The sequence below is a fragment of the Diceros bicornis genome, unplaced genomic scaffold (assembly GCF_020826845.1).
Source record: "Diceros bicornis minor isolate mBicDic1 unplaced genomic scaffold, mDicBic1.mat.cur scaffold_147_ctg1, whole genome shotgun sequence".
In the NCBI taxonomy this organism is placed as follows: Eukaryota; Metazoa; Chordata; class Mammalia; order Perissodactyla; family Rhinocerotidae; genus Diceros; species Diceros bicornis.
Window position 1 is genome coordinate 531,826 of NW_026691058.1, and position 288,358 is coordinate 820,183.

Below are 288,358 nucleotides of genomic sequence, written 5' to 3' on the forward strand. Positions count from 1 at the left end.
CTATATCGTGAATTAAGTAACTCTTATCTGTTACCTGGCAAACTTGTGTAGCTTTGATTTTGGAATCCCAAGAATGAGCATACCCCCAGGGACATTATTTTCCACTTAGAGAACCTTGGCAGCAGGCTCATTGTCTCCCTTCCCACACTAGATCCAGAGTCGTGGAAATGTGTTTGCCTTGCACACAGCACAGAGCACATAGGAATTACTCAACAAACATGTGATAAGTGAATATTTGGTGTCATCATCAGGTCATTCACAGACGCCAGACTGAGAGAGAGCTTCCTTAGGTCAGGAAGGAGAAGCATTCCTTTATATTTGTGATGTTTTAATTTGTAACATTGTAATGTGAACACCAAGTATACTGTTTTTATCAAAATTGTGTTCTGAAGGTTTTCAAAAATCTCTAAAACTCAGATTAGAGAAAAATCAATCTCTGTGTACCTATTACTTGCTTCAAAGATTGTCAACTCATATACAATCTGGCTTTCATTATCCTCACACCAAGACCCCAAGAATTAATCAGAGGAGATGGCTGAGAGCACATCATTTCAACTGTAAATATTTCAGTTTCTCTATCAGATGAGGGATTTTTGGAACACAAACACAATAACGTTATCACACACAAAATTAAAAATGTCATTCGTATAATCAACTCTCTAGTCAGTATCCAAAGTCTCCCAGTTTTGTCAAGGTTATTTCCTGGTTTTACATTTTATTTGAGTCAGGATCTTAATGAAACTTTTCTTTTGTAATTGGTTGATCTGTTTCTGAAGTCACTTTTAATCTCTTAGTAGTTCATGCATCTTGGGATTTGGGTGGGATATGAGTGTGTGTGTTTGTGTTGTCTACACCGATGTGTGAATTCTTTCTTTCCTGGATGGCAGTGACCTGAAAAGAAGGACCTGGGCTGTGGGAACCAGGATTTCTACTCTGCTTCTGGCTGAAAAGGCCTCCCTGGGTGACACTTGCAGCCTTCAGAAAGGAGGGGGAAGAAGTACCAAGGAATTCAAGACAATGGCCCTTGTCTTACAGGGTGTTTCCAGGGCGTGATGTTCAAAATGCCGGATGCTAACCCTTTAGCTCCAGGTCGTTGAGTGGGTTCTCGGCATGAGCTCTGAGCAGTGTCTGTTAACCACCCACCTGGGGAGCATCTCAGCATTTTAATTTCTAAGGTTGTGTCTGTTGTGTCAAAGATTGGTGGCATTCCCCTGCTGGACCAACTTCTATACCTGCCCCTCTCCTGCCTCATCTTTCAAAACTCCCAACAAGAAAGTTTCACATCCCTGTAACACAAATACATATAACCACAGCACAGACTGGGGAAAAGAACACAGCCATCCCAGGGGTTACGTGCTCTACGACCTCAAGCCCAGCTGCCCCTTTGGGAGAAGTCAGTAACAACACGATTGTGTAAACTAGTGATTGTCTGAGACCAGGGACCTCAGAACCACATGCGCCCAGATGTCACCCAGGGCAGCAAGGGATGGTGTGGGTCATTCAGTGGACAGGATTAAGGTCTCTTGTCCTGGTAAACCAGAGCTTACCCCTGATCCATCAGGCCCAGCCGGGGAGGAATGGCCATGATGTACCTGACAGAGAGGCTGGGGGCCATCTAGGGAATTTCTACCCAAAAAGAATCATACAAGGAAGTGCAGGGATGTTGGAAATGCTAGTTCACTGGGAGCAGTTAGGTTTATGGAACAAAGTCCTGTTGTAGTTTTAAAAGATGCATCATGAATCTTTCGCTCTGGATATGAAACAAGCGGGAAAAGGACTTCCAAGGGCATGGGCCATGATCCCAGGAGGATTCCAATCTAGGCGAAGAGTGAACAGGGAGCCCTAGAGGCGGCCTGATGGGGATGTCCTGTGGGCCCTTAGTCCGTCTGCACATGGTCTTCCTCTGTCCTTGTCCTTTACACATGCAAACTTTTATCTTTTTACATTTTTTTTCTCATTTAGTGTTGATGCAATTCCAGAGACTGGTTAGAAAATGGCAAGTTCCAGTATCTGATCAAAGAAACCTCAACAAGAGAAGCAAAAAACATTCCTTCTCCCTGGAAAGCTGTAGAAAGACAGCCACTGACCTGGGGAAGGACATGGTCCTGGTAGGTGCTATTTGAAAGACACCCACATTTGAGTGGTTATTGCTCTGCCTGGGAAAGTCCCTCCAACCTCTACATCCAGGGAGATCTGAGGGGTTGTCTCTGCTCCTGGCCCAGGTGAACCACACAGAAATGCACCTGTCCTCTGTGGAAGGGGGGCTTGAGGGTTTCATTCAGTAGCCAGGGAGGAGGCTGGCCCTCCTCCCTTCTGCCACATGCAATAAGCTGTGACCATACACAAGTTCTTAATTCAAGGAGGAAAGTGAGATTCTGTGTCTCATTTACATGAGCATAAGAAGTGAAAGAACCACACCACAACACCCAGGCTGTGACAGAAACAGGATATAACGTAAATGTCAAATCTACCATTTACTAGTAAAGAAATAATATCACTCCTCCCCAATCGGTTAACAGTCGCTGTGGTGCAGATGTCAGGGAGTTGGGGGGGGTGGCGCCTCACTCTCGCGCTTTAGGGGAAACAAGGGAAAATCTTAGGATGTCCTCATTCACTCAGGGTGGGAAGAGATGCCCCGGTACACCCCGAGGGCGCCAGTGTCCCTGCTGGTCAGGAGGAGCTCCACTTGTGGTCTCCAGAGTGTGACGGCTCATCGCCAAATGCGTGGCGGCTGAAGAGAAGAAACAGACTATTTTGGGGTACCTCCCTGAGATTCATGGCACACCTCCCTGCCCCGCTGCACTCTGATCCAAACCCTGTGCTGTGTGCTGAGTCCATCAACAGCACCCTGTTTGTACCTGATGCAGGAGGCATCATTGAGCATCAGCCATTTCAGAGGATGCAACTGAATCCCAGAGAGGAGAGGGGAGCGGCCAGTCCCAGGCCTGGTCAGCAGTGGAGCTGGGATCCAGGCCCATGCTTAGCCTGAAGCTGTACTGAGCCCCTGGATTGAGTTGCTGCTGGTCCCAACACTCACTCGGCCCTAAACTGGAGGATGTCCGGTTCCTCTTTCTCTTGAAGAGCCGCATTTTGCTCGCCATCTGGTGTGCGGGCTCCAGCTGCCAGGAGACCCAGTAGCTACAGGACAGAGTGGACCTGTGAGCTACCGGGAGACCCAGTAGCTACAGGACAGAGTGGACCTGTGAGCTACTAGGAGCCACACCTCTGGTGCCCCTCCCAGAGCCTGCCAGCAGCTGAGTCCCAGTGACCCATGGGTCACCACGCTACGAGTTCTGAGGCTGATTAGCGAACCAGGCCACAGGCTGTGGAGCTGGCCATCACAGAGAGTCTGCCCTGCCCTCACCCAACTCCTGTCCCCCTCACCTCTCATGGACACTGATGGGCTCCAGGGCCTGGAACCAGGCCCCAAATCGCTCTTCGGGCTCCAGGTCATACGCATTTGCAGCCTGCTGGAGCAGCTGGATCCTCCTGATGACTTTGAATTTCTGAGAGGAAGGACAGGATGCAGACAGGGCTTGGGTGGGGAACCCTGCTAGGGATTTGTGCGGAGTGAGGATCTGGTCTGGGGTCTGTGCTCACTCGGGAACCTTCCTTCCTTCCCACTCCATTCAGGACTTGCCTGTCCTCACAGTTAGCTTGAATTAGTTCCTCATCCAGGAAGGTGTCCTTGATGCCAGGCCCCCCCGCACCCACCAACGTGATGGGATTCCCAGCTTTGTGGATCTGACCCAAGGGATGAGGCCAGAGAATGTCTTGCTAGGGGAGGTCTGTGATTTCCACTTCCCCACCCTCCCACAGCTGCTCACCTCACACCATTTCTGGAAGTTGGACTGTTTTCCCTGGAAGGGAGACAGCCAATGTCCATCAGAAACAGCGCCCTAAGCCCATAACTAACCCCCATCCCACCCCTTCTCAGGCTGCAGGAATGTCAGGGCCCAACAGAGGGCAGACCTTCCACAAAGAGAACTTGACACTGGGCCAGGCTCTGGGCTCCAGAGCAGGAGGGACAGGGGAGCTGAGGCCAGAGACCTTATGTAGCGCACCCTCTCTGATGACAGATGGGAAGACTGAGGCTTCAGGGAGGAAGGGACAGCTGGACCATAGAAGTGCTTCCTCACTTGCAGGGGCTGATGACACTCCCCCAGGGGCAGGGTCTGAGGGGGAGGCTGAGTGCAGCTCAGACACAGCCTCCTGCAGCTCTGCAGGCAGGCAGCTCTGAGCTTCACCAGCCCAAGGAGCCTAGTGGGGGGCTTACGCAGAGCGTCTATTCATGCATTGCTAAGATGGGCCTGACTCCCCAGCTCCCAGGGGTGGCCATGGGGCTCTCATGAGAGAAGGTTTGCCAGGTACTGAGAGCTCAGGGCCCAGTGCAGGGCTCTCGCCTCCCAAACCTCAGGATCCTGTTCCCTGGCCCCACCTCCAGGCTCACTCACTTCCAGATCATCCTCCATCCCAATGTCCAGCAGCTTCAGGTGATAGAGGAACGTGCCCAGGAAGGGGATGACACCCTGTGAAATCAGGGTGGGAGTGGTGAGATGAGTCCCACCTCTCAGGTGCCCCCATGGACCCTCCCCCAAATCCCTTCACCCCAGCCTCCTGCCCAACACAGTCTCCCACAGAGAGCAGCCTAGGATCCTCAGCAGCCTCCCCTCAGTTGCCCCTCCAGGAGCACACAACTTCCCCAGTCACCTCCTACGGGCTGCTCTTGGCAAATCCTAGGGTATGTGCTCCCTGCCCCTCTCCACTCTAATTCATCTTGGGCCCAGCCCTCTCAGGCCTCATCCTGGTCACTTCCAGGGCAGGCATTTGAGGCTCTGGGGCTCCAGGATCTTGGCTGGAGGAGGAGGGAGCCCTCTCTTAGGGAGGCCTCAAGCCATGAGGAGAGAGACCCCCTCCTCTGACACCCTCCCCCTCAGGCCCCCTCACCTGCTGTTGCGGCCTCTCCTGGGCTCCCTGGGGATCCATCTCTAGGGTGGCCCACACAGAGGTCACCTCCTGCAGGGTCAAGGACAGGCTCAGGGAGACCATGCTCCCTTCCCCGTGTCTCCCAGGCGCCTGATCCTAGACCCAGGACATCTGGTGTCTATGGCTGTTCCCATTCCAGAGTGCTCTGATTCTAGATCACTCCCATCTCCAACACTCCCTCCTCTGTGCCCTCAGGCCTGCCCAGGCCCCTAAGCCTCTCTCCTCATCAGGAAAATGTGAGGAGGATTCCCATGCCTCCCAGGGTCGCCTGAGGACTCAGTGTCATCTGAGTGTCACCAGTACTCTCCACTCCCCCCTCGAGGACGAGGAGCACAAAGCTCCTGCAAATTGCTCTCTCCCTTGTACCTCATCACCACTGTGAGGCCTGCACCACAGATCATCTCCCTCCATATCCCAGATGAGGAGACCGAGGCCCACAGAGGTGCAGTGACTTGCTCAGGGGCGCACAGAGGAGACCACCCCCCCTCTCAGCCAAAGGGCCTGGCCCTCGGTCTTCACTCCTCCTCCAGACACACCTCTGACCAAGGTCCTGTGCTCTGGACTCTCGGGGTGTGTTGAGGCCCTCAGTCAGCCTGAGCCATGGATTGGGAGGCACAAGGTGTCTCGGGGTCCTATCCAAGTGGATTCTGTGTTTTCCAGCCCCCTGGGATTCTCTGACACCAGGCTGCACTTGAGGCCATGCCAAAGCCTCAGCTCCCTAGGATCCCCTCAGGATAAACCCTGCACAGAACTCCTCCTTTATTCACTCAGGAAGGGGACCCCCTTGTGCCACATCTGAGTGACAGTGTAGGGGGTGACCATGGCGCTGTGTAATGGTGACATTTGAATCCTTTTTTACTTGGAGACGTCTAATGTCCTGTCAGGAAGGTCCATTAAGTATCTGTAGGTTCCCCGATAATTCTCATTGCCATCTGGGGTGTATCTTTGTCAACAAGGCACCGGGCGAGACTCACTGATTTGTCAGCAGTGACCACTATAGGGTTAGATCGCACACTCCCAGAGAGCACACAGTTCTGTCCCAGATCCACCATTTGGCCCAAGGCTTGGCAGCCCCTGTGTTCACAAGGCCTGTGTGACCTCACAGTGCCCATCCCTGGAGCAGGCAGAGTGCCCTCCCCTGCAAGGTGCAGTGAAGACAGAAGGAGCAGCAGGGGCCTGGCTTCCTGAGGACAGGCTGGGCTGCTTTAGGAAGAAAGGAACCCCCACCCACTCCATCCACCCACCAGCCTGGAGGAAGAGGGCCAGCTGATAGGTCCACATGGAAGCCAGAGACCTGTTCATTCTGCCAGCTCTTCACCTCCTGGAAAAGTCCAGGCGACACCACTGTATCCCGTTCCCAACACCTCCTGCCCCAAACAGTCCCCACCAGCCCCTGCAGCTCACAACCCCCGCTTCCTGTCAAGCTGGACAAGACAGACCGTTATTTCTCATTGAACTTTAAGTGAAAAACTTCCCAAAGCACATCCTGGCTAGTCCCTCCCCACCTCACCTCCCCTCCTTCCAGATCTCCAGCCTCCACTCACCTCCTTGAGCCACTTCCTGCTCTCCCGCTGGCTTGTTTTCATCAACCGTTTAAGTTTTGTCCAGTTCTTCCTGAGGAGGGAAAAAAGGAAAGAAACACTATGGAGTTGTTTGAGGGAAAATCCCTTTTGTTTGAAAACCCAGAAGATCCAGACAGCCTGGATGAGCGTTTTGACTGTGTCCTCTGAGCCCTGAGGTGTCTGGCACTGGGGAAGGGGCTCTCCTATTGTCACCTGGGGCCTCCATTCTCTTATCTTCTCAGCAGATGTGTTTTAAACAGTCTTAATTTCATGTGGACAGAGAATTTTGTTGCTGAAAACACTTGAAAATCTTCAATTTGGCTCAAGCCAGGATCTGTCACTTAGGGAAACTGATTCCTGAAGCAGAACCACTGGCCTAAGTTTTCAGAAAGACTCCAAGCCTTCCAACCAGGTTAGACCCTATCGCCAGGGTTTGCTGTCTTCCAGGAGGTCCCAACTGACTGAAGAGCAATGCCAGCCCTGTGTGGCGTCTGGTCCACCCAGGTGGTCCTAGCATGGAGAGAGGCCTACCCACCTGGACACCCATCTCCATGTCTCTTTTAAAGGCTGAATGGAGGGGCCCTGCAGAGCCCAGAGGATCACATGGAGTGAGGAAAGTTTCCTCAAGCCTTGGCATTCCTGGGGAAGGGAAGAGAATGAGCTGTGAGGGGGAGCTGGAGCACTGCTTCCTCTGGTTTCTGTCGCCTCATTGACATCTCCTGTCCTGGATGAGACAGCGGCTCAGGGAACCCGGGAAAGGCACAGCTGGAACCTGATGAGGAATACTTCCAAGAGGAGGATTTTGGCTCAAGCCAAGGAAGGAGCCCAGGAAGGGGTGAGATTCCCACCACTGGGACCAGGAGTCAGGTCATCGAAGCACTGGCAGGAGGGGCCTAAGTATTGTGCAAAGGCTCAGACCACAGACTTCAAACATGAGAGCTGAGAAAGGAGAAGGGGCAGTTCCCCTGACTCCAGAGAGGGGCTCTCAGGGCCTCCCACATCTTACCCTGGCCATCTGGGTTCAGAGCTCCACCACCCTGGCCCTGTCCTGGACCGTCATGCTCGGGTCCCCAATGCAGGTGGTGATGACACATTCGACCATTCTGTTAAAGTGGGTCATGTTGGCAAGGATGGTGGGTGCCAGGTGCTCATTACCCCTGTTGTCACACTGGCACCAGATGGAGCCCAGGAAGTCGTGGGACATCACTTTCTTGAAGAGATCCTGGGCAGGACAGGGAGTGTCACCCAGCCCTGCCACAACCCAGCTCAGTGTCCAGCTCCCACAGTCCCAGGCCGGGTCAGAGGTCAGAGCTGGAGCTCAGGAAGCTGATAATGCGGCCTGAGGCTTGTGGGAGTCCCTGCGTGTTACCTGTGTCCCCTGAGGGCACCCAGCACAGGATGACCCAGGACACGATAATGTGGTGCAGGGAAGTGGCATTTGCTCGCTGCCCAGTCTCACTTCCAACAAGCATCAGAACTCGGCTCCTGCTTGACCGTCTCTAGGGGCATCTCCCACCCATACTGACCATCCTAGGGTCTTTCTTCTCTTTCAGGTACACATTTCTCCAAGGCAGCAACAACCACAGGCTTTGTTTTTCTGCCTTGTAGTCATGTACACATGAGGTGCCTAATTAGTGCTGAGGCTGTTGAGGCCTCCTGGGCAAATGAGTGAACTACCCAGGACGATACAGCACTTCAGTGTGCTCCCCTCCCCCACCAAAGCGCAGACTCTGCCCAACGTCCTCTCTGTTTCACCTCGTCCAGCTGCACAGCCACTCTGCATGGCAGCTGCTCTCAGTGTCCATCTCTACTGTCCACATGAGGACAGCAAAAGCTTGGGAGTTAAGAAGTCTGCTCAGGTCACATGAGGGTAAGCAGGGAAACTGGACCGAGATCATGGGATTCTGGATCAGGAAATGTCAAGTGTGGGGCAGCTCATGGCACAGCGAAGGCCGAACCCACCTGCCCTGAGAGCCCCGCTGCTCACCACATCCATCAGTGTCAACTGCTCTGCCACCAGCCGGGGAGGTAACTCCAAGAAGTCAGGCCTCTCCTCCCTCAACAGGTTCTATCTGGTCACATCCCAGGGGCAGGTGGGCTCTGGGGCTGGATCTGGCTCTGCTGTTATCTCTCCAGGTGGAGTGATGATTCTCCCTGGAGCCAATGGTCCAGCTGGCTCCAGCTCAGGAGCTGGCACTGGGGCTGGAGCTGATGTTGGTGGTGGCTCTGTCCCTGGAGGGACTGATGGAGGTGACACTGGCTCCCGCTGTAGCACAGGTGGTGGAACTAGAACTGGAGCTGGATCTAGCCATGGAGCTAGACCTTGCTCTGGCTCTGGAGCCGGAGGGAGCTCTGGAGATGGTACTGCAGCAGGAGACAGAAACAGTGTAACTCAAGTAGCTGACTTCCCCGGTCCCTGTCACAGCCAGGAAAGACCCCACTGCCTTTAAGGGAAACTAGACTTTGAAGATCCTGCAGATCATCTTCCCAGACTGCAGTCTTCTCACCTTCCAGATCTGCCTCAATGGGCATTGGATGCTCCAGCTGGACCTGGAGAAAAGTAGGCGTGGCCCCCCAGCTCCGAGCCAGGCAAGCTGAGATGCAGAGATGTCAGCTTCATCCTGAAGCAGGGAAAGTGCAGGGGTTCCCAGAAATCCTGCCCTGGGTCCAGGCAGGTTCCCACCAGAGAAGAGATGACACTGGGGGAGGCAATTGGGCAACAGATTCAGAGGCCTAGCCTTTCCCTCCACACTTCTCATGCAAGGCACAGATGCCTGCCCCTTCTCATCCCGGCGATGAGCCCCTGCTCATCCAGCACGTTGAACACAGAGCCTGTCGTGACTCTCTTCCTGCTGACACTCTTCTCCTGAAGGGCCGGGACACAGCCCAGCCTAACCCTCCATGTACTTGTGCAACTGGATTGAGCAGAGGCCGGTTTTTGAGCGGGTTGCTCCTGTCTTGGGCCTGGAGGTGGTGGTCACAAGAGGTAGATATGGGAAAAAGGAGACAGATTAAGATGGGTCTGTGATGGGAATGGGTCTCTTGGAGACAACTCAGCCTAGCCACCCCTCTGTTTCCCAGGGGTCCTGGCACCCATCCATAATTCTTTGACTCCTGTCTTCCTGGAGTGGAAGCCACCAGACCTCAGCCTTCCCTTGGGAATCAAAAGATGTGTGAGATGCAAGGTTCTGACAGGCGCGCCCCAGCCACAGCCCCCATCTCTCCCTCCACAGCTTGTTCAGTAGAGACAGGAAGCCCTTCTTCTGGACCCAAAGACCACTCACTTTTTTAGATGGTCCTGTGCTCTGCCCTACTGGCTGGAATAAGGGAAGATGCCTCAAGCTATAAAGGAGGCTATCAGGGCATCACTTGGGATGTACCATGGAAGACAGGACCTGCAAAAGATGTCTAATGTCACTGTCTGACTCTCAGACGACAACTGAGGCACAGCGATTGTGTCTACTTCATTCACTGACTTTACTAAGTGTCCTCAAAAGTCCTGCATGTAGTAGGTATTTAATCTACACACTTGAATGAATGAAGTCCAGCCAGACCATCCCAGACATTTGAGTGGGCCTAGGGCCTCTCTGCTGCCCCAGAAATCCTTAATTGGCTACCCCAAGGAAAAGGATCAGGACCAGCTGGATGGAAGCTCAACTCCATGACAGGGTGATTTCTATGTGTTTTTCCACACTCAGAAAGGCCACATCCTAGAGATCAGTGAGGCAGACTACTTTTCACAGTGAAGAGAAAAATAAACACCATGGACAACCACAGCACGTCCACAGCGCTCTCTGCAGATCCAGGCACCAGGTAAGCACCTGCCATTTCTGATCCCATTAGTCCCTACAAGATCACCATGAAATTTATCCTCCCCCCCGACTTTTCAGAAGAGTAAACTGAGGTTCAGAGAGATGTGGGGATTTGCCGAATGTACACAGCTGGCAGTGGGCAGAGTCACCACTGTGCTGAGGAGGGAATGGCTACTCACCTAGTAAACAGCTGGTCCAGAACCCGGTAGAATGTGTCTAAGGCCGAGTAGTTGACCATGAAGGTGGTGAAGCTGGACGTGTTCCTACTCAGGAAAGCTGGTGCCATGGACTCTGTCAGCTTCTCCATCATGCCTGCCTGGAGGGCACGCATCCTGAAGGCCTCATTTAAATTCACAGTGAACTCATCCTCACACTGGGTGTGAGGAGGGGGCACATACAGTAAGTGATATCACAGTGAACCACCAGGAGGACTGAGGTGACTTTCTACCCTCCCGTGTAGCTGGTGGGGAGGAGTGGAGGTCCAGATTCCTTTGCGAGTGGGACTGTGGGGTACTCTAGTGAGAAAATTCTGGATGTGGGGACTCCAGGGGGTTCTCAGATTTGAGCCTGCATTCTAGTACTGCCTTTGTCATCTAAGAGTCCTGCGTGTGAAGACCCCTCTGCACCCACACTCACCTCAGAGCAGCCCTGGTCATGGATGGACTGGTGCACTTGTGTTCTCTCCAGGGAGAGGGTGAACTGGAAACCATCCACCAGCTCCTCGACCATCTCTTGGGTGCAGCTCTGCAGTGACAGTGCCCAGCAGTCAGGCCAGGAGGGATCAGGGGCCTGCCTGGACTTTGCCACAGGGGGAAACACCCCCACAGATCAGGCACAGAGGGGAATCTGCATAGACTTCATCAGGGAAGGAATGCGAGGACACTTTGAGGGCCCGGGATTCACATGCAGATAGAGGATCTTGGTCCCCAGCACTCACCTTCCTCTCCTGCAACCAAGATCTTGAGCATGAACATAACACACTGCTCGACTCCCACCATCTAGCTTCCTGCTCCTGCCCAGGCTGGGTCCTCCTCATCCCCAGCTTCCCTAACTCCACCTCACACACACACACACACACACACACACACACGAGTGTCAAGGGGTGTGGGGCTGTCCTTTTGGGATCACAGTTCTGGCCTGACCTAGAGTGGCCTGCCCTGGCCCACACTGATACCTGATGGTTCCTCCTGCCAAAAGGCCATAGACATTCGAGGTGAGGGCTGAGCCAATGTCGAAAGCGACTTAACATGCTCTCATTCTGGGCTTTCCGGGGGCCAGAGCCTCGGAAAGTCACGGGACAACATGAGAACATCCTGCTCTGTCGAGTGTCTCCACTCAAATGACTGGACAGGAGGCTGTGATTACAATGTGGGTGCCTGGTAACCAGAGTTCTAAGTTCTGTTGGGGGCTGTCACCAAGGAAGTGAGGTCACTTCTTCAATGTTCCAATACTTGACCCCTTCATTCAATCAGACCCACCCAAAGCCCCCGCTAGGCTGTTGGCTGCTCTCCCTCCTTGCTCGTGTCATCTCCATCACCGTACACAAATACCCATCACCACCCTGCCCACAGCTCCTTGGGAGTGGATTCAGGGGCACAGCTTTGAGGAGACAGAGCTGAAGTCAGACCTCTTTTCTCCTACCAGTTCTGTGTCCTGGAAAAGATGCTGTGCCTCTCAAGATCTCCCCAGTCTCCCAAACTGCACAATGAGGATTGGGCTAAAAACAGCTTCCTAGGGACCTTGTCAGGGTACATGTGATAATACGTACAACACCTTTGGGCTGGTGTCACAAGTGTCTAATGTACACACTTAGAGATGGAGGAAGTACAAGAAGGAGTAGGACATCACATAGACTACCAGTCAGAACTTCTCTGGGTTCCAGATGTGTGATCTTGAGAAAGTGACTGCCCCTCTGGGCCTCATTTTCAGGTCTGCATCCTGTAGGAGTTGAAATTAGAGGAAATTCAGACATTGTGATCCACTGTCATTAACCCTTCCACGGTCACCTGTTTTACTCAGAATCAGTCCCAAGTGCCTCACGTTGGCATATGTGATGGGCAGCCTCCACAATGGCCCCAATGCTCCCTGCCTCTTGAAGTGCACATCCTTTTGTCATCACTAAGTGGTCAGTATCTGGCTTCTGAACAACAGAACACAGCCAAGGTGATGGGGTGTCACTTCCAAGTTTAAATTACAAAACGTCTGTCACTTCCTGCTTACTGGCTTACTTGGGTTCCCTACTTACCTCCCTCCTTCTGTTTCCCTCTCTCTCTCTCTCTCTCGCTCACTCTCTCTCTCTCACTCTCGCTCTGTATCAAATCACCAGAACTGGGAATGCAAGTGCTGATGTTTTCAGTTGCACTATGTATAGGCTCCATAAGAGAGAAATGAGGGAGTGTCCAGCCAACAGACAGACAGGAACTCAGACTTTCAGTCCAAATGGATCCTGACAAAACCCATGTGAGTGATCTTGGGTGGGAATCCTCCCCCATTTGAGCCCTGTTGAGACCACAACCCTGCTTCAGAGAGACTTTGAGGCACAGGGACCCAGCTAACTCATGCCAGATGCTTGGCTCACAGAAATTATGAGATGTTATATATTTGTACTGTATAGGTGGTAGGTTTTGGAGTAATGTTGTCACAGAGGAACAGAAAGTAACAGTCTACCATGTCCCAGCATCCAGCCTGATCACCCTCCTCTCTCCTCTCACTCTCTCTTCTCAGGCTCACTCCAGCCACACTGGCCACATTTCTGACCTTCCCTAGTCAATCTCGCTTCTTCCTGTGAGTCTCTGCATCAGGGAGCCTTCTCCTTGACACACTAACTGTTCCCAGACATACACAGGGGTGCTTACACTTGTCATTCTGGTCACAGCAAAGGTCTGAAATGCCTCAGAGAGGCCTTTCAGAACCTCCTAGCACAGTCGCTACTATCACAGATCTTACATCCAGAAGAGCATTATATGATTACCTCCTCCTTCCTCCCATTGAGATAAAATGAGTGCACGGGGAAGGGCTGTCTGCTTTGGTTGATGCAGAGGCAATTCCTTCTGGTTATAGCAGGCATAGGACTGTCTCTTCCAGGCCGAATTTTTCCCACCACGAGTCCATTGTTTAAGGGAACCGTCATTCCCTCTCTTTCATGGGTCTGGTTTCCCCAAGAACACAGTGAACACTCTCCCTGTGCTGCATCACCATAAACCCACAGCCAGAAGATAAGCACCAAGTTAAAACACCACCAGATCCTGAATTCAGTCACTGCTGAGACACTCCCATCAATGTTGTCATTCAATGGTGACTCCTGAGGACACCTTTCCCCTGAGATCCAGTCCCATCCTGTCCTCAGCTTCTTACAGTAACACTGAGATTTCGTCAGAGTCCTCCCAACCTGAGCAAGAAACATTCTGAAATGTTCTCTGTATTAATTTTCAGGGACTGGGGACATTGGTAGATGTAATTTGAGTGTGTATGTGCAGTAGTTTCTATGCAGGTATTCTATTTTTCATACAAATAAAATAGTGTGGCTAATCAATGCACCAAGAAAATGAATAACTGTTCAAATTTGTTCATGATGTGAAGTCTTTAGAGAATAAATGTCGTGGTTAAGAGCACAGAGTATGGAGCTAACTCCTCATGTCCAAATTCAAGCTCAATCCCTTACTAGATATTTGTATTGACTGAGTTATTTACCTGATTGGTGCCTCAGTTTCTTCATCACTCAGTTGACAATAATGATCAGCATACCTACTTTGTAGGTTTATGGAGAGTATTAAAGGAGGTAATGTTTGAAAAATGCTTGGAACACCTAGCGTATTGCCAGTGTTGTGCCTATATATTAGAAATTATTCTGACACTGCCTGTGAGCCCCAGTGGGTGAGACTGTTGCCTGGATGTATGTAGAAAGCACTCCATGACATACGATGAATAAATGAGTGAACAACATTGGCGAATGCATTACCAATGTCACCTATGTGACCTTACAAGCATTCCCAAGCCGAACCACACGCAGACATTCCTGCTTTGTCCTGCATCACATTCCCTGGAGGAATCACTGGGGCTTCTTGGACCCTGGTAACCGTGCCCACTAAAGGTTCTTTTCTGTCAGCAAACCCCAGTCTTTGTCCAATTGCTGCAGCTCACAGCGTCTGCGCTCTGATCCTTGTCTTCACTGGAGGGAGAAGTGCCATCCTCAGAGCTGGGCACACACAGAGCCTGAACCTTGGATAAAATGATTCCCTGGCCCTTGGTCAGGTAGAAGAGCGCAGGGACAGAGTGGGATTTGGGGAAAATCCTCCAGGTGTTGTCAGAAGGGATGGAGGCATGGGATGTGTCAGCAAGGACTTGTCTGCTTGGTGGGCCTTAGTAGTTAAATAGTAGGGAGGCTGGGAAGTTTTGTAGGTTCTAGCATAATACAATCAATATGACGGTCATGAAATCAGAATCAGCCTAATGAAGGCCAAATTAACCCAATGTCAGCTGTTCCCTGAATCTCTAATCCAGTAGTGTTCTATCATCTCCTTTTCATTGATTGGCTAGAGTAATTATAATTTACATAGCCTGTCTATTTTTACATAGAAAAGAAAAAGTGAGTTTTAAAACAACCCTCCTTGGAAAAGTCTCCCTAACATATTGAATTAATAACAGAAGCCACGACAGGAAATTCACCACATATCTTGAGCTTTAGTCTCTGGTTTTAGATCTTCCTAACTGGTAAATTACCTTGACTTCTGCCTTCTTTCTTGAGATTAGTCCACTTAAGACTAAATAGGAGTGCAACCTCATGCCATGGGAGAAGTGGTGACTCTAGGAAGAGGTTTGTTCCATTATGTCAGTGTGTGTGTGTGTGTGTGTGTGTGTGTGTGTGTGTATGACAGTTTTTGTTTCATCTTGCAGTGTGGGCCAGTGTAGATGCCTTTTCTAGGGAAAAAAATTTCCCTAACCACTTTCTCTGGTATTTATTTTCACTGATGGCTTCATCGGCACTGTCCAATAGTAACATTAAGCACTCTATATTATAGAATTTAATTTTTTTCTTAGTAGCCACATTTTAAAAAATGAAAGCAAACAAGTGAAACTAATTTTAACAGTATATTTTAACCAACTATAACCAAGATATCATCAATGTGGGTGAAGTCTATACAAAAGTTAATAATGAGAGAGTTTACATTTTTTTCCTGGATTTCATAAATCCAGTGTGTACTTCCCACTTACAGCACATTCTCCATTTTTAAGTTGAATTTTTTCAGACATAGTTTCGCTGTACTGAGATTTAATATTCACAGTTGTCAAATAAGAGTCACTAGGAGAGGGGTGGATGATAATTTCACTACTGATTTAAGCTCTAATGGAGCTATGAACACCAACTTGTCAATGGGTTAATCAAATGAATAGTCATATAGCACAGAAGAATACTATGATTTGGGATTTAGAGAATGACTGGGGAAAGTGGGTCCTGACAGGGAGCACCAGGGATTTTGTTGTTGAGAGTGACAAGGACAAAAAGACAATAAAGTCATACTCATAAGTGTCTAACAACATGGGGGAGAAGAAATGACCTGCCGTAGTCCTGAGTTTTGACCTCGAGCTTTCTGTTCTTGACCCAAATCTCTTTGACGATGTCCCAGGACACAGGTCAGATTAATCCCCACAGGGAGAGAGGGAAGGTAGAAGTACAAGGCATCTGACATAATTGTCCTGGGAAGGCAGGCTTCATTTATCACTCTGATCCACATTCCCAATTTTGATTTGGTATTTAGAAAAAGACTGGGGATCGTGTGTCTTGACAGGGAGCACCAAGGATTTTGTTGTTGAGAGAGAAAAGGACAAAAAGAGAATAAAGTCATACACATAAGTGTCTAACAACACGGGGGAGAAGAAATGACCTGCCGTAGTCCTGAGTTTTGACCTCGTGGTTTCTTTTCTTGACCCAAATCTCTTTGATGATGTCCCAGGACACAGGTCAGATTAATCCCCACAGGGAGAGAGGGAGGGTAGAAGTACAGGGAATCTGAAATAATTGTCCTGGGAAGGCAGGCTTCATTTATAACTCTGATCCACTTTCAAAATTTATTTTTATAGGGTAAGAGGAGAAGAAGTATGATGGTCAAATCATCACAGAGGAAGTGATATGATTGTGGAAAGCAATCTAAACCAAAGCCTGGTTTGAGCATCTCCAACCCTTTGAGGATGTCCAGTTACATATTCAAGAGACCAGTTACTAGAATCACATCCTATCCTGGCAATGAGGTCAGATACCATCAAAGGTAAGAAAACTTGGAGCAGCCCCAACAACTCTGCTGGCAGAAGAGACTCCAAGGTCTCCAGGCCTGCAGAGTGCAGGAGAAGTGTTAAGTGCTTTGGACCTTGCCAAAGCCCTGCTGAATCTTGCACCTAGTTGCACAGGTGTATCCCTGCCAGGTGAGCTCGCAGGTGTTCTGAACTCCATTCCCCTTGCCCACCCCTTCCTGGTCTTCAGATTCAGCAGAGATGATCCCAGGAGCTTGTCTGTACATCCCACAGCTCCTTTGCAAACGTCTTCTGGTGACTGAGGAAGATATCAGGAAACAGGAAGGGAAAGTGAAGACGACAAGAGACAGACTGTCGGTAGCACTGATGCAGACAGACTTGCTAGCTAGGCAGGGAGAGTGAGGGGCCAAGAAGGACATCCCGACAAACACGTTGAAGAAAACAGAAGACGGCGCAGATAACATGGAGCTCACACTACATTAATGCCTCTGCAGGGGTCCCGATGATTTCTTTCTTTGAGCTCTTGAAACTTTAATATATACCAATAATTTTCTTTTCTTGGACTCCTTTGTATGACAGAGAAGATACAGACAGTGATCCTTCTGAGGTTAGAGATTGGGTTTCCGGTGAGAAGAGAAAGGAGATATTTCTTTCTCATTTTGTTCTCTCATTTTCCTTTACTGAGTTTTATCTATTTGTATTTTAAGACCAGGAGTTTTCACAGTCAGGGGATTCTTTAGAGTTTTGCCCTCACATTCACAGAAAAAACACACGTAGTCCAAATGGATTGTCCTTTTTGTGTAATATTGCAATAGATTCCAACGTAATATAGCACTAAAGAGCTGTTATATCTGTCTTCTCAAAAAAGACACCTACTTCTGGGTCTCTATTTTTCTGGTATTTGTTGCATGTTGAATCACAGTTGCATATCATGAACTTCTGGGTTGTCCCTTTTTTTAGATTTATATGTGTTGAAAATTTGATTCATGAAAATCGATATGCCATTGTGGTATCATGTTGTCAGGAGAACGACTGTTTTCAGCATCACAAGTCTCACAATAAGCCAGTGTGTTGGGATTTGTCTATTTGCCTGATCGAGTATGTTGCACTCTTCAAATCCTCTTTATCATTACTTACTTTTGTTCCACAGATTTATCAGTTTCTGAGAGCAATGCGTTAAACAATAATAGAGTATCTTAGTATTTATATCTTCCCTAAAAAATGAGTTATTTTTTAGCTAAATCTTCTCTCCTCTATTCTTCCATGTGGTAATCATCTGGAATTTTGGTTCGAATGTGTTTTTAATGTCTTGCTTTAAAACTAATACTAAATTAGACAGATGTTTTTTCCTTTCCTTGTGACTCCTGTTATGTTTTCCTGGGTTCACATTTCTTCTTCCTGATGTACATTCTTTACCGCTTCTTTCACTGTGGGCCTGTGTGAGGTCAAATTTGAGTCTGTTTGTAGGTCAGATAACGTCTTTTTTTCTTTCACACATAGTTTGAATAGGTGTTTAATTTAGCTTTGTAGTAATTTTTTTCCTTCTTTGTCAAGTTATTTAATATTTCTGAGCCTCCACATCTTTAGCTTAAAATGGGAATAAATCCCTAAAATTGTGACTGTAACTGAGATCATACACGCAGAGCTTTCCAGTCATGTTGTTTAGAAGAAATTTGTCAATAATGATAACTATTATCATTACTGATAATGATATTATAATAATTAATATATAATAATATATTAATGTATAATGATTATACATTAATTTATAATTATAATGTACACTATATAATGTATAATGTATGCAGTGTGCAATAATAATATATTAATATTATTAATCATTAGAATCTTCATAGTGTGCATTCTTGGAGAATCACTGCTTCAGATTGAGAATGTGAAGCTCAAACACAAAAAGTCTGCGAGAGTGCCATGACTGTGACTTTAATTATCAGCCGTTGGGTATCTTCAGCTGTGGTCGTCTGCACAGAGTGTACAGATAATGTAATCTGTTCTCACAGACCCACGGCAGAACAGCGCAGCCTGCCTCATGCCTGGGATGCTCTGGGCTGCTTGTTGGGGAGCCTCTGCTGTGAGGCTAATTGGACTCTGTACAGAGAAAGATGAAAAAAGACTCTTTCTTTTCCCTCAGATTTCTCCCGCCGAGTATTATTCACTTTTACATCCAGAGCAGACACACTCTTCCCAGAGCCTGGGTGTTTCTCTGGGATTCAGGCTTCCCAGACACCTAGTCATTTCAGGTCCCAAGGCCCAAGGGGACTGCAGAATCATGTCTCACCCACTCCTCCTCCCATCTTGGCCTGTTTCCCGTCACGGAGGACGCATGAGTGGGGAGAGGAGCCATCAAGGGAGATTGACCTGGAAGTCCTGGTGAATCTGAGCTTCAGAGAATGAAGCAGAAAAGGGGAACCTGAGACTGCCAGGGCTTCAGTTGGGGAGGAATATGGAGGAACCAAGAGGGGTGTGATGGCTGCACAGAGTGAAGGGGAGGGAGGTTCCAAATTTTCCTTAGAAGGGAAACCTTGCGCTGAAGTGGGGATTCGATATTACATGATGGCAACATCTGTGCTGGTTTCACCAATTCTGGTATCCCCGAGGGATGAACTGGTGTGACACCACAGGACAGAAGTTGCAGTCACTTTCAGGACTTAAGGAAGGTGAAACCTTTCAGCTTAGTCCCCTGTGAGCCAATCAGGGGCCAATTCTAGACAGGCTCAGAACCTGCATCCGTCCAATGTGGTTTCATTCTGTTCCAGTCAAGCTCCTGTGGACTCCAGCTGGGCAAAAGGGACCTCAGATCTAGTCATATCTAGTCATCACAGCTTCCGTAGGTCACCATGAGGCAGGTAATAGCCCAGGCGTCGTCACTGGACCTCATAGTTGCTCTCCTTCCTCCGTCAGCAGACAGTGACTTGTGAGATGAGGAGAGCTCATCAGAATGGTCCAGTCAGCTGCCCAGTATGGGAGACTCCAGGGGAAGGAGATGCCAAAGCCACAGAGACCCGATGCCTCCTGTGTCTCCCTCTTCCTTTTTTCCACTTAATTTTCACCCTCAGTCCTTCTTTTCCTTTCCTTTTCCCTCGTTCGGCTCTCTCTCTCTCTCTTTCCCCTACATGTTCTAGCTTAATTGAGGTATTCACGATATACAGAAAACTGCATATATTTAAAGTGAACAATTTGATACATTTTGATTATAACTTATTGAACCATCACCACAATGAAGAAAAGGAACACTATCTTCCCCAAATTTCCTCATGCACATTTTAATTCCTCATTCCCTGCCGTTTGCAAACACATTCTCATTCCCAGAGACGAGTGATCTGGTATATGTCCCTATAGATTTTCCTGCATTTTACAAAAATGTTTATAAATGGGATCATATACTATGTACTCATTTTTTACTGGCTTCTTTCACTCAGCATAATTATTTTGATATTTATGCTTGTCATTGCATGTACTATGAATTCATTCCTATCCCCAACCATTCCCTGGCAGCACTGTGCACACGCCCGAACACTTCCCATGTTGGTGTGAGAGCCAATAGTAAAGCTGCATCCCCAAAAGTAGGAATGCGCCTTGGTGCAACTCTGGGAGGGGTTGGTGGCAGCCTTGGAGCTGCACATGAACACTTTCCTGGATGGATGGAAAGCCCACCATGCCACTGCAGTCCCAAGGATTGGACAATGCTCAGAACCCATGAAGAAGCCCCACCCACCAAGTACAGAGGCTGGCATGAGCATAAGAAAAAGCAGCAGCAGATATACGTGCACATATCTGCTTTCGCAGGTGGCACAAATACCCATAGTAGTGTTGTGGTCTCACAACTGTGTACGTGCCTCCATGTGGTGGCAGCTCTGAGCCCAGTGGGAATGCTTTCCCAGCGAGTGGAACACCCACTGTACCCACGCAACTTCCAGCATTTGGGGTGGGATCAGAAACACAGCTCATGCTTTCCCCATAGCGGTAGCAGGTGGAATCTGCGACCTGATACTACCACAAATACACAGACAAGAGTTTAGTTCATCAAACAGCATAAGAAACTACAGTAACAATTCAGAGCAGAAAGAAATGACAAATCTCCAGAAACGAAACTTGAAGTCACAGAAATTTACAATCTAAATGACAGAGTTCAAAATAACTATCATAAAGAAACTCACCAAATTACAAGAGTGTTCAGACAGTTTGATGAACTCAAGAATAAAATTAATGAGGAAAAGGAATACTTCATCAAAGATACTGAAACTATTAAAAAAAAAAACAAGCAGAAATTCTGGATATGAATAACATAATTAAAAAGATAAAAAAGAATCTAGAATCCTTAAAAAATAGAGCTGATATTATGGATGAAAGAATTAGTGATTTAGAGGATCGAAAAATAGAAATTCTTCCAGTGGACGAGGAAAGAGAACTCTGATTTTTAAAAAAGGAATGAATTCTTGTAGAAATATACAACTCAATTATAAAAGCAACATAAGAATTATATGTATTTCAGAGGGAGAAAAGAGGGAGAGAGGAGCAGAGAGATTGTTAAAAGAAATAATAGTTGAGAACTTCCCAAACCTGGGGAAGAACCGGACCTACAAGTACATGAAGCCAAGAGAAAGCCTAATAACATCAATGCTAAAAGAGCTTCTCCAAGGCATATAATAGTAAAATTGGTAAAAGCCAATGACAAAAAAAAATATTAAGGGAAGCAAGACAGAAGAAAATAACCTACAAAGGAAGCCCTATCAGGCTTTCAGCATATTTCTTGGCAGAAACTTTAAAAGCAAGGAAAGAATGGAATGATATATTACAAATACAGAAAGGCAAAAACTTTCAGCCAAGAATACGCTATCCAGTGAAATGATGCTTATGATACAATGGAGAAATAAAAGTTTTCCCAGATAAACAAAGTCTGAGGGAGTTCATCGCCACTAGATCTCCCATACAAGCAATGATCACGAACGTCCTCATACCAGAAATAAAAAGATGGCAAATGTCTACAAAGTTTTGAGCAAAAAGATAAATAGAGAGACAAAATCAGAAAGCTACAGCTTTGTTTCACAACAGGGTAACAAATACTTAATTATAACTTAAAATAAGAAGGGAAGGAAAGCTTCAAAAGTAACTATAAACACTTCAACTTAGTCACAAACGTACAACACAAAAATGAATAACTTGTGACAACAATAACTCAGAAGGAGAAGAGGAAAGAGATGGAACCTGCTTAGACTAATGGAGATAAGAGGCTATCAGAAGATGTACTATCTCATCTATGAGATCTTCATACAAACCTTACAGTAACCAGCAAAGAAAAAGTCAGAACACAGGCATAGATCATAAAAAAAGAGAAACCCTCCACAGAAAACCCCCAAAATGAAATGGTAGTTAGAAACACAAAGGAAGAGAAACAATGGAAATATAGATTAGGTGGGATTAAGCCCTCATGTATCAATAATCACTTTAAATGTAAATCGATTGAATTCTCCAATCAACAGACACAGAGAGGTGAGGTGGATTAGAAAACAAGACCCAACAATACGCTGCCTCCAGGAAACACATCTCAGCTCTAAAAACAAACAGGCTCAGAATGAAGGGATGGGAGACAATACTCCAAGCAAATGGCAAATAAAAGAAAGTAGGTGTTGCCATACTTATATCAGAAAAAGCAGACTTCAAGAAAAAAAAAGACTACGAGAGACAAAGAGGGGCGGTATATAATGATAAAGGGGACTTTCCACCAAGAGGACATAACATTTATAAAGATGTATGCACCTAACACAGCAGCACAAAAGAATATAAAGCAACTATTAATAGACCCACAGGGAGAAATTAACAGCAACACAATAATAGCAGGGGAACTGAACATCCCACATACATCCATGGATAGATCATGCAGAGAAAGGCAAAAAGTCAATAGTGGAATTAAATGAAACATATGATCAGATGAACTTAATCGATATACATAGAGCATACCCTCCCAAAACAGCAAAATACACATTCTTCTTAAGTGTACATGGAACATTCTCAACGATAGACCATATGTTGTGAAACAAGGCAAGCCTGAATAAATTTAAGATTAAAATCATAACAAGCTTCTTTTCTGACCACAATGCTATGACACTTGAAATCAACTACAAGAAAAAAGACGGGGAAGTCACAAATATGTGGAAACTAAAGAACACATGACTGAAGAACCATTGGATCAATGAACAAATCAAAGGAGAAATAAAAAAATACCTGAAGAAAAACGAAAATGAAAAGACAACAAAACAACTCTTATGGGATGCGCCAAAAGCAGTTCTAAAAAGGAAATTCATAGCAATACAAGCACAGCTCAACAAAAAAGAAAAATACCAAATAAGTAACCTTAAACTACACCTAATAGAACCAGAAAATGAAGAATAAATGAAGCCCCAAGTCAGCAGAATGAGGGAAATAATAAAAATTAGAGCAGAATTAAATGAAATAGAGACTGAAAAATACTGTAGAAAGGATCAATGAAACAAAGAGCTGGTTCTTTGAGAAGACTGAAACAAAACTGACAGACCCTTAGCCAGACTCACTAAGGAAAAAAGAGAGAAGGCTCAAAGACATAAAATTAGAAATGAAAGATGAGAAATTACAACAGATACCACAGAAAACGAAAGGACAATAATAAAATACACTGAACAACTTACATACCACCAAATTGAATAACCTAAAAGAAATAGATAAATTCTTAGATTCACACAAACTCCCAAACCGAATCAAGAAGAAATACTGAAAATGAACAGATCAATCACAAGTAAAGGGAACGAAATTCTCATCAAAAACCTCCCAAATAACAAAAGTCCAGGACCAGATGTCTTCTCTGGAGAATTCTACCATATATTCAAACAAGATTTAATACCTATGTTTCTCAAACTATTCCAAACAGTTGAAGAAGATGGAACACTTCCTAATTCATTCTATGAGGCCAACATCACCATGACAGCAAAAGCAGGCAAGGATAGCACAAAGAAGAAATATTACAGGCCGATATCGCTGATGAACACAGAAGCAAAAATACTCAGCTAAATATCAACAAATCGAACACAGCAATATATTAAAAGGATCATATACCATGATCAAGTGGAATTTATACCAGGGATACAGGGATGGTTCAACATCGGCAAATCAATCAATGTGATACACCACATTAACAAAATGAGGAATAAAAATCATATGAACCTCTCCACAGATGCAGAGAAAGGATTTGACAAGATCCAACATCCATTTATGATAAAAACTCTCAATAAAATGGGTATAGAAGGAACGTACCTCAACAGTATAAAGGCCATATATCTCAAACCCACAGCCAACATCATACTTAATGGTGAAAAACTTAAAGCCATTCCTCTGAGAACAGGAAGAAGACAAAGGTGCCCACTCTCGCCACTCCCATTTAACATAGTACTGGAGGTTTTGGCCAGAGCAATGAGGCTGGAAAAAGAAATAAAAGGAATCCAAATTGGAAAGGAAGAAATGAAACTCTTGCTGTTTGCAGATGACATGATTGTAAATATAGAAAACCCTAAAGAATCCATCAGAAAACTATTAGAAATAATCAACAACTACAGCAAAGTTGCAGTGTACAAAATCAACTTACAAATATCAGTTGCATTTCTATACTCTAATAATGACCTAACAGAAAGAGAACTCAAGAATACAATCCCACTTACAATTGCAACAAAAAGAAAAAAAGTGTCTAGGGATAAATTTAACCAAAGAGTTTAAAGACCTATACAATGAAAACTATAAGACATTATTGCAAGAAATCAGTGATGACCTGAAGTAATGGGAAGATATTCCATGCACATGGATTGGAAGAATAAAGACAGTTAAAATGTCCATATTACCTAAAGTAATCTACAGATTCAATGCAATCCCAATCAGAATCCCAATGACATTCTTCATAGAAATAGAAAACAGAATCCTAAAATGTATACGGAATAACAAAAGACCTTGAACAGGCAAAGCAATCCTGAGAAGAAAGAAAAAAGCTGGAGGCATCACAATCCTAACTTGAAAATATATTACATAGCCATAGTAATCAAAATGGTATGGTGTTGGCACAAAAGCAGACTCATAAATCAATGGAACAGAACTGAAAGCCCAGACAGAAAACCACACATCTGTGCTCAGTTAATCTCTGACAAAGGAGTCAAGATCATACAATGGAGAAAGGAATGTCTCTTCAATAAATGCTGTTGGGAAAACTGGACAGCCACATGCAAAAGAATGAAAGTAGATCATTATCTTCCGCCATACACAAAAATTAACTTGAAATGGATAAAAGACTTGACTGTAACACTTGAAACCATAAAACTCCTAGAAGAATATATACACAGTACAGTTTTTGACATCGGTCTTAGTAGCATATTTTACAATACCATGTCTACTCAGGCAAGAGAAAGAAAAGAAAAAATATACAAATGGGACTAAAAGCCTTCTGCAAGGTAAAGGAAACAATGAACAAAACAAAAAGCCAGTGCCGGTCCCGTGGCTTAGTAGTTAAGTGCACGCGAACTGCTACTGGCTGCCCAGGTTCGGATCCGAGACGCGCACAGACGCACCACTTGTTCGGCCATGCTGAGGTCGCATCCCACATACAGCAACTAGAAGGATGTGCAACTATGACATACAACTATCAACTGGGACTTTGGGGGGGAAAATAAAAGAGAAGGATTGGCAATAGATGTTAGCTCAGAGCCAGTCTTCCTCAGAAAATAAGAGGAGGATTAGCACAGATGTTAGCTCATGGCTGATCTTCCTCACAAAAAAAAAAAAAAAACGAAAAAACAACCCACTAACTGGGAGAAAATATTTGCAAATCATATATCTGACAAGGGGTTAATCTCAAAAATATATAAAAAACTCATACAACCCAACAACAAAAAAACAGATAATCCAATCTAAAAATGGGCAGAGAATATGAACAGACATTTTTCCAAAGAAGATATACATAAGGCCAACAGACACATGAAAAGATGTATATCATCACTAATTATTAGGGATATTCAAATCAAAACTACAATTAGAGATCACCTTACACCTGTCAGAATGGCTATAAATCCCAAGACAAAAAATAACAAATGTTGGATAGGATAATGAGAAAAGGTCACCCTCACACACTGCTGGTGGGAATGCAAACTGCTGCAGCCACCAGGGAAAACAGTATGGAGATTTCTCAAAAAATTAAAAATAGAAATACCATACATTCCAGCTATGCCACTACTGGGTATTTATCCAAAGAAACTGAAATCAACAATTCAAAGAGATTTATGCACCCCTGTGTTCACTGCGGCATTATTCACAATAGGCAAGCAGTGGAAGCAATCCAAGTGCCCTGCTACAGACGAACAGATAAAGAAAATGTGGTATGTATTATATACAATGGAATACTACTCAGCCCTACCATGGGCTGAGGTTTCCTGCAGGTTTACCTGGCTTCTCAGTCAAGGCATCATCTCTGTTGGGAGAATATTCTGGAATTGAATGAAATGGAGAATGCATGTGAGTGTGTTTCACTCTTTTTAACAAAACTTTTTAGACACAGAAAAATAAAGGGAGCAGTCTCATAAACACCCATCATCTAAATTTAACAATGTATATTCCATCTAATTAAAACAATATTGCATCAATGTATAAATTATTAACACTTTCCAACCTTGATGCATCCCATGTTTTCAATGAAATATTAAAGTCAAGTAGACATCATGATGTTTCACCCCATTTTAGCTTCCATCTCTAAAAAGTGAGCACACTTTGCTACAAAATACAAGACCATTATCACAGAACAAAAGTGTAATAAATTAAACCAAATTCATACCTCTGGGCACAGAGGACTGAATTTGGGCTGAACTTTCTTATGACAGCTGGCGGCAGAATGGATCATCACAGGTGGCAAGCCTACGGGATCTCTCTAAATTTGTAAAATCCAACTCAAAAGTGTTCTTCCGTGCCTAGAAACACATCATCCCCTTCTCCATTTCTATTTGCTTAATATTCATTTTCTAGGATTAACCTACAATGTAATTTCCTGCAGGAAGTCTTCTCTGATTTCCGCCTGCAAGCATGAGTGTGTTCACATCAAATAATTGATAAGATTCAATTCTCTATTCTTGTTATTGCCCGCTACAACATAAACTCTAAGAGGAGGACACAAAACACCCAGTGGGCATGGGGGGAGAGGTGCAGGTCCCCCAACTTATACCTCTACCCAGACAACCTCTTAGAGGTTTGCTGTCTGATATGGAGCAGCAACAAGTCTCTTTTTGAATTAAAATTAATTTTAGTTAAATAAAATAAAAATTCTAGTACCTCAGTAACATTAAAAATCAGTAACAATAAAAACCAGTCCCAACACCATTCTTCGAGTACTCAACAGCCACATGCGGCTGTGCACTGGACAGCACAGATATAGAACATTGCACCACTGCAGAAAGTTCTAGCCCATTGGTGCTCATCTACAGCAGGACTTGGCAAACTATAGCCTGTGGATCAGAAACTACATCCACCCACAAACCTGTAAGTCTGCTTCACACACAGCTGGAGGCCATCACTGACGATCTGGCCAAGTTGCTGTCAGTGCAGAGATAAGGAAACAAAAGTCCAGAGAGGGGAGGTGACTATCTTTAAGTCACAGAGCTGTCTAGGAGAAGGTTGAGGGCCTCCTATATTACACTGGTTTCCTTTTCTCTCTCTCAATGGTGGGTAAAGACTAGGGGACTAAGCCACCTCCTGCCAGCTTGAGAAAGTTCAATGCTCTCTAAGCCCCAGGCATCAAGAGTCCCCGGAAAGGCCTCACTTTCTTTCTCAATGACCAGGGAGCCTTATCATCCCCAAGGACACTCTTCCTATCCAGGGTCAAGTTCTGCAGCTGTGTCATATTCTAGATCACCCGCAGGATTTCCTCATAGATGGCAACTCTGTCCAGTCTCTGGACCGAGGTGGCAAGGCACACAGGGAGTCTGCTCCAATGTGGTTACTGTGGGGGACAGACCTGGAGGGGCACAAGTGATCAACAAGGGTGTCTGGAATTCTACCCTGATTCTAGATTCCCTGCTTCAGGGTTCTGTCCAAGAGAACTTTCTGCAATAATGTAAACATTTGTCTGCACTACCAAATACACTCATTATTAGCCCCATGTTGTTATCAAGCACTTAAAATGTGGCTACTGTGTGTGAGTGAGGAACTGAATTTCTCATATAATTTCATTTAAAGTAATTAATTTATAAATAAATAACCACAGGGAGAACATTTTTGAAACTTTGGAGTAAGGACTTCTGCAAATGCATGACAACAATGAGAACACTGGTAAAAATGGTCAAAATCAACTTTTCAGAAATCTAGAAATTAATCAACGGCTTGTAAGAATCTGAGGAGGGTTTAGTGAAGAAACATGGTGGACTCTTGATAAAGGGAGCCAACTTTGTGGCACTATAACTTGCACTATTCCCATCCTGCTCTCACAATATCCTCCATAACTTTGAAAACGATCATTCTCAGAACTATAGTGGCTGAGACATCCAGCAGCCCAGCAGCCATAATGGGTTTGGAGCTCTCAAAAGACCCATCCCCACCGAACTCTCACTAGCTGACCTGCCTGGCAGCTCCCCGATAAAGCCCCATGTTCAGGGCTTGTCGTTACTTGACTCAGAGCTTGCCCATGGAGGAAAGGCCAACCCCAGGGCACTTGCTAAAAACAATCAGAGATAATTGATTTCTACTGTAGTTGCCTGAGGGCGTGATACCAGCTGAGGCAGGCAAGAGGTGAGCCAAAAACTTAGAAGAAAAATTGGGGGAATGTGATGTCCACAGGGGCCTTTGAAAAGCTGCAGTGTATTTGAGGGCATCTAGAAGGCCACAAGGGCTCAGGGCTATGGCACGCCCAGGAAAGACTTGAGAACATCTTAATCTCTCACCTCTAGTTGAAGGGTTGGCTTAATATCTGAAAACTTGATTATGTAATACACCATATTAATAGAATAAGGGCCAATACCACGCAATCTCAACCACATATACAGAAAACAATTTGACAAAATACAACGCCCTTCATGTCTAAAAAAGAAAACACTCAACAAATTAGGAATATAAAATAACTTTCTCAACCTATAAACAGCATCGATGAAAAACCCACGGCTAACACCATATTCGATGGTGAAAGACTGAAAATTTCCCCCTAAGACCAGGGACAAGACAATGATGTCTTCCCTTATCTCGTATGTTAATCACAGGTACAAAAGGTTCTAATGAGGGCAATTAGGCAAGAAAAAGGAATAAAAGTATCCCAGATTGGAAGGGAAGAGGTAAAACTATTTATTTTGCAGATGAGAAGATACTGTATATAGAAAAACCTTAAAAATACACTCCTCCCCACACACAATATGTGAACCATATCTCAATAGGTGTATAAATATTTTAAATTGCCCCATGTGCTTAATGGCTCCACTACTGGAGAGCACAGTTAGACTGCTGATATTTGTTGAAAGTCTCCAGAAGAGGAGAAGGAGGAGGATGCTGGAGGTTGGTGGCCTCAAATGTTAATGCTTTTCTCATCTCCTGAAAACCTATGGAAGGAGATGGTAGGATTAGCTGACAAGGATGTGGGGCAGAATGGGCACCATGTCAGTAACTTCCAGATCAAGGATGTGTCACTTGAGCTCAGAGTCATCAGCCACTAGCTCAGCCAATGCTTCCAATCTCCTCAAACTACATGAAGTCGGTGACCAGGCAGGAGTGGAATATGTCTCACAGCTGGCTGCCTCTGTAGAGCTTGGTGACCTAGAACAAACGCGAGGCAGAGTGGGTGAGATGGAGTTCTCCTGGGGATGCAGGGCGCCACTGGAGCCAGTGAAAGATCACAGAACTTGGGGCAAGGGAGACCTGACTTCAAATCCTGGCTCTGCCCCTAACTCACTGTGTGACCTTAGGCACAATACTCCCATTTCTGAGCTTCAGTTTACCCACGTGAGAAATGGGCAAGGCAGCTAGGACATCACCTCTGGACACTGAGAGAACCCAGACACGCAGGGAAAATGAAGGTTTGAAACAATCACGTAACAGATGTAAGTCAGGCGGAGGAATGACACTGCCCTCAGGGCAAGGAGAGACGGGAGAGGGGCGACCCCACCTGGTCCTGGGTGTCTCTCAGCAGGACGGTGTACTCCGAGGATGTGGGCTCCAGGTTGCTGAGGTTCCCGATGATGATGCAGAAATGTAGCTGGTGCTCTCTCTGGATGGATAAACTCTGGGCTGCAGAGCCTGGAGCCACCGAGAGGAAGAGCAGACAGGTGGAGGCTCTCCGCTCCCAGCACAAAGGCATGGTGGCCCACGGGATCAGTGTGGTGGGTGCAGACAGCGTCACAATGGTGGGTGCCCCATCCTTCTCAGGCCTGGTGAGAGAGGGATGTGGGGACTCTAGGGAGAGGTCCTGAAACCTCTGGGGGTGTGGGCCAGAACTGGAAGGAGGAAATGGGAGGACAGTGGGGAGACAAGGAGGGGTGGTCACACAATTGGTCATAAGGGGCAAATGCTGAGGGGAGGGTCTCACCTGAGGGAGACCAGTCTGCAACTCGAGTAGAATGGGCCCAGGTTGCTCTTCTTGAACAAAGATCCAGCTGGGGAGGATGGAGGAGGAGGATGAGCAGGAGGGACAGGGGTTGGGGGAGGGGCTGGGTGGGATTTAACCCACCAGGAGCTGCTGGGACCAGGGCCTCACCAGGCTCTGCAGGACCCTCTCAGTGGAGTTGAACGTGGCTGAGCTGTTGCTCCTGTCTGATGAATACCAGAGGGTGGAGATGGTGACGTTGACTGTGAGGGTCTTCAGGTTGTGCCGCAAAGCTGCAATATGAGAGGGAAAGTCATGGCCATCACTGAGAGCTAGCCTGATACCAGACCAGAGTCCTGCACTCATTAAGATCTGTCGTCTTCTGTCCCAGTGGCACCAGCACCCACCCATGTGGTCACCCAAGTCAGAACCAGCATATCTGCTCAGCTCCTCCTTCCTCCCAGTAACACCATTTCCAGTTGCACACTGGCCCTCACATACACTCCATCCCTGTCCGAGCTCAGGCCTTAACTACCTTCACCCTGACCAAAACCTCAGCAGGCTCACTGGATGCTCTATCTAAAGCATGTTCTACATGGACCACTAGAAGAATCTTTCTGAAATGAATACCTCACTAAGGCCACCACTGCTCTAGTACCACCCATGGCTCCCTATGGCCTTCAGTGTTTAGTTCAACCTTCCTGACCTGGGACTCAAGACTCTACTCAATCTGGCTCCTGCTGACCTTTCAGTCTCATTTTATCCATCTACTGCGGGTTAAAGTTCATGCTTCACGCAACCCAAATTCGTTTCAATTCTCCCCTTACGCCACGTTGTTTCTGTCTGGAGCATTTGCTCATGGAATCCACTCTGCCAGGAAAACCCTCCATCCTCTATTTGCCAGGGTCCCTCCTACACATTCTTAAAGAGTCAATTCTGGTGAAACTTTATCTAGCAAGCTCTTCCCCTCCAAATTATGCCAGGTGCCTCTCCCCAAAACATCCCACATTGTATTATAATGGTGTGTTAATTTCACAAGACTAGGGTCTCTCTGAGGGCTGGCCTTAGACTAAATCATTGCTATAATCTTTGTGATCAGAATGATTGCCCTAAAACCAGAATTTCACACCCTGGTTTCCCAGCTACTGGATCACAACTGGCTGGTGGAGGAGTGGGGCCAGAGAGCTTCTCTTGGGAAGGAAAAGGGGCCCCCAGACACCTGTGGTGGCTTCTGGTGGCACAGGTGATGATCAAGTATGCATGGACGTGGTGGCTGACTCGGGATCTTTGGCGATGGCTGTCTTCAGGGAGTGATAGAGTGGGAGGAGCCCCCAGGCTCACCCTGGCTCCAGCAGTGGCTATCCCAGGACCAACATTCACAGATGAAGCATAAATGAGAGTGAGGGGACGGGTGACTGTGTGAGTGGAGAGATGAGCAAGCCTGTGGATGAGTGGAGCCCAAGAGAGAGAGATAGGTGAACAAGAGAGACTGAACTCGGAAGAGAGACAGATGGATGGGCAGAAAACTGGACAGATGGATGGGATACGTGGAGAAGGAGGACCAAGGGTGACGCTTAAGCAGAATTAAAGTGAAAATCACATGGGGTCAGAATGTGGTGGAAAACATGTCTCTGTCTAAGGCTTTCTCACCCTGGGCTGGGACTCTCCACCAGAACCTGGGAGGGAGAGAAGGGATGAATTACGGCCCTTCCAGGTCCTTCCCTCACCACGGACATCAGGTGTAGGAGAACATGTGCTCCTCAATCCCAAATGTGGACGGGACCCAGGAAATCAGGGCCAGGAATACTCACTGTTTGTAGTCGGGGCCACGGCTCCATAGGTGTAACCTGTGGAGAGAAGGCGAGAGGAGCTGAGCAAGTGTTGGGGTGATCATAAAGGATTAAGGAGAGGGAAGATGTAGGGACCTTTGTGGGAAAAGCAGAGGGGAAATTAGAGGGGAGGGGTGTTCAGGGGGGAGGCAACGAGATGGAAGGTGGCTGGACCCAGTGATCACACAGTGATGACAAGACTGAACCCAGACCGGGAGGATAGAAAGATGGATCACAGCTCACTTTAGAGCAAAGGAGGCAACACAGAACTCCGACTGGGAGAGACAGCATGGCTGTAGCACAGCCCCTCACCACTGACGTAGAGGCTGTCCCCGTCCAGGGTGAAGGAACTCAGGTGGTAGAAGCCCTGGGTCTCATGGCTCAACTCCCAGTAGAGTCACTCTGTCCAGCCCCGGACCTGCGTGGGTCAGAGTGGAAGGTGCAGATGATGTCCACCCCAGTGGATGCCCCACCCTTCTCAAGCGTGGGGGAGTAAGAACATGGGGATGTGGAATACTGAGCAGGGGTCCTTCTGGGTGTGGAAGGCGAGAGAGGGGAAGGGAGGAGGCTGAGGGAGATTCTGAAGGGGCTGCTCTGATGTCTGGAGGGGCTCTCCTAGTTGTCTCCCGTGTGAGACAACCCCCTCACAAGAAAGGCCTGACATCCTTTAGGATGTGGAGGGGGGCATGTGAGTGGCAAAAAAGGGTGAACACACAGACCTGGGCGAGGGGACACCTGCAGATCTGCACGGACAGCAGCGAGGAGCACAGTCAGTGCCCTGTGCCATCTGACACATACAGGCAAGAAAGTACCATTATGTTCTCTCGGTTCTACACTCCAAGGTCTTTTCTTTCGACTCCTTTCCTACTCCACAGCCATCACCCAGGCCGAGGGAAGAATCATCTTATTCCTAATCTTATTCCCAGCACCTCCCATCATGCCTCTTAAGTCTTCATTCTTAACCATGAAGTCCATTTTAACCCCGGTGCTTATACCAAAACGCTAATTACATCATCCTTCTACTTGCATCTCTCCAGAGTCTTCCCACTGGTCTTAGAACAGAGTCCCAAGTCACCCCTGATCTGGTCCAGCCTGTTTCCCCCTTGCCGGTGTGGCTCACCCCCCTGCCCCTGTGTTGACTCGGTTCAGCCATCCCTCTTCTCAGTTCATGGACACACCAGGCTCTCTGCTTCAGGGGTGTCCTCATGCGGGTCCCTCTGCCTGAAATGCTCTCTTGAACACACTCACACACCCTCATCCAGTCAAACCCTCCAACTAGCTAAGTCCAGTACCAACTCTAGCTCTCAAGCTAAATATCAGTCCTTCTCAACAGGGCTTCCTGGGCCCCTCAGGTTGATTCCACTTGTGCCAAACTTCCACATCACTCTCATCATTAACTGTCTAAAATCCAAATTCCCAAATACAATATAAATTCCATGGAGGTGGGACAAGGTCTCTCTGGTTCTCCAGGTCCCCATGCATGTGCCCCAGGACATGGCTCATGAGATGAGGAACCATCCCAGTTTGTCTAGGACTGCCATGGTTTGAACACTAAACGTCCTGTGTCCTGGGAAACCCCTCTGTCCTGAATAAACGAGGATGGTTGGTCACCATAAATTATACACTCAGAGACTATCTATTGCATGACAAGCACACATTCCCCTCAAGAATGTCACAAGAAAGTTAGAATGAAAAAGGCACACACACACACACACACAATTAGTAGAAGCCAACAACTAAATACAAAATTACTTAACAAGATTCTCTGTAACGTGAATCACCAGACCGTTACTTTAGAAAAGCTTCAAGAAACAAAGTTAATTCCCTTTAGAAGGCAAGGTGGTGAGGACAGTCTTTTTGGAGACTATTGCCCTTCCTTTCAATCTACAGTGTTGCTTAGTATTCCTTTAAATGATTTGAAATGTCATAAAGAAAAGAATGCTCAAAATAAATCTGGCTACTGGCAAATTCACTTTTAAATTTTTTATTAAGACAAAGAAGTTCAAATCATCTCTTTTCCTGAATTCTCCTCTATTTCACATTTTTGTGGAGGATTTATAGGACTTTAGAAGTCAAATTGAATGGGTCAAAGGAATGTTGCTGAGTATCCCTGGTAATATTTAATGGGATGTCTTCTAATACTACATACACATGCAAAACATTTCTGTATTTATAATATATATAAATCCTGACTTTTGACTATTATACAATGCAAGTAAATCTATATTTTCTACTATAATCCACATTTGCAGTTATTTACGTTTGTTTCATATGTTCTTATTCACATATAACTGTACTTACTGAAATATTTACCACACAGAACCACACACAGTTTACCATCTTTCCCTTGAATATAATCCATCAAACATCAATAATTTTTCTCAAGATACCCTCACTCTCAGTGACTCCATGTGGTGACAACCCGAGCCCAGGATACCCCACTGGCAGGTCTTCTGCACAGCAGAGGCTGCTGGAACCTCTTGGTACCAAGTCCACAGGGTACTCACCTGGTCACACAGAAAGCCATGGATCAGCAAGGACAGGTGGACCCTGAGACTGGTTTCACCTCAAAATTGAGCTCCATGGATGCTTTTCGTGTCTGGGGGGAAAAAAGTGCAAACAAGCTTTTGAGGCCTTTTATAGGGTGTTGGATGGAAAGACCACCCCATTCACTCTTCTTTTCTTGTATTTACTGATTTAACTGTAACTGTAGGCTGTGACTGGATTTTCCCGATTCCTATCCAGCCACCTGCTCCCCGAGATCGGAGAAAGCAGCTTCGTGCTGTATGCACTTGTGTTGCTCAACTCACTTGGCTGGACAGAGACTTTTTGGTGACTCTGGACCCTTTAAACAAGCTTGTCATTTAGGGACCCTGTTAGTGACTCGCTCACTTGTCAACAATTTCCACACTTCATTCAGGACTCAGGAGATTTTCAGGCCCTGGAGCAGGTCTCTCAACCTTGGCACCACTGACATTTGGGGATAATTCTCTGTTGGGCCATCCTGGGCCCTGGAGGATGCTGAGCAGCATTACTGCATCCCCCCTAGACGCCAGGAGCGCCCCCATTTGTAACAAACCAAACACCGCCTGAAGACTCGGATAAGCCCCCTGGGGACAACATCACAAGGAGGACGGTGACGGGGACTCTGAGGAGGGGACGGCGCCGCCCGGAGCCTGGAGGAACAGCAGCCTCAGGGGCCCTGAGCCAACAGCCCGGGGGAAACGGGGCTGTGGGGGGACGGAGGGACAGCGGGCCCTGACGGGGCTGCCTGCAGCCTGGGGCCCTCCCTGGACCCCTACCCGAGCCGGGACCGCCCGCCGCTCACGGCGCCCCACCCCTGAGACCGAACGTCCACGAGAATCCGATCTGCGCCTAGAAGACGGAACACACTGCAAAGCCCCCCCCCCCCCGCTTCATCCATCCATTCCGGTCTCGGGCGGGCATTTGGGGAGGACGGAAGTTCGAGGAGGAGGGACGTTTGGGGGCTCCGGGTTGAGGCGGCGTGCGGGGTGGGGCGGGGCCACGCACCCCAGCCTCGGGGGAGGTGTCTAGTTTCTAGAGTGAGTTAGAGGCCGGGTCGCGGGTTGGGTCCGCACCAGGGACAGGGACCAGGTCTAGGGGCGGGGCTGTGGGTGGAAACCAGCTCTAGTGGCGGGGCTGTGGGTGGGGACAAGGGTGTGGGCGGAGACCAGGCTGTGGGCGGAGCAAGACGCAAACGTTGTGGGCGGAGACCAGTTCCAGAGGCGGGAAGAGGCGGGGGTGGGGCTGGAATAAGTCAGGCTGACTTCACAGGGGGAGGAAATGAGCTCCAGGAGCAGGGTTGGATGTGCGGCTTTCCCTGGACCCCTAGACTGTACAGGTAGCTGGATGTTGAACAGCTTTTCTTCATTCCTTTCCCCACCTTTACACGGACTCATAGAATGATGTGCCCATATTTAAAATTATAAATTTTTTGTGCAGGTTTGCTTTTATTAATTTCGTTAAAAAAATTGGATCATATATTCACATTTCTCTACAACTTGCTGTCTCAAACCAGTAGATAAGGATATAACGCTATTTTAATTTTAAAAATCTGGGGGGAGGGAGGCCACTACGTCGTAGATACACGTATAAGAAAACTTCAAAGAGTGGTGCAAAGTCAGTAAAATATTCTCACTCTACCACTGTCTCCCAGTCCTTTTGCACAGAGATAAGCATCTTTTTCTCCTCTATCCTTCCAGACATACTGTGTATATGTGGGCCTGTGTATATGTTGAAGCCCAAGAGGGATGTCCCCAAGCAAAACCTGAAGCTCACGAATTGTCTCATGCATCAGAAGTTACTGGAAAGAGATTTAAATTTCCGGTGGAAGGAGATGAACCAGTGATGAATCCAGAGGAAGACAACGAAGAAACAAGAGAATTTTCCCATTTAAAAGGTAAAAGGAAAAAGTGAGAAAGAAAATGTATTCATAATATCTGATGTAGCACATCTCTGGATAAGATTCATATGCTATAAAATGGTAAACACTTATAAAACAGTAGACATTGAATTTTAATTTATCCTAATTCATTAAATAGTTATATTGGGCAAGGGGAATTATGTTTTTAACATATGTAAAAACTCTTCATGCTGATTGTTTCAGAGAAGAAAGAAAGTATAAATAGTCAAAAGCTGAAAAATGAAAATACTGTATGAGTAGCTAATTTAGAAATATAGATTTTCAACCAGAAAATTAAAGAAGATGTTTTTGGAACCAGAGTCAAGAGTGAGGAAGGTAGCTTTTCATTATAAGGCTTGAAGTATTATTTGAGAGATGTGCGTATAGACACACACACACGGGAGCCTGAATTTGTATTCCAAAGGGATCATCTAACTCTACAAAGAGTTTGTAAAAAGGATTCACTTTACAACACTAGAACATATTTTGAAAACTACAGACTTCAAGCGTAAAAAAAGCTGTCATCATCCCTGTGGAAAAATGAATGGGGCATCACTTTCCCACCGACATGTTGATAAGCATTTTACGTACATTACTCTTGAGTATTTTCACAGCAACCCATAAGAAGATGATATTATCTATCTCCATTTTGCAGATGAGGAAATTGGTGACAGCATATTGCTAAAATTTTCATATAAGTTCTCAATAGATCTTGTTTTATGTTAAAATTTATTGAATTTTCTTTTCATTAATAAAATGATATGTGTCATTCTTACAAATAAGCAAAGGGTGTGTACAAACAATTTAGCAAAGCGACAGTTTTATATCCTTTTGATATAATTAAATATAACTATCATTTTTATTATTTTTCTGCTCTCTGCCTCACATCTAGGAAGATATTTCCTATCCTAAAGTCTTACTAGAAAGCTCTACTAAAAATCAAGTATCAAGGAATACCCATATTATGCCAGGTTCCTGAATACATGAAAAACAAAAGACATTATAACAAATTTTTGTACAAAAATCATAGATCATTCATGAACTGATAACAACACAAATCATGATTGGGCAAGGTATTTCTGTAGAATGACAAATATTTAAACTTTAGACATTTAGAAATGTAGTTCATTACAGTAAATAATGTGTATAAGAAGAATTTTTTTTAAACTGCCTAACTGCCAGGAAATTGTTTGACAAAATGCACGGCAATATTATTCATAATAGCCAAGAGATGGAAACTACCTAATTGTGAATCCGTGGGTGAAAGGATGAAGAAAAGCTGGGGCATCTATACAATGGAATATTATTCAGCTTTTAAAAGGAAGGAAATCCTGTATTCAGAATTGCTTGACAGGATCATTTCAGTAGCCATGTGCTTTCTTGCTTCGTCACCTCTGGTCTATTGACCAAAGAGATACCAGGGTGATCCTTTTACGATGTAGGCGCCATGACATCTAGTGGATCTCTAAATGAGATTTTGGAGGTGGACTGCCTGGGTACCAACTGTGTGACCTTGGACAATTATATAACCTCTAACATTCCTCGTCCATACAATAGGGGTTAATAATATTGTCACCATAGCTTTGATGTGAGGATTAAACGAGTGAATACATGTCAGATGCCTAGAATGTGCCTGGCACTTGGTAAGGCAACATGAAATATTTAACTGTAATTATAACCAAATTAAATATTGTGATGGCCTATTAATTAAGTTGAAACATATGAAATTTCTAATAGTCAGCCATTTTGACCTATTATTATTGTTGAATAAATGATAAAACTCAGTCTAGGCAGGTTGTGTAGAGTCAAAAAGTATTGGATAAATGAAAATATTGGTAGAAAAAATAAGCTTAAATAGATTGCTTTGCAATTTACAAAGCAGTTTCTCATAATTTGTTTCATTTAATGTCTATAGAATGCTTTTCAGGATATTATTACCACTATCTCTGAAGGAGTTACTGACTTGCCCCCAATCACACCACATTATATAAAACAATTAGAGTGAACACATCATTTAGAGTATAAATTCAATATGATACTTTGTTTTCCCTTCATAATATCATCCGTCATCTCAAGAAAGTGATGAAATAATGCTGATTCATAGGAACTTAGTCTTAAAGAGACATACTCTCAGATGATAAACACAACAGCTTTGAAACAGGAGTATTGCGAGAAGAAACTTGGGACCAATGCTTTCTGGGTTTTCAAGTCCATGCTTAGAGTTATGGGAAACAGTCAAAGAAGGGAAAGGGTGAAAAATAGTCCAGAATGAAAGAAGTTTGACGTATATGTAACTTTATTGATCACCTCAAGGTTCTCTTTTTATTTATGATCTGTGTCAACCTACTAGAATATAAATGCTATTAGGGTATATCACTGCTATCTTGCAGCAAGGGGTAGGCGCTGAGTAAATATTTATTATTAAAGGAATAAAATTGGCCTTGAATACATCTGCTCTTTACTTACCAGAGAACAGTCCCATAGCAGGCAAATGGCATCATTAACAAAATTTTAAAAATCATATCCTTATTAGCTCGTGAACATGGATTCAAGGGAATGTTTCCACAGCCTCACTGTAAAATAAAGCAAGCTTTTTTGTCCCATTGATTGCTGGTTCCAGCAAGGCCCATCTCTATACTTACCTCTAAACAATTAACTATAGATTTGTTATCTCAATGAACAGCGATTTGGTATGGAACCTCTTTTATCAGTGTCATGCAAAAGTAGACATTTGATATGTCTTTAAGTAGTGATGTGGATAATAATGTTGATGCTGAAGAAAACTGAAAACTCTCTCTGGTCTTTGTCAAGTGCATGTGGGTGAAGGGTATCTTGTTGTCACTGGATTTCAGAACTCAAAAAGACTCGTCCAACTCTTCATGTTACAGGTGAAGAAGATGAGGTCTAAAGAGGTTGAGAGATTTGACCAAGACTAATTACTGAGACTAGAGAGAGATCCTCTGATTCTCAGCTGCCCACATTATCATAAGATCTCGAGCTCCAAACAGCCAAGAGAATCAAGTCTGTTGATTTCCAGCTAGAAATGATTCCCCGTCACTTTTATACTTTCTCTCTGTTAGATGCCTGGTCTGCCCTGACAAGGGAATGATCTGAGGTTTACACTACACTTAAGAAGAGAAAATGCTCCTGGCAAACATTACTGTGATTCAGTGTGGCACTGGAAAGCACAGTCATGAAAGAATAAGAGGTAAATAATATTAGAGAAGAATAGAAAATCTATCTATTATTTAGTGGGACATAACTTATAAAGTTTAGAACTGGTAAATAAGTGGAGTAATGTGAAAGGAAGCTAGATTCCTATATGAAACATCAAAAATCCTGTTATATGAGCAAGCTGGGATTGGATGTTCTTGGTCGGACTTAATCACATACCTGATTGTTGACTTGAAGCCACCTGGAGTGATGCAGATGTGCAGTCTATCTAGACTTATTCACATATTGATGGCCTCAGGCTTGCCAAGGGCAGCCAGAGAAGGACAAGTACCATTAATGAGCAAGTGTTTGTCAAGCCTTTGCTCATGTCATTGGCTAATGCCCCATTGGCCAAGCAAGTTACAAGGCCAAGTCTACCCAGAGTCAACGTGGGATGCTATGAACAAACAGACAGAGGGAGAGGACTAATGTGTGGCCATTTTCGTAATCTCTCACAGCTAATTTTAGAGGAGAATTACTATGAATGTTGGTGTATTTGTTCATTTGAATGCCCGAGGAAAATTGTACAAAGCCAAAAGAAACGTAAAGCAAAAAATTAAGTGGAGATGTAAGGTAAGTTAATTGGTACTTAAATTGGGTCTGGAAAAATGTGATAGTTTATTTTTCAAGTGTATGCAAGTTCTTGTGACCTATGAAAATAACTTACATTTCGATTATTTTCTCCCTGAATGTGTTTTATTCCTTAACACTTTGATGCGTTTCTTTCTGGCTTTAGGAAAATAACGTAGCACTTGGGAGCAAAGATGCAGCCTAATAGACCCAATTTGGAGGCCAAAATGGAGCAGACCTCCACGGCCACCATGACCTTGCCCTTGGTACTGTGGTAGATGGGCAGGAAGGTGACCCAGAAACTGCAGAACACCAGCATGCTGAACGTCAGGAACTTGGCTTCATTAATGGTGTCAGGCAGGTTCCGGGCCAGGAAAGCCACAGTGAAACTGCCTAGGGCCAAGGAACCCAGGTGTCCCAGGACACAGTAGAAGGTAGTGTCCTAGCCCTTGTTGCACACGATGATGATGTGGCCGTGTTCAGAGTGTGCATCTGTGTCAACGAAGGGAGGAGAGTTTCCCAGCCAGATCCAACAGAGACTCAGCTGGATAAAGGAGCAGATGTGAATGATGAAGTTAGGTGCCCCTGACACCAACCACTGGAACATCCTTCTCCCTGGTCTTCTGACCTGGAAGGCCACAACCACAGTAATAGTTTTGGCCAAGACTGTGGAAACAGCCACAGTAAAAACAACTCCAAACGTGATCTGTTGAAGAATGCAGGTGGCTGTGTTGGCATGACCAATGAAGAGAAGGAGCATAGGGTGAGGGAGATGAGCAGGGTGTAGCTGCGAGTCCGATTATTGACCTTGACTATGGGAGTGTCTTTGTGCTTCACAAAGACACCCAGGACCACAGCTGTTATGACAGAAAAGCACAGAGCTGTGCAGGCCAGGGCCATCCCCAAGGGGTCCTCATAAGCCAGAAAGGTCACAGCTTTTTGGAGGCAGCGATCTCGATCTCTGTTGGCCTTCTGATGATCTGGACACTTCACACACTGATCCATGCCTAGGGAGAGATGCAAAGTGTCCTCAGCCCAGGTTCAGTCACTCTCTCTTATTCTCATGCCCCCAAAGAAGGCATTGGGTAAGTTTAGCCAATTGTCTTCCATTGTTGCTCCAGGCACCAAATAACAGAATGCTCTGCAGAGAACCGTTACCAGTTAATACTGCCCATCTTCTTTATAGTTAAGTAAACAAAGCTATTATCCTTCTCAGTATTTATCTTGCATATTCATGAAAGCACTTTTTTCTCAGAAAAAAAACAAAACTCATCCCTGTCTCTCTGAGCTATAGCCCTGTAAGCTATGGCCTAGATTTATTCATTCAATGATCAAGTAGTAATTGGAAAACTTCCATGAGGCAGATAATATGCTACATTCTAGGGAAACAGAGATGACCAAGTCATAGACACCACTCCCAGGCAGGTGCAAAATGAGACCCTTTCTACCATCTAAAATGATCTCCAAAACATTTCATCTTGATTTCACTTCCACCACTTCTGTTAAGATTTTAGTCACTTCTTTCCTATGTTATCACAAAACATTCTACTCTGTTTCCCTGCCCTTGTCCTGCATCACAAGTGATAGTTCTACATGTAAGTGGGATCATGTTTATCCTCCATTAAAAAATCCCACAAACTCTTGGGAAGACCAAAAAGACGGTATAACCTTGGTCTTGCCTACCTCTACTACCTCTGCTCTGATTTTTAAGATTCCCAAATCTTCATGTGGTTCTGAAACTGTTCCGTGCCCACTCATCCCTGCAGGTATCAATACATGATTTTTCCTTCTACAGGGGCATTGCTCCTTCCTCTTAAAGTCCCTTTAAAATCTCTAACTTTTCACGTTTAGAACTACAATCTGCTTGATAATGATTTCTGTGGATGGTGTCAGTTAGGGGTGGCGAGTCATTGTCTTCTCCATGAAGACAGCCAATTTACCCAACATGGTTTATTGAAAAGGCTTTCATTTTCCCACTCCACCTCAGTGTTTCCTTGTAAATCAGTCGTCTATACATGAGTCCCTATATAAGCAGTCTGTATCTGAACTTACCATTTGGTTCCGTTGATTTTCTTGTTTATCCTCTTGACGAACCTCCTCTGTTGTGATGGTACCATACTTGATGTCAGGTAGAGTAAGTCCTCCCACTCTATTTTTTGTCTTCAAGATTTTCTTAGCTAAGTTTTTCGTTTATCATTTCCATAAGAATTTTATCAATTGTAATTTCCACAGAACAGGTCAACATTTTAACTGCAATTTTTTGGAAGCTGTAGATTAATTTGGATAGTTTTCATATCTGTAGAATTTTAAGTCTGTTCAGTCATGAACTTGGTTTATCCTTCCACTTCTTTCAGTCTTCCTCTATTTTTGTAAATGCCATTCTATAACTTTATGGACAGAAATCTTTTGAAACTCTCATTAAAGTTATTTCTAGGTCCTTCATACTTTTAAGATGTTGTAAATGTCATTTTTTAAAATTTAACATTTGAATGCCTTATGAGTGGTAGATGGAAGCAAAACTTTGTATATTAACCTTGTATTCAGCCACCACTAAACTCAGTTAATACATTAATTTATATGGACTTTACCTTTATGCCATAATATCATCTGAAGTTAACATCAACTTTTTACTTCTTCCTTTGAAGTGTGCTGAATTACATTGCTAGAATCTAATTTGGTCATGATATGTCCTTCTTATAAAATATAGCTAGATTTTGAAGGTTGATTTGATTTGATTTTTTTTTAGGATAAATGAATTTAATCAAAGATAGAGAGTGGCCTGTAATTTCCTGTCCTGCAATGAATTTGTTAGATTTGGGTACCAATGTTCTGCTAGTCTCTCAAAGTGAGTTAAAAAGTTTTCTGTTTTTCCTATTCTCTGGAAGAGTTTGAGTAGATGTATATTATTTCTTTCTTGAATATTTGGTAGGATTCATCAGTTTTGTACCAAATAAATAGCCTACAATAATATTTTGTAGGAATGTTTTAAAGTATGGTCTCAATTTCTCTAATAGATATGACATTATTCAGATTTTTCAATTTTTCTTGAGACAGTTTGGTAACTTTTATTTGCCTGGAAATTTGTGAATTTCCTCTAAATTTTCATTGTAGCAACATGATGTTATTTATGTTTTCTTCATGTTAAAAATTTTCCATATGATCTGCACAGATTACTCCCTTTTAAACCTTCATATTTTTTTTGTTGCAATTTTTCTCTTTTTTTGAACACTAGTACTAGGATTTTATTGAGTATATTTGTCATTTATTAGACTCTAATTTAGTTTTATTTATGCTTCCGATGTTTGTCTTTTATTTTGTGAAATCTTCCTCTAATATTTATCATTTTGTGTGTTCTATTTTCTTTGTGTTTAATTTTCTGCTTTTTTCTAGCTTGTGATGAATGCTTAGAACTGAGAACTTCAACCTTTCTATATGATACACAATAATATATAAATATATATAATCTAGGATTATACATTTCTCTCTTAGAATAGTTTTAATTCCACCCCATAAGATTTGATGAATAGTATTTTTAATTGGAAATACACTGTAATTTCCATTGTAGTTTACTCATTAATCATGGGTTGTTTACAAATGTATTTGTTAACCTCCAAGCATGTAGAAATTGAAGTTAGTGGAATTAGTGTTCTTTAGATGGGCATATGGAACATATTCCCAAAATTACCATGTGCCAAATGTGCACATGGAAGTTTTATCCAAATTGACTATATGCCAGACCATATCATCAATCTCAGTACATTTCAAAAAAAAAGTGAAATGATACAAATGATGTTGTGAAATTAAGCTTCATATCAATCACAAAAATAAAATGAGAAAATGCCACCATTGAGGGGATACCAGCATTGCACCATTTAATATCATAAAATATGAGTAATACCAAAATGTTAATTATGATATGAAAAATCTTCAGTGTTGGTATTCTGTCCCTCTTCTACTTCATGACCCAACTCCCAAACCCACATTATCTGGGTTCTAGTCATGTTGAACCTTTTCTCAGCTCCCTAGAATATTAAATGCAGGACTAATTTGCCATTTTTTGCCATGTCTAAGAATTCTACCAAGAATTTATTCCGCCTTCATTAGTCTGATATAATACTAATGCTACTGACTCTATGAAGAAGTCCATGACACTTCCCTACCCACAAACATATATACTATCACATATTTCATCCCATGGGGCTCTGCGTACCTATATTGCAGCCCTATGTCACCACCTTGAATTCTCCTCACTGCGTGTTTTCTCCCCTACTCACCTGTGAACTCTAGGAGATCAGAGACCAAGAGGTATGTACTCATTGAAGGAAGCTGTACCGTAAGCACATTGCATACCATGAAAATACTTACTTCTTAAATCAAACACAAACTTTCTGAGCTCCTACTTTGTGCCAAGAACAGCACCAGACACTGGAAAAATAAGGATTTGTTCAATGTGATCTAAACGTAGCTTTAAAGAAGCTGAAAAGTAAGAACTTACAATACCTTGTGTTAGAATCCATGAGAGAGATTTAAGTTAGGTTACTGTAGAGTGGTCAGAAAGGGTTTAATTGAGATGATAATGCCTGCAATGATGCTAAAATGAATCAAGCAAGCTAGTTCAAGGTAGAGAGAGAGTGTATCATTTTGGTGGAAATGATAAAAAAAGTTGGCTTTTTTGGCTATAAAAGTTAAATTACTAAATGGAGGAAGGATATATTTGGACCCTGCAGTCCTCATCCAGAGTTTTTCCGTTTCTTTGGGAGAATGGTGCATACAAAACAGAGGTGGAGAGCCAGCCCTGATTGCCTAGTGGTGAATGTTCAGTGCTCACTGTTTCGGTGGCCCAGGTTGGTTTCCTGGTCATGGAACCACACCATCTCTTTGTGAATTGCCATGCTGTGGTGGTAGCTCACATAGAAGAACTAGAATAATTTACAACTAAGATATACAACTATGTACTAGAGTTTTGGGGACAATAATAAAAGAGGAAGATTGGCAACAGATGTTAGTTAGCTCAGGACAAATGATTCACTTCAAAAAAAAAATAGAAGTGGAGAAAATCGCTGCAAGGCACATACTCCCTTATCTCATTGGAAATCTCATTCTGTTGACAGGGAATGCAGTCAAAACAACAGGCAGCCTTGCTCTCCTGAGGGCTCTACCTGAATCCCAGACTGCAAATATCACTGCATACAGAGTGTGGAGTCTGGAGAAAATCAGATACCACTTGGTAACAGCTATGACTTTTACCTAATTTTCCAGTAACTAGAGTGTTTTAGAGTATTGGGCCTTAACAAACTGAAGATTGAAATATCTAAATCCAATTCATTGGTTGGATGCCACGCTTACTGTATGATATAATACACTGGTAAACCTCAGACGTATTGTGGGTTTGATTCTAAAGCATAGCAAAAAATCAAATATTGCAATAAAGCGAGTCACAACTGTTTTTTGATTTCCTAGTGCGTAAAGAAGTTATGTTTACACTATACTGTAGTGTACTAAATGTGCAAAATATTATCTTTAAAAAATATATACATAACTTAATTTAAAAAAAAATTATTCCTAAAAATTACTAACCACCTTCTGAACCTTCAGCAACTTGCAATCTTTTTGCTTGTGAAGGTCTTGCTTCGATCTTGGATTATATGTAAAAGAAAAAATTACTTCAGTTGGAAGTGAATTGTTAAATTCCCATATGTTGCCCTTTATGAATTCTGAGGGGGCACAAAACCCCAACAAGATTTTGGTTATTCATGTGTGGTGTGAGTAATTGTGATTGAGTTCCACACATCTCAGTAATTCCTGTGGCACACTCAATCACCTCCTCAGATAAAGACAATTCCTGACCACGTGGAGCACGTGGGGAATATTCTCCTCCTTTCACCTTCAGTCCAAGACCTTCTGGAAAATTCCAAAAGTTGAGAAAGGTGTACTCTGAATCTGATTTTCCTTCTTTGGCCAAATTCACTGAGTCACCAGCAAGGTTGTTAAATTCTATGTTCCTCAGAAAGGGGTGCAGCTAAAAGAGACATATCATCCTGTGGAGAAGTGGGCCCGGGTATTAAAGAGAAAAACCCTGCATTAGGGAAAGCCTTTCATTGTCTGTAATCCTTGTTTCATAATGTAACTTTATTACAAGTATCCAATGAAGGAAAGCATATGGAGAACTACAATATCATAATGTTTCTAATATATCAGTTAGTTTCAAGAGAAAATGCCCAAAGACAAGAATATCAAGATGATGAGTGGTGATAGGATTCAGATAAAGCTCAAGTAAAAAGTCCAATCTAACCAAGCTCATGCACTCTCTGAATTTTCCCAGACCATCAATCTGCAAAATGATGTTAGCAATACCTAAAGTGGTTGCAAAATTAAATGAGATCATTTACATAAAGTATTCACCATGATGTTCAGCACCTGATAGGCACGGAAAGGACACGTTGTCTTCTTGTCATTAAGGAGCTGCATGGGAGAAGGCTGGATAATCCCTATTGAAACATTAGACATACAGGATGTTGGGATCCTTTGTAACACAAAGCATTGATATTGACTCATAGCCCACATCCTCCTTGCCACTAGAACCTTCTTGTTGATGACTTACAACACAACGCTAGATTTACCTCCTAGGGAGTGAAACAAGTACAGAAACTCTTGTGCTTTTCTTGGAGAAAGAATCCTAACTGCTTGGTTTGAACACCTGTGGAACCCAATAAGAACGTCACTTTAAGAGTGTACATGCTGTTATGCAGATGAGACTTTACCTGGCAGGGAGAAATCACCAGATCTTATCCGTTTCCCATTGGCTGAATTTCTGCACGTTGAAGAAGCATCTCATGAAGGCTCCAGGCCACAGCATACACAGCATTGTACACATTGTAACTCCATTCAGTCATGATCGTGTCAAAAATCTGCCAAGGAAACCATCCCAAGGAGGCATTGGGTGGACAATTCTCCAGTGTTTTATAGTCAGGTTCAGAAATGGTGCAAGGAATAAAAGGGTACCACAACCTAGTGAGGTAAATGTCTTTTGGATATTTGGAAGGATTAAATGTCTGGATAAAATTTTGAAAGCCAGGAACCTCACTAGGGTGGTGTCAGAAAATGAGAGTCCCATGGAATGAATCAAGGATGAAATCTCTCTCACTGTGGATAAAATCCCACTGTGATGTCGTGACCCAGACTTCCCATATCACTAAATACTCCCAAGTAGAAAAGCTCAAGCTTACGAGAGAGTCGGCATCACTATAAATGATAATCACATTCCCTTCTGTTTCCTCTACTTGTAAATCATATGACCAGGTCCTTGAGGAATATGACCTTTCAGTGACAGGGATCATTTCCACAAAGGCTGGACAGATTCTATTCCGGTCCATCTCTCCTCTCATGTCTGAGAGAAACTCAACACCTTTCTTGTCTTCCGAGATGACCAGCCCCACCCAGGTCCAACTGAAATGAAGCAGCAAAGAGACCATGCCAATGGCTAGAGATGTGTCCCTGGGGGCCAACTGATAGAGAGATGGAAACTGCTCATCATCATTCAGGATAAGATCAAAAGTACCATATGTAAGCTAAAATGAAAGACAATTGGAAACAATATGAGGACGAGGATTGGCAAAAACCACACTCTCAGTCCTGAAGGCTGTTCAGCAACACCTGGAAGTGGTAGAAGGGGATAATTGCTCATTTCATTTTCTAATCATTTTCCACTCCCTGAAAGCTTTCTAGAAAATAAGATCAGTAGGTTTCCAGGAAACTGCTTTGTCTCCATCCCCCTCAACCTTCTCTCTACTCCAAAGAAAGGAAATGTCATACACCACCAAGTTCCTGTACACGTACCCTTTGAGATTATATCCTTTGAGAGATGCACAAACCCAGTCTCCTCCTCTCCTCCTATTTAGACACCTGAGAATGGTACCAAAGGAGACATGGTTTCATCTCTCCCCATCCCACCCAGCCTTACCTGTGGAAATTTGTAAAGTTCCAACAGTGTTCCAATCTGGGCAGAAATTGCCAATGTGGTTTCTGTAAGGACCTCTAGAGACTTGCTCTCTCTCCTGCAGTCTTAATTAGGGATGTCCTTGCCCAACCCTGAGAGCCAAATCAGGGAACTCTCCACTGTCCTCCTTTCAGTGGGCAGGGCACTATAGAGATCAAATCCCAGAGACATGTTGGGCAAAATATGAGGGTTTCTGTTGATTTCCTCAATGGCAAAAACCAAGGCCAGAACATACTGGTAGTTCTTGTACTGAAACCTGCATAGAGGGGTAGGGATCCTTAGGGAAAATACTCAAAATGATTTCCTTCAAATGCAATACAATGACTTAATTAAAATGAATTTGCTATTGACTCGAACGTCTGTGGCAATTGATGGCTTTCCTGCAGCCTTATAATTTATAACTAAAGAAAATAACCTGACTCTAGCTGTGGAAGGTCCTTAGTGAATTCCACACTCGTGAAGGAAACTGGTTAAGTACACAAAAGAAAGTACAATGAATGGAAAAACAGATCACATTCAGAGTAGATTTGTAAATGGCTCTTTGCTTCAGGAGGCAAAATGCTTGTTTTTATGAGCATACCATTAACTCCTTCTAAGAAGAGCAACAATATTAGCGTGAGATTGGAGATAACCCTGGGGAGGAAGAATAATTGCAACTGAAATACATGTGACAAGCATAGACACATGATATGTGCAGGTTGAGAGTGGTGCAACAGAAGGCTGTCAATCAAATTGCCTAAGCCTCTGTCCCCTCAAACCTGTGTGTCTGCCACCATCAAAAACCAGGAAACTATGGTGAACTTCAGAGATCCAATGAAGGAGGAATCGTCAACAGGCAGGAACAATTGAAAGATTCTAGATGGAATCAAAGGACTAGAAACACTTAGGAATCTAAGAGACACAGCATTGTAAAGTTTAGAAAGCTTCTCATTCATTTCTTATTTAAAAAATATTAAATTAAAATTAATCATTAACATCTTTAACGGTACCTATTCCTGATAGCCCATATTGTCTTCATTTTTCTACAGACTTTCTACACACAAATAACTCCTAAGAGTAAGAAAATTCTTTGCATTTCTATTGCCTGGGATCTGTAAGACTATCAAGAATTAATAGAGCAGTCACTTGTACTTATTTCTAGTGTTCTATTATTTGAGGATTGATCAGTACCCTAGTTCATGCTCACTGCTTGTTAATGCTCCACGTGTGCTTGTGAAGAATAGGTGTTCTTCACTTGTTGGGTATAGGGTTCGATGTGTAGCCACTAAATCAAACTTGCTAATTTGTTTTTCAAATACTCTATTTATAGATATATGTTATTCTTTGTCTCAGAGGAAAGTTGAAATTCTTCACTATGAAGATATATTATTTCTACTTCTCCCCTTCCTCTGCCTCCTTCTCCTATACTTACCCCTCCTCCTTCTTCTTTTTGTTCTTGTCTTCTCCTCCTACTCCTTCTCCTCCTCTTCCTTCTCCTCCTTCCTTTCCTAGTTGAGGCTATATTATCTTCTCATGATATCGTGTGTAGTATAACAACGACTATACCTTCATGATCAGTTGAAATTATATACCAGTGAGAATTAAACACTTAATTCCCAATGATGCTTTTTTCCTCATCTGTTTTATCTCATATTATTATAGCAACCCTGCGTTGATTTTTCATTGGTATTTTTCTAGCATATCTTTATATCTTCTATTCTATTTTGAATTTCTAGTTTTCCATGTTTTTTAGTTTTCACAAGTCCTGTAAACATGACACAGCTACATTAGTCATTGTCCCATCAAATTTAACAATCTGTATATAACTAAAGAATTTATTCCATTTACGTTTGTTGTGATTATTTATATCCTTGTTTTGCCCCCACTATCTATATGTTTTCCTTCTATTTTTTCCACAAGTTTTATTATGTTATTTCCCTTTAAAATTTATTGATTTATACTTCTTTTCCATATTCTATTGTATCTCCTCTATTTGGGTGAGAGTTATATTCTCTACTTCTATTTTACCACCAGCCCAGATTGCCTGAAGTGGATATATTTTCTCATATCCTGAGAAATTTATAGACCCTTTAACTTTCAGTTTTACCCTCATGACTCGTTTTTGTTGTACAGTATTTTATTTCTCCTTTTTCTTTACTCTCTCTCATCATCTCCATATCTACCTTATCTGTCTTGTTTTCTACTTCCTTGTCTTTCTGTGCTGCATTCTGTTTCCTTCAGAATTCAAATTTAGTTTTGTATTCTCTCTTCTGTTGTAGAAGTATCTATGGAGTTTTAAAACTCAACAGTTACGTCTTTTTCATCTCTAAAATTTCTATAAAGCCCTTTGCCAAATGTATCAGATGATTACTAGAGTCCCCTGTTTGATTTTGTCATGCCAATTTTTCTGGTTCCATTTACTATAAACAGTTTATACACAGTTATTTTATATCTTGAAGTTGGTAAATCTAATATTTGAGGTTTCACTGTTTAAATCTATTGTTTTGTTTTTAATTATCTTATGTGTTGATTACACTTATCGACAATGGCATGTATTCCATATTTGTTTGGTGAACATTGATTATGAGCTCATTTTTGTATGATTTTAATGTGTACAGAATGTAAGGCTTTAATTTACATCTTTTCCTCCAGAGAAGAATGTCACTGGTTTTGGCTCACAGTCGTGTGAGCTGACACGAAGCTATGTGACATTTTTGTGTGACTCACAACTAATCTGTGAGTCCCAGCTTCATTCCCTCAAGTCACTTGTTACACAAAGACAAATCGTTTCATTAGAGGAGCGTACTGACCTTTGACCACTGGGTGAATCCAAATTTGTCTAGTGCTTACAGTTTCCTTCTTCTGTCCTTTGAGATTTGGCTTACTTCATGTGAACTCAAGAATGCAATAAAATTATATTTTATGGAAGATATTGTTATGTGGAGGGAAACCTCTTCAAGGTATCTAGTCCTCCATACTCATAGTATTTCATTCTTTTGGATACTCCTTTGGATTCATTTCTTTTAATAGAAATTCGTTCTTTCATTTGAAAAGAAAATAAATGTTAAAATCAAATGTGTGAGCTTGGGGGCATAGAAATAATTTACATGCTATTCAACAAAATATGCTTATGATATAGAAAATTTTACAGACCAGTAATGTATGTATGGATTAGGTACATTAAACTTAAACTGAGAACCTCTATTTAGAACATATTTAATCAAACTTTAGGAGAAGAATCATTGAGAGGCACACTCGAGGACCATTCTGTTTCTGTGTGGTGCACACATACTATACATATACCTGATGGTCATGAGACAAGCCATGATATGGCCAAATGTAGTTCAACTTAGTTCAGATGTGATATGATCAATTAAACTTGAAGAAGGTAGAGTGTCCAGAATGTCCAAAAGCCCCATGTGTTTCCAATATTAGAGCGTTAAATGCTGAGAAGAAGGAAGAATGGTGCAGGTGTTGTAAAAATACATTGCAATCTCTATAGAGCAGAGAGCAGCCTCCATGTTAAACTTATTTCTGATTGTGTGAGTTTTCTGAAAATAAAGCACCCCTTTCTGAGGAAAAATGAAGAACTTTTGCGTGTCAGTTGGGGCCTCCAATTGCTGAGGTGGAGTTAGGAGTACAAGAAGTTTATTGTGGCATAACCCCTGTGAAGAATCAAAGGATTGGGGAGGGACAGCCCTCACACTGAGACACGGATTTTACTGCCTGTGAAATGAAAAAAAATAAGGAATATTAGGCAGGGGAGCTTCCAATCACAATATGCAGATGCCAGTCCTTCAGCCCCACCCAAAACGTACTGAATCAGAATATCTGGGGTGGGGTCCAGCACTCCTTCTGTGTTTTAACAAGCCCTGCAGATCATTCAGATCCTTAATCAAGTTTGAGGGTGACTGGTTTCAAAATAAAGCACCACACCAAAGAATTGAACGTTGAGAAAGTAAAACAATTGTCTAAGTACTTTGTGTTAATGTGATTTATAAAAAATGCAAAATACAAACAACTTTAAAGAATGTGCATAAAATTTAAAACCATCTTGACCCAAGTGCTTAATCTATACCTAGAGACACTGGATTTGGAGAAAAAGAAAAGAAGTAAAATACTAATCAATTTTTCATCTAACATTGAAGAGTCAGTGAGGCAAGACTTCAGATTCTGGGTTCTTCTTATTTCTCAAATTAAAAATATTGTAAAATAGGGTCCAGCCTTGTGGCATAGTGGTTAAGTTTGCATGCTCTGCTTTGGTGGCCAAGGGTTCATGGGTTCGGATCCCTGGTGTGGACTTATGCTTCGCTCATCAAACCTTGCTGTGGCAGTATCCCATATAATGTAGAGGAAGATGGGCATGGATGTTAGCCCAGGGCCAATTTTCCTCAGCAAAAAAAAAAAAAAATCTAAAATAGAATGTGAAAAAGATCTATACATCCAACACAGTGAAAAAAAATTTAAAAAGAAAAATTACTTTAAATGGAACAAAACTAGGAAAAAAGACAAAAAACGAAGTACAAAAAAATAGAACCACAGAGATAATGCTACGTATATCAGTTATAGTATACTGAAATTACTTAAATCACTTTTTCAATATTGAATGTTACTCTACATTCCACGAAGATGTAGGAAACTAACACTGAACATAGATGCTGAAAGAAAGGGGATTGTCAGTAATAGTCCATACATGTGCTCGCAAAAGTAAAGCCACAACTAATATGAAACTTTTATATATGAATGTGTATAATGGTACACATATCTGAAGGCAAAATATTTAGGGTCTAAAAGGTGGTTAGCAGTCAAAAAGTATATGTTCACTCATATATTAAAAAAAGGATTTTAAAAATATGAAGTAAAGTAAACCTAACTACAACCATAGTAAGAGTATTCAACTAAATTCTCAGTCTTTGTCCAAAAAAAGTCAATATAGGAATCGTATATATTGTTAATCTTGATTTATCATTAATTATTTTTGGAGCACACACACACATATGTCTGCATATAAATCTCAAACGTCCTACTCCGAAGCAAAAAAATAATATTATTATAAAATTAGGTCCTATCCTCGTCCAGCAAGCAATTTCTACATAGTAATCATTTCCTGAAGCCACCAGAAGAGAGATACATGGCCAACCACAGAAATTCTGACTCAATAGCTCATCAGAGGAACAGGCAGATTTGAAATCCAGTTCCTTAACCAACATGCACGCAAAAATGCTCATTAACTGCCAACGTATCTTAAACAAATCAGACAATTTATAAGCCTATAATCACTCTCATGAATAACTCTTTGGTGAAACAGGAAATCAAACCAATGATTAGAAAGGAGTAGCAAGAAGCCCTGGAGAGAGAGGAGAGAGAAAGGAAGAAGAGAATAAAACTGTCTGTTCTGAAAGAAAATATCTGAGCATTAAATATCTTGAATAGCAAATAAAAATGAAAGTGAGTGAATTAAACTCTCAACTCAAAACAAGGAGAACAGAGAAAGAAAACATAAAAAAATAATTTGGAAAAAGAGACTGAAGCAGAATTAATAGTATAAAATAAATATAAAATAAGTCCAGAGGAAAAGTAATCAGTTACTCTGATTCTTTGGGAAGCTCAATAAAATAGGCATCATTCAGACAAGTCTTATAAAGAAAAACTATTTGAGGAAGACAAACATCAACAACATTAGGTGAGAAAATGGGACCAGGAGCGAAGTCAGAGAAAATGTTGTGCATCTGCACATGGAGATGTCTTTTGGGATCTCAGTGATAAAGCTGTTTTTTAAATGAAACTGGAATTACTCAAACTGGCTCAAATAGAAAATACAAAATTATACAAATGTTCTTTATGGGTTCCAGATAGTTTTTAAGAAAGAAAACTACAAATATATGGTGGGTTGGATGCATTTACAGATGAATTGTTTCTAAAACTTAAGAATAGATATTTACTCTACCAGGAAACTCTTCCAGAATATAGAAAAAGAAGGTATATCTCTATTAATTATGAAGTTAACATGAGCCTATTACCAGCATCAAAAAGAAGATGTGAGCAAGGAATCATCTTAAACAAACTTTAGAAATTAGATAAACTTGTAATATCCTCACATTTAATGTCCTCACATTTCTGCCAGGAAAAAAACACAATATGCTCATGAAGTATGTAAAGCATTTGATAAAATTCAGGATCCACTTCTCTAAAACACATTATTTTTGGAGGACACCTCCTTAACATGCTTTTGTAAAAATAACTAACACCAAAACAGAAGCCCTCTCGAGTCCTTGCTTAAAACAAAGACACTAAATCACAACTACAGATGGGTGAGGGGCAGGCACACAGGATTACCCCCACCCAGGGACTCCTCTGTACAGGCTGGGATTCTTCCCCCACAGATCTGAAGGTAGAGCACTATACAGCGGCAGATGAGGCAGAAGGAAGGACAGAGTCGGTGGAGTATGTTGGTGGAGAGTGCTGTCTCATAAGCATCCAACCCTAAAAATTGGACACTAAAAGGAAGAAAACTGGAAAATATAAAAGCACTGTTCTTCTCTTTGAAGTAAGGAACAAAGTCAGTGGGACAAGACAGAGATAACAATGGACAGTTTTGAGAAGGTGGGGATGACGGGGAAAGACAGGACGGGTGATGCAGAGCGCCTTGGTGTATCCTTCCACAGATCCCATAGGCATCATTCGTCATAATAATCAAGCAGAATATAAATAAAGAGGCACTTACCACTGCAAAGTGACACCCTTGCTAGGCTTCTTGATCCCTCTGTGTAAGAAATAAGTATAAAGGGGGAAAAACCCACCAATAACCACATCTCCATCCTTGTATGCCCTGGGTTACATTCTCAAAATCTGTCAGGATAAGCAAAATGATACACAAAGAGAGGAAACTGCAGCAACAGGAAGAAGAAAATCAAAAGGAACATCTTAGAAGCCTCTGCAAATCCCTGTGTCTGTGTGAGGTGTGAGGCAGCAGAAGCAGACGTGGAACATGCAACCTAAGGAGATATCTACACATGTCACGTATAGTAACACACACACACATTCACACACATATGTGTATAGGTAGTTTTTGTGGACTGAAAAAGCAATTCTAATGCCCTCTGACTCCTTTCAGCAGTCTCTTCCTCTGTCCTGGTGAGATCCAGACCCCACTCTGCCGCGGGGCTCTGCATCTGAGGTCCTGTGTCCAGTTGAAAAACACCAGTTGGAAAACATGTTTGAGGAACATCCTCTCCAGCCTTAGGCACTATGATTTCATCCACGTCCGTGGATAGTAAGGCTCCAGGGACCACCTCCTCTTGGGCAGATGGGGTCCCAAACCTTTGTCAACAAGCTATCCACATGAATGTCATTTGTGATGTTGCAAAATAACTGCATCAGAGGATGTGATATCATGTGTAAGGTGAAAGGTTCAGAAAGTATCCATGTCAGTCAGGGCTCAGCCAAGGACGTTCCAGCATCTCTCCTTCCAAAGTCAAAGATAGGCATGGGCAGCTTCATACTCCCAGGGCCCAGGAGAGCCACAAGACATTCCATGTGGGACCCATGCAGGGCTGCACACCAATCATGAGTGCAGAAACACCACAATCACATGAGTCCCTGCCTGGGGAAGCAATAGTCAGTCTCAATTCAGAAAATTCCAAATCCATAGCTCAAGATCAATGCAAAAATAAAGCTACATTTTTGATTCTTAAAAATCTTCCTCCTTTCCTCTTCCTCCCTTCTTTTAACCTTGTTAATCCCAGGGATCAATATGGTGTGATCATCCACTTCTACAACTTCGGCATTAGTTTCCTCCACTATTTATGCTGTTATGAGAATATGGGACTATGTGGGAAATTCCTTTATTTTTTCATCCTCAATTGGAGGATACAAGCTGGAACACACCTATGTTCCCATCATCCCAAACATCCATGACAAGGGCCACATCTATACATCTATCTGGCCCTGGATCACAGGGCACTTTTATGGCAGGAAAATGATTATTCTGTATGATACTGTAATGGTGGGCACAGGATACATTTCCCAAAACCCACAGAATGTACAAGACAAAGAGTGAACCCTGACGTAAACTATAGTTCTTAGTTAACAATAATGTATTGATGGTGCTCAGGGCAAGCTACCACAGGAGGCACCACTCTGGTATGCAGATTGTTTTGAGTTGAAGACAATAGGGACTCAGAGAACTCAGGAAGAATATTTGAGTTTCCCCTTCCAAACTGCCTAAAGTATTTAAAACGAAAGAGCTGTTTCAGAAGGAGTTATTATCATGATGGCTGTAAAGATAATGTAGGATAGAGGTTACAATAGGAAAGGCACCAAGCCTGTTTTATCAAAAACTCCGTCTCTCCCTGACCACATTATCTATAGATGACCCTGAAAAGAATTGTCTTCCTGGCCTCTGAAGTCCCAGACGACTACCCACCCCCAACACGTTCCTCGCCTTTAGCTGCAATACTTAAGCGGGCAGCTTAGACAGAGGGACGAGTTGCTCATTTCTGAGTTTCTCCCATGTATACATGTTATTAAACTTGGTATTATTTTCTCCTGCTAACCTGTCTTGTTAATTATTTGGCCAGCCATAAGAACCTTAAGGAAAATGGCAGAGGGTGATTCTTCCTCTTCCCCCGACAGTATCAATCTTGGTTCCTGAATTATAGCTGATATACCAAGCTAATGCAAGATGTTAATAATAATGGAAACCGTGCGTGTGAGCAGGGAGGAGGAGTATATGGGGACTCTGTACTTTCATTTCAATTTTTCCGTAAATCTAAAACAGATCCAAAAACATAAGATCTATTAATTATTTAGTTTACCAATCTGGTAGCCACTGGCCATATGTCATTAGTGAACATTTAAAATATGATTAGTCCAAATTGAGATATGTTATGAGTGTAAAATATGCATGGATTTAAAAAAAAATTTGTATGAAAAAGTGAATATAGAACATCTCAAAGAAAATGTTTATACTGATTATATATTGAGATTATAATACTTCTTGACATACTGGGTAAAGTAAAATATATTATTAAGATAAAAATATTAAAATTACATGACTACTGAGTTGGGAATTGCAAAATGCATCCAATACACACAGACATGAGACTCTGGCTGAGACAAGGGCTTCTAGATTTTGCAACCACCACATAAAATTATGACTTATCACACTGAAACCCACTTCCTCTGACTTGAGACAACGCTACTGTTATGGGTTGAGTTGGTCCCCCCAAAATGTGGAAGCATGTACAGAAACATGTATAGTGAACAGAAATGCTACTGATTTTTATGTTGATTTTGTATCCTTTACTGATTTCATTAATTAGATCTTAGTTTTTTGGAAAAAAACGTCATAACGTCATCTGCAAATTGAGACAATTATAATTGTACTTTTCATATTCTGATGTCTTTTATTTTCTTTTTCTTCCCTGATTGCTCTGGCTAGCACTTTCAGTACTTTGTTGAATAGGAGTGGTGAGTGTGGACCCCTGACAATCTGTAAGAACCTGTTTTAGCTCCAAGTCCACCTACCAGTCCATCTCAGGACAGAGTTTGTCTTAATCAACCAAACACAAATTCACAAAGGCTAATCTCACCTCTCACCTTACCATACCAGGATTGGGCACTCAGACCCATTCAAACTACAGCTTAGTGGTCCCCAGGCCTCAAAGATCCCCTCCGCTCAGTCCTTACATCAAACACACAACTCCAGGTTCCTGCCAACTGCTGACACACACACATTCTACATTAAGATAGTACCACTTGCCACACAATTCATCCTGGTGGGAGCCATGTTCCACATCCCACTTGCAAGCCTGTGTTCACCTTCTGGTGCTGTCTTGGTTCACTTCTGGTGCAGTCACAGGTGCTCCATTGACTGCCTGACTCTGAACCAGCAGGAAGTCCAGCATCTAGTCTGTTGAAAAGATGCCAGGACAGTGGCTAACATTTTGAGATCCGTGGTCTCCCTACCTATCCCCCTCGTCTGAAGTCTAGCACACTTTTACCCTTAACCTCATGATGACAAGTCAAGGGACTTTGTGGAAACCCTTCAGGTTGGGCAACAGCGGGACCTGGGACTTTTGGGTCGCTGGAATAACCCAAAGCTGATCCCTTGTTGGGTGGAGGAAGTGAGAATTTGGGCTCAGGGTTTCAATGTCTTTGAACAAGTCTAGCCTAATGCTATGTATGCCGATCGAATGTATAGTGGGTTTTTTTTCTTCTTTGTATGTGTAGATGTATTAGTTCTAGATGTATTATGTTGTCATGTCCTTCCTTGGCACAGCCACGTTAAGTTTCCATCTACATATTTACAAACAAAGACATATTGCAACTATGTAACATCTCTTTGCATTCTTGCAGACAAAATTCCCCTATGAAATATCTATTTACATACCATAGTTAAGTGTTTCCATACATCCATTTCCTCAGACAAAAATAATATTGGGACCTGCCCACGTGGCGTAGTGGTCAAGTCCCCGTGTTCTGATTTCGTGGCCTGGGGTTCACTGGTTCTGATCCCGGGCACAGGCCTATGCACCACCAGACATTTAATGCACCACTCCTCAAGCCATTCTTGAGGAGTGGTGCATCCCACAGAGAAAAATTAGAGGAGACTTGGCTCAGATGTTAGCTCAGGGGCATTCTTCTTCCCTAAGTGATAATGTGGATAACAATGTTGATGGAGATGTAGATAACTGAAAATTCACTCTTGTCTGTGTCAAATGCATCTGGGTAAAGGGTACCTTGGAATCATAGGACATTAAAACTCAAAAAGACTTTTCAAGCTCTTCATAATAAAGATGAAGAAAATCTGAAGAGGTTAAACTATTTGACCAAGATTAATTCCTGGAACTAGAGTGAGATCCTCTAATTCTCAGTAGGTATATTGTCATAACATCTCTAGCACTAAATAACCAAGTTGACTTCCAGGTAGAAGAGTTTCCCCTTCACGTTTTGTTTTCTCTCTCTTAGATGATTGCTTTGACCTGACAAAGAATTTATTTGGTGTTTATGCTACACTTCAGAAGAGGAAAATGCTCCTGGCAAACATTATTGTGATTCAGTGTGACTCCAGAGAGCCCAGTCATTTAAAAATGAGAATAGAAAGAATAGAGTAAGTAATATTAGAGAAGAAGAGAAAAATCTATTATTTTAGTGGGAAATAACTTATAAAATTTAGAATTTTAAATAAGTTGACTAATGTGAAAACATATTAGATAACCATATAAAAATATCTTAATATTAGCAAGAACTATTTTAAACTTATAAGTAATTATTCTAATCTTAGGAGAAATAAAATATTTAAAGTAATTAGATTTATGCAACATGATGCCATATGTAGTTATATGATTTATAAGTTATGTAAGATAAATGAAGAAGGTTATAAAGATATACCAAAGGACATAAAAGCTCTGAAGAAATGGAGAGATATACTACAATTATGAATGAAAATATTATCCATTTTTCAAGCATCATTCAGATTCACTGTATTTAAAATCAACTTTTAAAATGATACAGTAATTGTTTTATAGACAAGAAGATATCCCTTTGCAAAATAAAACACTGGACCATCGACTAACATTATTCACAAGTAAATCACTCCAAATGGATTATAAGGGCTAAAATTAAAAGTAGAAATGCTCAGTGCATAACAGTGGTGGATGACAATACAGGAGAATATCCATGATCATAAAATTAGTAAAGTTGTTATTTATATATATTCTTAAAGATGTATTGTTGTCATTTACTAATGTTCAATTGACCAAAGCAATTTACAAGGCCAAGTCCACACGGAGTCAAAGTGGGAGGGGTCTACCAAAACACACAGATGGAGGGAGAGAACTGATGTGTGGGCATTTATGTAAGATACCGCAGATAATTTTAGAGAAAAATTAATCTGAGATAATATTCATATTTGTGTATTTGTGCATTTGAATGCCCTAGGATCATTGTACAAAGCCAAAAGATATGTAAAGCAATAAATTAATTTGAGATGTAAGGTAAATTTACTTGGTATTTTTTATTTTGTGTGTGTGTGTGTGTGAGGAAGATCAACCTTGAGCTAACATCCATGCTAATCCTCCTCTTTTTGCTGAGGAATACCGGCTCTGAGCTAGCATCTATTGCCAATCCTCCTCCTTTTTTTCCCCAAAGCTCCAGTAGATAGTTGCATGTCATAGTTGCACACGCTTCTGGTTGCTGTATGTGGGACGCGGCCTTAGCATGGCCAAGCAAGTGGTGCGTCGGTGCACACCCGGCATCCGAACCCGGGCCTCCAGTAGCGGAGCGCACGCACTTAACTGCTAAGCCAAGGGGCTGGCCCTTTACTTGGTACTTAAAGTCTGCTTGCAAAAATTTGGTAGTTTATTTTTCAGGTGTATGCAAATTCTGGTGAAAAAATATATATATTGATTATTTTCACCTGAACCAGTTGTATTCCTTAACCCTCTTGGTGGGTTTCTCTCTGGACTCAGGAAGTTAATGTAGCACTTGGGGGCAAAGATGCAGCCTAATAGTTCCACACTGGAGAACAAGATGGACAGGCTCTCCACGGCCACCATTATCTTGCCCTTGGTGTAGTGGCAGAAGGGGAGGAAAGTGACTCAGATGCTGCAGAACACCAGCATGCTGAACGTCATGAACTTGGTTTCATTAAAGGTGTCAGGCAGGTTCCAGGCCAGGAAAGCCACAGTGAAGCTGCCCAGGGCCAAGGATCACAGGTATCCCAGGACACAGTAGAAGGCAGTGACAGAGTCCTTGTTGCACACGATGATGATGTGGCCGTGTTCAGAGTGTGCATCTGTGTCAATGAAGAAGAAGAGGTTCCCAGCCAGATCCAACTGAGACTCAGCTGGATAAAGGAGCAGATGGCAATGATGAAGTTAGGTGCCCCTGACACCAACCACTGCCACATCATTCTCCATTGTACAGTGACCTTGAAGGCCACCACAACAGTAATAGTTGTGGCCAAGACAGTGGAAAGAGCCACAATAAAAACAACTCTAATTGTGATTAGTTGAATAATGTAGGTGGTTGTGTTGGGTCAGCCGATGAAGAGTAAGGAGCAGAGGAAGCAGAGGGTGAGGGAGATGAGCAGGATGTAGCTGAGATTCCAATTCTTGGCCTTGATTACAGGAGTGTCTCGCTGCTTCACAAAGACCCCAGGGACCACTGCTGTGACAACAGAGAAACAAGGAGCTGTGCAAGCCAGAGTCTTCCCTAAAGAATCTTCAAATGCCAGAAATGTCACAACTTTCAGCAGGCTGCGATTTCTCTCATTGTTTGCATACTGGCTTCCTGGATGCCCTATACGTTGATCTCTATTTGAAAAGGAAAGGAAAGTCTGGGTGTTTCAGTCAGCCACTTTTCCATATTCCCAAGACAAAAAACAAAATCTCATTGGCATTATAGGGCCCACAGCCCACACCTTATTTGGTTGTGAGAGACAAAGTTGCAGAGACTTACATTAATAATATTCACATTAAACTGTCCCGTCCTACGTCAGAATGTTCTTAGCTTCAAGTAAGTGATAATCCACCTCCAAAAGTTCCAAGTTTGGGTCTTGTGTTAGTTGGATGTGTCCATAAACTTGTGGGTTTAGGGGCGAATATTTTAGGTGGTGGAGATTTTGCAACACATCAGTGAGGTACTGGGAAAGTGAGGCAGGGAAAGGACGGCAGAACATCAGGGACATCAAGTGCTTTACCACTGTGCTCACCTAGAGCTCAATCGCTCTGGGGAGCACTGTGAGACAAGAAGCACACATGGGAACAAGTGATCTCAGCTGAGGATGAGACAGCTGCAACACATACGCAGGCATGCCCATCAGCCATCATTCAAGGGCTGCGCCCTGGGCTATGAATTTGTATTGGGCAAACTTTTACGGTAAAGTGACAGAGGACAAATATTTTAGGCTTTGTGGGCCATAGGGTCTCTGCCACCACTACTCAACTCTGACCTCGGAGCATGAAGCTGCCATTTTTATTGTTGAAAGTGGGCATTCTTTTCTCGTCCTTATTTCTACAAATAATATTAGAACAGTGCAATTACCATAATTACAGATTTTCTTTTTGACTCACTTTTCTATATAAATCTTGTTTCTCGATTTTTCTAACTCGATTTTTGTTTCATAAAAAATGTAGTAAAATTCTTAACATTCAAAGTAAATTCATTGGATAAAGTGGTTTGAATTGCGTTAAAGCTAAAAATTATTTAGACAAGGATACAGACTTTTGTAATATTCAGATATTGCATTTGGGAAATTTAATGGCGCTAAATTTATTCAGTTTCTTTTGCATTTCTCAAACACATTTTTAGCCAAAATTAAAACTATACTTCGCATAGCATACAGTAACTACTTACTCAGTACACTTCCTCCATTATACCTAGCTATTAGAACCCCAATTTTGAGTGAACTAAGCCAATTGTGACAGATCTAAGCTAATTTTTGCCAGAGTGTGCTCCACCTCACTTGTGGGTTATGCGCCATGGACATAAATCAATGACAATCTGATTGTATGGTCTCTTTCTTGCACTAAATTAAACGTGCATCAAATAGGATGCTATAGCCGATTCTTCCTCTTTCTTTCCCATGTGGATGATGAGCAGTGGCAGACACTTGTAAAAATAAAATCCAACACACTAAGCATATTGCAGCAAAAATTATATGGAGACTGAATCTTTGTTATCAAAAGGTTGATAGAAAAAAGAAAACTTTGCATCTGTCTATTTCTGAAATTCTTGTAACAAATAACAAATGTCATGATTTAAGGCCACTATGAGGTTCTCTATCACTTTCAGCTGAACACATTCTAATTAATGTACTTTGTGCATTAATTTTACTGTTTTTGAGAGTGAGAAATGAGATTTTAATACTGCATTATCAAACACTTTACTATTGATATGTAGGAAAAGCATTACTATTGAAACATTATTTTCTCTTTTATGTATTTATGTATTTATTTATTTATTTATCTTTTGATTAAGGAAGGTTAACCCTGAGTTATCATCTGTGTCAGTCTTCCCCTATTTTGTATGTGAGTTGTCGCCACAGCATGACTGCCGAGTGGTGTAGGTCTATGCCTAGGATTTGAACCCATGAACCCAGGCCACCAAAGTGGAGCACGCTGAATTTTAACCACTACACCACAGTGCCGGCCTGTTATATTATTTTAGATTCCCCTAATTCATTAGATATTTTTGCATTCTAATTTAAAATATTTTTTTGGATTACGTAAGTAAACACAGAAGCAGATTCCACTGGTTGCGTATTCATGACCCATCTGCCCCCTTCCTACCAGCAGCTCAGTTGTGCTTTGACATTCAACTTCTTCCATGAGGCCATGTGATTGAGGGGAGGTTGACAGCTCTAAATCAATTATAGTTGGCCCCACTGGGAGGATGTCTTTTTGAGTGACTCTTACAAAGTCAGGGGGAATAGATGCCCACACTTTTTCATCTTTCTGTTCACTTGCTATAGTATAATACTTTAAACAGCGCAGCCTCTGCGACCATAAGGAGCCCAGCCTGTAGACAAAGCTGAGAACCAAAGATGACAGAGCAAATTATGAGAATATCACGTGTGCTTGATTATAGTTTTGAGCTGGTGAATTCTCTAATCCTGGAGTCATTCTATCACTGGCTTTCTTTTGTTAAATTGTTTCACTATTTTTTTGTAAAAAGTGATATTTATGACAACATTCATCAAGTAAATAACAAATGGAATAAAACATATTTCCTTCTCCATCTTTATAATGCAACACTGTGCTTTACTTTTTCTGGCACAAACAATCATTGTAGTAAAGTAGTCTGGTCTTTTTTATGGGCTATAATAAATATTTTTTAAAAGACACATTTAGTTTGTTTTCTTTTTATTTATAGCCAGATGCGTTCTAACAACAAACATAATTTTTAAACATGCTCTCCCATTCAGCCTATTTTTTATTGTGTAATATGTTATTTCATGCATTATTTTTCTGGACAGAACATTTAGCAATGTCAAGAGATTACTTTGGTAATAAGTATGTATGAATTGTTTGTTGTTTTGTTTGGTAAGTCTGGAATATTATGCTTAAATATGATGGGTTTTTTTTTTTCGTTATTTACCTATTCCATCATCATCCATGATAAGTCTTTTATCATCTCATTCCAGCAATATTAGTCTAATTAAAAATGTCTAAATATGCCACATAAAATATTTTATAAACACTTAATTGTGGTATGACTGACATACAAAAAGCTGTACATATTTAATGTAGACAATTTAATGTCTTTGGAGATAATATACACCCGTGAAACCATCACTACAATCAAGTCCTTAAACTTACTCATCATCTCCAAATGTTTCCTCCTGTCCTCTTTATTTTTTTAATTTAACTTCCTTTTTTAAAATACTTTTTTTCTTTTGAGGTGGGAAGACAACATAAGTCTACCCTCCTAGTAAATTTTTAAGTCTACAATACAATATTGTTAACTGTAGGCCCATGTTGGGCAGTAGGTCTCCAGAATTTATTCATCTTGCATAAACTTTGTTGTTCAAACTTCTATTGCCAAGAATTCCCTCTTCATCTTGAAATGACAAATCCCCACATATTTTTAAAAACTAAACAAAACATTGGCTTTCCCTGAAGAATTATCTGACTTATCCAAGTCAGACTATCTACACTTGTTGACTCTGCTAACCTCTAACTACCTTTACTATGGCACGTTTCACATTGCCCTGCTATTCTTTTTTCACATGTAACTTACTATGATTTCTTGGAAAGCAGGGCCTTTATCTTATCAAGTTTGCATGCTCAGTTCATTGTTCATATCTTCTACTAAAGTAATAATAATATAATATATCCATTCATTTATTGAATCTTTAGATCCGGTTTTTGCACACCTACTATGTGTGAGGCATAGTGCTCGTCACCTGGGTGTAAAGATATGAATAGGGGGCATGTCCTAAGACACCCACACTTACTTCCATCATAATTCCATGTGTGTTACTCTGTGATCAAGATGAGTATATGGTGCTATGGAATCTCTAAGTGTTTGCCTAACATAACATGTGGGTTAAGAGCTGTAGTCCCTTGAGAAGAGCTGCTTCAGCAGAACCTAACAATGTGAGTATAAAGAAGCCAGATCAAGGTAACTCCCAACATGGAAATGATGTATTGATTACCCAAAAAATGTATTGAATGAGTGAATGAAATAGTTGAAAAAAAGAAGAAATGTGATGCTATTGGTTAATCCCAGACCCTTTACATTTTATTTGGAGACAAAGAAGGTCTGAGAGGAAGTGATTGTAATTATGTAATTTTGCCAGTTCATACCTGTCTGATTACATATTTCTTTCTCTGGGCACAATACACAGTCAAAGCAGCAGGTAGCTCTCTTCCTGAGGGATTTTCGTGAATCCTGGCTGACAGAACATCCTACACCCATAGGGGGGAGTTTGAAAGAAGAGAATTATTGATAATACTGAATAATACTATATAATTTGGTAATATTTTATTATTTTATAATATTGAATAATTGATAATATTGTTTAAATTATCTCACAAACTATCCTAAAGATCACCTCTAAGATGTGACATGATTGATGCACCCAGGGAAAGCAAAATAAAATCAAGGTCAATCTGCAGAAAAGAGTTCCCAACGTGAAGACAGATAATGATTTAAAACATTTTCCATCTCAATCACTAGGACACTTGTTTGTTTTAAGCAAATGTGGCATTTGAACATGAATCATATTTGTTATTGCCAAATGTGATTCTGAATATGATATTCCTGGATTACATTTTTGAACTATAAGCAGATTTTACCTTAATAATAAATAATACTTAAATTGATACAATACATTTACATGAGAATTATTTGATTAGTACAAATTGCAATTATTGAATTTATTTAATAATATATTTAATGTCAGGTAGATTCTACACCAAAGACACATGGACAGGCTTGAATGATATAATATAGCATCTTGAGGGATGGCTTACAAGACTGAGTTTTAAAGGGAAATCCAATGAAGAGGAAGAATGTAGTTCCTGGAAGAGAAAAAGGAATCTTTTTTTCTGACGGTGAATTTTTCTACAAGAATGTATAAAGCTGGGATGAAGAGATGGAAATATGAGGAATATTAATAAAATATTGAAATATTAAAAAAAAACCTTAACGTCAATTCTTTTGATTCTAGTTAAATAGAATAAAATCTGTTTTCTGGAAGAAAACCAAATGGCCAAAGACAATTTGAATTGTATCTACAAGTCATCAAAATTCTAGATCGTCAACATCTGTTATGTCTTCGAGGCACAATGCATGCAGAGCAATAAATTTACAAGCAATGAGATTGACACTTTTTCAGCTTAAATGGGAATTTAAATCATCAATTTTTTATCACCTCATCCTATTAAATTGGTAGCCTCACTGTCCTGCCTGTAGTATATAAAGTATTTCAAAATTCAGGAATATCTCCTTAATTAAAAGTGTCCCTTCAATATCTCTAGGACATTAAGAAAAATTATATCAATTAATTGGGATTTTGTTATGAGTTAAATAATTTCACGGTTGTTTTCATATGTGGTCTCCATCTTGTGATGCAGATGAAGAATTAATCCAAGATTGAGTTTTCCGCAACCTTTTTGAATCCCACAGCTCAGTCTATCAGCTCTTCATGTATAATGAAACCTTGACCACGTGGATCCTGGGGAACAAACTCTCTTACTTTCACTTGAAGTCCAAGACCTTTAGGAAAATCATATAGTTCAGAATATCATGTTGTGACACAAAGATTTTGTTCTCATCCAGTGACACATGAGCTCCAGTGCTGTTTTGTTTTTTTTTATTTGTATTGATTTATTTATATTTTATTGATGTTTTAATAGTTTTTAACATTGTGAAATTTTGGGTTGTACATTTTTGTTTGTCCATCTCCATATATATGCCTCCCTTCACCCTTTGTGCCCACCACCATTGCCCCTGGTAACCAAAATACAATTTTCTCTGTCCATGTCTTGGTTTATATTCCACATATGAGTGAGATCATACAGTGTTTGTCTGTCTATGTCTGGCTTAATTCACTTAACATGATACTCTCCAGACTCATCTATGTTATTGCAAATGGGACGATTTTGTCTTTTTTTATGGATGAGCAGTATTCCATTGCATATATATAGTACATTTTTGATCCAGTCATCAGTCTAGGGACACTTAGGTTGCTTCCACTTCTTTGCTATGGTGAATAATGCTGCAATGAACAAAGGGGTGCATAAGCCTCTTTGGATTGTTGATTTCAGGTTCGTTGGATAGACTCCCAGTAGTGGGATGGCTGGATCATAGGGCATCTCTATTTTTAATTCTTTAAGGACTCTCCATACCGTTTTCCATAGAGGCTGCACCAGTTTGCATTCCCACCAGCTGTGTATGAGGGTTCCTGCTTCTCCGCATCCTCTCCAGCATTTGTTGTTTTTTGTCTTGGTGATTATAGCCATTCTAACGGGCATGAGGTGATATCTTAGTGTTGTTTTGATTTGCATTTCCCTGATGATTAGTGATGTTGAATATCTTTTATGGGCCTATTGGCCATCTGTATATCTTCCTTGGAGAAGTGTCTCTTCATTTCCTCTGCCCATTTTTTGATCAGGTTGTTTGTTTGTTTGTTGTTCAGTTGTGTGAGTTCTTTATATTTTATGGAGATCAACCCCTTGTCAGATATATGTTTTGCAAATATTCTCTCCCAGCTGGTGGGTTGTCTGTTCATCTTGATTCTGGTTTTCTTTGTCTTGTAGAAGCTCTTTAATCTGATAAAGTCCTACTTGTTTATTTTTTCTTTAGTTTCCCTAATCTGGGTAGGCATGTCATCCAAAAAGATTCCTTTAAAACCAATGTCAAATTTTCATCTTTGAGATTTATAGTTTCACGTCTCACCTTCAGGTCTTTGATCCATTTTGAGTTAATTTTTGTGAATGGTGATAGCAGGTGATCCACTTTCTTTCTTTTGTGTGTGGCTGTCCAGTTTTCCCAACACCATTTATTGAAGAGACTTTCTTTTCTCCATTGTATGTTCTTAGCTCCTTGGTCGAAAATTAGCTGTCCGTATATGTGTGTTTTTTTTTTTCTGGGCTTTCAATTCTGTTCCATTGATCTATGTGTCTGTTTTTGTACCTGTACCATGCTGTTGTGATTACTATTGCTTTCCAGTATGTTTTGAAGTCAGGGATTGTGATGCCTCCTGTTTTGTTTTTTTTTCTTAGATTGCTTTAGCTATTCGGGGTCTTTTGCTGCCCCATATGAATTTTAGTATTCTTTTTTCTATTTCCATGAAGAATGTCATTGGGATTCTGATTGGGATTGCATTGAATCTGTAGATTGCTTTAGGTAATATAGACATTTTAACTAGTTTTATTCTTCCAATCCACATGCATGAGACATCTTTCCATTTGTTTATGTCATCATCGATTTCTTTCAATAATGTGTTGTAGTTCTCATTGTACAGGTCTTTCACGTCCTTGGTAAGATTTATACTTAGGTATTTTATTCTTTGTGATGCAATTGTAAATGGTATTATCTTTTTGAGCTCTCTTTCTGTTAGTTCGTTATTAGCATACAGAAAGGCAACTGATTTTTGTAGGTTGATTTTGTACCCTGCAACTTTGCTGTAGTTGTTGATTATTTCTAATAGTTTTCCAACGGATTCTTTAGGGTTTTCTACATATAAAATCATGTCATCTGCAAATAGTGAGAGTTTCACTTCTTTGTTACCTATTTGGATTCCTGTTATTCCTTTTTCTTGCTTAATTGCTCTGGCCAAACCATCCAGTACTATGTTGAACAGGAGTGGTGAGAGTGGGCAGTCATGCCTCATTCCTGTTCTCAAAGGAATGGCTTTCAGTCTTTCCCCATTGAGTATGTTGTTGGCTGTGGGTTTGTCATAAATAGCTTTTATTATGTTGAGGTACTTTCTTTCTATTCCCATTTTGTTGAGAGTTTTTATCATAAATGGATGTTGTATCTTGTCAAATGCCTTCTATGCATCTATTGAGATGACAATGTGGTTTTTATTCTTTGTTTTGTTGATGTGATGTATCTCGTTGATTGATTTGCGGATGTTGGACCATCCCTGCGTCCCTGGTATAAATCTCACTTGATCATGGTGTATGATCTTTTTAATGTATTCCTGTATTCAGTTTGCCAATATTTTGTTGAGGATTTTTGCATCTATGTTCATCAGCAATATTGGTCTGTAATTTTCTTTCTTTGTATAGTCTTTGATATCAGGGTGATGTTGGCCTCGTAGAATGATTTAAGAAGTGTTCCATCTTCCTCTATTTTTTTGGAATAGTTTGAGAAGGATGGGCATTATATCTTCTGTGAATGTTTGGTAAAATTCACCAGAGAAGCCATCTGGTCCTGGACTTTTTTTTGGGGGGGAGGTTTTTGATTACTATTTCAATCTCTTTACTTGTGATTGGTCTATTCAGATTCTCCATTTCTTCTTGGTTTACTTTTGGGAGCTTGTATGAGTCTAAGAATTTATCCATTTCTTCTAGATGGTCCAATTTGTTGGCATATAATTTCTCATACTATTCTCTTATAATCCTCTGTATTTCCATGGTATCCATTGTAATTTCTCCTCTTTCGTTTCTAATTTTATTTACTTGAGTCTTTTCCCTTTTTCTCTTAGTAAACCTGGCTAAGGGTTTGTTGATTTTGTTTATCTTCTCAAAGAACCAACTCTTTGATTCATTAATCCTTTCTACTGTTTTTTTGGTTTCAATTTCATTTATTTCTGCTCTGATTTTTCTTATTTCTCTCCTTCTGCTGAATTTAGGCTTTGTTTGTTCTTCTTTTTCTAGTTCTGTTAGGTGTAATTTAAGGTTGCTTATTTGGGCTTTCTCTTGTTTGTTAATGTTGGCTTGGATCACTATGAGTTTCACTCTCAGGACCACTTTTGCTGCATCCTATATGGTTTGGTATGGCATATTTTCATTTTCGTTTGTTTCCAGGTAGTTTTTGATTTCTCCTTTAATTTCATCAATGATCCATTGGTTGTTCAGTAGCATGTTGTTTAATCTCCACATTTTTGTCACTTTCCCAGTTTTTATTTTCACGGTTCATTTCCAGTTTCATAGCATTATGGTCTGAAAAGATGCTTGTTATGATTTTAATCTTCTTAAATTTATTGAGGCTTGCTTTGTTTCCAAAAATATGGTCTATCCTTGAGAATGTTCCATGCACACATGAGAAGAGTGTGCAGTCAGCTGTTTTTGGATGGAGTGCTCTGTATATGTCTAGGTCCATCTCATCCAGTTTTTCCTTTAAGTCTACTATTTCTTTCTTGACTTTTTGTCTGGATGATCTATCCATTGATGTAAGTGGGGTATTAAGATCCCCTATTATTATCGTGTTGTTGTTAATGTCTCCTTTTAAGTTTGTTAGTAGTTGCTTTAGGTACCTTGGTGCTTCTAGGTTGGGTGCATATAATTTTATAAGTGATATGTCTTCTTGGTGGAGTGTCCCTTTTATCATTATATATCGCCCTTCTTTGTCTCTCTTAACCTGTTTTATCTTGAAGTCTACTTTTTCTGATATGAGTATGGCAGCACCTGCTTTCTTTTGTTTGCCATTAGCTTAAGTATCATCTTCCATCCTTTCACTCTGAGAATGTGCTTGTCTTTATAGCTGAGATGTGTTTCAAGGAGGCAGCTTTTTAATCCATCCTGCCACTGTATCTTTTGATTGGAGAGTTCAATCCATTTACATTTAGGGTAATTATTGATATATAAGGGCTTAATGTTGCTGTTTTGTCACTTATTTTCTGGTTCTTTTGCATTTTCTTTGTTTCTTGTCCCATTTGTTTCCGACTGCCGTTTCAGTTTGGTTGTTCTGTCTTATGACTCTTCTAGTTTTCTCTTTGTTTATCATATGTGATTTTGTTTTGATTATTTGTTTAGTGGTTACTTTGAGGTTTGTGTAAAAAATCTTGTGTATGAGATAGTCCATTATCTGATGGCCTCCTATTTCCTTATACTAAGTCAATTCAATCACTTTCCTCTTCCCCTTCTAAGTCATTCTTGTTATACGTTATTCTATCTTGTGTCGTGGGTGTGTGTTTACAGTGATGAGGTTAAATTTATTTTTGGTGAATTCCTTCCTTTGATCTTTGATTTTGGTTTTTAAGTGGTTTTTAACCTATTCCGGTAAAGACCTACTCTTTTTCTGAGTTTGTCTACGTATGTTTCTCTTTGCTCCAAGCTTTGTATTCCCTTTCTCTTCTTTTTTTCAGGCCTGAGGTCCTTCTTGAGTATTTCTTGTAATGGGGGTCTCGTGGCCATGAACTCCCTTAGCTTTTGTTTATCTGGGAGAGTTACTATTTCTCCATCATATTTGAAGATTATTTTTGCTGGATAGAGTATTCTTGGCTGAAAGTTTTTGTCTTTCAGTATTTTGAATATATCATTCCAATCTCTCTTAGCCTGTAAAGTTTCTGTTGAGAAATCCACTGAGAGCCTGATGGGAGTTCCTTTGTACATTATTTTTGTTCTTATCTAGCTGCCCTTAATATTGTTTCCTTGTCATTGACTTTGGCCAGGCTTACCACTAGGTGTCGTGGAGTGGGCCTTTGCCTGTTGATGTATTTAGGTGATCTGTTGGCTTTGCTTGCTTGTATTTCCTGCTGCTTCCCCAGATTTGGGAAATTTTCAGCTATTATTTCCTTGAATAGGCTCTCTGTTCCTCTTTCCCTCCCTTCTCCCTCAGGAATACCTATAAATCTTATGATACCTTTACTAATAGAGTCAGATATTTCTCAGAGACTTTCTTCATTTCCTTTTAGTCTTAGTTCTTTCTCCTCTTGCATCTGGAGCATATCTGTATTCCTATCCTCTATAATGTTAATTATTTCCTCCATATTGTCAGTTCTGTTCTTTAAAGATTCCAGATTCTCTTTTATCTCCTCCATTGTGTTCTTCATCTCCATCAGCACTAGTTGGTTTTTCTTTATGATTTCAATCTCTTTTGTGAAGAAACTCCTAATCTCATTGAATTGTTTGTCTGTGTTGTCTTGTATTTCATTGAGTGTTTTTATGATAGCTATTTTGAAATCTCTGTCGTTTAGGATATGAATTTCTGTGTCACGGTGGTTGGTTTCTGGGTGCTTGTCATTTTCCTTATGGTGTGGTGATTTTACTTATCTTTGAATTGTGGTTCTTGTATTGGCTTTGTTTTTCCTCATCCTGGAAATATCTGGTTGCTATTTCCACCGCGCCACTGTGTAGGGGTAAAGGGCCGTGTAATCTGAGCCCCCTGCATTCTGCCGTGGCTGTTCCCTGTGATCCACAGGTCGCTTGGTGTGGTCTGGTCTGCTGGGCTGCAGGGTCCGGTTTGCAGGGAGGGGGGGCTCTCTCTTTCGCCCACTGGGTCCCTGGCATAGGGGGCTTCTCATTCACCCCTCGTTATGCACTTTCTGGTGTGCTCAGATGTTGATGCTACCCCATAGCAGTTCTGAGTCCTCTGTATGGGAGTTTCCCATTGGCTGAGAAAGCCTGAAGAGCTATGGTTTCCCAGCAGAGGGCTGCCCCTCCCCCATCTCTGGGAGTCCCGAGGACCGAGATTGCTGATATGATGGGGAGGGAGAGGAGATTTCCTTACCTCTGCCCACTTCCTCCTGGGGCCCAGCACGGTCCGCTCTCAGAAGTGCGGCAGTGTGGATCTTTCTGATCTTGCTTTTCACTCTCTAGGATTCTGTTGTTGGTCTGTGACTGTACCATTAGTTGTATCTTATCGGGGGAGGAGTTTAGAGGAAAGCTCACTCCACCCTGACGCTGATGTCACTCTCCAGTGCTGTTTTTAAATTGGGTGTTTTTTAGGCATGGGTGGAGCTGAAAGGGAGACTAATTTGGGAAATGAAATGAGCATGGAAATTGGAGGCAGAAAACCCAGAGACGAACTGGTGGGGATACTCAGTTGCCCAGCAATTAGATTTTTTCCCCTCTATATTAGTCATCCTAGGAATAAGTTCAATTTAGGGAGTTTTTACTCTTCTGCATGCTTAAGGAAGAAGGCATCCTTGTCTGCCCTCAAAGAGCACATGGTGATTTGTTTAAACCATTCCTGAAGATTCCATATCCAGGGAATGCTGTAGGGCTAAACCTGAGCTGCACCCAGAGCAATGAGGTTTGCTTTAGGAGACTCCTTGAACTCCAGAAGAGATAAGAAAGAAAGACATCTTGCTTCTTACTACCTTTGAACAAAATATTTTATTAAATGAGAGAGAAGAGATGAAAGCTCCTAGTAAAGAATATTCATGTATTAATTGATATAATTTATATGTAAATGTATAACTAATATTTATATAATACATAACTATATATATGGTTATATATACACATAAACAAATATATATCCACAATAAATGCGTGTATTTAGATCTGACATGACATTCACTTCCTTGTACCTGAAAGCAAGAGTTTCAAGACACATTATTCATAGATTTTGGATTTATGAAAGTCTAAGTTCCTCTAAGTAGAATTGATGAGGACTTGGGGAAATTAAAACATATTTCAAAGTATTGGGGTTCTCATCTGTAAAAAGGGCATCAAACTCCTTGCTTCCAAAAGTCATTTTAAATTTCAATGAGGAAATATTTATTTAGTTATCATTAGCCTTTCTAGAAAAATGCAGGAAGTTCAAATAAATTGTCTTTCCCCACAGACATTTAAGATATCACGGGATAGGGCCATAACTACAGTTTGCAAATCACTGAATTTTCAAATTCCCTAGGATGAATTGTCATTAAGTCTTATTTTTAAAACTTACCTCTCACAGTGAAAGTTTTTAATTGATTATTTCTAGTTAAAAGAGTTGACGCTGTTACTAATTAGACCCTACAATCATTAGAGATTTACTTGCAACCTGTAAGAAAGAACAACAATTCATTATGTTCAAGTGACTGTTGATCTGTGACAATGTCACAATCACAATTCTATACCCAAATAAAATAACACTCTGATCCTAAAAAAACAATAATGATAATCATATTTAAGGGAGAAGTTTTACCTTCTAAGGGAGAAACATGAGCTGGCCTGCATCCATTATGGACACCACTTCTGCTTTCATAAAAAGCATTTCATGGAGGGCTCAGGCTACCACATCCACAGCATAAAAGATGTAGTAGCTGGATCCAGACATGGTCGTGTCTAATTTGTCCTTTGGCAGAGACTCCAGGGAGACATTGAATGGACACTCCAAAATTTTCCACATTCAGTACCTGCAATTGAGCAGTTGAAAATTTCAAGCCATAAGTTGGTAAAGAAAAAGTCTTCTGGGTATTTAGAGGGGCTAACTGTCCGTAGAGAGTGTTTAAATCCAGATATCTCAAAGTTCTAGTGTGCAATGGAAAGACATCCATGGTAAGTATCTAAAAAGTGGTGAAGTGGAAAAAACGTAACCTTCCATTGTGGTGTAGTGATGCACACCTTCTAAGTGGTTAAGTAGTAGTTTCCTGCAATGCTCACACTTATTAATATACTTTTGTCACCAAACATGGTAAACATATTGGCTGATGAGCCTATGATTCTGGCCATGAAGGTCCAATCTTTTGAAGTGTATGTCCTCTTGGTCACAGGTATCTTAGTCACAGGCAGGCACCGTTCATAGTCACCTCTCATCTAAGTTCCCAGAGGAATGCTCACTTTTTATATCAACTGACACTAAGATTCCCACCCAATTCCAGCCAAAATGTATCAACAATGAAGCCCTTTTGAAGATTCAAGATATGTCCTTGAAAGCCATCTGATAGAGAGCACAACTAGTCCTTACCTTTCAGTACAGGATCATAATCTCCATAGGTTATCTGAATCAAAAGAGAAAAAATGTTCCCTATTGAGTCTCTGGAAGCAAAATAAACAGAATTTCAGCAAAATTCATATGATCAGGTAGCTAAACTTATATTCTTGGTGCTAACACTGTGAATATGAAGCAATATTATCTGATGGTAGAAGTGATTGAGGGGAAGCTTGGCTTTGAAGCCAGTCTGCCTGGGTTCAAATTCTGACTCTAATATGACTAACTTAACCATCTTGAGAACGTTATATAACCTCTATCCATCTTGGTTCCTATGTCTCTAAAGATTCCCATAATAATGGTACCTTTTCATTTATTTTATTAGGATTAATTTTGTGACTAATTTGTAAAGCAGTTGACGAATGTAAAATGTTTTTTAGTACATAATTACATACAAAATTTTACTAACTATAAGATAAATAACTAAGGTGTGGTTATTTGAGAATATCTAGCTTCCATTCCTTTGAGAGAATTTGGACAACCACATTTCCAGAAGCTACTGTGGTCTGCTTTAGCCAATGATGCTAGCCTCTGGCTACTTCATCACTTCTCAACTTCACACACCAAAATAATGTGTCCACCATATCAAGAACTATCTGTGGTAGGTATTTTCCTATTAGGGAGACATGAAAACCCACTTTCTTCTTTTCCACTTGACTGGCCAAAGAATTTCACCAAGGAGGAAAACGTCTGTCCCTCCAGATCCATCCCCCCACCATGCTCATACCTGTGGTATTTGTAGAGCTCCAACAGCGTCCCTATCTGAGCAGAGAATGCTCGTATGGTTACTGCAGTGACAGCCACAATCTTGATCTGTGCCTGGCAGGTGTAATTAGGGATCTTCCGGCACCCTCCTAATGATCAACTCATGGTGCTCTCCAACGTGCTGACTTCATTGTGGAATGAATTGTAGACATGGACACCCAGAGACAGGTTGGGAAGCTGCTGGGGACTCCTGTTGATCTCCTTGAAGGCAAAAACAAAGACCAGGACATAACGATAGTTTTTGTAGTTCGACCTATATCAAGGCAATAGTATTAGAAATAAAGATCAAGTCATGCACTTCAGGAGTAACTTTTCTGGGAAAACAAGGAGGAAAAGCATGGCATTTGGACTCAAGCAACTTGTTCATTCCAGAGCAATACTGTCTCTTCATGACTTTGGATTCCAAAGCACATGAACAGGTGTTCAAAAAGCCTTGGAAGATCCAGCACTACTGCTCTGCACTCAAAAGACATAGAACAATGTTCTAAAATGAGTTACTTGGAAGGGTGCTTAAGGTGAAAAGACCAATTTACATATTTGTTTACAAGTCAAGCACTACTTCATGCAGTGACAACAACATGAGGTTCGTCGTGGCCAAGTCCTGGTATAATAGGATGAAGCAAAAGTTCACGATCCATACAAAGAAACTAGGTAGGACAGGGATGTGCAGAAGAAAAGCTTGGAGGAAGGGCAAGTCGAAAATAGAATGGTGTCATCAAAACTTTTGCAATATACCTTTCTAAAACTGCCTGCTTCACAGACTTAGGAAACACATACTACCAGAAGCAGGGAAACTGCATCATAATAAATAAGGAAATAGTCTTAGGGAGAAAACAAAGAGAAAGGCAATTTATGACTCTATGTTTTTCTAAAAGAGTAAAAACAATTCAGAGTCCAAGGAGCAGTGTAAACTTGCAGCTTTTCATCTATTTTTTACAGATTAGAAAACCATCATAGGCAGTGAGCTTTAGAGCTTATCTTTGGGTTGATTCCGCTCTTGAACATCTAAGTTCAATCCAATGTTAATTTTCAAACAATTTAATTGAGAAGGTACAACACACAATTCCAGAAGATTGCACAATAGAACATAGGCTTTTGTTGCTCTAATATTAAAATATTTTCACTGGTGAATATAGTTTTAAAAAACAAAATATTGGGATACTGTAATTCTGAGTCACCCAGAGACACTCAGATTGGATTAAAAGAGGACTTGTATTCATTTCCTATTGCTACTCTGAGAATCTACCACAGATTTAGAGGCTTAAAACAAGACAAATCTATTATCTTGTACTTTGGGAGGTCAGAAATCTAAAATGAGTCTCACTGGTGAAAATCAAGGTGTCAGCAGGACTGCATTACTCCTGGAAGCTCTAGGGAAGAGTCCTATTTCCTTGCACATTCTGGCTTCTAGAGTCTGCCCACTTTCCTAGGTAATAGTCTCGTATCACTTCAATCTCTGTTTTCATTGTCATAACTCCTTCTCTGACTCTGACTTTCTTGACTTACCCTTTTACATGTAAGGACCCTTGTGATTATATTGGACCCATCCAGATAATTCAGAATTATCTCCTCATCTCAAGAACCTTGACTTTATCACATTTGCAAAGTCTCCTTTCTATGTTAGGTAGCATATTCACAGATTTGAAGGATTAGGACTTGGTCACTTTTGGGGGCACATTCCACCTACCACAGGACTCAACTACATGCTTTCCAATACTTGAAGCAAAACATAGAAGAGATTAAAGTAGATAGAAATTATATTCCATTTAAACATGAACCAAAACAAAACGTGGGTATCCTTGTTAATATCTGATAAAATCCGAGTTCAAAGCAAAAACCTGTGAAATATCAAAGGTGGTGACCATATGTCATATGTGACATATGTGATGACCATATGTGGTGAAAGGAAGAAAAGATCGAGTGTTAACAGTCAATATATATATATCCCCTCAAAGTAAAATAAAGCTATTAGTTATAGACCCATGTACATAAGTACATATATGTACAACCAGATTTGGAGAATTAACACATCCTCTGGTCAGATTAAAGACAATAAAAAATATGCAAAGTTATGGAAGCGTTAAGCTTAACAGATATTTACATAAAAATGTAAATAACACTATTATATTATGAACACAAAAGAATATAAATACATTTGATCATGCACTGGGCCATCAAGTAAGCCTTTGAACATTGAAATTATACTCAGTGCATTCTCTGACCACAGTATCATTAGGCTAGCAATTAATAAAAGGACATCTATAAAATTCTAATATATATATATATAATATATTATATACATATTATATATATATGTTAAACACTTGATCTTTGATAAGCACTAGGGATCTAATGTGCACCATGACTATAGTTAACAACACTGTATGATACATATGAAACATGTTAAGTGATAAAACCTGAGTTCTCATCACAAGGAAAAAAAATATTCTTTTCATTTATTGCTTTTTCTTTTTATTATATTTATATGAGATGATAGATGCTAACTAAATTTATTGTGGTCATCATTTTACCAAATATATAAGTCAAACCCTTATGCTGTACACCTTAAATTTATACAGTGATGAACGTCAATTACATCTCATTAAAACTGGAAAAAAACACATCTTTTTCAGAGAATACTCCAAATTATTTTAGACCATAAAGGATACTCAGTAAATGCATTTTGAAGAAAAATGAATATCATCTCAATAAAAAGTTCTTTTTTGAATAATTTATATATTTTGCTGAAACTTGCTCTTAGCACTAACTTCTAGCCCATATATGGTTTGCCCAAAGATTCTCTCCCCTCCCACATTATGGGTCAGGAGCAGGATGGCATGTGGGTCACTGCAGTGGGATCTTGGTGTTTTTGGCCTGCAACTTGTATCCTTTAGGCTTTCAGAAATTAATCACTAATGGAGATTATTTCAAGGTAGGAGAAAATAAAAGATGCTTATTTCTATCTTCTGTTTGGAAGGAAAATATTCCAGAAGGGAAAAAGAAAGGAAGCCACAAATAATGATTAAAGGAAAAAAAAGGAGCTGATGATTCACAGTTTATGGGAGATTCTCAACACAGCTTTTATATTCAACTTTCATAACTGTCAGAGGGATTCACACACACACATGAACTTACAGGTAAAATGTGACATCTTTGCTTGGACGAATCACAAAGATATTTCTGTTGCATTTCTGATTCCTGAGTCAATGTATAGAAGGGGGAAAACCCACTGACCACCAAGTCCCCTTCCTTGTAGACACTGGGCCTTATGTAATCAAAGACGTCCAAATAACTCATCATGCACATGGAATGTGGAAATTTCGCAAGGAGGAGCAGAAGAAGCAGAAAGAACATCTCAGTTGACACACCAGCTTGAGGCAAGGCCTCTAGTCAGTTGTGACTGGGGGAGCAGAGCTGGAAGGAGACCTGCAGTGTAGCCCTCTGCAGGGAAATTTTACTCCTGTGCAGGGTACACATGTCTAAAAGTGCTCTGCCATTCAAGACCATGGAAAGAAGATCTGTTATTGATCAGAACTATGGCATTTTCAGAAGCGATATATACTGGCTCAGATCTTCCCTCAATGTCACTGTGGATCAGAATTGCTTCTGGCCTCTTCTCTCTGTCACTCCCCTAGTCCATGCCTAACTGGTCACTGGTGTCAGAAAGGACCTCTGGGGTCCCCCTGGCCCTGGGGCTCTGCACCTGGCACTCTCTGCCCTGGTAAGGACAAACGTGAAAAATCTGTTTGGGTAACATCTTCCACTGCAGGTGCCAGAGATGTCATCAGGGCTGGGGGTCATCAAGGCTCTGGGAACTACCCCATCCTGAGATGATTAGATTTTTTCTTTCCCAGGCAAACATTCTATTTCTTGCAATTGACTGAGAGGTGTTGCATCCAGCAAAACACAGTATCAGAAAGAGCTGGTATTGCAATCAGCAAAAAAAGTCCAGCATGATTCCTGTGATACCCCAGGAGGAGGTCATTGACCATGACTTGGGTAACCCTCAAGGGTACTTTACAGCCTATATTGCCAACCTCACCCTTAGGTCTATTTGACCATTGTCTGAAGAACTGGTCTCATGCCCAGTTCAGGAAATAGATATACATTTTCCAGTTCATATCAGTTTGGCATGAGATAAAGTCTAAAATCACATATATTTACACCTAATGTATTCCTTAAACCTACGTCCTATGCCAGGACTCCAGCACTTAGTTACTACATGTTCCAATATCTTCCATTTAAAGTCAGTCTCTCCTAAACCCAAAGTGTCTCTCAACAGCTCTTTTGCCATTTCTCTGCTAATCTTCAAGGCAAACATTTGCAAGGTTTGTTAGTATTCAAATATTCCTCTTCCTCAATTCCCATTCTTTTCAACCCACTTCAATCAGGTCTGTACAAGTATGTCATTCAATCTGCTCTTCTCAAGGACATCAGCAGCTTCTATGAGGCCCAAATCAGTGGTCATTTTTTACCCTTATTTTACTTCACCACACAGCATCATTTGACCCGGCTGACTGCTCTATCCTTAGGACACTACTTTCTAAGTGTTTTCATTTTTCTAAGTTCTCCATATTGTTCCTACCTCATGTGTAACTCTCTCCTGATCTCCTGTACTGTAGCCTCTTTATTTTATTCACCTTTAAATGCTTGATATTTTTTGCATGGATCTTGTGTTCGCTCCATTTAAGAGTATTTTTATTCCACCTCAAACAATGAATATATTTGCTATATTCTAAAATTTTATTGTTTTACCTTCTACTTTTAGATCTAAAATCCACTGTGAATTGATTTTTATGTACGTTGCGAAGTAGGAGTTAAGATTCATTTTTGAATAAAAACATCCAACTAGTGGAGCACTACTGATTAAAAGGACTGTCCTCTGTCTACTTCTCTGCAGTGGTGTCTTTGACATAAATCAAAGTTCCATATGTCAACATGTCTGTTTATGGACTCTATGCTCAGTTCCATATTTTGTATCACAATGCCAGGTAGTGTTAATTACTGTAGCTTTATGGTATGTCTTGATATCTGGCTGTGTATATCCTCCAAAATACTTCTTCCTTAAAGAACTCCTTGGAAATTCTTGATCCTCTTGATTTCCTTATAAATTTTATCATCAGATTATCAGTTTCTACCTATCATCCTGCCAAGATTTTGACTGAGATTATTTGGAATCTATAAATCAATGAGAGACAATGTCGTTAAATAAGTGATCCTAGCAATGCATGATGTTGGTAATTCTCTCCATTTATTTATATTTTCTTTAATTTCTCAGAAGCATTTTGTACTTTTATTTGGAGAGGCCTTGCACATGTCTCATTAGATTTAATTCTATTTCACAGTAGTAAATGTTGTTGATCCAGCCCTTGTCATTGTATGACACATGTCTCTAATGTTCTTTATTCTGTAATTTCTATTTGCTTTTCTTTCTGCTTCAGTTTTGGGTATGTTTTATTTTCTGAAATTTTTAGCCTCTCATCTGCTATTAAATTAATAAGTCAGTATATATTGGCTCAGCGCTCCCCTCAAAGTCACTATGAATCAGAGTAGCATTTTATAAATGTCCCAAGTTTCTTTGAAAGCAACGTGTATCCTCTTACGTTTGGTTATAGAATACAGGCCCAGTAACTCAAGCTAATTTTGTTTTTGGATATAGTATTACATTCAGATTTTTCCCTCAAACTTATTTAGTGATAGAGGTGTATTGAAGTTTTCTACTGCAGTTATAGATCAACAAATTCTTTTTTGTTATTCTGTCATTTTTTCTTTACATATTTGGATGTAATGTAAATAAGTACATACAGGATTAGGTCTTTTCATGTGAATTGTTCCTTTATATAATGCGGCCTTATTTTTTCATAACAAAGTATTTCAGTACGTTAATAAATGATCAAACATTTCTTCTGATAGACCAGGCACTCTTCCAAATGCCTTATGAATATTAACTTAGGGAGTACTAAATATAAACTTAAGAAGTGTGTACTAGTATCATCCCCACTTTAGATATGAGAAAACTGACGTGTCACTTGCCTGAGCTCTCTGGCTAGCAAGTGGTAGAGCCCGGATTTGAGCCCAGTGTCTCTGAGTGGCATAAGTGGTAGACCATCATGGAGACAGTGGTATATTTTCTAGATTCTTCTTTCAGGACTGTCACTCGCTCTTGTAGCTGCAAAAAGTCTTCTAAGGGCTCCTCCTGCCAACCTCACCGGGAATTTCCTGGGGCCAAAGGAAAGTGCCACACCTAAGATTATGACCACTCCCAATGGCAGCCCACTTCCAATGACTGGTTCACGGGGGGATACAAAGGCTCAATTCATTTGCCTCAATTTGAGAAATCCCTGAAGGGCCACCTCAGCTCCAGAGCTCCCACTGGGATAAACTGTTATCTCCGTTATTATCTTATCATAGTTCAAACACTTCTTCTGCCAATCTCAGTTCTCTTCTTTACAGATGGTTACCTCAACCAAGTAACAATCTTTTTATGCCAAAGTTTCTTCATCTGTATAATGAGAACAATGAGAGTGCTTACTTCACCGACTTGTATTAAATATTCAATCAGCTACGATATGTAAAGCATTTATGAGACTCCTAGTATATAGGAAGCATTATATATTACATCTTTTATTGTGAATTAATTTAAATCCATTCTAGGATTATACTGAGAAAAATGAGCCACACACAAAAAAGAGTAAATATTGTATGATTCTATTTGTATGAGTTCCAAGAACAGTCAAAAAATAATCTGTGATAGGAAAAATAATCAGAACAGTGGTTGCATCTAACCTCAGATTGTGGAGAAGTGGTGAAGCAGGAGCAAGGATTGACCGAGAAGGGACATGGAGGAACTTTATGGGGTGAGGAGAACGTTCTATATCTTGAAAGGAGTATAGGTTACATAGGTGTATGCATTTGTCAAAATTTATTAAGTTCTACACCTAAGATCTATGTGTTGTGCTATATTTAACATATACCTCAATTTAAATCAGATTCATTTTCCTAAGTGAAAGAAGCCAGAAACAAAAAGCCATTTATTGTATATTCCATAATATGTCATTTGGGGAAAAGCAAAATTGTAGTGAAGGACAACAAATCAATGTTTCCTGGGGCAAAGAGTAAGAAAGGGGATGACTAAAAAAGGGCAGCAGAAAGGAATTTGGGAGTGATGGAATTGTCCTATCAAGACTGTTCATGTGTCTATCATGTTCCATCATGACTATGTTGATGGATACACAACTCTATGCATTTGCCAAGACCCCTAGAACTGTAGACCCCATAGTGGATATTACTGTAGGTTAAAAAAAATTAATCCACCAGGTAGTGAAGGGAACATAAAATGGAAAACAAGCTATAACAAATGAATATAAATGTTGTGGAAAATGAATAACACAGCCACAATGAAGGCTATGAAAAGGAAACCAAATTTACTTTGGAAAACTGTGTTTTACCAGATCCTGTAAGTCTGGATCAAAAGAAGTGACCAGAAATCATGTACTCTAGTTCATACATAATGTTTCTCAGAATGGTATGGGTTAGCAATTCTGAAACTAGTTTATGCATACACTAGATCTGAAAAACTAAGTAAATGTATTGTAGACGATGAGAGCCAGTGTATCACAGTCAAAGAAAGATGTTATAAACAAGGAAAGAGAGAAGGCTAGCTCTTATACCACTCCAACTGAGGCGTTTGGTTGGAATAAGAGCTACCGTTATCAATTCCTGCTTTTCATGGATGGATGGGTATATAAAGAGAAAGAGAGAGAGAGAGAGAGAGAGAATGTGTGTATGTAGAGGATAGTATAGATTCATATCTTTCCAAGGTCTGTCAGCTCAGAAGACCTAGAAGAACGACACTCCAGTAATAATGAGAATACCTATCAACCACCCAGAAATTGGTTTCTAAGATATTATTCTAAAGAAAAAGTAAGAAACCAGGGCTCTCTGGAGGAATAGTGGATTCCAGGGCTACGGTAGAGGAAATATAACCTGATCCTGAAATATCACTGAAGGATATTCTAGTGGAAAATAAGGATTCACAAAAAGAAGCCCCTAAAATCTGCTTAAAAATCACCCCTCAGGTCTTTGAATAGCACCTAACTTGTGCATGTGCAGGGAATGAATCTAGGAGACTTAGAAGAGAAAAGCCACTGAAAACTGAATATTGTGCAGAAATTTCGGAGATCACACATGCCAGGAGTTGAAGGTTGGCTTTTGGAGTCATCTGGAGTGGAATGACCTTGGTAAAAAAAAAAAAGTCCTGGCTTTCAATTATGACCCTAGAAATGTCACAGCCTGAGAGTCAGTGCCACACACTAAGAGTAAGATCTACATCTCGGGAGTCAGTGCAAAACTGAAATAAGTGTGTCATTTTAGGTTCTCCTTCAGAGGCTCAGCATGATCCATTCGTACTGGAAACCTAATCTTTAGAGGAAGGAAACATGATTAAGAGCTTCTACAAGGTATTGTTCACAAGATCCAGCACACAATAAAAGATTAATAGACATGCAGAGCAGCAGGAAAATGCTCTCAATTATCAACATATAAATCAGTAGAAGCAGACCCAGAGACAATCCAGATACCGGAGTTAGCAGACAAGGATTTCAAAATAACTATGAATGAAAGAAACATGGACAATTGTAGAAAATGAAAGACAAACTAGAAATCTTTAAAACAACCAAAGGAAAAGGACACATTTCCTTCAAAAGAGCAATTAGAAGTCTGATAACTTTTCAAAAGAAACTGTGGAAGCAAGAAGACATGAATGACATCTGACAGCTAAAGGGTTGAATGGGAGGAAAATAAACCCTGCCAAATTAACATTCTTTGACTTAAGAAAAATAATCTTCAAAAATGCAGACACTTTAAAGATATTTTCCAAAGGGTGTTTAAAAAAACAAGCTAAAACAATTAAACAAAAGCAGAACTGAAATTCAAGAAACTCTAAAGAGAGTTTTCAGGCTGAAGGAAAACAATTACACCCAAAGACACATAATGTTAGGAATGATCATTGGCAGGAAACAAAATGTAAGTTTTTATAATGAATATTGACTTACTAAAACAATCCTGCATACTTTTACAACTTTTACGTAAGTCTAAACATTTTCAAAATAAAATGCGTTTAAAAACACGTTGAACTGATACCCGAAAACTAACGATGATGGAATCCCCTCCAAGGGAATCCCCACTCCACCCTCCAAGACTAGAGATTATGAAGCCCCAGCAAGTGGTGCTCACAATCTGCATCCAACAGCAGATGTGACAGAAGCCCTAGCGAGACACCACCAGTTCCTCCCAAACCTGAGGCAACCGGAACTCAGATAACATCTGTCATCCACAAACACAAATGCTGGTGTCTGAGCAAGCAAGACCTCCATCCCCTCAAAACTAGAAATTATGAGACTCCAGCAAGAACCCCCTAGTAACTTCCAATTCTAGAAATGAGAGCAGCCCCATAAGTCACACACTTACCTGCTCCTCAACACTAGAAAATGGGAAGCCACAGCCCAGTGACCCACCCAGTCTATGCCAACAGTACCGACTAGGGCAGACCCAGAAAGAGAGACTTCTGATCTCCCCCAACACTAGAAGAAAGGAGTTTTATAAAGACCCCTCCAGAGTCCCTGACTAATGATAAGTCGAATCTCATGCAATTATCCCAATCCTCTCCCTGAATGAGAGACAATGGCCCTCCATCCAGTGACTGCTCCATGTCACCCTAACACTTAAGAAGTGTGAGCCCCATACAAGCAGTGGTCCTCCAGCGTCCAAGCACCAGAGAAAAAAGGAACCTCACTCTCATACTTCCCACTTATCCCCAACATCATGAGGACTCCATCAAATGATAGAAGCTTCAGCAAGTGATCTCCCACATTCCTGCAAGATTAGAGACGTTGGAAACCCCAAAAAGCAACTTACAACCCCCTATACACCGAGAAGAAGGGAGCCCCAACAAATACCACATCATTTTAACCAACACAAACACCAGCTGGCCTCTTTACTCCTCAGACTAGATATGAGTATACCCAGCGAAGAGTAACCTAGTGTCCCTGCCCAGAAAAGAAATGACCAGAGTCTCCCTAGGCAACACACCAGGCTCTCCAATGTAAGTGTCAAACAGATCCTCAGAAAACTCCCTCTCTTCCCATTATCACAAAATAAGAGTCTATAGAAGCATCAGCAAGCAGCACTCAACACAAATGAGAGGAGCCCACAATGCAAGTCCCTCAAGTCCCTACCAACAGGACATGCCGGCCCCTGTGGTGATTCCTCCCTAATCTCAAAAACAAGGATCATTCTGAGCCCCAGCTGCCAGCTCATCAGCATCCTCTTGCTATGTATATGTCTCTGTCCCCGACTGTAGTGGAGATATGGAGCCCCATCTAATATCCCCTGCCCTGGGGAATGTTGAGGACCCAGTCTCAGAATAAGGAACACAGCAGTTGTCCTGACAAGCCACTAAACACCCCCAAGCTCCCCTTCTACAGAAGGTGACAGGAGCCCAGGAAGCAGACTTTCCCCCACCATTTCCTACTCCAGCAAACCCCTCTTATCTGTTGCACATCCTGCTGACCATCAGAATATCCTTTACTGCTAAAAGAGTCACTAGGAGCCAAGGAAGGCTGGAGCTGGGGGAGAGGCTGAGAAGGATAGAGAGGGGAGAGGTGCAAGAGTAAAGGGAAAGATGAGACTTTCCATGTCGTCCCAAACACAGCCATGAATTTCAGAGGGCCCAAATAGCTCCAATCAAACCAGGTTCTCAGGGGTGAGCTGGAGCAGAAGAAAAGGAATTCTGGGCTGATGAGGATAGGTCGCCTGGAGGAAAGGTGGGTGAGTAGGCTAGCAGCCAAGATAGCCACCAATGCTACTTTGCACCTGTATTTAGGCCCTGTGCAGTCTCCTCTCACATCCGATTAGCCGTGAATTGTCATGAACCCAAATGATCAATACAGTGCTGCAGAAATGACAGTGTCTCACATCTGAGGCTACATCATAAAACACACTGAAGCTTCCTCCTTGGTCTCTTAGATTGCTCCCTCTCGAGGGGAAGCCATCCACCATGCCATGAGGATGCTCAAGTAGCACTGTGGAGAGGTCCACGTGGAGAGGAACCAACTTGTCAGCACCAATTGCTCACCATTCAGTGAGCCACCTGGGAAGCTCTTCCAGCCTCAGTCAAATTTTGAACTTTAATGACTATGTATGCTAACATGTTTAGGAGTTAAGTATACTGCTGTCTGCAACGTACTTGAAAATGCATTAAACAGAGATGGATTCTTGGGTGATAAATGGATGGAGGTGGCAAAGTAAATATAGTAAATTGTAACTGATGGAATGTAGGTGTGGGCTGTCTTCATTAGGGCTGCCATAGGAAAGTACCACAGACCGGGTGGCTTAAACAGCAGAAATTTACATTCTCATAATTCTGGAGGCTGGAAGTCCAAGATCAAGGTGCCTGCAGGATTGGTTTCTCCTGAGTCCTCTCTCGTTGTCTTCCAGATGACCATCCTCTTGCTGCCTCTTCACGTGGTCATCCCTCTGTGCATGCGTGCCCCTGGCGTCTCTTAGTCTATACGTCCTAATCTCCTCTTATAAGGACAGTGATCAGATTGGATTAGTGTCCACCCTAATGGCCTTATTTTATCTCAGTTACTTTCTTTTAACTCACAGCATCCAAATAAAGTCACAATAAGAGGTACTAGGGATTAGCGGTTCAACACATGACTGTTGAGGAGACAGAATTCTGTCCATAACTTGACTGTTCAACTGTTTCAAATTATTTCCATGCCTGAACATTTTTCCTAAGAATGTGGGTGCAGGTGATGTTCTAAGACAGGAAAGAAAACATGAATTGTTAACAAAAAAATTATGTTGGAACCCCCAGTTGTTCTGTGGAATAGGGATTATCATGGATTTAATATAAATATTAAAGCTGTGAACGTCCTAGAAAAAACCAAGGGATAAGTATTTTATATAGAATCTCAGAGAAAAGATGGTCCTTTAAAAGTATAACATAAAACAAGAAACGAAGTTAACATGTTTGATTTCCTTTAAAAAATCTGCATGGCAGTCATTGCATGGCAGCACCGACTAGAGGCAAAGACAAAAAAAAAGCAAAGAGGAGACCCTGGGGGTGCAGAGTCTGACCTGCGCTGAGCCCGAGTACCCAGCCCGTGGGGAAGGCCGCTGGGGGGCAGTGACCACGCCAGCTGACCGGCGGAGAGAGGACATCATCACAAAAATCTAATTCATTAACATTAAGGAACACTTAGCAACCAAAAACAAAGAATCCGTTGGAGAAATGGACCAATTATGAAGAACAGTTCACAAGAAACACAGAATGCTCTCAGTATAAGAGATGATTCTCAACTTCACCCACCAAAGGAAAAATACGAAGTAAAACACCAAGATTCTTGTTTTTATTTATCAGATTAGGAACATTTACTGTTTGTTTAATATGTTGATCTATTAGGATGTAGAGAAAGTGGCACTCTCATACCACAGTGAAGAGGGGGTGAATTTGAACAACCTCCGCCCCCGGACATGAGGACCTTGACAGGCAGAGAGAACCCAGCTGAGCCCAGGACTTGGCGGGAAAGAGCTGAACTGTGGCAGTGAACTCAGAGAAAGCCGAAACCAGACAGAGAGAGATGAATCTGAACCGCTGAGCCAAGGAGCGGCGGGGAGAGGTGGAGGGAGCAGAGGCGGGCGGAAAGAACTGAAGAGAAACGGAAAGAGCCTAATATGTGAAAACACAGCAGAGGCCAGGCGGAAGGGCCCTAAGCCTGGTTGGAGGAGCCAAGCCCACCCGAAAAGCAGCGAGAGGTGGCGGAGAGAGCCGAGCCCAGGGGCCGCTGGGAATAGATGAGAGGTCGTGGGCAGCGGAGAGAGGACAGGCTGGCGGCGCCCCAGAAGGAAGCGGAGGCGAGGACGGCGGAGAATGAAGGCGACTGCCCTGGATGGGAGCCCGGAGCCTCCCACACGCCCGAGCTGCCCCGAGCGCCCCACAAGAGGGTCGTTGACCCGGTCCCCGCTGCCCTCCTCCCCGCTCCTCCGGCCCCGCCGCTGCCCACGGCGCGGAGCAGTCTGGCCGGACAGTGGCGTGTCCTCCGCCCACGACGAGGACGCGCGTGTCCCCACGGCTGGATCCTCCGGACGTGATGGCTGCGTGGAGTCTGGCGCCGATGTCTGCCTCGGGGACTGACCCTGGGGGTGCAGAGTCTGACCTGTGCTGAGCCCGCGGACCCAGCCCGTGGAGAAGGCCGCTGGGGGGCAGTGACCACGCCAGCTGACCGGAGGTCTGGGAAGAGGCTCCCATCCTAGACCGAGGCTGGAATGCGAACTGTGGGCCCCTCCTGACCTTCTCCCCACTTCCAACACCAGAGCCAGGCTCTCATTCAGGGCTCTTGATTGTGTCCAGCAGAGGATTGTTAGAGTAATCACTCACGGAGCCTCTGGGAGGATGGGGATGGGCTGGAGCCCCACTGAGGCTGCTTCTATTAGCTGTTGTCCAAATCCATCATCATCAGAGCGTTGCTCCCACCTCTTAGTTCAGAGTCTGTGTGGGTGCTTCTGATCCACAGAACTGTTACCCTGGCTGCAGTGTGGAGGCTGCAAATGGACATATCTGGCATTTTCTGCTTTTAAATCAGGATGTTGGTGTTGTCTCCCCACAGGATCACAAAGTGAGTGAAGCCAACAATCCTAGGATAGGGGTTCAGTGGCTGAGAAACCAAGAAGGATGACAGATGTCTACTAGGAGGCCCTGTACTTGAAGTTTTTTAAGAGGAATCACTGGAGACCACATGTGTCAGCAACCTTGGGAATTTCCACTCTAATTGTTTATGTTAAAGTTGCTGCAGCTGGAAAGCATGTATTGGACTTGGCAGTCTTCACTGAGGTGGCCACTACTGGTCCAAACCTCTGCCTTTTAGGGCCCTTGCTAAAGGCTCCACCAGTGTTTACATTGAGGAGACCTGGTGCCTAAGCAGACCTGAGCTGACTGGATGGCAGTGAATACGAAGGGTGATGGGAGACATTGATGTTGGGCCACTGAAGGTGAGAGTGGGACCAGGAAAAGGTGGACCAGAGCAACCCAAATATCATTATCTGATGAATGTATAAACACAACGTGATCTGTATCTCTGTACATTGTGTGTTCTTCAGCCATAAAGATATAAAGGACACGTGCTACACCATGGATGCACCTTGAAGACCATCTGCTAATTGAAAGCATCTAGTCAAAGAAGACCACTTATTATACGATTCCATTTACATGGAATGTCAAATATGGGCAAATCTGTACAGACAGGAAGTAAATTTGTGGTTGTTTAAGTTTGGGGGTGGGAGAAGGAAGTGCATGGGTAATACTCAATTATTTCTATTTGGATCTTTTTACAATTTCTATTTATTGATATTCTCTGTGAATTGAGACATCATTCTCTTTATTTTTGTTGGTCCTTTGTCCCTACTTTCCATTAGCCCTTTGAGCGTATATAAGAGAGTTGTTTTAAAGTCTTTGTCTCATGAGTCCAATGCCTGGGCGTCCTCAGGAAAAACTTATGTCAGTTTCCATTTTATTCATATGAACTGGCTATACTTTCCTCCAGCTTCATATCATTTGTAATTTTGTAGTGGTACCTGGACATTTTGTGTATTAGAATGTGGTCGTTGTGAGAATCAGATTCTTCTCTCTCTCCAGGTTTTGCTGTTGTGGCTTTTTATGAGCTGCAATCATCCTTTTGTTTAGTGACTTTTCAAACTATTTTTGCAAAGACTATGTTCTTTGATGTGTGTGGTCACTGAAATCTCTTTTCAGTTGTCTTAACAATCAGCAAGTGACTTGACAGAGATTTCTTTAAATGCAAGGATCCAAAAGAACACATTTTAACAAAAGAAAAACTTAAAATATCTCCAGTCTTTTTTTTTTTTGTGAGGAAGATCAGCCTTGAGCTAATATCCATTGCCAATCCTCCTCATTTTTTTTTTTTTTTGCTGAGGAAGACTGACCCTGGGCTAACATCCATGCCCATCTTCCTCTACTTTATATGGGACGCCATCACAGCATGGCTTGACAAGCGATTCATTGGTGTGCACCCGGGATCCGAACCTGCGAACCTTGAGCAGCCAAAGCAGAGCGCGTGCACTTAACTGCTTGCGCCACTGGGCCGGCCCCAAAATATCTCCAGTCTTTGCAGCTGGGCCCCCTGTAACTCTTCCTTAGACTTTACCCCCTACCTGCATGGAACCAACAGATCTGCCAGAGGTGCAAGCTCAGGTCTTCTCAGTTCTTCTCTGAGCACCCGTCCATCCTGGGCATGCACATTGCACTCCAGCTTCCCTGGTAGATGCAGTGGCCGTTCTAAGCCTTGATTTCCCAATAAACTTCCTACTCAGATGCCTCCTTTCCAGATTTTTATGTATCTCTCCTGACCCAGCCATCATCCCTCACCCAGACATCTACCAGTAACATAAACCTTTAAATCTTTCATCAGACAATGACACCACCTGGAAAGTCCCTCCTGCCTGAGGGGGAGAAATACCTGTCACCTTCTGCACTGGTCCCTCAGGGACCCAAAAGACAGATCACTACCACCCAGTCACACAATCACCTTATTTGAAGAAGTATGTTAGTATTTGTCATCTGTCATGAGGGAGCCATGTGAGGAATCTTGGCTCCCATCCTCTCACATCCTCCGCTGTACCAGGGTATGGCAGCAGGTAGGCATTAACCAAAAACACCACAGTGCTTTCTTACCCAAATTCAGCCACGTTTTCCTTCATTAATCACTCCTCTGGATGCTGTAAGTTTTTTATTATAATTCAGAGTTGTGAAACACTTGATTCTGTCAGTTTTGTCCAACAGAACGGTTGCTTCAGTGGAGAGAATGATTCTGTGAGCACGTTAATTTGCCTTTGTTGTTAACGGAACTGGGGAAATGTTTTGATATGTCACTTTATCCTTATTCTCTTTCATGTTTATTTTGTTTGGTGGTTGGTTCTCAAAAATTCTTCTTTCATTTCGAAGACTTTCTCTTCCATATGAATTTAAGAATCACCAACACGAATTCAAAAAAAGTTATTTTTAAGTTTATTATGTTGAATCAAGTACTTTTGAGGAAAACAACTCCTCCAATATTGTTATTGAGAACAACTCCTCTGATATTGTTACCACTCATATCTGCCTGAGCCAGCTCCCAAACTCAACTTGAGGGTAGAGGATGTAGTCGGTTGAATAACATCTCCCAAAGATTCAAGTTCACCCAGAACCTCAGAATATGACTTTATTTGCAAACAGGGTCTTTGCAGATGTGATTAAAGATCTGCAGATGAACTCATCCTGGATTTAGGATGGGCCCTCAATTCAATGACTGGTGTCCTTATAAGAAGAAGAGACGACACAGAGACATGGAGGGAAGAAGATCACGTGAAAAACGTAGGCATAGTTTGGAGATCTGCAGCCACAAGACAGGGAAGCAGGTACCCGCAGGAGCTGGAAGAAGTGAGGGAGGATTCTCTGCTGTTGATAAACTGAATCAATTGTAGGGTTCCCCTTTTTTTTCACTCAAACCACCAAATCCTAATCGTACCTTGTCTTAAAAATTCTGATTATCACGTGGCTTATCATATGGATGTCCTGAAGATCATGGACCACGCCCGATGTCATCATTTAAATTTCTCATGTCCGCAATTATCACATATGAATACCTTCGTTTTTCAATGAAACTCATTGAAATCATGGTCTACGTCTAAGAATTCATCAGGAATAAATTAAAGGTATGGGAAAGAAAACCCAACTAATGTTAACTTAAAATAATTTAACAGAATATAAGAGGGAAGAAAACATGCAATGAGGGAAGAAATCAGCTCATGGTAATGAGACTTGAGGAGTGGATTGTGTCCAGGCACTGAGATGCAGCATACAAATGAGGGGACAGGTCTTGTCCTGACCGTCTGCCAAACCCACCCCTACTCTGCTGTCCTCCCAGGTGGCCTCAGACCCTGTCAGTGGCTCCTACACTGTGACCTCTCTCAGCTCCACTCCCCAGAACTCCAGGTCTGGCAGGTAAGAACCCCATGTATACCCAGCTCTACCTCCTGTTAGATAAAGGGTCCTGTGCCTGGATCCTATTGGACCAGAGAGGGCCATTTGACACCCCCTGTCCCAGGACGTCAAAGGGTTTGGAATATGCAGATTAGCTCACATTGAGGAATTAGAACAGCCTAATCCTAGGGAGGAGTCATCCCCACAACAAAGCTGTGGGCTCCAGGAGGGAGCCATCGTTGTGTCAAATCCAGAGGCCATTGTCAGGAGGCACAAGGCACAGCTGTCCACCTCCACTCACTCTCTGCCCTTCTGTTTCTCAATCACTATGAACTTCTGAAATAGGCTTCCTTCCCCATGTCTGCTAAGACTGCTCTATCAAAGCTCATCAAGAAAGTCCAGAAAATTCCAGATCCTTCCAAAACCATATCAGTCCTTTTCCATCCTGACCCAGTAAAAGAGTCCTACTATCTGACTTCTGTAACTTGACCCTTTTTACCACCAAATATTGTTCATCACATGTTTATTGAATAATTATGGTGTGACCTACTCTGTGAGCAGGTGGACAAGTATCGTTGACTCAGGACCTAGTGTTAAGGTGAAGGCAGGGAGCCTGCTGCCAAGATTCACTCAGTGCAAAATGCTTCCAAACAAAATTTTGCTTGTTAAGAATCTAAGCTTAACTCTAGTTAAAAAAACCACCACGGTTATTTTAGGTAACAGATAAGGCTGTAACAGGTAGACTAAGGGCTAGTTAAATGATATGAAAATGGCTTGTATTTGAGTTAACATTTGGCAAAGATAAGGGTACAACTTATGTTAGAATGAGATATAAAAGCAAGCTTAGTAAAGTAAGACTTTTATGGAATCAAATTAATTTAACGTTAAACAACGTTAAAGCTCTTTACAATAGGTATCATCTTTTCCTGATTGCAAGTATTCTAAAAAATATAACTAAAAATACTAAATGATCCCTTAGGCCAAATTACCTTTAATATACAAGTGAATAAGAATCATGGTAAGCAGAAATTGCAGTATACAAGGACAAATAAAGATCTTCTTTCCTGTCACATGAAACCCGATCTTTCACCCACACAACTGTCGACTCTTCACATTTATGTCTCTCAAAAGAGTTTAATAAAGTGCAATTATAAAATGACAAAGCATCACGGTCCATAGCAAGAAGAGGGGTTGACATTAAATGAGGCAAGTTAAACTGGGGACTGTTCATGGGGAACCACTTTCCCAGGGACACAATTCTTAGCTTCTTCAGCATGACCTTCTCCTATTTTCCATCAGGTCCCAGAACATCGTTCCTGGCTCCTTGCTCTCTCTGCCTCCCTGCCAAACCTGTCTGCCCTCAGGGCCTCAGTCAGTCTTTCCTTTGCTTTTTTCACTTTCTGACTCTGTCTCCAGATGTCTACATAAGTGATGGGCTGTCTGTAGAGTGGTTGGGGGAGACTGAGACCCACTCCTGGGATCACCTCTGCCCAGTCTGAAGACTGTGTGGCACTGGGGTTGAGGCTGGTGTTTAGAGACCCAGCATCAACACAGCCCAGGGATTCACCTGGACCACTGGTGCAATTATATTTAAGGTATTTGTGATATAGAAAGTACTTAAAAGTTCTCCTTCACTGCAGCAGGCCCGGAGTCCCTGCAGTCTCCTGTATGCACAGACTTACTGAAGGTTCTGCAAGGTCTCCTCCCGTTGACTGTACCTGACCTCATTGCCAGGGTGGAAATTTATCCTTGTAACTGGTCTCTTGAAAATGCAACTGGTGAATCTTATAGGAAGTACAGACCTTTCACGATGTCTCCACTTGCTCTTGGCTAAATGGACCTGTCTTTTCTTCTCTGAAGTCTGCGGCATCAAATTTCTTTTGAGCTTCCCCTTTCAAAACAAAATGATATGTGAAATCTGAATAAAATGGGGGATGCAGACTGCCAGCCATGGAGAAGGTTCTCACTTCATTTGGATCTTCCATCCTCCTGTATCCTGGAGAAATATTTCTCAAACTTCCCTGTGCATCACAATCATCTGGAGGGTTGTTAAAACACAGATTGCTGGACCTCCACCCAAGGAGCCCTGGGGAGGTCTAAGAATTTGCACTTCTCATTGTTCCCTGATGATGCTGATGCTGCTGGCACAGGCACCACACACTGAGAACGAGATCCTGGGACATCAAACTGATATGAGTCAAGGGCAGAGAGGACTATGAAAACCAGATGGTCGTGTGCCCAGAGCATAGTAATTTATTGCCTCATCTCTAATGATATCACGTTCCTCTCAGCAATTTAATGCTCACTTCACTTGCACACATAAGTCCCATCTTCACTCAAATATTCTCCTGTTCATAAGTAAATAACTCACACATGCCATATTCTCATCACACAGTCCTATCCACTGTAAATAACCATTTTTCCTCCCCTGACTCTTCCTCTCTCCTCCTACTCCTCCCTGTTAATCTGGGCTCCACCATCTGACTTAACACAATTCATGCTTCTTAGAAGTCAATCCTGCTCTCACATTTGTTCCACTTCCTCACCCTATTCTAGGCCATCCCATCCATTTCCCTGGCTTCAAATAACAGTAATGAACTAGAAATGCCCGTAGAGTCAGCACAGATCTCGCTTCAACCCTGAGATCCAAATACCCATCTGCCCACTCACAACTTTAGTGATAACTCGATGACTCAGCTTGCAGTTAGCAGGTCCCAAGTTGAACAAACCAGTTCTCCAAAGAATCACCCATATCTCAGGGTCCCCTAATCTCACTTGTTGGTACTGATATCCTGTCTACACCTGAGTGTCATTCTGGATACCCTGCCACTCCACACTTGTACATCAATCAACCATCCGTCCTCCCTCCTGAATCCACCTAAAAATTCTCCAATTTTGAATAATTCTTGAGCACCTTTCAGATTTCCTACAATATGCCATTTCCACAGAGTGGCATTTCCTGATTCAGCCATCAAAATTAATGTCACATTGTCTCTGTTAATTTTTAAAATTTTTAATTGTACGTGTATTTTCATCTATTTCTCTCATAGCGTTTTTCTCACTAAATTGGATACTCCATGAAGTGAAGACTCATGTGGACTGTAATGTTTTACACTGCCATATTCACTCATTGCTGTGCCCTTAGAAGGTACTCAATATATTTATTGAAAGAAATTATTCAAACTCCAATAAATACTTTCTAAAATTTTCAAACAAATTCACTCGACTGAAGTTATACAAGGATATAACCTGTTTTGTGGTATACTGCAATAAATTATCACTAATATTACAAATCCTTTCTGTCTGTAATTCATTTTAAGACTCTAGCCACAATAATCTATTTGAAATGTAAATCAAATCAGTGCACCTTTCCTTTACAATCTCTCATTTCTGTCTTCAGATACTCTTTTTTTCTGTATGTGTGAGGAAGATCGGCCCTGATCTAACATCTGTCAATCCTCTCTTTTTTTTTTTTTGTTGAGGAAGACTGGTCCTGGGCTAACATCCATGCTCACCTTCCTCTACTTCATATGAGATGCCGCCACAGCATGACTTGACAAGAGGTATGTTGGTGCACCCCGGGATCCGAACCGGTGAACCCTGGGCTACTTAAGCAGAGCGCATGCACTTTATTGCTTGCGCCATCAGGCCAGCCCCTCAGATACTTTTTAACAGTGAAGTCATAAATCTCGTTTCATCCCTGTTGTCCTGCCATAATGATTAATACCACCTGTTTCATTCTCCAACATGTCCCAGTTTGGAGGGAAAGTTATTTGATCCTCCCATTTATAGAGCACCTATTATAAGCCAAGTTATATACTAAAACCCATGATCCAGAATTTAACTTAAAAAGTCACTGCCCCTGTTTATTTTAATCTTGGTGAAAGGGATGAGTTAATAAAGAGACTAATGAATGTGTAATATAGTGTTAGGTATAATTAGATCCTGTAATAAACAGTAAGGGCTACGCAGAGATACAGAGACAGAGGGAGGGATGGAGGAAGAACAGTAAGGAGGGATAAAGGGAAAGAAATTACCTACAATTATTTTATTTATTTATTTATTTTGTGAGGAAGATCAGCCTTGAGCTAACATCCATGCCAATCCTCCTCTTTCTTTTGCTGAGGAAGACTTGCCCTGTGCTATCATCTGTGCCCATCTTCCTCAACTTTATATGGGATCCCGCCACAGCTTTGCCTGACAAGTGGTGCCTTAGTGCATGCCCAGGATCTGAACCCAGGCCGCCAGCAGAGGTGCGTGAGCACTTAACCGCTACGGCATGGGGTCACCCACCTACAATTATTGATGATGAAGAGATTAGGGAAGGACTAACTGATGAGGTGATATTTGAGCACAGAACAGAATATTTTTTTAAAAAGACCAATCTCATTGTGAGTAAAAAATTTTCCAGAGATGGGAACAATGTGAAAGGTGCAGGGCTGAATACTAATTCCACTTCCCAGTGATTTTGTTGGTTAAAAACAAAACAAAACAAAACAAAACAAAACCAATGTCTGGCCTATTAACCCAAGAAAGCTCCCTCTACAGAAAATTACAATACCTTGAACATTACCTAACAAACATTAACACCTAAGAAACAACATTCAGTAAGGTTTGGTCTTGTTTTAAGTGCTACGGTCTGCTCACTTAAAGAGGTTTCACAGAAGGACAAAGTGTAGAAATGGACATTCTTGCCGTCCATATGGATTCCACGCTCACCAGTATAGGCTGGCTTGGAAAACAGAACAATGCAGCTTCCTCCATGGCTGAAGAGTTGTCCTGCTGACCCCACTCCTGATGTGTAGACAGCCTGTGGATTGCTGGAAAATGCAGGGACTTCTGCCTCTGATTCCCCTTTTATGGAGGAAGGGAGTGGATAATCCAATCTGTGGATGATCCAGAGGAGACATCCTGTCTCTTATCAATGGGATTTGAGAGATTCCTAAAGCTTTATACCTAAACACATAAATGTTGGATTATTGACACTATCAGATACTGTTGGTAGATGAAAAAATTTAATACAATTGTGTGGGGAGGTGGTATTTGCAGTTTCTATCAATATTTTAATGTTTCCTTTTTCTTCCACTATGGATACCTTCTGTAAAATTAGAAATGGAAGTGTATATGTACAAAATGTCCACACAACTTATGTTTTAATAGGAAAAAATAGAGACTGTGTAAACGTTTATCAATAAAAGAATGTCCAAAATTTTTATTAACAAGTCTCTAGAACATAGCACAGAGCCATTAAAAAGAAATTAGTATTTTGTGCATTAACATCTCAGGTAATTTCCAGTAAACTTGTAATTATTTCAACCGTCTTACTCTTTCCCTTCCATTTGACCCGAATAATTAATGTTCCTTTACTCTCTTTACTTCACTGATGTTGATTTAACTCTTTTATTATTCCATTAATTCCTCTATAAACTTATTAGTTGAAATCATATAGAAATCTTTGTTTAATTGCGCTAATGGTTAAATCCTGAATCCTTAATAAAGCCTAATATGAATAATTACTTTTAACATCTCCCCCAAATGCTAATACCTTCAACACTTTCAATTCTATTTTTAACCTTCCTGACATTTGTATTACTGTTTTCATGCATTTTATTCTACATATATTTTAATCTCCATGAGAGATTTCTAGAATTACTTCACAAAATAAAATTCACTTATATTTATTTATAAATTTTCCTTTCCTTTCCTCTTCAGTCCTTACTGCATTCCTGGTTTTCAACCTGGGATCATATTCCTTCGGCTGTGATAACTCACTGCGGTATTTTGTCTAATTCAAGGCTACTAACAATGAAAAGTTTCACTTTAAGTTTTTCTAGAACATTGTAATTTGGGGCACTATTGCTGCTGGGTGTAGAATTCTGGTTTGACATGAGATATCTTTTAGCATTTTAAAAATGCTGCTCTGTTGATATCTATCTTATTTTCTTTATGGGTAGAAATCACCAATTGGCCTTTTTCTTGCTTATTTGGCCTCTCTAGTCCCTAAAATCCTTTACATTAACTTTGGATTTTAGACCATAGTTTATTTCATTAATATTTCCTGTATATGCACTCTGCTTAGGGAATCTTGAATTAATTGAACCTGTGGATTGATGTCTTTCATCAACTGGGAACATGCTTGTGTATTTTCACTTCTGATATCAATTCCTCCCCATGTTCTCTCTACTCCCCTTTTAATCACATCCCATGTGTCTTCTAATTCTACCCTGAATTTTCCAATGTCATTGGCCCTATGGTTTTATTGAGAGATTTGCTCTTGAGCTGTCTTCCACTTTAGTAAATCAGCCTTTTGCTGGAATCAATTCCTTCTTAGTTACTTAAATTCTTAATTTAAGTTCTAACATAAACACAATATATAACTTGAAATTTTTTAAAAAAGAGATAGCAGAGCAGTTTGACAATAAGGAGAAAATGATTTCCTTTTGATACAATAAAACTTAAATAGATAGGAGAAAATTATATATTGGATCATATTAAGATATATGAGGAGCCAGTATTCATTAAAATTCACCAGTAAGACAGAGTGGTTGGAAAACCTGAATATCTTCTTCTTTGTACTGATGTGGACTACATTTTGAAATGATAATATTTAGATTTCTTTGGTTAAATAAAAATGTTATAAAATACAGTTTCATCTGTTTGTATTTACTTCTTTCACATGTGTTCTGGAAAATTTAAATGACATAGGTCACGTTGTGATGTCACTGTTGGTCTTGGTTGGATAGAGCCATGATGTGATGGTTAACTTTAGCTGTCAACTTGACTACACTCAGGGATGCCCAGATAGACTGTGAAGCATTATTTCTGGGTGTGCCTGTGAGGATGTTTCTGGAAGAGATTAGCATTTGATTCCATAGTCTACATAAACAAACCCACCCTGACTAGTGTGGGTGGGCATCATCTAATCTGTTAAGGGCTCAATAGAACAAAAAGCAAAGAAAGGCTGAATCCACTATCTCCTCCTGACCTGGGATGTCCATCATTTCCTGCCCGTGGAAATCAGATGTCCTGGTTCTAAGGCGTTCAGACTCTGACAGAATTATATCACTGTTTTTTCTGGTTCTCCAGCTTGCAGATGGCAGATTGTGGAACTTCTCAACCTCCATAGCCTTGTGAGCCAATTGCTACAATAAATCTCCACTTCCATATGTTTATATATATTCTATGTTGCTATTTCTCTAGAGAATCCTGACTAACACACATGGATAACAAACTGCATATTAAGTGCACCTGGAGGAAATTTCCCAAGGCATAGGTGGCTCCCCCAACCCCCAGGAGGAAGCTATTCATCCCATTTAGGCAACAGGCATGAGCACGTGCACACACACACACACACACACACACAAAAGACAAGTAATTTGAAAATGTGCTCAAGCTCAAACTCTCAGTCTCTGCCTTATCGTTCATCACAGCAGTGATTTCTACATGGCATGTTATACATCCTTTGCCATTTATGATCTCTTTCCTCTCACTAAGACTAAATCAAACAGGGGCAGTCAGTCTATTTAGTTATTTTGTAGATCACGGGTTTTATACCAGAGCTTTGCATGTAGTAAGTGCTTTACAAATAGAATGACCAAATAGTTTTCCCTCCAAACTGGAACATATCAGGTAATGAAAAGGGTAGTATTAATATTTATGATAAGACAACAGGAGAAATATGTGCTGAAGATAGAAATGGAGGATTTAAAAGATAAGATGAACTGATCACTTTTGCATTTTAAACAGATCATTGTAACTAGAGTCTCGTGATTGGATTACCAGGAGAAAGGATTTGGAATCTTAAGCTACTCTTGCTAATTTATTGCAGTGTACCACTATAAAGGTGGTATATTTGCACAAGAGTAGTTACGTGGAGGGGCCGGCCCCGTGGCTTAGCAGTTAAGTGCATGCTCTGCTGCTGGTGGCTGGGGTTCGGATCCTGGGTGCACACCAATGCACTACTTCTCTGGCCATGATGAGGCAATGTACCACATACAGCAACTAGAAGGATGTGCAACTATGACATACAACTCTCTGCTGGGGCTTTGGGGAAAAAAAGGAGGAGGACTGGCAATAGATGTCAATTCAGAGCCAGTCTTCCTCAACAAAAAGAGGAGGATTAGCATGGATGTTAGCTCAGGGCTGATCTACCTTGGAAAAAAAAATAAGATTAGTTAAGTGGATGGATTTAAAATATTTCATGAAGCAAAGTTTTAGTGTTTGAATTTTATATGTATATAATATAAAATATATATTGTGCACATAATATATGTGAGCCCTTTTTGTGTGCAAAGCCACATGTGAACACTATTGTGTGAAAATTTGGAAAATCCATATTAGTCTTGTCTTCATTGGATATCTAATTTAGTGAGAAAGAACCAAATCTTGAAAGAAATAGATAATAATGCACATATAACTAAAATAGAAAAAAAATCAACAAAGAGGAAAAATGGGGTTTTGTAATTTAGGTTATTAGAGCAAGAGAGTTCACTGTGTGGAAATGCTAATTTGTAGGAGACCTGAAAGGTGATTAGAAATAAATCAGAAGTGGATAACCCGTAGGTAGATTCAGAAGGGTGGATGGATGGTTCATTGATATGTGAGTGTGGGGTGGCAGGTTGTCCAGAGTGACACCCAAGGGTAGACAGGTTATTACCACAAATAAGTGAGTTTGGGGACACTGAGAGAGAAGCAAATTATTTGGGGAAGCGATTTGTTCAACTTGGGACCTAGTCATTGTGAGTTGAGTCATCACTGATGTGGTGAGTGGGCAGGTAGATAAATGGGTCTGGAGATCAGAGTTAAGTCTCTGTTGATTCTTTGGACATGTTTGGCTCATTAGTGGTATTTGAAGCCAGAGAAATGGATGGGGTTGCCCTAGAAGGAGGGTGCAGATGGGGAACAGTTGTCAGAGCAGTGCTGACTTCTGGGAAGCATCAGTCGTTGTGGGGTGGTCATAAAGAGAAGCCAGGAATTTGCTCGGGAAGTTTAGACAGGCAAGAGCAGGACAGTGTAGGGTGGTGAATCCCAAGGACAAATGGTCTTTTAAAAGGACATTGGAGTCCGCAATGTCAAGTGCTACTGCAGAGCGTGTCAGATCAATCATGAAAAGTCCCTAGTGGATTAGTAAGAGACATGGCTTGTGAGGTTAACAAGAGAAGCATCCGCAGAATCTGAGTGGGATTGGGTGGGCACTGTGGAAACAGAGGCATTGGGATATATGTGAACGTTTCACAATGGATCCTTGGCAGGAGGAGGGGAGGAGGGTTGTGGAGGGTGAGGACTATTAAGAATGCTGGATGAAAGACTGGTTTGTAGATGGTAGAGATTTGTGCATATTTGAAACTTGAGGGGTGATTCCAGTAGGGAAGTTATTGAAAGCACAACAAATATTGAGGGCGTAATGTCATTGAAATGGAAGGAAAAGATAAAAATCAGAGTGGTTTCAGCCAAGAAATCAATTTCTTTGCATATAACAACAGAAAAGGTGTGAGAAATGAATTTCTCATGAGGAATATTTGTAGATCTGATGACTAGAGAGTGAAATAGTTCTTGTCTGGGGGTTAACAATTTATCTGTGAAATATGGAGGAGGTCGGAATATAGAGATTTATGGAACTCAAGAAATGGAAAGAATTGAGTAGAGCATTCAGGAAGCATTAGAAAAATGCATATAGGTCCATTGGTTGCTGTTGATTATTTGTTGGGATACACAGACTTCTTGTGCATTCTATGTTCAGTGCAAGTGTCAACATGGCATGGCAGTATTTGAAATCATCTGAATTGTGCAGGGTGGATATGATGGCAATAAGGAATCTGGGAGTATGGTCAGTGGATGTTTTAAATGATGGACTGTGGAAACTGAGCTTAATAGACAGGAGTATGAGAAGAAAAGAAAGAGAGGCTTGTGAAGATATTCCTGCTGGAGTAATCTAGTTTATTAAAGAATGGTTATTTAGAGTTGATTTCTTTGTGTAAAAACTGGAAATGTGGAAATTTGTGTTGGGAATATGGTGTTTCTGAATTACTGATTTGCGAGCAGGAGAATTTTGGATGAAGATAGGATCGGGGTGTGGAAGTGAATGACTAGGGATGGAATAGTGAATAATGTCATTAGAGATGAGGCCCTGAAAGGAGCTATGGAGTGCTTGGAACTCTGTGTCCCAATAACAGTGTGCTGTGGGGCACCAGCATGTGTGTATTTGACCATGACAGAGAGAGGAGGAGAGGAACGAACTGAAGCAAGTTGGCGGACGGCAGCTGGTCTGGATTTGACACTGGATAATGACCTTGAGCTTTCTGTCCTTGTCTCACATCAGCTTGATGGTGTCACTGAATCCTGTTCTCCACGTGTTTTCCCTGTACCAGCAGCATCAACATCACCTCTTAGAAATGAAAATTCTCCATTCCTTCCCCAGACCTACTAGGGTTGAGGTCCAGCAATCTGACTTTTAAAAACCCTCCAATGATTGTGATGCACAGTGTGATTTGAGACATGTCTCCAGGGATAGAAGGAAGGTGGAATATCCACGTGAGCTGAGAACGTTCTCCATGGATGGTAGTGTTCATCCTCCATTTTGTTCAAATTTCACATTTTATTTTGTTTTGAAAATGAAAGATCAAAAAATATTCCCCGAATTCATAGTGGAAACAGTAAGACCATGAAACTAAACACAATCAGAAAACTGAAGATCTATGCACCCTGAAGCCTAAGCAGCTTCATGTTCCTGAGGCCAGTTACTGGAATAACTTCCCGTCCTGGCAGTGAGGTCAGGTGCAGTCAGTGGGAGCAGACTCTGGAGAAGCCCCAGCAAGTCTGTGGATACAGCAGACTGCAGGGACCCCAGGCCTGCAGCAGTAAAGGAGAACTCTTAAGTTCTTTGGAGTCGCAAATACCTTCGAAACAGTCACACAGGCTGGTCCATGTGAATCCCTGGACCAAGTAGGGTCCGAGGGATCTGCACACCAGCCCTGATCCCACCCCGGCCCACTGTCCATATTGGGCAGAGATGAGTCCAGGAATGGGTCTGGATCGCTCACAGACCCTCTGCAGGCAACAGGCATCTTCTAGAGATATCAGGAGACAGACACAGAAAGTGAAGAAAAGCATGGGAGAGACTGTGGTCTCGAGGACACACGAGATTGCCGGGGAGGCAGACAGAGCAAGGAGCCAAGAAAGGCATCCTGAAAACACAGTGAGGAAAGCAGCTTCAGTGCTGAAGAAAAGGTGAGTGGTGCCATTGAGAAATTCCCCATGACACAGGCTTGACTCTCACAGCATCTCTTTGTAACGTCCATCATGATCTTGACCTTTCATGGTAAACCTCAATATTTATTTATTTGAGTATACTTGGTGAGTTTTCTCCTTATTATATAAAAATTTATAGGATAATTGAAGCTGAGGAATTAGTGTTTTGAACTTACATTTGTTTTTTCTAGAACTTACACTCGATGAAGTGATGATACCTACTTGAATGAGATTTGTCTTTTAATGTATATTAAATCCAATTCCATACATTTTTATTGTGATTTTGAGGTTTTCTTTTTTTTTTTTTTTGCTGAGAAAGATTCACCGAGATAACATTTGTTGTCAGTCTTCCTTTACTTTCTATGCAGGTCACCGTCACGGCGTGGCTGCTAATGAGTATTGTATGTCCGTGCCTGGTAACTGGACCTGGGCCACCAAAGCACAACATGCCAAACTTAACCCCTCGGCCAGGGGCCAGCATTATGATTTTGCATCTAATTATAACATAAAATCCATCAATCTTTTTCTTCATTGTCACATGGTAATTCAGACATAGGTGATTTCTATATCATGAATTAAGTATTTCTTCTCTGTTACCTGGCAAATTTGTGTAGCTTTGATTTTGGAATCTAAACAAGGAGCATACCCCCTGGGGACATTATGTTCCACTCAGAGAACCTTGCAGCAGGCTCATTGCCTTCCTTCCCACATTAGATCCAGAGTCGTGGAAATGTGTTTGCCTTGCACACAGCACAGAATAGATAGGAATTACTCAACAAACATGTGATAAGTGAACAATTGGTGGCATCATCAGGTCATTCACAGAAGCCAGACTGAGAGAGAACTTCCTTATGTCAACAAGGAGAAGTATTCCTTTATATTTGTGATGTTTTAATTTGTAACATTGCAATGTGAACACCAAGTATACTACTTTTATCAAAATTGTGTTCTGAAGGTTTTCAAAAATCTCGAAATCTCAGAGTAGAGATAAATCAATCTCTGTGAACCTGTTACTTGCTTCAAAGATTGTCAACTCGTATACCATCTGACTTTGTTTATCCTCACACCAAGACTCTAAGAATTTACCAGCTGAGATGGCTGAGAGCACATCATTTCAGCTGTAAATATTTCAGTTTCTCTTACAGCTGAGGGATTTTTTCAACAGAAACACAATAACGTTATCACATACAAAAATAAAAATTTCATTCGGATAATCAACTATCTAGTCAGTATCCAAAGTCTCCCAGTTTTGTCAAGGTTATTTCTTGGTTTTACATTTTATTTGAGTCAGGATCTTAATGAAACCCTTCTTTTGCAATTGGTTGATCTGTTTCTGAAGTCACTTTTAATCTCTTAGTAGTTCATGCATCTTGGGATTTGGGTGGGATATGAGTGTGTGTGTTTGTGTGTCTATACCGATGTGTGAATTCTTTCTTTCCCGGATGACAGGGCCCTGGAAAGAAAGTCCTGGGCTCTGGGAACCAGGATTTCTACTCTGCTTCTGGCTGAACTAAAAGGCCTCACTGGGTGACACTTGCAGCCTTCAGAAAGGAGGGGGAAGAAGTATCAACGAAGTCAATACAATGGCCCTTGTCTTACAGGGTGTTTCCAGGGCATGATGTTGAAAATGGTGGGTGGTAACACTTTAGCTCCTGGTCCTGGGGTGGGTTCTTGGGGTGAGCTCTGAGCAGTGTCTGTTCACCACCCACACGGGGAGCATTTCAGTATTTTAATTGGTAAGGTTGTGTCTGTTGTGTCTGTGGTGTTTAAGATTGGTGATATTCCCCTGCTGGACCCACTTCTATACCTGCTCCTCTCCTGCCTCATCTTTCAAAACTCCCAACAGGAAAGTTTCACATCCCTGTAACACAAATCCACACAACCACAGCACAGACTGGAGAAAAGAACACAGATGTCCCAGGGGCTATGTGCTCTATGCACTCAGGCACAACTGCCCCTTTGGGACAAGTCAGCAACAAGACGACTGAGTGTGTAAACTTGTGATTGTCTGAGACCATGGACCTCAGAAGCACACGGGCCCAGATGTCACCGTGGGCAGCAAGGGATGGTGTGGGTCATTCAGTGGACAGGATTAAGGTCTATTGTCCTGGCAAACCAGAGCTCACCCCTGATCCATCAGGCACAGTCGGGGAGGAATGGCCACGATGTACGTGACAGGGAGGCTGGGGGCCTTCTAGCGAATTTCTGCACAAAGAGAATCATACAAGGAAGTGTGGGGATGCTATAAATCCTAGTCCACAGAGAGCAGTGAGGTTTATGATTGTACCTTTAAAAGCTGCATCGTGAATCTTTCCCTCTGGATACGAAACAAGCAGGAAAAGGACTTCCAAGTGCATGGGGCAGGATCCTAGGAGGATTCCAATCGAGGCGAAGGGTGAACAGGGAGCCCTAGAGGCGGCCTGAGGTGGATGTCCTGTCGGCCCTTAGTCTATCTGCACATGGTCTTCCTCTGGCCTTGTCCCTTCCACAGGCAAACTTTTCTCTTTCTACTTTTTTTCCTCATTTAGTGTAGATGCAAATCCAGAGACTGATTAGAAAACGGCAAGTTCCAATATCTGATCAAAAGAAACCTCAACAAGAGGAGAAAAAACATTTTTTCTTCCTTGAAAGCTGTAGAAAGACAGCCACTATCCTAGGGAAGGACATGGTCCTGGTAAGTGCTATTTGAAAAACACCCACATTTCAGTGGTTGTTGATCTGCCTGGGAAAGTCCCTCCAACCTCTACCTTCAGGGAGATCTGAGGGGCTGTCTCTGCTCCTGTCCCAGGTGAACCACACTGAAATGCACCTGTCTTCTGAGGAAGGGGACTTGAGGGTGTCATTCAGTATCCACGGAGGAGACTGGTCCTCCCCCTCCCTTCTGTCATATAAAATAAGCTGTAACCATACACAAGTTCTTAATTCAAGGAGGAAAGTAAGATTCTGTGTCTTGTTTACATGAGCATAAGCATTGAAAGAACCACACCACAACACCCAGGCTGTGACAGAAGCAGGATATAACGTAAGGGTCAAATCTACCATTTACTATTAAAGAAATAATATCACTCCTCCCCAATGGGTTAACAGTCACTGGGGTGCAGATGTCAGGGAGTTGGAAGGGGTGGGGTCCTCCCTCTGGGGCTTTAGGGGAAACCAGGGAAAGTCTTAGGATGTCCTCCTTCACTCAGGTGGGAAGAGCTGGCCAGGTGCACCCCGAGGGCGCCAGTGTCACCGCTGCTCAGGAGGAGCTGAACTTGTGGTCTCCAGAGTGTTATGACTCCTTGCCAAGGGCACGGTGGCTGAAGAGAAGAAACAGACTATTTTGGGGTGCCTACCTGAGATTCACGGCACACCTCCCTGCCCCCCTTCACTCTGATCCAAACCCTGTGCCGAGTGCTCAGTCCATCAACAGCACCCCGTTTATCCCTGATGCGGAAGGCATCATTTAGCATCACCCATTTCAGAGGAGGCAACCGAGTCCCAGAGAAGAGAGGGGAGCAGCCTTTCACAGGCCTGGTCAGCAGTGGCGCTGGGATCCAGGCCCATGCTTAGCCTGAAGATATACTGAGCCCCTGGATTCAGTCGCTGCTGGTCCCAACACTCGGTAGACCCTGAAAAGGAGGATGGCCAGTTCTTTCTCTTGAAGAGCCGCATTTTGCTCACCTTCTGGTGTATGGGCTTCAGCCGGCAGGAGAGGCAGTAGCTACAGGACAGAGCGGCCTGTGAGCTACCAGGACCCGCACTTCAGGTGTCCCTCCCAGAGCCTGCCAGCAGCTGAGTCCCGGTGCTCCATGGGTCACCATGCATTGAGGTCTGGGGCTGATCAGGGAGCCAGGCCACACGCTCTGAAACTGGCCATCAGAGAGAGTCTGACCTGCCCTCACCCAACTCCTGTGCCCTCACCTCTCTTCGACACTGAGGGGCTCCATGGCCTGGAACCAGGCCCCAAATCGGTCTTCGGGCTCCAGGTCATACTTATTTGCAGCCTGCTGGAGCAGCTGGATCCTCCTGATGACTTTGCATTTCTGGGAGGAAGGACAGGGTACAGACAGGGCTTGGGTGGGGAACCCTGTCAGGGACTTGTGGGGAGTGAGGATCACTCCTCACTCGGGAACCCTCCTACTTTCCCACTCAATTCAGGACTTGCCTGTCCTCACAGTTGGCTTGAATTAGTTCCTCATCCAGGAAGGTGTCCTTGATGCCAGCCCCTCCCGCACCCGCCAACGTGATGTGATTCCCAACTTTGTGGATCTAACTCATCCAATAGATGTAAGACCCGAGGGATGAGGACACGAAACATCTTGCCACGCGAGGTCTGTGATTTCCACTTCCCCACCCTCCCCACAGCTGCTCACCTCACACCATTTCTGGGGTTCACCAGATTTCCCTGGAAAGGAGACAGTGAATGTCCATCAGAAACAGCCCCCCAAGCCCATAACCAGCCCCTATTCCACCCCTTCTCAGGCTGCAGGACTGTAAGTGCCCAGCAGAGGGCAGAACTTCCACAAAGAGATCTTGACACTGGGCCAGGCTCTGGGCTCCAGAACAGGAGGAACAGGGGAGCTGAAGCCAGAGACCTTGTAGCCCACCCATTTCTGATGACAGACGGGAAGACTGAGGCCTCAGGCAAGAAGTGACAGCTGGACCACAGGTGTGCTTCCTGACTTGCAGGGACTGATGGCACTCCCCCAGGGGCAGGGCCTGATGGGGAGGCTGAGTGCAGCTCAGACACAGCCTCTTGCAGCTCTGCAGGCAGGCAGCTCTGAGCTTCCTTCCCCCGGCTGGGGAGCCTCGTGGGGGCTTACGTGGAGCCTCCGTTCCCACATCGCTAAGATGAGCCTGACTCCCCAGCTCCCAGGGGTGGCCGTGGGGCTCTCATGAGAGGAGGTTTGCCAGGTACTGAGAACTCAGGGGCCAGTGCAGGGCTTTCTCATCCCAAACCTCAGGTTCCTGCTCCCTGGCCCAACTCCAGGTTCACTCACTTCCAGATCATCCTCCATCCCAATATTTAGCAGCTTCAGGTGATAGAGGTACATGCCCAGGAAGGGAATGACACCCTGTGAAATCAGGGTGGGAGGGGTGATGAGTCCCACCTCTCAGGTGCCCCCATGGACCCTCCCCCAAATGACTTCACCCCATCCTCCTGTCCACCACAGACTCCCACAGAGAGCAGCCTAGGACCCTCAGCAGCCTCCCCACAGTTGCACCCTCCAGGACCACCCAACGTCCCCCGTCAGCTACCAGGGGCAGCTTTTGGCAAATCCCAGGTTGTGCGGTCCCTGCCACACACCCCCAAATCCACCCTCAGCCCAGCCATTCCAGGCCTCCTCCTGGTCACTTCCAGGGCAGGTATTTCAAGCTCTGGGGCTCTAGGAGCTGGGCTGGAGGAGGAGGGACCCGTCTCTTGGGGAGGCCTCCAGCCGTGAGGGAGGAGACCCCCTCCTCTGACACCTGGACCCTCCCCCTCAGGCCCCCTCACCTGCTGCTACCTCTCCTTGGCTCCCTGGTGGTCCATCTCCAGGGTGGCCCTCACAGAGGTCACATCCTACAGGTTCACGGACAGGCTCCGGAGGCCATGCACCCTTCCCCGAGTCTCCCAGGCCCTTGATCTTGGACCCTGGACATCTGGTGTCTATGGCTGCTCCCATTCTAGAGTGCTCTGATTCTAGTCAATCCCACCTCCAACACTCCCTCCTCTGTGCCCTCAGGCCTTCCCAGACCCCTAAGCCTTTCTCTTCATCAGGAAAGTGTGAGGAGGACTCCCCATGCCTCTCAGGGTTCCCTGAGGACTCAGTGTCATCTAACTGTCACCAGTACTCTCCCCTCGCCCCTCGAGGAGGAGGAGCACAAAGCTCTTCCACATTCCTCTCCCCCTTTTACCTCATCACCCCTGTGAGGCCTGTACCACAGATCATCTCCCTCCATTTCCCAGATGAGGAGACCGAGGCCCACAAAGGGGCAGTGACTTGCTCAGGGGCCCACAGAGGAGAGACCGCTTCCCCTCCCAGCAAGATGCCCTGTCCCCCGGCCTTCACTCCTCCTCCAGACACACGTCTGACCAAGGTCCTGTCCTCTGGACTCTCGGGGTGTGTCTAGGCGCTTAGTCAGGCTGAGCATGGATGGGGAGGCAAAAGGTGTCTCAGGGGGCATATCCAAGTGGCTTCTGCCTGTCCCAGCCCCTGGGATTTTCTGACTCCAGGCTGGACCTGAGGCCATGCTAAATGCCTCAGCTCCCTACAATGCCCTCAGGATTGTCCCTGCACAGAACTCCTCCTTCATTCACTCAGGAAGGGGACCCCTTTCAGCCACATCTGAGTGACAGTGTAGGGGGTGACCAGGGCGCTGTGTAATGGTGACATTTGCATCCCTTTTTACTTGGAAACTTCTAATGTCCTGCCAGGAAGGTCCACTCAGAATCTGTAGGTTCCCCGATAATTCTTATTGCCATCTGGGGAGTATCCTTGTCAACAAGGCACCAGGGTAGACTCTCACTGGGTTGTCAGCAATGACCACTATCGGGATAGAGTGCAGAGTCCCAGAGAGCACACAGTTCTGTCCCAGATCCACCATACGTTCCAAGGCTGGGCAGCCCGTGTGTCCACCTGGCCTGTGTGACCACACAGTGCCCGTCCCTGGGGCAGGCAGGGTGCTCTTCCCTGGGAGGTGCAGTGAAGACCGAAGGAACAGCAGGGGCCTGGCTTCCTGAGGACAGCCTGGGCTGTTTTAGGAAGAAAGGAACCCCCACCCACTCCATCCACCCACTAGCCTGGAGGATGAGGGCCAGCTGATGGGCTCGCATGGAAGCCAGAGACCTGCTCATTCTGCCAGCTCCTCACCTCCTGGAACAGTCCAACCAACACCACTCTACGACATGACAAAGGCCTCCTACCCCAAACAGTCCCCACCTGCCCCTGCAGCTCACACCCTCCGCTTCCTGTCAATCTTGACAAGACACACCGTTATTTCTCAGGTAACCTTAAGTGAAAAACTTACCAAAGAACACCCTGCCTGGTCCCTCCTCCCCCTCACCTTCCCTCCTTCCAGATCTCGAGCCTCCTCTCACCTCCGTGAGCAGTTTCCTCCTCTCCCACTGGTCCATTCTGCACAAGGTTTTAAATTTTTTGCAGTTCCTCCTGAGGAGGGAAAAAAGGAATGAAACACTGTGAGGTGGTTTAAAGGTAAATCTCTTTTGTTTGAAAACGCAGAATTATACAGACAGCCTGGATGAACGTTTTCAATGTGTCCTCTGAGCCCAGAGGTCTCTGGGACTGGAGAGGGGGCTCTCCTGTTGCCACCTGGGGCCTTCAATCTCTTATCTACTGAACAAACCTGTTTTAAAGTGTTTTGATTTCAGGTGGACAGAGAGTTCTGTTGCTGCAAAGCAAACACTTGAAAATCTTCAATTTGGTTCAAGCCAGGGTCTGGCACTTCGGGAAACTGATTCCTGAAGCAGAACCACTGGCCTAAGTTTCCAGAAAGACTCCATGCCTCCCAACCAGGTCAGACCCTGTCCCCGGGGTTCATTGTCTCCCAGGAGGTCCCAGCTTACTGAAGGGCAATGGCAGCCCTGTGGGGGGTGTCTGGTCCACCCAGGTGGTGCCTCTCATGGAGAGAAGTCTACCCACCTGGACCCCCGTCTCCATGTCTTTTTTAAATGCTGAATGGAGGGGCTCTGCATTGCCCAGAGTATGGCATGGAGTGAAGACAAGTTCCTCAGGCCATGGCACTTCTGGGGAACGGAAGAGAATGTGTTGTGAGGGGGAGCTGGAGCCCTGCTTCCTCTGGCTTCTGTCCCCTCATGGATGTCTCCTGTCCTGGATGAGACAGAGGCTCAGGAAACCCGGGAAGAGCACAGCTGGACCCTGATGAGGAACACTCCCAGGGAGGAGGATTTTAGCTCAAGCCAAGGAAGGAGCCCAGGATGGGGTGAGCTTCCTACCACTGGGACCAGGAGTCAGGTCATCGAGGCCCTGGCAGGAGGAGCTTAAGGATTGTGTGAAGGCTCAGACCACAGACTTCAATCCTGAGAACTGAGTAAGGAGAAGGAACGGTTCCCATGACTCTAGAGAGGGGTTCCCTGGGCCTCCCACATCTTACCTTCGCCACCTGGATCCAGAGCTCCAACACCCTGATGCTGTCCTGGGCCATCATGCTCGGGTCCCCGAGGCAGGTGGTGATGACATATTTGACCACTCTGCTAAAGTGGGTCATGGTGGCATGGATAGTGGGTGCAAGGTGCTCGTTGGCCCTGTTGTCGCACTGCGACCAGATGGAGTCCAGGAAGTCATGGGGTATCACTTTCTTGAAGAGCTCCTGGGGAGGACAGGGAGTGTCACGCAGCCCTGCCACAGCCCAGCTCAGCGTCCGCAGCCCCCAGTCCCAGGCCAGGTCAGTGATGAGAGCTGGAGTTCAGGATGCTGAGAATGCGGCCTGAGGCTTGTGGGAGTCCCTGGGTGTTGCCTGTGTCCCCTGAGGGTACCCAGCACAGGATGACCCAGGACCCGATACTGTGGCCCAGGGAAGTGGCATTTGCTCACCGCCCAGTCTCACTTCGTCCAAGCACCAGAACTTGGCTCCTGCTTTACCATCTCTTGGGCATCTTCCACCCATTCTGATCATCCTGGGGTCTGACTCCTCTTTCAGATGCACATTCCCCCAAGGGAGCAACAACCACGGGCTTTGTTTGTCTGCCATGTAGTCATGTACACATGAGGTGCCTAATAAGTGCTGAGCCTGTTGCGGCCTCCTGGGCAAATGAGTGAACTATCCAAGGACCAGACAGCACTTCAGTGTGCTCCCCTCCCTCACCAAAACACAGACTATGCCCAACTTCCTCTCTGCTCCACCTCATCCATCTGTACAGCCACTCTGCATGGCAGCTGCTCTCAGAGTCCATCTCTACTGTCCACATGAGGACAGCAAAGGCTTGGGAGTTAAGAAGGCTGCTCAGGTTACATGAGGATAAGCAGGGAAGCTGGACTGAGATCATGGGATTCTGGATCAGGAAATGGCAGGTGTGGGGCAGCTCATGGCACAGCGAAGTCCTGCCCCACCTGCCCTGAGAGCCCCACTGCTCACCACATCCATCAGTTTCAACTGCTCTGCCACCAGCCAGGGAAGGGAACTCCAAGAAGTCAGGCTTCTCCTCCCTCAGAAGGTTCTTGGTGGTCACGTCCCAGGGGCAGGTGGGTTCTGGGGCTGGATCTGGCTCTGCTGTTATCTCTCATGGTGGAGGGAGGATTCTTCCTGGAGCCAATGGTCCATCTGACTCCTGCTCAGGAGCTGGCACTGGGGCTGGAACTGATGTTGGTGGTGGCTCTGGCCCTGGAGGGACTGATGGAGGTGACACTGGCTCCAGCTTTGGCACAGGTAGTGGAACTAGAGCTGGAGCTGGATCTAGCCGTGGAGGTGGCCCTTGCTCTGGCTCTGGAGCTGGGGGGAGCTCTTGAGATGGTACTGCAGCAGGAGAAAGAAACAGTTTCACTCAAGTAGCTGACTTCCCCTGTGCCTGTCAAAGACAGGAAAGACTCCACTGCCTTGAAGGGAACAAAGCCTCTGAACACTCAGCAAATTTTCTTCCCAGACTGCAGTCACCTCACCTTCCAGCTTTGCCTCAATGGGCCATGGATGCTCCAGCTGGACCTGGAGAAGGTAGGCGTGGCCCTGCAACCCCGAGCCAGGCAAGCTGACATGCAGAGAGGCCAGCTTCGCCCTGAAGCAGGGATAGTGCAGGGGCTCCCAGAAATCCTGCCCTGGGTCCAGGCAGGTTCCCACCAGAGAAGAAATGGCACTGGGGGAAGCAAGTGGGCAACAGAGTCAGAGGCCTGGCCTTTCCCTCCACACTTCTCCCCCAAGGCACCTGGCTTGGTACTGGGCCCCTATGCCTGCCCCTTCCCATCCAAGGGAGAGCCCCACGGCAGCAGTGGTCCCTGTGAGACTATCCTGGCAGTGGCAGGTCTGCTTATACAGCAGGTTGAACACAGATTTTGTCGTGACTCTCTTCTCACTGACACTCTTCTCCCAAAGGGCTGGGACACAGCCCAGCCCAGCCCTTCATGCACTTGTACAACTGGACTGAGCACTGAGACAGATTTATGAGCAGGTTGCTCACACATCTCCTATCTTGGGCCTGGAGGTTGATTTCAGAATAGGTGGATGTGAGGAGGCAGATTATGATGGGTCTGTGGTGGGAATGGGTCTCTTGGGGACAACTCAGCCAAGCCACCCCTCGGATTCCCAGGGGTCCTGACACCCATCCAAGCTCTTTGAGTCCTGTCCTCTTGGATTGGAAGCCACCAGACCTCGGCCTTCCCAAGGAAATCAAAAGATGCATGAGATGTGGGTTCTGAAAGGCCCGCCCCAGACACAGACCCCATCTCTCCCTCCACACCTTGTTCTGTAGAGACAGGAAGCCCTTCTTCGGGACCCAAAGACCTCTCACGTTTTCAGATGGTCCTGCGCTCTGCCCTCCTGGCTGGAATAAGGAAAGATGCCTCTAGATGTAAAGGAGGCTATCAGGGCACCACTTAGGATGTACGATGGAGGACAGGACCTGCGAATGATGTCCAATGTGACTGTCTGACTCTCAGACGACAATTGAGGCCCAGCGATTGTATCTCCTTTATTCACTGAGTTTTACTAAGTGTCTCCAAAAGTCCTGCATGTAGTAGGTGCTTAATCTACATGGTTGCATGAGTGAAGTCCAACCAGAACCGTCCCAGACACCTGAGTGGGACTGGGGCCCCTCTGTTGCCACAGAGATCCCTGATTGGCTACCACAAGGAAAACGACCAGGACCAGCTGGACAGAATCTCCACCTCCTTGACAGGGTGGTTTACATGTGCTTTTCCAAACTCAGAAAGGCCACATCCCAGAAAAGGATGAGGCAGACTACTTTTCGTGACAAAGAGAGAAATATTAATCATGAAAACCACAGCATGTCTACAGCCCTCTCTGCAGATCCAGGCACCAGGTAAGCACCTGCCATTGCTGATCCCATTAGTCCCTACAAGATCACCATGAAATTTATCGCCCCCCCCCACTTTTCAGAAGAGCAAACTGAGGCTCCGAGAGATGTGGGGATTTTCACAAGGTACAAAGCTGGCAGAAGGCAAAGTCACCACTGTGCTGAGGAGGGAGTGGCTACTCACTTAGTAAACAGCTGGTCCAGGACCTGCTGGGATGTGTCTGAGGCTGATTAGTTGACCATGAAAGTGGTGAGGCTGGAGATGTTCCTACTCAGGAAAGTTGGTGCCATGGACTCTGTCAGCTTCTCCATCATGCCGCCTGGAAGGCACGCATCCTGCAGGCCTCATTTAAATTCACAGTAGACTCATGCTCACACTGGGGGAGAGGAGGAGGGACATACAGTCAGTGAAAAAATGGTGAATCACCAGGAGGACTGAGGTGACTTTCTATCCTCCTGTGAAACTTGTGGAGAGGGGTGGAGGTCCAGATTCCTTTGAGAGTGGTACTGTGGGGCACTCTAGTGAGAAAATTTGGGGCAGCGGTTCCCAGCGGAATCTCAGATTTGAGTCTGGATTCTAGTACTGCGTTGATCATCTCAGGGCCCTGGGTGTGAAGACCCCTCTGCACCCACACTCACCTCAGACCAGCCCTGGTCATTGATGGACTGGTGCACCTGTGTCCACTCCAGGGAGATGGCAAACTGGAAAGCATCCACCAGCTCCTTGACCATCTCCTGGGTGCAGCTCTGCAGTGACAGTGCATAGCAGTCAGGCCAAGGGGGATCAGGGGTCTGCTTGGACTTTGCCACAGTGGGAAACCCCAACACAGATCAGGCACAGAGCGGCATCAGCACAGACTCCACCAGGGAAGGAATGCGAGGCACCTTGAGGTCCTGGCATTCACATGCGGATAGAGGAGCTTGGTCCCCAGCACTCACCTTCCTCTCCTGCAGCCAAGATCTTGAGTACGAACATGACACACTGCCTGACTCCCACCATCTAGCTTCCAGCTCCTGCCCTGCCTGGATCCTCATCATCCCCAACTTCCCTAACTCCACCTCCCCCCCACAAACACACAATGAGGGTCAAGGGGTGTGTGGCTGTCCTTTTGGGATCACAGTTCTGGCCTGACCTAGAGTGGCCTGTCCTGGCCTAAACTGTTACCTGATGGTTCCTCCTGCCAAAAGGCCACACACATTCGAGGTGAGGGTTGAGCCAACGTCTAAAGTGACTTAACACGCTCTCATTCTGGGCTTTCCAGGGGCCAGAGCCTCGGAATGTCACGGGACAACAGGAGAACATCCTGCTGTGTCGAGTGTCTCCACTCGAATGAACTGGACAGGAGGCTGTGATTAAAATGTGGGTGCCTAGTAACCAGAGTTCTAAGTTCTGTTGGGGGCTGTCACCAAGGACGTGAGGTCACTTCTTCAAGGTTCTATTACTTGACCCCTTCCTTCAATGAGACCCACCCTAATCCCCCACTAGGCTGTTGGCTGCTCTCCCTCCTTGCCCATGTCATCTCCATCACTGTACACAAATACCCATCCCCACCCTCCCCACAGCTCCTTGGGAGTGGATCCAGGCCCCAGCTTTGAGGAGACAGAGCTGAGGTCAGACCTCTTTTTTCCTACCAGTTATGTGTCCTGGAAAAGCTGCTGTGCCTCTCAAGATCTCCCCAGTCTCCCAAGCTGCACAATGAGGATTGCGTTAAAAACAGCTTCCTAGGGACTTCATCAGGTGTATATGCGATAATACGTACAACACCTGTGGGCTGGTGTCACATGTGTCTAATGCAGACAATTAGAGATGGAGGAAGTAAAAAGAGTAGGACATCACATAGAATACCATTCAGAACTTCTCTGTGTCCCAGATGTGTGATCTTTGGTAAGACGCTGCCACTCTGAGCCTCATTTTCAGGTCTGCGTCCTGAAGGGGTTGAAATTAGAGGAAACTCAGACATTGTGATCCACTGGCATTAAGCCTTCCACGGTCCCGTTTTACTCAGAATCAGTCCCAAGAGCCTCATGTTGGCCTATGTGGTGGCAGCCTCCACAATGTTCCCAATGCTCCTTGCCTCCTGGAGTGCACATCCTTGTGTCACCACTAAGTGGTCAGTATCTGGCTTCTGAACAACAGAACACAGCCAAGGTGATGGGATGTCATTTCCAAGTTTTAATTACAAAAAGTCTGTCACTTCCCACTTACTGACTTACTTGGGTTCCCTACTTACCTCCCTCCTTCTGTTTCCATCTCTCTCTCTCTCTCTCTCTCACTCTTACTATCGCTCTCTATCAAATCACCAGAACTGGGAATGCAAGTGCTGATGTTGTCAGTTGCACTATGTAGAGGCTCCATAGGAGAGAACTGAGGGAGTGTCCAGCCAACAGACAGACAGGAGCTCAGACTCTCGGTCCAAATGGATCCTGACAAAACCCATGTGAGTGATCTTGGGTGGAAATCTTCCCCCATTGGAGCCCTGTGGAGACCACAGCCCCTGCTTCACAGAGACTTTGAGGCAGAGGCACCCAGCTAAGCCATGCTTGATGCTTGGCTCACAGAAACTGTGAGATGTTAAATATTTGTACTTTATAGGTGGCAGGTTTTGGAGTAATGTTGTCACAGAGGAACAGAAAGTAACAGTCTGCCATGTCCCAGGATCCAGCCTGATCACCCTCCTCTCTCCCCTTCTCTCTCTTCTCAGGCTCCCTCCAGCCACACTGGCCACATTTCTGACCTTCTCTGGTCAAACTCGCTTCTTCCTGTGAGTCTCTGCACCAGGGAGCCTTCTCCTTGACACACTAAGTGTTCCCAGACATATGCAGGGGTGCTTACACTTGTCATTCTGGTCACAGTAAAGGTCTGAAATGCCTCAGGGCAGCCTTTCAGAACCTCCTAGCACAGTCTCTACCATCACATATCTCACATCCAGACGAGCATTACATGATTTCCTCCTCCTTCCTCCCATTCAGATAAAATGAGTGCATGAGGAAGGGCTGTCTGCTTTTGCTGAAGCAGAGGCAACTCCTTCTGGTTATACCAGGCACAGGACTGTCTCTTCCAAGCCGAATGTTTCCCACCACGAGTCCATTGTTTAAGGAAACCGTCATTCCCTCTATTTCATGGGTCTGGTTTCCCCAAGAACACAGTGAACCAGCCACTCTCCCTGTGCTGCATCACCATAAACCCACAGCCAGAAGATAAGCACCGGGTTAAAACACCACCAGATCCTGAATTCAGTCACTGCTGAGACCCTCCCATCAATGTTGTCATTCAATTGTGACTTCTGAGGACACCTTTCCCCTGAGACCCACTCCCAGCCTGTCCTCAGCTTCTTATAACAACACTGAGATTCCCTCAGAATCCTCCCAACCTGGGCAAGAAACATTCTGAAATGTTCTCTGTATTAATTTTCAGGGACTAGAGACACTGGTAGATGTAATTTGAGTGTGTATGTGCAGTAGTTTCTATGCAGGTATTCTATTTTTCAGACACAGATAAAATAGTGTGGCTACTCAATGCACCAAGAAAATGGATAACCGATCAAATTTTTTCATGATGTGAAGTCTTTAGAGAGTAAATGTCATGGTTAAGAGCACAGACTATGGAGCTAACTCCTCACGTCCAAATTCCAGTTCAATCCCTTATTAGATATTTGTATTGACTGAGTTCTTTACCTGATTGGTGCCTCAGTTTCTTCAACTGTCAGTTGGCAATAATGATCAGCATACCTATTTTGTAGGTTTATGGAGAGTATTAAAGGAGTTAAAGTTTGAAAAATGCTTGGAACACCTAGTGTATTACGAGTGCTGTACCTATATTTTAGAAATTCTTCTGACACTGCCTGTGAACCCCAGAGGGTGAGCCTGTTGTCTGGATGTACGCAGAAAGCACTCCATGACATACAATGAATAAATGAATGAACAACATTGGCGAATGCATTACCAATGTCACCTATGTCATCCTACAGGCATTCCCAAGCCAAACCACAGGCAGACATTCCTGCTCTGTCCTGCATCACATTCCCTGGAGGAATCACTGGGGCTTCTTGGACCCTGGTAACCGTGCCCACTAAAGGTTCTTTTCTGTCAGCAAACCCCAGTCTTTGTCCAATTGCTGCAGCTCACAGGGACTGCGCTCTGATCCTTGTCTTCACTTGAGGGAGAAGTGCCATCCCCAGAGCTGGGCACACACAGATCCTGAGCCTTGGAGAAAATGATTCCCTGGCCCTGGGGCAGGTAGAAGAGCACACAGACAGAGTGGGATTTGTGGAAAATCCTCCAGGTGTTGTCAGAAGGGATGGAGCCAGGGGATGTGTCAGCAAGGACTGGTCTGGTTGGTGGGCCTTGGTGGTTAAATAGTAGGAGGGGTTGGGAAGTTTCATAGGTTCTGGCATAATACAATCAATATGACGGTCATGAAATCAGAATCAGCCTAATTAAGGCCAAATTAACCCAATGTCAGCTGTTCCCTGACTCTCTAATCCAGTAGTGACTTATAATAAGGGTATTCGTGTTCTATCATCTCCTTTTCATTGATTGGCTAGAGAAACTATTCTTTACATAGCCTGTCTATTTTTACATAGTAAAGAAAAAGTAAGTTTTAAAACAACCCTCCTTGGAAAAGTCTCCCTAACATATTGAATTAATAACAGAAGCCAGGACAGGAAATTCACCACATATCTTGAGCTTTAGTCTCTGGTTTTAGGTCTTCCTAACTGGTAAATTACCTTGACTTCTGCCTTCTTTCTTGAGATTAGTCCACTTAGGACTAAGTAGGAGTGCAAACTCATGTCATGTGAGAAGAGGTGGGACTCTAGGAAGAGGTTTTTTTCATTCTGTCAGTGTGTCTGTGTGTCTGTGTGTGTGTATGACAGTTTTTGCTGCATCTTGCAGTGTGGGTCAGTGTAGACTCATATTCTAGGGAAAAAATGTCCCTAACCACTGTCTCTGGACTTTATTTTCACTGATGGCTTCCACGGCACTGTCCAATAGTAACATTAAGCACTCTATATTATTGAATTTAATTTTTTTCTTAATAGCCACATTTTAAAAAATGAAAACAAACAAGTGAAACTAATTTTAATAGTATATTTTCACCCACTATAACCAAGATATCATCAATGTGGGTGCACTCTACACAAAACTTCATAATGAAAGAGTTTACATTTTTTTCCTGGGTTTAATAAATCCAGTGTGTACTTCCCACTTACAGCACAATCTCCATTTGGAAGTTGAGTTTTTTCAGACATATTCTCTGTACTGAGATTTAATGTTCTCAGTTGTCAAATAACAGTCACTAGGAGTGGAGTGGATGATAATTCACTACTGAAGTAAGCTCTAATGGAGCTATGAACACCAACTGGTCAATGAGCTAATCAAATGAATAGTCATATAGTACAGAAGAATGGTATGATTTGGGATTTAGAAAAGGACTGGGGACAGTGTGTCCTGACAGGGAGCACCAGGGATTTTGTTGTTGAGAGTGACAAGGACAAAAAGAGAATAAAGTCATACTGATAAGTGTCTAACAACATGGGGGAGAAGAAAAGACATGCAGTAGTCCTGAGTTTTGACCTCAAGCTTTCTGTTCTTGACCCAAATCTCGTTGATGATGTCCCCGGACACAGGTCAGATTAATCCCCACAGGGAGAGAGGGAGGGTAGAAGTACAAGGCATCTGACATAATTGTCCTGGGAAGACAGGCTTTGTTTATCACTCTGATCCACATTCACAATTTATTTTTATAGGGTAAGAGGAAAAGAAGTATGATGATCAAATCATCACAGAGGAAGCAACATGATTGTGGAAACCAATCCAACCAAAAGCCTGGTTTGAGCATCTCCATCCCTTTGAGGATGTCCAGTTACATATTCAAGAGGCCAGTTACTAGAATCTCATCCTATCCTAGCAATCAGGTCAGATGCCATCAAAGGGAGGCAAACTTGGAGCAGCCCGAACAACTGTGCTGGCAGAAGAGACTGCAAGTTTTACAGGTCTGCAGAGTGCAGGAGAACTGTTAAGTCCTTTGGACCTTGCCAAAGCCCTGCTGAATCTTGCACCTAGTTGCACAGGTGCATCACTGCCAGGTGTGCTCGCAGGTGGTCTGAATTCCAGTACCATGCCCACCGCTGCCTGGACTTCAGATTCAGCAGAGACGATCCCAGGAGCTGCTCTGTACGTCCCACAGCTCCTTTGCAAACAACTTCTGGTGACTGAGGAGGATATCAGGAAACAGGAAGAGAAACTGAAGACAGCAAGAGAGAGACTGGTGATAGCACTCATGCAGACAGACTTGCTAGTGAGACAGGGAGAGTGAGTGGCCAAGAAAGACATCCCGACAAACACGATGAAGAAAAGACAAACGGTGCAGATGACATGGAGCTCACACTACATTAATGCCTATGCAGGGGTCCTGATGTCTTCTTGCTTTGAGCTCTTGAAACTTTAATATGTACCAATAGTTTTCTTTTCTTTGATTCCTTTGCATGACAGAGAATATACAGACAGTGATCCTCCTGAGGTGAGAGATTGAGTTTCAGGTGAGAAGAGAAAGGAGATCTTTCTTTCTCATTTTGTTCTCTCATTTTCCTTTCCTGAGTGTTATGTATTTGTATTTTAAGATCAACAGAGAGTTATCACAGTCAGGGGATTCTTCCGAGTTTTGCCCTCAAAGTCACAGAGAAAACATACCTAGTCCAAATGCATTGTCCTTTTTGTGTAACATTCCAATAGATTCCAACATAATATTTCACTAAAGAGCTGTTATATCTGTCTTCTCAAAAAAGACACCTACTTCTGGGTCTCTATTTTTCTGGTATTTGTTGCATGTTGAATCACAGCCGAACATAATGAAATACTGGATTGTCCCTTTTTTTAGATTTATACGTGTTGCAAACTTCATTCATGAAAATTGATATGCCATTGCGGTATCATGCTGTCAGGAGAATGACTGTTTTCAGCATCACAAGTCTCACAACAAGCCAGTGTGTTGGGATTTGTCTATTTGCCTGATCGAGTATGTTGCACTCTTCAAATCCTCTTTATATTACTTACTTTTGTCCCACAGATTTATCAGTTTCTGGGAGCAATGTGTTAAACAATAACAGAGTATCTTAGTGTTTATATCTTCCCTAAAAAATGAGTTATTTTTTAGCTAAGTCTTCTCTCCTCTATTCTTCCATGTGGTAATCATCTGGAATTTTGATTCTAATGTATTTTTAATGTCTTGTTTTAAAACTAATACTAAATTAGACAGACTGTTTTTTCCTTTCCTCGTGACTCCTGTTATGTTTTCCTGGGCTCACTTTTCTTCTTCCTGATGTACATTCTTTACCGCTTCTTTCACTGAGGGCCTGTGGGAGGTCAACTTTGAGTCTGTTTGTAGGTCAGATAACGTCTTACTTTCTTTGACACATATTTTGAACAGGTGTTTATTTAAGCTTTGTAGTAATTATTTTCCTTCTTTGTCAAGTTATTTAATATATCTTAGCCTTAATATCTTTAGCTTAAAATGGGAATAAAACCCGAAAAATAGTGACTGTAACTGAGATAATACATGCAGAGCTTGCCAGTCATGTTGCTTACCAGAAATTAGTCAATAATGATAACTATTATTAATCATTATAATGATATTATTATAATAATGCAATATATAATAATATATTGATGTATAATAATAATTAAACATTAATTTATAATTATAATGTACAGTGTATAACGTATAATGTATGTAATGATTAATAATATTATTAATTATTATAATCTTCAAGTGTGCATTCTCAGAGAATCACTGCTTAAGATTGAGAATGTGAAGCTCACACACAAAAAGTATGAGAGAGTGGCATGACTGTGAATTTAATTCTCAGCCCCTCGGTAACTTCAGCTGTGGTCGTCTGCACAGTGTGTACAGATAATGTAATCTGTTCCCACAGACCCACGGCAGAACAGCGCAGCCTGCCTCATGCCTGGGATGCTCTAGACTGCTCATTGGGGAGTCTCTGCTGTGAAGCTAATTGGACTCTGTACATAGAAAGATGAAAAATGACTCTTTCTGTTCCCTCAGATTTCTCCCCCCGAGTTTTATTCACTTTTACATCCAGAGCAGATACTCTCTTCCCAGAGCCTTGGTGTTACTCTGGGATTCAGGCTTCCCAGACACCTAGTCATTTCAGCTCCCAAGGCCCAAGGTGACTGCAGAGTCATGTCTCACCCACTCCTCCCAACTTGGCCTGTTTCCCATCATGGAGGACCCATGAGTGGGGAGAGGAGCCATCGAGGGAGATTGATCTGGAAGTCTTGGTGAATCTGAGCTTCAGAGAAAGAAGCAGAAAAAGGGAACCTGAGACTGCCAATTCTTCAGTGGGGGAGGAATATGGAGGAACTGAGAGGGGTGTGATGGCTGCATAGAGTCAAGGGGAGGGATGTTTCAAAGTTTCCTAAGAAGGGAAACCTTGTACTGAAGTGGGGATTCGATTTTACACGATGGCAATATCTGTGCTGGTTTCACCAATTCTGGTGTCCCTGAGGGATGGACTGGTGTGACACCACAAGACAGAAATTGTAGTCATTTTCAGGACTTAAGGAAGGTGAAATCTTTCAGCATAGTCCCCTGTAAGCCAGTTAGGGGCCAAGTCTAGAAAGGCTCGGAGCCTGTGTCCGTCCAATGTAGGTTCGTTGTGTTCCAGCCAAGTTCCTCTGGACACCAGCTGGGAAAACAGGACATCAGACCTAGTCACATCTAGTCATCGCAGCTCCCGCAGGTCGCCATGAGGCAGGTAATAGCACAGGCGTCGTCACTGGACCTCATAGTTGTCCTCCTTCTTCCGCTGACAGACAGTGATTTGTGAGGTGAGGAGAGCGCATCAGAATGGTCCAGTCAGCTGCCCAGTATGGGAGACTCCAGGGGAAGGAGATGCCAAAGCCACAGAGACCCGATGCCTCCTATGTCTCCCTCTTCCTTTTTTCCACTTAATTTTCACCCTCAGTCCTCTTTTCCTCCCCTTTTCTCTCTTTTGGCTCTCTCTTCCTCTCTTTCCCCTACATGTTCTAGCATAATTGAGGTATTAACGACATACAGTATACTGCATACATTTAAAGTGAACAATTTGATACATTTTGAATATGACTTATTGAACCATCACCACAATCAAGAAAAGGAACACCCATCCATCCCAAATTTCCTCATGCTCATTTTAATTCCTCCTTCCCTGCCGTTTGCAAACACATTCACATTCCCAGGCAACCAGTGATCCGGTATATGTCCCTATAGATTTTCCTGTATTTTCCAAGAATTTTTATAAATGGGATCATATACTATGTACTCATTTTTTACTGGCTTCTTTCACTCAGCATAATTATTCTGAGATTTATGCTTGTCATTGCATGTACTATGAATTCATTCCTATCCCCAACCCTTCCGTGGCAGCACTGTACACACGCCCGAGTGCTTCCCAGGTTGGCGTGAGAGCCAATAGTACTGCTGCATCCGCAAAAGTAGGAATGCATCTTGGTGCAACTCTGGGAGGGGTTGGCTGCAGCCCTGGACCTGCACATGAATGCTTTCCTGGATCATTGGAAAGCCCACTGTGACACTGCAGTCCCAATGATTGGGGAATGCTCAGAACCCATGAAGAAACCCCAGACGCCAAGCACAGAGGCTGGCATGAGCATAAGAAAAGGCAGCAGCAGATATACGCGCACATGCAAATGCTTTCCGAGATGGTACAAATACCCATAGTAGTGCTGCAGTCTCACAAATGAGTACGTGTCTCTGTGTAGCGGCAGCTCTGAGCCCATTGTGAATGCTTTCCCAGCGGGTGGTAACAGCCACTGTACCCACACAACTTCCAGCATATGGGGTGGGATCAGAGACACAGCTCATGCTTCCCCCACAGCAGTAGCAGGTGGAGTCTGTGACCTGATACTACCACAAACACACAGGCAAAAGATTAGTTCTTCAAACACCATAAGAAACTACACTAACAATTCAGAGCAGAAGGATATGACAAATCTCCAGAAATGAACCTTGAAGTCACAGAAATTTACAATCTAAATGACAGAAAATTCAAAATAACTGTCAAAAGAAACTCACCAAGTTACAAGAATGTTCAGACAGTTCGATGAACTCAGGAATAAAATTAATGAGGAAAATGAATACTTCATTAAAGAAACTGAAACTATTAAAAAAAAACAAGCAGAAATTCTGGATGTGAAGAATAAAATTAATGAGATAAAAAAGAATCTAGAATCCTTAAAAAATAGAGCTGATATTGTGGATGAAAGAATTAGTGATTTAGAGGATAGAAATATAGAAATGCTTCCAGTGGACGAGGAGAGAGCACTCAGATTTTTAAAAAATAAAGGAATTCTTGGAGAAATATATGACCCAATAATAAAAGCAACATAAGAATTACACGTATTTCAGAGGGAGAAAAGAGAGAGAAAGGAGCAGAGAGCTTGTTCAAAGAAATAATAGCTGAGAACTTCCCAAACCTGGGGAAGAACCGGACCTACAAGTACATGAAGCCAAGAGAACGCCTAATTACATCAATGCTATAAGACCTTCTCCAAGGTATATAATAGTAAAATTGGCAAAAGCCAATGACAAAGAAAAAATATTAAGGGAAGCAAGATAGAAGAAACTAACCTACATAGGAACCCCTATCATGCTTTCAGCATATTTCTTGGCAGAAACTTTACAGGCAAGGATAGAATGGAATGATATATTAAAAACACTGAAAGACAAAAACTTTCAGCCAAGAATACTGTATCCAGTGAAATGATCTTTATGATACAATGTAGAAATAGAAGTTTTCCCAGATAAACAAAGGCTGAGGGATTTCATTGCCACTAGATTTCCCATACAAGCAATGATCAAGAATGCCCTCATACCTGAAACAAAAAGAAGGAAAATGTCTACAAATCTTTGACCAGAGTGATAAATAGACAGACAAAATCAGAAAGCTACAGCTCTGTTTCACAACAGGGTAGCAAATACTTAATTATAACTTAAAAGAAGAAGGGAAGGAAAGCATCAAAAGTAACTATAAACACTTCAACTTAGTCTCAAATGCACAACTCGAAAATGAATAACTTGTGACAACAATAACTCAGAAGGAGAAGAAGAAAGAGATGGAACCTGCTTAGACTAATGGAGATAAGAGGCTATCAGAAGATGGACTATCTCATCTATGAGATCTTCATACAAACCTCACAATAACCAGCAAACAAAAAATCAGAGCAGAGCCATAGATCATAAAAAAGAGAAAACCTCCACAGAAAACCCCCAAAATGAAATGGTAGTCAGAAACACAAAGGAAGAGAAACAATGGAAATATAGATTAGGTGGGATTAAGTCATCTTTTACCAGTAATCAATCTAAATGTAAATCGATTGAATTCTCCAAATCAACAGACACAGAGTGGTGGTGTGGATTAGAAAACAAGACCCAACAATATGCAGCCTCCAGGAAACACATCTCAGCTCTAAAAACAAACAGGCTTAGAATGAAGGGATGGGAGACAATACTCCAAGCCAATGGCAAATAAAAGAAAGTAGGTGTTGCCATACTTATATCAGACAAAGCAGACTTCAAGATAAAAAAGACTATGAGAGACAAAGAGGGGCAGTATATAATGACAAAGGGGACTTTCCACCAAGAGGACATAACTCTTATAAAGATGTATGCACCTAACACAGCAGCACAAAAGAATATAAAACAACTATTAAGAGACCTAAAGGGAGAAATTAACAGCAACACAATAATAGCAGGGGACCTGAACACCCCACTTACATCCATGGATAGATCATGCAGAGAAAGGCAACAATAGTGGAATTAAATGAAACATATGAACAGATGATCTTAATCGATATAGAGAGAGCATACCCTCGCAAAACAGCAGAATACACATTCTTCTTAAGTGCACATGGAACATTCTCAACGATAGACCATATGATGTGAAAAAAGGCAAGCCTGAATAAATTCAAGATTGAAATCATATCAAGCTTCTTTTCTGACCACAATGCTATGACACTAGAAATCAACTACAAGAAAAAAGATGGGGAAGGCACAAATATGTGGATACTAAAGAACACACGACTGAAGAAACATTGGATCAATGAACAAATGAAAGGAGAAATCAAAAAATACCTGAAGACAAATGAAAATGAAAAGACAACAAAACAACTCTTATGGGATGCAGCAAAAGCAGTTCTAAGAAGGAAATTCATAGCAATACAAGCGCACCTCAACAAACAAGAAAAATCCCAAATAAGTAACCTTAAACTACACCTAATAGAACCAGAAAATGAAGAACAAATGAAGCCCAAAGTCAGCAGAATGAGGGAAATAATAAAAATTAGAGCAGAAATAAATGAAATAGAGACTAAAAAAAACATTAGAAAGGATCAATGAAACAAAGAGCTGGTTTTTTGAGAAGACTGAAACAAAATTGACAGACCCTTAGCAAGACTTACTAAGAAAAAAGAGAGAAGGCTTAAAGACATAAAATTAGAATTGAAAGAGGAGAAATTACAACAGATACCACAGAAATCCAAAGGACAGTAAGAGAATACACTGAACAATTTACATGCCACCAAATTGGATAAACTAAAAGAAATAGATAAATTCATACAACCTCCCAAAGCTGATTCAAGAAGAAATAGAATAAATGAACAGACCAATAACAAGTAAAGACATCGAAATTGTCATCAAAAAACTCCCAAAAAATAAAAGTCTTGGACCAGATGGCTTTTATGGAGAATTCTACACAATATTCAAACAAGATTTAATACCTATACTTCTCAAACTATTCGAAACAGTTGAAGAAGATGGAACACTTCTTAATTCATTCTATGAGGCCAACATCACCCTGACAGCAAAAGCAGGCAAGGATAGCACAAAGAAGGAATATTATAGGCCAATATCACTGATGAACACAGATGCAAAAATGCTCAGCTATATATCAGCAAATCGAACACAGCAATATATTAAAAGGATCATATAAGATGATCAAGTGGAATTTATACCAGGGATGTAGGGATGGTTCAACATTCGCAAATCAATGTGCTACACTACATTAATAAAATGAGGAATAAAAATCACATGATCCTCTCCACCGATGCAGAGAAAGTATTTGACAAGATCCAACATCCATTTATGATAAAAACTCTCAATAAAATGGGTATAGAAGGAAAGTACCTCAACACAAAAAAGGTTTTATATCACAAACCCACAGCCAACATCATACTTAATGGTGAAAAACTTAAAGCCATTCCTCTGAGAACAGGAAGAAGACAAAGGTGCCCACTCTCGCCACTCCCATTCAACATAGTACTGAAGGATTTGGCCAGAGCAATTAGGCTGGAAAAATAAAAAAAAGGAATCCAAATTGTAAAGGAAGAAAGGAATCTCTTGCTGTTTGCAGATGACATGATTGTAAATATAGAAATCACTAAAGAATCCATCAGAAAACTATTAGAAATAATCAACAATTACAGCAAAGTTGCAGCGTGCAAAATCAACTTACCCCAATCAGTTGAATTTCTATACTCTAATAATGAACTAACAGAAAGAGAACTCAAGAATACAATCTCATTTACAATTGCAACAAAAAGAAAAATGTTTGTAGGGATAAATTTAACCAAAGAGGTTAAAGACCTATACACTGAAAACTATAAGACATTATTGAAAGAAATCAATGATGATCTGAAGTAATGGGAAGATATTCCATGCACATGGATTGGAAGAATAAACACAGTTAAAATGTCCATATTACCTAAAGTAATCTACAGATCCAATGTGATCCCTATCAAAATCTCAATGACATTCTTCATAGAAATAGAACACAGAATTTTAAAATATATATGGAATAACAAGAGGCCTCCAATAGCCAAAGCAATCCTGAGAAGAAAGAACAAAGCTGGAGGCATCACAATCCTAACTTGAAAATATATTACATAGCTATAGTAATCAAAATGGCATGGTACTGGCTCAAAAGCAGACTCATAGATGAATGGAACAGAACTGAAAGTCCAGACAGAAAACCACACATCTATAGCCAGTTAATCTCTCGCAAAGGAGCCAAGATCATACAATGGAGAAAAGAAAGTCTCTTCAATAAATGCTGTTGGGAAAATGGGAAAGACACATGCAAAAGAATGAAAGTAGATCATTATCTTCCACCATACACAAAAATTAACTCGAAATGGATAAAAAACTTGAAAATAACACTTGAAACCATAAAACTCCTAGAAGAAAATATACGCAGTACAGTCTTTGACATCGGTCTTTGCTGCACCCTTCCCAATACCATGTATACTCAGGTAAGGGAAAGAAAAGAAAAAATATACAAATGGGACTACATGAGACTAAAAGCCTTCTGCAAGGCAAAGGAAATGATGAACAAAATGAAAAGCCAGTGTCGGCCTCGTGGCTTAGTGGTTAAGTGCACACGAACCGCTACTGGCGGCCCAGGTTTGGATCCCAGACACGCACAGATGCACCGCTTGTTCGGCCATGATGAGGCCGTGTCCCCCATACAGCAACTAGAAGGATGTGCAACTATGACATACAACTATCAACTGGGACTTTGGGGGAAAAAAAAAAAGAGGACGATTGGCAATAGATGTTAGCTCAGAGCCGGTCTTCCTCAGAAAAAAAGAGGAGGATTAGCTCGGATGTTAGTTCAGGGCTGATCTTCCTCACAAGGAAAAAAAAAAATCACGAAAAGACAACCCACCAACTGGGAGAAAATATTTGCAAATCATATATCTGACAAGGGGTTAATCTCCAAAATATATAAACAACTCATACAACCCAACAACAAAAAAAAACAGACAATCCAATCTAAAAATGGGCTGAGGATATGAACAGACATTTTTCCAAAGAAGATATATGGAAGGCCATCAGACACATGAAAAGATGTATAACATCATTAATTATTAGGGATAGTCAAGTCAAAACTACAATGAGAGTTCACCTTACACCTGTCAGAATGGCCATAATTTCCAAGACAAAAAATAACAAATGTTGGAGAGGATAAGGAGAAAAGCGCACCCTCACACACTGCTGGTGGGAGTGCAAACTGGTGCAGCCACCAGGGAAAACAGTATGGAGATTTCTCAAAAAAACAAAAATAGAAATACCATACCTTCCAGCTATCCCTCTACTGGGTATTTATCCGAAGAAATTGAAATCAACAATTCAAAGAGATTTATGCACCCCTGCGTTCACTGCAGCATTATTCACAATAGCCAAGACATGGAAGTAACCCAAGTGCCCTGCTACAGATGAACAGATAAAGAAGATGTGGTATGTATTATATACAATGGAACACTACTCAGCCAGAAAAAAAAGATTGTCCTGTTTACAACAACCTGGATGGACCTTCAGGGTATGATGTTAAATGAAATAAGCCAGACAAAGACAAATATGCATGATTTCACTCATATGTAGAAGATAACCATACACAAGAATAAAGAGAACAGATTAGTGCTTTCCAGAGGGGAAGGGGGCTGGGTGTTGAGTGAAAGAGTTAAATGGCCACATATGCATGGTGATGGATAAAAGTTAGACTACTGGTGCTGAGCACGATGCAGTCTATACAGAAAGTCACAAATAATAATGAACACCTGAAATTACACAATGTTAAAACCCTTTATAATTTCAATAAAATAATTAAAAAAGAAAAAATAATTCATTCTATTTTATGGTTGAATAGTATTCCAAGATGGGGAAATACCACACTTTGCATATCCGTTCACCAGTAGATGGACATTTGTGTTGTTTTCCGTTTTTGTCTGCTATAAATAGGTTGTTATCAACACGTGTGTATAAGTCTGTGTATAGACATATGGGTTTATTTCCCTTGGATGGATTCCTAGGAGAGGAATGGCTGGGCAGACGTATGTAATTATTAAAGACACATTCAAGCTATTTTTCACCAGCACTCGATGAGAGTTTCAGTGACTTGACATCTTCAACAACACTTGCTATAGTCAGTCTTTTTAATTATAGCCATTCTCAAGTGTGGTGGAATCTTATGATGACTGTCACTTGCATTTCCCCAATAACGCATGTTGTGAAGGAGAAAGCAAGACACGCACAGACTGGGAGAAAACATCTGCAAAACATATCCCTAGAAAAGGACGTGTATTTATAATATATAAAGAGCTCTTGCAACCCAATAGTAAGAAGACAAGCAGCACGTCATGTCTTACCAGGAGACAGCAGATCAGGCCTGTATAAGCACCAGGAGTCCCGCCAAGAAGATGAGGATGAGGGCCCAGAAAAGGAGGTCTGGGGAGACAAGTGGTGGGGTGAACCACCTCCTGTCATCGCCCCAGGACTCCTGCTGACCCCACTGTGCCTCAACCATCCTTGACAAGCTTTGGCCAACTTTCCTCATCATCCAAAAACCTGTCCACCTGGTTCTCTTCGATGAGGCACAGCACCAAGATACTCGCCTCCTACCCTGGGCTGGGGCTTCCTGTAGGCTTACCAGGCTTCACAATCAAGGTGTCATCTCTGTTGGGAGTATATTCTGGAATTGAATAAAATGGAGAATGCATGTCAGTGTGTTTCACTCTTTTTAATATAACTTTTTAGACACACAGAAAAATAAAGGGAACAGTCTCATAAACATCCATCATCTAGATTTACCAATGTATATTCCCTCCAATTAAAACAATATTTCATCAATGTATAAATTATTAACACTTGCCACACTTGATTCATCCCATGTATTCAATGAAATATTAAAGTCAAGTAGACATCATGATGTTTCACCCCATTTTAGTTCCATCTCTAAAAAGTGAGCACACCTTGCTCCAAAACCAAGGCCATTATCACAGAACAAAAACGTAATTAATTAAACCATATTCATACCTCTGGGCACAGATGAGTTAATTTGAATGGACTTTCTTACGACAGCCATGGGGAGAATGGGTCATCACAGTTGGCAAGCCTATGGGATCTCTCTAAATTTGTAAATTCACACTGAAAGGTGTTCTTCCGTGCCTAGGAACACATCGTCCCCTTCTCCTTTATCTATTTGCTTAATATTCATTTTCTAGGATTAATCTACAATGTAATTTCCTGCAGGAAGTCTTTTCTGATTTCTGCCAGCAAGTATGAGTTTGTTCACATCAAATAATTGATAAGTTTCAATTCTCTATTCTTGCTCTTGCCAACTACAACATAAACTCCAGGAGGGTAAGACACACAGCATCCAGTGGGCATGGGGGGAGGGGTGCAGGTCTCCCTACGTGTACCTCTATCCAGACAACCACTTAGAGGTGTGCTGTCTCATATGCAGCAGCAACAAGTCTCTTTTTGAATTAAAATTAATTTTAGTTAAATAAAATAAAAATTCTAGTACACCAGTAACATTAAAAATTAGTAACAATAAAGACGAGTCACAATATCATCCTTTGAGCACTCAACAGTCACATGTGGCTATGCACTGGACAGCACAGATATAGAACATTCCACCACTGCAGAAAGTTCTAGAGCATTGGTGCTCATCTAGAGTGGGACTTGGCAAACTATAGCCTGTGGATCAGGAAACACATCCACCCCCAAACCTGCAAGTCTGATTCACACAGAGCTGGAGCCCCTCACTGACCATCTGGCCCAGTGGCGTTCAGTGCAGAGATAAGGAAACTAATGTCCAGAGAGGGGCGGTGACTAGTTTGAGGTCACAGAGCTGTCTAGGATAAGGTGAGGGCCACCTATATTACACTGGTGTCCTTTTCTCTCTCTCAATGGTGGGGAAAGACTGGGGGACTGTGCCACCACCTGCCAGTCTGAGAAAGTTCAATGCTCTCTCAGCCCCAGGTATCCAGAGTCCCCAGAAAGGCCTCACTTCCTTTCCCAATGACCAGGGAGCCTTACCATCCCCAAGGACACTCTTCCTGTCCAGGGTCAAGTTCTGCAGCTGGGTACCATTCTGGGTCAGCCACAGGAATCCCTCATAGATGGCAACTCTGTCCAGTCTCTGTGCCAAGGTGGCAAGGTACACAGGGAGTCCACTCCAGTGTAGTTACTGTGGGGGACAGACCTGGAAGGGCACAAAGGATGAACAAGGGTGTCTGGAATTCTATCCTGATTTTAGATACCCTGCTTCTGAGTCCTGTCCCAAAAGAACTTTCTGCAGTAATGTAAACCTTTTTCTGCACTCCCAAATACACTCATTATTAGCCCCATGTTGGTATCGAGCACTTAAAATGTGGCTAGTGTGTGTGAGTGAGGAACTGAATTTCTCATGTAATTTAATTTCAAGTACGTAATATATAAGTAAATAACCACAGGGAGAACATTTTTGAAACTTTGGAGTAAGGACTTTTGAAAATGCATAAAAACAATGAGAACACTGGTAAAAATGGTCAAAATCAACTTTTCAGAAGCCTAGAAATTAATCAAAGGCTTGTAAGAATCTGAGGAGGGTTTAGTGAAGACACACGGTGGAATCTTGATAAAGGTTGCAAATTTTGTGGCACTATAACATTCACTATTCCCATCCTGCTCTCACAATATCCTCCATAACTTTGAAAACCATCAGTCTTAGAACCATGGTAGCTGAGACAACCAGCAGCCAAGCAGCCATAATGGGTTTAGAGCTCTGAAAAGACCCATCCCCATCAAACTGTCACTAGCTGACCTGCCTGGCAGCTCCCTGAAAAAGCCCCATGTTCAGGGCTTGTCCTTACTTGACTCAGAGCTTGCCCAGGGTGGAATGTAGGTCCCCAAGGCACTTGGTAAAAACAATCAGCACTAATTGTTTTCTATTGTAGTGGCCTGAGAGAGTGAGTCCAGCTGAGGCAGGTAAGATGTGAGCCAAAAACTTAGAGGAAAAATTGGAGGAATGAGATGTCCACAGGGGGCTTTGAAAACTGCAGTGTATTTGTGGGCATCTAGAAGGCCACAAAGGCTCAGGGATATGGCAGGCCCAGGACAGACTTGAGAACATCTTAATCTCTCACCTCTAGTTGAAGGGTTGGCTTAATATCTGAAAACTTGATTATGTAATACACCATATTAATAGAATAAGGGCCAATACCACGTATTTTCAACCATATATACAGAAAAGAATTTCACAAAATGCAATGCCCTTCATGCCTAAAAAAGAAAACACTCAACAAATTAGGAATAGAAAAAAACTTTCTCAACTTATAAATAGCATCGATGAAAAACCCAAGGCTAACACCATATTCAATGTGAAAGACTGAAAATTTCCCCCTAAGACAGGGACAAGACAATGATGTCTTCCTTCATCTCATATGTTAATAACAGGTACTACAGGTTCTAATGAGGGCAATTAGGCAAGAAAAAGGAATAAAAGAAACCCAGATTGGAAGGGAAGAGGTGAAACTATTAGTTTTGCAGAGGAGAAGACATTGTATATACAAAAACGTAAAAAATACAACCCCCCCCACACACAATATGTGAATCGTATCCCAACGGTTTATAAAAATTTTAAATTGCCCCATGTGGCTAGTGGCTTCACTATTGGAGAGCACAGTTAGACTGCTGATATTTGTTGAAAGTCTCCAGAAGAGGAGGAGGAGGAGGAGGCTGGAGGTTGGTGGCCTCAAATGTTAATGCTTTTCTCAACCCCCGAAAACCTATGGATGGAGATAGTAGGATTCGCTGACAGGGATGTGGGGCAGAAGGGGCACCATGTAAGTGACTTCCAGATCAAGGATGTGTCACGGGAGCTCAGAGCCATCAGCCGTCAGCTCAACCAATGCTTCCAATCTCCTTAACCTACATCAAGTCAGTGACCAGGCAGGAGTGGAATATGTCTCACAGCTGGCTGCCTCTGTAGAGCTTGGTGACCTAGAACAAACGGGAGGGAGAGTGGGTGAGATGGATGTCTCCTGTGGACGCAGGGGGCCACTGGAGCCAGTGAAAGATCACAGACCTTGGAGCAAGGGAGACCTGACTTCAAATCCTGGCTCTGCCCCTAACACATTGTGTGACCTTAGGCAAAATACTCCCCTTTCTGAGCTTCAGTTTACCCACGTGAGAAATGGGGAAGGCAGCTAGGACATCACCTCTGGAAAATGAGAGAACCCAGACAAGCAGGGAAAGTGAAGAATTGAAACAATAATGTAACAGATGTAAGTTAGGCAGAGGAATGAGGGTGCTCTCAGGGCAAGTATAGACGGGAGAGGGGAGACCCCACCTGGTCCTGGGTGTCTCCCTGCAGGGCGGTGTACTCCGAGGATGTGAGCTCTGGGTTGCTGAGCTTCCAGCTGATGCTGCGGAAATGTAACTGGTGCTCTCTCTGCATGCATAAACTCCAGGGTGCAGAGCCTGGAGCCACTGAGAGGAAGAGCAGACAGGTGGAGACTCTCAGCTCCCAGCACAGAGGCATGGTGGCCCACGGGGTCAGGGTGGTGGGTGCAGACAACGTCCACACTGGTGGCTGCCCCATCCTTCTCAGGCCTGGGGAGAGAGGGACGTGGGGAATCTAGAGAGAGGTCCTGAAACCTCTGGGGTTTGGGCCAGAACAGGAAGGAGGAAATGGGATGTGAGTGAGGAAACTGAGAGAGGGGTGGTCACAAAAGTGGTCATTAGGGGCAAGTGCTCAAGGGAGGGCCTTACCTGAGGGAGACCAGTCTGACACTCAAGGAAAAGGGGCCCAGGCTTCTCTTCTTAAACAAGGATCCAGCTGGGGAGGAAGGAGGAGGAGGATGAGCAGGAGGGACAGGGGTTGGGGGAGGGGCTGGGTGGGATTTAACCCACCAGGAGTTGCTGGGACCAGGGTCTCACCAGGCTCTGCAAGACCCTCTCAGTGGAGTTGAACGTGGCTGAGCTGTTGATCCTGTCTGAATACCAGAAGGTGGAGATGGTGACATTGACTGTGAGGGTCTTCAGGTTGTGCCCCAAAGCTGCAAGACGAGAGGGAGAGCGATGGCCATCACTGAGAGCTGGCCTGAGACCACACCAGAGTCCTGCACTCATTATCATCTGTCGTCTTCTCTCACAGTGGCACCACCACCCACCCGTGTGGTCACCCAAGTCAGAACCAGTATATCTGCTCAGCTCCTCCTCGCTCCCTGTAACACCCATTCACCTTGCACACTCGTCCTCAGATACACTCCATCCCTGTCCCAACTCAAGTCTTAACTTCCTTCACCCAGACCAATACCCCAGCAGGCACACTGGATGCTCTGTCTAAAGGATGTTCTACATGGACTACTAGAAGAATCTTTCTGAAATGAATACCTCACTAGGGCGACCACTGTTCTAGTACCACCCATGGCTCCCTATGGCCTTCAGTGTTTAGTTCAACCTTCTTTACCTGGCACTCAAGGCTCTACTCAATCTGGCTCCTGCTGACCTTTCAGCCTCATTTCATCCATTTACTGCGAGTTAAACTTCATGCTTCATGCAACCCAAATTCGTTTCAATTCTCCCCATATGGCATGTTGTTTCTGGCTGGAGTCTTTGCTCATGGATTCCCCTCTGCCAGGAAAACTCTTCATCCTCTATTTGCCGGGGTCCGTCCTACTCATTCTTAAAGACTCCATTCAGGTGAACCTTTCACTAGCAAGCTCTTCCCCTCCAAATTATGCCAGGTGCCACTCCCCGAATCCTCCCACATTGTGTTATAATGGTGTGTTAATTCACAAGACTAGGGGCTCTCTGAGGCCTGGCCTTAGACTGAATAGTTGGTATAATATTTGTGATCAGCATGATTGTCCTAAAACCAGAATTTCACAACCTGGCTTCCCAGCTCCTGGATCACAACTGGCTGGTAGGGGCTGGAGAGCTTCTCTTGCGAAGGAAAAGGCACCCCCAGATACCTGTGGTGGCTTCTGGTGGCACAGGTGATGATCAAGTATGCAGGGATGTGGTGGCCGGCTAGGGAGCTGTAGAGAGGGCTGTCATCAGGGAGGGACAGAGTGGGAGGAGCTCCCAGGCTCACCTGGGCTCCAGCAGTGGCTGTCCCAGGACCACCATTCACAGATGAAGCATAAATGAGAGTGAGGGGACGAGTCACTGTGTGAGTAGAGGGATGAGCAAGCCTGTGGATGAGAGAGTGAGATGGGTGAATAAGAGAGACTGAACACAGAGGAAAGAGAGATGGACGGACAGAAAACTGGACAGACGGATGGAATACCTGGAAAAGGAGGACCAAGGGCGGGGATTCAGGAGAATAAAAGTGAAAACCGTGTGGGGTCAGAATGTGGTGGAGAACATGTCTGTGTCTAAGGCTTTCTCACCCTGTGCTGGGACTCTCCACCAGAACCCAAGAGAGAGAGAAGGGATGAGTTAGGACCCTTCCAGGTCCTTCCCTCACCAAGGACAGTGGGTGAAGGAGAACAAGTGCTACCCAACCCCAAATGCGATGGGACCCAGGACATCAGGGCCAGGAATACTCACTGTTGGTAGTCGGGGCTGAGGCTCCATAGGTATAACCTGTGGAGAGAAGGCAAGAGGAGCTGAGCGAGGGTTGGGGTGAACATAAAGGATTAAGGGTGAGGGAGGATGTAGGGACGTTTGAGGGAAAAACAGAGGGAAAAGCAGAAGGGAAGAGGGGAGGGGTGTTCAGGGAGGTGTCAACGAGGTGGAAGCTGGCTGAACCCAGCGGTCACACCGTGATGAGAAGACTGAACCCTGACCAGAAGGAGAGAGAGATGGATCAAAACTCACTTTAGAGCAACGGAGGCAACACAGAACTTTGACTGGCAGAGAGAGCATGGCTGTATCATAGCACCTCACCACTGACGTAGAAGCTGTCCCCGTCCAGGGTGAGGGAAACCAGGTGGGTGACGCCCAGGTTCTCATGGCTCAGCTCCCAGTAGAGTCGCTCTCTGTCCACCCCGGGACCTGCGGGGCTCAGAGTGGAAGGTGCAGACGGTGTCCACCCCGCTGGCTGCCCCACCCTTCTCAAGCCTGGTGGAGGAAGAACATGGGGTTGTGCAATACTGAGCAGGTGTCCTTCTGGGTGTGGAAAGTGGGAGAGTGGAAGGGAGGAAGCTGAGGGAGAGGCTGAATGGGCTGCTCTGATGTGTGGAGGGGCTCTCCTCGATGTCTCCCCTCTGAGACAACCCCCTCACAAGTAAGGCCTGACTTCCTTTAGGATGCGGAAGGGGGCCTGTGAGTGGCCAAGTGGGGTGAACACACAGACCTGGGTGAGGGGGCGCCTGCAGGTCTACACGGACAGCAGCAAGGAGAAAAGTCAGTGCCCTGCACCATCTGAAACATACAGGCAAGAAAGTACCGTTACATTCTCTCGGTTCTACACTCCAAGGTCTTTTCTTTCTATTTCTTTCCTACTCCACAGCCATCACCCACACCTAGGGAACAATCATCTCACTCGTAATCTTCTTCCCAACACCTCCTGCCTCATAAGTATTCAATCTTACCCCTCAGGTCCATTTTAACCAAAGTGCTTAGACCAAACGCCAATCACATCAGCCATCTGTTCGCATCTCTCCAGAGTGTTCCCACTGGTCTTAGAACAGAGTCCCAAGTCACGCCTGACCTGATCCAGCCTGTCCCCCTCGCTGGTCTGGCTCACACCGCTCCCCCTGTGTTGACTCCGCTCATCCATCCCTCTTCTCAGTTCATGGACACAACAGGCTCTCTGCTTCAGTGGTGTCCTCATGCGGGTCCCTCTGCCTGAAACGCTCTCTTGAACACACTCCAACACCCTCACTCCAGTCTACCCTTCAGACCAGCTAAATCCAGTCCCAACACTAGCTCTCAAGCTAAATATCAGTCCTTCTCAAGAGGGCTTCCCTGCCCCCTCAGGTTGAGTCCCCTTGTGCCAAACTTCCACATCACTCTCATCATTAACTGTCTAAAATCCAAATTCCCAAATACAATATAAATTCCATGGAGGTGGGACAAGGTCTCTCTGTTTCTCCAGGAACCCATGCATGTGGCCCAGGGCTTGGCTTATGAGATGAGGAAACATCCTGGTTTGTCTAGGACTGCATTTGTTTGAACACTAAACATCCTGTATCCTGGAAAACCCATCCGTTCTGAATAAATGCGGATGGTGGGTCACCATAAATTATACACTCAAAGACTATCTATTGCATGACAAGCACACATTCCCCTCAAGAACGTCAGAGGAAAGCTAGAATGAAAAAGGCACACACACACACACACACACACAAACACAATTAGTAGAGGCCAACAACTAAATACAAAATCATTTAACAAGATATTCTGCAACATGAATCACCAGACTGTTCTTCCAGAAAAGATTCAAGAAACAAAGTTAATTCCCTTTAGAAGTCAAGGTGGAGAGGACAGTCTTTTTGGAGACTAGTGCCCTTCCCTTCAATCTACAGGGTTGCTTAGTATTCCTCCAAATGATTTGAAATATCATAAAGAAGAAAATGCTCAAAATAAATCTGGCTACTGGCAAATTCAATTTTAAATTTGTTATTAATACAAAGTTCCAATCCTCTTTTTTCCCTGAATGCTCCTTTATTTCAAATTTTTGTGGAAGATTTATAGGACTTTAGAAGTCAAATTGAATGGGTCGTAGGAATGTTGCTGAGTATCCCTGCTAATATTTCCTGGGATGTCTTCTAATACTACATACACACACAAAACATTTCTGTATTTATATTATATATAAATTCTGACTTTTGACTATTATGCAAGTAAATCTATATTTTCTACTATAATACACATTTGCAGTTATTTACATTTGTTTCATGTGTTCTTATTTGCATGTAACTGTACTTACTGATATATTTACCACACAGAACCACACACAGCTTACCATCTTTCCATCCATCAAACATCAATAATTTTTCTCAAGATACCCTCACTCTCAGTGACTCCATGTGGTGACAACCCGAGCACAGGAAAGCCCACTGGCAGGTCTTCGGCACAGCGGAGGCTGCCGGAACCTCTTGGTACCAAGTCCACAGGGTACTCAACTGGTCACACAGAAATCCATGGATCAGCGAGGATGGGTGGACCCTGAGCCTGGTTTCACCTCAAACTTGAGCTCCACGGATGCTTTTTGTGTCTGAGGGAGGAATATAAGGCGCATACAAGCTTTCGAGGCCTTTTATAGGGTGTTGGATGGAAAGGCCACCTCATTCACTTTTCTTTTTTTGTGTTTACTGATTTAATTGTAACTCTTGGCTGTGACTGGATTTTCCCGATTCCTATCCAGCCACCTGCTGCCCAAGATGGGAGAAAGCAGCTTCGTGCGGTGTGCACTTAAGTCGCTCAACTCACTTGGCTGGACAGAGACTTTTTGGTGACTCTGGACCCTTTAAACAAGCTTGTCATTTAGGGACCCTGTAAGTGACTCGCTGACTTGTCAACATTTTCCACACTTCTTTCAGGGCTCGGGAGATTTTCAGGCCCTGGAGAAGATTTCCCAACCTTGGCACAACTACATCTGGTGCCGGATAATTCTCTCTCGGGCCGCCCTGGGCCCTGGAGAACGGTGAGCAGCATTCCTGCCTCCCCCTCTAGACGCCAGGAGCGCCCCCATTAGTAACAACCCAAACACCGCCTCCAGAAGCAGCTAAAGCCCCCTGGGGACAAAATCAAAAGGAGGATGGTGATGGGGAGTCTGAGAAGAGGACGGCGGCACCCGAAGCCAGGAGGAACTCAGCCTCCAGCGCCCTGAGCAAACAGCCTGGGTGAAACGGCGCTGTGTCGGGATGGAGGGATGCTGGGCCCTGACGGGGCTGCCCAAGGACCAGGCCCCTCCCTGGACTCCTACCCAGGGGACCGCCCGCTGCTCACCGCGCCCCGCCCCTGAGGGCGAACGTCCACGGGAATCCGGCTCGAGCCCAGAAGACGGGACACACCGTGCAAACACGCCCCATCCATCCAAGGCCCCGCCAGCACTTCCGCTTCCTGTCTCGGGCGGGCATTCCAGGAGGACGAAAGTTTGGGGGCTGCGAGTTGAGGTGGTGGGCTGGTCGGGCCTGGCACCCCAGCCTCGGGGAAGGTGTCTAGCTTCTAGAGTGAGTGCCAAGCTGGAAAGCGGGCTGGGTGAGCACCAGGGACAGGGACAAAATCTAGGGGCGGGGCTGTGTGCAGGAACCAGTTCTAAGGGTGGGCTGTGGGCGAGGACAAGGGTGTGAGTGACACCAGGCCCGGAGGGGCGGATCTGTGGGCGGGAACAAGGGTACGGGAGGGGCAATGAACCAGGACCAGGCTGTGGGCGTGGACCAGGCTGTGGGCGGAGCCAGGCCCTAACGTTGTTGGCGGAGACCAGTTCCAGGGGCGGGAAGAGGCGGGGGTTGGGCTGGAATAAGTCAGGCAGACTTCACAGGGGGAGGAAATCAGCTCCACGTGCCGGGCTGGAGGCGGGGCTTTCCGTGGACCCCTAGACTGTACAGGTAGCTGGATGTTGAACAGCTGTTCTTCAATCCTTTCCCCACGTTTATACAGCCTAATAGAATGATGTGCCCATATTTAGAATTCTAAATTTTTGTGCGTGTTTGTTCTTAATTTCGTTTAAAAATTGGATCATATATTCACATTTCTCTACAACTTGCAGTCCCAAGCCAGTAGATAAGGATATAACGCTATTTTAATTTTAAAAATCTGGGAGGAGGGAGGCAATACGTCGAAGATGCACGTGTAGGAAAACTTCAAAGAGTGGTACAAAGTCAGTAAAATATTCTCCCTCTACCACTGTCACCCAGTCCTTTTTCACAGAGATAAACATCCTTTTCTCCTCTATCCTTCCAGAGATACTGTGTATATGTGGGCCTGTATATATGTTAAAGACCAAGAGGGATGTCCCCAAGCAAAACCTGAAGCCCATGAATTGTCTCATGCATCAGAAGTTACTGAGAAGAGATTTAAGTCTCTGGTGGAAGGAGATGAACCAGTGATGAATCCATAGGAAGACAACAAAGAAACAAGAGAATTTTACCGTTTAAACGGTCAAAGGAAAAAGTGAGAAAGAAAATGTATTCATACTATCTGACGTAGCATATCTCTGGATAAGATTCATATGCTATAAAATGGTAAACACTTATGTCATAAAACAGTAGACATTGAATTTTGATTTATCCTAATTCATTAAATAGTTATATTGGGCAAGGGAAATTATGTTTTTAACATATGTAAGAACACTTCATGCTGGATTTTTCAGAGAAGGAAGAAACTATAAATAGTCAAAAGCTGAAAAATGAAAAAGCTGTATAAGTAGCTAATTTAGAAATATAGATTTTCAACCAGAAAATTAAAGAAGTTGTTTTTGGAACCAGAGTCAAGAGTGGGGAAGGTAGCTTTTCGTTATAAGGCTTAAAGTATTATTTGAGAGATGTGCGTATAGACGCACATACACGCACACACAGGGGAGCCTGAATTTGTATTCCAAAGGGATCATTTAACTCTACAAAGAATTTGTAAAAAGGATTCACTTTACAACAGTAGAACATATTTTGAAAGCTACAGACTTCAAGCATAAAAAAAGCTGTCATCATCCCTGTGGAAAAATGAATAGGACATCACTTTCCCACCGACACGGTGATAAGCATTTTACATACAATACTCTTGAGTATTTTCACAGCAACCCATAAGGAAGATGGTATTATCTATCTCCATTTTGCAGATGAGGAAATTGGTGACAGCATATTGCTAAAATTTTCATATAAGTTCTCAATAGATCTTGTTTTATGTTAAAATTGTTTACTGATTTTTCTTTTCATTAATAAAATGATATTTGCCATTATTACAAATAAGCAAAGGATTTGTAGAAACAATTTAGCAAAACGACAGTTTTCTTTTGATATAATTAAATATAGCAATCACTTTATTATTTTTCTGCTCTCTGCCTCACATCTAGGAAGATACTTCCAATCCTAAAGGCTTACTAGAAAACTCTACTAAAAATCAAGTATCAGGGAATACTCATATTACACAAAGTTCCTGAATACATGCGAAAAAGGCATTATAGCAAATTTTTGTACAAAAATCTTAGATCATTCATGAACTGATAACAACACAAATCATGATTAGGCAAGGTATTTCTGTAGAATGACAAATATTTAAACTTTAGACATTTGGAAAGGTAGTTCATTACAGTAACTAATGTGTATAAGAAGAATTTTTTCAAACTCACTAAGTGCCAGGAAATCGTTTGACAAAATGCACTGCAATATTATTCACAATAGCCAAGAAATGGAAACTACCTAATTGTGAATCCGTGGGTGAAAGGATGAAAAAAATCTGGGGCATCCATACAATGGAATATTATTCAGCCTTAAAAAGGGAGGAAATCCTGTATTCAGAATTGCTTGACTGGATCATTTCAGTCAAGTGTTTTCTTTCTTAGTCCCCTCTGGTCCATTCGCCAACCAGGAACCAGGGTGATCGTTTTACAGTGTAAGCACCATGACCTCTAATGGATCCCTAAAAGAGATTTTGGAGGTAGACTGCCTGGGTACCAGCCGTGTGAACTTGGTCAATTATATAACCTCTAATATTCCTCATCCATACAATAGGGGTTAATAGTATTGTCTCCATAGCATCGTTGTGAGGATTAAATGAGGGAATACATGTCAGATGCTTAGAGTGCCTGGCACATGGTAAGGCAACATGAAAAATTTAACTGTAATTATAACCAAATTAAATATTGTGATGGCCTATTAAAGTTGAACCATATGAAATTTCTAATATTCAACCATTTTGACCCATTTTATTGTTGAATAAATGATAACACTCAATCTAGGTAGGTTGCGTAGAGTCAAAAAGGATTGTATAAATGAAAATATTATTAGAAAAAGTAAGCTGAAATAGATTGCTTTGCAATTTACAAAGCAGTTTCTCATACTTTGTTTCATTTAATCTCTATAGAATACTTTTCAGTGTATTATTACCACTGTCTCTGAAGGAGTAACTGACTTGCCCCAAATCACACCACATTAAATAACACAATTAGAGGGGAAAGATCATTTCGAGTATAAATGCTATATGATATTTTATTTCCCCTTCATAATATCATCCGTCCTCTCAAGAAAGTGATGAAATAATGTTGATTCATAGGAACTTAGTCTTAAAGAGACATACTCTCAGATGATAAACACTATGTCTTTGAAACAGGGGTGTTGCGAGAAGAAACTTGGGACCCATGCTTTCTGTATTTTCAAGTCCATGCTTAGAGTTCTGGGAAACAGTCAAAGAAGGGAAAGGGTGAAAAATAGTCCAGAATGAAAAAAGGTTGACGTATATGTAACTTTATTGATCACCTCAAGATTCTCTTTTTGTTTATGGTCTGAGTCACACTACTAGAATACAAATGCTTTTAAGGTAGATCACTGCTATCTTGAAGCAAGGGTAGGCGCTGAGTAAATATTTATTAAAGGAATGAAAGTGGCCTTGAATACATCTGCTCTTTACTCACCAAAGAACAGTCCCATACCAGGAAAATGGCATCATTAGCAAAATTTTAAAAATCATATCCTTATTAGCTCGTAATCATGGATTCAAGGCTCCCATTTGTTTCATACATGTAAGTACAGAAGAATTCTGGTGTATTAAGGAATGTTTCCACAGCCTCACTGTAAAATAAAGCAAGAATTTTTGACCCATTGATTGCTGGTTCCAGCAGGGCCCATCTCTATACTTACCTCTAAACAATTAACTATAGATTTGTTATCCCAATGAACAGTGATGTGGTATGGAACCTGTTTTATCGGTGTCATGCAAAAGTAGACATTTGATATGTCTTTAAGTGGTGATATGGATAATAATGTTGATGCAGAGGAAGACAACTAAAAATTCTCTCTGGTCTTTGTCAAGGGCATGTGGGTGAAGGGTATCTTGGAGTCACTGGATTTCAGAACTCAAAAAGACTCGTCCTACTCTTCATGTTACAGGTGAAGAAAATGAGGTCAAAAGAGGTTGAGAGATTTGACCAAGACTAATTCCTGGGACTAGAGAGAGATCCTCTGATTCTCAGCTGGCCTCATTGTAATAACATCTCCAGCTCCAAACAGCCAAGAGAAGCAAGTCTGTTGATTTCCAGCTAGCAATGATTCCCCTTCACGTTTTCACTTTCTGTCTCTTCGATGCCTGCTCTGCCCTGACAAGGAAATTATCTGATGTTTACACTACGCTTAAGAAGAGGAAAATGCTCCTGGCAAACACTAGTATGATTCAGTGTGGCACTGGAGAGCACAGTCATGAAAAAATGAGAATCAAAAGAATAAGAGGTAAATAATACTAGAGAAGAAGAGAAAATCTATTATTTTAGTGGAACATAACTTAAAAGTTTAGAACTGGTAAAGAAGTGGAGTAATGTGAAAGGAAGGTAGATTCCTATATGAAACATCAAAAATTCTGTTACATGAGCAAGAATTCATTTAAACATGTAAATAATCATTCCATTCACAAGAGCAATGAATTCTTTAAGATAAGTAGTTAAAATAATTGGAACTACACATTAGTTATATGAAGAAGATTATAAAGAGATACAAAGCGTGTAAAAGCTCTGATTAAATGGAGAGATATGCTATACTTGTGACTGAAAGTGTTTCAAAGATATCAGTTTTCCAAACATTATTCAGATTCCATATGCTTCAAATCAACTTTTAAAATGATGCTGTATTTGTTTTATAGACTAAATGATATCCATTTGTAAAATAAAACACTGGACCATCATCTAACATTATTCACAAGTAAATCATTCCAAATGGATTATAAGGGCTAAAATTAAAAGTAAAAATCCCCCATGTATAACAGTGGTGGATGACAATATAGAAGAATACCCATAATCTTAAAATTAGTGAAGATATTCTTAATATATATGCTTAAAGATGTCTGGTTGAAAAGAGGAAGGAGAAAAAGTAAAATAGAACGTGATATGGTCTCTGATTTTCTTTCAGAGACTTAATCTAGAGAAGGATATTCCAGTCTACGATATTGGTTAAAGAAATAGAAATCTGTGATAATTACACAAATAATGAGAGGACATATATAAATGGTAGCATAAGGTATCAGTTAGCTTCTGCTGTATAAAAAACCATCTGAAAATTTGGTGGCTTCAAATAAGAATAGTTTATTTTTTCTCAAGATTCTGTGGGTTAACTGGGCAGTTATTTTTATCTGGACGAATTGGTGGCTCAGCTGGGATTGGATAGTCTAGGATGGCCTTACTCGCATATCTGATTGTTGACTTGAAGTCACCTGGAGTGATGGAGATGTGCAGTCTATCTAGACTCATTCACATATTGATGGCCTCAGGCTTCCCAAGGGCAGCCAGAGAAGGACAAGTACCAACAATGAGCAAGTGTTTTTCAAGCCTTTGCTCATGTCATTTGCTAATGTCCCATTGGCCAAAGCAAGTTACAAGGCCAAGTCTACCCAGAGTCAACGTGGGATGCTATGACCAAACAGATAGAGGGAGAGGACTAATGTGTGGCCATTTTCGCAATCTCTCACACATAATTTTCGAGGAGTATTAGTATGAATGTTTTTGTTCATTTGAATGTCCGAGGAAGATTGTACAAAGCCAAAAGAAAAGTAAAGCAAATTGTTAACTGGAGATGTAAGGTAAGTTTAGTTGATGCTTAAAGTGGGTATGGAAAAATGTGGTAGTTTTGTTGTCAAGTGTATGCGAGTTCTTGTGACCTATGAAAAAAACTTACATTTCGAGTATTTTCTCCCTGAATGTGTTTTATTCGTTAACACTTTTGATGTGTTTCTCTCTGGCCTTAGGAAAATAATGTAGCACTTGGAAGCAAAGATGCAGCCTAATAGCCCCACACTGGAGGCCTAGATGGAGAAGACCACCACGGCCACCATGCCCTTGGCGTTGGTACTGTGGTAGACGGGGAGGAAGGTGACCCAGACACTGCAGACCACCAGCATGCTGAACGTCAGGAACTTGGCTTCATTAAAGGTGTCAGGCAGGTTCCGGGCCAGGAAAGCCACAGTGAAGCTTCCCAGGGCCAAGAAGCCCAGTTGGCCCAGGACACAGTAGAAGGCAGTGACCGAGCCCTTTTTGCACACGATGAAGATGTGGCCGTGTTCACAGTGTGCATCTGTGTCAATGAAGGGAGAAGAGGTTCCCAGCCAGATTCCACAGAGACTCAGCTTGATAAAGGAGCAGAAGGGAATGATGAAGTTAGGTGCCCCTGACACCAACCACTGCCTCATCCTTCTCCCTGGTGCAGTGAACTTGAAGGCCACAACCACAATCGTATTTTTGGCCAAGACACTGGAAACAGCCACAGTAAATACAACTCCAAATGTGATTTGTTGAAGAAGGCAGGTGGCTGTGTTGGGACGACTAATGAAGAGTAAGGAGCATAGGAATCAGAGGGTGAGGGAGATGAGCAGGATGTAGCTGAGAGTCTAATCATTGGCCTTGACTATGGGAGTGTCTTGGTGCTTCACAAAGACCCCCAGGACCACAGCTGTGAGGACAGAGAAACACAGAGTTGTGCAGGCCAGGGCCATCCCCAAGGGGTCCGCATAAGCCAGAAAGATCACAGCATTTTGGAGGCAGCGATCTTGCCCTCTTTTGGCCTACTGATGATCTGGACACTTCACACAATGATCCATGTCTGGGGAGAGATGCAAAATGTCCTCAGCCCAGGTTCAGTCACTCTCTCTTATTTGCATGCCCACAAAGAAGGCATTGGGTAAGTTTAGAAAACTGTCTTCCTTTGTTGCTCCATGCACCAAATAACAGAATACTCTGCAGAGAACCGTTCCCAGTTAATAGTGTCCATCTTCTTTATGGTAAAGTAAACAAAGCTATTATGCTTCTCAGTATTTTTCTTGCATAATCAGGAAAGCACTTTTTCTCAGCAGAAAACCAAAAGTGCTCCCTGTCTCTCTGAGCTATACCCCTGTAAGCTATGGCCTAGATTTACTCATTCAGTGAGCAAGCAGTTATTGGAAAACCTCCATGAGGCAGATAATATGCTACGTTCTAGGGAAACAGAAATGAGAATGTCATAGACCTCACTCCTAGGGAGTTTCAAAATGAGACCCTTTCTACCATCTAAAATGATCTCCAAAACATTTCATCTTGATTTCACTTCCACCACTTCTGTTAAGATTTTAGTCACTTCTCTCCTATGTTATCATAAGATCTTTCTACTCGGGTTCCCTGCCCTTGTCCTGCATCACAAGTGATACTTCTACATGTAAGTGGGATCATGTTTAGCCTCCATTAAAAAATCCGACAAACTCTTAGGAAGACCAAAAAGACTGTCTAACCTTGGTCTTGCCTACCTCTAATACCTCTGCTCTGATTTTTAAGATTCCCAAATCTTCCTGTGGCTCTGAAAGTGTTCCGTGCCCACTCAACAGGTATAAATACATGTTTTTACTTCTACAGGGGCATTGTTCCTTCCTCTTTACGTCCCTTTAAATTTTCTCACTTTTCACGTTTAGAACTACAATCTGCCTGATGATTTCTGTGGATGGTGTCAGTTAGGGTTGGCGAGTCATTGTCTTCTCCATGAAGACAGCCAATTTACCCAACATGCTTTATTGAAAAGTCTTTCATTTGCCCACTCCTCCTCAGTGTTTCCTTGTAAATCAGACGTCTATACATGAGTCCCTATATGAGCAGCTTGTATCTGAACTTACCATTTGGTTCCGTTGATTTTCTTGTTTATCCTCTTGATGAACCCCTTCTATTGTGATGCTATAATACTTGATGTCAGGTAGAGTAAGTACTCCCGCTCTATTCTTTTCTTCAAGATTTTCTTAGTTAAGTTTTTCCTTTATCATTTCCATAAGAATTGTATCAATTGTAATTTCCACAGAACGGGTCAGCCTTTTAGCTGCAATTTTGTGGAAGCTGTAGATTAATTTGGACAATTTTGGTATCTGTTGACTTTGGAGTCTGTTCAATCACGAACTTGGTTTATCCCTCCACTTCTTTAAGTCTTCCTCTATTTTTCTAAATGCTGTTCTACAAATTTATGGACAGAAATCTTTTGAAAATCTCATTAAAGTTATTTCTAGGTACTTCATACTTTAAGATGTTGTAAATGTCATTTTTTAAAATTTAAATTTTGGATGCCTTATGACGGGTAGATTGGAGCAAAATTTTCTATATTAACCTTGTATTCAGCCACCACTAAGCTCAATTAATACATTAATTTACATGGATTTTACATTTATACCATAATATCATCTGAAGATAACATCAATTTTACTTCTTCCTTTGAAGTAAATTATTCCTTTTATTTCTTTTCCTGCCTATATTGTATCAGGCAGGACCTCCAGTGTAACGTCTAATAGAGGCAGTGATGTTGAACATTCTTCTCTTACCCTTGCTTTCAACACTGCACCTTAAAGTTCCGTTCTGTGACTACTGTGTATGGGAGTAAGAGAGTTTCCTTCTGGTCCTGATTTTGTAAGGGTTGTTCTGTTGTTGTTGTTTGTTTTAACATATGAATAGGTGTTTAATTTTACTAGTTTTTCTTACAGTTATTGTGATTATTATTTGTCTTTTTTCAGAGATTAGTGTACTGAATTACATTGCACGAACCTAATTTGGTCATGATATCTCCTTCTTATAGACTATAGCTAGATTTGGAACTTTGATTTGATTTGATTTTTTTTTAGGATAAATGAATTTAATCCAAGAAAGAGAGTGGCCTGTAATTTCCTTTCCTGCAATGAATTTGTTAGATTTTGGTACCAATGTTAAGCTAGTCTCTCATAGTGAGTCAAAAAGTTTTCTGTTTTTCCTATTCTCTGGAAGAGTTTGAGGAGATGTATATTATTTCTTTCTTGAATATTTGGGCAGATTCATCAGCTTTGCACCAAATAAATAGCTTACAATAAAATTTTGTAGAAATGTTTTAAAGTATGGTCTCAATTTCTCTAATAGTTATGGCAATATTCAGATTTTTCCTTTTTTCCTGAGAGGGTTTGGTAACTTTTATTTGCCTGGAAATTTGTGAGTTTCCTCTAAATTTTCATTGTATCAACATGATGTTATTTTTGTTTTCTTCATCTTAAAAATTTTCCATATGATCTGCACAGATTACTCCTTTTCAGCCTTGGTATGTTTTTGTTGCAAATTTTCTCTTCTGTTGAACACTAGTACTAGGATTTTATTGAGTATATTTGTCATTTATTAGAGTCTAATTTAGTTTTATTTATCCTTTTGACCTTTGTCTTTTATTTTGTTAACACTTCCTCTAATATTTATCATTTTGTGTTTTCTATTTTCCTTGTGTTTAATTTTCTGCTCTTTTTCTAGCTTGTGATGAATGCTTACAACTTAAAAATTCAACCTTTCTTTATTTAAATATACAAAATAATATATAAATATATATAATCTAGGATTATACATTTCTCTCTAAGGATGGTTTTAACTCCACGACATAAGATTTGATGAATAGTATTTTTAATTGGAAATACATTCTAATTTCCATGATAGTTTACTCATTAATCATCAGTTGTTTACAAGTGTATTTATTAATCTCCAAGCATGTAGGAATTGAAGTTAGTGGACGTAGTGTTCTTTAGATGTGCGTATGGAACATATACCAAAACTTACCACCCGACAAATATGCACGTGGAAGCTTTATCCAAATTGATGATATGCCAGACTATATCATCAATCTCAGTACATTTCAAAAAAATTGAAATTATACAAAAGATGTTGTGAAATTAAGCTTCAAAAAAAGATAATACCACCCTTGAGGGGATTCCAGCATTGCACCATTTAATATCATAAATCTGAGTAATTCTAAGATGTTAATTATGGTATGAAAAATTTTCAGTGTTGGTTTTCTGTCCCTCTTCTACTTCATGACCCAACTCCCAAACTCACATTGTCTGGGTTCTAGTCATGTTGAACCTTTTCTCAGCTCCCTAGAATATTAAATGCAGGGCTAATTTGCCAGTTTCTGCCATTTCTAAGAATTCCACCAAGAATTTAATCCGCCTTCATTAGTCTGACATAATACTAATGCTACTGCCTCTATGAAGAAGTCCATGACAGTTCCCTCCCCACAAATATATATACTATCACTTATTGCATCCCATGGGTCTCTGCGTACCTATATTGCAGCCCTATGTCACCACCTTGAATTCACTTCACTGCATGTTGTCTCCCCTACTCACCTGCGAACTCTAGGACATCAGAGAAAAGACGTATGTACTCATTGAAGGAAGCTGTACCCTAAGCACGTTGCATACCATGTAAATACTTACCCCTTAAATCAAACACAACCTTTCTGAGCTCCTGCTCTGTGCCAAGAACAGCACCAGACTCTGGAAAACTAAGGATTTGTTCAATGTTATCTAAAAGTAGATTTAAAGAAGATGATAAGTAAGTTCTTATGATACCATGTGTTAGAGTCTATGAAAGAGATTTAAGTTAGGTTCCTGTGGAGTGGTCAAAAAGGGTTTCCTTGAGAGGATAATGCCTGCAATGATGCTAAAATGAGTCAAGCAAGCTAGTTCAATGTAGAGAGAGAGTGTATTTTTTTGGGTGGAAATGATAAAAAAGTTGGCTTTTTTGGCTATAAAAGTTAAATTACTAAATGGAGGAAGGAAACATTGGGACCCTGCAGTCCTCATCCAGAGCTTTTCCGTTTCTTTGGGAGAACGGTGCATACAAAAGAGCGGTGTAGAGCCAGCCCTGATGGCCTAGTGATGAAATTTCAGTGGTCACATCTTTGGTGGCTCCGGTTGGTTTCCTGGTCATGGAACCACACCATCTCTCTGTGAATTGCCTTGCTTTGGTGATGGCTTACATAGAAGAACTAGAATGATTTACAACTAGGATATACAACTATGTACTACGGTTTTGGGGACAATAATAAAAGACGAAGATTGGCAACAGATGTTAGCTAAGGACAAATGTTTCCCTTCAAAAAAAAATAGAAGTGGAGAATGTCGCTGCAAGGCATATCCTCACCTATCTCATTGGAAATCTCATTCTCTGGGCAAGGAATGCAATCAAAACAACAGGCAGCCTTGCTCTCCTGAGGGCTCTTCCTAAATCCCTGACTGCAACTCTCACTGCATACAGAGTGTGGAGTCTGGAGAAAATCAGATAACACTTGGTAACAACTGTGACTTTTACCTAATTTTCCAGTAACTAGAGAGTTTTAGAGTATTGGGCCTTAACAAACTGGAGATTGAAACATCTAAATCCAATTCATTGGTTGGATGCCATGCTGATTGTATTATATAAAAGACTGGTACGCCTCAGACGTATTGTGGGTTTGTTTCCAGAGCACCGCAACAAATCAAATATTGCAATAAAGTGAATCACACCAATTTTTTGATTTCCTAGTGCAGAAAGAAGCTATGTTTACACTATACTGTAGTGTACAAAGTGGGCAAAAACATTATCTCTAAAAAACATGTACATAACTTAATTTTTTAAAATTATTCCTAAGAATTACTAACCACATTCTGAACATTCAGCAACTTGCAATCTTTTTGCTTGTGAAGGTCTTACTTCGATCGTGGATTATTTGTAAAAGAAAAAATTACTTCAGTTGGAAGTGAATTGTTAAATTCCCATATGTGGCCTTTTATGAAGCTCTGAGGTGGCACAAAACCCCAACAAGTTATTGGTTATTCATGTGTGATGTAAGTAATTGTGATTGGGATCAACCCATCTCAGTAATTCCTTTGGCACACTCAATCACCTCCTCAGATAAAGACACTTCTTGACCACGTGGAGTATGTTGGGAATATTCTCCTACTTTCACCATAAGTCTAAGACCTTCTGAAAGTTCCAAAAGTTGAGAAAGGTGTACTCTTAATCTGATTTTCCTCCTTCAGCCAAATTCGCTGAGTCACCAGCAGGATTGTTAAATTCTATGTTCCTCAGAAAGGGGTGCAGCCAGAAGTGACACATCATCCTGCAGTGAAGTACGCCCAGTTGTTAAAGAGAAAAACCCTGAATTGGTGACAGCCTTACATTGTCTGTAATCCTTGCTTCATAATGTAACTTTATTACAAGTATCCAATGAAGTAAAGCAAATGAAATCGTATGTAGAACTACAATATCATAATGTTTCTAAAATATTAGGTAGTTTCAAAAGAAAATGCCTAAGACAAAAATATCAAGATGACCAGTGGTGATAGGATTCAGACAAATCTCAAGTACAAAGTCCAATCTAGCAACCCTCATGCACTCTCTGAATTTTCCCAGACCATCAACCTGCAAAATGATGTTAACAATACCTAAAGTGGTTGCAGAATTAAATGAGATCATTTATGTAAAGTATTCACCATGATGTTCAGCACCAGATACTCATGTAAAGGACAAGTTCTCTTCTTCTTGTCATTGAGGAGCTGCATGGGAGAAGGCTGGATAATCCCTATTGAAACATTAGGCAAGCAGGATGTTAGGATCCTTTGTAACACAAAACATTGATTTTGACTCATAGCTCACTTCTTCGTTGCCACTAGAACCTTCTTGTTGATGACTTACTACCCAGGACTAGATTTACCTCCTAGAGAGTGAAAGAAATACAGAAACTCCTCTGCTTTTCATGGAGAAAGAATCCTAACTTCTTGGTTTGAACACCTGTGGAAACCCATAAGAAAGTCACTTTTACAAGGGTACATGCTGTTAAGTGGAAGAGACTTTACCTGCCAGTGATAAAACACCAGATCCTCCCCACTTCCCATTGGCTGAATTTCTGCACGTTGAAGAAGCATCTCATGAAGGCTCCAGGCCACAGCATACACAGCATTGTACACATTGTAACTCCATTCAGTCATGGTTGGGTCAAAAATCTGCCAAGGCAACCATCCCAAGGAGGCATTGGGTGAACAATTCTCCAGTGTTTTACAGTCAGGCTCAGAAACGGTGCAAGGAATAAAGGGGTACCACAACCTAGTGAGATTAATGTCTTCTGGATATTTGGTAGGTTTAACTGTCTGGATAAAATTTTCAAAGCCAGAGACCTCACTAAGGTGGTGTCAAAAAATGAGAGTCCCATGGAATGAGTCAAGGATGAAATCTCTCTCACTGTGGATAAAATACCACTGAGATGTCGTGACCCAGACTTTCGATATCACTAAATACTCCCAAGTAGAAAAGCTCAAGCTTACGAGAGAGTCGGAATCACCGTAAATGATAACCACACTCCCTTCTGTTTCCTCTACTTGTAAATCATATAGCCAGGTCCTTGAGGAATATGATCTTTCAGTGACAGGTATCATTTCCACAAAGGCTGCACAGATTCCATTCTTGTCCATCTCTCCTCTCAAGTCTGAGAGAAACTCAACATCTTTCTTGTCTTCTGAGATGACCAGCCCCACCCAGGTCCGACTGAAATGAAGCAGCAAAGAGACCATGCCAATGGCTAGAGATGTGTCCCTGGGGGCCATTTGATAGAGAGATGGAAGCTACTCTTCATCATTCAGGATAAGATCACAAGGACCATATGTAAGCTAAAAGGAAAAGACAATTGGAAGCAATATGATGATGAGGATTGGCAAAAATCACACTCTCAGTCCTGAAGGCTGTTCAACAACACTTGGAGGTGGTAGAAGGGGACAATAGCTCATTTCATTTTCTAATTATTTTCCACTCCCTGAAAGCTTTCTAGAAAATAAGATCAGTAGACTTCCAGGAAACTGCTTTATCTCTTTCCCCCTCAGCCTTCTCTCTACTCCAAAGAAAGGAAATGTCATACCCCACCAAGATCCTGTACACGTGCCCTTTGAGATCATATCCTTTGACAGATGCACAAATCCAGTCTTCTCCTCTCCTCCTATTTAGGCACCTGAGAATGGCACCAAAGGAGACATGGTTTCATCTCTCTCCATCCCACCCAGTCTTACCTGTGGAAATTTGTACAGATCCAGCAGTGTTCCAATCTGGGCAGAAATTGCCCATGTGGTTCCTGTAAGGACCGCTAGAGACTTGCTCTCTCTCCTGCAGCTGTTATTAGGAATGTCCTTGCCCAACCCCGAGAGTCAAATCAGGGAACTCTCCAATGGCCTCCGTTCACTGGTCAGGGCATTATAGAGATCAAATCCCAGAGACATGTTGGGCAAAATATGAGGGTTCCCATTGATTTCCTCAATGGCAAAAACCAAGGCCAGAACATACTGGTAGATCTTGTACTGAAACCTGCATAGAAGGATAGAGATCCTTAGGGAAAGTACTCAAAATGATTTCCTTCAAATGCAATACAATAACTTCATTCAAATGAATTTGCTATTGACTCGAACGTCTGTGCCAACAGATGGCTCTCCCGAAGCCTTATAATTTATAACTAAGGAAAATAACATGACTCCAGCTGTGGAAGGTTCTTAGTGAATTCGACACTCATGAAGGTAACTGGTTAAGTACACAAAAGAAAGTACAATGAATGGAAAAACAGATCACATTCAGATTAGATTTGTAAATGGCTCTTTGGTTCAGGAGGCAAAATGCTTGTTTATATGAGCACCCCATTAATTCCTTCCTAGAAGAGCAACAATATTAGCATGAGATTGGGGATAGCCCTGGGGAGGAAGAATAATCGCAACTGACATGTGCGTTACAAGCATAGACGCATGACATGTGCAGGTTGAGAATGGTGCAACAGAAAGCTGTCAGTCAAATTGCCTAAGCCTCTACCCCCTCAAAACTGCTCATCTGCCACCATCAAAAACAAGGAAACTAAGGTGAACTTCAGAGATCCAATGAACGAGGAATCATCAACAGGCAGGAACAATTGAAAGAATCAAGAAGAACTGAAAGGACTAGAAACACTTTGGAATCAAAGAGAGACAGCACTGTAAAGTTTAAAAAGCTTCTCATCCATTTCTTTTTTTTTTATTGATGTTTTAATGGTTTCTAACATTGTGAAATTTTGGGTTGTACATTTTTGTTTGTCCATCACCATATATATGACTCCCTTCACCCCTTGTGCCGACCCGCCACCCCCCTCCCCCCATTCCCACTGCCCCTGGTAAGCACAGTCCAGTTTTCTCTGTCCATGTGTTGGTTTATATTCCACATATGAGTGAGATCATACAGTGTTTTTCTTTCTCTTTCTGGCTTATTTCACTTAACATAATACGCTCCAGGCCCATCCATGTTGTTGCAAATGGGACAATTTTGTCTTTTTTTATGGCTGAGTAGTATTCCATTGTATATATATACCACATTTTCTTAATCCAATCGTCAGTCGAGGGACACTTAGGTTGCTTCGACTTCTTGGCTATGATGAATAATGCTGCAATGAACATAGGGGTGCATAAGCCTCTTTGGATTGTTGATTTCAGGTGCGTTGGATAGATTCCCAGTAGTGGGATGGCTGGGTCATAGGACATCTCAATTTTTAATTCTTTGAGGAATCTCCATACTGTTTTCCATAGAGGCTGCACCCATTTGCATTCCCACCAGCTGTGTATGAGGGTTCCTGTTTCTCCACATCCTCTCCAACATTTGTTGTTTCTTGTCTTGGTGATTATAGCCATTCTAACGGGCGTAAGGTGGTATCTTAGTGTTGTTTTGATTTGCATTTCCCTGATGATTAATGATGTTGAGCATCTTTTCATGTGCTTATTGGCCATCTGCATATCTTCCTTGGAGAAGTGTCTCTTCATTTCCTCTGCCCATTTTTTGATCGAGTTGTTTGTTTTTTTGCTGTTCAGTTGTGTGAGTTCTTTATATATTATGGAGATCAACCCCTTGTCAGATGTATGTTTTGCAAATATTCTCTCCCAGCTGGTTGGTTGTCTGTTCATCTTGATTCTGGTTTCATTTGTCTTATAAAAGCTCTTTAATCTGATAAAATCCCACTTGTTTATTTTTTCTTTAGTTTCCCTAGTCTGGGTAGGCATGTCATCCGAAAAGATTCCTTTGAAACCAATGTCAAATAGTGTGTTGCCTATATTTTCTTCTATGAGTTTTATAGTTTCAGGTCTCACCTTCAGGTCTTTGATCCATTTTGAGTTAATTTTTGTGAATGGCGATAGCACATGGTCCACTTTCATTCTTTTGCATGTGGCTGTCCAGTTTTCCCAACACCATTTATTGAAGAGACTTTCCTTTCTCCATTGTATGTTCTTAGCACCTTTGTCGAAAATTAGCTGTCCGTATATGTGTGGTTTTATTTCTGGGCTTTCAATTCTGTTCCATTGATCTGTGTGTCTGTTTTTGTACCAGTACCATGCTGTTTTGATTACTATTGCTTTGTAGTATGTTTTGAAGTCAGGAATTGCGATGCCTCCTGCTTTGTTCTTTTTCTTTAAGATTTCTTAGCTATTCGGGTTCTTTTTTTGCCCCATATAAATTTTAGTATTCTTTTTTCTATTTCTGTGAAGAATGTCATTGGGATTCTGATTGGGATTGCATTGAATCTGTAGATTGCTTTAGGTAATATAGACATTTTAACTATGTTTATTCTTCCAATCCACGTGTATGGGATATCTTTCCATTTCTTTATGTCATCATGGTTTTCTTTCAATAACGTCTTGTAGTTCTCATTGTATAGGTCCTTCACCTCCTTGGTAAGATTTATTCCTAGGTATTTTATTCTTTTTGATGCAATTGTAAATGGTATTATCTTTTTGAGCTCTCTTTCTGTTAGTTCATTATTAGCATATAAAAATGCAACTGATTTTTGTAGATTGATTTTGTACCCTGCAACTTTGCTGTAGTTGTTGATTGTTTCTAATAGTTTTCCAACAGATGCTTTAGGGTTTTCTATATATACAATCATGTCATCTGCAAATAGTGAGAGTTTCACTTCCTGGTTACCTATTTGGATTCCTTTTATTCCTTTGTCTTGCCTAATTGCTCTGGCCAAAACCTCCAGTACTATGTTGAACAGGAGTGGTGAGAGTGGGCAGCCCTGCCTCGTTCCTGTTCTCGGAGGAATGGCTTTCAGTCTTTCCCCGTTGAGTATGATGTTGGCTGTGGTTTTGTCATATATGGCCTTTATTATGTTGAGGTACTTTCCTTCTATTCCCACTTTATTGAGAGTTTTTATCATAAATGGATGTTGTATCTTGTCAAATGCCTTCTCTGCGTCTATTGAGATGATCATGTGGTTTTTATTCTTTGTTTTGTTCATGTGATGTATCACGTTGATTGATTTGCGGATGTTGAACCATCCCTGCGTCCCTAGTATAAATCCCAATTGATCATGGTGTATGATCTTTTTAATGTATTGTTGTAATCAGTTTGCCAATATTTTGTTGAGGATTTTTGCATCAATGTTCATCAGCGATATTGGCCTGTAATTTTCTTTCTTTGTACTGTCTTTGTCTGGTTTTGGTACCATTTCTTATTTAAAAAAATATTAAATTAAAATTAATCCTTAACATCTTTAACAGCACCTATTCTTGATAGCCCATATTATATTCATATTTTCTACAGACTTTCTACACAAATAACTCCAAGCCAAAGAAAATTCTTTGCATTTCTATTGCCTGGGATCTGTAACACCATCAAGAATAAAATAGAGCAGTCACTTGTACTTATTTCAAGTGTTCCATTATTTGAGGATTGATTGGTACCTAGTTCATGCTCACTGCTTTTTAATGCTCCCCTTGTCCTTGTGAAGAATAGGTTTTCTTCACTTGTTGGGTATAGGGTTCGATATGTATCCACTAAATCAAACTTGCTAATTGCTTTTTCAAATACTCTATTAATAGATATGTGTTATTCTTTGTCTCAGAGGAATGTTGAAATTCTTCACTATGAAGATATATTATTTCTACCTCTCATCTTCTTCTGCCTCCTTCTCCTATACTTCCTCCTCCTCCTCCTCCTTTTGTTTCTTCTTGTCTTCTCCTTCTTCTCCTTCTCCTCCTCTTCCTTCTCCTCCTTCCTTTCCTAGTTGAGGCTATATTATCTTCACATGACACATGACATCGTGTGTAGTATAACAACGACTATATCTTCATGATCAGTTGAACTCATATACCATTGGGAATTAACCACTTAGTTCCTAAAGATGGTTTTTTCCTCATCTGTTTTATCTCATGTTATTATAGCTACCCTGGGTTGATTTTTGATTGGTATTTTACTAGCATATGTTTATATTTTCTATTCTATTTTGAGTTTCTAGTTTTCCATGTGTTTTAGTTTTCACAAGTCTTGTAAACAAGATACAGTTACGTTTGTCATTGTCCCATCAAATTTAACAATCTGTATTTAACTAGAGTATTTATTCCATTTACATTTGTTGTGACCATTGATATCCTTGTTTTGCCCCCATTATCTATGTTTTCCTTCTATTTTTTCCACAAGATTTATTATGTTATTTCCCTTTAAAAGTTATTGATTTATACTTGTTTTCCGTATTCTATTGTATCTCCTCTATTTGGGTCAGAGTTATATTCTCTGCTTCTATTTTACCACCAGCCCACGTTGACTGAAGTGGATATAATTTCTCATCTCCTGAGAAATTTATAGACCCTTTAACTTTCAGTTTTACCCTCATGACTCACTTGTTTTTGTTGTACAGTATTATATTTCTCCTTTTTCTTTACTCTCTCTCATCATCTCCATAACTACCTTATCTTTCATGTTTTCTACTTCCTTGTCTTTCTATGCTGCATTCTGTTTCCTTCAGAATTCAAATTTAGTTTTGTATTCTCTCTTCTGTTGTAGAACCTATCTGTGGAGTTTTGAAACTCAACAGTTAAAGTCATTTTCATCACTTAAAGTTCTATAAGGCCCTTTGGGAAATATGTCAGATAATTTCTAGAGTCTCCTGTTTGATTTTGTTATTACCATTTTTCTGGTTCCATTTTTTATAAACAGTTTATACACAGTTATTTTATATCTTGAAGTTGGTAAATCTCATATTTGAGGTTTTATTGTTTAAATCTATTGTTTTATTTTTAATTTTCTTATGTGTTGATGACACTTATCGACAATGACATGTATTCCTTATTTGTTTGGTGAACTTTGATTATGAGCTCATTTTTGTATGATTTTAATGTGTACAGAATGTAAGGCTTTAGTTTAGATCCTTTCCTCCAGAAAAGAATGTCACTGGTTTTGGCTCACAGTCATGTGCGTTGACACCAAGCTAAGTGACATTTTTGTGTGACTCACAACTAATCTGTGACTCCCGGATTCTTTCCCTCAAGTCATTTGTGACACAAAGACAAATCCTTTCATTATAGGATCGTACTGACCTTTGACCACTGGGTGAATCCAAATTTGTCTAGCGCTTACAGTTTCCTTCTTCTGTCCTTTGAGATTTGGCTTACTTCATGTGAACTCAAGAATGCAATAAAATTATATTTTATGGAAGATATTGTTATGTGGAGGGAAAATACTTCAAGGTATCTAGTCCTCTATACTCATAGTATTTCATTCTTTAGGATACTCCTTTGGATTTCTTTCTTTTAATAGAAATTCTTTCTTTAAGTTGAAAAGAAAATAAATGTTACAATCAAATGTGTGATCTTGGGGGCATAGAAATAATTTTCATGCTATTCAACAAAATAAGTTTATAATATAGAACATTTTACAGACCAGTAATGTATGTATGGATTAGATACATTTGACTGAAAACCTCTATTTAGAACATATTTAATCAAATTTTAGGAGAAGAATCATTGAGAGACACACTCCAGGATCATTCTGTTTCTGTGAGATGCACACATACTATACATATACCTGATAGTCATGTGACAAGCCATGATATGGCGAAATGTAGTTCAACTTAGTTCAGATGTGATATGATCAATTAAACTTGAAGAAGGGAGAATGTCCAGAATGTCCAGAAGCCCCATGTGTTTCCAATATTAGAGCGTTAAATGCTGAGAACAAGGAAGAATGGTGAAGGTGTTGTAAAAATACATTGCAATCTCTAAAGAGCAGAGAGAAGCATCCAGATTAAACTTATTGCAGATTGTGTGAGTTTTCTGAAAATAAAACACCCCTTTCTGAGGAAAAATGCAGAACTTTTGCTTGTCAGTTGAGGCCTCCAATTGCTGAGGTGGAGTTAGGAGTACAAGAAGTTTATTGTGGCATAACACCTGTGAAGAATCAAAGGATAGGGGAGGGACAGCCCTACACTAAGACACGGAATTTACTGTCCGTGAAATGAAAAAAAATAAGGAATATTAGGCAGGGGAGTTTCCAATCACAATATGGAGATGCCAGTCCTTCAGCCCCACCCGAAACCTACTGAATCAGAATATCTGGGGTGGGGTCCAGCACTCTTCTGTGTTTTAACAAGCCCTGCAGATCATTCAGATCCTTAATCAAGCTTGAGGATGACGGGTTTCAAAAAAAAGCACCACATCAAAGAAGTGAACACTGAAAAAGTAAAACAATTGTCTAAGTACTTTGTGTTAATGTGATTTATAAAAAATGCAAAATACAAACAACTTTAAAGAATGTGCATAAAATTTAAAACCATCTTGAACCAAGTGCTTAATCTATACCTAGAAACATTGGATTTGGAGAAAAAGAAAAGAAGTAAAATACTAATTAATTTTTCATCTAACATTGAGGAGTCAGTGAGGCAAAACTTCAGATTCTGGGTTCTTCTTATTTCTTAAATTAAAAATATTGTAAAATAGGGGCCATCCTGGTGGTGTAGTGGTTAAGTTTGTACACTCTGCTTTGGTGGCCTAAGGTTCATGAGTTCGGATCCCTGGTGCAGACCTATGCACCGCTCATCAAGCCATGCTGTGGCGGTGTCACATATAAAGTAGAGGAAGATGGGCATGGATGTTAGCCCAAGGCCAATTTTCCTCAGAGAAAAAAAAATCTAAAATAGAATGTGAGAATGATCTATATATCCAACACAGTGGAGAAAAGTTTAATAAGGAAATTACTTTAAATGGAGCAAAACTAGGAAAAAACAAAAAAAGCAAAGTACAAAAAAATAGAACCACAGAGATAATGCTACGTATACCAGTTATACTATACTGAAGTTACTTAAATCACTTTTTCAATATTGAATGTTACTCTACATTCCATGAAGACATAGGAAACTAACACTGAACGTAGATGCTGAAAGAAAGGCGATTGTCAGTAATAGCCCATACACGTGCTCACAAAAGTAAAGCCACAACTAATATGAAACTTTTATATATGAATGTGTATAATGGTACACATATCTGAAGGCAAAAGTTTTAGGGACTAAAAGGTGGTTAGCAGTCAAAAAGTATATGTTCAATCATATATTAAAAAAAGGATTTTAAAAATATGAAGTAAAGTGAACCTAACTACAACCATAGTAAGTGTATTCAACTAACTTCTCAGTCTTTGTCCAAAAAAAAAGTCAATATAGGAATCGTATATATTATTAATCTTGATTTATCATTAATTATTTTTGGAGCATACACACACACATACTCCTGCATATAAATCTCAAAATTCCTACTCCAAAGCAAAGAAATAATATTATTATAAAATTAGGTCCTATCTTCGTCCAGCAAGCAATTTCTACATAGTAATCAACTCCTGAAGCCACCAGAAGAGAGATACATGGCCAACCACAGAAATTCTGACTCAATAGCTCATCAGAGGAACAGGCAGATTTGAAATCCAATTCCTTAACCACCTTGCACGCAAAAATGCTCATTAACAGCCAACATATCTTAAACAAATCAGACAATTTATAAGCCAATAATCACTCTCATGAATAACTCTTTGGTGAAACAGGAAATCAAACCATTGATTAGCAAGGAGACCTGGAGAGAGAGGAGAGAGAAAGGAAGAAGAGAAGAAAACTGTCTGTTCTGAAAGAAAATATCTGTGCAATAAATATCTTGAATAGTAAATAAAAATGATAGCGAGTGAATTAAACTCTCAACTCAAAAAAAGGAGAACGGAGAAAGAAAACAAAAAAAATAATTTAGAAAGAGAGATAGAAGCAGAAATAAAAGTATAAAACTAGTATAAAATAAGTCCAGATGAAAAGTAATCAGTCACTCTGATTCTTTGGGAAGCTCAATAAAATAGGTATCATACAGACAAGTCTTATAAAGAAAAACTATTAGGGGAAGACAAACATCAACAACATTAGGTGAGAAAATCGGACCAGGAGCGAAGTCAGAGAGAATGTTGTGCATCTGCACATGGAGATGCCTTTTAGGATCTCATTGATAAAGCTGCTTTTTAAATGAAACTGGAATTACTCAAACTGGCTCAAATAGAAAATAGAAAATTTTACAAATGTTCTTTATGGTTTCAAGAGTGTTTTTAAGAAAGAGAATTCCAAATATATGGTGGATTAGATGTATTTACAGATGAATAGTTTCTAAAACTTAAGAATAGATATTTACTCTACCAGGAAACTCTTCCAGAATATAGAATAAGAAGGTATATCTCTATTAATTATGAAATTAACATGAGCCTGTTACCAGGACCAAAATGAAAATGTGAACAAGGAATCAGCTTAAACAAACTATTAGAAAATTAGATAATCTTTTACTATCCTTACATTTAATGTCCTCACCGTTCTGCCAGGAAAAAAACCACAATATGCTCACGAAGTGTATAAAGCATTTGATAAAATTCAGGATCCACTTCTCTAAAACACATTCTTTTTGGAGGGCACTTCCTTAACATGCTTTTGTTAAAATAACTAACAAACACCACAAAAAAGCGCTCTCGAGCCCTTGCTTAAAACAAAGACAATAAATCACAACTAAAGATGTGTGAGGGGCAGGCACACAGGATCACCCCCACCCAAGGGCTCCTCTGTACAGGCTGGGATTCTCCCCCCAAAAGGGCAGAAGTTAGAACACTATGCAGCGGCAGCTGAGGCATGAGGAAGGGCAGAGTTCGTGGAGTATGTTGGTGGAGAGTGCTGTCTCACTAAGCTTCTAGCCCTGAAAATTGGACACTAAAAGGAAGAAAACTGTAAAATATTAAACACTGTTCTCTGCTTTGAAGGAAGCAACAAGTCAGCGGGAAGAGATAGAGATAATAATGGACAATTCTTGGAAGGTGGGGATGCCGGGGAAAGACAGGACAGGTGATGCACAGCGCCTTGGTCTATCCATCCAAAGATCCCATAGGCATCATTCATCATAACAATCAAGCAGAATATAAATAAAGAGGCACTTACCACTGCAAAGTGACATCCTTGCTAAGCTTCTTGATCCCTCTGTGTAAGAAATACGTATACAAGGGGAAAAACCCACCAATAACCACATTTCCATCCTTTTATGCACTGGGTTCAATTCACAAAAAGCAGTCAGGATAAGCCAAATGACAAAGAGAGGAAACTGCAGGAACAGGAAGAAGAAAATCAAAAGGAACATCTTATAAGCCTCTGCAAATCCCTGCTTCTGTGTGAGGTGTGACGCAGCAGAAGCAGAGGTGGAACATGCAGCCTAAGAAGATATCGACACATGTCACATATAGTAACACATACACACACACACACACACACACGTGTATATGTGGTTTTTGTGGACTGGAAAAGCAATTCTAATGCTCTCTGGCTCCTTTCAGCAGTCTCTTCCTCTCCCCTGGTGAGATCCAGACCCTTCTTTGTCCAGGGGCTCTGCATCTGAGGTCCTGTGTCCAGGTGAAAAACACCAGTTGGAAAACATGTTTGAGGAACATCCTCTCCAGCCTTAGGCACTATGATTTCATCCAGGTCCATGGATAGCAAGGCTCCAGGGACCACCTCTTCTTGGCCAGATGGGGTTCCAAATCTTTTTCAACAAGCCATCCACATGAATGCCATTTGTGATGCTGCAAAATAATTGCATCAGAGGATGTGATATCAAGTGTAAGGTGAAAGGTTCAGAAAGTATCCATGTCAGTCAAGCCTTAGCCAAGAACGTTCCAGCATCTCTCCCTCCAAAGTCCAAGATAGGGAGGGACAGCTTCATACACCCAGGGCCCAGGGCAGCCACTGAACATTCCATGTGTGACCCGTGCAGGACTGCACACCAATCATGAGTGCAGAAACACCATAAGGACGTGAGTCCCTGCCTGGGGAAGCAATAGTCAAGCTGAATTCAGAAAATTCCAAAGCCATAGCTCAAGATCAATGCAGAAATAAAGCTACATTTTTTATTCTTAAAAATCTTCCTCCTTTCCTCTTCCTCAGTTCTTTTAACCTTGTTAATCCCAGGAATCAATATGGTGTGGTGATTCACTTCCACACCTTCAAGATTAGTTTCCTCCACTATTTATGCTGTTGTGAGAACATGGGACTATGTGGGAAATTCCTTTATTTTTTCATCCTAAAGTGGCAGATACATGCTAGAAAACACCTATGTTCCCATCACCCCAAACATCAATGACAAGGGCCACATCTATACATCTATCTGGCCCTGGAGCACAGTGCACTTTTATGGCAGGAAAATGATTATTCTGTAGGATACTGTAACGGTGGGCACAGGATACATTTCCCAAAACCCACAGAATGTACAAGACAAAGAGTGAACTCTAACGTAAACTATAGTTCTTGGTTAATAATAATGTATCAATCTTGGTTCCTGAATTATAGCTAATATAATACGCTAATGCAGGATGTTAATAATAATGGAAACCGTGCGTGTGTGCAGGGAGGAAGAGTATACGGAGACTCTATACTCTCATCTCAGTTTTTCCATAAATCTAAAACAGCTCCAAAAACATAATATTTATTAATTATTTTGTTAGCCAATCTGGTAACCACTGGCCATATGTCATTATTGAGCATTTAAAATATGGTTAGTCTAAATTTAGCTATGTTATGAGTGTAAAATATGCATGGATTTAAAAAAAATTGTATGACAAAAGTGAATATAGATCATCTAAATAATAATATTTATACTGATTATACATTGAGACCATAATACTTCTTGACCTACTGGGTCAAGTAAAATATATTCTTAAGATAAAAATATTAAAGTATACACGACTACTGAGTTGGGAATTGCAAAATGCATCCAATGCACACAGACATGAGACTCTGGCAGAGGCAAGGGCTTCTAGGTTTTGCAACCACCACATCAAATTATGACTTACCACACTGAAACCCACCTCTTCTGACTTGAGACAAGGCTAGTGTTATGGGTTGATTTGGTCCTCCCAGCCCTCAAAAATCCCCTCCACTCAGCCCTTACATCAAACCCACCACTCCAGTTTCCTGCCAACTGCTGGCACACACACATTCTACATTAAGATGCTACCACTTGCCACAAAATTCATCCTGGTGGGAGCCATGTTCCACTTCCCACATGCAAGCCTGTGTTCACCTTCTGTTGCTGGTTTCAGTCCACTTCCGGTGCACGTCTTGGTTCACTTCTGGTGCAGCCACAAGTGCTCCATTGACGGCATGACTCTGAACCACCAGGAAGTCCAGCATCTAGTGCATCGAAAAGATGCTAGGACAACTGCTAACTTTTTGAGATCCATTGTCTCCATACCTATCCCCCTAGTCTGAAGTCAAGCACACTCCTACCCTTAACCTCATGATGACAAGTCAAGGGACTTTGTGGAGCCCCTCCAGGTTGGGCAACAGCTGGACCTGGGACTTCTGGGTCGCCGGAATGACCCAAAGCTGGATCCCTTGTAGGGTGGAGGAAGTGAAGAATTTGGGGTCAGTGTTTCAATGTCTTTGAACAAGTCTAGCCTAATGCTATGTATCCCGATCTAATACATAGTGGTTTTTTTTCTTCTTTGTATGTGTAGATGTATTAGTTCTAGTTGTATCATGTTGTCATATCCTTCGTTGGCGCAGCCACGTTAAGTTTCCCTCTAGATATTTACGTACAAAGACATATTGCAACTATGTACCCTCTCTTTGCATTCTTGCAGACAAAATTCCCCTATGAACTATCTATTTACAAACCATAGTTAAGTGTTTCCATACATCCATTTCCTCAAACAAAAATAATATTGGGGCCTGGCCAAGTTGTGTAGTGGTCAAGTTCCCGTGTTCTGCTTCCGTGGCCCGGGGTTCACTAGTTCTGATTCCGGGCACATGCCTATGCAGCACAAGACACTTAATACACCACTCCTCAAGCCATTCTTGAGGAGTGGTGCATCCCACAGAGAAAAATTAGAGAATAATTGGCTCAGATGTTAGCTCAGGGGCGTTCTTCTTCCCTAAGTGGTAATGTTGATGGAGAAGTAGATAACTGAAAATTCACTCTGTTCTTTGTCAGGTGCATCTGGGTAAAGGATACCTTGGAATCATAGGACATTAAAACTTAAAAACACTTTTCAAGCTCTTCATAATAAAGATGAAGAAAGTTTAAAGAGGTTAAACTATTTGACCAAGATTAATTCCTGGAAATAGAGTGAGATCCTCTAATTCTCAGTGGGTACATTGTCATAACATATCTAGCATTAAATAACCAAGAGAGGGAAGTCTGTTGACTTCCAGGTAGAAATGCTTCCCCTTCACTTTTTTGTTTTCTCTCTCTTAGACGACTGCTTTGCCCTGACAAAGAATTTATCTGGTGTTTATGCTACACTTCAGAAGAGGAAAATGCTCCTGGCAAACTTTATTGTGATTCAGTGTGGCACCAGAGAGCCCAGTCATTTAAAAATGAGAATAGAAAGAATAAGGTAAATAATATTAAAGAAGAAGAGAAAAATCTATTATTTTAGTGGGTAATAACTTATAAAATTTAGAATTTTAAATAAGTTGACTAATGTGAAAAGATACTAGATAACCACATAAAATATTTTTATATTAGCAAGAACTATTTTAAACCTATAAGTAATTATTCTGTCTTAGGATAAATAAAATATTTGAAATAATTGGATTTATGCAACATGATGCCATATGTAGTTATATAAGTTATATAAGATAAATGAAGAAGATTATAAAGATATACCACAGGACATAAAAGCTCTGAAGAAATGGAGAGATATACTACAATTATGAAGGAAAATAATATCCATTTTCCAAGCATCATTCAGATTCACTGTATTTAAAATCAACTTTTAAAATGATACAGTAATTGTTTTATAGACAATAAGATATCCCTTTGCAAAATAAAACACTGGACCATCGACTAACATTATTCACAAGTAAACCACTCCAAATGGATTATAGGGCTAAAATTAAAAGTAGAAATACTCAGTGCATAACAGTGGTGGATGACATTACAGGAGAATATCTATGATCATAAAATTAGTAAAATTATTCTTAATATATATTCTTTTATTTTAATTTTTTGTTTATTGCAGTAACATTGGTTTATGACATTGTAAAAATTTCAGGTGTACATCATTGTACTTCTATTTCTGCATAGATTACATCATGCTCACCACCAAAATACTAATTACAACCCATCACCACGCAAATGTACTGAATTATCCCTTTCACCCTCCTCCTTCCTCCCTCCCCCCTTCCCCTTTGGTAACCACCAATCCAATCTCTGTCCCTATGTGTTTCTTTATTGTTGTTATTATCTACTACTTAATGAAGGAAATCATACAGTATTTAATCTTCTCCCTCTGACTTATTTCACTTTGCATTATACCCACAATGTCCATCCATGTTGTCACAAATGGCTGGATTTCATCGTTTCTTATGGCTGAGTAGTATTCCATTGTGTATATATACCACAGCTTCTTTATCCATTCCTCCCTTGATGGGCACTTAGGTTGCTTCCAAGTCTTGGCTATTGTGAATAACGCTGCAATGAACACAGGGGTGCATGTACCTTTACAAATTGGTGTTTTCAAGTTCTTTGGATAAATACCCAACAGTGGAATAGCTGGATCATATGGTAGTTCTATCCTTGATTTTTTGAGGAATCTCCATACTGTTTTCCATAGTGGCTGCACCAGTTTGCACTCCCACCAGCAGTGTATGAGAGTTCCCTTCTCTGCACATCCTCTCCAACACATGTTGTTTCCTGTCTTGTTAGTTACAGCCATTCTGACGGGCGTGAGGTGATATCTCATTGTAATTTTGATTTGCATTTCTCTGATAGTTAGTGATTTTGGACATCTTTTCATGTGTCTGATGGCCATCTGTATATCTTCTTTGGAGAAATGTCTGTTGAGGTATTTTGTCCATTTTTTAATTGGGTTCTTAGTTTTTTTGTTGTTGAGATGCATGAGTTCTTTATATATTTTGGAGATTAAGCCCTTGTCAGAAGTATGGTTTGCAAATATATTCTCCCAATTGTTAGGTTGTCTTTTCGTTTTGTTGATGGTTTCCTTTGCTGTGCAGAAGCTTTTTAGTTTGATGTAGTCCCATTTGTTTATTTTTTCTATTGTTTCTCTTGCCCGATCAGACGTGGTGTTTGAAAAGATGTTGCTAAGACCAATGTTGAAGAGCGTAGCGTACCGCCTATGTTTTCTTCTAGAAGTTTCACAGTTTCAGGTCTTACATTCAAGTTTTTAATCCATTTGGAGTTAATTTTTGTGTATGGCATAAGGTAAGGGTCTACTTTCATTTTTTTGCATATGGCTATCCAGTTTTCCCAACACCATTTGTTGAAGAGACTTTCTTTTCCCCATTGTATGTTCTTGGCTTCTTTGTCAAAGATTAGCTATCCATAGATGTGTGGGTTTATTTCTGGGCTTTTGATTCTATTCCATTGATCTGTGTGTCTGTTTTTGTGCCAGCACCATGCTGTTTTGGTTACTATAGCTTTTTAGTATATTTTGAAATCAGGGAGTGTGATATCTCCAGCTTTGTTCTTTTTTCTCAGCATTCCTTTAGCTATTCGGGGTCTTTTGTTGTTCCGTATAAATTTTAGGATTCTTTGCTCTATTTCTGTCTAAAATGTTGTTGGAACTTTGATAAGGATTGCATTGAATCTATAGATGGCTTTAGGAAGTATGGACATCTTAACTATGTTAATTCTTCCAATCCAAGAGCACGGAATATCTTTCCATTTCTTTGTGTCTTCTTCAATTTCTTTCAGAAACGTTTTATAGTTTTCGGTGTACAGATCTTTCAACTATTTGGTTAAGTTTATTCCTAGGTATTTTATTCTTTTTGTTGCAATTGTAAATGGGATGGTATTCTTAATTTCTCTTTCTGCTACTTCGTTGTTAGTGTACAGAAATGCAACTGATTTTTGTATGTTGATTTTGTATCCTGCAACTTTACCATATTCGTTTATTACTTCTAAAAGTTTTCTGGTGGATTCTTTAGAGTTTTCTATATATAAAATCATGTCATCTGCAAATAGTGACAGTTTCACTTCATCCTTTCCAATTTGGATCCCTTTTATTTCTTTCTCTTGCCTGATTGCTCTGGCTAGGACTTCCAGTACTATGTTAAATAAGAGTGGTGACAGTGGGCATCCTTGTCTGGTTCCTGTTCTTAGAGGGATGGCTTTCAGTTTTTCACCATTGAGGATGATATTAACTGTGGGTTTCTCATATATGGTCTTTATTATGTTGAGATACTTTCCTTCTATACCCATTTTATTCAGAGATTTTATCATAAATGGATGCTGTATCTTGTCAAATGCTTTCTCTGCATCTATTGAGATGATCATGTGATTTTTATTCTTCATTTTATTAATGTAGTGTATTACGTTGATTGATTTGCGAATGTTAAACCATCCCTGCATCCTTGGAATAAATCCCACTTGATCATGGTGGATAATCTTTTTAACATATTGTTGTATGCGATTTGCTAGTATTTTGTTGAGGATATTTGCATCGATGTTCATCAGTGATATTGGCCTGTAGTTTTCTTTTTTTGTGTTGTCCTTGTCTGGTTTTGGTATCAGGGTAATGTCAGCTTCGTAGAATGAGTTAGGGAGCTTCCCCTCCTCCTCAATTTTTTGGAAGAGTTTGAGAACGGTAAGTATTAAGTCTTCTTTCAATGTTTGGTAGAATTCCCCAGGGAAGCCGTCTGGTCTTGGACTTTTATTTTTGGGGAGGTTTTTGATTACTGTTTCGATCTCCTTACTGGTGATAGGTCCATTCAAATTCTCTACATCTTCTTGATCCAGTTTTGGAAGGTTGTATGATTCTAAAAATTTATCCATTTCTTCCAGATTGTCGAATTGGTTGGCATATAGCTTTTCATAGTATTCTCTTATAATCTTTTGTATTTCCGAGGTGTCTGTTGTAACCTGTCCTCTTTCATTTCTGATTTTACTTATTTGTGCATTCTCTCTTTTTTTCTTGTTGAGTCTAGCTAAAGATTTGTCAATTTTGTTGACCTTTTCAAAGAACCAGTTCTTGGTTTTATTAATTTTTTCTATTTTTTTTTTGGTCTCTATTTCATTTATTTCTGCTCTGATTTTTATTATTTCCCTTCTTCTACTGATTTTGGGCTTGGTTTGTTCTTCTTTTTCCATTTCCTTTAGGTGCATTGTTAGATTGTTTATTTGAGGTTTTTCTTGTTTGTTGAGATAGGCCTGTATCGCTATAAAATTCCCACTTAGAATCGCTTTTGCTGTATCCCATAAATTCTGGCATGTCTTATTTTCATTTTCATTTGTCTCCAGGTATTTTTTGATTTCTTCTTTGATTTCCTCTTTAACCCAGTCGTTGTTCAGTAGCATTTTGTTTAATCTCCATGTATTAGTAGCTTTTCTGATTTTCTTCCTATAGTTGATTTCTAGTTTCATACCGTTGTGGTCAGAAAAGATGCTTGGTATTATTTCAATCTTCTTAAATTTATGGAGACTTGTTTTGTGGCCTAATATGTGATCAATCCTGGAGAATGTTCCATGTGCATTTGAAAAGAACGTGTATTCTTCGGTTTTTGGATGGAATGCTCTGTATATATCTACTAGGTCCATCTACTCTAGTGTGTCGTTTAAGGCCAATGTTTCTTTATTGATCTTCTGTTTGGATGATCTATCCGTTGGTGTAAGTGGAGTGTTAAAGTCCCCTACTATTATTGTGTTACTGTCTATTTCTGTTTTTATGTCTGTTAATAATTGCTTTATATATTTAGATGCACCTACATTGGGTGCGTAGATATTTACAAGTGTTATATACTCTTGTTGGATTGTTCCCTTGATCATTATGTAAAGCCCTTCTTTGTCTCTTTTTACAGTTTTTGTTTTAAAGTCTATTTTGTCTGATATGAGTACTGCTACCCCAGCTTTCTTTTCATTGCCATTTGCGTGGAGTATCTTTTTCCATCCCTTCACTTTCAGTTTGTGAGTGTCTTTAGGTCTGAAGTGTGTCTCTTGTATGCAGCATATATATGGGTCTTGTTTTTTTAACCAGTCAGCCACCCTATGCCTTTTAATTGGAGCATTTAGTCCATTGACGTTTAAAGTAACTATTCATAAGTATGTACTTACTGCCATTTTTTTAACTTTTCATTTTCTCACTGTTTTAGTAGTCCTTCTCTGTTCCTTTCTTCTTCTATACAGAATTGATGGTCACTTTAGTTTGACCTCTGTCTGAAAGCTGTACTCTTAACTCCCCTCCTCCCTCCTTTTATGTTTCTGATATCAGATCTAACCTCTTTCTTGTGTATTTGTATCCATTATGTTCTAATGATGGAAATAGATAATTTTTCCTGTTTGTGGTCTTCTCTTTTCCCCTTAAATCAGTCCCTTTATCATTTCTTGTAGCACTGGTTTCTTGGTGACAAACTCCTTTAATTGTTGCTTATCTGGGATAATTTTGATCTCTCCTTCCATTTTGAATGATAACCTTGCTGGGTAGAGTATTCTTGGCTGTAAGTTTTTTCCTTTTAGCACTTTAAATATCGTGCCATTGTCTTCTAGCCTGTAAAGTTTCTGCTGAGAAGTCAGCTGATAGCCTTATGGGGTTTCCATTGTATGTAACTTGACATTCTCTTGCGGCTTTTAGGATTCTCTCTTTATCTTTAATTCTGGACATTTTGATTATGATGTGTCTTGGTGTGGGCCTCTTTGGGTTTATTTTGTTTGGGGCTCTATGTGCTTCCTGTACCTGGATGTCTGTTTCCTTCCTTAGGTTAGGGAAGTTTTCATCTATTATTTTTTGAAATAGATTCTCTGACCCCTTGTCTCACTCTTCTGCTTCCGCGACACCTATAACACGGATGTTAGTGCGCTTGATGTTGTCCCAGAGGTCCCTTAGACTGTCCTCACTCTTTTTAATTCTTTTCTCTTTTACCTGTTCAGCTTGGGTAATTTCTTCTTGTCTTTCGTCCAGCTCACAGATCCGTTCTTCTGTATCCTCTACTCTGCTTTTGAGTCCCTCTAATAAATTTTTCATTTCCAGTATTGTATTCTTCATTTCTGATTGGTTCTTTTTTATATCTTCCCTTTCTTTGTTGACATTCTCACTGAGTTCATCTATTCTTCTCCCCACATCAGTGAGCATCCTTAACACTCTTAATTTGAACTCTCTGTCGGGTAGGTTGCTCATTTCTGTTTCACTTATTTCCTTTTCTGGGGTTTTGTCCTGTTCCCTTACTTGGAATGTATTCTTTTGCCTCCTCATTTTGCCTCTTTCCCTGTGCTTGTGTCTACGTATTAGGTAGGTCAGCTACGTCTCCTACTCTTGGATAGGTGACCCTATGTAAGTGATGACTTAGAAGTCTTCCAGTGTGCTTCCCTCAGTTCTCAATGTTCCAGGGGTGACCCCTATGTGGGCTACGTGTTTCCTTCTGTTGTGGCCTGTTTGCTCTCCCTGTAGGCGCCCAGGGCGGCCGAGTTATGCTCCTGGCCAGCTGTTGTAATGCTTAGCTGCTTGTAGTTGTTGTGGGCCCTTCAGGTTCTTTATCAGGTGTGGGGAGCCCCAGCACAGTTGGCTGCAAGTTCTAATACCACATTTGTGTTGCAGTATTTCTTTTAAGTGAGTAGGCACCCAGCATGGCAGGTTGTTAGGCTCAGGTCCTTACAATTGCTGTAAGCCTCTAGACTATTAGGTCTCTTGTCAGCTCTCTGAGGTTGCAGCTGGGTGGGGCTGACCTCAGGCACAGGAGCACCCAATCATTTCAGGCTTTGGAAGGTGGGGCAAACCTCCTATGTGGGTCTTTGAGAAGCACAATTCTTCTGCAGCTGATAAGCCCTGCTGACCACAGGTCCACACACACAGTCAACACAGTCCTGCCCCGTGTGAGCGCCTCAACCTCCCCAAACAGACCCAGTCTCTCCACGGCGGGAGCCCCGCACACTCTGCCACCACCCCACACTCTCCACCCGCTCCTTATGCACACCCTGCCCCACTCAAGTCGGCTCAGATGCCAGGCTGCAGAGAATCCAGTCACCTATCTATGCAGGCCCACAAGTTGCCTGAGGGCTTGTTGTTTGGTGGGGCCAGTCTCTAGGGTGGGCTGCCTGCCCTGGCTGAGCTGGATTAAATTGGTGCTCTAGCGGGTGGGGCAGACCTGGGCTAGCAGGCCTCAGGGAGAACTCTAATGGCTTCTGTGTCAGCACACCCACACCAGGCCACAACAATGGCTGCCGCCAATGTCCCAGTCCCTGGAGAGGTCTCACCCCTCACCAAGATGCACTCAGGGCCTATTAGGTGAGTTTCTTTTCACCACAGCACTGTGCACCTTTTTTTCTGGTGATTTTAGGATGCTTTCTGAAATGGGTGAGTTTGCACATGGGTCCTTTAAGAACCAGTTTTAGTTTCTTTGTGAACTGGGTTTTCTGTGGGTACTCCCCAGTGTTTTAGTAGCAGGCAAAGTCAGATATTATGCCACTCATCTCCATTGTGCTGGGTCCACAAAATGCCCACAGCGGGGGCACTCCCCGGCTCACGGCCCCGCGCCTCCAGGGAGACTCTGTACTTGTGAGCTGCTACCGGCAGCTGTGAAGCTGGCGGCTTGTGAAGGCAGTGTTTTTCCTCTTCAGAAGGGAGTCTCTGCCTCTTCTACCTCAGTTAGGATTGTCCGTTGTTGCAGGAGTTCCTCTTATGCAGTTTTCAGTTCTGTCTCAGGGGTAATTTTTCCACGAGTAGTTGTAAATTGGCTGTGTACTCGGGAGGATGTGAGTTCCGAGTCTGCTTATGCCGCCATCTTGACTCTGCCTCTCCTTAATATATATTCTTAAAGATGTGTTGTTGTCATTTACCAGTGTCCAATTGACCAAAGCCAGTTAAAAGGCCAAGTCCACACAGATTCAAAGTGGGAGGTTTCTACCAAAACACACAGATGAAGGGAGTGAATTGATGTGTGGGCAGTTATGCAATCTACCACAGATAATTTTAGAGGAAAATTAATCTGAGGTAATATTCATATTTGTGTATTTGTGCATTTGAATGCCGAGGATCATTGTACAAAGCCAAAAGAAAGTAAAGCAATAAATTAATTGGAGATGTAAGGTAAATTTACTTTGTACTATTTTTGTGTGTGTGTGTGTGTGAGGAAGATCAACCCTGAGCTAACATCCATGCTAATCCTCCTCTGTTTGCTGAGGAAGACTGGCTCTGAGCTAACATCTATTGCCAATCCTCCTCCTTTTTTTTTCCCAAAGCCCCAGTAGATAGCTGTATGTCATAGTTGCACATGCTTCTGGTTGCTGTATGTGGGACATGACCTCAGCATGGCCTGACAAGCGGTGCGTCAGTGCACGCCCGGGATTCAAACCCAGGCTGCCAGTAGCGGAGCACGCACACTTAACCACTAAGCCACAGGGCCGGCCCTTTACTTGGTACTTAAAGTCTGCTTGCAAAAATTTGGTAGTTTATTTTTCAGGTGTATGCAAATTCTGGTGAAAAAATATATATATTGATTATTTTCACTTGAACAAGTTGTAGTCCTTAACCCTATTGATGGGTTTCTCTCTGGCCTTAGGAAGTTAATGTAGCACTAGGGGGCAAGGATGCAGCCTAATAGCCCCACAATTGAGGCCAAGATGGAGAGGCTCTCCACGGCCACCATGACCTTGCCCTTGGTGCAGTGGCAGGCAGGGAGGAAAGTGTCCCAGACACTGCAGAACATCAGCATGCTGAACGTCAGGAACTTGGCTTCATTAATGTTGTCAGGCAGGTTCCAGGCCAGGAAAGCCACAGTGAAGCTGCCCAGGGCCAAGGATCACAGGTATTCCAGGACACAGTACAAGGCAGTGACTGAGCCCTTGTTGCACACGATGAGGATGTGGCCGTGTTCAGAGTGTGCAACTGTGTCAATGAAGAAGGAGTGGTTCCAGCCAGATCACACAGAGAGTCAGCTGGATAAAGGAGCAGATGGGAATGATGAAATTAGGTGCCCCTGACACCAACCACTGCCACATCCTTCTCCCTGGTTCAGTGACATTGAAGGCCAACACAACAAAAATAGTTGTGGCCAAAACAGTTGAAACAGCCACAGTAAAAACAACTTTAAATGTGATTTGTTGAATAATGTAGGTGGTTGTGTTGGGTCAGCCGATGAAGAGTAAGGAGCAGAGAAAGCAGAGGGTGAGGGAGATAAGCAGGATGTAGCTGAGAGTCCAACTCTTGGCCTTGATTACAGGAGTGTCTTGGTGCTTCACAAAGACCCCAAGGACCACTGCTGTGACAACAGAGAAACAAGGAGCTGTGCAAGCCAGAGTCTTCCCTAAAGAATCTTCAAATGCCAGAAATGTCACAAGTTTCAGCAGGCTGCGATTTCTCTCATTGTTTGCATACTGGCTTCCTGGACGCCCTATACATTGATCTCTATTTGAAAAGGAAAGGAAAGTCTTGGTGTTTCAGTCAGCCACTCTTCCACATTCCCATTACAAAAAACAAAAGTCTCATTGGCATTATAGGGCCCATTGCCCACACCTTATTTGGTTGTGAGACACCAAGTTGCAGAGACTTACGTTAAAAATATTCACATTACACAGTTCCGTTCTATGCCAGAATGCTTTTAGCTTCAAGTAGGTGATAATCCACCTCCAGAAGTTCCAAGTTTGGGTCTTGTGTTAGTTGGATGTTTCCATAAACTTAAGGGTTTAAGGGCGAATATTTTAGGTGGTGGGGATTTTGCAACACACCAGTGAGGTACTGGGAAAGTGAGACAGGGAAAGGAAGGCAGGGCATCAGGGACATCAAGTGCTTTACGACTGTGCTCACCTAGAGCTCAATCGCTCTGGGGAGCACTGTGAGGCAAGAGGAACACATGGGAACAAGTCATCTCAGCTGAGGATGAGGCAGCTGCAACACATACGCAGGCATGAACATCAGCCATCATTCAAGGGCTACGCCCTGGCCTATGAATTTGTATTTGGCAAACTTTTACTGTAAAGTGACAGAGAACAAATATTTCAGGCTTTGTGGGCCATAGGGTCTCTGCCACAACTACTCATCTCTGACCTCAGGGCATGAAGCAGCCATTCTTATTGTTGAAAGTGGGCATTCTTTTCTCGTCCCTATTTCTACAAATAATATTAGAACAATGCAATTACCGTAATTACAGCTTTTCTTTTTGAATCACTTTTCTTTATAAATCTTGTTTCCCCATTTTTCTAACTCGATTATTGTTTGATAAAAAACGTAGTAAAATTCTTATCTTTCAAAGTAAATTCCTTTGATAAAGTGGTTTGAATTGCGGTAAAGCTAAAAATTATTTAGAAAAGGATACAGACTTTTGCAATATTCAGACATTCCATTTGGGAAATTTAATGGTGCTAAATGTATTCATTTTCTTTTGCATTTCCCAAACACATTTTTAGCCAAAATTAAAACTATGCTTCGCATAACATACAGCAACAACCTACAAGTACACTTCCTCCATTGTACCTAGCTATTAGAACCCCAATTTTGAGTGACCTAAGCCAATTGTGGCAGATCTAAGCTAATTTTTGCCAGAGTGTGCTCCACCTCACTTGTCAGCTATGTGCCATGGGCCTAAATCAATGACAATCTGATTGTATGGTCTCTTTCTTGTACTAAATAAAACCTGCATCTAATAGGATGCTATAGCTCACTCTTCCTCTTTCTTTCCCCTGTGGATGATGAGCAGTGGCAGACACGTGTAAAAATAAAATCCAACACTCTAAGCATATTGAAGCAAAAGTTATATGGAGCCTGAGTCTTTGTTATCAAAAGGTTGATAGAAAAAAAAATTTGCATCTGTCTATTTCTGAAATTCTTGTAACATAAATAACAAATGTCATGATTTAAGGCCACTATGAGGTTCTCTATCACTTTGAGCTGAACAAATTCTAACTAATGTATTTTGTGCATTACGTTTATGTGTTTTTGAGAGTGAGAAATGGGACTTTAATACTGCATTATCAAACACTTTACTATTGATATGTGGGAAAATCATTACTATTGATACATTAATTTCATCTTTTATTTATTTAGTTAATTATTTATTCATTTATTTATTTATCTTTTGATTGAGGAAGATTAGCCTTGAGCTAACATCTGTGCCAGTCTTCCTCTATTTTGTATGTGAGTGGCCACCACAGCATGTTTGATATGCAGTGTAGGTCTATACCTGTCATTTGAACCCATGAACCCAGGCCACCAAAGTGGTGCATGCTGAATTTTAACCACTACACCACAGGGCCTGCCTGATACATTATTTTGGATCCCACTAATTGATTAGATATTTTTGCATTCTAATTTAAAATATTTTTTGCATTATGTAAGTAAACGTTGAAGCAGAGTCCACTGGTGGCTTATTCATGACCCATCTATCCCCTTTCTACCAGCAGCTCAGTTGTGCTTTGACATTCAACTTCTTGCATGAGGCCGTGTGATTGAGGGGAGGCTGACAGCTCTAAATCAATTATAATTGGCCCCACTTGGAGGATGTGTTTTTGAGTTACTCTTACAAAGTCAGGGGGAGTAGATGCCCACTCTTTTTCATCTTTCTGTTCGCTTACTATGGTATAATACTTTAAACAGCTCAGCCTTTGAGACCACTAGGAGCCCAGCCTGAAGAGAAAGCTGGGAACCCAAGATGATAGAACAAAATATGAGAGTATCATCTGTGCTTGATTATAGTTTTGAGCTGCTGAATTCTCTAATCCTGGAGTCATTCTATCTCTGGCCATTTTTTTTAATTGTTTCACAATTTTTTATTTTTGAAAAGTGATATTTATGACAATATTCATTAAGTAAATAACAAATGGAATAAAACATATTTCCCTCTCCATCTTTATAATGCAACACTGTGCTTTTATTTTTTTCTGGCACAAAGAATCATCATAGTAAATTACTCTGGTCTTTTTTATGGGCTATAATAAAAATTTTTTAAAACACACATTTAGTTTGTTTTCTTTTTAATTTATAGCCAGATGCATTCTAACAACAAACATAATTTGTAAACATGCTCTCTCCTTCAGCCCTTATTTATTTCTGTAATATGTTATTTCATGCATTATTTTACTGGACAGAATATTTAACAATGTCAAGAGATAACTTTGGCAATTAGTACGTATGAATTCCTTGCTGTTTTGTTTGTTAAGACTGGAATATTGTACATTAAATATGATGGGTTTTTTTTTTCATTATTTACCTAGTCCATCATCATCCACGATCAGTCTTTTATCATCTCATTCCAGCCATACTAGTCTTATTCCATATGTCTGAATACACCACATAAAAACATTTTAAAAACACTTTATTGATGTATGGCTGACATACAAAAATCTGTACATACTTAATGTGTACAACTTAATGTGTTTGGAGATAATATACACCCGTGAATCCATCATTACAATCAAGCCATTAAACCTATTCATCACCTCCAAATGCTTCCTCCTGTCCTCTTTATTTTTTTATTTTAACCTCCTTTTTGAAAATACTTTTTTTCTTTTGAGGTAGGAACACTTAACATAAATCTACCCTGCTAATAAATTCTTAAGTCTACAATACAATATTGTTAACTATAGACCCATTTTGGACCGTAGGTTGCAAAAACTTATTCATCCTGCATAACTTTTGTTGTCCAAACTTCTATTGCCAAGAATCCCTCTTCATCTTGAACTGACAAATCCCCACATGTTTTCAAAAACTCAACTCAAACATCAGCTTTCCATGAAGAATTATCTGATTCATCCAAGTAAGACTATCTACTCTTGTTGACTCTGCTAACTTCTAACTACCTTTATTATGGCACTTTTCAAATTGCCCTGCTATTCTTTTTTCACATGTACCTCACTATGATTTCTTGGAAAGCAGGGCCTTTATCTTATCAAGTTTGCATTCTCGGTTCATTGTTTATATCTTCTAACAGAGCAATAATAATATAATATATCCATTCATTTATTGAATCTTTAGTTCCGGTTTTTGCACACCTACTATTTGTAAGACACAGTGCTCGTCACCTTGGGTGTAAAGATATGAATAGGAAGAATGTCCTAAAGACACTCACACTTACTTCCATCTTAATACCATATGTGTTATTTTGTGATCAAGATTAGTATATGTTGCTACGGAATCTCTAAGTGTTTGCCAAACACAACATGTAGTTTAAGAGCTGTATTCCCTTGAGAAGAGCTGCTTCAGCAGAACCTAACAATGTGAGTATCAAGAAACCAGATCAAGGTAACTCCCAAAATGGAAATGATGTATTGATTACCTAAATGAATCTATTGAACGAGTGAATGAAATAATAGAAAATAAAGAAGAAATGAGATGCTGTTGGTTAATCCCAGACCCATTACATTTTATTTGGAGACAAAGAAGACCTGAGAGAAAGTGATTGTGTAATTTTGCCAGTTCATACCTGTCTGATTACATTTTTCTCTCTCTCGGCACAATACACAGTCAAAGCAGCAGGTAGCTCTATTCCTGAGGGATTTTCCTGAATCCTGGCTGACAGAACATCCTACACCCATAGGGGTGAGTTTGAAAGAAGAGAATTATTGATAATAATGAACAATACTATATAATTGGATAATATTTTATTATTTTATAATATTGAATAATTGATAATATTATTTAAATTATCTCAAAAACTCTCTTAAAGATCACCTCTAAGATATGACATGATTGATGCACCCAGGGAAAGCAAAATAAAATCAAGGTCAATCTGCAGAAAACAATTCCCAACATGAAGATACATAATGATTTAAAACATTTTCCATCTCAATGACTAGGACGCTAGTTTGTTTTAAGCAAATGGGGCATCTGATCATGAATCATATTTGTTATTGCCAAATGTGATTCTGAATATGGTATTTCTGGATTACTTTTTTGAACTATAAGCAGATTTTACGTTAATAATAAATAATATTTAAATTCATACAATACGTTAACATGAGAATTGTTTGATTAGTACAAATTGCAATTACTGAATTTATTTAGTAATATATTTAATGTCAGGTAGATTATACACCAAAGACACAGGGACAGGCTTGAATGATATAATATAGCATCTTGAGGGATGACTTACAGGACTGAGTTTTAAAGAGAAATCTGATGAAAAGGAAGAATGTAGTTCCTGGAAGAGCAAAACGAATCTTTTTTTCTGATGGTGAATTTTTCTACAAGAATGTATAGAGGTGGGATGAAGAGATGGAAATATAAGGAATATTAATAAAATATTTAAATATTAAAAAAACCTCAAAGTCAATTCCTTTGATTCTAGTTAAAGAGAATAAAATCTGTTTTCTGGAATAAAACCAAATGGCCAAAGACAATTTGAATTGTATCTACAAGTCATCAAAAGTCTAGATCGTCAGCATCTGTTATGTCTTCAAGGCACAACGCATGGACAGCAATGAATTTGCAAGGAATGAGATTGACACTTTTTCAGCTTAAATGGGAATTTAAATCATCAATTTTTTATCAGCTCCTCCTACTAAATTGGTAGCCTCACTGTCCTGCTGTAGCATAGAAAGCATTTCAAAATTTGGGAATTTCTCCTTAATTAAATGGGTACTTTCAATATCTCTTGGACAGTAAGAAAAATTATATCAATTAATTGGGATTTTGCTATGAGTTAAATAATTTCATCATTATTTTCATATACGGTCTCTATCTTGTGATGTAGATGAAGAATTAATCCAAGATTGTGTTTTCTGCAACCTTTTTGAATCCGACGGCCCAGTCGATCAGCTCCTCATGTATGATGAAATCTTGACCACGTGGATCCTGGGGAACAAACTCCCTTACTTTCACCTGAAGTCCAAGACCTTTAAGAAAATGACATAGTTCAGAATTTCATGCTATGACACAGAGTTTCTTTTCTCATCCAGTGTCACATGAGCTCCAGTGCTGTTTTTAAATTGGGTGTTTTTTAGGAATAGGTGGAGCTGAAAGGGGGGCATAGTTGTGAAATGAAATGAGCATGGAAAGTGAGGACAGAAAACTCAGATGCGAACTGGTGGGGATACTCAGTTGCCCAGCAATTAGATTTATTCCCCTCTATATTTGTCATCTTCTGAATAAGTTCAATTTGGGAATGTTTACTATTCTGCATGCTTAAGGAAGAAGGCATTCTTGTCTGCCCTCAGAGAGCACATGGTGATTTGTTTAAACCATTCCTGAAGATTCCATGTCCAGGGAGTGCTGTAGAGCTAAACCTGAGCACCTTGAGCAATGAGGTTTGCTTTAGGGGTGCTAGGGAGTTTCCTTGAACTCAAGAAGAGACAAAGAAAGAAATATTGCTCCTTACTGACGTTGAACAAAATAATTTATTAAATGAGAGAGAAGATATAAAAGCTACTAGTAAAGAATATTCATACATTAATTGATATAATTTATGTATAAATGTATAACTAATATTTATATACTACATATATATATATAAAGTTCTATATTCATAAATAAATGTATAGTCACAATAAAATGTGTGTATTTAGATCTGACATCACATTCACTTCCATGTACGTAAGAGCAAGTATTTCAAGACACATTATGCATAGGTTTTGGATTTATAAAAGTCTAGGTTCATCTAAGTAGAATTGAAAAGTTCTTGGGGAAATTAAAATATATTTCAAGGTATTGGGGTTCTCATCTGTAAAAAGGGGATCAATCTCCTTGCTTCCAAAAGTCATTTTAAATTTCAATGAGGAAATACTTATTTAGCTATCAGTAGCATTTCTAGAAAAATGCAGGAAGTTCAAATAAATTGTCCTATCCCCAGTGGCATTTAAGATATCATGGGATAGGGCCAGAAGTAGATTTTACAAATCCCTGAATTTTTAAATTCCCTGGGATGAATTGTCATCAAGTTTTATCTTACAAACTTACCTCTCACAGAGAAAGTTTTTAATTGATTATTTCTAGTTAAAAGAGTTGACAGTGTTGCTAATTAGCCCTCACAATTATGAGAGATTTACATGCAACCTGTAAAGAAAGAACAGAAATTCATTATGCTCAAGTCACTGCTGATCTGTCACAATGTCACAATCACAATTCTATATCCAAATAAAATAACTCTCGGCTCCTAAAAAAACAATAATGGGATCACATTTAAGGGAGAAATTTTACCTGCTAAGGGAGAAACATGAGCTGGCCTGCATCCATTATGGACACCACTTCTGCTTTTATCAAAAACATTTCATGGAGGGCTCAGGCCGCCACATCCACAGCATGATAGGTGTAGTAGCTGGATCCAGACATGGTCGTGTCTATTTTGTCCTTTGGCAGAGAATCCAGGGAGGCATTGAGCGGACACTCCAAAATTTTCCACATTCAGGTTCTGCAAATGAGGAGTTAAAAATTTCAAGCCATAATTTGGTAAAGAAAAAGTCTTCTTGGTATTTAGAGGGGCTAACTGTCCATAGAGAGTTTTTAAATCCAGATATCTCAAAGTTCTGGTGTGCAAAGGAAAGACTCCCATGGTAAGTATCTAAAAAGTGGTGAAGTGGAATAAAAGTAGAATCCCATTGTGCATGTAGTGATCCATACCTTCTGAGTGGTTAAATAATAGTTTCCTGCAATGCTCACACTTATTAGTATACTTGTGTCAGCATACATGGTAAACGTATTGGCTAATGAGCCTATGATTCTGACAATGAAGGTCCAATCTTTTGAAGTGTACGTCCTCTTGGTCACAGGTATCTTAGTAACGGGCAGGCACCGTTCATAGTCACCTCTCTTCTAAGTACCCAGAGGAACTGCTCACTTTTTATATCAACTGACACTAAATTTCCCACCCAGATCCAGCCAAAATGTATCAACAGCGAGACCCTTCTGAAGACTAAAGATATGTCCTTGGAAGCCATCTGATAGAGAGGAAATCTAGTCCTTACCTTTCAGTACAGGATCAATATCTCCATAGGTTATCTGAATCAAAAGAGTAAAAAGGTTCTGTATTGAGTTCTCTGGAAACAACATAAGCAGAATTTCAGAAAATTCATATGATCAGGTAGCTAAACTTATATTCTTGGCCATAACACTGTGAATGTGAAGCAATATTATCTGATTGTAGAAGTGTTTGAGTGTAAGCTTGGCTTTGAAGCCAGACTGCCTGGATTCAAATCCTGACTCTAATATGACTAGCTTCACGATCTTGAGAAGGTTACATAACCTCTACCCATCTTAGTTTCTATATCTCTAAAAATTCCCATAATAATGGTACCTTTTCATTGCCTTTTATTAGGATTAATTTTGTGACTATTCGTAAAGCATTTGAAGAGTGTAAAATTTTTTATTGATTTTTTCATTATTAAAAAAAAATTTGTTTATTGCAGTAACATTGGTTTATAACATGGCGTAAATTTCAGGTGTGCATCATTATATTTCTATTTCTGCATAGATTACTTCATGTTCACCACCCAAATACTAATTACAACCCATCACCACACACTTATGCCGAATTATCCCTTTCGCCAGCCTCCCTTCCATCTTCCCCTCTGGTAACCACCAATCCAATCTCTGTCTCTATGTGTTTTTTTGTTGTTGTTATTATCTACTACTTAATGAGTGAGATCATACGGTGTTTGACCTTCTCCTTCTGACTTATTTCACTTTGCATAATACCCTCAATGTCCATCCATGTTGTCACAAATGACTGGATTTCATCATTTCTTATGGCTGAGTGGTATTCCATTGTGTATATATACCACATCTTCTTTATCCATTCATCCCTTGATGGGCACTTAGGTTGCTTCCAAGTCTTGGCTATTGTGAATAAAGCTGCAATGAACACAGTGGTGCATGTATCTTTACGCATTTGCATTTTCAACTTCTTTGGATAAATATCCAGCAGTGGAATAGCTGGATCATGTTGTAGTTCTATCCTTAATTTTTTGAGGAATCTCCATACTGTTTTCCATAGTGGCTGCACCAGTTTGCACTCCCACCAGCAGTGTATGACAGTTCCCTTCTCTCCACATCTTCTCCAACACTTGTTGTTTCCTGTCTTGTTAATTATAGCCATTCTGACGGGCGTGAGGTGATATCTCATTGTAGTTTTGATTCGCATTTCCCTGGTAGTTAATGATTTTGAACATCTTTTCATGTATCTGTTGGCCATCTGTATATCTTCTTTGGATAAATGTCTGTTCAGGACTTTTGCCCAACTAAAATGATTTTAAGTACATGTTTACATATAAAATGTTACTAACGAGAAGATAAATAACTAAGGTGTGGTTATTTCAGAATATTCAGCTTCCACTCTTTTGAGGGAATTTGGGCAACTACATTTCCAGAAGCTACTGTGGTCTGTTTTAGGCAATGATGCTAGCCTCAGGCTACTTCATCCCTTCTCAGCTTCACACACCAAAATAATGAATCCACCATATCAAGAACTATCTGTGGTAGGTATTTTCCTATTAGGCAGATATGCAAACGCACTTTCTTCTTTTCCACTTGAGAGGCCACAAAATTTCACCAAGGAGGAAAATTTCAGTCCCTCCAGATCCATCCCCCCAACATGCTCATACCTGTGGTATTTGTAGAGCTCCAGCAGTCTCCCAATCTGGGCAGAGAATGCTGGTGTGGTTCCTGCAGTGACAGCCACATCCTTGTTCTGTGCCTGGCAAGTGTAATTAGGGATCTTCTGGCCCCCACCCAATGACTACCTCATGGTGCTTTCCAAGGTGCTGACATCACTGTGAAAAGAATTGTAGACATGGAAACCCAGAAACAGCTTGGAGAGCAGCTGGGGGCTCCTGGTGATCTCCTTGAAGGCAAAAGCAAAGACCAAGACATAACGATAATTTTTGTAGTTCAGCCTGTACCAAAGCCATAGTATTAGAAATAATGATCAAGTCATGCACTATAGGAGTAACTGCTGTGGGAAAAAAAAAGAGGAAAAGCATGGCATTTTGACTCAAGCATCTTGTCCATTCCAGAGCAATTACTGTCTCTTCATGACTTTGGAATCCAAAGCACACGCACATGGTGTTCCCAAAACCTTGGAAGATCCAGCACTACCGCTCTGCACTCAAAAGATATAGACCAATGTCCTGAAATGAGTTACTTGGAAGGGTGCTTAAGGGAAAAGGACCAATTTACATATTTGTTTACAAGTCAAACACTACTTCATGCAGGCCAGCAACATGAGGTTGGTCATGGCCAAGTGCCGGTATAATGATATGAAGCAAAAGTTCATGATCCATACAAAGAAACTAGCTAGGTCAGGGAAGTGCATAAGAAAAGCTTGGAGGAAGGGCAAGTCGAATATAGAATGGTGTCATCAAAACTCTTGCAATATATCTTTCTAAAACTGCCTGCCTCACAGACTTAGGAAATACATGCTAGCAGAAGCAGGGAAATGCACCATCATAAATAAGGAGATAGTCTTAGGGAGAAAATAAAGAGGAAGAAGCAATTTATGACTCTATTTTTTTCTAAAAGAGTAAAAACAATTCAGAGTCCAAGGAGCAAAGCAAACTTGCACCTTTCATCTATTTCTTTACAGATTAGAAAACCATCATAGGCAGTGAGCTTTAGAGCTTATCTTTGGGTTGATGCCTCTCTTCAACGTCTAAGTTCAGTCCAACTTTAATTTTCAAACAATTTAATTGACAAGGTACAGCATGCAATTCCAGAAGATTGCAGAGTAAAACATAGGCTTTTGTTGATCTAATATTAAAATATTATTTTCATTGGTGAATACAGCTTTAAAAACCAAAATGTTGGGATGCTGTAATTCTGAGTCACACAGAAACACCCAGATTGGATTACAAATAGGACTTGTATTAATTTCCTATTGCTACTCTGAGAAACTACCACCGATTTAGAAGCCTAAAACAAGACAAATTTATTATCTTATACTTTGGGAGGTCAGAAATCTAAAATGAGTCTCACTGGTGAAAATCAAGGTGTCAGCAAGACTGAATTACTTCTGGAGGCTCTAGACAAGAGTCCATTTCTTTGCATTTTCTAGCTTCTAGAGGCTGCTCCCATTCCTAGGTAACAGCCTCATATCACTTCAATCTCTGTTTCCGTTGTCATAACTCCTTCTCTGACTCTGACTATCTTGACTTATTCTTTCACTTGTAAAGACCCTTGTGATTATATTGGACCCATCCAGATAATTCAGGATTATCTCCTCATCTGAAGATCCTTGACTTCATCACACTTGCAAAGTCTCCTTTGTATGTGAGGTAACATATTCCCAGATTTGAAGGATTAGGACTTGGTCACCTTTGGGGGCACATTCCACCTACCACAGGATCCAACTACATACTTTCCAATACTTGAAGCAAAACACAGAAGTGATTAAAGTATCTAGAAATGATATCCCATTTAAATATGAACAAAAAGATGGCATGGGTATCCTTGTTAATATCTGATAAAATCCGAGTTCAAAGCAAAAAGCATGTGAAATATCAAAGGTGGTGACCATATGTCATATGTGACATATGTGGTGACCATATGTGGTGAAAGGAAGAGAAGATCGAGTGCTAAAAGTCAATATACATACCCCCAAAGTGAAAAAGAGCTATTATTTATAGATCAGTGTGCATAAGTACATATATGAACAACCAGATTTGGAGATTTAACACAACCTCTGGTCAAATTAAAGATGAAGAAAATATGCAAAGTTATGGAAGACTTAAGCTTAACAGATATTTACATAAAAATGTCAATAACGGTGGTATTCTATGAACACCAAAGAATATACATACATTTAACCATGCACTGGGCCATCAAGTAAGCCTTTGAACATTGAAATTATACACTGTGCATTCTCTGACCACAGTATCATTAGCCTAGCAATTAATAAAAAGACATCTAGAAAATTTCATCATATATATATGTTAAACACTTGATCTTTGATAAGTACTAGGGAAATAATGTACACCATGACTATAGTTAACACTGCTGTATAGTACAAATAAAGTTGTTAAGAGATAAAACCTGAGTTCTCATCACTAGGAAAAAAATATATTTTCTTTTTTTTTTGCTTTTTCTTTTTATTATATCTATATGAGATGATAGATGCTAGCTAAACTTATTGTGGTCAACATTTTACGAAATATATAAGTCATACCATTATGCTGTACACCTCAAATTTATACAGTGATGAACTTCAATTATATCTCATTAAACTAGAAAACAACACATCTTTTTCAGGGAATACTCCAAATTATTTTAGACCATAAAGGATACTCAGTAAATTCATTTTGAAGAAAAATGAATAGCATCTCAATAAAAAGTTCCTTTTTGAATAATCTATATACTTTGATGAGACTTGCTCTTAGCACTAACTTCTAGCCAAGATATGGTGTGCGCAAGGATTCTCTCCCTTCCCACTTCGTGGGTCAGGAGCAGGATGGCATGAGGATCACAGCAGTGGGATCTTGGTTTTTTTTGCCTGCAACTTGCATCCTTTAGGCTTTCAGAAAATAGTCACTAATGGAGATTATTCTAAGGCAGGAGAAAATAAAAGATGCTTATTTCTGTCTTCTGTTTAGAAGGAAAATATTCCAGAAGGGAAAAAAAAAAGGAAACCATAAATAATTATTAAAGGAAAAAAAGGAGCTGATGATTCACAGTTTATGGGAGATTCTCAACACAGCTTTTATATTCAACTTTCATAACTGTCAGAGGGATTCACACACACACATGAACTTACAGGTAAAATGTGACATCTTTGCTTGGACGAAACACAAAGAAATTTCTGTTGCATTTCTGAATCCTGGGTCAATGTATAGAAGGGTGAAAACCCACTGACCACCAAGTCCCCTTTCTTGTAGACACTGGGCCTTATGTAATCAAAGCCATCATAATAACTCATCATGCACATGGAATGTGGAAATTTCCCAAGGAGGGGCAGAAGAAGCAGAAAGAACATCTCAGCTGACTCACCAGCTTGAGGCAAGGCCTCTAGTCAGTTGTGACTGGGGGAGCAGAGCTGGAAGGAGACCTACAGTGTAGTCTTCTGCAGGGAAATTTTACTGCTGTGCAGGGTACACGTGTCTAAAAGTGCTCTGCCATTCAAGACCATGGAAAGAAGATTAGTTATTGATCAGAACTATGGCATTTTCAGAAGCGATATATACTGGCTCAGATCTTCCCTCAATGTCACTGTGGATAAGAGTTGCTTCTGGTCTCCTCTTGCTGTCACTCCCCCAGTCCAGGCCTAACTGGTCACTGCTCTCAGTAAGGAGCTCTGGGGTACTCCCTGCCCTGGGGCTCTGCTCCTGGGACCCTGTGCCCTGGTAAAGACAAAGGTGAAAAATGTTTGGGCAACATCTTCCACTGCAGGTGCCAGAGATGTCATCAGGGCTGGGGGTCAGCAAGGCTCTGGGAACAACCCCATACGGAGGTTAGATTTTTTCTTTCCCAGGCAAACATTCTGTTTCTTTTAATTGACTGAAAGTTCTTGCATCCAACAAAACACAGTATTACAAAGAGCTGGTCTTACAATCAGCATAAACAGCCCAGCATGATTCCTGTGATACCCAAGGAGGAGGTCATTGACCATGCCTTGGGTAACCCTCAAGGGTACTTTACAGCCTATATCGCCAACCTCACCCTTAGGACTTTTTGACCATTATCTGAAGAACTGGTCTCATGCACAGTTCAGGGAATAGATATCCATTATCCAGTTCTTACCAGTTTGGCATGGGATAAAGTCTAAGTTCACATATATTTACACCTAACCTATTCCTTAGACCTATGTCCTGTGTCAGGACTCCAGAACTTACTTACTACATGTTCCAGTATCTTCCCTTTAAAGTCTGTCTCCCCTAAACCCAAAGTCTCTCTCAACAGCTCTTTTGCCGTTTCTCTGCTAACATTCAAGGCAAACATTTGCAAGGGTTGTTAGTGTTCAAATAATCCTCTTCCTCAATTCCCATTCTTTTCAATTCACTTCAATCAGATTTGTCCAAGTATGTCACTCAATCTGCTTTTGTCAAGGACATCAGCAGCTTCTATGAGGTCCAAATCAGTGGTCATTTTTTACTCTCATTTTACTTCACCACGCACCATCATTTGACCCAGCTGACTGCTCTATCTTTAGGACACTACTTTCTAAGTGTTTTACTTTTTCTAAGTTCTCCATATTCTCCTACCTCGTGTGTATCTCTCTCCTGATCTCCTGTACTGTAACCTCTTTGTTTTATTCACCGTTAAATGCTTGATAATTGATAATAATGAGAAAACTGGCATGTCACTTGCCTGAGATCTCTGGTTAGAAAATGGTAGAGCCCAGATTTGAGCCCAGACAGTCGATACCCTTAACCACCAGCCTATTTGTTGAGTATATTCTATATGCCAAGCACTGCTGGAGACACTGGTGTCTGCAGCAATGAATAAAACTCAACTTCTTCTATTGAAGCACTTAAGTTCTAATAGGGGAAAGACATATTATAGAAAAATCAAGAAAATATGTTACTATAAGTGTTATGTAGAAAATGAAAGTATTTTAAGACAGTTAATAGGGATTGGGATCTTGCTATTTTACATGGAATAAGAAGGGAAAAAGTCTTAGTTAAGGGGCACTTGAACAGAGACCTTCACGAGTTGGGACAGTGAGTCATATGTATTTGTGTGGCTAAAGCAGTTTATTCATGCAAAGGTCCACAACATGGAGACCAGTGTGACTGGAGTACATCATGGTGGGGACAGGGAAGGAGTGGTAGAAGATGATGTGGTCAGAGACTTGATGGGTCCTGATCTTGTTGGGCTTTATGGTTCACTATTAGGTCTTTTCCTTATGCTATCAATGAGTTGGCATATCAGTAGGAATCTCAGCAGGAAACAGAGGACACACTGAGACTAGGATGATTCAAGAAGAGTTTTCATACAAGGGCTTCTCGGAGTTGTGGACAGGATGTAAGAAAACCACAAAAGGTGGTTGATACCCAGTAAGCTGGTAAGTGTAGGGCTCTATTAACACCCATGAGCCTGAAGGGGTAAGGAGAGTGAGCAATTATCCAATTCTAGAAACAAGAGAGGAGGGAATTGCATTCCAGGAGCTGAAAGGAGGTCAGAAGTAGCATCCAGCCCCAGGTTCTCCTGCAAGAAATATCCAGGACCAGATGTCACTCTCTTTCATCCTTCTGATTTCATGTCTAGGCTCTCCATTGACTAAACCCAGAAAAAAGCCTTAAGGCAAGAAAGCCCACTGACATAGTTCATCTTCACTAACCTTCCTGGGTGCATCAAGATAGAGAAGGCGGATCTACTGGGGCAATGGAAGATATTCTGAACTGTGCAGCCCTTTTTTGCTTGAGAATCTACTCTTGTCAATCACCTGGGTGAAAAGTTCATAGCCCTGCCCAGGAATCCCATCAGCTACTGCACTGTCCTAGGTGCAATCCAAGCATGGATACTCCCAGGTGTAGTATAAAATAGTTGCCATTGCAGGTGTTCTTCACGTGTGATGGGTTATGGGGTTCTTGGGAAGAATTTCAAACAATAATTAACCAACAGGTCTTAGTTCCCAGAGGTGGATACTTCTACCAGGAAACAAAGTCAGAGTCCCATTGAACTTTACTACTGCTTATGAGACCAACAGAAGGAAAGAAGTCACTATGGCCTCTGGCACAACTAATTCATCCAGAGGACATGGGGCTTCTGTTATAGAGTGAGGGCAAAGAAGACATTTGGCCTTCAGGTAATCCATTGGGATGTCTTTTGATATTCTTTCCCCAATAATTAAGTGTAGCAGCTGTATCCTGTGAAAGGAGTGGTCATCAGGTGTTCAGATGACTCAGGGATGAGGAACTGGATCCTCCCTCCTGATAAGCCACCCAGACCACCAGAGGTGCTTATCAAGGGTGAAGGGAAGCTAAATGGTACAGTAGGAGTAGTGGGATGGTAAGTATCAATTGGAGCACGAAGAAAAGGTGCAGTCAAGAGCTGTCTGTAATTTGTCCCACTGATCTTCCTCTTCTAAGTTTCCCCAGTCAACATGACCGACCAGAATCCTAGTGAACTGACTGTAAGAAGCAAATGCATCTGAGTGGCATAAGTGATGGACCACAATGGAGACAGTGATATATTTTCTAGATTCTTCTTTAAGGACTAAGTCGCTCGCTCTTGTAACTGCAGAAAGTCTTCTAAGGGCTCATCCGGCCAACCTCTCAGGGAATTTCCTTGGGCCAAAGGAAAGTGCCACACCTAAGATTGTGACCACTCCCAATGGCAGCCCACTTCCAATGACTGGTTCATGGGGGGAGGATACAAAGGCCCAATTCCTTTGCCTCATTTGAGAGACCCCTGAAGGGCCACCTGAGCTCCAGTGCTCCCATTGGGATCAACTGTGGTCTCCATTTTTAACTTATCACAGTTCAACCTCTTCTGCCTAATCTCAGTTCTCTTCTTTAGAGATGGTTACCTCAAGCAAGTAACAAACTATTTATGCCAAAGTTTCTTCATCTTTATAATGAGAACAATGAGAGTGCCTACTTCACAGATTTGTATTAAGGATTCAATCAGCTAATATATGTAAAACATTTATGAGACTCCCAGTATATAGGAAACATTATACTTCATCATTTATTGTGAATTAATTAAAATCCATTGCAGGATTATACTGAGCAAATCAGCCACATACAAAAAAGAGTAATATTGTATGATTCTATTTGTATGAGTTCCAAGAACTGTCAAAAAATAATCTGTGATAGGAAAAATAATCAGAACAGTGGTTGCATCTAACCTCAGATTGTGGAGAAGGGGTGAGGCAGGAATAAGGATTGACCAAGAACGGACATGGAGGAACTGTATGGGGTCAGGAGAACGTTCTATATCTTGAAAGGAGTATAGGTTACTTAGGTGTATACATTTGTCAAAATGCATTGGGTTCTACACCTAAGATCTATGCATTGTGCTATGTGTAACATATGCCTCAATTTAAATCAGATTCATTTTCCTAAGTGCAAGAACCCAGAGACAAAAAGCCATTTATTGTAGATTCCATTGTACACCATTTGGGGAAAGGCAAAACTGTACGGAAGGACAACAAATCAACGGTTTCCAGGGCAAAGAGTAAGAGAGGGGATGACTACAAAGGGACTGCACAAAGGAATTTTGGAGTGATGGAATTTTCCTATGAAGACAGTTCATGTGTGTGTCATGTTCGATCATGACTGTGTTGATGGATAGACAACTCTATGCATTAGCCAAGGCTCATAGAACTGTACACCCCAGAGTGGATATTACTGTAGGTTCAAAAAATTAATCCACCCGGTAGTGAATGGAACGTAAAATGGAGAACAAGCTATAACAAATGAATCTAAATGTATTGCAAATGAATAACATTGTCACAATGAAGGCTATGAAAATGAAAGCAAATTTACTTTGGAAAAATATGTTTTACCAGATCCTGTAAGCCTGGATCAAAAGAACTGATCAGAAATCCTGTACTCTAGTTCATGAAAAATGTTTCTCGGAAGGGTATGGGTTAGCAATTCTGAAACTAGTTTATGCGTATACCAGATCTGAACAACTAAGTAAATATATTGTAGATGATGAGAGCCAGTGTATCACAGTCAAAGAAAGATGTTATAAACAAGGAAAGAGAGAAGACTAGTTCTTGTTCCAATCCAACTGAGGCATTTGATTGGAATAAGAGCTACCATTATCAATTCACGCTTTTCACGGATGGATGGGTAGATAGATAGATAGATAGATAGATAGATAGATAGATAGATAGATAGAGAGATACATTGATAGATAGATAATGTGTGTATGTAGAGGATAGGATAGCTTCATATTTTTCCAAAGCCTGTCAGGTCAGAATGCCTAGAAGAACGACACTCCTGTAATAATGAAAATACTTATCAACCACCCAGAAATTGGTTTCTAAGATACTATTCTAAAGAAAAAGGAAGGGACCAGGGCTCTCTGGAAGAATACTGGATTCCAGGGCTATGGTAGAGGAAATACAACCTGACCCTGAAATATCTCTGAAGGATATTTTAGTGAAAAATAAAGATTCACAAACAGAAGCCCCCAAAATCTGCCTAGAAATCGCCGCTCATGTCCTTGAATAACACCTCACTTGTGCATGTGCAGGGAAAGAATCTAGGAAACTTAGAAGAGAAAAGCCACTGAAAACTGAATGTTGTGCAGAAATGTCAGAAATCACACATGCCAAGAGTGGGAAGTTGGCTTTTGGACCCTTCTGAAGTGGAATGACCTTGATAAAATAAAAAAGCCCTGGCTTTCAATTATGACCCTAGAAGTGTCACAGCCTGAGAGTCAGTCCCACACACTAAGAGTAAGGATTACATCTTGGGAGTCAGTGCAAAACTGAAATATATATGTCCTTTTAGGGTCTAAAACCTAGCCTTCAGAGGCTCAGGGTGATCCATTCATACTAGAAACCTAATCGTTAGAGAAAGAAAACATGATTAGGACCTTCTACGAGGTATTGTTCATAAGATCCAGCACACAATAAAAGATTAATAGACATGCAGAGCAGCAGGAAAATGCTCTGAATTATGAATATATAAATCAGTAGAAGCAGACCCAGAGACAATCCAGATACCGGAGTTAACAGACAAAGACTTCAAAATAACTATGAATCAAAGCAAAGAAACATGGACAATTGTAGAAAATGAAAGACAAACTAGAAATCTTTAAAGCAACCAAAGGAAAAGGACACGTTTCTTTCATAAGAGCAATAGTAAGTCTGGAAACTTTTCAAAAGAAACTTTGGAAGCAGAAGACATGAATGACATCTGACAGCTAAATGGTTGAATGAGAGGGGGAAAAAAATTGCCCATTTAAAATTCTCTGACTTAAGAAAAATATTCTTAAAAAATGCAGACAAATTCAAGATATTTTCCAAAGGGCGTTTAAAAAAACCTAGCTAGAACAATTAAACAACAGCAGAACTGAACTTCAAGAAACTCAAAAGAGAATTTTCAGGCTGAAGGAAAAGAATTCCACACAAAGACACATAATGCTGGAATGATCATCAGCAGGAAACAAAATGTACGTAAATATAATGAATATTGACGGAATAAAACAATCTTGTATACTTTTACAACTTTTATGTAAGTCTAAATATTTTCAAAATAAAATGCTTTTAAAAACACGTTGATCTGGAACCTGAAAACTAGAGATGATGGAAGCTCCTCCAAGGGAATCTTACTCCACCCCCCAAGACTAGAGATTATGGAGCCCCAGCAAATGGTGCTCACAATCTGCATCCAACAGCAGATGTGACAGAAGCCCTAGCGACACACCACCTGTTCCTTCCCAAACTAGAGGCAACCAGACCCCAGATAACAACTGTCATCTACAAACACAAATGCTGGGGTCTGAACATCAAGACCTCCATTCCCCCAAAACTAGAAATTATGGGACTCCAGCAAGCACTCCCTAGTCACTTCCAATTCTAGAAATGACAGCAGCCCCATAAGTCACACCCTTAGCTGCTCCTCAACACTAGAGAATGGGAAGCCCCAGCCCAGTGACCCACCTTGTCTATGCCAACAATGCAGACAAAGGCAGACCCAGAAAGTGAGACTTCTACTCTCCCGCAGCACCAGAAAAAAGGAGATCTATAAAGACCCCTCCAGAGCTCCCTGACTAAAGATAAGTGGAATCTCATGCAATTATCCCAATTTTCTCTCTGAATTAGAGACAATGGCCCTCCATCCAGTTACCCCTCCCTGTCACCCCAACACTTGAAAAGTGGGAGCCCCATACAAACAGTGGTCTTCCAGCCTCCAAGCACCAGAGACAACAGGAACCTCAGTCTCATGCCTCCCAGTTATCCCCAACATCATGAGGGCTCCATCAAATGATGGAAGCTTCAGCAATTGATCCCCCATATTCCTGCCAGATTAGAGATGTTGGAAACCCCAAAAAGCAACTTGCAACCCCCTATACACCAAGAAGAAAGGATCGCCAACAAATACCACACCATTTTCACCAACACAAACCCCAGCTTGTCTCTTGACTCCTCAGACTAGATATGAGTACCCCCAGCAAAGAGTAACGCAGTCTCCACACCCCCAGAAAAGCAGTCACCAGAGTCTCACTAGGCAACTGACCAGGTTTTCCAATGTAAGTGTCAAACAGATCCTCAGAAAATTACCTCTCGGGTTCCTGAAATGTTTGGTAGAATTTGATGGTAAACCTGTCTGGCCTGGTGCTTCTATAGGAAGGTTTTTAAATCGTTGTTTCTTTAATGGTGATGTGTCTTTTTTCATTCATTGTTCTGGGTATTTGTGGTCTTTTAGGCCTGGAAATGTGTAGTCTTGGCTTGTGGAATGTTTGGTAGATTATTTGATCATTTCTTCCCACCATTACCGTTGTTTTTGTTTGTCTTGAAACACCTAATTAGATATTTGACCTCCAGGTTGATATTCTAATTTTCTTTGCTCAACTGCTTCTCATTTATCTTTTTGGGTGATTCCTCAGCTTTCTTCCAGCTCTACTCTTTGCCTTTATGTTTTTTGGTGTCCCTGAGGTCAAGTTTAACCTCAGGAGTAACCTTTCACTCTGGTCTTCTTTCAAGGTGTCAGTGGGTTGTGACCTGGGCTTGTGGAGTGAGGCAGATCACTGGGCTCAAATGTGTCTTTTAAAGACTCACAGCTGTTTTGCGTTTTCAGTCTCTCCCGGTTCAGAGGATCAGGGGCCTCATTTCTGAGCTGATGAGAGTTCTGCAATAGGAATCAGCTTGTTTCTTGCTGGCTTTCTCCACTCTAGAACTTGGGCTTCAGCTTTCTATGTTCTGCCATATTAATTGCCACGTCTCTATCCACTTTCTGTTTTCTAAAATGGTTGATCTCTCCTATGCTGCTGTCTCTAATTCTCTGTCTTCATGATCTCTCTTTATTCCTTTAGTGGCCAGTGGAGGTGGGGAAGTTGATCTTGTTACGTCTACAGCAATACAAGAGGAAAATCGATATTCTGGAATTAGGGAAAGAAATTCCTCAAATCAACTATACAACATATGGTATTGGGAAAGGTATTTCATCTGTGATTTTGCTGTGAGATTTCAGCATGTGGATCATGGGGCCAGGTGGATTTGTTAATTTTTCTTCCCACACTCAGATCTGACCACATCAGGAGGTAATACCAGGTGTGTTTGGGCAGTGACAAGTTGACACAACAGGGTTGGTTGTAGTAAATAGTGAAGTTCATACTCTTAGCAACCAACCAATCTTTACTAGTGCAAGGGCTATATGCAAGGTGCCATGCCAGTCTGTGAGGGAAGTTCAGACACACACGTGGCTGACATGGACAGGCAGCATTCAAGAAAGGACTTGCTCAATTGCCGGGCGTGTGATTAGCTGACGGTGTCCTGCTATCATCTTTTCAGGCTCTGCTTTGGCTTTCAAGCCCAGGTCACTCTTTCCTTGGGTTTTTCTTTTCTTGAGGTTGCCCACACGCAATGACTGAGCAAGGTGGCGGTACAAGGGCCTTGCATTTCTACCCAACATGGACTCCTCTAAAGGGCAGTTTTTGCTTTGCAGGTCCCCATAAGACTGGTGGAGACTTTGGTAGGTGTGTATAACGTTCTGCTGTTCCCCTGGCCCAATCCTGCGGCACGTTATTTTCACAAGAGTTAGGAGTGCAAAAGGTTTCTTTTGCTGTTTTTTTAATTTTTTGATTATTGCAGTAATTTTAGTTTATATCATTGTATAAATTTCAGGTGTACATCATTATACTTCTATTTCTGCATAGATTATATCATGTTCACCACCCAAATACTAATTACAACCCATCACCACACACATGTGCCGAATCATCCCTTTCACCCTCTTCCCTCCCCCTGCCCCCTCTGGTAATCACCAATCCAATCAATGTCTCTATGTGTTTGTTTGTTGTTGTTATTATCTATTACATAATGAGTGAGATCATACAGCATTTGACCTTCTCCTTCTGACTTATTTCACTTTGCATAATATCATCAATGTCCATCAATGTTGTCACAAATGGCTGGATTTCATTGTTTCTTATGGCTGAGTAATATTCCATTGTGTATATATACCACATCTTTATCTACTCTCCCCTTGATGGGCCCTTGGGTTGCCAAAAGGTTTCTTAAACCTTTTGCAATCCTAACTCCATCTCAGCATTTGCTTCCTGAAGAACACAATCTTCAACAACGGGAAACATATACTTCTACAAAGTTAGCTGGAGAGAGAAGGAATTCAGAAAAAAGAATGAAACAGTGTATATCATATAACAAGAATGATGTGAATTGTCAACTGGGAGACTGTAAAAGTTATTACTGAGCTCTTTAAGTCACAGGTATTATTAGAGCAGTCTTGTCAGTTTGCTTTACATAGAGTTCATATAATAAATTCTATTTTTTAAAATAAAAGAAATGGCTAGATCCTTATTAAATTATTATGGTACAGAAAAAGAAAACTCCCTCTCTTCCCATTATCAAAAGATAAGAGTCTATAGAAGCATCAGCAAGCAGCACTCAACACAAATGAGAGGAGCCCACAATGCAAGTCCCTCAAGTCCCTCCCAATAGGAGACGACGGCCCCTGTGGTGAGTCCTCCCTAATACCAAACACAAGGAACATTCTGAGCCACAGCTGGCAGCTACTCAGCTTCCTCTTGCTGTGTAGGTGTCTCTGTCCCCAACTGTAGTGGATAGATGGAGCCCCATCTAATATCCCCTGCCCTGGGGAATGTGAAGGACCCAGTCTCAGAATAAAGAACACAGAAGTTGTCCTGACAAACCACCAACAACCCACAAGCTCCCCTTCTACAGAAGGTGACAGGAGCCCAGGAAGCAAACTTTACCCCCACATTTCCTGCTCCAGCAAACCCCTCTTATCTGTTGCACATCCTGCTGACCTTCAGAATATCCTCTACTGCTAAAAGAATCACTAGGAGCCAAGGAAGGCTGGAGCTAGGGGAGAGACTGAGAAGGATAGAGAGGGAGAGGAGAAAGAGTAAAGGGAAAGATGAGACCTTCCACGTTGTCCGAAACACAGCAATGAACTCCAGAGGCCCCAAACAGCTTCAATCAAACCAGGTTCTCAGGGGTGAGCTGGAGCAGAAGAAAAGGAATTCTGAGCTGATGAGGAGAGTTGGCCTGGAGGAAAGGTGGGTGTGTAGGCTAGCAGCCAAGATAGCCACTAATGTTACTTTCCACCTGTGTTTATGCCCTGTGCAGTCTCCTCCCACATTCGATTATCCATGAATTGTCATGAACCCAAGTGATCAATACAGTGCTGCAGAAATGACAGTGTCTCACATCTGAGGCTATATCATAAAACACACTGAAGGTTCCTCCTTGGTCTCTTAGATTGCGCGCTTTCTAGGGGAAGCCATCCACCATGCCATGAGGACGCTCAAGTAGCCCTGTGGAGAGGTCCATGTCGAGAGGAACCAACTTGTCAGCACCAAGTGCTCACCATTCAGTGATCCACTTGGGAAGCTCTTCCAGCCTCAGTCAAATTTTGAACTTTAATGACTATGTATGCTAACATGTTTAGGAGTGAAGTCTACTGTTGTCTGCAACCTATTTCAAAATGCATTAAACAGAGATGGATTCTTGGGTGATAAATGGATGGAGGTGGCAAAGTAAACACAATAAATTGTAACCGATGAAATATAGGTGTGGACTGTCTTCATTAGGGCTGCCCTAGTAAAGTACCACAGATGGGGTGGCATAAACAGCAGAAATTTACTTTCTCATAATTCTGGAGGCTGGAAGTCCAAGACCAAGGTGCCTGCAGGATTGGTTTCTCCTGAGTCCTCTCTCCGTGGCTTCCAGATGACCACGCTATTGCTGTTGCTTCACGTGGTCATCCCTCTGTGCATGCGTGCCCCTGGTGTCTCTTGGTGTGAGTGTCCTAATCTCATCTTATAAGGACACTGATCACATTGGATTAGGGTCCACCCTAATTGCCCTATTTTATCTCAGTTACTTTCTTTTAAGTCACAACCTCCAAATAAAGTTACAATAAGAGGTACTAGGGATTAGGGGTTCAACACATGACTGTTGAGGGGACAGAGTTCTGTCCATAACGAGACTGTTCACTGTACAACTCTTTCAAATTATCTCCATGCCTGAACATTTTTCCCAATAAAGTGGGTGCGGGTGGTGTGCTAAGGCAGGAAAGAAAAAACGAATGGTTAACAAAATCATGTTGGAACCCCTCAGTTGTTCTGTGGAATAGGGATTATCATAGATTTAAATGTAAATATTAAAGCTGTGAAAGTTCTAGAAAAATCCAAAGGATAAGTATTTTATATATAATCTCAGAGAAAAGATGTTCTTTTAAAAGTATAACATAAAACAAGAAATGAAATCAACACGTTTGATTTCCTTTCAAAAAATCTGCATGGCAGCAACAACTAGAGGCAAAGACAAAAAAAGGAAAAGAGGAGAATGTTGACAACTCATCACAAAAAGCTAATTTATTAATATTAAGGAACTCTTACCAACCAAAAAAGACCAAGAATCCGTTGGAGAAATGGACAAATGGCGAAGAACAGTTCACAGAAAATACAGAATGTTCTCAGTATAAGAGATGATTCTCAACTTCGTCCACCAAAGGAAAAATAAGTAAAACACCAAGATTCTTGTTTTTATTTATCAGATTAGGAACATTTACTCTTTGCTTAATATGTTGATGTATTAGGATGTAGAGAAAGTGACACTCCCATACCACAGTGAAGAGGGGGGAATTTGAACCACCTCCACCCACGTACACGAGGACCTTGGCAAACAGAGAGAGCCCAGCGGAGCCCAGGACTTGGCGGGGAGAGACGGAAAGAGCTGAACTGTGGCAGTGAAATCGTAGAAAGCCGAAACCAGATGGAGAGAGACGAACCCAAACCGCTGAGCCAAGGAATCGCGGGAAGAGGCGGCGGGAGCCGAAACCAGGCAGAGAGAGACGAAGATAAACAGAAAGAGCCGAAGATGTGAAGACACAGCGGAGGCCAGGCGGAAGGGCCCAACGCCTGGTTGGAGGAGCCTAGCCCAGCCGAAAAGCGGCGAGAGGCGACCAAGAGAGCCGAGCCGAGGGGCCGCTGGGAAGAGCTGAGAGGTCGCGGGCGGCCCAGAGAAGAGAGATTGTTGGCCGCGCCGCAGAAGGAAGCGGAGTCGAGGACGGCAGAGAATGAAGGCGACCGCGCTGGATGGGGCCGTGGACGCGGAGCCCGGAGCCTTCCACGCGTCCGAGCTGCCCCGAGCGACCCCCCGGAGGGTCGTGGAACCGGTCCCCGCTGCCCTCCTCCTCGTTCCTCCGGCCCCACCTCTACCCACGGCGTGGGGCAGTCTGGCTTGACAGCTGCGTGTCCTCCGCCCATGACGAGGACGCGCGTGTCCCCAAGGCTGCATCCTCCGGACGTGATGGCTCCTTGGAGTCTGGCGCCGATGTCCGCTGCGGGGACTGACCCCGGGGGTGTAGCCTCTAACCCCTGCTGAGCCCGCGGACCCAGCCCGTGGGGAAGGCCACTGGGGGCCAGTGACGACGCCGGCTGACCAGGGGTCAGGGAAGAGGGCCCCAGCCTAGACCAAGGCTGGAATGCGAACAGTGGGCCCCTCCTGACCATCTCCCCACTTCCAACACCAGCGCCAGGCTCTCTTTCAGGGCTCTTGATTGTGTGCAACAGAAGGATTGATACGGTGATGGCTCACGGAGCCTCTGGGAGGACGGGGATGGGCTGGAGCCCCGCTGAGGCTGCTTCTATTAACTGTTTTCCAAATCCATCCTCATCAGTGCATCGATCCCACCTCCTGGGTCAGTCTTCGTGGGTGCGTCTGATCCACAGAACTCTGCCCTGGTTGCAGCGGGGAGGATGCAAATGGACGTGTCTGGCATTTTCTGCTTTTAAATCTGGAAGCTGGTGTTGTCTCCCCCCAGGATCATAAAGTGAGGGAAGCCCTCAAACATAGGATAGGGGTTCAGTGGCTGAGAAACCAAGAAGGATGACAGATGTCTACTAGGAGGCGCTGTACTTTAAGTGTTTTAAGAGTAACCACTGGAGACCACTTGTGTCAGCAACCTTGGGAATTTCCGCTCTAATTTTTTATGTTAAAGTTGCAGCTCTAGAAAGCATGAGTTGGACTTGGCAGTCTTCAGCGAGGTGGCCACTACCCGTCCCAACCTCTGCCTTTTAGGGCCCTTGCTAAGGGATCCAACAGTGTTTACATTGAGAAGACCTAGTGCCTAAGCAGACCTGAGCTGACTGGATGGCAGTGAATACTGAAGGGAGATGGGAGGCATTGATGTTGGGCTCTGAAGGTGAGAGTGGGACAAGAAAAAGGTGGACCAGAGTAGCCCCGATATCCATCATCTAATGAATGTATAAACACAAGGTGATCCGTATTTCTCTACATTGTATGCTCTTCAGCCATAAAGATATGAAGGACACGTGCAACACCATGGAAGCACCTTGAAGACCTGCTAAGTGAAAGCAAGTAGTCAAAGAAGACCACATATTACATGATTCCATTTACATGGAATGTCAAATATGGGCAAATCTGTACAGACAGGAAGTAAATTTGTGGTTGTTTAAGGTTGGAGGTGGGAGAAGTGCAGGGGTAATACTCAATTATTTCTCTTTGGTTCTTTTTACAGTTTCTATCTCTTTATTGATATTCTCTGTGAATTGAGACATCATTCTCTTTATTTTCCTGGGTCCTTTGTCCCTACTTTCCATTAGCCCTTTGAGCATATACAAGAGAGTTTTTTTAAAGTCTTTGTCTCATGAGTCCAATGCCTGGGCTTCCTCAGGAAAAACTTCTGTCAATTTCCATTCTACTCCATATGAACCGGCTATACTTTCCTGTACCTTCATATCATTTATAATTTTGTAGTGGTAACTGGACATTTTGCGTATTACAATGTGGTCGTTGTGAGAATCAGATTCTCCTGCTCTCCAGGTTTTGCTCTTGTGGCTTTTTATGAGCTGCAATCATCCTTTTGTTTAGCGACTTTTCAAACGATTTTTGCAAAGACTATGTTCTTTGATGTGTGTGGTCACCGAAATCACTTTTCAGTTATCTTAACAATGAGCAAGCGACCTGACAGAGATTTCTTTAAATGCAAGAATCCAAAACAATACATTTTAAAAAAAGAAAAAATTAAAATCTCTCCAGTCTTTGCAGCTGGTCCCCTGTAGCTCTTCCTTAGACTTCACCCCCTACCTGCATGGGGCCCACAAATCTGCCAGAGGTGCAAGCCCAGGTCTTCTCAGGTCTTGTCTGAACACCCATCCAATCCTGGGCGTGCACATTGCACTCCAGCTTCCCTGGTAGATGCAGTGGCCATTCTAAGCTTTCATTCCCCAAAAAACTTCCTCCTCAGATGCCTCCTTTCCAGAATTTTATGTCTCTCTCCTGCCCCAGCCAATTGCCCAGTCATCTACCAGTAGCATAGGTCTTTAAATGTTTCATCAGACAATGACACCACTTGGAAAGTCCCTCCACTCTGAGGGGGAGAAATACCTGTCAACTTCTGTGCTGGTCCTTCAGGGACCCAAAAGTCAGATCACTACCCCCCAGTCACATAATCACCCTATTTTAAGAAGCAGGTTAGTATTTGTCTCCTGGCTCAAGGGAGCCATGCAAGGATTCTTGGCTCCCATCTTCACATCCTCCACTGTACCAGAGAATGGCAGCGGGTAGGCATTAAGCAAAAACACCACAGTGCTTTCTTACACAAATTCAGCCACGTTTTCCCTCATTAATCACTCCTCTGGATGCTGTAAGTTTTTTATTTTATTTCCTAGTTCTGAAACACTTGATTCTGTCAGTTTTGTCCAACTGAACGGTTGCTTCAGTGGAGAGACTGGTTCTGTGAGTACCTTAATTTGCCGATTTGTTAACAGAACTAGGGAGATGTTTTGATACGTCCCTTTGTCCTTTTTCTCTTTCATGTTTATTTTGTTTGGTGGTTGATTCTCAAAAGTTCTTCTTTCATTTTGTAAAATTTCTCTCCCATAAGATTTAAGAATCGCTATCACGATTTCAAATAATTATGATTTTTAAGTTTATTACATTGAATCAAGTACTTTTGAGGAAAACAACTCCAATATTGTTGGTGAAAACATCTCCTCCGATATCGTTAACATTCTGGTCTGCCTGAGCCAGCTCCCAACCTCAACTTGAGGGTAGAGGATGTAGTCGGTTGAATAACGTCTCCCAAAGATTCAAATTCACCCAGAACCTTAGAATGTGATCTTATTTGGAAACAGGGTCTTTGCAGATGTGATTAAAGATCCGCAGATGAAATCATCCTGGATTTAGGGTGGGCCCTAAATTCAATGACTGGTGTCCTTATAAGAAGAAGAGACGACACAGAGACATGGATGGAAGAAGATCACATGAAAGACCTAGGCAGAGATTGGAGATCTACTGCCACAAGACAGGGAAGCAGGTACCACCAGGAGCTGGAAGAGGTGAGGGAGGATTCTCTGCTGTTGATAAACTGTGAATCAATTGTAGGGCTCCCCTTTGTTCTCACTCAAACCATCAAATCCTAATAGAACCTTGTCTTAAAAATTCTGATTATCACGTGGCTTATATGGATGTCCTGAGGATCATGGACCACGACTGATGCCTCATTTCAATTTCTCAGGTCTGCAATTATCACATGTGAACACTTTCATTTTTCAATGTAACTCACTGAAGTCATGGTCTACATCTACAAATTTGTCATGAATAATTTAGAGGTATGGGAGCAAAAATCCAACTGACGTTAACCTAAAACAATTTAACAGAATATACGAGGGAAGAAAAGATGCAATGAGGGAAGAAATGGGCTCATGTTAATGAGACTTGAGGAGTAGATTGTGACCAAGCACACAGATGCAGCATACAAATGAGGGTGCAGGTCCTGACCTGACCATCCCCCATGGCCACCCTTACTCTGCTCTCCTCCCAGATGGCCTCAGACCCCGTCAGCGGCTCCTACACTGTGACCTCACTCAACTCCACTCCCCATAACTCCAGGTCTGGCAGGTAATAACCCCGTGCATACCCTGATTCTCTTCCTGTTCCATAAAGCGGCCTGTGCCTGGATCCTGTAGGGTCAGAAAGGACCATTTGACACCCCCGTCCTAGGACATCTGGGGGTTAGAATGTGCAGATTAGCTCACAATGAGGAATTAGAACACCCTAGTCCTAGGGAGCAGTCAGCCCCACACCAAAGCTGTGGGCTCTGGGAGGAAGCCATCACTGTGTTAAATCCAGAGGCCATTGTCAGGAGGCACAAGGCACAGCTGTCCACCTCCACTCACTCTCTGCCTTTCTGTTTCTCAGTCACTCTTTGACCCTCTGAAATGGGCTTCCTTCCCCATGAGTGCTAAGACTGCTCTATCAAGGGTCTTCAAGAAAGTCCAGAAAATTCCTTGTATTTGAGCTAGCATTTAGCAAAAAAATGATAGAACTTATGTTAGAATGAGATATAAAGGCAAGCTTAGTGAAGTAAGACTTTTATGGAATCAAATTAATTTAAGGTTAAAAAATAAGCTCTTTACAATAGGTATCATCTTTTCCTGAGTGCAAGTATTCTAAAAAAATATAACTAAAAATACTAAATGATCCCTGAGGCCAAATTACCTTTAATATAAAAGTGAAGTTAAATCATGATAAGCAGAAATTGCAGTATACCAGGACACGTAAAGATCTTCTTTCCTGTCACATGAAACGCGATCTCTCACCCACACAACAGTCTACTCTTCACATTTATGTCTCTCAAAAGAGTTTAATAAAGTGCAATTATAAAATGACAAAGCATCACAGTCCAGAGCAAGTAGAGAGAGTGATATTAAATCAGGTGAGTGAAACTGGGGGCTGTTCATGGGGAACCACTTCTCTGGGGCCACACTTCTTGGCTTCTTCAGCAGGACCTTCTCCTATATTCCATCGGGCCAGAACATCCTTCTTGGCCCCTTGCTCTCTGCCTCCCTGGCAAACCTCTCTGCCCTCAGGGCCTCAGCCAGTCTCCCTTGCTTTTTTAACTTTCTGACTCTGTCTGCGGATCTCTCCATAAGTTACAGGCTGTCTGTAGAGTGGGTGGGGGAGACTGAGACCCACTCCTGGGATCATCTCTGCCCAGTCTGAAGACTGTGTGGCAGTGGGCTTGAGGCTGGGGTTTAGAGACCAGGCACCAACACAGCCCAGGGATTCACCTGCACCACCTGGTGCAATTATATTTAAGGTAGTTGTGCTATCAAAAGTATTTAAAAGTTCTCCTTCACTGCTGCAGTCTTAGAGTCCCTGCAGTCTTCTGTGTGCACAGACTTGCTGGGGCTTCTGCAAGTTCTCCTCCCGTTGACTGTACCTGACTTCATTGCCAGGGTGGGAAGTTATCCTTGTAACTGTCCTATTGAAAATGCAGCCAGGAAACTGACCTCCTAAAATGCACTTATAGGAAGTGCAGATCTTTCACGATGTCTCTGCTTGGTCTTGGCTAAATGGACATGTCTTTTCTTCTCTGACGTCTGGGGCATCATATTTCTTTTGAGCTTTCCCTTTGAAAACAAAATGATATGTGAAATTTGAATAAAATGTGGAATGCAGACTGCCAGCCATGGAGAATTTTCTCACCTCATTTGGATCTTCCACCCTCCTGTATCCTGGAGAAGTATCTCTCAAACTGCCCTGTGCTTCACAATCATTTGGAGGGTTGTTAAAACACCAATTGCTGGACATCAACCCAAGTAGGCCTGGGGAGGGCCAAGAATTTGCACTTCTAAGTGTTCCCAGATGCTGCTGATGCTGCTGGCACAGGCACCACACATTGAGAACTAGGTTCTGGGACATCAAGCTGATTTGAGTCAAGGACAGAAAGGACTATGAAGACTAGATGGTTGTGTGCCCAGAGCATAGCAATTTAGTGCCTCATCTCTAATGAAATCACGTTCCTCTCAGCAATTTGATGCTCATTTCACTTGCACACCCAAGTGCCATCTTCACTCAAATATTCTCCTGTTCATAAATAAATAACTCACACATGCCATATTCCCATCACATAGTTCTAGCTACTGTAAAAAACCATTTTTCCTCTCCTGACTCTTCTTCTTTCCTCCTACTCCTCCCTGTTAATTTGGGCTCCACCATCTGACTTAACACAATAGACGCTTCTTAGAAGTCAATCTTGCTCTCACATTGGTTCCACATCCACACCCTCTTCTAGGCTATCCCATCCATTTCCCTGGCTTCAAATACCATTAATGAACTCGAAATGCTCATAGAATCAGCATAGACCTGGCTTCAACCCTGAGATCCAAATACCCTTCTGCCCACTCACCACATCAGTGCTAACTTGATGACTCAGCTCACAGTTAGCGGGTCCCAAGTTGAACCAATCGGTTCTCCAAATAATCACCCATATCTCAGGGTCCCCTAATCTCACTTGTTTGTACTGATATCCTGTCTACACCTGAGTGTCATTCTGGACACCCTGCCACCCCCACTCACATATCAGTGAACCATCCATCTACCCTCCTGAATCCACCTAAAGATTCTCCACTTTTGAATAATTCTTGAGCACCTTTCAGATTTCCTACAAAATACCATTTCCACAGAGTGACCTTTCCTTATCCCGCCATCAAAATTAATGTCATTTTCTCTGTTAATTTTTAAAGTTTTTAATTGTATGTGTATTATCATCTATTTCTCTCATAGTGTTTTTCTCACTAAATTGGATACTCCAAGAAGTGAAGACTGATGTGGACTGTAATGTTTTACACTGCCGTATTCACTCACTGCTTTGCCCTTAGAAGGTGCACAACATATTTATTGAAAGAAATTATTCAAACTCCAAAAAGTACTTTCTAAATCTTTCAAACAAATTCACTCAACTACAGTTATACAAGGATAGAATCTCTTTGGTGGTAGACGGCAATAAATTATCACTAAGATTGCAAATCCTTTCTGTCTGTAATTCATTTTAAGACTCTAGCCACAATAATCTATTTAAAATGTAAACCTAATAAGTGCACCTTTCCTTTACAATCTCTCATTTCTGTTTTCAGATTCTTTTTAAAGGTGAAGTCATACATCTGACTTCATCCCTGTTGTCCTGCAATAATCATTTATACCATCTCTTTCACTCTCCAACATGTCCCAGTTTGGAGGGAAAATTATTTGATCCTCCCATTTATAGAGCACCTATTATAAGCCAAGTTATGTACTAAAATCCATGATCCAGAATTTAACTTAAAAATTCACTTCCCCTGTTGATTTTAATCTTGGTGAGAGGAATGAGTTAATAAAGAGATGGATGAATGTCTAATATAGTGTTAGGTATAATTAGATCCTGTAATAAAGAGTAAGGGCTACGCAGAGATACAGAAACAGAGGGAGGGATGGAGGAAGAACAGTAAGGAAGGATAAAGGGAAAGAAATTACCTACAATTATTTCATTTATTTATTCATTTTGTGAGGAAGATCAGCCCTGAGCTAACATCCATGCCAATCCTCCTCTTTTTTTTGCTGAGGAAGACTTGCCCTGTGTTATCATCTGTGCCCATCTTCCTCAACTTCATATGAGACGCCGATACAGCATGGCCTGACAAGTGGTGCGTTGGTGCTTTCCCAGGACCTGAACCTGGGCCTCCAGCAGCAGAGTGTGAACACTTAACTGCTACGCCAGGGGAGCCGGCCCACCTACAATTAGATGATGCAGAGATTAAGGAAGGACTAACGGATGAGGTGATATTTGAGCACAAAACTGAATTTTTTTTAAAAAGGCCAATCACATTGTGGGTAAAAGATTTTCCAGAGACGAGAACAATGTCAACAGTGCAGAGATGAATACTACTTCCACTTCGCAGTGATGTTTTTGGTTAAAAACAAAACAAACCAAATGTCTGGCCTATTATCCCAAGGAAGCTCCCTATACAGAAAAGTACAACACCTTGATCATTACTTAACAAACATTAACACCTAGGAAACAACTTTCAATAAGTTATCTTCTTGTTTTAAGAGCTACTGCCTGCTCACTTAAAGAGGTTTCACAGAAGCACAAAGTGTACAAATGGACACTCTTGCTGTCCATATGGATTCCACACTCACCAGAATAGGCTGGCTTGGAAAACAGGTTGATGCAGGTTTCTCCATGGCTTCAGAGTTCTCCTGCTCACACCACTCCTGATATGCAGACAGCCCGTGGAATGCTGGAAAATGCAAGGACTTCTGCCTCTGATTCCCCTTTTATTGAGGAAAGGAGTGGATAATCCAATCTGTGGATAATCCAGGGGAGACATCCTGTCTCTTATCAATGGGATTTGAGAGATTCCTAAAGATTTATACCTAAAAAAATAATGTTGGGTTATTGACACTGTCAGATACTGTTGATATGAAAACATTTAATACAATTGTGTGGGCAGGTGGTATTTGCAGTTTCTATCAACATTTTAATGTTTCCTTTTCCTTCCACTAATAATATTTTCTCTAAAAATAGGAATGGAAGTTTATATGTACAAAAATGTCCATACCACTTATGTTTTAATAGGAAAAAATAGAGACTGTGTAAACGTTTATCAATGAAAGAATGTCCAAAATATTTATTAGCAATTCTCTAGAATATATCACACAGCCATTAACAAGAAATTAGTATTTTGTGCATTTACATCTCATGTAATTACCAGTAAACTTGTAATTATTTCAACCGTCTTACTCTTTCCCTTCCCTTTGACCTGAATAATTAATGTTCCTTTACTTTCTTTACTTCACTGATGTTGATTTAACTCTTTTGTTATTCTGTTATTTCCTCTATAAACTTATTACTTGGAATCATATAGAAATCTTTAATTGCACTAATGGTTAAATTCTGAATCCTTAATACAGTCTAATGTGAATAATTACTTTTACCATCTCCCCGAAATGCTAATACGTTCAACACTTTCAATTCTATTTTTAACCTTCTTGTCATTTGTATTACTGTTTTTATGCATTTCATTTTACATATATTTTAATCTCCATGAGAGATTTCTAGAATTACTTCCCGAAATAAAATTCATTTATATTTATTTATAAATTATCCTTTCCTTTCCTCTTCAGTCCTTCCTGTTTTCCTGGTTTTCAAGCTGGGTTAATTTTCCATTGGAGGTGATAACTCACTGCAGTATTTTGTCTAATTCAAGGCTGCTAACAATGAAAAGTTTCACTTTAAGATTTTCTGGGGCATCTTTATTTGGGACACTATTGTTGCTGGGTGTAGAATTCTGGTTTGACATGAGATTTCTTTTAGCATTTTAAAAATGCTGCTCTGTGGATGTCTATCTTATTTTCTTTATGGTTAGAAATCACCAATTGGCCTTTTTCTTGCTTATTTGGCCTCTCTTGTCCCTAAAATACTTTACATTAACTTTGGTTTTTAGACCATAGTTTAGTTCATTAATATTTCCTGTGTAGTCACTCTGCTTGGGAAATGTTGAATTAATTGAATCTGTGGATTGCTGTCTTTCATCAACTTGGAACATGCTTGTGTATTTTCACTTCTGATATCAATTCCTCCCCACATTCTCTCTACTCTCCATTTAATCACACCCCATGTGTCTTTTAATTCTACCCTGAAATTTCCAATGCCATTGGCCCTATGGTTTTCTTGGGAGATTTGCTCGTGGACTGTCTTCCATTTTAGTAAACCAGCCTTTTGCTGGAATCAAGTCCTTCTTAATTACTTAAATTCTTAATTTCAGTTCTAACATAAACACAATATATCGCTTTAATTTATTAAAAAAGAGATAGCAGAGCAGTTTGACAATGAGAAAATGATTTCCTTTTAATTCAATAAAGCTCAAATAGATGGGAGAATATTATATATTGGATCATATTAAGATATATGAGGAGCCACTATTCATTAAAATTCACCAGCAAGACAGAGGAGGCGGAAAACCTGGGTTTCTTCTTCTTTGTACTGATGTGGACTGCATTTTGAAATGATAATATTTATATTTCTTGAGTTAAAGAAAATGTTATAAAATCCGGTTTCATCTGTTTGTATTTACTTACTTTAACATGTGTTCTGGAAAATTTAAATGACATAGGTCACATTGTGATATCTCTGTTGATCTTGTTTGGATAGAGCCATGATATGATGATTAATTTTAGCTGTCAACTTGACTAGACACAGGGGTGCCCAGATAGACTGTGAAGAATTATTGCTGGGTGTGTCTGTGAGAATGTTTCTGGAAGACATTATCATTTGATTCCATGGTCTACATAAACAAACTCACCCTCACTAGAGTGCGTGGGCATCATCAAATCTGTTGTGGGCTCAATAGAGCAAAAAACAAAGAAAGACTGAATCTATTGTCTCTTCCTGAGCTGGGATGTCCATCTTTTCCTGCACTTGGACATCAAAGGTCCTGGTTCTCAGGCCTTCAGAATTTGACTGAATTATATCACTGGTTTTTCTGGTTCTCCAGCTTGCAGATGGCATATTGTGGGACTTCTCAACCTCCATAACCTTGTGAGCTAATTCTTACAATAAATTTCGACTTCTATATGTTTATATATATTCTATGGTTGTATTTCTCTAGAGAATCCTGACTAATACACATGGATAACAAACTGCATATTAAGTGCACATGGAGAAACTTTCCCGAGGCATAGGAGGCTCCCCCAATCCCCAGGAGGAAGCAACTCATCCCATCCAGGCAGCAGGCATGAGCACGTGCAATCACACACACACGCACACACACACATATACACACAAGTAATTTGAAAATGCGCTCAAGCTCAAACTCTCACTCTCTGCCTTATTGTTCATCACAGCAGTGATTTCACCATGGCATGTTATACATCCTTTGCCATTTATGATATCTTTCCTCCCACTAAGACTAAACCAAACAGGGGCAGTGAGTCTATTTAGTTATTTTGTAGATCACAGGTTTTACACCAGAGCTTTGCATGTAGTAAGTGCTCTAAAAATAGAATGGCCAAATAGTTTTCCCTCCAAACTGGAACATATCAGGGAATGAAAAGGGTAATATTAATAATTATGATAAGACAACAGGAGAAATATGTGCTGAAGACAGAAATGGAGGATTTAAAAGTTAAGATGGACTGATCACTTTTGCATTTTAAACAGATCATTGTGACTAGAATCTCATGATTGGATTACGAGGAGAAAGGATTTGGAATCTTAAGCTACTTCTGCTAATTTATTGCAGTGTAGCACCTAAAGGTGGTATCTTTGCACAAGAGTAGTTAAGTGGAGTGGCCGGTCCCGTGGCTTAGTGGTTAAGTGTGTGTGCTCCGCTGCTGGCGACTGTGGTACGGAAACCCAGGTGGGCTTCTCCAGCCATGCTGAGGCCGAGTCCCACATACAGCAACTAGAAGTATGTGTAACTATGACATACAACTATCTGCTGGGGCTTTGGGGAAAAAAAAGAGGAGGTCTGACATTAGATGTTAGCTCAAAGCCGGTCTTCCTCAGCAAAAACAGGAGGATTAGCATGGATGTTAGATCAGGGCTGATCTTCCTCGGGGAAAAAAAAAAGAATAGTTAAGTGGATGGATTTAAAATATTTCATGAAGCAAAGTTTTAGTGTTTGAATTTTATAAATATATATGAATATAAATTATATATTGTACACATAATATATGTGAGCCCTTTTTGTGTGCAAAGCCATATGTGAACACTATTGTGGGAAAATTTGGAAAATCCACATTAGTCTTGTCTTCATGGAATATCTAATTTAGTGAGAAAGAACTAAATCTTGAAAGAAATAGATAATAATGCACATATAACTAAAATAGAAAAAAAATCAACGAAGAGGAAAAATGGAGTTTTGTAATTTAGGTTATTGGAGCAGGAGTGTTCATTGTCTGGAAGTGATATTTTGTATGAGGTCTGAAAGGTGATTAGAAATAAATCAGAAGTGGATAACCTGTAGGTAGATTCAGAATGGTGGATGGATGGTTCATTGCTATGTGAATGGGGGGTGGCAGGGTGTCCAGGGTGACATCCAGGGGTAGACAGGTTATTACCAAAAATAAGTGAGTTTGGGGACACTGAGAGAGAAGCCAATTATTTGGGTAAGTGACTTGTTCAACTTGGGACCTGGTCATTGTGAGTTATCACTGATGTGGTGAATGTGAAGGTGGATAAATGGGTCTGGGGTTCAGAGTTAGTCTCTGCTGATTCTTTGGACATGTTTGGCTCATTAGTGGTATTTGAAGCCAAGGAAATGGATGGGGTTGCCCCAGAAGGAGGGTGCAGTTGTGGAACAGGTGTCAGAGCAGTGCTGACTTTTGGGAAGCATCAGTCATTGTGGGGTGGTAATAAAGAGAAGCCTGGAAGTTGCTCAGGACATTTAGACAGACATGAGCAAGACAGTGAGGGTGGTGGATCCCAAGGACAAATGGTCTTTTAAAAGGACATTGGAGTCCGCAATGTCATGTGCTACTGCAGAGCATGTCAGAAAAATCATGAAAAGTCCCCAGTGGATTAGTAAGAGACACGGCTTGTGAGGTTAGCAAGAGAAGTATCCACAGAATGGGGATAGGGTTGGGTGGGCACTGTGGAAACAGAGGCATTGGGATGTATGTGAACTTTTCACAATGGATCCCTGGCAGGAGGAGGAGAGGAGGGGCGTGGAGGGTGAGGACTATTAGGACCGCTGGCTGAGAGATTAGTTTGTAGACGGTAGAGATTTGTGCATATTTGAAACCTGAGGGATGATTCCAGTAGGGAAGTTATGGAAAGCACAACAAATATTGAGGGCATGATGTCATTGAAATGGAAGGATAAGATAAAAATCAGAGTGGTTTCAGCCAAAAAATCAATTTCTTTGGATATAATAACAGAAAAGTTGTGATAAATGAATTCCTTATGAGGAATATTTGTAGATCTGATGACTAGAGAGTGAAATAGTTCCTGTCTGGTGGTTAACAATTTATCTGTGAAATATGGAGGAGGTCGGAATATAGAAATTTATGGAACTCAAGAAATGGAAAAAATGAGCAGAGCATTCAGGAAGCATTAGAGAAATGCATATAGGTCCATTGGTTGCTGTTGATACTCTGTTGGGATCCACAGGCTCCTGGTGCATTCTCTGTTCAGTGCAAGTGTCAACATGACATGGCAGGTATTTGAAATCATCTGAAGTGTGCGGGTGGATATGATGGCAAAAAAGTATCTGGGACTATGGTCAGTGGATGATTGAAATGATGGACTGTGAATCTGAGATTACTAGAAAAGATTAGGAGAAGAAAAGTAAGAGGCTTGTGAAGATATTCCTACGGGAGTAATCTAGTTTATTGAAGAACGGTTATTTAGAATGGATTTCTTTGTGTACAAACTGGAAATGTGGAAATTTGTGTTGGGAATATGGTGTTTCTGAATTACTGACTGGTGAGCAGGAGAATTTTGGGTGAAGATAGGATCAGGGTGTGGAAGTGAATGACTAAGGATGGAGTAGTGAATAATTTCATTAGAGATGAGGCAGTGAAAGGAGCTCTGGAGTCCTTGGAACTCTGTGTCCCAATAACAGTGTGCTGTGGGACACCAGCATGTGTGTATTTGACCATGACAGAGAGAGGAAGAGAGGAACGTCCTGAAGCAAGATGACGGAGGGAAGTTGGTCTGGATTTGACACTGGATAATGACCTTGAGCTTTCTGTCCTTGTCTCACATCAGCTTGATGATGTCACTGAATCCTGTTCTCCATGTGTGGTCCGTGTACCAGCAGCTGATCATCACATCTTAGACATGAAAATTCTCTATTCCTTCCCCAGACCTACTTGGTTTCAGATCCAGCAGTCTGAGTTTTAAAAACTCTCCAATGATTGTGATGCACAGTGTGATTTGAGACACATGTTTCCAGGGAGAGGAGGAGGGTGGAATATCCACGTGAGCTGAGAACGTTCTCCATGGATGGTAGTCTTCATCCTCCATTTTGTTGAAATTTCACATTTAATTTTGTTTTGAAAGAGAAAGCTCCAAAAATATTCCCCGACTTCATAGTGGAAACAGTAAGACCATGAAACTAAACCCAATCAGAAAACTGATGATCTATGCACCCTGAAGCCTAAGCAGCTGCATATTCCAGAGTCCAGTTGCTGGAATAACTTCCCATCCTGGTGGTGAGGTCAGGTGCAGTCAGTGGGAGCAGACCATGGAGAAGCCGCGGCAAGTCTGTGGATACAGCAGACTGCAGGGACTCCAGGCCTGCAGCAGTGAGGGAGAACTCTTAAGTTCTTGGGAGTCACAAATACCTTCAAAACAGTCACACAGTCTGGTCCATGTGAATCCCTGGACCATGCAGGGGTCGAGGGATCTGCACACCAGCCCTGATCCCACACTGGCTCGCTGTACATATTGGGCAGACATGAGTCCAAGAATGGGTCTGGGTCGCTCACAGACCCTCTGCAGGCAACAGGCATCTTCTAGAGATATCAGGAGACAGACACAGAACGTGAGGAAAAGCGTGGGAGAGACTGACTGTGGTTTCGATGACAGACGATATTGCCGTGGAGGCAGAGAGAGCAAGGAGCCAAGAAAGGCATCCTGAAAACAATGAGGAAAGCAACATTGGTGCTGAAGAAAAGGTGAGTGGTGCCGTTGAGAAATTCCCCATTAGACAGGCTTGACTCTCACAGCATCTCTTTGTAACGTCCATCATGATCTTGACCTTTCATGGTAAACCTCAATTTTTCTTTACCATGAGTTTTCTCCTTTTTATATTAAAATTGATAGGATAATTGAAGCTGAGGAATTAGTGTTTTGAACTTATATTTGTTTTTTCTAGAACTTACACTCAATGAAGTGATGATATCTACTAGAATGAGATTTGTCTTTGAATGTATATTAAATCCGATTCCATAAATTTTTATTATGATTTTGTATCTAATTTTTTTTTGTTTTTTTGCGGAGAAAGATTTACCCTGAGCTAACATTTGTTGCCAATCTTCCTCTACTTTTTGTGTGGGTCACCATCACGGCATGGCTGCTAATGAGTGTTGTAGGTCCGTGCCTAGTAACTGAACGTGGGCCACCAAAGCAGAACATGCCAAACTTAACCACTTGGCCAGGGGCCAGTACGATTATTTTGCATCTAATTATAAAGTAAAATCCATCAGTCTTTCTCTTCATGGTCCCATGGTAATTCAGACATAGGTGATTTCTATATCATGAATTAAGTATCTCTTATCTGTTACTTGGCAAACTTGTGTAGCTTTGATTTTGGAATCTCAAGAATGAGCATACTCCCCTGGGGGCATTATTTTCCACTTAGAGAACCTTGGCAACAGGCTCATTGCCTTCCTTCCCACACTAGATCCAGAGTCATGGAAATGTGTTCGCCTTGCACACAGCACAGAGCACATAGGAATTACTCAACAAACATGTGATAAGTGAATAATTGGTGGCATCATCAGGTCATTCACAGAAGCCAGACTGAGAGAGAGCTTCCTTAGGTCAGGAAGGAGAAGCATTCCTTTATATTTGTGATGTTTTAATTTGTAACATTGTAATGTGAACACCAAGTATACTGTTTTTATCAAAAGTGTGTTCTGAAGGTTTTCAAAAATCTCTAAAACTCAGAGTAGAGAAATATCAATCTCTGTGAACCTGTTACTTGCTTCAAACATTGTCAACTCGTATACCATCTGACTTTGTTTATCCTCACACCAAGACCCTAAGAATTAACCAGAGGAGATGGCTGAGAGCACATCATTTCAGTTGTAAATATTTCAGTTTCTCGTACAGATGAGGGATTTTTGGAACACAAACACAATAACGTTATCACACACTAAAATAAAAATGTCATTCGGATAATCAACTATTTAGTCAGTTTCCAAAGTCTCCCAGTTTTGTCAAGGTTATTTCCTGGTTTTACATTTTATTTGAGTCACGATCTTAATGAAACCCTTCTTTTGCAATTGGTTGATCTGTTTCTGAAGTCACTTTTAATCTCTTAGTAGTTCATGCATCTTGGGATTTGGGTGGGATATGAGTGTGTGTGTTTGTGTTGTCTACACGGATGTGTTAATTCTTTCTTTCCTGGATGGCAGTGCCTTGAAAGGAAGGGCCTGGGCTGTGGGAACTAAGATTTCTACTCTGCTTCTGGCTGAACTGAAAAGGCCTCCCTGGATGACACTTGCAGCCTTCAGAAAGGAGGGGGAAGAGGTACCAAGATATTCAAGGCAATGGCCCTTGTCTTACAGGGTGTTTCCAGGGCATGATGTTCAAAATGCTGGGTGCTCACCCTTTAGCTCCAGGTCGTGGGGTGGGTTCTTGGCATGAGCTCTGAGCAGTGTCTTTTAACCACCCACCTGGGGAGCATTTCACCATTTTAATTGGTATGGTTGTGTCTGTGGTGTCTAAGATTGGTGGCATTCCCCTGCTGGACCCACTTCTATACCTGCCCCTCTCCTGCCTCATCTTTCAAAACTCCCAACAGGAAAGTTTCACATCCCTGTAACACAAATCCATATAACCACAGCACAGACTGGGGAAAAGAATACAGCTGTCCCAGGGGCTATGTGCTCTATTCCCTCAGGCCCACCTGCCCCTTTGGGACAAGTCAGTAACAAGACGACTGAGTGTGTAAACTAGTGATTGTCTGAGACCAGGGACCTCAGAACCACATGCGCCCAGATGTCACCCAGGGCAGCAAGGGACGGTGTGGGTCATTCAGTGGATAAGATTAAGGTCTCTTGTCCTGGCAAACCAGAGCTTACCCCTGATCCATCAGGCCCAGCTGGGGAGGAATGGCTACGGTGTGCCTAACAGAAAGGCTAAGGGCCTTCTTGGGAAGTTTTGCCCAAATAGAATCATACAAAGCTGTGCAGGGATGCTGGAAGTCCTAGTTCACAGGGAGCAGTGAGGTTTATGGAACAAAGTCCTGTTGTAGGTTTAAAAGCTGCATCATGAATCTTTCCCTCTGGATATAAAACAAGCGGGAAAAGGACTTCCAAGTACATGGGCCAGGATCACAGGAGGATTCCAATCTAGGCAAAGGGTGAACAGGGAGCCCTAGAGGCGACCTGATGGGGATGTCCTGTGGGCCCTTAGTCCATCTGCACATGGTCTTCCTCTGTCCTTGTCCGTTACACATGCAAACATTTATCTTTTTTCATTTATTTCTCATTTAGTGTTGATGCAAATCCAGAGACTGGTTAGAAAATGGCAAGTTCCAATATCTGATCAAAGAAACCTCAACAAGAGAAGCAAAATCTTTCCTTCTTCCTGGAAAGCTGTAGAAAGACAGCCACTGTCCTGGGGAAGGACATGGTCCTGGTAGGTGCTATTTGAAAGACACCCACATTTCAGTGGTTATTGCTCTGCCTGGGAAAGTCCCTCCAACCTCTACCTCCAGGGAGATCTGAGGGGCTGTCTCTGCTCCTGGCCCAGGTGAACCACACAGAAATGCACCTCTCCTCTGAGGAAGGAAGACTTGAGGGTTTCATTCAGTAGCCAGGGTGGAGGCTGGCCCTCCTCCCTTCTCCCACATACAATAAGCTGTGAGCATACACAAGTTCTTAATTCAAGGAGGAAATTGAGATTCTGTGTCTCATTTACATGAGCATAAGAAGTGAAAGAACCACACCACAACACCCAGGCTGTGACAGAAACAGGATATATCGTAAGAGTCAAATCTACCATTTACTAGTAAAGAAATAATATCACTCCTCCCCAATGGGTTAACAGTCGCTGGGGTGCTGATGTCAGGGAGTTGGAGGTGGTGGTTCCCTCCCTCTGGGGCTTTAGGGAAAACCAGGGAAAGTCTTAGGATGTGCTCCTCCACTCAGGGTGAGAAGAGCTGGCCCGGTGCACCCCGAGGGCGCCAGTGTCCCTGCTGGTCAGGAGGAGCTGCACTTGTGGTCTCCAGAGTGTGACGGCTCATCGTCAAGGGCGTGGTGGCTGAAGAGAAGAAACAGACTATTTTGGGGTCCCTCCCTGAGATTCATGGCACACCTCCCTGCACCCCTGCACTTTTATCCAAACCCTGTGCAGAGTGCTCAGTCCATCAACAGCACCTCATTTGTCGCTGATGCAGGAGGCATCATTTAGCATCACCCATTTCAGAGGAGGCAACTGAATCCCAGAGACGAGAGGGGAGCAGCCTGTCCCAGACCTGGTCAGCAGTGGAGCTGGGATCCAGGCCCATGCTTAGGCCTAAGCTGTACTGAGCCCCTGGATGCAGTTGCTGCTGGTCCCAACACTCACTCGGCCCTAAACTGGAGGATGTCTGGTTCCTCTTTCTCTTGAAGAGCCGCATTTTGCTCGCCTTCTGTTGTGCGGACTCCAGCTAGCAGGAGACCCAGTAGCTACAGGATAGAGTGGACCTGTGAGGTACCAGGAGCCACACCTCAGGTGCCCCTCCCAGAGCCTGCCAGCAGCTGAATCCCAGTGCCCCATGGGCCACCCCGCTACGAGTTCTGTGGCTGATTAGCGAGCCAGGCCACAGGCTCTGGAGCTGGCCATCAGACAGAGTCTGCCCTGCCCTCACCCAACTCCTGTCCCCCTCACCTCTCATGGACACTGATGGGCTCCATGACCTGGAACCAGGCCCCAAATCGCTCTTTGGGCTCCAGGTCATACGCATTTGCAGCCTGCTGGAGCAGCTGGATCCTCCTGATGACTTTTAATTTCTGGGAGGAAGGACAGGATGCAGATAGAGCTTGGGTGGGGAACCCTGCCAGGGACTTGTGCGGAGTGAGGATCTGGTCTGGGGTCTGTGCTCACTCGGGAACCCTCCTTCCTTCCCACTCCATTCAGGACTTGCCTGTCCTCACAGTTGGCTGGAATTTGTTCCTTATCCAGGAAGGTGTCTTTGATGTCAGCCCCTCACACACACGCCAACGTGATGGGATTCCCAGCTTTGTGGATCTGACTCTCCCAATGAACGTAAGACCCAAGGGATGAGGCCAGAGAAAGTCTTGCCAGGGGAGGTCTGTGATTTCCACTTCCCCACCCTCCCACAGCTGCTCACCTCATACCATTTCTGGAAGTTGACCCGATTTCCCTTGAAGGGAGACAGGTAATGTCCATCAGAAACAGCCCCCTAAGCCCATAACCAACCCCCATCCCACCCCTTCTCAGGCTGCAAGAATATCAGAGCCCAGCAGAGGGCAGAGCTTCCACAAAGAGAACTTGACACTGGGCCAGGCTCTGGCCCCCAGAGCAGGAGGGACAGGGGAGCTGAGGCCAGAGATCTTATGTAGCACACCATGTCTGATGACAGATGGGGAGACTGAGGCCTCAGGGAGGAAGGGACAGTTGGACCACAGAAGTGCTTCCTCACTTGCAGGGGCTGATGGCACTACCCCAGGGGCAGGGCCTGAGTGGGAGGCTGAGTGCAGCTCAGACACAGCCTCCTGCAGCTCTGCAGGCAGGCAGCTCTGAGCTTCACTAGCCCAGGGAGCCTGGTGGGGGGCTTATGCGGAACGTCTATTCATGCATTGCTAAGATGGGCCTGACTCCCCAGCTCCCAGGGGTGGCCATGGGGCTCTCATGAGAGGAGGTTTGCCAGGTACTGAGAGCTCAGGGCCCAGTGCAGGGCTCTCGCCTCCCAAACCTCAGGATCCTGCTCCTTGGTCCCACCTCCAGGCTCACTCACTTCCAGATCATCCTCCATCCCAATGTTCAGCAGCTTCAGGTGATAGAGGAACATGCCCAGGAAGGGGACGACACCCTGTGAATTCAGGGTGGGAGTGGTGAGATGAGTCCCACCTCTCAGGTGACCCATGGACCCTCCCCCAAATCACTTCACACCATCCTCCTGCCCACTACAGACTCCCAGAGAGAGCAGCCTAGGACCCTCAGCGGCCTGCCCCCAGTTGCCCCCTCCAGGACCACTCAACTTCCCCAGTCACCTCCCAGGGGCGGCTTTTGGCAAATCCCAGAGTATGTGCTCCCTGCCCCTCCCCTCCCTAATCCATCCTGGGCACAGCCCTTCTAGGCCTCATCCTGGTCACTTACAGGGCAGGCATTTCAGGCTCTGGGGCTCCAGGAGCTGGGCTGGAGGAGGAGGGACCCCTCTCTTAAGGAGACCTCAAGCCGTGAGGAGAGAGACCCCCTCCTCTAACACCTGAACCCTCCCCCTCAGGCCCCTTCACCTGCTGCTGCTGCCTCTCCTGGGCTCCCTGGGGATCCATCTCTAGGGTGGCCCACACAGAGGTCACCTCCTGCAGGGTCAAGGACAGGCTCAGGGAGGCCATGCTCCCTTCCCCATGTCTCCCAGGCCCCTGATCCTTGACCCTGGACATCTGGTGTCTATGGCTGATCCCATTCCAGAGTGCTCTGATTCTAGATCACTCCCAGCTCCAACACTCCCTCCTCTGTGCTCTCAGTCCTGCCCAGGCCCCTAAGCCTCTCTCCTCATCAGCAAAGTGTGAGGAGGACTCCCATGCCTCCCAGGGTCCCCTGAGGACTCAGTGTCATCTGACTGTCACCAGTACTCTCCCCTCCCCCCTCGAGGAGGATGAGCACAAAGCTTCTGCTCATTCCTCTCCCCCTTGTACCTCATCACCCCTATGAGACTTACACCACAGATCATCTCCTTCCATTTCCCAGATGAGGAGACTGAGGCCCACAGAGGGGCAGTGAACTGCTCAGGGGCCCACAGAGGAGACCGTCCCCCTTCCCAGCCAAAGGGCCTGGCCCCCGACCTTCACTCCTCCTCCAGACACACCTCTGACCAATGTCCTGTCCTCTGGACTCTCGGGGTGTGTTGTGGCCCTCAATCAGCCTGAGCCATGGATTGGGAGGCACAAGGTGTCTCGGGGTCCTATCCAAGTGGATTCTGTGTTTTCCAGCCCCCTGGGATTCTCTGACATCACGCTGGACCTGAGGCCATGCCAAAGACCTCAGCTCCCTAGGATCCCCTCATGATGGACCCTGCACAGAACTCCTCCTTTATTCACTCAGGAAGGATCCCCCTTGTGCCACATCTGAGTGACAGTGTAGGGGGTGACCGGGGCACTGTGTAATGGTGACATTTGCATCCTTTTTTACTTGGAAACTTCTAATGTCCTGTCAGGAAGGTCCATTAAGAATCTGTAGGTTCCCCGATAATTCTCATTGCCATCTGGGGCATATCCTTGTCAACAAGGCACCGAGCGAGACTCACTGGTTTGTCAGCAGTGACCACTATCTGGCTAGAGTGCACAGTCCCAGAGACCACACAGTTCTGTCCCAGATCCACCATTTGGCCCAAGGCTGGGCAGCCCCTGAGTCCACAAGACCTGTGTGACCTCACAGTGCCCATCTCTGGGGCAGGCAGAGTGCCCACCCCTGCGAGCTGCAGTGAAGACAGAAGAAGCAGCAGGGGCCTGGCTTCCTGAGGACAGGCTGGGCTGCTGTAGGAAGAAAGGAACCCCCACCCACTCCATCCACCCGCCAGCCTGGAGGAAGAAGGCCAGCTGATGGGTCCACATGGAAGCCAGAGACCTGCTCATTCTGCCAGCTCTTCACCTCCTGGAACAGTCCAGCCGACATCATTGTATCTCGTGACCAAGGCCTCCTTCCCCAAACAGTCCCCACCTGCCCCTGCAGCTCACACCCCCCGCTTCCTGTCAAGCTGGACAAGACAGACCGTTATTTCTCAGGGAACCTTAAGTGAAAAACTTCCCAAAGCACATCCTGCCTTGTCCCTCCCCCCCTCACCTCCCCTCCTTCCAGATCTCCAGCCTCCATTCACCTCCTTGAGCAGCTTCCTGCTCTCCTGCTGGCTTGTTTTCATCAACTTTTTAAGTTTCGTACCATTCTTCCTGAGGAGGGAAAAAAGGAAAGAGACACTGTGGAGTGGTTTGAGGGTAAATCCCTTTTGTTTGAAAACCCAGAAGATCCAGACAGCCTGGATGAGCGTTTTCACTGTGTCCTCTGAGCCCTGAGGTGTCTGGGACTGAGGAGGGGGCTCTCCTATTGTCACCTGGGGCCTCCATTCTCTTATCCCCTCAGCAGATGTGTTTTAAACAGTATTGATTACATGTGGACAGAGAGTTCTTTTGTTGAAAACACTTGAAAATCTTCAATTTGGCTCAAGCCAGGATCTGTCACTTAGGGAAACTGATTCCTGAAGCAGAACCACTGGCCTAAGTTTTCAGAAAGACTCCAAGCCTCCAACCAGGTCAGACCCTATCGCCAGGGTTTGCTGTCTCCCAGGAGGTCCCAACTGACTGAAGGGCAATGCTAGCCCTGTGGGGGGTGTCTGGTCCACCCAGGTGGTGCTCATATGGACAGAGGCCTACCCACCTGGACACCCATCTCCATGTCTCTTTTAAACGCTGAATGGAGGGGACCTGCAGAGCCCAGAGGATGGCATGGAGTGAGGAAAGGATCCTCAAGCCCTGGCATTCCTGGGGAAGGGAAGAGAATGAGCTGTGAGGGGGAGCTGGAGCCCTGCTTCCTCTGGCTTCTGTCGCCTCATTGACGTCTCCTCTCCTGGATGAGACAGTAGCTCAGGGAACCCTGGAAAGGCACAGCTGGAAGCTGATGAAGAATACTTCCAGGGAGGAGGATTTTAGCTCAAGGTAAGGAAGGAGCCCAGGAAGGGGTGAGATTCCCACCACTGGGACCAGGAATCAGGTCATCGAGGCACTGGCAGGAGGGGCCTAATAATTGTACAAAGACTCAGACCACAGACTTCAAACATGAGAGCTGAGAAAGTAGAAGGGCAGTTCCCCTGACTCCAGAGAGGAGCTCTCAGGGCCTCCCACATCTTACCTTGGCCACCTGGATCCAGAGATCCACCACCCTGGCCCTGTCCTAGGCGGTCATGCTCGGGTCTCCAATGCAGGTGGTGACAACACATTCGACCACTCTGTTAAAGTGGGTCGTGGTGGCATGGATGGTGGGTGTCAGGTGTTCATTACCCCTGTTGTCACACTGGGACCAGATGGAGTCCAGGAAGTCGTGGGGCATCACTTTCTTGAAGAGCTCCTGGGGAGGACAGGGCATGTCACCCAGCCCTGCCACAGCCCAGCTCAGCGCCCGCAGCCCCCAGTCCCAGGCCGGGTCAGTGGTGAGAGCTAGAGCACAGGAAGCTGAGAATGTGGCCTGAGGCTTGTGGGAGTCCCTGCGTGTTGCCTGTGTCCCCTGAGGTTACCCAGAACAGGATGACCCAGGACCCGATACTGTGGCACCGGGAAGTCACATTTGTTCGCCTCCCAGTCTCACTTCCTCCAAGCACCAGAACTCGGCTACTGCTTGACCGTCTCTAGGGGCATATCCCACCCAATCTGACCATCCTGGGGTCTGACTCTTCTTTCAGATGCACATTATCCCAAGGCAGCAACAACCACAAGCTTTGTTTGTCTGCCTTGCAGTCATGAACACATGAGGTGCTTATTAGTGCTGAGGCTGTTGAGGCCTCCTGGTCAAATGAGTGAACTACCCAAGGACGAGACAGCACTTCAGTGTGCTCCCCTCCCCCACCAAACCGCAGACTCTGCCCAACTTCCTCTCTGCTCCACCTCGTCCATCTGCACAGCCACTCTGCATGGCAGCTGCTTTCATTGTCAAGCTCTACTCTCCACATGAGGACAGCAAAGGCTTGGGAGTTAAGAAAGCTGCTCAGGTCACATGAGGGTAAGCAGGGAAGCTGGACCAAGATCATGGGATTCTGGATCAGGAAATGGCAGGTGTGGGGCAGCTCATGGCACAGGGAAGGCTGACCCCACATGCCGTGAGTGCCCCGCTGTTCACCACATCAATCAGTGTCAACTGCTCTGCCACTAGCCTGGGAAGGAACTCCAAGAAGCCAGGCTTCTCCTGCCTCAGCAGGTTCTTGCTGGTCACATCCCAGCGGCAGGTGGGCTCTGGGGCTGGATCTGGCTCTGCTGTTATCTCTCCAGGTGGAGTGAGGAGTCTCCCTGGAGCCAATGGTCCAGCTGGCTCCAGCTCAGGAGCTGGCACTGGGGCTGGAGCTGATGTTGGTGGTGGCTCTGGCCCTGGAGGGACTGATGGAGGTGACACTGGCTCCAGCTCTAGCACAGGTGGTGGAACAAGAGCTGGAGCTGGATCTAGCCGTGGAGCTGGACCTTGCTCTGGCTCTGGAGCTGGAGGGAGCTCTGGAGATGATACTGCAGCAGGAGAAAGAAACAGTTTCACTCAAGTAGCTGACTTCCTCGGTCCCTGTCAAAGTCAGGAAAGACACTACTGCCATTAAGGGAACCTAGCCTTTGAAGACCCTGCAAATCATCTTCCCATACTGCAGTTTCCTCACCTTCCAGATCTGCCTCAATGGGCCTTGGATGCTCCAGCTGGACCTGGAGATAGTAGGCGTGGTCCCCAGCTCCGAGCCAGGCGAGCTGAGATGCAGAGAGGTCAGCTTCATCCTGAAGCAGGGAAAGTGCAGGGGGTCCCAGAAATCCTGCCCTGGGTCCAGGCAGGTTCCCACCAGAGAAGAGATGGCACTGGGGGAGGCAATTTGGCAACAGAGTCAGAGGCCTGGCCTTTCCCTCCACGCTTCTCATGCAAGGCACTGATGTCTGACCCTTCCCATCCTGGGGATGAGACCCTGCTCATACAGCACGTTGAAAACAGAGCCTGTCGCAACTCTCTTCCTGCTGACACTCTTCTCCTGAAGGGCCGGGACACAGCCCAGCCCAACCCTCCATGTACTTGTGCAACGGGATTAAGTAGAGGCCATTTTTTGAGCGGGTTTTTCACAGACTTCCTGTCTTGGGCCTGGAGGTGGTGGTCAGAAGAGGTGGATATGGAGAAGGGGAGACAGATTAAGATGGTTCTGTGATGGGAATGGGTCTCTTGGAGACAACTCAGCCTAGACACCCCTCTGTTTCCCAGGTGTCCTGGCACCCATCCAGAGCTCTTTGACTCCTGTCCTCCTAGAGTGGAAGCCACCAGACCTCAGCCTTCCCTTGGGAATCAAAAGATGTGTGAGACGCAAGGTTCTGACAGGCCTACCACAGCCACAGCCCCCATCTCTCCCTTCACAACTTGTTCTGTAGAGACAGGAAGCCCTTCTTCTGGACCCAAAGACCACTCACTTTTTTAGATGGGCCTGTGCTCTGCCCTCCTGGCTGGAATAAGGGAAGATGCCTCCAGCTATAAAGGAGGCTATCAGGGCATCACTTGGGATGTACCATGGAAGACAGGACCTGCGAAAGATGTCTAATGTCACTGTCTGACTCTCAGACGACAATTGAGGCACAGCGATTGTGTCTCCTTCATTCACTGACTTTGCTAAGTGTCTCCAAAAGTCCTGCATGTAGTAGGTGCTTAATCTACACACTTGAATGAATGAAGTGCAGCCAGACCATCCCAGACACTTGAGTGGGCCTAGGGCCTCTCTGGTGCCCCAGAGATCCTTAATTGGCTACCCCAAGGAAAAGGATCAGGACCAGCTGGATGGAATCTCAACTCCGTGACAGGGTGCTTTCCATGTGCTGTTCCACACTCAGAAAAACCACAACCTAGAGATCAGTGAGGCAGACTATTTTTCACGGGGAAGAGAAAAATAAACACCATGGATAACCACAGCACGTCCACAGCCCTCTACGCAGATCCAGGCCCCAGGTAAGCACCTGCCGTTGCTGATCCCATTAGTCCCTACAAGGTCACCATGAAATTTATCCTCCCCCCCAACTTTTCAGAAGAGCAAACTGAGGCTCAGAGAGATGTGAGGATTTGCCCAAGGTACACAGCTGGCAGTGGGCAGAGTCACCACTGTGCTGAGGAGGGAGTGGCTACTCACCTAGTAAACAGCTGGTCCAGGGCCCGGTGGGATGTGTCTAAGGCCAAGTAGTTGATCATGAAGGTGGTGAAGCTGGACATGTTCCTACTCAGGAAAGTTGGTGCCATGAACTCTGTCAGCTTCTCCATCACGCTGCCTGGAGGGCACGCATCCTGCAGGCCTCATTTAAATTCACAGTGAACTCATCCTCACACTGGGGGAGAGGAGGAGGGACATACAGTAAGTGATATCACAGTGAACCACCAGGAGGACTGAGGTGACTTTCTACCCTCCTGTGTAGCTGTTGGGGAGGAGTGGAGGTCCAGATTCCTTTGGGAGTGGGACTGTGGGGTACTCTAGTGAGAAAATTATGGGGGTGGGGAGTCCAGGGGGTTCTCAGATTTAAGTCTGCATTCTAGCACTGCTTTGGTCATCTCAAAGTCCTGGGTGTGAAAACCCCTCTTCACCCACACTCACCTCAGAGCAGCACTGGTCATTGATGGACTGGTGCACTTGTGTTCTCTCCAGGGAGAGGGTGAACTGGAAACCATCCACCAGCTCCTCGACCATCTCTTGGGTGCAGCTCTACAGTGACAGTGCCCAGCAGTCAGGCCAGGAGGGATCAGGGGCCTGCCTGGACTTTGCCACAGGGGGAAACCCCGCCACAGATCAGGCACAGAGGGGAATCTGCATAGACTCCACCAGGGAAGGAATGCGAGGACACCTTGATGGCCCAGGATTCACATGCAGATAGAGGAACTTGATCCCCAGCACTCACCTGACTCTCCTGCAGCCAAGATATTGAGTATGAACATGAAACACTGCCTGACTCCCAACATCTAGCTTCCTGTTCCTGCCCATGCTGGGTCCTCCTCATCCCCAGCTTCCCTAACTCCACCTCCTCCCACCCACACACACACAATGAGTGTTAAGGGGTGTGGGGCTGTCGTTTTGGGATCACAGTTCTGGCCTGATCTAGAGTGGCCTGCCCTGGCCCACACTGTTACCTCATGGTTCCTCCTGCCAAAAGGCCACACACATTCGAGGTGAGGGCTGAGCCAATGTCTAAAGCGACTTAACATGCTCTCATTCTGGGCTTTCCGGGGACCAGAGCCTCGGAAAGTCACGAGACAACATGAGAACATCCTACTCTGTCGAGTGCCTCCACTCAAATGAAGTGGAATGGAGGCTGTGATTACAATGTGGGTGCCTGGTAACCAGAGTTCTAAGTTCTATTGGGGGCTGTCACCAAGGAAGTGAGGTCACTTATTAAAGGTTCTATTACTTGGCCCCTTCACTCAATCAGACCCACCCAAAGCCCCCTCTAGGCTGTTGGCTGCTCTCCCTCCTTGTCCATGTCATCTCCATCACTGTACACAAATACCCATCACCACCCTCCCCACAGCTCCTTGGGAGTGGATCTAGGGGGCCATATTTGAGGAGACAGAGCTGAAGTCAGACCTCTTTGTTCCTACTAGATCTATGTCCTGGAAAAGCTGCTGTGCCTCTCAAGATCTGTCCAGTCTCCCAAGCTGCACAATGAGGATTGGGCTAAACACAGCTCCCTGGGGACCGTGTCAGGGTACATGTGATAATACGTACAACACCTGTGGGCTGGTGTCACATGTGTCTAATGTACACACTTAGAGAAGGAGGAAGTACAAGAAGGAGTAGGACATCACATAGAATACCAGTCAGAACTTCTCTGGGTTCCAGATGTGTGATCTTGGGAAAGTCACTGCCCCTCTGGGCCTCATTTTCAGGTATGCATCCTGAAGGGGTTGAAATTAGAGGAAATTCAGACATTGTGATCCACTGGCATTAACCCTTCCACGGTCCCCTGATTTACTCAGAATCAGTCCCAAGTGCCTCACGTTGGCCTATGTGGTGGGCAGCCTCCACAATGGCCCCAATGCTCCCTGCTTCCTGAAGTGCACATCCTTTTGTCATCACTAAGTGGTCAGTATCTGGCTTCTGAACAACAGAACACAGCCAAGGTGATGGGATGTCACTTCCAAGTTTTAATTACAAAACATCTGTCACTTCCTGCTTACTGGCTTACTTGGGTTCCCTACTTACCTCCCTCCTTCTGTTTCCATCTCTCTCTCTCTCTCTCTCGCTCTCGCTCTCTATCAAATCACCAGAACTGGGAATGCAAGTGCTGATGTTTTCAGTTGCACTATGTAGAGTCTCCATAGGAGAGAACTGAGGGAGTGTCCAGCCAACAGACAGACAGGAGCTCAGACTCTCAGTCCAAATGGATCCTGACAAAACCCATGTCAGTGATCTTGGGTGGGAATCCTCCCCCATTTGAGCCCTGTTGAGACCACAAACCTGCTTCACAGAGACTTTGAGGCAGAGGCACCCAGCTAAGCCATGCCAGATGCTTGGCTCACAGAAATTATGAGATGTTGTATATTTGTACTTTATAGGTGGCAGGTTTTGGAGTAATGTTGTCACAAAGGAACAGAAAATAACAGTCTACCATGTCCCAGGATCCAGCCTGATCACCCTCCTCTCTCCCCTCACTCTCTCTTCTCAGACTCCCTCCAGCCACACTGGCCACATTTCTGACCTTCCCTGGTCAAACTCGCTTCTTCCTGTGAGTCTCTGCACCAGGGAGCCTTCTCCTTGACACACTAACTGTTCCCAGACATAGGCAGGGGTGCTTACATTTGTCATTCTGGTCACAGCAAAGGTCTGAAATGCCTCAGAGAGGCCTTTCAGAACCTCCTAGCACAGTTTCTACCATCACAGATCTTACATCCAGAAGAGCATTACATGATTTCCTCCTCCTTCTTCCCATTGAGATAAAATTAGTGCACGGGGAAGGGCTGTCTGCTTTGGCTGATACAGAGGCAACTCCTTCTGGTTATACCAGGAACACGACTGTCTCTTCCAGGCCGAATTTTTCCCAACCACGAATCCATTGTTTAAGGAAACCGTCATTCCCTCTCTTTCATGGGTCTGGTTTCCCCAACAACACAGTGAACCATCCCCTCTCCCTGTGCTGCATCACCATAAACCCACAGCCAGAAGATAAGCACCAGGTTAAAACACCACCAGATCCTGAATTCAGTCACTGCAGAGACCCTCCCATCAATGTTGTCATTCAATGGTGACTCCTGAGGACACCTTTCCCCTGAGACCCACTCCCAGCCTGTCCTCAGCTTCTAACAGTAACACTGAGATTTCCTCAGGGTCCTCCCTACCTGTGCAAGAAACTTTCTGAAATGTTCTCTGTATTAATTTTCAGGGACTGGGGGCATTGGTAGATGTAATTTGAGTGTGTATGTGCAGTAGTTTCTACGCAGGTATTCTATTTTTTCAGACACAGATAAAATAGTGTGGCTACTCAATGCACCAAGAAAATGGATAACTGATCAAATTTTTTCATGATGTGAAGTCTTTAGAGAGTAAATATCGTGGTTAAGAGCACAGAGTATGGAGCTAACTCCTCATGTCCAAATTCCAGCTCAATCCCTTACTAGATATTTGTATTGACTGAGTTCTTTACCTGATTGGTGCCTCAGTTTCTTCATCTGTCAGTTGGCAATAATGATCAGCATACATATTTTGTAGGTTTATGGAGAGTATTAAAGGAGTTAATGTTTGAAAAATGCTTGGAACACCTAGTGTATTACCAGTGCTGTACCTATATATTAGAAATACAATTTAGAAATTCTTCTAACTCTGCCTGTGAGCCCCAGAGGGTGAGCCTGTTGTCTGGATGTACACAGAAAGCACTCAATGACATACGATGAATAAATGAATGAACAACATTGGCGAATGCATTACCAATGTCACCTATGTCATCTTACAGGCATTCCCAAGCCGAACAACTGGCAGACATACCTGCTTTGTCCTGCATCACATTCCCTGGAGGAATCACTGGGGCTTCTTGGACCCTGGTAACAGTGCCCACTAAAGGTTATTTTCTGTCAGCAAACCCCAGTCTTTGTCCAATTGCTGCAGCTCACAGGGTCTGCGTTCTGATCCTTGTCTTCACTCGAGAGAGAAGTGCCATCCCCAGAGCTGGGCACACGCAGAGCCTGAGCCTTGGAGAAAATAATTCCCTGGCCCTGGGGCAGGTAGAAGAGCACAGGGACAGAGTGGGATTTGGGGAAAATCCTCCAGGTGTTGTCAGAAGGGATGGAGGCAGGGAATGTGTCAGCAAGGACTAGTCTGGGTGGTGGGCCTTGGTGGTTAAATAGTAGGGGGCTGGGAAGTTTCGTAGGTTCTAGCATAATACAATCAATATGACGGTCATGAAATCAGAATCAGCCTAATTAAGGTCAAATTAACCCAATGTCAGCTGTTCCCTGACTCTCTAATCCAGTAGTGACTTATAATAAGGGTATTCGTGTTCTATCATCTCCTTTTCATTGATTGGCTAGAGTAATTATTCTTTACATAGCCTGTCTATTATGAAATAGTAAAGAAAAAGTGAGTTTTAAAACAACCCTCCTTGGAAAAGTCTCCCTAACATATTGAATTAATAACAGAAGCCAGGACAGGAAATTCACCACATATCTTGAGCTTTAGTCTCTGGTTTTAGATCTTCCTAACTAGTAAATTAACTTGACTTCTGCCTTCTTTCTTGAGATTAGTCCACTTAGGACTAAGTAGGAGTGCAACCTCATGGCATGTGAGAAGAGGTGGGACACTAGGAAGAGGTTTTTTTCATTCTGTCAGTGTGTGCGTGTGTCTGTGTGTGTGTATGACAGTTTTTGCTCCATCTTGCAGTGTGGGTCAGTGTAGACTCATTTTCTAGGGAAAAAATGTCCCTAACCACTTTCTCTGGAATTTATTTTCACTGATGGCTTCATCGGCACTGTCCAATAGTAACATTAAGCACTCTATATTATAGAATTTAATTTTTTTTCTTAGTAGCCACATTTTAAAAAATTAAAGCAAACAGGTGAAACTGATTTTAATAGTATATTTTAACCCACTATAACCTAGATATCATCAATGTTGGTGCAATCTATACAAAACTTAATAATGAAAGAGTTTATATTGTTTTCCTGGGTTTCATAAATCCAGTGTGTACTTCCCACTTACAGCACAATCTCCATTTGGAAGTTGAGTTTTTTCAGACATACATTCTCTGTACTGAGATTTAATGTTCACAGTTGTCAAATAAGTGTCACTAGGAGTGGGGTAGATGATAATTTCACTACTGATTTAAACTCTAATGGAGCTATGAACACCAACTGGTCAATAGATTAATCAAATGAATAGTCATATAGTACAGAAGAATGGTATGATTTGGGATTTATAAAAAAACTGGGGACCGTGTGTCTTGACAGGGAGCACCAGAGCTTTTCTTGTTGAGAGTGACAAGGACAAAAAGAGAATAAAGTCATACTGATAAGTGTCTAACAACATGGGGGAGAAGAAATGACCTGCAGTAGTCCTGAGTTTTGACCTCGAGCTTTCTGTTCTTGACTCAAATCTCTTTGATGATGTCCCAGGACACAGGTCAGATTAATCCCCACAGGGAGAGAGGGAGGGTAGAAGTACAAGGCATCTGACATAATTGTCCTGGGAAGGCAGGCTTCATTTATCACTCTGATCCACATTCATATTTTATTTTTATAGGATAAGAGGAAAAGAAGTATGATGGTCAAATCATCACAGAGGAAGCGACATGATTGTGGAAACCAATCCAACCCAAAGCCTGGTTTGAGCATCTCCATCCCTTTGAGGATGTCCAGTTACATATTCAAGAAGCCAGTTACTAGAATCACATCTTATCCTGGCAACGAGGTCAGATGCCATCAATGGGAGGAAACGTTGGAGCAGCCCCAACGACTCTGCTGGCAGAAGAGACTGCAAGGTCTCCAGGCCTGCAGAGTGCAGAAGAACCGTTAAGTCCTTTAGACCTTGCCAAAGCCCTGCTAAATCTTTCACCTAGTTGCACAGGTGCATCCCTGCCAGGTGTGCTTGCAGGTGGTCTGAACTCCAGTCCCATGCCCACCCCTGCCTGGTCTTCAGATTCAGCAGAGACGATCCCAGGAGCTGGACTGTACATCCCACATCTCCTTTGCAAACAACTTCTGTTGACTCAGGAAGATATCAGGAAACAGGAAGAGAAAGTGAAGATGGCAAGAGAGAGACTGGCGGTAGCACTGATGCAGACAGACTCTCTAGAGAGGCAGGGAGAGTGAAGGGCAAAGAAGGACGTCTCGACAAATATGGTTATAAAAGACAAGACGGGGCAGATGACATGGAGCTCACACTACATTAATGCCTCTGCAAGGGTCATTAGGTTTTCTTGCTTTGAGCTCTTGAAAGTTTAATATATACCAATAATTTCTTTTCTTTGATTCCTTTGCATGACAGAGAAGATACTGAGAGTGATGCTTCTGAGGTAGGAGATTGAGTTTCAGGTGAGGAGAGAAAGGTGATCTTTCCTTCCTTTCCTTTCCTGAGTGTTATGTATTTGTATTTTAAGATCAACAGAGAGTTATCTCAGTCAGGGGATTCTTTAGAGTTTTGCCCTCACAGTCACAGAGAAAACATACCTAGTCCAAATGGATTGTCCTTTTTATGTAATATTGCAATAGATTCCAACATAACATTTCACTAAAGAGCTGTTATATCTGTCTTCTCTAAAAACACACCTACTTCTGCGTCTCATTTTTCTGGTATTTTTTGCATGTTGAATCACTAGTTGCATACAATGAAATACTGGATTTTCCCTGTTATTAGATTTATATGCGTTGGAAATTTGATTCATGAAAATTGATATGACATTGCGGTATCATGCTGTCAGGAGAACGACTGTTTTCAGCAGCACAAGTCTTACAATAAGACAGTGTGTTGGGATTTGTCTATTTGTCTGATCGAGTATGTTGCACTCTTCACATCCTCTTTATCATTACTTACTTTTGTCCCACAGATTTATCAGTTTCTGAGAGCAGTGTGTTAATAATAGAGTATCTTAGTATGTATATCTTCCCTAAAAAAGGAGTTATTTTTTACCTAAATCTTCTCTCCTCTATTCTTCCATGTGGTAATCATCTAGAATTTTGGTGTAAATGTGTTTTTAATGTCTTGTTTGAAAACTAATACTAAATTAGACAGACGGTTTTTTTCCTTTCCTTGTGACTCCTGTTATGTTTTCCTGGGTTAACATTTCTTCTTCCTGATGTACATTCTTTACCGGTTCTTTCACTGCAGGCCTGTGGGAGGTCAAATTTGAGTCTGTTTGTAAGCCAGAAAACGTCTTTCTTTCTTTGACACATAGTGCGAATAGGTGTTTAATTTAGCTTTGTAGTAATTTTTTTCCTTCTTTGTCATGTTATTTTTCTGATCCTACGCATCTTTTCCTTAAAATGGATATAAAACCCTAAATATTGTGACTGTAACTGAGATAGTACACGCAGAGCTTGCTAGTCATGTTGCTTAGGAGAATTAAATAGTCAATAATGATAAAGATTATTAACCATTATAATGATATCATAATAATGTAACATATAATAATATTAATGTATAATAATTATACATTAATTTATAATTATAATGTACAGTGTATAATGTATGCAATGAATAATAATAATATATTAATATTATTAATCATTATAATCCTCAGAGTGTGCATTCTCAGAGAACCACTGCTTAAGATTGAGAATGTGAAGCTCACACACAAAAAGTATGAAAGAGTGGCATGACTGTGACTTTAATTCTCAGCCCTTGGGTATCTTCAGCTGTGGTCGTCTGCACAGTGTGTACAGATAATGTAATCTGTTCCCACAGACCCAAGGCAGAAGAGCACAGCCTGCCTCATGCCTGGGTTGCTCTGGGCTGCCTGTTGGGGAGCCTCTGCTGTGAGACTAGTTGGACTCTGAACAGAGAAAGATGAAAAAAGACTCTTTCCTTTCCCTCAGATTTCTCCCCCCAAGTTTTATTCACTTTTACATCCAGAGCAGATACTCTCTTCCCAGAAGCTTGGTGTTACTCTGTGATTCAGGCTTCCCAGACACCTAGTCATTTCAGCTCCCAAGGCCCAAGGTGACTGCAGAGTCATGTATCACCCACTCATCCCATCTTGGCCTGTTTCCCGTCATGGAGGACCCATGAGTGGGGAGAGGAGCCATTGAGGGAGATTGATCTGGAAGTCCTGGTGAATCTGAGCTTCAGAGAATGAAGCAGAAAAGGGGAATATGAGACTGCCAGGGCTTCAGTGGGGGAGGAATATGGAGGAACCGAGAGGGGTGTTATGGCCGCACAGAGTCAAGGGGAGGGATGTTCCAAAGTTTCCCAAGAAGGGAAACCTTGCACTGAAGTGGGGATACGATTTTACATGTTGGAAATGTCTGTGCTGGTTTCACCAATTCTGGTGTCCCTGAGGGATCAACTGGTGTGACACCACAGGACAGAAGTTGCAGTCACTTTCAGGACTTAAGGAAGGTGAAACCTTTCAGCTTAGTCCTTTGTGAGCCAGTCAGGGGTCAAGTCTAGAAAGGCTTGGAGCCTGAGTCCGTCCAATGTGGTTTCGTACTGTTCCAGCCCAGCTCCTCTGGACCCCAGCTGGGAAAAGGGGACATCAGATATAGTCAGATCTACTCATCGCAGCTTCTGTAGGTTGCCATGAGGCAGGTAATAGCCCAGGCATCGTCACTGGAGCTCATAGTCGCCCTCCTTCTTCCGCCGGCAGACGAGGTGAGGTGAGGAGAGCGCATCAGAATGGTCCAGTCAGCTGCCCAGTATGGGAGACTCCAGGAGAAGGAGATGCCAAAGCCACAGAGACCCAATGTCTCCTGTGTCTCCCTCTTCCTTTTGTCCACTTAATTTTCACCCTCAGTCCTTCTTTTCCTTTCCTTTTCCCTCTCTTGGCTCTCTCTCCCACTCTTTCCCCTACATGTTCTAGCTTAATTGAGGTATTACCGACATACAGTAAACTGCATACATTTAAAGTGAATAAATTTATACATTTTGATTATAACATATTGAACCATCACCTCAATCGAGAAAAGGAATGCCCATCCTCCCTAAATTTCCTCATGCTCATTTTAATTCCTCCTTCCCTGCTGTTTGCAAACACATTCTCATTCCCAGGTAACCAGTATATGTCTGGTATATGTCCTTATAGATTTTCGTGTATTTTCCAAGGATTTTTATAAATGGGATCATATACTATGTACTCATTTTTTACTGGCTTCTTTCACTCAGAATAATTATTTTGAGATTTATTCTTGTCATCACATGTACTATGAATTCATTCCTATCCCCAATGCTTCCCTGGCAGCACTGTGCACACACCCGAGTGCTTCCCAGGTTGGAGTGAGAGCCAATAGTACTGCTGCATCCCCCAAAGTAGGAATGCACCTTGGTGCAAATCTGGGAGGGGTTGGCGGGAGCCCTGGACCCTCAAATGAATGCTTTCCTGGATGATTGGAAAGCCCACCATGCCACTGCAGTCCCAATGATTGGCCAATGTTCAGAACCCGTGAAGAAGTCCCACCCACCAAGCACAGAGGCTGGCATGAGCATGAGAAAAGGCAGCAGCAGATATATGCACACATGCAAATGCTTTCCCAGATGGCACAAATACCCATAGTAGTGCTGCAGTCTCACAACTGGGTAGGTGCCTCCGTGTGGCTGCAGCTCTGAGCTCAGTGTTAATGCTTTCCCAGCGGATGGGAACACCCACTTTACCAACGCAACTTTCAGCATATGGGGTGGGATCAGAAAGACAGCTCATGCTTCCCCCACAGCGGTAGCAGGTGGAATCTGTGACCTGATACAACCACAAATATGCAGGCAAAAGATTAGTTGATCAAAGACCATAAGAAACTACACTAACAATTCAGAGCAGAAGGAAATGACAAACCTCTAGAAACGAACCTTGAAGTCACAGAAATTTACAATCTAAATGACAGAGAATTCAAAATAACTGTCATTACAGAAACTCACCAAGTTACAAGAATGTTCAGACAGTTCGATGAACTCAGGAATAAAATTAATAAGGAAAAGGAATACTTCATCGAAGAAACTGAAACTATTAAAAAAAAGACAAGCAGAAATTCTGGATATGAAAAACATAATTATTGAGATAAAAAATAATCTAGAATCATTAAAAAACAGCTGATATTATGGATGAAAGAATTAGTGATTTAGAGGATTGAAATACAGAAATGCTTTCAGTGGATGAGGAGAGAGGACTCAGATTTTTAAAAAATGAAGGAATTCTTGGAGAAATATATGACTCAATTATAAAAGCAACCTAAGAATTATACGTATCACAGAAGAAGAAAAGAGGGAGAAAGGATCAGAGAGCTTGTTAAAAGAAATAATAGCTGAGAACTTTCCAAACCTGGGGAAGAACTGGACTTACAAGTACATGAAACCAGCAGAAGGCCTAATAACATCAATGCTAAAAGACCTCCTCCAAGGCATATAATAGTAAAATTGACAAAAGCCAATGATAAAGAAAAAATATTAAAGGAAGCAAACAGAAGAAAATAACCTACAAAGGAACCCCTATCAGGCTTTCAGCTTATTTCTTGGCAGAAACTTTACAGGCAAGGAAAGAATGGAATGATATAATAGAGATATTGAAAGACAAAAACTTTCAGCCAAGAATACTCTATCCAGTGAAATGATCTTTATGATACAATGGAGAAATAAAAGTTTTCGCAGATAAACAAAGTCTGAGGGAGTTCATCGTCACTAGATGTCCCATACAAGCAATGATCAAGAACGCCATCATACCTGAAACAAATAGAAGACAAATGTCTACAAAGCTTTGAGCAAAGAGATAAATAGACAGACAAAATCAGAAAGCTACAGCTCTGTATCACAACAAGGTAGCAAATACTTAATTATAACTTAAAAAAAGAATGGAAGGAAAGCATAAAAAGTAACTATAAACACTTCAGCATAGTCACAAATGCACAACACAAAAATGAATAACTTGTGACAACAATAACTCAGAAGGAGAAGAGGAAAGGGATGGAACCTGCTTAGTCTAATGGAGATAAGAGGCTCTCAGAAGATGGACTATGTCATCTATGACATCTTCATACAAACCTCACAGTAACCAGCAAACAAAGAATCAGAGCAGAGCCATAGATAATAAAAAAAGAGAAAACTTTCACAGAAAACCCCCAAAATGAAATAGTAGTCCGAAACTGAAAGGAAGAGAAACAATGGAATTATAGATTAGGAGGGATTAAGCCCTCAGGTATCAATAATCACTCTAAATGTAAATCGATTGAATTCTCCAATCAACAGACACAGAGTGGTGGGGTGGATTAGAAAACAAGACCCAACAATACGTTGCCTCCAGGAAACACATCTCAGCACTAAAAACAAACAGGCTCAGAATGAATGGATGGGAGACAATACTCCAAGCAAATGGCAAATAAAACAAAGTAGGTGTTTCCATAGTTATATCAGACAAAGCAGACTTCAAGATAAAAAAGACTATGAGAGACAAAGAGGGGCAGTATATAATGATAAAGAGGACTTTCCACCAAGAGGACATAAGACTTATAAAGTTATATGCACCTAACGCAACACCACAAAAAAATATAAAGCAACTATCAATAGACCTAAAGGGAGAAATTAACAGCAACACAGAAATAGCAGGGGAGCTGAACATCCCACTTACATCCATGGATAGATCATGCATAGAAAGGCAACAAGTAAATAGTGGAATGAAATGAAACATATGATCTGATGAACTTGATATATATAGAGCATACCCTCCCAAAAAAGCGGAATACACATTCTTCTTAAGTGCACATGGAACCTTCTCAAAGATAGACCATATGTTTTGAAACAAGGCAAGCCTGAATAAATTTAAGATTGAAATCATATCAAGCTTCTTTTCTGACCACAATGCTATGACACTAGAAATCATCTACAAGACAAAAGATGGGGAAGTTACAAATATGTGGAGACTAAAGAACACACGACTGAAGAAACATTGGATCAATGAACAAATGAAAGGAGAAATCAAAAAATACCTGAAGACAAATGAAAATGAAAAGACCCAAAACAACTCTTATGGGATGCAGCAAAAGCAGTTCTAAGAAGGAAATTCATAACAATACAAGCGCATCTCAGCAAACAAGAAAAATACCAAATAATTACCTTAAACTACACCTAATAGAATCAGAAAATGAAGAACAAATGAAGCCCAAAGTCAGCAGAATGAGGGAAATAATAAAAATTAGAGCAGAAATAAATGAAATAGAGACTAAAAAAACTGTAGAAAGGATCAATGAAACAAAGAGCTGGTTCTTTGTGAAGATTGAAACAAAACTGACAGACCCTTAGCCAGACTCACTAAGAAAAAAAGAGAAGGCTCAACACATAAAATTAGAAATGAAAGAGGAGAAATTACAACAGATACCACAGAAATCCAAAGGAAGATAAAAGAATACACTGAACGACTTACATGCCACCAAATTGGATAACCTAAAAGAAATAGATAAATTATTAGATTCATACAACCTCCCAAAACTGATTCAAGGAGAAACAGAGAAAATGAACAGACAAATCACAAGTAAATAGATCGAAATGGTCATCAAAAACCTCCCAAAAACAAAAGTCCAGGACCAGATGTCTTCTCTGGAGAATTCTACACAATATTCAAACAAGATTTAATACCTATGCCTCTGAAACTATTCCAAGCAGTTGAAGAAGATGGAAGACTTCCTAATTCATTCCATGAGGCCAACATCACCCTGACAGCAAAAGCAGGCAAGGACATCACAAAGAAGGAATATTACAGGCCGATATCGCTGATGAACACAGATGCAAAAATCCTCAACTAAATATCAGCAAATCGAACACAGCAGTATATTACAAGGATCATATACCATTATCAAGTGGAATTTATACCAGGGATGCAGGGAAGGTTCAACATCCGCAAATCAATCAATGTGCTACACCACAATAACAAAATGAGGAATAAAAATCACATGATCCTCTAGACAGATGCAGAGAAATGATTTGACAAAACACAACATCCATTTATGATAAAAACTCTCAATAAAATGGGTATAGAAGGAAAATACCTCAACACAATAAAGGTCAAATATCACAAACCCACAGCCAACATCATACTTAATGGTGAAAAACTTAAAGCCATTCCTCTGAGAACAGGAAGAAGACAAAGTTACCCACTCTCGCCACTCCCATTCAACATAGTACTGGAGGTTTTGGCCAGAGCAATTAGGCTGGAAAAAGAAATAAAAGAAATCTAAACTGGAAAGGAAGAAATTAAACTCTTGCTGTTTGCAGATGACATGATTGTAAATATAGAAAACCCAAAACAATCCATCAGAAAACTATTAGAAATAATCAACCACTACAGCAAAGTTGCAGCGTACAAAATCAACTAACAAAAAGCAGTTGCATTTGTATACTCTAATAATGAACTAACAGAAAGAGAACTCAAGAGTACAATCGCATTTACAATTGCAACAAAATGAAAAAAGTTATTAGGGATAAATTTAACCAAAGAGGTTAAAGACCTATACAATGAAAACTGTAAGACATTATTGAAAGAAATCAATGATGACCTGAAGTAATGGGAAGATATTCCATGAACATGGATTGGAAGAATAAACACAGTTAAAATGTCCATATTACCTAAAGTAATCTACGGATTCAAAGCAATCCCAATCAGAATCCCAATGACATTCTTCATAGAAACAGAACACAGAATCCTAAATGATATATGGAATAACAAAAGACCTCAAATAGCCAAAGAAATCCTGAGAAGAAAGAACAAACCTGGAGGCATCACAATCCTAACTTGAAAATATATTACATAGCTACAGTAATGAAAATGGCATGGTACTGGCACAAAAGCAGACTCATAGATCAATGGAGCAGAACTGAAAGCCCAGAAAAAAAAACCACATATCTGTGGTCAGTTAATCTCTGACAAAGCAGCCAAGATCATACAATGGAGAAAGGTAAGTCTCTTCAATAAATGCTGTTGGGAAAACAGGACAGCCACATGCAAATGAATGAAAGTAGATCATTATCTTCCACCATACGCAAAAATTAACTCAAAATGGATAAAAGACTTGAATCTAACACTTGAAATCATAAAACTCCTAGAAGAAAATATACGCAGTACAGTCTTTGACATCAGTCTTTTCTGCACCCTTCCCAATACTATGTCTACTCAAGCAAGGGAAAGAAAAGAAAAAATATACAAATGGGACTACATGAGACTAAAAGTCTTCTGTAAGGCAAAGGAAATGATGAACAAAACGAAAAGACAGGGCCAGGCCCTTGGGTTAGTGGTTAAGTGCACGAGCTCCGCTACTGGCGGCCCAGGTTCGGATCCCAGATGCGCACAGATGCACCGCTTGTCCGGCCATGCTGAGGCCGCGTCCCACATACAACAACTAGAAGGATGTGCAACTATGACATACAACTATCAACTGGGACTTTGGGGAAAACAAAAAAGGAGGAAGATTAGCAATAGATGTTAGCTCAGAGCCGGTCTTCCTCAGAACAAAAGAGGAGGATTAGCACGGATGTTAGCTCAGGGCTGATCTTCCTCAAAAAAATTAAAAAACGAAAAGACAACCCACAAACTGGGAGAAAATGTTTGCACATCATATATCTGACAAGGGGTTAATTTCCAAAATATATAAACAACTCATACACCCGACAACAACAAAAAAGATAATCCAATCTAAAAATGGGCAGAGGATATGAACAGACATTTTTCCAAAGAAGGTATACAGAAGCCCAACAGGCACATGAAAAGATGTATAACATCACTAATTATTAGGGATATTCAAATCAAAACTACAATGAGTGATAACCTTACACCTGTCAGAATGGCTATATCTCCCAAGACAAAAAATAACAAATGTTGGAGATGATAAGGAGAAAAGAGCACCCTCACACACTGCTGGTGGGAATGCACACAGTTGCAGCCACCGGGGAAAACAGTATGGAGATTTCTCAAAAATTAAAAATAGAAATACCATAACTTCCAGCTATCCCACTACTGGGTATTTATCCAAAAAAATTGAAATCAACAATTCAAAGAGATTTACGCACCCCTGTGTTCACTGTGGCATTATTCACAATAGCCAAGACATGGAAGCACCCCAAGTGCCCTGCTACAGATGAATGGATAAAGAAGATGTGGTATGTAGTATATATAATGGAATACTACTCAGCCAGGAAAAAAAAGACAAGATCGTCCTGTTTGCAACAACCTGGATGGACCTTGAGGATATGATGTTAAATGAAATAAGCCAGACAAAGGTATATGCATGATTTCACTCATATGTAGAAGATAAACATACACAGGGATAAAGAGAACAGATTAGTGCTTACCAGAGGGGAAGGGGGCTGGGGGTTTAGTGAAAGAGTTAAAGGGGCACATGTGCATGGTATGGATAAAAGTCAGACTACTTGTGGTAAGCACGATGTAGTCTATACAGAAATTCACAGATAATAATGAACACCCGAAATTACACAATGTTAAAACCCTTTATAATTTCAATAAAATAATTAAAAAAGAAAAAAATAATTCATTATTTTTTATGGCTGAATAGTATTCCACTGTGGGGATATACCACACTTTGTGTATCCTTTCACCAGTAGATGGACATTTGAGTTGTTTTCCGTTTTTGTCTACTATAACTAGGTTGTTATCAACATGTGTGTACAAGTCTGTGTATATAAATATGTGTTTATTTCCCTTAGATGAATTCCTAGGAGAGGAATGGCTGGTTAGACATATGTAATTAGTAAAGACGCATCCAAGCTATTTTTCACCAGTACTGATGAGAGTTTCAGTGACTTGACATCTTCAACAACATTTGCTATAGTCAGTTTTTTTAATTTTAGCCATTCTCAAGTGTGGTGGAATCTTATGGTGACTGTCACTTACATTTCCCCAATGACTCATGTTGTGAAGGAGTAGGCAAGCCACACACAGACTGGGAGAAAACATCTGCAAATCATATCCCTAGAAAAGGATGTGTAATCATATCCCTAGAAAAGGATGTGTATTTATAATATATAAAGACCTCTTACAACCTAATAGTAAGAAGACAATCAACACGTCATGGCTTGCCAGGAGACAGCACATCAGGTTTGTGATGAGCACCAGGGGGCCCGCCAAGCAGATGAGGATGAGGGCCCAGAAGGGGGGGTCTGGGGAGACAAGTGGTGTGGTGAGCCATGTCCTGTCATCACCCCAGGGCTCCTGGTGACCCCACTGTGCCTCAACTCTCCTTGACAAGGGTTGGCCAACATTCTTCATCATCCAAGACACTGTGCACATGGTTCTCTTTGATGAGACACAGCATCAAGATACTCATCCCCTACCATGGGCTAGGACTTCCTGCAGGTTTAAAAGGTTTCTCAGTCAAGGTGTCATCTCTATTGGGAAAATATTCTGGAAGTGAATGAAATGGAGAATGCATGTGAGTGTGTTTCACTCTTTTTAATAAAACTTTTTAGACACAGAAAAATAAAAGGAACAGTTTCATAAACATCCACCATCTAGATTTAACAACGTATATTCCATCCAATTAAAACAATATTTCATCAATGTATAAATTATTAACACTTGCCACCCTTGATTCATCCCATGTTTTCAATGAAATATTAAAGTCAAGTAGACATCATGATGTTTCAAACAATTTTAGTTTCCATCTCTAAAAAGTGAACACACTTTGCTACAAAATCCAAGACCATTATCACAGAATAAAAGTGTAATAAATTAAACCAAATTCATACCTCTGGGCACAGAGGTATGAATTTGGCCTGGACTTTCTTAGGACGGTCGGGGGGAGAATGGGTCATCATAGTTGGCAAGCCTATGGGATCTCTCTAAATTTGTAAAATCCCACTCAAATGTGTTCTTCCATGCCTGGAAACACATCATCCCCTTCTCCTTTATCTATTTGCTTAATATTCATTTTCTAGAATTAACCTACAATGTAACTTCCTGCAGGAAGTCTTCTCTGATTACCACCTCCAAGTATGAGTTTGTTCACATCAAATAATTGATAAGTTTGAATTCTCTATTCTTGTTATTGCCAGCTACAACATAAACTCCAGGAGGTGAGGACACACAGCACCCAGTGGGCATGGGTGGAAGGGTGCAGGTCCCTCTACTTGTACCTCTATCCAGACAAACTCTTAGAGGTGTGCTGTCTGATATGGAGCAGCAACAAGTCTCTTTTTGAATTAAAATTAATTTTAGTTAAATAAAATAAAAAATCTAGTACCTCAGTAACATTAAAAATCAGTACAAATAAAGACCAGTCACAATACCATCTTTCGAGTACTCAATAGCCACATGTGACTATGCACTGGAGAGCACAGATATAGAACATTCCAACACTGCAGAAAGTTCTAGCGCATTGGTGCTCATCTGGAGCGGGACTGGGTAAACTATAGCCTGTGGATCAGAAACCACATGATGCCCAAACCTGTAAGTCTTCTTCAGACACAGCTGGAGACCCTCACTGACCATCTGGCCCAGTGGCTTTCAGGGCAGAGATAAGGAAACAAAAGTCCAGAGAGGGTAGGTGCCTAGCTTGAGGTCACAGAGTTGTCTAGGAGAAGGTGATGGCCTCCTATATTACACTGGTGTCCATTTCTCTCTCTCAATGGTGGGTAAAGACTGGGGGTCTATGCCACCTCCTGCCAGCCTGAGAAAGTTCAATGCTCTCTCAGCCCCAGGCATCCAGAATCCCCAGAAAGTCCGCATTTCCTTTCACAATGACCAGGGAGCCTTATCATTCCCAAGGACACTCTTCCTGACCAGGGTCAAGTTCTGCAGCTGGGTCCATTCTGGGTCAGCCACAGGAATTCCTCATAGATGGCAACTCTGTCCAGTCTCTGTGCCAAGGCGGCAAGGTACACAGGGAGTCCACTCCAGTGTGGTTACTGTGGGGGACAGACCTGGAAGGGCACAAGGGATGAACAAGGGTGTCTAGAATTCTACCCTGATTCTAGATTCCCTGCCTCTGGGTCCTGTCCAAGATAACTTTCTGCAATAATGTAAACATTTGTCTGCACTACCAAATACAATCATTATTAGCCCCGTGTTGTTATCAAGCACTTAAAATGTGGCTAGTGTTTGTGAGTGAGGAACTCAATTTATCACGTAATTTCATTTTAAGTAATTAATTTATAAATAAATAACCACAGGGAGAACATTTTTGAAACATTTGAGAAAGGACCTTTGCAAATGCATAAAAACAATGAATACACTGGTAAAAAAAAGGTCAAAATCAACTTTTCAAAAGTCTAGAAATTAATCAATGGCTTGTAAGAATCTGAGGAGGGTTTAGTGAAGAAACATGGTAGAATCTTGATAACAGGAGCAAACTTTGTGGCATTATAACTTGCACTATCCCATCCTGCTCTCACAATATCTTGCATAACTTTGAAAACCATCAGTCTCAGAACCATGGTAGCTGAGACAACCAGCAGCCAAGCAGAAATGATGGGTTTGGAGCTCTGAAAAGAGCCATCCCCATTGAACTGTCACTAGCTGACCTGCCTGGCAGCTTCCCGAAAAAGCCCCATGTTCAGGGCTTGATGTTACTTGACTCAGAGCTTGCCCAGGGAGGAAAGTCTGTCCCCAGGACACTTGCTAAAAATATTCAGGGCTAATTGTTTTCTATTGTAGCTGCCTGAGGGAGTGACACCAGCTGAGGCAGGCAATGGTGAGCCAAAAACTCAGAAGAAAAATTGGGGGAATGAGATGTCCACAAGGGGCTTTGAAAAGCTCCAGTGTATTTGCGGGCATCTAGAAGGCCACAAATGCTCAGGGCTGTGGCACGCCCAGGAAAGACTTGAGACCATCTTAATCTCTCACCTCTAGTTGAAGGGTTGGCTTAATATCTGAAAACTGGATTATGTATTACACAATATTAATAGAATAAGGGCAAATACCACGAAATCTCGAGCACATATACAGAAAATAATTTTACAAAATACAACGCCCTTCATGTCTAAAAAAGAAAACACTCAACAAATTAGGAATACAAAAAAACTTTCTCAACCTATAAACAGCATCGATGAAAAACCCACGGCTAACACCATATTCAATGGTGAAAGACTGAAAATTTCCCCCTAAGACCAGGGACAAGACAATGATGTCTTCCCATATCTCGTATGTTAATCACAGGTACTAGAGGTTCTAATGAGGGCAATTAGGCAAGAAAAAGGAAAAAAAGAAACCCAGATTGGAAGGGAAGAGGTAAAACTATTTGTTTTGCAGATGAGAAGATATTGAATATAGGAAAACCTAAAAAATACACTCCTCCCCACACATAATATGTGAATCGTATACTAATAGGTGTATAAAAAATTTAAATTGCCCCATGTGGTTAGCGGCTCCACTATTGGAGAGCACAGTTAGACTGCTGATATTTGTTGAAAGTCTCCAAAAGAGGAGGAGGAGCAGGATGCTGGAGGTTGGTGGCACCAAATGTTAATGCTTTTCTCATCCCCCGAAAACCTATGGAAGGAGATGTTAGGATTAGTTGACAGGGATGTGGGGCAGAATGGGCACGATGTAAGTGACTTCCAGATCAATGATGTGTCACGGGAGCTCAGAGTCATCAGCCACCAGCTCAGCCAATGCTTCCAATCTCCTCAACCTACATCAAGTTGGTGACCAGGCAGGAGTGAAATACGTCTCAAAGCTGGCTGCCACTGTAGAGCTTGGTGACCTAGAACAAACGCGAGGGAGAGTGGGTGAGGTGGAGGTCTCCTGGGGATGCAAGGCGCCACTGGTGCCAGTGAAAGATCACAGATCTTGGGGCAAGGGAGATCTGACTTCAAATCCTGGCTCTCTCCCTAACTCACTGTGTGACCTTAAGCACAATACTCCCAATTCTGAGCTTCAGTTTATCCATGTGAGAAATGGGGATGGCAGCTAGGACATCACCTCTGGACACTGAGAGAACCCAGACATGCAGGGAAAATGAAGGGTTGAAACAATCACATAACAGATGTAAGTCAGATGGAGGAATGATTGTGCACTTAGGGCAAGGAGAGACGGGAGAGGGAGACCCCACCTGGTCCTGGGTGTCCCCGAGCAGGGCGGTGTACTCCAAGGATGTGGGCTCCGAGTTGCTGAGGTTCCAGCTGATGATGCAGAAATGTAGCTGGTGCTCTCTCTGGATGCATAAACTCTGGGCTGCAGAGCCTGGAGCCACGGAGAGGAAGAGCAGACAGGTGGAGACTCTCAGCTCCCAGCACAGAGGCATGGTGGCCCACGAGGTCAGGGTGGTGGGTACAGACAGCGTCCACACTGGTGGCTGTCCCATCCTTCTCAGGCCTGGGGAGAGAGGGATGTGGGGACTCTAGAGAGAGGTCCTGAAACCTCTGGGGGTGGGGGCCAGAACAGGAAGGAGGAAATGGGAGGACAGTGGGGAGACAGAGAGGGGTGGTTACAAAAGTGGTCATTAGGGGCAAATGCTGAGGGGAGGGTCTCACCTGAGGGAGACCAGTCTGCAACTCGAGTAGAATGGGCCCAGGCTGCTCTTCTTGAACAAAGATCCAGCTGGGGAGGAAGGAGGAGGAGGAGGAGCAGGAGGGACAGGGTTTGAAGGAGGGGCTGGGTGGGATTTAACCCACCAGGAGCTGCTGGGACCAGGGTCTCCCCAGGCTCTGCAGGACCCTCTCAGTGAAGTTGATCGTGGCTTAGTCTTTGCTCATGTCTGAGGAGCACCAGAGGGTGGAGATGGTGACGTTGACTGTGAGGGTCCTCAGGTTGTGCCCCAAAGCTGCAAGACGAGAGGGAGAGCGATGGCCGTCTCTGAAAGCTGGGCTGAGACCACACCAGGGTCCTGCACTCATTATAATCTGTCGTCTTCTTTCCCAGTGGCAACACCATCCACACGTGGGGTCACCCAAGTCAGAACCACCATATCTGCTCAGCTCCACCTCCCTCCCAGTAACACCCATTCACCTTGCACACTGGTCCTCAGATACACTCCCTCTCTCCATCCCTGTCCTAGCTCAGGTCTTAACTTCCTTCACCCGGACAAACACCCCAGCAGGTTCACTGAATGCTCTAAAGGATGTTCCACGTGGACTACTAGAAGAATCTTTCTGAAATGAATACACCACTAGGGCCACCATTGCTCTAGTACCACCCATGGCTCCCTATGGCCTTCAGTGTTTAGTTCAACCTTCTTGACCTGGCACTCAAGGCTCTACTCAATCTGGTTCCTGCTGACCTTTCAGTCTCATTTTATCCATCTACTGCGGGTTAAAGGTTATGCTTCATGCAACCCAAATTCGTTTCAATTCTCCCCATACGGAATGTTGTTTCTGGCCGGAGCCTTTGCTCATGGAATCCCCTCTTCCAGGAAAACCCTTCATCCTCTATTTGCCGGGGTCACTCCTACTCATTCTTAAAGACTTCATTCTGGTGAAACTTTCTCTAGCAAGCTCTTCCCCTCCAAATTATGCCAGGTGCATCTCCCCGAAATATCCCATATTGTATTATAATGGTGTGTTAATTTCACAAGACTAGGGGCTCTCTGAGGTCTGGCCTTAGACTGAATCGTTGGTATAATCTTTGTAATCAGCATGATTGCCGTAAGACCAGAATTTCACACCCTGGCTTCCCAGCTCCTGGATAACACCTGGCTCATGGGGAGTGGGGCCAGAGAGATTCTCTTGGGAAGGAAAAGGGGCCCCAAGATACCTGTGGTGGCTTCTGGTGGCACAGGTGATGATCAAGTATGCAGGGACCTGGTGGTCGGCTTGGGAGCTGTGGAGAGGGCTGTCAGCAGGGAGGGACAGAGTGGGAGGAGCCCCCAGGCTCACACGGGCTCCAGCACTGGCTGTCTCAGGACCACCATTCACAGGTGAAGCATAAATGAGAGTGAGGGGACGGGTGACTGTGTGAGTAGAGGGATGAGCAAGCCTGTGGATGAGAGGAGCCCAAGAGAGAGAGATAGGTGAACAAGAGAGACTGAACTCGGAATAGAGACAGATAGACAGGCAGAAAAATGGGAAGATGAATGGGATACCTGGAAAAGGAGGACCAAGGGTGGGGCCCTAGGAGAATTAAAGTGAAAACCACGTGGGGTCAGAATGTGGTGGAGAACATATCTGTGTCTAAGGCTTTGTCACAATGGGCTGGGACTCTCCATCAGAACCCGGGAGGGAGAGAAGGGATGAATTAGAGCACTTCCAGGTGCCTCCCTCATCAAGGACAGCAGGTGAAGGAGAACAAGTGCTCCACAACCCCAAATGCAGACGGGACCTAGGAGATCAGGGCCAGGAATACTCACTGTTGGTAGTCGGGTCCATGGCTCCATAGGTGTAACCTGTGGGGAGAAGGCGAGAGGAGCTGAGCAAGAGTTGGGGTGAACATAAAGAATTAAGGGAAAGGAAGGATGTAGGGACCTTTGAGGGAAAAGCAGAGAGGAAAGCAGAGGGGATGAGTAGAGGGGTGTTCAGGGAGAAGGCAACGAGATGGAAGTTGGCTGGACCCAGTGATCACACAGTGATGAGAAGACTGAACCCAGAACATGAGGATAGAGAGATGGATCATAGCTCACTTTAGAGCAACAGAGGGAACACAGACCTCCGACTGGGAGACAGAGCGTGGCTGTATCACAGCCCCTCACCACTGACGTAGAGGCTGTCCCAGTCCAGGGTGAAGGAGCCCAGGTTGGTGATGCTCTGTGTCTCATGGCTCAGCTCCCAGTAGAGTCACTCTCTGTCCAGCCTGGGACCTGCGGGAGTCAGAGTGGAAGGTGCAGATGATGTCCACCACAGTGGCTGCCGCACCCTTCTCAAGCCTGGGGGAGGAAGATCATGGGGATGTGGAATACTGAGCAGGGGTAGTTCTGGGTGTGGAAAACGAGAGAGGGGAAGGGAGGAGGCTGATGGAGATGCTGAAGGGGCTGCTCTGATGCCTGCAGTGTCTCTCCTAGGTGTCTCCCGTGTGAGACAACCCCCTCACAAGTAAGGCCTGAATTCTTTTAGGATGTGGAGGGGTGCCTGTGAGTGGCAAAGAGGGGTGAACACACACACCTGGGTGAGGGGGCGCCTGCAGGTCTGCACGGACAGCAGCGAGGAGCAAAGTCAGTGCCCTGTGCCATCTGACACATGCAGGCAAGAAAGTACCGTTATGTTCTCTTGGTTCTACAATCCAAGATCTTTTCTTTCTACTTCTTTCCTACTCCACAGCCATCAGCCAGGCGTAGGGAACAATCATCTTATTCTTAATCTTATTCCCAGCACCTCCCATCTTGCATATTAAGTCTTCATTCTTAACCATGAAGTCCATTTTAACCCACATGCTTAGACCAAACCCTAATCACATCATCCTTCTACACGCATCTCTCCAGAGTCTTCCCACTGGTCTTAGAACAGAGTCTCAAGTCACCCCTGATCTGGTCCTGCCTGTCCCCCATCGCTGGTGTGGCTCACACCCCTCCCCCTGTGTTGACTCAGCTCAGCCATCCCTCTTCTCAGTTCATGGACTCACCAAGCTCTCTGCTTCAAGGGTGTGCTCATGCGGTCCCTCTGCCTGAAACGCTCTCTTGAACACACTCTCACACCCTCACTCCAGTCTAACCCTCCGACCAGCTAAATCCAGTCCCAACTCCAGCTCTCAAGCTAAATATCAGTCCTTCTCAAGAGGGCTTCACTGCCCCCTCAGGTTGATTCCCCTTGTGCCAAACTCCTACATCACTCTCATCATTAACTTTTGAAAATCCAAATTCCCAAATACAATATAAATTCCATAGAGGTGGGACAAGGTCTCTCTGGTTCTCCAGGTCCCCATGCATGTGGCCCAGGGCCTGGCTCATGAGATGAGGAACCATCCCGGTTTGTCTAGGACTGCCCTGGTTTGAACCGTAAACGTCCTGTGTCCTGGAAATCCCCACTGTCCTGAATAAACGAGGATGGTTGGTCACCATTAATTATACACTCAAAGACTATCTATTGCATGACAAGCACACATTCCCCTCAAGAACATCACAGGAAATCTAGAATGAAAAAGGCACACACACATACACACACAATTAGTAGAGGCCAACAACTAAATACAAAATTACTTAACAAGATTCTCTGCAACGTGAATCACCAGAATGTTATTTCAGAAAAGTTTCAAGAAACAAAGTTAATTCCCTTTAGATGGCAAGGTGGAGAGGACAGTCTATTTGGAGACTAGAGCCCTTCCCTTCAACCTACATTGTTGCTTAGTACTCCTCCAAATGATTTGAAATGTCATAAAGAAAAAAATGCTCAAAATAAATCTGGCTACTGGCAAATTCAATTTTAAATTTGTTATTAATACAAAGAAGTTCCAATAATCTTTTTCCCTGAATGCTCCTTTATTTCAAATTTATGTGGAGGATTTATAGGACTTTAGAAGTCAAATTGAATGGGTCTAAGGAATGTTGCTGATTATCCCTGCTAATATTTCATGGGATGTCTTCTAATACTACATACACACGCAAAACATTTCTGTATTTATCTTATATATAAATCCTGACTTTTGAGTATTATGCAAGTAAATCTATATTTTCTACTATAATACACATTTGCAGTTATTTACGTTTGTTTCATGTGGTTTTATTTGCATACAACTGTACTTACTGAAATATTTACCACACAGAACCACACACAGCTTACCATGTTTCCATCCACCAAACATCAACAATATTTCTCAAGATACCCTCACTCTCAGTGACTCCATGTGGTGACAACCTGAGCCCAGGAAAGGCCACTGGCAGGTCTTCTGCACAGCGGAGGCTGCCGGAACCTCTTGGTACCAGGTCCACAGGGTACTCACCTGGTCACACAGAAATCCACAGATCAGTGAGGACAGGTGGACTCTGAGCCTGTTTTCACCTCAAACTTGATCTCCACGGATGCTTTTCGTGTCTGAGGGGGGAAAAAAAGCGCAAACAAGCTTTTGAGGCCTTTTACAGGGTGTTGGATGGAAAGGCCAACCCCATTCACTTTTCTTTTTTTGTATTTACTGATTTGACTGTAACTGTTAGCTGTGACTGTATTTTCCCGATTCCTATCCAGCCACCTGCTGCTCCCCGAGATGGGAGAAAGCAGCTTTGTGCTGTGTGCACTTGAGTCGCTCAACTCACTTGGCTGGCCAGAGACTTTTTGGTGACTCTGGACCCTTTAAACAAGCTTGTCATTTAGGGACACTGTAAGTTACTCGCTGACTTGTCAACAATTTCCACACTTCATTCAGGGCTTGGGAGATTTTCAGGCCCTGGAGCAGGTTTCCCAACCTCGGCACAACTGATATTTCGGGCCTAATAAATCTCTGTCAGGCGGTCCTGGGCCCTGGAGGACACTGAGCAGCATCCCTGCCTCCCCCACTAGATGACAGGAGCGCCCCATTTGTAACAACCCAAACACCGTCTGCAGACGCGGATAAGCCCTCTGGGGACAAAATCACACGGAGGACGATGATGGGGACTCTGAGGATGGGACAGCGGCTCCCGGAGCCAGGAGGAACAGCAACCTCGGGCGCACTGAGCGAACAGCCCCGGGGGAAACGGGGCTCCGGGAGGACGGAGGGACGCCGGGCCCTGAAGGGGCTTCCCCAGGCCCAGGCCCCTCCCTGGACCGCGACTGGAGCTGGGAGAGCCCGCCGCTCACCGAGCCCCGCCCATGAGGGTGAACGTCCACAGGAATGCTGTCCGCGCCAAGAAGAAGGAACACACCGCGCAGAACGTCCGCTCCATCCACGGCGCCGCCCGCGCTTCCGGTTCCGGTCTCGGGCGGGCGTTCGGGGAGGACGAACGTTTGGGGGCTGCGGGATGAGGCGGCTGGCGGGGCGAGGCCGCACACCCCAGCCTTGGGGGAGGTGTCTAGTTTCTAGAGTGCGTGAGAAGCTGGAAAGCGGGCTGGGTCAGCATCAGGGACAGGGACAAAATCTAGGGGCGGGGCAGTGTGCGGGAACCAGTTCTAGGGGCGGGATGTGGGCGGGGACAAGGCTGTGAGTGACAGCAGGCCTGGCGGGCGGTTCTGTGGGCGGGAACAAGGGTGCCGGTGGGGCAGTGATCGGGGACCAGGCTGTGGGCGGGGAAGAGGTTGTGGGCGGGGCAATGAGACGGAACCAGGCTGTGGGCGTGTCCAGGCTGTGGGCGGAGCCAGACCTGAACGTTGTGGGCGAAGACCAGTTCCAGGGGTGGGACGAGGCGGGGTTGTGGCTGGAATAATTCAGGCAGACTTCACAGGGGGAAGAAATCAGCTCCAGGGATGGGGCTGGAAGCAAGGCTTTCCGTGGACCCCTAGACTGTACAGGTAGCTGGATGTTGAACAGCTGTTCTTCATTCATTTCCCCACCTTTACACAGCCTCATAGAATGATGTGCCCATATTTAGAATTCTAAACTTTTTGAGCATTTGCTGTTGTTAATTTCGTTAAAAAATTGGATCATATATTCACATTTCTCTACAACTTGCTGTTCCAAGCCAGTAGATAAGGATATAACGCTATTTTAATTTTAAAAATCTGGGGGGAGGGAGACCTATGTCATAAGTGCATGTATAGGAAAACTTCAAAGAGTGGTGCAAAGTCAATAAAATATTCTCACTCTACCACAGTCTCCCGGTACTTTTGCACAGAGATAAACATCCTTTCTTGCTCTATCCTTCCAGACATACTGTGTATATGTGGGCCTGTGTATATGTTCAAGCCCAAGAGGGATGTCCCCAAGCAAAACCTGAAGCCCATGAATTGTCTCATGCATCAGAAGTTAATGAGAAGAGATTTAATTTTCTGGTGGAAGGAGATGAACCAGTGATGAATCCATAGGAAGACAACAAAGAAACAAGAGAATTTTACCATTTAAAAGGTCAAAAGAAAAAGTGAGAAAGAAAATGTATTCATACTATCTGACGTAGCACATCTCTGGATAAGATTCATATGCTATAAAATGGTAAACACTTATGTCATAAAACAGTAGACATCGAATTTTGATTTATCCTAATTAATTAAATAGTTATATTTGGCAATGGGAATTATGTTTTTCACATATGTACTAACATTTCATGCTGATTTTTTCAGAGAAGAAATAAACTATAAATAGTCAAAAGCTGAAAAATGAAAAAGCTGTATGAGTAGCTAATTTAGAAATATAGATTTTCAACCAGAAATTTAAAGTTGTTGTTTTTGGAACCAGAGTCAAGAGTGGGGAAGGTAGCTTTTCATTATAAGGCTTGGAGTATTATTTGAGAGATGTGCATATACATCCACACACACGCACACACACGGGAGCCTGAATTTGTATTCCAAAGGGATCATCTAACTCTACAAAGAATTTGTAAAAAGGATTCACTTTACAACAGTAGAACGTATTTTGAAAATTACAGACTTCATGCATTAAAAAAGCTGTCACCATCCCGGTGGAAAAATGAATGAGGCATCACTTTCCAACCCACATGGTGATAAGCATTTTACATACATTACTCTTGAGTTTTCTCACAGCAACCCGTAAGGAAGATGGTATTATCTATCTCCATTTTGCAGAAGAGGAAATTGTGACAGCATATTGCTAAAATTTTCATATAAGTTCTCAATAGATATTGTTTTATGTTAAAATTGTTTATTGAATTTTCTTTTCATTAATAAAATATGTGTCACTCTTACAAATAAGCAAAGGCTGTGTAAAAACAATTTAGAAAAACTAGAGTTTTCTTTTTATATAATTAAATATAACAATCACTTTATTATTTTTCTGCTCTCTGCCTCACATCTACGAAGATACTTCCTATCCTAAAGGCTTACTAGAAAACTCTACTAAAAATCAAGAATCAGGGAATACCCATAGTATGCAAGGTTCCTGAATACATGCAAAAAAAGACATTATAACAAATTTTTGTACCAAAATCTTAGATCGTTCATGAACTGATAACAACACAAATCATGATTAGGTAAGGTATTTCTGTAGAATGACAAATATTTAAATTTTAGACATTTAGAAAGGTAGTTCATTACAGTAACTACTGTGTATAAGAAGAATTTTTTCAAACTCACTAAGTGCCAGGAAATCATTTGACAAAATGCACTGCAAATATTATTCACAATATCCAAGAGATGGAAGCTACCTAATTGTGCATCCGTGGGTGAAAGGATGAAGAAAATCTGGGGCATCTATACAATGGAATATTATTCAGCCTTAAAAAGGAAGGAAATCCTGTAATCAGAATTGCTTGCCTGGATAATTTCAGTAGCCATGTGCTTTCTTCCTTAGTCCCCTCTGGTCCTTTCACCAACCAGGAACCAGGGTGATCCTTTTACAACATAAGCGCAAAAACATCTAATGGATCCCTAAAAGAGATTTTGGAGGTGGACTGCCTGGGTATCAGCTGTGTGACCTTGGTCAATTATATAACCTCTAATGTTCCTCATCCATAGAATAAAGGTTAATAGTATTGTCTCCATTGCATTGTTGTGAGCATTAAATGAGTGAATACATGTCTGATGCCTAGAATGTGCCTGGCACATGATAAGGCATCATGAAAAATTTAACTGTAATTATAACCAAATTAAATATTGTGATGGCTTATTAATTAAGTTGAACCATATGAAATTTCTAATATTCAACCATTTTGACCCATTATTATTGTTGAATAAATGATAAAACTCAGTCTAGGCATGTTTGGTAGAGTCAAAAAGGATTGGATAAATGAAAATATTATTAGAAAAAATAAGCTGAAATAAATTGCTTTGCAATTTACAAAGCAGTTTCTCGTACTTTGTTTCATTTAATCTCTATAGAATGCTTTTCAGGGTATTATTACCACTGTCTCTGAAGGAGTAACTGATTGGCCCCAAATCACACCACATAAAATAACACAATTAGAGTGGAAACATCATTTCAAGTACAAATCCCATATGATATTTTGTTTCCCCTTCAGAATACCATCGATCCTCACAAGAAAGTGATGAAATAATGCTGATTCATAGGAACTTATTCTTAAAGAGACATAATCTCAGATGATAAAAACTACATCTTTGAAACAGGGGTGTTGCGAGAAGTAACTTGGAACCAATGCTTTCTGGGTTTTCAAGTCCATGATTAGACTTCTGGAAAACAATCAAAGAAGGGAAAGGGTGAATAATAGTCCAGAATGTAAAAAGTTTGACGTATATGTAACATTATTGATCACCTCAAGATTCTCTTTTTGTTTATGGGCTGTGTCACCCTACTAGAATATAAATGCTTTTAGGGTAGATCACTGCTATGGTGCAGCAAGAAGTAGGCGCTGAGTAAATATATATTAAAGGAATGAAAATGGCCTTGAATAAATCTGCTCTTTACTCACCAGAGAACAGCCCAATAGCAGACACATGGCATCATTAACAAAATTTTAAAAATCGTATCCTTATTAGCTCGTAATCATGGATACAAGGCTCCCATTTATTTCATACTTTCTAAGTACTTAAGCATTCTGGTGTATTAGGGAGTGTTTCCACAGCCTTTCTGTAAAATAAAGCAATATTTTTTGGCCCGTTGATTGCTGTTTCTAGCAGGGCCCATCTCTATACTTACCTCTAAACAATTAACTATAGATTTGTTATCCCAATGAACAGTGATTTTGTATGGAAACAGTTTTATCAGTGTCATGCGAAAGTAGACATTTGATATGTCTTTAAGGGGTGATATGGATAGTATTGTTGATGCAGAAGAAGACAAGTGGAAATTCTCTCTGGTCTTTGTCAAGTGCATCTGGGTGAAGTGTATCTTGTTGTCACTGGATTTCAGAACTCAAAAAGACTCGTCCAACTCTTCATGTTACAGGAGAAGAAACTGAGGTCTAAAGAGGTTGACAGATTTGACCAAGACTAATGCCTGGAACTAGAGAAAGATCTTCTGATTCTCAGGTGGCCACGTTGTCATAAGATCTCCAGCTCTAAACAGCCAAGAGAAGCAAGTCTGTTGATTTCCAGACAGAAATGATTCCCCTTCACGTTTTTACTTTTTCTCCCTTAGATGCCTGCTCTGCCCTGACAAAGAATTTATCTGATGTTTATGTTAAACTTAAGAAGAGGAAAATGCTCCTGGCAAACACTTGTGATTCAGTGTGGCACTGGCGACCACAGTCATGAAAAAATGAGAATCCAAAGAATAATAGGTAAATAATATTAGAGAAGAGAAAAATCTATCAATATAGTGGGACATAACTTATAAAGTTTAGAACTGGTAAATAAGTGCAGTAATGTATAAGGATGCTAGATTCCTATATGAAACATCAAAAATACTGTTACATGAGCAAGAATTAGTTTAAACATGTAAATAATTATTCCATTCCTAAGAGCAATGAATTATTTAAGATGAGTAGTTCAAATAATTGGAACTACACATTAGTTATATGAAGAAGATTATAAAGAGATACAAAGCGTGTAAAAGCTCTGATTAAATGCAGAGATATACTATAATTGTGATTGAAAACAGTGTTTAAAAGAAATTAATTTTCCGGCCGGCCCCGTGGCTTGGTGGTTAAGTGCGCGCGCTCCGATGCTGGTGGCCCGGGTTCGGATCCCGGGCGCGCACCGAGGCACCACTTCTCCGTCCATCCTGAGGCCGAGTCCCACATACAGCAACTAGAAGGATGTGCAGCTATGACATACAACTATCTACTGGGGCTTTGGGGGGAAAAAATAAATAAATAAAATCTTTGAAAAAAAAAAAAAAAAAAAAAAAGAAATTAATTTTCCAAACATTATTCAGATTCCATATGCTTAAAATCAACTTTTAAAATGATGTAGTGTTTGTTTTATAGACTAAAAGATATCCATTTGTAAAATAAAACACTGGACCATCAATTAACATTATTCACAAGTAAATCATTCCAAATGGATTATAAGGGCTAAAATTAAAAGTAAAAATCCCCCGCCTATAGCAGTGGTGGATGACAATATAGAAGAATATCCATAATCTTAAAATTAGTGAAGATATTCTTAATATATATGCTTAAAAATGTCTGGTTGAAAAGAGGAAGGAGAAAAAGTAAAATGGAAGGTGATATGGTCTCTGATTTTCTTTCAGTCACTTAATCTAGAGAAAAATATTCCAGTCTACGATATTGGATAAAGAAATAGAAATCTGTGATAATTACACAAATAATGAGAGGACATATATAAATGGTAGCATAATGTATCAACTAGCTTCTGCTGTATAACAAACCAAGCTAAAATTTGGTGGCTACAAATAAGAATAGTTTATTTTTTCTCAAGATTCTGTGGGCTAACTGCGCAGTTATTTTGATCTGGACCTATTGGTGGCTCAGCTGGGATTGGCTGGTCTAGGACGGCCTTACTCATATATCTGATTGTTGACTTGTAGTCACCTGGAGTAATAGACATGTGCAGTCTATCTAGACTCATTCACATATTGATGGCCTCAGGCTTCCCAAGGGCAGACAGAGAAGGACAAGTACCAACAATGAGCAAATGTTTTTCATGCCTTTGCTTATGTCATTTGTTCATGTCCCATTGGCCAAAGCAAGTTACAAGGCCAAGTCTACCCAGAGTCAACGTGGGATGCTGCGACCAAACAGACAGTGGGGTAAGACTGATGTGTGGCCATTTTCGCAATCTTTCACACATAATTTTAGAGGAGAATTAGTATGAATGTGTTTGTATTTGTTCATTTGAATGCTTGAGGAAAATTGTACAAAGCCAAAACAAACGTAAAGCAAAAAGTTAAGTGGAGATGTAAGGTAAGTTTAGTTGGTACTTAAAGAGGATCTGCAAAAGTGTGGTAGTTTATTTTTTAAGTGTAGACAAGTTCTTGTGACCTATGAAAATAACTTACATTTTGATTATTTTCTCGCTGAATGTGTTTAATTCGTTAACACATTTGATGTGATTCTCTCTGGCCTTAGGAAAATAACGTAGCACTTGGGAGCAAAGATGCAGCCTAATAGCCCCACACTGGATGCCAAGAAGGAGCAGACATCCACGGCCACCATGACCTTGCGCTTGGTGCTGTGGTAGACGGGGAGGAAGGTGACCCAGACACTGCAGAACACCAGCATGCTGAACGTCAGGATCTTGGCTTCATTAAAGGTGTCAGGCAGGTTCTGGGCCAGGAAAGCCACAGTGAAGCTGCCCAGGGCCAAGGAGCGCAGGTATCCCAGGACACCGTAGAAAGCAGTGACCGAGCCCTTGTTGCACACGATGAAGTTGTGGCGGTGTTCAGATTGTGCATCTGTGTCAATGAAGGGAGGAGAGTTTCCCAGCCAGATTCCACAGAGACTCAGCTGGATAAAGGAGCAGATGGGAATGATGAAGTTAGGTTCCCCTGACACCAACCACTGCCTCATCCTTCTCCCTGGTGCAGTGACCTTGAAGGCCACAGCCACAGTCATAGTTTTGGCCAAGACAGTGGAAACAGCCACAGTAAATACAACTCCAAATGTGATTTGTTGAAGACTGCAGGTGGCTGTCTTGGGACGACCAATGAAGAGTAAGGAGCAGAGGAAGCAGAGGGTGAGGGAGATGAGCAGGACGTAGCTGAGAGTCCGATTATTGGCCTTGACTATGGGAGTGTCTTGGTGTTTCACAAAGACCCCCGGATCACAGCTGTGAGGACAGAAAAGCACAGAGCTGTGCAGGCCAGGGCCATCCCCAAGGTGTCTGCATAAGCCAGAAAGGTCACAGCTTTTTTGAGGCAGCAGTCACACCCTCTGTTGGCATACTGATGATCTGGACACTTCACACACTGATCCATGTCTGGGGGAGATGCAAATTGTCCTCAGCCCAGGTTCAGTCATTCTCTCTCATTCGCATGCCCCCAAAGAAGGCATTGGGTAAGTTTAGCCAATTGTCTTCCTTTGTTGCTCCAGGCACCAAATAACAGAATGCTCTGCAGAGAACCATTCCCAGTTAATACTGCCCATCTTCTTTCTGGTCAAGTAAACAAAGCTATTATCCTTCTCAGTATTTATCTTGCATATTCATGAAAGCACTTTTTTCTCAACAGAAAACCAAATGTTCTCCCTGTATCTCTCAGCTATACCCTTTACAAGCTATGGCCTAGATTTACTCGTTCAATGAGCAAGCAGTTATTGGAAAACCTTCATGAGCCACATAATATGCTACATTCTAGGGAAACAGAGATGACCAAGTCATAGACTTCACTCCTTGGCAGTTTCAAAATGAGACCCTTTCTACCATCTAAAATGATCTCCAAAACATTTCATCTTGATTTCACTTCCACCACTTCTGTTAAGATTTTAGTCACTTCTCTCCTATGTTATCATAATATCATTTTACTCTGGTTCCCTACCCTTGTCCTGCATCACAAGTGATACTTCTACATGTAAGTGGGATCATGTTTATCCTCCATTAAAAAATCCGACAAACTCTTAGGAAGACCAAAAAGACTGTATAACCTTGGTCTTGCCTACCTCTACTACCTCTGCTCTGATTTTTAAGATTCTGAAATCTTCATGTGGTTCTGAAACTGTTCCGTGCCCACTCATCCCTGCAGGGATCAATGCATGCTTTTTCCTTCTACAGGGGCATTGCTCCTTCCTCTTTATGTCCCTTTAAATTCTCTCACTTTTCACGTTTAGAACTACAATCTGCCTGACAAAGTTTTCTGTGGATGGTGTGAGGTAGGGTTGGCGAGTCATTGTCTTCTTCATGAAGACAGCCAATTTACCCAACATGGTTTTTTGAAAAGTCTTTCATTTTCCCACTCCTCCTCAGTGTTTCCTTGTAAATCAGACGTCTATACGTGAGTCCTTATATGAGCAGCTTGTATCTGAACTTACCATTTGGTTCCATTGATTTTCTTGTTTATCCTCTTGATGAACCTCGTCTATTGTGATGCTATAATACTTGATGTCAGGTAGAGTAAGTCCTCCCACTCTATTCATTGTCTTCAACATTTTTGTAGCTAAGTTTTTCCTTTATCATTTCCATAAGAATTGTATCAATTGTAATTTCCAAAGAACGGGTCATCATTTTAGCTGCAATTTTGTGGAAGCTGTAGATTAATTTGGACAGTTGTGAAATCTGTAGAATTTTGAGTCTGTTCAGTCACGAATTTGATTTATCCCTCCACTTCTTTCAGTTTTCCTCCATTTTTCTAAATTCTGTTCTATAAATTTCTGGACAGAAATCTTTTGAAAGTCTCATTAAAGTTATTTCTAGGTACTTCATACTTTAAGATGTTGTAAACGTCATTTTTTAAAATTTAAATTTTGAATGCTTATGACGGGTAGATGGAAGCAAAACTTTCTATATTAACCTTGTATTCAGCCACCAATAAACTCAGTTAATACCTTAATTTATATGGATTTTACATTTATACCATAATATCATCTTAAGATAACATCAATTTTACTTCTTCCTTTGAAGTAAATTATTCCTTTTATTTCTTTTCCTGCCAATATTGTATCAGGCAAGACCTCCAGCAAAACCGCTTATAGAGGCAGTGATGTTGAACATTCTTCTCTTAATCTTGCTTTCAACAGTGTAAGATAAAGTTCCATTCTGTGAATACTGTGTATGGGAGTAAGAGAGTTTCCTTCTGTTCCTTATTTCGTAAGTGTTTTTTCTGTTGTTGTTGTTTGTTTTAAAATATGAATAGGTGTTTAATTTTACTAGTTTTTCTTACAGTTATTGAGATTATTATTTCTCTTTTTTCAGAGATTAGTGTATTGAATTACACTGCATGAACCTAATTTGGTCATGATATGTCCTTCTTATAAAATATGGCTAGATTTGGAACCTTGATTTGATTTGATTTTTTTTTAGGATAAATGAATTTAATCCAAGAAAGAGAGTGGCCTGTAATTTCCTTTCCTACAATGATTATGTTAGATTTTGGTACCAATGTTAATCTCCTCTCTCAAAGTGAGTCAAAAAGTTTTCACTATTTCCTATTCTCTGGAAGAGTTTGAGTAGATGTATATTATTTCTTTCTTGAATATTTGGGAAGATTCATCAGCTTTGTACCAAATAAATAGCTAACAATAAAATTGTGTAGAAATATTTTAAAGGATGGTCTCAATTTCTGTAATAGGTATGGCAATATTCAGATATTTCATTTTTTCTTGAGGCAGTTTGGTCACTTTTATTTGCCTAGAAATTTGTGAATTTTCTCTAAATTTTCATTGTATCAACATGATGTTATTTATGTTTTCTTCATGTTAAAAATTTTCCATATGATCTGCACAGATTACTCCCTTTTCAACCTTGGTATAATTTTGTTGTAATTTTTCTCTTTGTTTGAACACTGGTACTAGGATTTTATTGAGCATATTTATCATTTATTAGAATCTAATTAAGTTTTATTTAACCTTTTGATATTTGTCTTTTATTTTGTTAACACTTCCTCTAATATTTATCATTTTGTGTTTTCTCTTTTCCTTGTGTTTACTTTTCTGCTCTCTTTCTAGTTTCTGATGAATGCTTAGAACTTAGAAATTCAACCTTTATTTATTTAAATATACACAGTAATATGTAAGTATATACAATCTAGGATTATATATTTCTCTTTAAGGATAGATTTAACTCCACCCCTTAAGATTTGATGAATAGTATTTTTAATTGGAAATACATTCTAATTTCCATCATAGTTTACTCATTAATCATCGGTTGTTTACAAGTGTATTTATTAATCTCCAAGCATGTAGGAATTGAAGTTAGTGGACGTAGTGTTCTTTAGATGTGCATATGAAACATACACCCAAACTTACCACATGCCAAATGTGCACGTGGAAACTTTATCCAAATTGACGATATGCCAGACTATATCATCAATCTCAGTACATTTCAAAAAAATTGAAATTATACAAAAGATGTTGTGAAATTAAGCTTCATATCCATCACAAAAATAAAATTAGATAAAGCCAACATTGAGGGGATTCCAGCATTGCACCGGTTAATATCATAAATCTGAGTAATTCCAAGATGTTAATTATTGTATGAAAAATCTTCAGTTTTGGTTTTCTGTTCCTCTTCTACTTCATGACCCAACTCTCAAACCCACATTGTCTGTGTTCTAGTCATGTTGAACCTTTTCTCAGCTCCCTAGAATATCAAATGCATGGCTAATGTGCCAGTTTCTGCCATTTCTAAGAATTCCAAAAAGAATTTAATCCGCTTTCATTAGTCTGATATAATACTAATGCTACTGCCTCTATGAAGAAGTCCATGACACTTCCGTCGCCACAAACATATATACTATCACTTACTTCATCCCATGTGTCTCTGTGTACCTATATTGCAGCCCTATGTCACCAGCTTGAATTCGCATCACTGTATGTTGTCTCCTCTACTCACCTGTGAACTCGAGGAGATCAGAAACCAAGCTGTACCATAAGCTCATTGTACACCATGGAAATACTTACTTCTTAAATCAAACACAACCTTTCTGAGCTCCAGCTCTGTGCCAAGAACAGCATCAGGCACTGGAAAAATAAGGATTTGTTCAATGTGATCTAAATGTAGCTTTAAAGAAGATTAAAAGTAAGGACTTACAATACCATGTGTTAGATTCCATGAGAGAGATTTAAGTTAATTACTGTGGAGTGGTCAAAAAGGTTTCCTTGAGATAATAATGCTGGCAAAGATGCTAAAATGAGACAAGCAAGCTAGTTGAAGGTAGAGAGAGAGTGTATCATTTTGGGAGGAAATATTATTGGCTATAAAAGTTAAATTACTAAATGGAGGAAGGCAACATTTTGACCCTGTAGTCCTCATCACAGCTTTTCTGTTTCTTTGGGAGAACGGTGCATACAAAAGAGAGGTGGAGAGCCAGCCCTGATAACCTATTGGTGAAAGTTCAGTGTTCACCACTTCGGTGGCCCATGTTGGTTTCCTGGTCATGAAACCACACCATCTCTCTGTGAATTACCATGCTGTGGTGGTGGCTCACATAGAAGAACTAGAATGATTTACAACTAGGATATAAAACTATGTACTACAGTTTTTGGGACAATAATAAAAGAACAAGATTGGCAACAGATGTTAGATAGCTCAGGGCAAATGTTTCCCTTCAAAAAAAAAATAGAATTGGAGAATGTCGCTGCAAGGCATATACTCACCTATCTCATTGGAAATCACATTCTCTGGGCTGGGAATGCAAGCAATACAACAGGCAGCCTTGCTCTCTTGAGGGCTCTTCCTGAATCCCGGACTGCAACTCTCACTGCATACAGAGTGTGGAGTCTGGAGAAAATCAGATAACACCTGGTAACAGCTGTGACTTTTACCTAATTTTCAAGTAACTAGAGTGTTTTAGAGTATTGGGCCTTAACAAACTTAATCTTGAAATATCTAAATCCAATTCATTGTTTGGACGCCATGCTTATTGTATGATATGAAACACTGGCACACCTCAGAAATACTGTGGGTTTGTTTCCAGAGCACCACAATAAATGAAATATTGCAATAAAGTGAGTCACACCAATTTTTTGATTTCCTAGTGCATAAAGAAGTTATGTATACACTATACTGTAGTGTACTAAGTGTGCAATAAAATTATCTCTAGAAAATATGTACATAACTTAATTTTTGAAAAAAAAATTATTCCTGAAAATTACTAACCACCTTCTGAACCTTCAGCAACTTGCAATCTTTTGTTTATGAATGTTTTGCTTCCATCTTGGATTGTTGGTAAATGAAAAAATTACTTCAGTTGGAAGTGAATTGGCAAATTCCCATATGTGGCCCTTTATGAAGCTCTGAGGGGGCACAAAACCCCAACAAGATTTTGGTTATTCATGTGTGGTGTAAGTAATTGTGATTGGGTTCAACTCAACTCAGTAATTCCCGTGTCCCACTCAATCACCGCCTCAGCTAAAGACAATTCTTGACCACATGGAGCCTGTTGGGAATATTCTCCTACTTTCACCTTAAGTCCAAGACCTTCGGGAAAATTCCAAAAGCTGAGAATGGTTTACTCTGAATCTGATTTTCCTTCATCAGCCAAATTCACTGAGTCACCAGCAGGATTGTTAAGTTCTATGTGCCTCAGAAAGAGGTGCAGCTAAAAGAGACACATCATCCTGTGGTGAAGTGGGCACGGGTGTTAAAAAGAAAAATCCTGAATTGGGGACAGCCTTTCATTGTCTGTAATCCTTGCTTCATAATTTACCTTTATTACAATTATCCAATGAAGTAAAGCAAATGAAAACATATGGAGAACTAAAATATCATAATGTTTCTAAAATATCAGTTAGTTTCAAGAGAAAATGCCTAAGGACAAGAATATCAAGATGATCAGTGGTGATAGGATTCAGACAAATCTCGAGTACAAGGTCCAATCTAGCCACCCTCATGCACTCTCTGAATTTTCCCAGACAATCAATCTGCAAAATGATGTTAGCAATACCTAAAGTGGTTGCAGAATTAAATGAGATCATTTATGTAAAGTATTCACTATGATGTTCAGCACCAGATAGGCACATAAAGGACAAGTTCTCTTCTTGTCATTGAGGAGCTTCATGGGAGAAGACAGGGTATTCCCTATTGAAACGTTAGGCAAGAAGGATGTTGGGATCCTTTGTAACACAAAGCATTGATATTGACTCATAGCTCACTTCCTCGTTGCCACTAGAACCTTCTTGTAGATGACTTACTTCTCAGGACTAGATATACCTCCTAGAGATGAAACAAGTATAGAAACTCTTGTGTTTTTTTGGAGAAAGAATCTTAACTGCTTGGTTTGAGCACCTGTGGAACCATAAGAAAGTCACTTTTACGAGTGTACATTCTGTTGAGTCGAAGAGACTTTACCTGCCAGGGACAAAACACCAGACCTTCCCCACTGCGCATTGGCTGCATTTCTGCATGTTGAAGAAGCATATTGTGAAGGTTCCAGGCAACAGCATACACAGCATTTTACATACTGTAACTCCATTCAGTCATGCTTGTGTCAAAAATCTGCCAAGGCAGCCATCCTAAGGAGGCATGTGGTGGACAATTCTGCAGTGTTTTACAGTAAAACTCAGAAATCGTGCAAGGAATAAAGGGAAACCACAACATAGTGAGGTAAATGTCTTCTGGATCTTTGGAAGTGTTAACTGTCTGAATAAATTTTCCAAAGCCAGGGACCTCACTATGGTGGTGTGAAAAAATGAGAGTCCCATGGAATGAGTCGAGGATGAAATCTCTCTCACTGTGGATAAAATCCGACTCTGATGTCGTGACCCAGACTTTCCATATCACTAAATACTCCCAAGTAGAAAAGCTCAAGCTTATGAGAGAGTTGGCATCACCATAAATGATAACCACATTCCCTTCTGTTTCCTCTACTTGCAAATCATATGACAATGTCCTTCAGTAATATGACGTTTCAGTCACAGGAAACTTTTCCACAAAGGCTGCACAGATTCCATTCTTGTCCATCTCTCCTCTCAAGTCTTAGAGAAACACAACACCTTTCTTGTCTTCCGAGATGACCAGCCCCACCCAGCTCCAACTGAAATGAAGCAGCAAAGAGTCCATGACAATGGCTAGAGATGTGTCCCTGGGGCCAATCTAATAGAGAGATGGAAACTGTTCATTCATCATTCAGGGTAAGATCAAAAGGACAATATGTAAGCTAAAAGGAAACGACAATGGGAAGCAATATGAGGGAGAGGATTGGCAAAAATCACACTCTCAGTCCTGAAGTCTGTTCAGCAACACCTGGAGTGGTAAAAGGAGACAATTGCTCATTTCATTTTCTAATCATTTTCCACTCCCTGAAAGCTTTCTATAAAATAAGATCAGTCAGAGTTCCAGGAAACTGCTTTGTTTCCTTCCCCCTCAAACTTCTCTCTACTCCAAAGAAAGGAAATGTCATACTCCATCGAGGTCCTGTACACGGACACTTTGAGACCATATCCTTTGGGAGATGCACAAACACAGTGTCCTCCTTTCTTCCTTTTTAGGCCCCTGAGAATGACACCAAAGGAGACGTGGTTTCATCTCTCCCCATCCCACCCAGTCTTACCTGTGGAAATTTGTACAGTTCCAGCAGTGTTCCAATCTGGGCAGAAATTGCCCAGGTAGTTCCTGTAAGGACCTCTAGAGACTTACTCTCTCTCCTGCAGTCGTAATTAGGGATATCCTTGCCCAACCCTGAGAGCCAAATCAGGGAACTCTCCAATGTCCTCCTTTCACTGGGCAGGGCATTATAGAGATCAAATCCCAGAGACATGTTGGACAAGATATGAGGGTTCCTGTTGATTTCCTCAATGGCAAAAACCAAGGCAAGAACATACTAATAGTTCTTGTACTGAAACCTGCATAGAGGGATAAGGATCCTTAGGGAAAATATTCAAAATTATTTCCTTCAAATGCAATACAATGACTTTACTAAAATGAATTTGCTATTGATTCGAATGTCTCTGGCAACAGATGACACTCCTGAAGCCTTAGAATTTATAACTAAAGAAAATCACATGACTCCAGCTGTGGACCGTCCTTACTGAATTCCACACTCATGAAAGAAACTGGTTAAATACACAGAAGAAAGTATAATGAATGGAAAAACAGATCACATTGAGAGTAGACTTGTAAATGGCTCTTTGGTTCAGGATCCAAAATGCTTGTTTATGTGAGCACACCATAAAATCCTTCCTAGAAGTTCAACAATATTAGCATGAGATTGGAGAAAGCCCTGGGGAGGAAGAATAGTTGCAACTGGAAGATACGTGACAAGCATAGACGCATGACATGTGCACGTTGAGAATGGTGCAACAGAAGGCTGTCAATCAAACTGCCTAAACCTCTGTCCCCTCAAACCTGTGCGTCTGCCACCATCAAAACCAGGAAACTAAGGTGAACTTCAGAGATCCAATGAAGGAGGAATCATCAACAGGCAGGAACAATTGAAAGAATCAAGAAGGACTGAAGGGAATAGAAACACTTAGGAATCTAAGAGACACAGCATTGTAAAGTTTAAAAAGCTTCTCATCCATTTCTTATTTTAAAAATATAAAATTAAAATTAATCATTAACATCTTTACCTATTCCCGATAGCCCATATTGTCTTCATGTTTTCTACAGACATTCTACACACAAATAACACCTAAGCCAAAGAAAATTCTCTGCATTTCTATTGCCTGGGATTTGTAATAGCATCAGGAATAAAATAGAGCAGTCACTTGTACTTATTTCAAGTGTTCTATTATTTGAGGATTGATTAGTACCTTAGTTCATGCTCACTGCTTGATAATGTTCCCACTCTCCTTGTGAAGAATAGGTGTTCTTCACTTGTTGGGTATTCGGTTCGATGTGTATCCATTAAATCCAACTTGCTAATTTTTTTTTCAAATACTCTATTATTAGATATATGTTATTCTCTGTCTCAGAGGAAAGTTGAAATTCTTCACTATGATTATATATTATGTCTACCTCTCCTCTTCCTCTGACTCCTTCTCCTGTACTTCCTCCTCCTCCTCCTTTTGTTTCTTCTTGTCTTCTCCTTCTTCTCCTTCTCCTCCTCTTCCTTCTCCTCCTTCCTTTCCTTGTTGAGGCTATATTATTTTCACATGACATCGTGTGTAGTACAAAGACTATATCTTCATGATAAGTTGAACTTATATACCATTGGGGATTAACCACTTAATTCCTAATGATGCTTTTTACCTCATCTTTTTTATCTCATATTATTATAGCTACCGTGGGTTGATTTTTGATTGATATTTTCCTAGCATATCTTTATATCTCCTATTCTGTTTTGAATTTCTAGTTTTCCATGTTTTTTAGTTTTCACAAGACTTGTAAACAAGATATAGCTAAATTTATCATTGTCACCTCAAATTTAACAATCTGTATTTAACTGGAGAATTTATTCCATTTACATTTGTTGTGATTATTTATATCCTTCTTTTGCTGGCACTATGTTTTCCTTCTATTTTTTCCACAAATTTTATTATGTTATTTCCCTTTAAAATTTATTGATTTATACTTGTTTTCCATATTCTATTGTATCTCCTCTATTTGGGTGAGAATTATATTCTCTACTTCTATTTTACCACCAGACCACATTGCCTGAAGTGGATATAGTTTCTCATCTCCTGAGAAATTTATAGACCCTGTAACATTCAGATTTACCCTCATGACTCACTTGTTTTTGTTGTACAGTACTTTATTTCTCCTTTTTCTTTACTCTCTCTCATCATCTCCATATCTAAATTATCTTTCATGTTTTTTAGTTCCTTGTCTTTCTATGCTGCATTCTATTTCCTTCAGAATTCAAATTTGGTTTTCTATTCTCTCTTCTGTTGGAGAACACATCTATGAAGTTTTAAAACTCAACAGTTATGTATTTTTCCTCTCTTAAAGTTCTATAAGGCCCTTTGCCAAATATGTCAGATCATTTCTAGAGTCTCCTGTTTGATTTTGTTATTCCATTTTTTGTTGTTCCATTTTTTATACACAGTTATTTTATATCTTGAAGTTGGTAGGCCTAATAGTGAAGGTTTTAGTGTTTAAATCTATTGTTTTACTTTTAATTTTCTTATGTCTTATGACTCTTATCGACAATGGCATGTATTCCTTATTTGTTTGGAGAACTTTGATTATGAGCTCATATTTGTCTGATTTTAATGTGTACAGAATGTAAGGCTTTAGTTTAGATTATTTCCTCCAGAAAACTATGTCACTGGTTTCTGCTCACAGTCATGTGAGATGACACCAAGTTAAGTGCCTTTTTTGTGTGACTCACAACTAGTCTGTGACTCCCAGATTCATTCCCTCAAGTCACTGGTGACTCAAAGACAAATCCTTTAATTAGAGGATCATACGGGCCTTTGACCACTGGGTGAATCCAAATTTGTCTAGTGCCTACAATTTCCTTCTTCTGTCCTTTGAGACTTGGCTTACATCATGTAAACTCAAGAATACAATAACATTATATTTTATGGAAGATAGTGTTTTTTGGAGGGAAACTCCTTTGAGGTATCTAGTCCTCCATACTCCTAGTATTTCATTTTTTTGGATACTTCTTTGCATTTCTTTCTTTTAAAAAAAATTCTTTATTTAACTTGAAAAGAAAATAAATTCTAAAATCAAACGTGTGAGCTTGGGGGTATAGAAATAATTTACACGCTATTCAACAAAATAAGTTTAAGATATAGAAAATTTTACAGTAATGTATGTATGGATTAGGTACATTTAACTGAAACTAAGAACCTCTATTTAGAACATATTTAATCAAATTTTAGGAGAAGAATCATTGAGATGCACACTTCAGGAACATTCTGTTTCTGTGAGGTGCACACATACTACAAATATACCTGATCGTCATGTGACAAGCCATGATATGGCCAACTTTAGTTCAACTTAGTTCAGGTGTGACATGATCAATTAAACTTGGAGAAGGGAGAGTGTCCAGAATGTCCAGAAGCCCCATGTGTTTCCAATGATAGAGCATTAAATACTGAGAACAAGGAAGAATTGTGCATGTGTTGTATAAATAAATTGCAATGTCTAAAGAGCAGAGAACAGCATCCACATTAAACTTATTGCAGATTGTGTCACATTTCTGAAGATAAAGCAGCACTTTAGAGGAAAAATGAAGAACACTTTTGTGTCAGTTGGGGCCTCCAAATGCTCAGGTGGAGTTAGGAGTACAACAAGATTATTGTGGCATAACACCTGTGAAAAATCAAAGGCTTGGGTAGGGACATCCCGCACACTCAGATACGGATTTTACTGCCTCTGAAATGAAAAAAAAATAAGGAATGTTAGGCACAGGAGCTTTGAATCACAATGTGGAGATGCTAGTCTCCACACAAGACCTACTGAATCAGAATGTTTGGGGTGGGGTACAGCAAACCTTCTGTGTTTTAACAAGCCTTCAAGATAATTCAGATCCATAATCAAGTTTGAGGTTGACGGGTTTCAAAAAAAAAACACCGTACCAAAGATGTGAACACTGAAAAATTAAAACAATTCTCTCAGTACTTTGTGTTAATGTGATTTTTAAAAAATGCAAAACACAAACTACTTTAAAGAATGTGCATAAAATTTAAAACCATCCTGAACCAAGAGCTTAATCTATACTTAGAGACACTGGATTTGGAGAAAAAGAAAAGAAGTAAAATACTAATTAATTTTTCATCTAACATTGAGGAGGCAGTGAGGCAAGACTTCAGATTCTGGGTTCTTCTTATTTCTCAAATTAAAATTATTGTAAAATAGCGGCCACCCTGGTGTCATATTGGTTAAGTTTGTACGCTCTGCTTTGGTGGTCTAGGGTTCATGGCTTTAGATCCCGAGTGCGGACCTCTGCACCGCTCATCAAGCCATGCTGTGGTGGTGTCGCATATAAAGTAGAGGAAGATGGTCATGGATGTTAGCCCAGGGCCAAGTTTCCTCAGCAGAAAAAAAAAATTCTAAAATAGAATGTGAAAAAGATGTATATATCCAACATGGTGGAGAAAAGTTTAATAAGGAAAATTACTTTAAATGGAGCAAAACAAGGAAAAAAGAAAAAAAGCAAAGTACAAACTTTAAAAATAGAACCACAGAGATAATGCTACATATAGCAGTTATACTATACTGAAGTTACTGAAATCACTTTTTCAATATTGACTGTTACTCTACACTCCATGAAGACATAGGAAACTAACACTGAACATAGATGCTGAAAGAAAGGAGATAGTCAGTGATATTCCATACACGTGCTCACAAAAGTAAAGCCACAACTTATATGAAACTTTTATATATGAATGTGTATAAAGGTACACATATCTGAAGGCAAAATATTTAGGGACTAAAAGGTGGTTAGCAGTCAAAATGTATATGTTCAATTATAGTATCATATATTTAAAAAAGGATTTTAAAAATATGAAGTAAAGTGAACTTAACTACAACCAAAGTAAGAGTATTCAATTAACTTCTCAGTATTTGTCCAAAAAAAGTCAATATAGGAATCATATATATTGTTAATCTTGATTTATCATTAAATATGTTTGGAGCATACACACACACGTGCCTGCATATAAATATCAAACACCCTACTTCAAAGCAAAGAAAGCATATTATTATAAAATTAAGTTCTATCCTTGTCCAGCAAGCAATATCGACATAGCAATCAATTCCTGAAGCTGGCAGAAGAGAGATACATGGCGAACCACAGATATTCTGACTCAGTAGCTCATCAGAGGAACGGGCAGAATTGAAATCCAGTTCCTTAACCAACTTGCACGCAAAAATGCTCATTAAGTGCCAACATATCTTAAGCAAATCAGACAATTTATAAGCCAATAAACACTCTCATGAATAACTGTTTGGTCAAACAGGAAATCAAACCAATGATTAGAAAGCAGTGGTGATGGTTTGTAATTGGTATTTGAGTGGTGAACACGATGTAATCTATGCAGAAATAGAAGCATAATGATATACACCTAAAATTTATACAGTGTTACAAACCAATGTAACTGCAATAAACAAAAATTAAAATTAAATAAATAAATAAATGAAGGAGTAGCAAGGAGCCCTGGAGAGAGAGGAGAGAGAAAGGAAGAAGAGAAGAAAACTGTCTGTTCTGAGAGAAAATATCTCAGCGAGGGAGGAGGAGAGGGGAATCACCTCCTGCAAACCTGGAGTGGGAGAGAGAAGGGAAGGAAAGGGGGAGAGAGAATCCCCCTCTGACCGTTCCCTGCAGGTTCTTAGGGCTGGCCAAATCGTTAACAAGACAGGTTGGCTGGAGAAAACCAGACCCAACTGAAGAACATGAGTCCGTGGTAGAAACCCGGGAAACTGAGTCTCTCGCCACAATGACAGAGAGTTTCATCTTGCATCCTCTCCTGTGCTAATGACAAAGGTGGATGTCATGGGTGGGCCTGTGGGATGGGAGAAGGGATGAAGACGATTGTCATTCAGAGAGACATGTAAAGGTTTGTCTGACCAGTTTCTCCTGCACTGGAGTCAGGTCCGGAAGGGCCGGCACGGAGGTGACCAGGAACCCTCCTCTCTGTGGTGGGGCTGGCCCTGGGGCGGGTGTGGGGGCGGTGGGTGCAAGTGGCATGGCGTGTGAGTTGGCAGCAGCCAGCGGTGGAGGCAGCGACTCAGACGTCATGGATCTCTCTCTCTCTCCCTCTCTCTCTCTCTCTCTTTTTCTCTCTCTCTCTTTCTCTCCCTCAGGGACCTGAGGAGAGGAAGGTGATACACCCTTCCCACCTCGCCTACATCCCCCATGGGCCCTTCTTTCTCTGACCGCTCCGGGAGTCCTGCAGGCTTGTGTTCAACCCCCACACCCCCACACAGGCCAAGGGCACATGCGTGACCGCCAGGGCCTAGGGCTGGCTTCAAGGGTCCTCAGTGAAGGTCCCGCCCACCCGCCAGGCTCTGACCGGCGGGGCAGACCTCTGGCGCCTCCCCACTGCAGCTGTTCCATTGCGGCCCTTCTGTACTTGGCTTCAGCTGTTCTCTCCCTCCCCTCCCCCACTCCCACTCAGCTTGAAGGCCGCTTCCCTTCCTTGGAAGTATTGCTCTGGCCCTGATGGCCAGAGGCATACTGGGCTTCTAGCTCAAGGATCTGCCTGGGCCAGCTGCTTCATCCAGGGTCTCCTTTTTCCCTGGAAAGAAAAAACCATGGCCTCACCCCACGTCTGCACTTTGCATCTGCAGCCAGGTCAGGTGTAGGAAAGGCTCTGTGGAGTCAGAAGGGCAGAGACAGGTAGATGGCACCACAGGGCTAGGGAGCCAGGGCCAAGTGGGCAAGCCCTTCCGGTGACAGGTCCCAGCCTCCTCCCTGGAGTCGGGAAGGCCTGGCCTTCCTAGTGCCCAGACCACGGCTCCAGGGAGAAATCCGCCAGGGAGGGCACGCGTGAGGCCTTCTGCCTGAGGTCGCAGGTGTCACGCGCAGGGCCACTGCAAGCCTGGCTTGGCTTCACTGCTTCCTCCAAAGGAGGCTGGCCAACCAGCCAAACCTGGCACCTGGGCCAGGCCCCTTCCAAGGGGACGAGTTCTGGGGGACATAGCCCTGGGTACAGCTGCCAAGTCTCCTAGGGCGTGTGCTGGGCCCCGTCAGAGGAGGAAGCAGCCTGCCAAGCGGTGTGCCAGACCTGAGATCTGGAGGCCTTCCACACCCGGGTCCCTGTCCTGCCCAGGCCTCCTGAGGGAGGACGATGGTCGTGGCAGTGGCGAGTGAGGTGAGGCTGGCACCAAGCCTGCCCTTGGATGACCCGTGAGAGGCCACCGGGGTGTGGGCTGCCCCTGGCCAGGTCTGAGGCACCGACCGAGCTCGGGGCTGTCGGGGGCAGAGAGAGAATCCCTCTCTGCCCTTTCCCTTCAGGTTCTGATGGCTGGCCAAATCCTTAACAAAACAGGTTGGCTGGAGAAAATCAGACCCAGCTGAAGAACATATGTCCATGGGAGAAACCCGGGAAACTGAGTCTCTCCACACAGGGCAGAGATTCTCATCTTGCATCCTCTCCTGAGCTAATGACAAAGGTATATGTCTTGGGTGGGCCTGGGGGATGGGAGAGGGGAAGAAGGCCATTGTCATGTAGATGAACATGTAAAGGCTTGTCTGAACCATTTCCCCTGCACTGGGGTCAGGTCTGGAAGGGCCAGCATGGAGGTGACCAGGAACCGGCCACTCTGTGGTGTGGCTGGCCCCGGGGCGGGCGTGGGGGTGGTAGGTGGAAGTGGGATGGCGTGTCAGTTGGCACCAGCCAGCGGTGGAGGCAGTGACTCAGAGCTCAGATGTCTCTCTCTCTCTCCCTCTCTCTCTCTTTCTGTCTCTCTCTCTCTCTCCCTGCCTCGGGGACCTGAGGAGAGTAAGGTGCTTCGCCCTGCCCACCTCCATAACTCTCCCATGGGCCCTTCTTTCTCTGACCGCTCCAGGAGCCCTGAGGGCTTGGGTTCAACCCCCCACACCCCCATACAGGCCAAGGGCGCGTGCGCGATCAGCGGGGCCTAGGGCTGGCCTCGGAGGTCCTCAGTGAAGGCCCCGCCCACCCGCCAGACTCTGACTGACTGGCTGGCGCCACCCAGCTGTAGCTGTTCCATTGCCGCCCTTCTGGACTTGGCTTCAGCTGCTGTCTCCCTCCCCACCCCAACTCCCACTCAGCTTGAAGGCCGATTCCCTTCCTTGAAAGCATTGCTCTGGCCCTTACGGCCACAGGTGTACCAGGCTTCAAGCTCAAGGCTCTGCCTGGCCAGCTGCTTTGTCCCGTGGCTCATTTCTTCCTGGAACGACAAAGCTATGGCTTCACCCCATGCCTGCACTTTGCGAGTGTAGCCAGTCCAGGTGTAGGAAACGCTCTTGAAGTCAGAAGTGCCAAGACAGACGTATGGCACTGCGGGACTAGGGAGCCAGGGCCCTACTCGCCCTACTGGGCAATCCCTTCCCGCAACAGGTCCTAGCCTCCTCTCTGGAGTCGGGAAGGTCTGGCCTTCTTAGTCCCTGGCCATGGCTCTGGGGAGAAATCCGAGCCGGAGTGTGGCATGAGGCCCTCTGCCTCAGGGCGCAAATGCCACACCCAGGGTGACATGAAGGCTGGCGCAGATCGCGTGCTCTTTCCAAAGGAGGCTTGCCTCTTGGCTCATCCACCTGTGCCGGGCCCCTTTCCTTGGGGGATCATGTCCGATGGAAAGAGCCTTGGTGCCTGCTGCCAATTTTTTTGGGTGTGTTCTTGCCCCCTTCTATGAAGGGAGCCCCTTGGCAACTGCTGTGCCACACCTCGGGTCTTTTAGCCTCCCTCAGCTGTGTCCCTGCCATGCCTATGCTTACCTCCATGGAGGGACTACTAATGTCTTGGCAGTTGCCAGTGGAAATAGTCATTAGAGACTTAACTTGGAGTTGTAGTAAAAGAGCATAGCATCACAGCATTTAGCTTGGGCTCTGCCATTCATGAGCTGTGTAACCTGTATGAGTTTTCTAGTCACTGCACCCAGTCTCTTCATCTATATAATTGTGAAAAGACCAACATCTACTACGTCGGGATATTTTGAGGATTATGTGTGTTAATGTATCTTCAAGCACAGAATTAACATTCAGAGTGTAGTGCTTGGCTCAGTAGAAGTGTTTGCTGCTGTTATTATAATTATCATTATTTCATGTCCTTCACTTCCTCGTGAGTTCCCTGTAAAACCAACCATGGTCCATGGTGTCAACAGTTTTATTCCAGGCTCTTGCTTAATGGCCTGCAGATGGATCCTCCCGCTCATAACCTCTTATTTTTATCCCAGTCTCTGGAACTCTTTCTTCTTGGCACTGAGGTACTGAATGGGGTCCCACACCCAACCCTGTATGTCCTCCATTTAATATCCCATGCTTTGAAACACTGTTTAGTGTTTACTTGGTGGAATGTACTCCCTGACATGAACAACGCACGGGAGATAGGATTTAGGAAACATTGTTCCATGTAGGGCTCTGATTTTATCATAACACAGAGTACAGTTGATCAAGGGCCAAGGTAGAGTTCCTTATTGCAAAAATCTTCAGAGATGAGGATGTTCTAATGTGATACCACCTGAAAATAAAGCCAGCACATAAAAGCAGATGTAGTTTTAAAAGGAAAAGCACACAACTGAAATAATTGATCCCATTAAATACATTATTCTATTTGTTTATGTATCAAATTACTGATAGGTAATAAGCAGGTGTACAGATAGTAGAATTATCAATTTCACAGAGAATTCTTTTAACAGTTGTTCATATCTTGTGTTTTACATCATTTATTAAGGTAATATTTTCATCTTTACATTTCCTTGTGTCTCTACCTTTCTCAACTTTTCCAAGAGATATATTTATATTATCTTCTAAAATTTTAGGGAAAGTTAAAAAAAGTTATGAAACATTTGAAGTTGTTGATTTTGTATATTGGAGGAGGACTAGATTGCAAGTGAATTAGTGAAAATTAGAGTTTTAGTTTGGTAAAAGATGGTAGTTGGAATTGATACCAGGATGTTTCTAACCTAGTTTTTACTTCATTATTTGATATAGTTTCTAAAATGCCAGAACCGGTAATTTTAAATATAATAACTTGTCTCATTTTAAAATATGTGTTCTTGGAGAGGGTGACTGAGGTAAGTAGACAATAATTTACTGTAGTGACTTGTTTTTCTCCAATTTATCAGTTATAAACCCAACAGCCATATAACATACTTTTGTCCAAATGACCTGATGGCGCTTTCTTAACTTTTCTTGCTGTGACTCTAGCAATCTGGGGTCACACCACCCTCTCGCTCCTAGTCATGCTTTCAGTTGTAAGAGTAACATTGTCAATAATATGGTGACAAATTTGCACACAGTCTACTATTTACTAAAATATATATATCAATTGCAAACTTTGATAACATAATTGTTAAGGAATGAACAATTTGCAGTGCACTTAACAACTGATTGCTACACATTATTGTTTAATGACATCATGGTTAAAACCATTATTTGCAACATGTGGCCCCTTTCAATTTTATTTTAATGGAAAAGGTTCAATGACATTTTTCTTTTGAAGAAGAAAGACTTTCATTTCCATTGTAGAAAATTATGAGCTTGTTTTTAGCTCTTTTTCTTGTCTTCAGCTCTTCTTTATATTGATTACTAATTCACATGTCCAGTTACTTCAGAATCATGGTGCTATCTCCTCTGTCTTTTTCATGGCTCTCACACTAATTTTTCCATAATCCATTCTGTGAAAGAGGTTTATCTCCATCTTCATATATTGAGGAAGGAACCGACCCTCCTTTATGTGAACTTGGAAAGAATGGCCAAGGTGATGCCTTGGTGTCCCTCCCCACCATTGAGCTGCAGAATGGCTGCAGAGTCCTGTGAATCTTTTGCTCACCTCCTGGCTCCCTACATACTTGTCATTTTCTGCACGGAGAACCCCAGCTTGTTACAATTGAAATTTTGAAGTCTCTAGAAGCTGGCTGAAGGATAAGACTGGCTAGAAAGGACATCAGCAAGCAGTGTACTCCAAAAGTTGGTGGGAGAAACATTAAGAAGAAGAAAACCTTTCCGTTTATCTTGTTTTCTCTTTATCTTCTCTCTTTTCATTTTCTTTTAGTTATATGGTATAAACCCTATCCACCACCCATGGTGTTTTTTTTTTTTTCCCTCAAAGCCCCAGTACATTGTTATATATATTAGTTGTAGGTCAACCAATAGTGGTTCTTTTTCCTGGAGTCCCATGGCATTTTATTCATATCTCTTTCTATCAAATTATTTCTATAACGTAATTTATCTGTTTATACATATCTGTCTTCCTTGCAGACCTTCAACATTTCAAGACCTTTGGGCACATAATATATACTTAAGTATTTGAGTGAATCAATGAAGATCTCTTGTTGAATAAGATCTAAATAAATACAATACCTACTCAGCACATGAATGTAAGCATTTGAGAGAGAGTTTTGCGTCTGCTGAAGCAGTCTGTGAAGTAATTTAGGGGCTCAGTGCCAAGGTTACTCAATAGATTGAGAGAAAATGAAAGACATAATTAACTATAGTTTTAAAATTCATGGAGAACAGAAGCAGGATATCTAGGTGTGAATCAGCACTTGATCATTCTTGTTGCATCTTTGGAAAATCCAGTCCTTTGTTTTTCTATGAAAATGTGACAGGCCAAGAGGGTGAACAGAGGATTGGTTTTTAGAAAGGCAATTTTGTCGCAGGAAATCCTGGAGGAAAATATATGAAAGGAGAGCTGGTAGAAACATGGCAGAAACTTTTTGTGTAGAAACCCTAAAAATTGAGTTTACATGCTGGGTGAAAGATTTGTAACCCAACATTCCTCCAATATAGGTTAGAGCAGATTTTAAATATCTAGGTATACAAAAGGAATACAAAGGGACATAGATCACACTGAAAGGAGTTTAGGATAGAACAAAGAAATGAAGCTAAAGTAAACCAGCACACTAAAATGTGTTTCAGAAGGACCTGTAGTTTTTAAAGGTAGTTGGAAATTTATCACTTAGGTTTAAAGTAGAAAGGGAAAGGGGAACAATTCTCTATCATTTCATGTCCATAAGATTAAAAGCTACAGTCTGTCAGAGAAGAAAAACTTGTATGGCATCTAATGTCCAAAAAAATGTTTTGAATCGTGCCTAATGAAAGAGAGTCTGTGTGATGTAATGCAAATACAGTATCATCAACTCATTTCCAGGTTTATTACAAACACTTTAGCACATGTGTAATTGAGGTAATGCAGAATTCTATTAGGGGCCATGGAAGAGGCTGATAGCATTCTCTCTTACAGCTTCTCACTTGACCAAGGGAGAAAATGTTCTTGAACAGATTGACCACGTCTCCTAAAGACAATGTTCATTTTCAATTTTTCTTTTTATAAACTCATCCTGCATTTCCTCTTACATATGCAAGCTAAAGCGTGTGTGTAGACATCCTTCATTGGCAATGAAGACAGATCCATACTATTAAATAATCAAATAAGTGTAACATACGGTTGGTGCCTTTTAGGAAAATTACAGGTTTAAGCCCACCCTCATTGGTGGAAGGACATGGTATACCCGAATTAAAATATCTACCATTTATTATGCAGCTAATCATGTCATGCTATTTAAATGAAACTTAAAGAATTCTTCTTCTATAAAATTGATTATATTTTAGACAAACTGATGTATAATTTTATATAAGTGCATTTAAAATGTAAAACTCTTTAGAGTCTGCTTCATTCAGTTTTAGAGGCATATTTTGTATATTTTGGTGTGATTTTATTAATTATCCTTCATAGCAGAGAGGCACATCCTACTCTTTTTCTTGCTGCCCTCTCTCTACAAGATAAAGCTCATCCAAGTTTATTTTGCTTCATAAGGCATAGGCTTACTTTGTGATGAAAAAGAGATCATTTCTGAAACATATTTGGCACTGTAGGGAGCCCAGAATTTTAGACTATGCTCAGAATTTTGTGAGGTAACTTCAAAAAAGATGGAACATTTAAAGTTTGCCAGGAAAGTTTTCTGCTACTTTGCTTAACAGTAGGTTTTTTAAATTTTTTTTTAACAGTTTAGTTTCTTAAATCTTTGGAAGGATGAGTGATGGATTTGGCAGGTTTAAATGTACCCTTGAAAAAGCTCTCTTTGGGTTACTCTTTCAAAACAACCATCTCAGTTGATGAATATTTAATGGGGACTCTGTCAGTCACAGAGCTGAGAGAGGCAGTTCTCAAAGCTCCAGCAGGTCCTGGGAGAAGATAGCGCTGGTAACCAGCGCCATTAAAGTTTGGATGAGGCATGGTCTTTCTCAGGATGTTAGAAGTGAGTGGAGTTCTCAGATGCAGCCCAGTGACTCTAGACCTGAGCCCTGCTCAAAAGCCAGTTGACTTGTCATTCGCTCTGAGCCTGGTGTCTTCCCTCTGCTCGTGCCCCTTTCTGCCATTTCTCATGCTTCTCCTAACCCTCTCTCTTTGCTTACACTTTCTTTCTTCTTTTTTCTCTTATTCTTACTTTTACTCTCTATTATATTATTTCTCCTTATCATTTTTTTCTGTCTCTTATTGTTCTCATTCATTTTCTTTTTATTTTGTAGTACAGTTACTCGGTACATCACTTTCACCTTAAAATCTTGACCCTCTACAACTCCTATACTTCAGCTAGCTATGTTTTTTGAAGGTTTTATCTATTTTTCATTTTTTCCCCCCAAAGCCCCAGTAGATAGTTGTATATCACAGCTGCACATCCTTCCAGTTGCTGCATGTGGGACACGGCCCCAGCATGGCCAGTGAATCAGTGCATCGGTGCACACCCGGGATCAGAACCTGGGCCAACAGCAGCGGAGTGTGGGTACTTAACCGCTAAGCCACGGGGCAGACCATCAGCTAGCTATTTTGAAGAGAGTATTTTGATAAATTTCTCTTAGATGTTATAACATGCTGATTAAAGGAAATAAAAACTATCACAAATGGGATGGGGATGAAGAGTGAATTCAGTTCAGGTAGCCATGGAATTAGACAGAGGGAAACTGAGAGCTTAAGTGTAGGTGTTCAAAATATTTCCTGATACATCTTTGTAGTTCATTGTTGTGGTAAACTGCACACAGTCTTATTTATTGCTGGAGCCCAGATGTTTGCTCCTTGGGCCATATCATCAGACCTCGGCCTATAGAAAAGAAACTAGGAAACATTGCATGCATTTCTAACGTGAAGAACTGTTAGTGTTCCACCAGGAGACACCTTGGGCTCTTCCCTGCACTATCTGAATAGAAAAAGAGGAAGAGAAGCTTTTCTCCATCTGCAAAAAACCAGAAACTTATCTTGAGTTTAAGAGGATTGGAGGTGACTGAAAACAAAAGTGTTCCCGAGTTTGGATTTGCTTTAACAAGAACTATTGGCTGGCTTTGATGTTAAAGGTCTTTATTCAAAATTGACTACCTCTAATGCTAAGTTCAGAGTGGAGATTTGTCAGTATAAGAGAGAAGAATCCCTTTTTGATTAAGTCACTGAAATACAGTATTTGGGAGAATGGTTATATTTGAAGATCACTTGTTCATATTCTGTTGCCACAGTGACATCTGTTGGTAAGTGACTACTTGATGCTATTTTCGATGATTTCTGTTTGAAAGACATACTGAGCTTGATAAATAAACGGCAAACAATAGGATATATTGGAACACATGAGGAAGCCATTTGGGGTAAAGCTAATTCAGCCTGAATTTGTTTTTCCAAAAGGATCTGTCGCCTGCACTGTGTATAAGCTTTGTCATGTCCCAAAGAGAAGAGTAAATGCCCTTAAGATAAGAATGTAACTTCCCCCTCATTGACATTTCCTTAAGGATAAGCATTTCTCCCTAGGCTTGAATTTGATTGTTACAGTCATCCTGTGACCACCCAGCTCCAGACAACAGACGTGACACCAGCCATGCCCATCGAGACAGCAGATCTGCTCCCCGCTGTGTCCATCAATAGCTGTTCTGGCAGGGCAATTTGGCAGGGCTGATCTCGTGGCTATTGTAAAAGGGACATTGCAATCACTTGCGATACATGCTCTTTGATGGTATATAACCGCTCTGTACACCCCACTTCTTTGGTGCCCTTCCTTCCTTAGGGAAGGAAGGCCACAGGCCATGGTCCTCAAACGTTGGCTCATAATAAACTCACCCCAATTTTGATTTATAGATTGATTATGGATTATTTACGTCGACAAGCTGAGGTGCAGGAAGCAGTAAAGGCACAGTGGTACCCATGTTGCCTGATATAAAATCTTTCCTCCCTCTTTCCCTTCCCAGGATGTCCACTCTTCATGGTGGCACTTACTTCCATGGTGTGATCATTCTTCCGATCACTCCTTTCATTCCCTCTTACAATTACTCAACAAATATTTAAACACCTACTGTATGCCAGGCTTGGGATACACTAAGGAAAAATTTTTGTACAAAATCTCTGTCTACACAGAACTTGTTTTTGTTGGATAAAATCTTTCCTCCCTCTTTCCCTTCCCAAGACGTCCACTCTTCATGGTGGCACCTACTTCTATGGTGTGATCATTCGTCTGATCACTCCTTTCATTCCCTCTTATAATTACTCAACAAATATTTAAACACCTACTGTATGCCAGGCTTGGGATACACTAAGAAAAAATTTTTCTACAAAATCTCTGTCTTCACAGAACTTGTTTTTGTTGGCTAAGTGAGATAATGGATAAGTAGGCAGACAAGTGAATTACTTAGTCTATCGTGTGATGATCTGTGTCAAGAAGGTAAGTGACAGGCAATGGGGAGAGCTAGAGAGTGAATGGGTTGCTACTTTAATTAGAGAGCACAGGGAGGCTGGAGCAAGGCCCAGAGGGAAGGGACAGAGCAGGAGGACATGCAGATATCTCAGGGCTGCAGAGATGCTGTGGAGGAACTGTGACTCGGATGTTGTTGGGCAGCAAGAAGTCAGTGTGGCTGGAGCACAGTGAGCAAGAGGGGAAAGGCAGAGAAGGTTTGAGATGCCGGGGAGGGTGAGCAGATGAAAGAAGGCCCCTGGGCCCATAAAAATTGTGCTGTAAGTGAAATGAAAACTTTCAGTGTCATTTAACTATACGTTATACAATTTAAGTAGTAAATACCTTTTATTTTTCTATAGTCTTGTCAAGCACATCAACTAAAATGCTGCTAAATTGGCAATGTCTAAATTAGCCCCAGGAGTGACTGCTGTATCTTGTCAGGCGTCTGGTCTGCACAGCAGTTGGGGGTGGGAGTGATGTGACAGTCAGGAGACGAACTCTAGTCTTCAGGTTGTCACCAACTGTTTGTGTTATGTTTCATCGGTTAAATGTGGAGGAGGGAAAAGATGAGTGGTTTTCAGACTCCGATCCATGGAGCACTGGATATTCCTGAAGGTTCTTGGTTTTTGTTTGTTTCTTTGTTTGATTTGTGAGGAAGATCGGTCCTGAGCTAACATCTATCACTCCTCCTCTTTTTGCTGAGAAAGACTGGCCCTGGGCTAACATCCATGCACATCTTCCTCCACTTTATATGGGATGTCATCAGACCATGGCCTGACAAGTGGTGCATCGGTGCATGCCCAGGATCCGAACCGGCGAACCCTGGGCCGCTGCAGCAGAGCGTGCACACTTAACCGCTGGCCCCAGCCAGCTGACACTGAAGGCTCTTTGTTTTTTTTCTTATGCTTATAAACTTCGATGCAAGCTTCACGTAGAAGAAAGTGTCCCCTAGCTTTAAAAAGATTCCTGGACCTGTTCCTCACTAAGGTTTTCCAGTATGAAGAGTTTGCAGTCTCACAGACTCCCAAAGGACAGACAAAAGGAGCAAGATCCTTTTTTTCCGAGTGTCTCTTGTGACAGTGCTCATTGTCTCTCATTCAAACCAGAAGGTGATTTGTCAATAGGGAGATATAGCATTTGAGACCCCATCCTTCAAGATGGCTGAGTTGTCGTCCATAATTTTACAGACTTATGCTAAGTGAATAATATAAAAAGTGAATGTCTCAGCAGGTACTCTCTGACACAAAATAGAAAATAGGAATTGAGAAAAGTAATTATGATTGATGTCTGTCAATAAGGGCATAGGGCTAGTCTAATTCAAAAGTAATTAAAGGCATGACTGTCAGTCACTGTACATATTACATATATTGAAAAGTATTTATGTTCTCATAACACAGAATTATAACTGGAAGATAAACTAGATGTTTTTGGTACTTATGGTTAAAGATATATTTTATTTAGTTTTGTTTTCAGATTGAGGAAATGAGAAAATTTATTTTTTAATATATTGACTATCTTCTTCCTTTCCAACTTAGAATCTCAATCTGCTATTTTGGAAACTCTGAAAAATATGCTCAAATGCTGTTCAACAGGTAAGAAAATCTTGTTTAATGTCAAATCCTTTTCTCTCTTATTTATCATAAAATTGTGACAGACTCTCCTTTATCTTCCTGTATGCCCATCTGACTAGGCAACCTTGTTTCTCTAAGCCTGAAGGGGAATCCAGTCAGGTGGACGGGCATGTTTTCTTCCACTTAGACTTTGCAGAGAAAATCAGCCTTGAAGTGGAACTGAGCACATGCTTTTCAGAAGCTGCATCATTCTGTACCCAGCCAGAGCATTGGGCCTGACAACAGCTGGATCCAGCAGAAAACTGGACACTCTAGTAGATGTTATGTGGAGATGTGCATGGCTGAACTAATAGTCACATGGATATGAGTTTTAAAAAAATCTCTCAGAGCTTTTCCAAAATCAAATAATATTCTTAAGTTGCTGTAGTAGATTAAACATTAGTTAGTGTCTTTTTAATTTCAACAGAACATTTTTTTTTTTGTTACTAAAGAAGACAAATTTCATGTCTTTTTTCTTGTTACCAAAATGAGCTTACTATTAAAAAAAAAGAAAACTTCAAGAAAGGAAACACTCATATGGTATAGAAATTGTGGGTAGCAATTGTTACTTTTTTATATAAAATCATCTGTTTTATTTATTTACACTTTCTCCCAACTGTGCTTTTGAAAATACCTTAGTATTAGAAATTACGAGTAAGAAGAGGGTGTGCTCCCTTGATTGTGGTCCAGTAGAAGTCAGGTGACTCAGACCTGAGTTCTAGGCCCAGGTCTGTTTCTGGTTAGTGTGTGACAACGTACTTAGGCTCTCTGGAACGTAGTACTCCTTTCTGTAAAATTAAAGAATTTGATGATTTTTGAGAACTTTCCCAAATATTAAATGACTTCTCTTATAAAATGTAAAAAGATTCTTCTCAAACTTATAAATTATCAAAAATTTTTTGTGACCTTTCATGTACCAAGAACAACTGTGTCCCTTCAATTATATTGATTGAAAATTAAGATCATAAAAGTATATATTTGGTAATCTAATAAATGAATTAGCATTAAAATGAGCCAGGAAAAAATTTATGATCAAGATATTACACTATGAAAGTATTACTGTTTGTTACAGTATATAAAATTATGACTCTAAAATAGTATCTTTTTGCTGTCTGTAAGTTTATATTGTTACTCATATATCACTATTAACCCTATTATGTTTTACAAGTAATAAAATGTCTTGAAAGGGAAAAACAATAAAGCAGCAGCCCTGCATTACACATGAAACTTGTGCTCCCCCTGGAGGGAAAATGAGGATACAACATTGGTCGAGTACTTCATTTTGTAATCCACTAGTGTCTTTCAAAAATATAGCTATTATTGTCATAGTAAAGATATTCTTAAGAATAGTGCCACAAAACTGGTTTTCTAGCTTCTTTTTGTCAGAGCTGAGACCTACATCAGGCTGGGGCACTTGAAGAGGCATGGGGGATTCAGCTGAGGGTGGTTTAATTACTGTGAGATGATTAGTCAATAGCAAATAAGACAGAGAAAGATTAAAAAGAGGTAAAGGGAAATAAAGATGGAAATAATTAAGAAAAATAGTGCCTTCAAAATATCCTCTCATTATTTTTATAGCTTTTTATTTATTTTACTTTTTATTGAGGCATGACTAGGATAGTATGTTAGATTTTTCTAAACCCTTATCTCCAGGACATATATTACTGAGTTCTTCATTATAAATGATAATGCCAAAGAAAACCTGGACACAAGTATTCTGTACTATCCACAAGGACAAAACATGTACAACTTTGCTCTATATATTAAGAGTCCAGCTGTAATAGTCAAGATATATACTCATGTGTGTAAAATTATAATAATTCTCTAATTTACTCGGGCTGTGAACCATGGTAAAATATACAGTAATAAACAGGATACCTGGAAAACTAGGTGATTTAAAAAACCTGATGTTACAGCTAGACCATTCAAGGGTGAAATCAATTTAAATTTCACACCTTCTCCTTTCCTTGTAGCCAGTGAAGTGTCTGGAAGACAGAAAACACATAAAATTAATTGAGAGTTAACAGTATTTGGAGGCAGTTGAGGTTAAGCACTCAACAATGATGTCCCTTACTTCAGGAGCCATTGACTTTTTGTCATAAATTTACTTTATACACGGGTTCTCTTCTTAGATTATTTCTGTATGTTTCTTAGAAGAGAGACAGGGAAGGAGAATTAACTATCAATCTACTGTGCACCGGTTCTTTTACTGTATTACCTTATGCAATTCTTACAACAATCCTTTAAGGTAACTGTTATAATTCATATTTGATAAAGAAAACCATGTTTACAAAATTGATCAAGGGTAAGAGGGAAGACCTGAACATCAGTTCGTTGGGATTATGCCTCATATTCTCTCCACTGTGATAAAAATGGTGCTTCAACATGAGTACTCACCATCTGGCTATTTAATACCGGCTCCTGCAAACAGCATTGGATGAGATGAGATGAGAAGTTATTTCCAAAGATATTCTATTATATTTAAACTGTACTATTTATGAGTCAGATGTCAAGACATGATTTAGAGGCACAGAGAGCAACTGATTAGTTCACCTACACATTATTAATGTTTACTATAACTTTCGTGTGCCACATCGTGTCAACTTTACCAACTTTAGTGCTTGACTGTTCTTTTTGAAAAAACTCAGAATGTCACTTTTCGTGTCAAACACCTTGCTGTTTTCTTCTTATTCACTAGATGACAGTTCTGTATCTCTGTAAATTACCACTGCAGCAGGAAATGAGAGGTCTTAAGCCAGTTCGCTCTGCACAAATGATGGACATAGGAGGACTTCTGCTCCATCAAGGCTGCCTGTAGTATTCCGTTGCTGTAACGGAGATGTCCAGGAATGCTTAGTCAGATGCACGAAGCAGAGTCAGAAAGCATCCTCTAAATTCTTCTTCAGCTGTGAGTTCAGACACCTGTCCTCTCACCTGAGCACACTGGAGTTTATTGAATGTGTTCTGACTCTTACTCTCTCCCTGTAGTTAATAATTCTGGGAGCTCCATACCCCTACAAAAAACACAAGACTCATAAAGCATTTTCTCATCTAAACGGAGTTGAGGGCTATGGTGTTGCCCGAGAGTCTGGTGCTTAAAGAAAATACAGCTGGTGCTCAGGCGGAAGGCAAGAGAGTCAGCCGCTCCCGAAGGGCTTTTATTGATGCTCCCATGGAATGAGCAAGTTTAAAAGAAAAGCACAATTCTTAAACCTCACTAACTGATTGTTTTATTTTCAAGTAATATGTGTGAAATCTGCTATGTCTAAAAAACCATTTCAGGCCGGACCCATGGCTTAGCGGTTAAGTGTGTGCACTCTGCTGCTGGCTGCCCGGGTTCAAATCCTGGGATCTCACCGACGCACCACTTCTCTGGCCATGCTGAGGCCGCATCCCACGTACAGCAACTAGAAGGATGTGCACCTATGACAGACAACTATCTACTGGGGCTTTTGGGAAAAAATAAATAAATAAAATCTTTAAAAAAATAAATAAAAAATAAAAAAAATTTCATAAAACTTAAACTTCTGACTTTTATTCTCTGGTATTTGAAATTATAATTAAGACTGTAAATCCTTTAACATTCTACAATATACAAATAGGCAAATATCAATTATATTCTCTAAAATGGTTTGCTCCCATGTTAAAGATTAATATATTGTAGCAAAACAGGTTACCATCCAGTTTTTAACTCATTTTTTGCTTTTGAAATTACATATAAAATTTGTGGTTTGAAGTATTTTCCTAAAACTCAACTACTTTCTGATATAAATCGACTAGATGAAAGGTAACTAAAATGAAATTTGATCTTTAAAGATTTTATTTATTTATTTTCCTCCCAAAGCCCCAGTAGATAGTTGTATGTCATAGCTGCACATCCTTCCAGTTGCTGTATGTGGGACGCGGCCCCAGCATGGCCAGAGAAGCGGTGGGCGCCGGGGATCCGAACCCGGGCTGCCAGCAGCGGAGCGCGTGCACTTAACCGCTAAGCCATGGGGCCGGCCCAAAATTTGATCTTTAAAACTCGAGCTTTGTGTAAGAATTGGTAATATCAGGCAGTTGAAAGTTGGGTCTCTCCACATTATGATATTTATTAATTGTGAATAGCCACATCTATTACAAAGTGCTGAAAAATAAAAAGAAATTGAACAATATCAACACTCTCTTACCCCACATGTTGTACAGTTTATATGCAAATAAATTCTCAAAGGTCAGAAAAATGTTTATGATGTCAGATAACTGTTGAAATACTATCTCATTCCAGTTTTAACCTCATTTGAAATGGACTGAAAACTCTTCTCTTAGGATTTTGCTCTGATCAGTGCCTCCAGGTCCTCTCAATGCCTCATTTGCTTGTAAATTTATCTGAGGAATTGAATATTCTTTTCCATTTGTTCTCTTTAAGTTATCTGTGATAGTGCTTTTTATGCAATGACCACTTGGTACAATTTATTATTAGTTTCAGAAACATGCTTATTTAGGAACAAATCAAGGAAACAGATGTGAGGAATGTGGGGTCATCTAGCTGATGGTGTTCGAGGGATTCCTCATG

At 42.0% G+C, this 288,358-nt stretch overlaps 1 protein-coding gene across 2 annotated transcripts; it reads right to left on the minus strand.

The window, feature by feature from the left end:
• Window positions 1-2,659: 2,659 nt before the first annotated feature.
• On the minus strand, window positions 2,660-222,775 carry LOC131402552 (ral guanine nucleotide dissociation stimulator-like). Of its 2 annotated transcripts, XM_058537237.1 has the most exons (6): window positions 222,553-222,775; window positions 221,004-221,072; window positions 4,455-4,529; window positions 3,828-3,860; window positions 3,385-3,506; window positions 2,660-2,731 (listed from the first exon to the last, which is right to left on the minus strand). In XM_058537237.1, exons 1-6 carry the CDS (start codon window positions 222,580-222,582, stop codon window positions 2,671-2,673), a joined length of 390 nt encoding a protein of 129 aa, XP_058393220.1. In that variant the 5' UTR covers window positions 222,583-222,775; the 3' UTR covers window positions 2,660-2,670. The 2 variants fall into 2 exon arrangements, with proteins under 2 accessions (XP_058393220.1, XP_058393221.1); XM_058537238.1 differs by lacking the exons at window positions 2,660-2,731; window positions 3,385-3,506; window positions 3,828-3,860; window positions 4,455-4,529 and adding exons at window positions 219,118-219,212; window positions 219,415-219,536; window positions 220,505-220,579.
• Window positions 222,776-288,358: the final 65,583 nt, after the last annotated feature.

Excerpts from the sequence above, each read along its gene's own strand:
- LOC131402552 (XM_058537237.1), bottom strand. The coding sequence starts at position 222,582 with ATGGAGGCTGGAGATCTGGAAGGAGGGGAG. Across the intron at positions 221,073-222,552 it reads GAGATCTGGAAGGAGGGGAG|GAGGTGACCTCTGTGTGGGC; the intron begins GTGAGGGGGGGA and ends TTGACCCTGCAG. Across the intron at positions 3,507-3,827 it reads ACTTCCAGAAATGGTGTGAG|AAATTCAAAGTCATCAGGAG; the intron begins GTGAGCAGCTGT and ends CCTTCCTCTCAG.